Source organism: Rattus norvegicus, chromosome 5 (genome assembly GCF_021556685.1).
Source record: "Rattus norvegicus strain SHRSP/BbbUtx chromosome 5, alternate assembly SHRSP_T2T, whole genome shotgun sequence".
NCBI lineage: Eukaryota > Metazoa > Chordata > Mammalia > Rodentia > Muridae > Rattus > Rattus norvegicus.
The window spans coordinates 65,971,689-66,258,246 of record NC_141538.1 but is presented as its reverse complement, the minus strand read 5'-3'; the positions used below and the strand labels follow the sequence as shown (position 1 = coordinate 66,258,246).

General features: G+C 48.9%; 6 protein-coding genes, 3 long non-coding RNA genes and 1 pseudogene across 25 annotated transcripts in view; 5 read left to right on the top strand and 5 right to left on the bottom strand.

Annotated features, from left to right (window-relative positions):
• Gabbr2 (gamma-aminobutyric acid type B receptor subunit 2) overlaps positions 1–42,494 on the top strand; it is a 341,159-nt gene extending 298,665 nt beyond the window's left edge. Inside the window, exons 9-14 of one of the 2 annotated variants that reach the window (XM_087551353.1) lie at positions 21,804–21,914; positions 24,604–24,828; positions 28,295–28,477; positions 31,295–31,424; positions 37,215–37,332; positions 39,839–42,494. In XM_087551353.1, the coding sequence (XP_087407479.1) occupies positions 21,804–21,914; positions 24,604–24,828; positions 28,295–28,477; positions 31,295–31,424; positions 37,215–37,332; positions 39,839–40,004 (933 nt within the window). In that variant the 3' untranslated portion in view covers positions 40,005–42,494. 2 annotated transcript variants of the gene reach the window in all.
• Positions 42,495–58,703: 16,209 nt separating this feature from the next.
• Tbc1d2 (TBC1 domain family, member 2) lies at positions 58,704–106,309 on the top strand. Of its 8 annotated transcripts, none has more exons than XR_015619702.1 (13): positions 58,704–59,232; positions 62,785–62,926; positions 70,971–71,118; positions 77,500–77,633; positions 79,070–79,266; positions 88,079–88,459; positions 92,740–92,850; positions 93,790–94,088; positions 94,682–95,158; positions 100,443–100,563; positions 103,662–103,847; positions 104,201–104,322; positions 104,728–106,309. XR_015619702.1 is itself a non-coding variant. In XM_087548935.1 (13 exons), the coding sequence occupies exons 1-13, from the start codon at positions 58,870–58,872 to the stop codon at positions 104,933–104,935; spliced, it is 2,778 nt and encodes a 925-aa protein (XP_087405061.1). In that variant the 5' UTR covers positions 58,704–58,869; the 3' UTR covers positions 104,936–106,309.
• Positions 85,187–86,369, bottom strand: LOC120102869 (uncharacterized). The gene is made up of 2 exons (XR_015620862.1): positions 85,559–86,369; positions 85,187–85,456 (listed from the first exon to the last, which is right to left on the bottom strand). It is a non-coding gene; the product is annotated as an uncharacterized LOC120102869 (long non-coding RNA).
• Positions 99,372–105,055, bottom strand: LOC108350962 (uncharacterized). The gene is made up of 3 exons (XR_015620861.1): positions 104,968–105,055; positions 103,722–103,829; positions 99,372–101,923 (listed from the first exon to the last, which is right to left on the bottom strand). It is a non-coding gene; the product is annotated as an uncharacterized LOC108350962 (long non-coding RNA).
• A 2,178-nt stretch (positions 106,310–108,487) lies between the features above and the next one.
• On the top strand, positions 108,488–164,538 carry Coro2a (coronin 2A). Of its 4 annotated transcripts, none has more exons than XM_087548941.1 (13): positions 131,161–131,383; positions 132,858–132,960; positions 134,499–134,699; positions 150,502–150,618; positions 153,223–153,372; positions 154,304–154,483; positions 155,210–155,326; positions 156,834–156,938; positions 157,570–157,666; positions 158,840–158,952; positions 159,227–159,317; positions 160,259–160,530; positions 161,652–164,538. In XM_087548941.1, exons 2-13 carry the CDS (start codon positions 132,904–132,906, stop codon positions 161,781–161,783), a joined length of 1,632 nt encoding a protein of 543 aa, XP_087405067.1. In that variant the 5' UTR covers positions 131,161–131,383; positions 132,858–132,903; the 3' UTR covers positions 161,784–164,538.
• Positions 125,819–131,121, bottom strand: LOC108350963 (uncharacterized). The gene is made up of 3 exons (XR_015620863.1): positions 130,163–131,121; positions 129,416–129,795; positions 125,819–126,282 (listed from the first exon to the last, which is right to left on the bottom strand). It is a non-coding gene; the product is annotated as an uncharacterized LOC108350963 (long non-coding RNA).
• Positions 164,539–165,309: 771 nt separating the features above from the next.
• Trim14 (tripartite motif-containing 14) lies at positions 165,310–189,549 on the top strand. 5 transcript variants are annotated; one of them, XM_087548947.1, is made up of 8 exons: positions 165,568–165,735; positions 167,840–167,935; positions 174,577–174,840; positions 177,447–177,538; positions 178,072–178,305; positions 179,799–179,961; positions 184,775–184,867; positions 187,272–189,549. In XM_087548947.1, exons 5-8 carry the CDS (start codon positions 178,240–178,242, stop codon positions 187,805–187,807), a joined length of 858 nt encoding a protein of 285 aa, XP_087405073.1. In that variant the 5' UTR covers positions 165,568–165,735; positions 167,840–167,935; positions 174,577–174,840; positions 177,447–177,538; positions 178,072–178,239; the 3' UTR covers positions 187,808–189,549.
• Positions 189,550–192,523: 2,974 nt separating this feature from the next.
• On the bottom strand, positions 192,524–209,481 carry Nans (N-acetylneuraminate synthase). 2 transcript variants are annotated; one of them, XM_087547977.1, is made up of 7 exons: positions 209,311–209,481; positions 204,258–204,473; positions 198,215–198,314; positions 197,172–197,326; positions 195,268–195,534; positions 193,896–193,908; positions 192,524–193,676 (listed from the first exon to the last, which is right to left on the bottom strand). In XM_087547977.1, the coding sequence occupies exons 1-7, from the start codon at positions 209,440–209,442 to the stop codon at positions 193,543–193,545; spliced, it is 1,017 nt and encodes a 338-aa protein (XP_087404103.1). In that variant the 5' UTR covers positions 209,443–209,481; the 3' UTR covers positions 192,524–193,542.
• A 14,612-nt stretch (positions 209,482–224,093) lies between these two features.
• Positions 224,094–245,553, bottom strand: Anp32b (acidic nuclear phosphoprotein 32 family member B). The gene is given in 7 exon segments (NM_131911.2): positions 224,094–224,534; positions 225,276–225,345; positions 226,873–226,997; positions 228,450–228,678; positions 233,236–233,358; positions 236,830–236,979; positions 245,326–245,553. Coding segments are annotated over 7 exon segments (819 nt in total). The 5' UTR covers positions 245,380–245,553; the 3' UTR covers positions 224,094–224,466.
• Positions 245,554–270,792: 25,239 nt separating this feature from the next.
• Pfdn6-ps1 (prefoldin subunit 6, pseudogene 1) lies at positions 270,793–271,201 on the top strand (annotated as a pseudogene).
• Positions 271,202–286,558: the final 15,357 nt, after the last annotated feature.

Here is a 286,558-nt window from a genome sequence, read left to right as displayed (position 1 = left end):
CTCCTGGCCAGTCTTATCCTTAGTAACAAGTCTGCTCATTGAATGATCACAACAGTGTTACATCACCTTGCCAAGACGAGCAGTGGCTTTTCTAGCACCATCCCCGGGTCTACACTTTATCATTCATTTAAGGCTCACAAAACCCCTTGTGTCCACGACCAATGTTTCCTCTGGTCTACAGTCAAGGGACCCCAGGCACAAAGGGGTCCAGTAACACACCCGTCGACACCCAGCAGGTAAGCAAAGCTAAGCAAATACACTCTGGGTGTGAGGTTGACTTTAAACCATCAGGGTAGCCACTTCCTGTATGAAGTTGGTCCATGCAGTGGGTGAGGTGGCTTAAAGCCCGTGGTTGTGGCCTCAACTGGGGAAAGGATCTCTATAGATCTACAGGAAAACTGGAAAGGAAGGAAGACATTCTGGATTAGAGGATGGGCTCTAACCCAACAGCAAGGGTTCTTACAAGAAACAAAGGTGGGAAAGAGATGAAGGCACGTGTGCCTGGAGGCGGGAGTTGGAGCCACAAGGGGAAGAATTCCTGGAGCTCCTAATGCAGGGACAGTCACAGAGGACCCTCCAGAGCAGAGGGGATCTGGCCCCTCATCTCTATGTGAGCAAATCACTATAGTTTGAAATGAGCACCTTTCTCAAACTGTGGTCATTTACCTCAGCAGCCCTGGGAAATGAGACAATGGCTTCTGTTCTTAAAGCCACAGTTTCTCCATCTTTAAAACAGAAGATATGCGCAAACTCGCCTGAGCACAGTTAACTCCCACCTGAGATCCCAGCAGCTGAGTGACACAGGAGGGTTATGAGTTCGAAGCCAGCCTGGGCTACATGTGGAGGCCCCGTCCCACTCACATTACCAAATGTGAAAACTATTTATAAACACATATTGGATTTGAGGAAGGGTCTACCTCAAGCTGAGCTCCTGGAGAGCCCTGGCTGTGAACATCAGCAGCTTCACAGAGCCCTGGTTGCTATCAACGGTCCCTCAGTCTTCTCTAAGTCCACCACGGCAGCCCCTCCTGTTGCCACATCGCCCGGAAACCAGTCTGCCATGCTCCTGACTCAGGGCTCTCCAAAGGCTGGAAATGACTCCACAGTGAGAAGCCCTTACCTTCTGAGCCCCAGAGTTAGACAGTGAGTATCTCACACAGGGACCCGTCTTACCTGAGTCAGACACTGAAGGCTGGGAGAACTAAAGCCAGCAATGTTCTGGCGTTGGAGCAATCTCTGCCGCTGGGAGAAACGGATTTTCCTGCGTCCCTCTGCCTGGTTCTTTCTTATCTCCCTCGAACAGCGGACAGCAGGCCAGCCGATGGTGAATTACTTCTTCATACCAATTATTAAAAATATGTGGCAGGGTTCTGAGGACACATTCATATGCTGAGGAAATGGAACATGCTCCCAGCCCGGGCTCCAACACAGTGGGCTTTTGCAGAGTGATGGCACCACCGAGAACTCCTTGTTAAGTTGATGTCATGGTCTACCACCTCTCAGCTGTCTGACCCGGGGTAAAGACTTGCCCATAGGAGAGGTACATCCACCCTCCTAGGTTTGCTGTGGACATGAACTGAGGTTACATAAGGAAGGTGCCTAGCCCTCAGCCTGGCACACATAACAGAACTTCAGTTTCCAGGCCCCCACCCAGAGTGTCATGAGGCCATGAGGAAGTGGGCCGCCCTGGCACCCTGAGGCACAGTGATGCTGAGGGCCACCGTGGGAGTAGATGATCTCCTTCCGGTGCCTTCCATGGACTTCTTCTCATGCCATCTTGCCTGTGAACGAATGTCGTTCTGCAGAACCTTCCATTCCCGTTATTCCCATCGGACAGCCAATACGCAGGCTGGCTCATCCAGGCATCAAGCTTGTAGTCTGTGCTCCCCGAAGCCAGGCTTGTTCACACTCCAAGCTTCCTGACAAGAAGGACAAAGGGTGGCAGAGGGCCTCTGTACACAGAGCACCCCCTTGGAAAGGCCCCGATCCAGTCCTCCCATACCTGTCTGGCTCAGGTCTCCAAACTGTTTTCCATCCTGCCTTTTCCGCAGATATGACCCACTTGGATCAGCTTCCTGCCTCAGTCCAAGGTGGTCTGTGAACCTGAGCTCTGTGGCAGCAACATACCCCATCAGCACTCCCATGACTCCTAGAGCATCCACACCCTCTGCTGGCCACACTCAAAGGCCACTGTGGCTCAGAGGGCTGGCCACGCCTGTCCCCTACCTTGCAAGTGCCCTCATTGGGCCTAGTTGCTGCCTGAAACACCAAGCTCATTCATTCATCTCCCAGCCCTACACGGACCAGCCCTCTGCTGGCTGCAGAGCCATGGTGATAGATGCCACAGTGATGGGTGAGGCCCTCTCCCAGCGCTGGGGACAAAGCCATTGGAGATGCCAATATTGGTGACAAGAAATGCAATAGCCGGGCTGGAGAGATGGCTCAGCAGTTAAGAGCACCCGACTGCTCTTTCAGAGGTCATGAGTTCAATTCCCAGCAACCACATGGTGGTTCACAACCATCTGTAAAGAGATCCGATGCCCTCTTCTGGTGTGTCTGAAGACAGCTACATTGTACTTATATATAATAAATAAATAAATCTTAAAAAAAAAAAAAGAAATGCTATAGCCCAGCCAGAGCCCATAGGGACCCAGAGAAAGTCATGCAAAAGGAAGGATGCGTGCAAAGTGGAGGGGAGCACACCCCCCCAATCTTGAAAGCACAAGCAGTTTGGTAAACAAAACCGGAGCAAAACATCAAGGCTCGCCCTCGAGAAATTAATCAGAGCCACCATGTGACTGAGAAACACCCGCTCCAATGGAAACACAAGAGATATGAGGATATACACCACACAGAAAAGTGGCCTTGGTGCTGCTGTCCAGATGCCACATGTCTGCCAGCCATAAACGCACAAACAGAATGTGGTGTGTGTCGGGGCAAGGGACTGTTACACAACCGTGCAAAGGAGTGAAGCAACGACAGGCGGCACACACAAGTGCACTTTTGCAGCTCTGTTCGATGAAAGAAGCCATTCACAAAAGCCACTGTGTTAGTCAGGGTTCTCTAGAGTCACAGAATGCATGGAATGTCTCTCTGTATTGAGGGAGTTTGTTGTGATGACTGGCAGTCTGTGGTCCAGCTACCCCAACAATGGCAGCTGTGGGAGGGAAGAGCAACCTAGTAGTTACTCAGTCCCGTGAGGCTGGTTGTCTCAGCTGGGCTTCTGTAGAAGTAGATTCCAGCAGACGTGCTGGAGAGTAAATGCAAGCCGTGAAGAAGAGCGAATCTTCCTTCTTCCAATGTCCTTATGTAGGTCTCCCATAGAAGGTGTGTCCCATTATAAAGGTATACACCACCACATCTGGATCTGGGATTTGCTTTGTCCCAGGCTGACCTTGAACCCAGAGCTCTCCTTGCCTCAGTCTCTGGGATTAAAGGTGTACGCTACCTTGCCTGGGCCTAAGCTTTTCATGGCCACTGTGCCTCAAGATCTCCATGTCAAGATCCAGGTCAGAAACTTGTGTCTTCTAGCCTCAAGACCTGGATCACAGGTGAGCCCTCCAATTCTGGATTGTAGTTCATTCCAGATAGAGTCAAGGTGACAGCCAGGAATAGCCATTACAGCCAGTAAGTAACGATTCCATTGACAAGACTCATCTAGAACAGGGGGACCCACAGGGATCAAAAGAACGTTAGCGGGCGTGGAGGGAGGGAGAGAAGTGACTGTCAGTAAGTCACAATGTTTATAAGGACACATTTGTCCCGGAGCCCAGGCACTGACCCTGAGGTCACCTTGTCATCTACCTCACCACCTGGTTGGTAGGGGACAGCAGTGTCACCTGAGCTGACATAAGCAGCTGTCAACTGGTTGACTCATTGATTGATGTGCTCATTGGCCAGGGAGGGGGTGACTGCTGACCCCAGACTTGCTGGTACTTTGGGGTAAGTTGGGCTTGTTTATCACTCCCAGGGTGTTGGGGGGACCCATGACAAAAGGAAATACAACCCCCCCCCCCGCCTCTCTGCACACACTCACTCTATTTAATAACTGCTCTTATCAGCCTCCTGGCAGTCTCCTTGCTTCCTGTGCATGCTAATTACTTTATTAATTACACTCATATCTTTGGTGCTGCCTGGCAGATTTCGGAGCTCTTTGTCTCCCGTGCGCACCCATTCTGCCTGGCCCACTGGCACATGCCAGCCTGATCGCTTCTGAAAGGGCTTCTCTGAGCCTCAGTAAACATGTGCTTTTCAATTAGTCTCATGGTATTCAGCCTTCCTGTGTTCCTCTCCTCTGCGTCAAGAATAGCGGCTTCGCTTTGGCCCCAGCCCAGGCCCGTGCCGCTGGGCTTCTGACATTGTTCCCCAGACTTTGTTTTCTCACTAGGTCACAGCTCAGAGAACCCTAGAGTCTAGCTCTGAAGGAGGTGACAACCACTAAGAAATCTGGGGAGGGCGGAGGAGGTATGGAGGCCTGGCGGGGACGGGGTTGAGGGAATGCAGCATGAGGCTGGCTGGGGGTCTAGGAACGCATCCCAGGAGACCTCCTGAAGACATTCAGACTTCAGTCTAAAAGCCAACTGCCTCACCCAAAGTGTTCAGCATAGATGTCAGCCATGGCGATGGTATCCCAGTCAGTACGCGCGCAGCAGACAGACAGGAGGATCAGGACTCCCATGTCTGATTGTAAGGAGGAGAAAGACAGAGTGGATGGCATAGAACACAGACCCCATCACAAGTCCCTAAGCCAGATAAAGTGGGAGGGGACGTTCATGGTTTAAAACTGAAGAAATACCAGGTACCACCTCTGCCTTTTGTGTGTGTGTGTGTGTGTGTGTGTGTGTGTCCAACTTTGTGTGTTGAAGAGCTAGAAAGTTCTACAGTTTAAAGTTTTTAATTAGTCTGTTAATTTTAACGTCCTGTAGTAGGAAAAAACCCTTAAATAGCATTTGTCAATCCTCCAGTCCTGTGGCCAGCTCGCTGCTGGTTTACACTTGCTGGTGCTAAAGCCTGTTCTTGACACCACACACCTGAAGGGTAAAGTTGTTCTTTGGGTTCAGGGCAGCGTGCCTGAGTCCCCCTGCCTCAGAAAGCTACAAGTAGCCAGATCGGGGGAGACTAGAGCAGAGGGGGGATGAGAAATCTGATGAGCTGTTCCAGTTAAACATAATGAGCTAAGCCTAAGGTCCCAAATGTTCCACAGTTTTCCTTCCGTTTCACTTCAAGCTGCATTGGCTTTAAAATCGGGAAGTCAGCATTGCTGTAATAAATCACAACACAGGTTTTACTTGGCCGTAAAATCTGAATGTGATCTGCACAGTCTCCCGTCATGGGTGGAAGCACTTAGCCCTACAGAGGCTCAGGACATCATAGCTCCATGCTTCTGCCCGCACCCCAAACTCCTGGCCGCTCAAGGTTTTCCAGGGCTGCTGGACCTCAGTGGTACTGGGACCGTAAGCAAATGGCTTCACCACTCTGTGCCTCGATTCCCCTAGATAGCAAGAAGAAAAGCTATAAGTAACACAGACGCATCCCTGTGCATGTAAGGACTCACTAAGGTGACGTGGGCATCTACCGTTTTACATGGGGGCCTGGGTATCTGTGGATCTGAGTTTTCCTGGGGGTCTTCAGTAAGTCCTCTATGCAAGCCCTGGGATGCTGATGGGACCTTTCAAAGACTGGGTGAGGTGGCTGTGCAGAGTGCTGAGCCCATGGCCAGCGTCACTGCGCCCCTGCGTTGGCAAGGCTCTGCCAAGCCACAATAACAAAGAACGACAGCATGTCCATAGATGACGCTGCAAAGGCTGAGTCCAGCTGTGGGTGCAGGTGGCTGTCCTGGACAGTATCTTCCCGGAGGCAACTCACCATCTGGACCACAAATAAAGCAGCATGGATCTTGCAACCGCTCCTCACGTTTCAGCCAGGCGGGTCAGCTGACACGTCGAACCACAGCCCCATTGGCCAGGCTCAGTGATGTGACCCTCAGTGGCTATAGGGGCTAAGATAAGGGTGCACAGCTAGAACGTCAGGGTGCACCATCCTGTGCTGCCTCCAGACCCCTTTGGTCAGTCTCCTTTGCCCCTCTAAGCCCAGCTTTCCCCCATCTGTACATTAGCACGGGTACTTTCTATCCAATCACGCTGGGTCACAGAGTCCCTCCCGTAAGATCATATTTGTAAAATTTAAGCTAACGTTACAGGCTTGCCTTCCCACTGAGCCAGAGGCACATTGCATTCTCTGGGGTTTTTTCATGTCTAACCTCCCAAATCTCGTTCCTCTTCATCTTCCCTGGCATTGCGGCTCCTCCCTCCGGATGGACCTCTTTCATCATTTTGGCCTCAGATCATTACGGTTGTTTATCAGTAATTCTTGGCCTGGTTTTGAAACAGCTGAAAGATACACCCTGCCTAAAAAGGAGACGTGAAAGGTCAGGAGGGGTAACAAGGACTCTTCTTTCAGAAGCAAGGGGCTCGGGTGTTGATCTGAGTCACGGCGGAGAGGGACGTGTACAGGCGCCCAGTGCAAGTGCACGCGAGTGTGCATGCATGTGTGTGCATATGTATGTGTGCTGTGAGGATCTCCAGTGCATGTCGCTAAATAACTAAGGCAAGCTCGGGGGACAGCCCCAGGAGAGGGGACATCAGGCTAGACCCCAGGTCCCATGAATGTAGTGAGTAACACAATAACTAAAGGTCGCTGGGTAGGTAAAGAATTAGGCACGATCTTGTGCGGGTGGAGGTGACATTCACCTGGAAAAGAACAAGCAGGGAGGATGGACTCTCTGTCCCTCACCTCAGAGAGGCCGTCCTGAGCTGTGGGAAGGAGAGAGTAGAGGACAGTGGAGAAGTCACTGGATCTGAATTCAGTTCAGGTGAAGAGCGTCTCTCCTGAAGTCCTGCCTGATCCTGGGTGAACTGGACTACCTTAGGGGGTAGTGAGCACCTCATTACCAGAAGTATGCAAAGAGAGGTTGGGGGAAGCCTGGTAAGATTTTCTCAGCGGCTCAGAGCTGCCTTTCAGACCATTCCCTACAGCACATATAGCCTTTGTGTGCTCTCTGCCAGTCAGGGTATGGGAGAGATCCAGGGAGAGCAGCTTCATGTTCTAACCCAGGACACCATGACATCCCTGGTGACAGCAGTGACAGCCCTGGCAGGCCCAGAACAATGAGCCCCAGTGTGCGGTGGGAAGGGATTCACACACTCTGTGGCCTCAGACCACCCTGGGATCCCCACTTCCACCCAACGTAGCAGCAGCAACAAAGATTTTTTGGAACGGTCTTTGCAGCAGCGCACTTTGGGGGCTCCCATTATGATGCCTCATGAAATGACAACGAGCAAAATCAAATGCCTGCATTGTTCTCGCCTGTGTTACCATGGGGCACGTGCGTCCCTCGGCCTTGTCGTCTTTTGTCTTCTCGTGTTCTTACCTAAATGCTCAGAACAACCCTCTAGCAGGTGATGCCAACATTTCTCCAAAGACAAACAAACATCCGGCGGTCGTGGCTCTGTGGCTCTGGTTCAGTATACCGGCCCGCCAGCACACCCGAGCCCTGCAGGAATTCTAGGCTGCTTTTAGCCTCACGCAAACCATCACTTCAAGCAGAGCAGACCTGGGAGAAGGGAACCTGTCAGACTCAACCAGGCAGCACCCCTCTTTTCTCCTTGGTGAGCAGAGATGCCCAGAGTCCCAGGGAGGAGCAAAAGTGCTCAAGTTGTAGCTGTGTGACCTTGGTCATGTTCCTTGGGCTGTGGGTTCGATATGTGACTGTTCAGAGTGGGACAAAAGTTAATGGCTACAGAAGGACCAGGTTGAGCAGCAAAGCCACTGAGACTTGTAAGATGCACAAAGGGGAGTAGAATGACCAGGCTGTGTCCCCGTCCCCTGGCACAGTGTCCTGATTTGAAAGCCTTTTCACACCCCAGTACTGTCACTCCCCTGTTCACACTACACTGGGCTGGAACTTGACAGCCAGAGTCGTCTGAAAGTAGCCAGGTCGGGCACTGAATGAGAAGGTGGTGAGACTGTGGTGTAGCCGGGCCCTGGCTGAACTGTGTACTCCCATTGCCTCAAGGTCAAGGGCTGGGCAGGAGAGAGCTGGGCCCTGCCAACTATGAGGCTAGAAATCTAGGACATAGCCCTCTGAGACCTTGCCTGGGGACCCAGATGTCACCTAAAGTCAGAGGCAATTGTCCTGTCAGAGACCTTGTGACCTCAGAGGGTTAGTAGAAACAGGAGGTGAATATGGGAGTAAAAAAAAAGGGGGTGTGGTGATTTGAATATGCTTGGCCCAGGGAGGGCCACTATTAAGAGGTGTGGCCCTGTCAGAGTAGGCATAGCCTTGGAGGAAGTGCATCACTTTGGGGGTGGGCAATGAGACGCTCCTCCTAGTCACGCAGGAAACAGTCTTCATCTAGCAGCCTTCAGATGAAGATGTAGAACTCTCAGCTCCTCCTGCACCATGCCTGCCTGGATGCTGCTGTGCTCCCGCCTTGATGATACTGGACTGAACCTCTGAACCTGTAAGCCAGCCCCAGTTAAATGTTGTCCCATATAAGAGTTGTCTTAGTCATGGTGTCTCTTCACAGCAGTGAAACCCTAAGACAAGGGGTGACTGCTGGCCAGCTTAGGATGGGCTCCCATTCTCCCCTGTGTTGTAAGCGTGAAGAATAACGTATTTCACAGTGCAGTGCCAGAGGCTGCTTTGCTGCAGGTACAAGGACAATGCCATGCAGACAGCACCATCCTGGGGCACTTGGGACGTTCTCCAGACATACCACACAGCTGGGTACCCTGGGTTAGAGCAATGACTTAAGGATAGTGACTAGTGTCCCTGGTGTTCGTGCCAGCTCTGTTCTTTGCCGTGCGTGTGTGACCTAGAGCTTCAGCCTTGAGCTTCACAGTGGCCCCTGGCATGGAATAATGAAGCTAGCCATGGAACAAACTTTGTGCAGAATCTGTCCAACAGAGAGTAGTCAGCGGGAGGATTGGCAGGAGGAAGGGCAAGAAGTGGCGGGGACTGAGGAGAGAGCATGAAGTGGCAGCAACTCCTAAAGCCGGGTCAGGCAGGCATTCACCTTGTGGGAAGGAGGGGCCTGGGGAAAAGGTGCCATTGAGCCTGGGGGACGGAGAAAAGGCTCAACCCTGGGTTTGCTGAGGCAGGGGGTGAGGCTGGATGGGCACTGGGGACTGTCACAGAGGCAGACATAGGATTCAGAAGTTTCCGGCTATTTGGAAGCCATTGGTATGGATGGAGGAGCAGGGAGGTGAAGGATAGTGAGAAGTGACAGGTGCTCGAGGACTCAGGAGCCTGGGCCAAGAAGGAGTTGCCAGGACCAGACGTCCACTCAGCTTTGTGTGACAGCCACCCCATGTAGTTGATTGGTGAGGCACTACGTAGGTAAGGAGGAACCGAAAGACTAGGGAGACACAAGAGTCCAGGTCTCACTTGGTGGACAGTGACTGCGGCCACCCTTGGACTAGCAAATATGGGAGCAGTGGCGGGCTGACGAGAGAGGGCGGTAAGCTCATACTGGCAAACGCTGGGCTAGAGGGGCGCCCATGGCAGGAGTGGAGCCGGATGTAAGTGGAGTGGAGATTCCTGAGAGGGTCGTGGAAGGGCAAGGTGGGCAGAGGCTGAAAAATCTGTGGTGATCAAAAGTTCCCTGCACTGGGCCTCTTGGAGTTGCCCAGGGGCCACTGGGAGTGGTTCATAATCTAGAGGGACATCAGGTCTGGTGCGTGTAGGACTGGGTGTGGAACGGCAAGAGGCAAAGATCACACAGGCTCTGTCCCCAGAGCTCAGAGAGGGGAGAGAAGGCCAGAGACACTGGAAAGGAGGAATTTTAAACCCATACTGGCTTTGCCTAGGAGCAAGCACGTGCTGTGATGAGGTCATGTTCTGTCGGTGCTGGGTACAAGACAAATGACAGAGCCTTGTCTTTCCACCTGTGCTCGGGCCTTTGATGATGTCACCTCATCTCACATGCTGTGCTGTGTCAGGATCTGAGGAACACAAATTTCTCCTCATCTCTGCTGTCTCACAGAAGGCGAGTACTTCTGAGCGTACTCCCACCCTGAGGACCCCTGAATGCGCCATCCTGCTGACTGTGAGGCCACACTGCAGCAGTGGGGGCAGGTGTCCTGCTGCCTGCTGGGAGCTGCCATCTTGGAACCTCCAATGTTGTCCTTTATAAGGCTCTGGAGGAAAGGGACTTGCTTTCCCAAAGTCAGCAGGGACACTTTCCATTCAGTATTGTCACTTCTGGGTGACCTCGTGGATAATTACATTTTCCGTGTCAGCAGAGACCCCCTAGAGAGCTTTGCTTCCAGTCCCAAGGCCTAGGAATCCTGAGTCCACTAGATGTCCACCCTTCTCCAGGCCTTTCCTGTTGGCTCCTGGGCAGTTTCCCCTCACAGTCCCAGCAACCCCAACACCCCTCGGCGCTCCTGGGATAGTGGTAGAATTTCTTGACCGCATGTCCACATAGGGTAGTGCTCCTGAAGGGACTTCTCTACACCTTCCTGTGCAGTGCACTGTCCCCAGCACTCTGTACCCGAGGCTCCTGCCTGCTTCCCATCTACAGACGTCTGTCTCTGCTCTCCCCAGACTCTGGTACTTTTCTTAGAAAACTTAGAGGTAAGCGCTTCTAAGAACTGGGGTGACAGCTCAGTTGGTAAAGAACCCACCTTGTAAGCATGAGGACGTGGGTACAATCCCTAGAACCCATGTTTAAAATAAAAAAGCAGAGCCTGTCACACCTGTAATCCCGGTGCTGGGGAGGCAGAAACAAGAGGATCCCTGGGGTTTGTCAAGTCCAAGCCGTATGTGAGAGCCATTGTCAAAACCTAGCTTGACAACTCCTGAGGAACAAGAGCTAAGTTTTTCCTTCAACCTCCACATCTCCACATGTATATACAGACATGTGCTCACATACACACACATGCATTCACACACACACACACACACACATGCACATGCATGCATGCATTCACACACATACACACATGCATGCATGCATTCACACACATACACACACATGCATACATGCATTCACACACATACACACACATGCATACATGCATTCACACACATACACACACATGCATACATGCATTCACACACATACACACACATGCATACATGCATTCACACACATACACACACATGCATATGCACACATGCAACCACTCACACACACACACACACATACATACACGCACACACGAGCATACATGCACACACAGAGATGCAAAAGCTCCTCCGGGCATCCTCTTGACTCTGAGACATTGGTAGAGACATCAGTCTCCACGAAGGCTGCACTTGAGAGGCAAGCAACCCACTCTAAGCATGGCCACTTCCCTGAACTAAGGCTGCCCGATGATGCCAAGGGTCTTGTGTGTTCCAAACACAGCTGGAAATCTGGGTTTCATACCAAGTTACTAGAGTTTTACTCACTGGTGATGAGGCCTAACCACATTAAACACAGTACCAGTGAGGTAACACATGTCTGCAGGTTACAAGCCACCCATGGCCACCACGGTCACCAACCTATCTCCATTTTCTGAAGCATACAGGCTGCCTCTACAACTCCCTTCTCTCCCTTTCCCAGTTGCTAGGCCATCCTTGCACTTGTGGTGGGGGTGGGGTGAGGATTCTGGGTGCAAGACCCTGGTCACCTCTGACTTAGTAAGTATATTGTAGAGTTGTCAATGTCACCACCCTTGTCCCAGGCCCTGCAGACCCCCAGGAGACAATAAAGCTACAACCCATCACAAAAGCACCCTTACAGAGCACAGGTTGGCTTGGAATCCATGAACTAATCAAGGAGGTCTTTTGCCTCCCCGGATCTGACTGAGACAAGCAGGGAAGAGTGCAGGTGCACACTCCTCCATGCAGAAGGTCTGTCTCCCTGAGAAGAGAGCAGAACTTGCCGGAGTTATGCAGAAGGCGAATGAGACACCCCACGTGCTCTGTGGGAAGGCTCTCTGGCCTAGGCTCTCCTCTGTCTTTCTTGCTGTGTTCTCTTATATGTGTCTTGTTTACTCTGATCCTCTCTCTGCCATTACTGTCCTGAGATCAATCAAAAGAGAGTTTATTACATGAAAACTTGCAGCAGCTGCAAAGGGCCGAGTATACTGGGACATATGGCTGTACCAGCAGCCCCGATCCTCTACAGCTGTGGCCCTTACAGAGCCTTGGAACATCCAGTGGACGCCAAGGTCATACTCAGGATACTTCTGAGACTGGAGATGCCTCAGCCCAAGGTCCCTTCAGTCCCAGGCCACACCCCCTGCTTCTCTGTGCCTTCTCTCCCTGCTTCCTGGACACAGCCCAATGGTTCATCCTCTGCCTTTGCCTAGTCTGGACATAGGACGTAGCCCAGAGACAACCATCCAGCACACAGGGGCAAGGCCAGAAGATTGTGCCAGTTCTTGCCATGAGTCCTCATGGGGTTGGGGGGGGCTCAGTTTCTCTGATATGAAAAGAACAAAATTTGCATAAGCTTCTTAGTGTTTGTAAACTGAATAGGGGGAAGAGAGCATGTCGGTCAGGATCTCATGATATTTAGTGCCTAAAGCACAGGCTGTCTGTCCTGCAAAGCACAGACACCCCTCACCTTTAAAGAGCTGCACTCCGCACCCACAAAGGAAAAGCAGCCAGAAGTACCCTCAAAAGCCCCTGGGGCTGACAGCATTCTTCCCTGTCTGATCTGCGATTCTGGGAAGAAACCTGTACTCAGGACTTTCAGAAAGGAATCTTACCTGAAGTGATAGCTCTGGCCTTGGGCTGCAGAGATAAGCGGCCCAGCCCGAGACTTCTGGAAGGTCCCTCCTGGCTGCAGAACTCTGAGACTCTGCAGTTAAAGATAATGATGACGGTTGACACCTCAGGAGGCTTCTCAGCTTCTGCAGGCTGTGAACGCGTTAGCTACCCACCTTCATCTGCTTGCTAGCCCTGAGAGTCTGCAGGTGAGGAAGTCGCAGCTCAGAGGAACTTAGAACTGTGTTCAAAAGCACATAGCTGCCAAACGATGGACTCCATGCTCTCTCTACCGAGGGGGTCCTCCATCTTCCCCCAAAAAGGTAGAATGGATTCACCTGACCCCAGGGGGAAAAAGTATCTCATGGGCACTGAAATACATTCCCCAAAATTTATGTGACCACCAAAACACACACACACACACACACACACACACACACACACACACACAAAGAAAAAAAACTGCCAATTTTCCAGTGCATTTTTAAAATTTGACTTTGGCATTTAGGATATGAGGCAGGAATAGAACACAAAGGAAATTCTTCAAGGCAGCTACAGAGAGCTGGATGGAAGGGTCCAAGGGGCAAGCCACCCACTGTGCATGGCACACATCAGGCTCCTCCCTCACCAGCTTCTTTCTCCCAAATCCTAACCCAGGCCTACCCACCCAGCCCCTCTACTAGGACACACAGAAGTCTTGGGTGGCAAGTCTGTTCCAGTGTCAGAGCTGTGTCATAGCTCCTCTGTGCTCTGTCACAGGTGAGCAGATGACAAAGGGAGGCCTCATTTGTTGTTGTTTTAAAGATTTATTTTATTGTTTTATTGCATGTATGTATATCCTTGTGAATGCAAATGCCAGCAGTGGCCAGAAGAGGGCGCCCAACTCTGGAAACTAGAATTTTGGATGCCTGAGAGCATGTGAGTGCTAGGAATTGAACTCTCCTCCTCCTCCTCCTCTCCCTCCTCCTCTTCTTCCTCTTCTTCTTCCTCTTCCTCCTCCTCCTCCTCTTCCTCCTCCTCCTCCTCCTCTCCCTCCTCCTCTTCTTCCTCTTCTTCTTCCTCTTCCTCCTCCTCCTCCTCTTCCTCTTCCTCTCCTCCACCCCTTCCTCTTCCTCTTCTTCCTCTTCTTCCTCCTCTAGAGAAGCCAGTGCTCTTGACCACTGAGCCATTTCTCCAGCCCCAGGATTCTCCTTTTTAACCAAAGAACTTCTCATCTTATATCCCCTCATCCTTTAAAATCCTTTCCTGAGGCCACTGTGATGGCTCCATGGCTGAAAGCACTTGGCATGGCAGCCTGACCACATGGCGGGAGGAAGGCTCAAACTCCCCAGAGTGGCACTCCAATGCATGTATACACAAACAGAGTAGCATTTATTTTGTTTTCATTTTAACCCTTTAAAGGTTACTCTGTCCCAGAACAGCCCTGGAGCCAGCAGCATCGCAGACCAGCAGCTGCTTAGAAACCTAACCTCCCAAGACAAGCAGGTTGTGAGCCTGTGCTGTCCCAAGCTCCCTGAGAGGCCGGCACACATCTTGCTCAGCAAGGCCTCCATTGGCCCTTCTTGTCATATGCACCTACCCTGGCTCCTTTGGGTCTAGCCCATGCGCAAGTCTTAGACATGTCAGGTCATCCCTCTCCCTCATCCCTGGATGTTGGGGACCCCCTATGTCAGCAATTCGGCAGAACCTTTCCAGTGGAGCTGACCAAAGCAGTCCTCCCATCCCAGCTTCCCAGGACCTCTGGGTCTCTCTGTGGTCTTGCTGATGTGTGGCTTGCCCAACATCCGTGTTGACTAGAACTCATGCTCCAAGGATGCTGGCATCAGAGTGTGGTCTTGGATAGCCAGTGTCTTAGTGTCTACTGTCTAGACATAGCAGGCTCCAGGGAATACACAAAGTGACTTTGACAGAATAAATGGTAGGCAAGGATAACCACCCTCCAGTGATCCACCACACTGTAAACTGACCAGTAAGGGGGAGGTGCCAGGAGACTGCAAGCATGAGGACGTCAATTTCTTCCCCAGCACCCAGGTAAAGAGCCAGGCATGGGGATCCTCTGCTTGTAATCTCAGAGCTGGGGAGATAGAGACAGATTCCTGAGGCTCTCTGGCTAGCCAGCTTAGCCTAATTGACAAGTCCCAGATCCCAGTGAGAGACAAGAGACCCTGTCTCAGGAAAGCAGAGTGACTAAGTCCTGAGGAACAACACCCAAGATTGACCCCTGGCCTCCATACTGCTGCTGGCATACACAGGAACACACACACACACACACACACACACATACACACACACGAGGCTCATTTGTAACTTGGGTGCTGAAGCCTGGAAAAGGCCTCGCCCAAGTTCTCCCATAAGACTGTAACAAGACTAAGTCTCTGTCTTTCAGGCCTGAGTTGGCAGACCCAGGCCCCGACCTGCTGCCCTTATGTGCTGCCTACCCATGCAGGCTGTGTCCAGAGGCAGCTGACCTACATTGTCGGGAACTGCATCCTGCAGAGGGATCCTAGCCAGCTGCTTTCCTCCCCATGCACAGATGCAGTAGGCTTTCCCAGGCAGCGTGTGCAAGCCTCCCGCTGAGCAGTGCTGAAGCCAGAGCCAACATGTCTACCCTCTGGCCATCCCGAGCAGGTGTCCACCTCTCTGCTGGGCACAGAGCCCTACCATGCAGGCGAGCATTTCCTCAGCTTGAGTTCAGCCTGCAGCATAAAAAACTCAGCCTTCTCAGAGTTCCAGGGTTTCTGAAGGGCTCTCTACTAAACGCTCAATGGTGAAGCCATTCCCTTCTGGAGCGCAAACAGTCTCCTACCTGCTGTCTCCTTAGAATCCAGCATGATGCTCAGGAGAAGTTTGCAGTGTGGGGTTTGGGTTAGAAGGGCAAGTGGTGAGGGTGGGAGGAACGCCAGACAGGTCTGGGTGTAATCTCACCCCTCTGACTTAATAGTGGAGAGCAGGCTAGTTACTTAGATTCGTTAGCGGCTCTGTGCCTCTGCATCCTCATTTGTAAAGTGAGTGTAAGATCTCGCTGCATTCCGGCATTGCGTGGCGTTCGTACCATAGCAACCAGCAGGAGGTGAGTCTTATCCATACCTTATCCTTACCATGATTATCCATTGAGCATTCATTGCTTATCTATTACCATTACATGGGAGGGGGGAGGCCAGTACATAGCACATGAGGCCACCTCTCTTGGAAGCCACCTGTCCCTGGACAGCAGACCTGTGAGAACAGGACCCTCTTCTGTCCTGCTTACAGTGGCATTGCTATGCCCTCAGAAGTACCAGGGAAATGAGGATGCTTTATTTAGTAGTTATGGGATGGATGGATGGATGGGTGGATGGATGAATGGATGGATGGGTGGATACATGGATGGGTGGGTGGTTGGATGGTTGGATGGATGGATGGATGGACAGATGGACAAATACTTGACAAATTGCCAGGTGAGAAAATGAAAGAAGAAAACTAAAGAGAATTGAGCAGATTACAATTCTTTACAACCAGTCATCCAGAGCAAGAGCAGCTCTGTTAAGCCAGAGGGAATACAGACCTGGGAACAGAGAGAGGCCTGGAGCCAGGCACAAGCTCTGTGGACAGCCCCCCTCCCACCCCCTACCCACCTCCTCGCAAGGAAGCCTAGAGCAGTGTCCCCTCCCCCAGCACCCCTTCATAGCTTCCCTGGAAGGTCTACCACAAACTTAGATACCTGGCCTCAGTGGCCTCTGTCAGGGCCAAGTAGGTCCTTTTCGTAGTCGATGACAGCTTGGCTCGCATTTGCAGCCTCACTGGACAGGTGAGGCTCTGTGTTCCCAGCAGCGGGTAATGGCAATCCACAGCATGCCACACGGTGCTTTAGTGACCTCTAGTGGCACTTCTCTGCATGACAGTGATAACTCAGAAGTGCTCAGGTGACGCCTCTTTCTTCCCACTGGCTGGACTTCACAGTCCACTGTAAACCCAAGTCCCACAACGGATCTGGGTGACCCTACGGCGACTTACTTAGCTTGCATTGAGATTCAGTACCAGGGTACCGTATTCAAAGGCTTCCCATCATCCCCTAGTTCAATCCGGGCTACCGTGACTTTCTCGTACCATGGAGTTGGGGATGCAAGACAGGGATGTGAAAAGCCAAGTTGGAAGAGTTATTTCCAAGTCAGGACCTGTGACGTGGGGAAGTAAAGGAAAAACCAGGTCCCTGGCTCCAAGGACCGCTGCCTTTTCTGAGCTCTTCATTGGCCCTGCCTCTGCCGCTCTGCCCTGCTGCACTCCAGGCCGTGACAAGGTTGCTGAGGTAGATAGGAAACAGAGGGCCGGGTGAGAGAGCTGGGATTTGAAGAAGGCACGGGAGAGGATGTGGATGTGAGAGGGGCTGGGGTGAAAGATGGCTGGGCTGGAGTATAGGCAGATCACAGCAGTCCCATGAGCATCTCCTGATGGGACAAAGACCATGGGACTTCCTAAAGGAAGGCAGACATTTGGAGAGTCAAAGGCATATAGAGCAGGGAGCAGCAGTCTACGCCACACGCTGGAAGTGTCAGGCTCGACCCTAGATCAGGGGACACTCAAGGCTGCATGAGGGTCAGGTGGAAGAAAGTGCAGGTGGAGTCCTTCGTGGACTGCCCTTCAAGACCCAGAGAGACAGCACAGAGTTTTTCTGGACAGAGGAAAGATGAGGTCCGCAATAGATAAAGTCCAGGAAGAAGGTTTGGTTCAGTAAAATGAGCATGTAAGGAACCATCTCCCCAGGGTCAAAGGGAGGGGTTCCTGTCACAGTATGTAGAACCAGGCAGGCACTGTCGGCCTCCACCGACCAAGTCCTCCTTACACTGAACAGTGGCATGCGGCAGAACATCCACGCTCACTGCAGCTGAACCCACCTCGCATGGCTACCTTCATCTAGAACGGCAGACACAATCGTTAATACGTCTGCAACTCACATGACCTCTGTTCCTGCTTTCTGATGTCTGTGAGGCTGTCAGACACAGAATCTGACACCATGTCACTGCTGACCTTGGGAACAAGTCCATGCTGTCTCCGTAATTAAACAAGGGGAGGATGTTGGGAAACCCCATTAACCACAACGAATGCATCCCATCCAGCAAGGGTGTCATGAAGAGTCATCTCCCAGCATTCTGGAGGTCACCTCAAGAACCTCCTGTCCCTTCTAACACTCCTACTCACATGTGAACTCAAAGAAGCTAATGTCTTTCTGCGGCTTGGCACAGCTAAAGGGACATAGAGCCCGAGAGCTTGCAGCTGAATAATCTGAAGATAAAAAGGCCTGACCCCACAGACCCCAACAGACTCAGCTTCTCCGGCTTCCATACAGGAAGACCATCTTTTCTCATCCACGGGGACCCAGGCAGTGCCTGCCTCCAAGGCCAGGCATAGAGATCAGACAGGTGAGGGAGGGTTTCTAGGCTCCCCTTCCTGGAGCCTCCCTTCCACACACATGGGCCCATCGAAGTGCTCCTCTTCTGAGTATTGACCGTGTGTTCGCCCACCCCTTGCTGTCAGGCACACCTTTAGAAGAGCACAGCATCCTGAACACCTTTCTTGGGCAATATGCTTGCTCTCCAGGGTTCCGTTGGATTGGCAAACAGGGTTTGCTAAGAAATCATCAGTTCTACTTAGTAAGTTTGTTGCTGGTATCTCTGTATGAATGGATTCTGACGCTGTATTGTGAAACCAGGCGAGTAAGTAAATATAGTGACTGGATTGGAAATCAGAGGTCTCGGTGCAAAAAGAGAGGTGAAATGAGGGAATAGGAGAGGCAGTCGAGATCTCTGAGGTGATAGATGAACAGATAAGGAACAGATGGTAGACAGAGGGGACAAGTAGATGCTAGAGGACCAACGATTGATTGATGGCTAATAAAGGGTTCATAGACGATAGGTGAATGACCCGTAGATGATAGACAATTGATAGGAGGTAAACAGACAACATCTAACTGATAGAGGCTTAGATAGTAGAGAAGGATAAATGATAAATAGGTACCAGCTAAGTGGCAATGGCTAATAAATTGTATTTAATATATAAGACTAATAGATGATAGATATAAACGTGTGTATACAAACCTGTGTACATACATAGGACTAAACCAATGACACCCTAAGACAGCGAGCCCACAAATTTTTTAGATGTTGATTTCTAAGCACCATAATCCAGAAAAAAGAAAAATAACCAAATTCCAATGCTGGGCCAAGGCAAAAAAAATGGCAGGGGAACTGAGAACATTCTGTACCAAGAAATAAGGAAGTGTCCAAAATATAAAATGACAGGAACACATGGGAGAAAACGTCAGGCAACAGGAAAGCGTTTTCCAATGGCCGAATCTGCATTAACTTGAGTCAAAATGCACAGTGCTAGCAATGGGTTGTAGGACACTGGGTTCCAAAGCACCCACGAGACCATAAGTAACAGGGAAGCAAGAATGTGCTGTTTTGCAGCAGAATAGGGTACGTCCAAATGGGGTGACGGTTAGCAAACCCTGGGCTTGCAGTTCCCAGAGTCGGTAGGCCTGAGCTAATGTTTGCAGGAAACAGGATCCTTGCAGGGTCTCACAGTGGATCCCAAGGATGACTCCTTAGTCACAAAGGGGAAAAGCTACCTTTCAAGTGGTGTGACCGCCACAGCCATGTGAGCACAGTTAACATCACCTGTCATTGGACAAAGTGCCATCTTATGCCCCAAGGTATAGCCCAGGGGAGCTGAGGACAACCCTTAGGCAGGATTCCTGCCCAGTATGCATAACCTGAAGCCAGTAGTGACAACAGTCAGCCAATCTACACAGGATGCTCTGCAGGTTAACTGCACTGAATTCCTCAGGAACACAGATAGAAAGACCACAGTAGGCTTGAAACTAAAGCAAGCCAGGGAGACAAGAAAATGCAGTTCATGGTCCTGAGGTGAGTCCTCCTTTGAAAAACTACAAAATGTCTTAAAGGACCCATCACAATTATGTGAAGATGGGTGATAGAGAAGACACAGTGTCAGTGATCCAGCTGGAAAGTGTGAGCACGTGGCTGCTAGTGTCCTCACGCCCAGCGCGCGCGCGTGCGCGCGCGCACACACACACACACACACACACATACACACATACACATACACACACATACACACACACGCGTACACACACACATACACACACATATACACACGCACATACACACACGCACACACACACACATACACACACACACACACACACACACACACACACACACACCCTAAGATGATTTAGGAGTGAAGAGTGGGATGTCTTCAAGAGGTTGGGAAAGACAAGTGTTCAGAAAATACCGTTGGAAAGAGTATTAGCAAACCTCACAGATCTCTGGCCTGGCTCGGGATTAGCTGCCTGGAGTCAGGTACCCACCATTTGTCCAATCATCTTTGGCCCAGGCCGTGTCATGTGATGTAGAATATGGCTGCCACCCCAGCTTCTCAATGCTTTTTTTTCTGGAAGGGCTTGTATTGGCCCCTATGTATGTCTGCCCAATGTATTCTGTAATCCCAGCTGCCCAAGCTCACTCCAAAGACTCCTCAAGACCTCCCTGCGCAACTCACAACCAGTTGTCTTTCTTGCTCCTCCAACAAGTTTTACAGGCACCTCCTATGGGGTGACTTGTTACTGGAATTTTCTTACTGTACTTTTATCAATTCTTTGAGAATTTCTTGCAGTGTATTTTGATCATGTTCCATACATACACACTTCACCCTAATTCCTCCCAGATCTACCCCATCCTCCTACCCCACCCCAATGTTGTACCTTTCCCCCTTTTGATAACCATAAAATGCAGTTTGCGCTGTCTATACATTCCTAGATGTCAGCCACTGAGACATAGCCCACCTACCAGGGACCACAGCCTTAAAGAAAAATGACTCATCCTCTCCAGAAGCCATCAGTGGTCCAGAGCTCAGCAGTGAAAATACTGAACACATATTGCCATGCTAATATCATCTGTGTCATTCCAGTTTTAATCTCTGTACTGCTGAAGTCTGGGCCCTAACAACCCCGATCAGCCAGCTTTGACCATTTATTCTTTTTTTCTTTTTTTTTTTTTTTTTTTTCGGAGCTGGGGACCGAACCCAGGGCCTTGCGCTTGCTAGGCAAGCGCTCTACCACTGAGCTAAATCCCCAACCCCTTGACCATTTATTCTTAATAAGGCAATTAAATAAGCACTATTTGAAAAAAAAAGGTAAGAGCCAGGTACCAGTGACATGTAAATCTTTCATCCCACCCAGCACTTGGGAGGCTGAGATAGACAGACTTCTAAGTTTGAGACCAACTTGGTCTACAGAGCAAGTTCCAGGACAGCTAGGGCTATACAGAGAAATCCCATCTCAAAAAAAAAAAAAAAAAAAAAAAGGAGAAAGGAGACATTGTTCAACTTGGGCACACTGGGAGAGGGACAGAGACTCAGTGAGCCCCTCCCAAGCCATCCTTGGGTCCGCACATGAAGTTTTGGTTTAGAGGGCCCAAGGAAGGCATAAAAAAGCACTTCTGGTCAAGGTGTGGTAAAGACCATCCTCAATCCATCATGGTCTTGGCTCCCGTCTCTTCTGCAAGGTGGTCTGACGAGCTGTCAGTGCCACGAGTGATTTCTTTCTAGGAGATGCTCTGTGGCTGGCTGGAATCAGACTTGAGTGAGATTCCGGGGGGAAATTGCAGTTCTTTGGGGTGCTACTGAGAGGAAGGCGGGGCTACGTATCTTCAGAATCACTTCATTTCCATCAGAAGGGTTTAAAGTCTTACCAGATCCTTGGAGCACAGTACTAATGCACCCCTTTCCCTTAGCACCTCTATTTCAAGTTGGACCACCATGAAGAAGCCACAGCACCAGGGTTCATTCAGGCTTGAGTTACAGCCATCAAACATATCACAGTTGTTGCTAGCTGGTACCTTCGTCCCACTATCGGATCGCAAAGTTCTCCTGATGTATCCCCAGTTGTGGAGCATGTGGGAAAAGGAGACCTTTGGCTAGGGACTCTGCTGCTGGAAGGTGGCCAATCTGTCCCTGGGGTTTTTGTTTTCTCTTTATGCAGCCGGACCCAGCAGGCCGGGACATCTCCATCCGCCCATTGCTGGAACACTGCGAAAACACCCACATGACCATCTGGCTTGGCATTGTCTACGCCTACAAGGGGCTCCTCATGGTAGGTACCAAGTGGGAGGCAGAGTTGGGGGATGCTTCTGGGCCAGGCCTGTCTCTCCTTGGGGCCTTCCCAACATGAAAAGAAGCAAAGCAAATCAACAGAGCATGCCCCGTGTGACTCAGCCTTCAGTCTATGCAGGGCCGGCCTGGTCTCGGGCCCCACCACAGCCCTAGGAGATAAACATAAATGATTTTCCCAGTCCTCCTCCTGATGCATGGCTGTGTTTCCTCTGCAAGCTGTAAGGGAGAGCCCTTCCCGGACTCCTCCAGTGAAGGTGGCTCCAGGGAGTCCTTGACTCAAGGATTAGTAGTTTGTCTCTAAGTCCTTTCCCTCTTCTCTCTAAATCCTTGTTATTGGGTTTAGGGACCAACTAGATGATCTGGAAAATTTTTACTCACAGGTCCCTAACTATCTCCAAAGATTCTCTCTACCCCATTCCCAACCCCATGTCCCACCACCAGCACGGCCACATCCACCCCCTTCTGGGGATCTGGATGTGAGTATCTCCATGAGGGCCACTACAGATTCCAGATGGGTTGTGCTGCCAGAAAGTTATTCCTCGCCTCAACTCAGTGCCCAGGAGTCTAAGAACATATGATTCTGTTTCCTCCTGACACTCGTCAGAGATTTGCAGCTATCCCCAGGTCCCCAGACATGCCCGCACTGCAGGACTCTCATGCTGGTTTGGTACATTCTGGTCAGAGCTAGAGTTCCAGGCTCCCATCTAACCCTGTCACCCACCACCATGTGCCCCAGGCAGGTCCCTGCACCTGGTGCATCCTGTGCTTCCTCTCCTGAAAGGTGACACAACCTCTGGGGACTGAAGGAGCATGCGGGAAGGACCCGCACAGGGCAGGCTTCCAGCAGACAATGGCTTCCTTCCTGTGCGTCTGCTTCCAAGACTGCCATTTCCTAGTAAAGGAAAGTTTAAAAAGAATCTATCCAAGGTGTTGGGGCACAAACCTGTAACTCCAGGGTTACTGAGGTACTGCCTGTGAGGTAAGACCTGTGCTCCAGCAACCCAGGCTTGGTACCCATCTTCCACAAACCAACTAGAACAGCCAAATCAATCTGAAAAGCAGAAAAGGGAGTTTCAATGCGGCCACATTGGGAAGAGGATAAAGAAATCCAGTGATACCCCACCTCACCCTACCCCCTCCTAAGTCTATCCCTAGGATCTGGAAGCAACGTTTATATTTAAGAAGTTATACATACCCAAGGAGTCCTCGTCAAGGTGTGCACTGCCCACCTTCAGCCCATCATTGCCCGTCCTGTGAGCTGTCCACGAGTTATAGATCTCTTTTCAATATCGATGTTCCTGTTTGGCTGGCCCACGCCTTCTCTCCTTTCCACATCCTAGAGGAATTCTTGATCAATAGTCTGATAGTCGAAGTGAGGCTCACAAGTGTCTCTTTAGAATACCTCCTTCCTTGCCTGGATGGTTAAACCAGCACCCAAGAGACTGGGGCAGTAGGACAAGACCAGCCCGAGCTACAAATGGAAGCCAGTCTCTAAATAAGTAAATAACGAAGCAAATAAATTATTAAATCAGGCTGTAGAGGACACGCTTGAGAAAAAAGGATGGGGATGGGAAGAGAAAACCATCATTGCATCTCCCCCCACCTCATCAAAAGAGAAGCCCCTGGAGACCAGTGTTACCCCATCTCCCAGACACTGCAGATGAGGCCTGAGAAGTGGAGAGACCTGTTTGGAGTCTCGCGGTCAGTGACTTGTAGAGATGGCTCCAGATCCTCTGGCTCATCTCACCTGCTTCTGACCCATGATGCCAAATTAAGTCACCCTCAGAAAGCAGGTGACCAGAACAATGACAGACATTGGTTACTGGGTTGGAAGAGGCACTAATGAGAAGGACCCAGGACCCTACACCCAGAGGAGGCTCAAGTCTCCTTTCTGCCTCCCTCACTACCACCCAGGGGTGCGGATGTGGACTATTCCTGTGGCCGACCCTCCCTCAGAGCACTGTGAGAGCTAAAGTCTCCCTTGGGCCTCTCTGCTATCTATTTCTTTCCTGTCTACATCTGTATGGAGAGGTATCACTTAGGAAAAAAAGAACTGCACACAAGAGGAAGCCCAAATAATGGTGATTAAAGACACGGGCAGTTTCCCTCTCAGCAAACCTGCTCCAGAGGCCAGTTGTCTAGACCTGGCAGTTCTCATGGTCTTTTGTCCCCAATCCATGCCACACATCACAATCTGCTGTTAAGAAGGGAGTGATGCAACCCCTTCCCCTCTAAAGGCAGAACCCAGAACTTGTGCACCACACCCTCTTACAGGACATTGTCCAGAGCCCATCCATATGCTACCTTCAGTTCCAAGAGGATGGGAAACACATCTGTGTTTCTGGGTAGCTCTGCACAGGGAGCATGCGAGAAGTCAAGCCACAGGGCACTCCTGCCATTCCATACCATGTGGGGCCACCATCTTTCCTCTCTGTACCTCAGTGTTCTCTGGAGAGTGAAAGAAAACACCCAAGATCTTATGTGAAGTTCCTTTGCCTATGGCCTCTATAGGTCTCTGCAGGAAACCAGTCAGTTGTGAGGGTGAAGGAGAACTGGGGCTAACACTCTGCCAGTCTACATTCCCCTGTGATGAACTTGGGGCCCTGGGTGGAAGTAGTTGGTGGCCTCCTCCTGGGGATGACTGTTTCCCCTTCTGTTCACCACTTCAGCTATTCGGTTGTTTCTTGGCATGGGAAACCCGCAATGTGAGCATCCCTGCCCTCAACGACAGCAAGTACATCGGCATGAGTGTGTACAATGTGGGGATCATGTGCATCATCGGGGCTGCTGTCTCCTTCCTGACGCGTGACCAGCCCAACGTGCAGTTCTGCATCGTGGCCCTGGTCATCATCTTCTGCAGCACCATCACTCTCTGCCTGGTGTTTGTGCCAAAGGTACCAGCCTCTGCCTCTGCCCATCACCAGGGAACTGTAGGGACCTATGGAGGGGAGGGGCACACACACACACACACGCGTGTGTGTGTGTGTGTGTGTGTGTGTGTGCATCTGTGCATGTACCTACATGCAAGCACATGTGCACCGGCAGAGGGCAGAAGACAACTTCCAGTGTTGCTGTTCAGGCTCCAGCCACTTTATTTTTGAGACATGGTCGGTCACTGCTCTGCAGCCCATTGGTTGGCTAGGCTGACTGGCCCAAGAGCTCCAGAGATCTAGCTGTCTCGGCCTTCATAGCACTGGGGTTGTAAGTGTGCACCACCATGACTGGCTTTTGTCCCACCTTAATCTCTTCTTTTTTTTTTTTTTCTTTTCTTTTTTTCGGAGCTGGGGACTAAACCCAGGGCCTTGCGCTTGCTAGGCAAGCGCTCTACCACTGAGCTAAATCCCCAACCCCACCTTAATCTCTTCTAATTCACGTAAATGTGAGATCTGAGTTCAATTATAAAGAAATCCATTTTTTAAAAAAAGCTATACAAGGCCTGCCTATACTCTTAGCAGGAGGATCCTGGAACTCACTGGTCAGCCAGTCCTGCTGAATTGGTAAAATCTAGGTTTGGGGGAAAGTGGTAAAGATACCCTTTGTTGATGTTTGGCTTCTGCAGGAAACCAGTTGTAAGGACGAAGAAAAACTAGGGGGCTGATACACCCCCCAGTCTCTATTCCCTGGTATTACTACTTAGGACCAGACTGCAAGAGCACACATGCATGCTTGCACCTACACACACTTGTATACATACATTAACAATAGGTACAGGAAACACACCTCACATAGAGAGAGAGAGAAAAATAGGAAAGAAAGAGACGAGCTCAGTGGTGGCATATGGCTTAGTCCCAGCAGAAGCAGACCAGTTCCGAGTTTGAGGCCAGCCTGGTCTATAGAGCAAGTTCCAGGAGACCCAGGGGCTATAGAGAAAACCTGTCTCAAGAAAGGAAAGGGGGAGGGAGTGAGGGAGGGGGAGGCAGGGAGGGGGAGGGAGGGAGGGAGGGGAGAGAGAAAGAGAGAGAGAGAGAGAGAGAGAGAGAGAGAGAGAGAGAGAGAGAGAGAGATCTCCTGCCCCAAATTAACAAACTATTAATGTTTACTTGGGTACTCCTGTTTGATGATGTGTTTCCTTTTGATCTTTTAAAGTCACATTTTTTAAAATGTAGGTGCAAGCATGCATGTGTGCTCTTGCAGTGTGGTCCCAAGTAGTAATACGCGGAGAGGATGCAGGAGTGACAGAGCACACACTGACAGTTCTCTCCCTCCACCATTTAAGTCCTGAGGCTCGAATCCAGAGCATCAGACTTGGTGGCAGTCACCTTTCCTTACTAAGCCATCTTGCCAGGCCTTCATTTTTGGTTTGGGTTGCTTTTTTATTTGAGGTATTTTATTTAATGTATTATTTTATGTTTATGGCCATTTATGTATTATGGATGTATATATATGTATATATGTATATATATGCACTGAATGCGTGTCTGGTGTCCTCAGAGGTCAGAAGTTCTGGGTCTGGAATTACAAATGTGTGTGTGAACCGTGTGGGTGCTGGGAATCAAACCTGGGTCCTCTGCAGGAGCAAGGAGTGCTCCTAACCACCGAGCCATCTCTCCTGGTCTCAGTGCAGCACACTCTCTCTTTTCCTTTGTGTCTCTTTCTAGGCTCTCCAACCATCGTCCTTTCCCACACCCACATGCATCACTGGGGGTGGGTCTGTTGCCCTCTTGTTGTCCCCTTGATCCCTTATTGCTAAATGCTCCAGTTACTGTAGTTTTTTAAAGACCATTCTTCCTCTGCATAGCACATTCTTTTGTTTCCAATTATCTGCTGTAGACAGCCTTAGAAATGGCGTTACCGGGTCAAAAGGAACAACCCCTCTTAGTATCCACCCACATCTTCCAGTGCAAACGCATCCACCCTTTTGATGTTGTGACACAGTGTTGGCCTCTGCAAAGTTCATGCTCCAGAACCAACTGTTAACTCAACTGGGTTTTTAAGACTCACACACAAGACAAGGCGTAGTTTCAAGTGAGCTTATGGTTGTGTGCTGGGCAGCATTCACTGCTCTCAGCAGCCACGCGTCCCCTGTAGGATACAGCTGTCACACCAATCTAGAGAACCGGCTTGAAGAGATATTTTGCAAGCATTATTCTTTGCAGCCATGAATAAAGAGACTTTAACCTCTCAGGGCCCTGTGCAGCCTGACCGATATATAAATCTTTAAAAATTGAATATATTAGAAAAAAGAAAAGTAAAGCTAGCAAGATGAGTCAGAGGCTAAAGCCCTTGCCACAAAGAGCTGACAACCTGAACTGGAGCCCTGAAACCACAGAGACGTGGAAAGAAAGAGTCGGCCCCACAAGCTGTTCTCTGACCCTCACGTGCATACCTTGCTATGTGACCACACAATGATAAAATAATAACGATAGTAATAAGGGTGATGATAATAATACCCCTCTCCTAAGTTCCTCTGCCTGTGCTGGGTTTCTCTTCTCCACTGTCCCTTTAACCCGACCCCAACTCCCCACCCCACTCCAACCCCTCACCCACAGCACAGCAGGTCCTAGTAGCCACTCCTGCCTGAATCCCTCTGGCTGATGACAATGAAGTTCTTCTTCACACCTACACCCAAGGCTAAGGAGTCCTTATAGAGGTTATGGAAACTCTACTCCTGGTCTCCAGGGCTAAGCCCAGAGCCCACCATGGGCTAGAGAAGATTCTAGAATGTGTGGATAAGGTTAGAGTCATGGGGCAACTTTTTTGTCTCAAGTTTTTTTCCCCCAGTGGGGCTGGGAAGGTACTACAATAGTTGACAGCCCAAACTGCTCTCACAGAGGGTCTAGGCTCAGTTCCCAGCACCCAACTGCAGCCCCAGAAGATCTAACTGCTGGCCTTCACCCCTGCCTGCATTGCATGTACACACATAAGCACCCCACATATATGCACATACACATGCATCATTAAAAAGGAAGTAAAAATCAGCTTCAATTGCTCGATCATGTCCAGACCCCTTCCCCACAGAACCTGTATTATAACAGATGTGAGGGGTTTTGAGCTGCTACGTGCCTTTGCCAGGACAAACAGGTCAACAGCTAGTCTCTAACTCACCCTGGAGTCGTCTTCACCGTCTTCCATTTTCTTGTTGTAGAAACTCTCCACAATGGGATCTTGCCCAAGGTCTTGGACTGCCTCTGCCCCTCTGGTAGGGTATGAATGAGCCAGTCAGAAGGCTGACTCTCGTATCCCAGAAGGACTTTGAGGCTCAGTGACTGGGAAGCTACCTGCCCACGGTCATGCCCAAGCCTGTGCCAGAGCTCAGCGTGGGCCTCTCTGGGGGAGGGGGTGGCCTGTCAGTTCGGACTTGGTTGGGGAGAGAGAGGAGCACTGCAGGAGTCTCACCGCAAGCCACCTCTGTCCCTTCAGCTCATCACTCTGAGGACAAACCCTGACGCAGCCACTCAGAACAGGCGGTTCCAGTTCACACAGAACCAGAAGAAAGAAGATTCGAAGACCTCCACTTCAGTCACCAGCGTGAACCAGGCGAGCACGTCACGCCTGGAGGGACTGCAGTCAGAAAACCACCGCCTTCGAATGAAGATCACAGAGGTGCGCCCACATCTGGAGGCTACCCATCCTCCTGCCCAGGTCCCTTCCTGGTCTCCAACCCATCCCTGCTCCATAGTCCTCTAGAGCACCCCAGGCCATGGCAGCAGGGAGCTAAGCACATCTGATCCAAACTTAGTGCTAGGAGGACCCTATAACTCCCATGGTAAAAGGGTGCAAAGATAGGCTTCCCCAGAGATGGCTGTGCTGTGGCTAACCTGTCCCCCCATTCCAACCCCAATTCCCTCTCATTCTCAATTCCTAGGGTTCTGACTGGACCTATACCTGGGCTGAGTCAAGTTAGGGTACTGGCCAAGCAACAGTAACAAAGGTTTCAAAAGCAAGTAGCCCCAAAAAGGAGGCTAGAAAGGGAGGGCCATGAGCTGGAGGCCAGCCTGGGCTGCATAGCAAGGCTCTGTCTGAAAAAAGAAAGTATATTGCTTCTCTCTTACTTAGTGGACTTGAGGACTGGGGTCACAGCTGGGCAGGGTCATTTGTGGGCTGTGGCTTCTCTTCTGCTTCCTGCCCATTCCCCAGGCTCAGTAGGACAAAGACATGGCCTCAGTCTCAGGAAGAAGAGACACAGAAAGCCCACATAAGGGATTACCCCGTAAGCAAGTGACACACACACACTCACACACTCACACACATACACACAAGCATGCTCACACAAATACACACGCATATTCACACACATACTCTCTCACATATATGCACACACACATATATACACTCATACACACACATACACACGTATTCTCACACACGCTCTCACACATACACATGCATGCTCATACACACACACACACACATACAGACACGTATTCTCACATACACGCACACTCTCACACATACACACAAACACACACACGTTCATACACATTTCTTTCTCACAAACACACTCACACACACACACAATTTGCTTACGGTTTTGTTCTGTCTCCCTGTGCTGCCAAAAATTTCATGAGCTCGTTTAGCCACAGAGCACAGAGGAGCCTGGGAAATGTAACCTCTTGCCAGACACTTGCAGGGCAGAAGCTGGTTGCTAGATTGCATATGGAACGACCAGCTAATTCTGAATTTCAAATAAACTGCCAATCCTGTTTTCAGTAAGTATATGAAGGGGCCTTGGAGTCAGCACAAAGATTACTCCCCCAGAGGGACAAGCTAGGGGCTGCCTCTGGATCTGGCAAAGACAGCAGCAGGTGACTCTGCAGGACTAGTTTTTAAGGAGAAAAGGGCGAGTCTGTTCTAGGATGAGTTGGTGGATTCTGATTGGACATTTTAGTCAGAATAGCCAAGTAGTGAATTTTGATTGCTGGACTTTGGTGTTTTGATAGTTGGACCTTAGTGTTTTAGACAGGTAAAGGAAGTGCCCAAATCAGGCACCAGACCTTTAGAAATGTAATCTAACGGCTTAACAAGGGGTGGGAGGAGAGAGGTCAGGGCCCAACAACACCAGATTTGCAAGGCTTGGGCCTGTTAGAGATCCCTTTGGTACACGACTTACCAAGTGCAGGCTGTACCTAAACTGCAAAGAGGGCTCTTGAACTGCACTGGACTTCTCTGTTTTTATTTGCTAGGTCCAGCAACCTCTGTGGGGTTCACAGACCCCTGCCATACAGGGAGCCAGCACACTCATTCCACGCACCGGAAATGCTTTAAGATGGGCGCATCCTGCACCAGCTTCTGTGGCAATGAAAGCATCAGCTTTTGCCGCTCCGAGCCCATTGCTAGTTCATCAGACTCTATACCAAGTGACAGCACAGCACTGGTCTAAGCCTTCCACTTCCTTCTAGCAGTGTAATCACCCACTGCTGAGAGCCCCAGTGTGGCTTTGCTTGCCCTAGAACTGAGCCTCAATCGACGTCCCATTGGACAGATCCTCGGCTCCCAGCACTGCCTCTATGTAGCACAAATAAAAATAGGAGGGCTTTTTTCATTCATGTAGAAACTTATTAGGCAGCAACTTGGCCCCGACCTCAGAAGAGTGATTCAGTTACTAAAATTCCCTTTGTGTTCTGTAGTCGGATACCCACTAGCCACCCCAACTTCCACTGTTCACCACCCATGCGTACTTCCCTGGCTTTGCTCTGGTTCCTCTGTAACCTGAGTATGACTGAGCTCCCCCAGCTGACCCCAGCCGGCTGAACCTGTATGATAGGGTAGGGCTCAGAGATGTGGGGCTCTGACTGTGAGTCTCCTGGCTGCCTCTGCTGGGTAGCTATGATAGTTCTGATAGTCCTCTAGCAGTTCGTTCCCTCCTTATGTGAGGCACCAGGATAAACATCACATGCATCATCTCACTGAGCCTCCACACATCCTATGAGGAGGCTACGGTGATGTCTTTGTGCCACAAGTAGAGGATGAGACTCACAAGCCCAGTACAGAGCCGGGAAGTACAGCCTGTCTCCCCTTGGACTGAGTTGACCTCTCCACTTATCCCTGATGCTTGCCCTGCCTCCTGGTCTTGCTTGGACCTACTCAAGGCTCAAGCCTAGAGAGGTCATGTGACTGCCAACCCCTGGTCCATCTCAGCTCAGCTCCTGCTTGAATGAGTGCAACAAAGTCCTTCTCTAGATGCAGAAGCCATGACAAATAGTGATGCCTCACACCTTTAATCCCAGCACTCTGGAGGCAGAGGCAGGTGGATCTCTGAGTTTGAGGCTAGCCTGGTCTACAGAGTGAGCCCCAGGAAAGCTAGGGCTACACAGAGAAACTCTGTCTGGAAACACCAAAAAGGGTTGGGGGGCGATACAGAGGTGGAACCCCAGGGGCTGGGGCTGGGGACTTGGTCTTAGATGGAGTCTTGTCTTCCAGCTGGACAAAGACTTGGAAGAAGTCACCATGCAGCTACAAGACACACCAGAGAAGACCACATACATCAAACAGAATCACTACCAAGAGCTCAACGACATCCTCAGCTTGGGCAACTTCACAGAGAGCACAGGTGAGAAGAGGCAGGGTCCAGAGATGGGATCTGTCACTTTGTAGATGAAGCTAGGGCTCTGAGAGAACACGGGGCTGTTCTGAAGCCGTGAACATGGACAGACAGAGCGGAAGCACCTAGGCCCTCATCTCCTGCCTACACCTCTGTTCAGTCTTCTCCTCCCATTCCCAGCTCTGGGTTCCAACTTCCCACCCTCAGGTGCCATGTCCCTTGTACACAGCATAGCTGGTGCCCCAGTGTTCTGATGGGGACACACTTTATTTCCCTCTTTGGGCCACAGAGGATGATTTATATTTACTTCACACGTTAAGGAGCATCTCAGCTGTATACAGGAGGAGAACAGTCAGGAAGGTGTGACACGATGATGCCCCTCTTACCAACCACATGAGAACAGGTCACTGCGACATGGGCCACTCTCTATCTCTTAGCAAAAGCCAGTGTGGGCAGGGGATGTGGAAGAGGACATTCGCCTGTGACATTGGAAGTCAGGCTGGCCCTCTTAGTAGCTTCCCAGCAAGAAATGCATCCACGTGGGCACCTAAGCTCTCACTGTAACATTATTGGTAGATGGGAAAGACTACCCCTAACTCACGGGCATGAGTTAAAGTGATTTCATCCGTTATAAAATGGTCAAACAGAGCACAATGCACAGCCACTTAAAGGTGAGATAAGGGTAATGGAATAGCTGAACAACAGAGGGTCTGCCTATCGTGTTAAAGGGGCCGGGGAGGTGATTCAATGGCTAAGAACACTAATGCTCTTGAGAAGACCGGAGATCAGTTCACAGCACCCACATTGAGCCACAGTTCCAGGGGATCTGATGCCCTCTTCTGGCCTCCTTGTGTAACTGCATACCTGTGGCGCACATAAACTCATGCACACACGTGCACACACACACACAGACAAATGCAGATGAAAAATAGTCTCTTTTAAATGTTTTAAAAAAACATAAGTTAGATCTCTGAGTGCAAGAGGCCAGCATTATAATACACATACATACACACACAAACATACACATACACATACAGAGAGAGAGAGAGTTGTGGGGTGGCACATGCAGCCACATGTGAGTGTTTGTGAACAGTGCAGTTTTTAAAGGACTAGAGAGAACAAGCAGGCTATCCACCCTGTACAGACGGAAAGGCTCGGTACTGCAGAGCGAGGTATGCAAGCATTCCCTTGCTTTTTATTGTACACAGGCACTCTCCTGGTGTTTGGCGTTTGTCAGCACACATGCACCATTTGCTATGAGGCTGTTTTATGGGCTGTGGTTGCAGCTCACTATAGAGGACCTGCCTGTCGTGCTCCAGGTTCCGGGTCCAACCTCCAGTGTGTGGAAAAATCTATTTTTAAATCAATAAAAATGAAAATATTCCATTTCTTTTAATCTTAAACTCACTCTGTAGACCAGGCTGTTGAACTGAGAGATCTGCCTATGTCAGCCTTATAAGTGATAGGATTAAAAGCCTGCTCCACCACTGCCTGGCTGGCTGGCCTAGAACTTTCTATGTAGTCAGGAAAGGGTAACCTAGAATGCTTGACCTTCCTGCCTCTACCTGCAAGTCCTGGGACTCTAGGTATGTAGTCTTTAGAAGTTTCACACACAGAGAGACATACACATAGTGTGTGTGTGTGTGTGTGTGTGTGTGTGTGTGTGTGTGTGTGGTGTTACACAAAACGTTAATTGTAAAGAAATCTTTTTTTTTTTCGGAGCTGGGGACCGAACCCAGGGCCTTGTGCTTGCTAGGCAAGTGCTCTACCACTGAGCTAAATCCCCAACCCCAAGAAATCTTTAAATTTAAATAGTTAACAAAGAATTTTAAAGGATAAAAATACTCTTGGGCTAGGCATAGTGGCACAGGCCTTTAATCCCAGCTCTCAGGAGGCAGAGGCAGGAGGATCTCTGTGAGTTTGAGGCTAGCCTGGTCTACATAGTGAGCTCCAACTGGCCAGAGCTGCTTAGTGACACCCTGTATATCCTAGTAATTCCTTTACAAAGGAAAGCACTTCAGATTAGCAGAGGGAAGTTTTTCCAGCTAACTTCCCTGAGCTAAGTGAGTAGCCATGTGGGAAGAACAGAGGTAAAGCCTCACTTTGTGCTGTACTTTGTAACATAAACGCTAATATACAGATGAACACTGATTTAAATATAAAAAGTGAAAATGAGGACGTTCTAGATGAAACCAAGTGGTAAGCTTGTAATTAGTGCCAGAAGGGGGAGGTCTTTCTCAGTTTGGGGATAACCTGATCTATGCAGTAAAATACTGATTTTTTTTTAAAGCTATATATTGTTTATTTTGAGGGTTTTTGTTTTTTGGTTGGTTTTGTTTTGGTTTTGGTTTTTTTTTTCAAGACAGTGTTTCTCTGTGTAGCCTTGGCTGCCCTAGAACTCACTCTGTAGACCAGGCTAGCCTCAAACTCACAGAGACCTGCCTGCCTCTGCCCAAAGCTATACATTGTTGAGCAAACAGTGAGAGGCTGGAGAGCTGGCTCGGTGGGTAAGAGGATTTGTTGCTCTTACTGAGGACTTGGGTTTGATTTCCCAGCTCCATACGATGGCTCAAAACCATCCACAACTCCAGTTTTAGAGGATCCAATAGCCTCTTCTGATCTGCATGGGCACCAAGCACACATGTGATACACAGATATGCATGCAGGCAAAACACTCATACACAAAATAAAATGAATAAGCCTAATTTTAAAAGAAAGGAAAAAGGCAAGAAAGAAGCCGTACGCAAATATACCTGCTCGAAGCAGACCTTGCTCTGAGCCACTTTCCGCTGTTGGGATTCGGTCTGTGTGTAATGGATTTCATGCTGCTATAACCAAATAACGCGATCTTGGCAATCAAATGCGGCAGAAACAGGGTCTGGGAGATGGTGCAGTTGGTAAAATGCTTGAAGGAACTGAGTTTAATCTCCAGAACACACATGAAAAGCCAAGTGTCAGAGCACATGCTGCCATCCCAGCACAGGAGAGGCAGAGACAAGCTAACCCCAGGGCTCCCAGAGCAGTCGGCTAGGCCTCCTGAGCAGGTTCTATGCTGATGAAAGACTCTACCCCAAAGAATAGGAGCAAAAGGTAGAAAGTACACGGCATCTGAGGAATGACTGCTAGGTATATGACAGGGTGCCTGAGGAATGACACCCATGGTGTGAGCACACACACACATACAACACACATACGACATTCACATATACAACACACACACACATACAACGCACACACATGCACATACAACACACACATACAACACACAAAATAGCACACACAATGTAACACACACTCACACAGAAGACAGAGGAGGTCAAGAGGGAAGAGGAAGGAAGGAAGGGAGGAAGGAAGGAAGGGAGGAAGGAAGGAAGGAAGGAAAAGGAAAAAGCCAAAACATAGATGTGTTTTCTCATAGTTCTGGAGGCTGGGAGTCCAGAAGGAGGGAATTGGTAGGCTCCGTGTCTAGAGGTCCTTACCTCTGATTCTAAGATGGGCCCTGGACCACATCATTTTCTGGAAGAGAAGAAGTCTCCTCAGAGGTGGGAGGGACAGAAAAGGCTCAAACCCTGTCCCTTGAGCCCCTTTAGAAGGACACTAAGCCCTCCCCTAAGGAGTCCGCCCTCTAAACGCGATCACCTTCTGAAGTCACCATCTCTAACACAACCATTATGTTTCTGTGTGCCTATAGCCTTAGCAACCCAGAGAAGCCTGGGGCTTGGGGAGCATTCAAGCCCAGCAATTTAAGACTAGCCTGGGCGACTTGATAATAATACTCTTTCTCAAATAAATAGACAAAAATAAAACTGTGGACTTAAAAGGACATGTCCAAACCACAGCACTGGGCTTATACGGTTGACTCTTGTTAGCTGGGCATTGGCGTAAGTTACGTTCTGCAAGGTCACCATGGCAAACACCGATCAATGCTCTAGGGAAGGAGAAGGTGAGATTCCTGTGAGCTCCTCCCAGGTTGGCATTTTTGTCAGCCAATCAATATCTTGCTGTAAATGTTTGTTCTGTACACATCACCTTCCTGACACACACTATGTGCATGACCAGCAGTTCTCTAGCTCGTGCCTGATGGAAGCTTGCCCGACATTTACGTTTTAGGAACAGTCAGCCCTACACTTGGGGACCATTTTAAACAGCAAAGCTGACAGTAGAAAAAAGCAAGAATGTGTCAAGCATCCCTGAAGCAACTTCAAGGCTAGAACAGTGTGGAAGCTGCACAAAGAAAGGCTGGCCTCAGGCCAGCCAGGCAACTCCAAATGACCAAGGTGCATCTAGAGTGTTGATGGCAGGGTGGCATGTCCATTTGAGAAAGTAAACGAGTTTGCAAAGGCAGAAGCCATGAATAATGGGGATCACCTTGATGGATGCAGAACTGCATACCTATACTGTCTTCCAGGGCAGCAAAAAACAAACAAAAGAATGGTTATGCAGCCCTGCCAAGACGACCCCAATCTCTTGGGTGGGTTACAGACTCCACATATGTCTCCAGATGTTTTGGAAGCCCGAGAAGGGATTTATTTAGCTGTGGTGTGTGGCCCTGCATTCTTTTGAGTGGAGTCCACAGAGCTTGGGTAAATAGTTCAGTGTTGCTGGACGGACTCAGATGAACAGCAACATCTCAGTATTACGTGTGGCTGGGCCGAGCATCCGGTGCATGTCCTCATTCGTGCCTTGATTTCCTCCTTCGGGCACTTCCCAGAAGCAGGAATTCTGGCCAGAGTTTTATATATGTATCCCATCTCTTTAGAAGGCTGAGGCAGGGGGCTTACAAGCTGAAGACCAGCTATGGCAACATAGGAAGACACTGTCTTGGGATAATAAAATAACACTAAGCAGGCCTTCGGGGAGCTGGAAGATGGCTCAGCAGTTAGGAACCCTTACTACTCTTGCAGAGGACCTGAGTTTGAGTCCCAGAACCTACAGGAGATTCACAGCCTCCTGTAACTCCAGTTCCAAGGGACTTGGTGCCCTCTCCTGGTCTCCTTGGGCACCTACATGCACATGACAAACACACAGGTACAAACGTAAGACAAAATAAATAATCTTTAAAAAAAAAAAAAAAGACTAGGGCTGTAGCTCAGTGCTGGATGCTTACCTAGCATACACAAGACGCTGAGTTCAATCCTTAATGTTGTTGGGTGAGGGACACGTGCCTTTTATACTGGTTGGCAAACACTAACCAGGCTTCTCAGTAAAGATGCATGCGACAATTTTGCTACCCCCACCAGTAGTTTCTTCCTATTCATTTTAATTTTTGTGAATTTTATCCATAACATACCATAGATAACTTTCCCCTTTCTCACTGGACACCCACGCCCAGAGAGGACTTTAGTGTTAGATTTCCTCAGGCTAAGTACATGGCCCACATTGGGCCACTTGATTTTCACCTACCGTTTTGTTTTGGTTTTTTTCTTTCTTAAATAGAAAGAAGAGAGAATGCACTGCTTTTGTTGTATATAAACTGTAACCTTGTGAGACTCATATCCTTATTGATAATTGAAGTCTCTTAGTGTCAGACAGATGCTGGGGATACAGCAGCGTCCAAACCAGAGAGAGATTCCCTCCATCCAGCTGCACACTTCCCAGCCCATGGCTGTTGTCCATGGGTGACAGCTCCTCTTCGTGGGTCCAGACAGGCTGAGGGGCAGACTCTGAGTCAGAGAATGAAGAAGGACCGTGGACTCTGTTACTCCGTGGACAGCATCCTCAAGGTCTCATGATTGATGTTTTTTTAAAAAAAAAAAAACAAACCCAACCTAACAGAAGTTGTGATGTTGTCTTCAACAGATGGAGGAAAGGCCATTCTAAAAAATCACCTCGATCAAAACCCCCAGCTCCAGTGGAACACGACAGAGCCCTCAAGAACATGCAAAGACCCCATAGAAGACATCAACTCCCCGGAGCAGTAAGTACCTTCCCCAGAGGACCCGTGCCCAAGAGCACACTGCCCCCGCACAGCTCTCTCCAACACGCACAGCAGTTTCACACCGATTATTTCATCCGAGCTCTGCATGACCCAGCGAAGCAGCCATATCACGAGGCTCCGTTGACAGGCGAGAAAACTAACATCCAAAAAGGGGAGAGGACCGAAACAAGCTCACCCAGTACCTGAATGCAGGAAGTAGGATTTGAACTTGGTACTGTCCAAACATTAAATCCACCATAAAATGTTCTCCATCCGAGCACACTGCTTTTGGTGTGTGCAAACTGTAACCTGGTGAAACTCAGATGCTTAGGGACAGTTAAAATCTCTTAGCTTCAGACAGACGCTGGGGACACAGTAGTGTCCAAAACAGAGATACCTTCCCTCTCTCCTGCCCATACCTTGTAGAACCTTCCTTCTATTTGACAGGATAACTACTTAATTAAAAAGGCAAGGCATAGAGTGTTCGTATTCGGTGCTTAGAGCTAAATGAAATGGGGAAGGGGCTGTTAATTTAAAAAAAGACACGTCAGAGAAGAAATCAAAGACCTGTGTGTCTCAACTCTGTTCCCAACAGCGACTTTTGCTCATTCCAGTTTATTGGAAGCAGTGGGTACATACATAAACTCTGACATGGCATCTGGGAAGTGACAAGCAAACGAGAACCAGCAAAGTCACCCAGTCTGTAAATGTTATCAACCCAGCAGATGCCAACACTGGACAGCTTGGTTTCCCTATATTCCAAAAGGAAACTGGGACATATAAATTAGGTAATAGAAAATAGACGTATTTATAATGTGGCCAAAATGAAGTAAGAGAAAAAGATCTTGCTTCCTCTCCAGTGTGTCGTCTGAGGAGTTTTGGAAAACCCTAAGGCTAAGGCTGTGGAGAGAGTTTAGCCATCAGGGAAAGTGACTGGGTCCCAGGCTCCCTCCACTGTCTCTGTTCTCAGCAAGGAGAACCATAGGTGCTTTCCTTCCGATGAATTTAGAATGTTAGACTGTCCCTGGTACCTACCAGGCTGATTCTGGAATCAGCATGGAATCACAACCACGAAATGCCTAGCACTCTCTTTTGTGAACGTCGATGTATCTGGGAATTCTTTCTGAGCCACAGGTCCTTTCAGGGCAGGGCTACACTGCATAAGCACCCACACATCTCAGAAACCATCAAGCCCTGAGTAAACCCTGGGGTGCACCCTGTTGGATTAAGTGCATCCACCACAGAGCCTCTTGGCTCCACAGAAGCAAGGGCCCAGCCTCCCTGGCTCTGCTTAGCTGGTCTTTCCCTAAATATTTTGCAGAAGGGGCCGTGCCTTTCTTTGCCTTAGGTGGGGTAGCGATGCTTTGCTCTCTGTTTCCTGTAATTTTTTTTTCTTTGTGAGAATCTCCATTTGATTTGGTTTGGTTTGCAACGGAGAACCTGGATACTAGAATGTAGCCTCAGAGACACTACAATGCAAAGTCCAGCAAAAATGACACAGAGCGAGAAGCCACCCCCTTGGCACATTCCCTATAAACTTACTAAATGTTAAAGTGACTCACTGACTTGATGATCATTAAGTCTTTAAGGATGTGACCAGGAGAAGAGGGCCAGAGGATAGCTACCTTTTCCCTTATTGCACCATCGGTAGCATCCAAGTACCTCCTCCCACTGCCAGCTCAGTCCTGTCCCCTGCTCAGCTTCCTCTGACGTCTCTCCTAGAGCTCTGGGGACTCTGAGGAGGAAGGGGCTCACTCCCAGAGAAAGTACCACCAAGAGGATGATACTTAAACTTGGTCATGAGCTCCAGAGGAAGAAGATTCCAAATGGGAAATACAAACGCAAATATATGGAAGAACACCCCAAGTGGGTTGTCATGGAAATGAGCCACCAGAGGGCAGGATTTGGGGAGAAAAGACAGACGGATTCACCCAGAGCATTTGGAAAGCTCTTAATAAGGGCCCCGAAGGTCACAGCCACATCAGGACGTGAAAGGGCAAGGAGAACCCTGCTGGGAAAGGTCGGCTGCTGGCTTCAGCAGTGGCAGAAGGCAGGGAGGAGGGAACAGGCAGCTGTGGGGTCGGGGGTTGAAAGCCCCAGAGCACAGAGGCTTGTGTAACCTGAGATGAGTGGTGAGGCATTGGTGGGTCCTTCTAATTTTGCCGGGATATTTACAGTAGTCAGTGAGCCTCGGTGGGGCGGGCGGAGGCGGGATGGCAGGGTGGCGGGGCGGGGCGGAGGGCGGGGGCGGGGGCTGGGGATAGGGAGATGGCAAGACTCCATCTTGCTCCTACTACTCTTCCTGGCTATTTCCAATAGTAGGTACCCGTGAGCCTCTTACAAATGCCTGCCCCATGTCTGAAGGCTTAAACGATTAAACCCACAGATCGTGGATTTAAAGAGACACAGACTCCTACTACCTTCAGAATTTTTTTTAGCCAAAATAGGAGCAAGAAACTCTCGGCAGAACCGCCAGCCCCACTAACTCTTCCTGTCTCCCCTGCAGCATCCAGCGCCGGCTGTCGCTCCAGCTCCCCATCCTTCACCACGCCTACCTCCCATCCATCGGAGGCGTGGATGCCAGCTGCGTCAGCCCCTGTGTCAGCCCTACCGCCAGCCCTCGCCACAGACACGTACCACCCTCCTTCCGAGTCATGGTCTCGGGCCTGTAGGGGTGGGAGGCCTGGGGCCGGGGCCTCCCCGGGACAGCACCATGCTGGGCCAAGGCGCCTGCCACAGGCACACTGACGGCGGCGAGAAGCTGGGCACCATGCTGCCTCTCCAGACTGCTGGAATGGCGCTCAGGCAGAGCGGGACTCGGCACCGACCTCGAGCCTTATCTGTGAAGGTCTTACTCTCACAGAGGAGAGGAATGACAATGACTTCTCCTTCTTGGCGTCTGCAAACAAAGAGGAGTTGGGATGTCTGAAACTTGCAAAAACAAATCAAACTCTAGACAAAGGAGAGAGGCCTCGGACTCCTGCTGTCCTCGCCAAGTGGCCAGAGCAAGGGCTCTGCAGAAATGGCCCTCGGCACTCTGCACACACGTCATCGGTGGTGCCCGCCCCCACACACCAGCCCTTCTCCACTCTGGGGGAGAAGGTGAGCAGGGCCACCAGGTCCCCAGCAGCTGGCCCAGTCCACTTCAGACTTCCTGGAACAAGGGAGTCAGCAGGAAGGGTAGCCGGGCTCTGCCCTGGGGCTGGGGGAATCAGAGCAAGCAGCTGCGCATGCTCCCAGGGGACATCCATCAGAAGAGAGATGTTTGTTACTCTCTGATAAATGCCACACATTAACACAATAACACCCGTTCCGGGGACTGTGGGGATTCAGGGCACCGCACTGCAGACATGCTCTGCAGGATGCAACAGACAGTCTGTCATGCACCTACCGTGTCGGCCATGTTCTTGTGTTCAAATTTAGGGTTCCCGGTAATAAGGGGAACCATCTGAGCTAATCATGGAATGTCTGCTCCCAGAAAACACGATAAAGAAAGATTGTGCACTTTAACCTCTCCCATGGGGGCCCAAGGGCTGCTGGGATTCCCCCTCTCCCAACACACTGACTTTGTTTTTGACCAAAGTGAATCAGGGGCATTCTGCTAAAAGTCATCTCTGTGTTCCTGAGCTAGAGCTGCTGGCCCAGGGCCCCCTGGCTTCCAGAAGGTAGCCCTCCAGTGCCCCTCCAGCCCTAACCCGTGAGTGCCCACCTAGGGTGTCACTGAGGCGGTCAATCAGCAGGCTGGTTCCCATCCATCACGACATACTTTCCTTGTAATTGAACCCCAAAGAGCACTGGCCTGGGAGTCAGACCTGGATTTGAGTCCTCAGTCCCTTCAGACTCTCTCCGTGACCTTGGGCAAGTCACCAGTGTCTCTCTGAGCCTCGGTTTCCCCTCTGTAACAGACTGGGGTTGAAATAACACCCATCCTGCCTACCTCACAGGGTCACTCTGAGGATGGACACTTGATCTCATTCATCCAGGAGAGCTTTGCACTGGGAAGCAGCTCTGACCTGTGAGGTATTAGTACGACCATGACCTTCAGCCCTCCCACCAGCTGGGGAGGGTGCGGTGCGGCCCAGAGAAACTTCCTGCAAGGCCCTCTACCTAGGGACAGGAACAGCCCAGTCAGAGGCAGGCTCAGGACTCTTCTGACATTCCTTAATAGGTTCATTCTTTGCTAAAGGCCTGAATGGCACCGTCCAGGGGCGTCTGCACAAACGAGTGGTTTGCTCACTCCCTAAAGAATCCTAAAGGCAGCTTCAACAGGCAGGCAATAATCTCTTCCCAGACCACTGCAGTCAGGAACACACTGCTGTCAACCACCAGGCTGTGACGAAAGGGCCCACGGGAATCACCATCGCCAACATTTCAAAACACCCTAGTTCACGTAGCATAGCTCTTCCTCCCCATCCCTCAAAGAGAGGTTACAGAGGTTCTGTAGCTTTTAAGGGGGGAAAAATGTCAACACATCACAGGTCAAGTTGATGTCCTTCTCTGTTTAGGCACCAAAACTCCGTGTTGTCACTCACTGTGTGTGTTAACCAGTATTTCCTTGCTTTTTCGACTTCACCAAAACCAAATTTCATTTAAAAGACCGTATTAGTTTTTTTCAAAGGGAAAGAGATAATTAACTGTACATAATGTATACAGACAAAACAAAACCTGTAGAAATATTACTCCAGCATAGCAGGAAAAAAAAAAAAACAAAAAACAAAAAACAAAAGTATTGGATTGTCGGAGGTGAGCGTGCGTCTGTAATCCCTTGTGACTCCGAACTGTGCTCCGTCTTCTAGGTTAACCCACAAGATACATCTCTGTCTACTGATCCTGTAGGTTCACCCATTTTTTTTTAATTTCTCTGCAATTAACAAGCCCCACAAAGTGATTCTGGCTATCTACTGGTTCTGTTCTTTTATATGCAGCAAACACACGGTCCATTTCCTAGAGGCTTCCGCCCAAGGGCATCTTCCAGTGACGCTAGTGCGCACACACACACACACACACACACACACACACACACACACACACACGACTGCTTTCAATTAGACCGGAACTGGCAGAATCAAATGTAAATGAGGAGTTTCTCTCGCCCCACTGCATGGTATCGATTTTTAATAAATTGTTGCAAATTTGTTTTTATGAATAAAAGGGGAAAATATCCTGTTGGGTTTTTTTTTTCATACATACTCTTCCCAAAATGGGGAGTCCTGAAGTCTGAAACTTAGGAGACACTGAGGTAGCTGCCACTTACTGTCCTTTCCTCCTCCTCTGGGCTGAAGACTCTGCCCTCTCTATACACACATCCTCGAAACGGTCTCCTCCGACCCACATCATAGGCGCCTAAGGATGGGAGTTCTCTCTGCTCCCTGCAGGTTCTCCTGATAGTTATTTATTTATTTATTTATTTATTTATTTATTTATTTATTTTATATGAGTTCTATAGCAGGTTCTCCTGATAGTTATTTATTTATTTATTTATTTATTTATTTATTTATTTATTTTATATGAGTTCTATAGCAGGTTCTCCTGATAGTTATTTATTTATTTATTTATTTATTTATTTATTTATTTTATTTGAGTTCTATAGCTGTCTTCAGACACACCAGAAGAGGGCATCGGATCCCATTACAGATGGTTGTGAGCCACCATGTAGTTGCTGGGAGTTGAACTCAGGACCTCTGGAAGAGCAGTCGGTGCTCTTAACCACTGAGCCATCTCTCCAGCCCCCTCTCCTGATAGTTATAGACCTGAGATTAGAAACTCGGAGATATTGAATGAGTGACTCAAATGGGGAGTGGGAGGGGAGGGAATGGGGGCTTATGGACAGGAAACCTGGAAGGGGAATAACATTTGAAATGTAAGTAAAGAAATATATCTAATAAAAAAAAAGTTGGGGCTGGGGATTTAGCTCAGTGGTAGAGCGCTTGCCTAGGAAGCGCAAGGCCCTGGGTTCGGTCCCCAGCTCCGAAAAAAAGAACCAAAAAAAAAAAAAAAAAAAAAAAGTTACACAGCCCAAGAAGGAAGGAAGTAGAAATCTGGGCCGAGTGGTGAGTTTGTGATGGAAACCCACAGGATCACACACAGATAGGAATCTAAGGCCACCTGACAATCAACAAATCAAGACAGCACCGGTGCCCAGCAGGCGCGCTGACCGGGCTGCCAGTTCCCTCCCAAACCCTGGTTCTCCTTTGCCTCTTTTGCTGCCTAATTCATTATCTTCGTATCTAAGCATGAGACTAGCTGTGGATCTGTCAGTATGGGATTAAAATGTTAAGCCTGTGATTTAAGTTAGTAAAAAATTCATGACAATGGTAGCAGGGTTCTAAGCTAAGCATGGGACATTTCTGAAGAACTGTGTAGTTACAAGTCCTGAAAGCCAGCTTTCTATCTATGATGTCCAAAGAGATCATGCCATGGAAAAAAGGGGGGAGCTCTGGCTAGTCTTTGGGGGGAGGGGGTCCTTGGCTTGAGTTCGGTGGCAGTCCTGGCTGGGAGCACAGAGAGGCCTTCTATGGGAGATTAGAAGGCGGCTCTGTAGACGAGGGCCTTCTCTATGGCTCCCCATGGCAGATCCCAATGAAAAGAGGCAGTCCATGGTTTTAAGGCATTTATTGTCGTGGTGGAAGGTGGATGAGTAAAACTGTACCCCACTTCTCAGGGTGGGCCTGAGATTAAATACCTTTTGCAGGAAGGAGTGTCTGGGAAGGGAAGCTTATTGGCTAAGCCTCCAGGCCTTTAGGTACCTCATTATAATGGAGATCTGTCTTGAGCCTAGGTGACCAGAGAGGTTCCGTCTCTACATGTGGAGGGGCTGGGGGCATTGCCCATACGTGATTGATGGCCACAAATCTATGGGGACTGTGGCTAGTGACAGGGGCCTGGTACCCTGGAACAAGTGAAATGCCTACAGTCCCTTCAGGGTTTCCAGGGCTTCTAACCTTAGCTCAACCGGGCACCAGGCTGCCTTTCACAGTCCCACACCTAGCTATGGACACTTTATCAAAGAAGTCTGGGGGCTGGAGAGATGGCTCAGTAGGTAAGAACACTTGCTGCTCAAGCATGAGGACCCAAGTTCAAATCTCTGGCACCCATGGGAAAACTGACTACCTCTTTGAAGACCTATAATCCCAGGGCTGTGGAAAGTGGAAGCAGGAGGCTTGCTGGGGCTTAGCCTAGCTCTATGTTCATGGAAAGACCCTGTCCCAAGAGGAATAAGTGACAGAGAGGGTATGCACTGGTCTCTTCTGGCATCCACGGGCACAAGCGTGTGCATCCACACACACAGACACACCACATACACATTCACAGATACAATCAAGAAAGGGAAAGAAAAAAAAAAGTAAGCATCCATAGCATGGGAGGGAGTCTACTATTGTTATTCTGCTGGATGACACATTGTCAAACTGCCTTCCAAATATCTATTCTTATAGCCACAGACCAGTGCTGCCTCAGTCTTGGCCAGAGAGGCTTCTCTCTGCAGTGCTCGGCAGTTAATGTGGAGACACATCACTGGCCCAACGTGCTGAGAATTACCATCTATTGAGTACGGCAATAAATGTCCCCTCACACGTGAAAGCACGCACACTCGCGCACACACACACACATACCACTGCATCTTCCAGACATGGCTGCTGTGGCTACCTGCTTGAGGTCAAATCAACAGCAGCACTGATTGGATTCAGTAAGTTATTAACAAAGAAGGAGAGGCCGTCAGAGCAAGGGATGGGCTGGGAGTTCCTGGTGTGAGTGCAAAAGGGGTATGGGGGGCACACGTGATCAAGATGCCGTGCTAGCTGGGCATAGTGATACGTACTTTTAATCACAGCACATGGCAGGCACAGGCAGGTCTATCTCTAAGAGTTCTAGGCCATACATGTATATATTATGTGCATGAGATTGTCAAAAATGGAATAAAAGATGTTCTGCTTAAAAGAAGGTGAGCTGAAAAGAGGGTCTTTTAGCTCACAGGTTCATAGAGGGCCAAGTCTAAGACCAGACTGTCTACCTGGTTTGCTTCTAATGAGGATTCTTCTGGTTGTCACAACACAGTGGAGAAGTGAAAAGGGAGAAGGGGCTAAGTACCAGCTCACCAACTCATTCCCGTGAGAATTCCCTCACTCCTCCAGACCAGCAGGAATCCCTTCCAAGAGCGATGCCCCATGGCTTAACCACCTTCCACCATCCCCGTCTGTTAGAGGTCCCACTCAGCTGCCGCCCGGGGAACTGGCCTTCTAGAACAGGAGCCCGTGGATAGACAGCTATTATGAGCATCAGAAGACCTGCAATGCCCCAGAGCCAGGATTCTTGAAGAGCCTGAGTGCAAAAATAAAAAGACCAGTGAGCCAGGCCAGTGACACTGTGGTGACCTGGATTTGAACTCCGCACTCAAAGCTTCAGGAGTCAGGTTACTAGCAACCAGCCAAAGGCTCAGCTGGGGCTTAGGAGCCGTTCGCCTGGCTACCTTTGCTCTCTACTGTCCTGGCCGCCCACCCAACTGCTCTCTTGTTCCCCATACCTGCATAACCAGATAGTTGCGGAATATTCAGGAAATTCGAGATTTTGTGCATGAAAGGGACATTCGATTCTCCTCTGCTAGAACTCAGATGGGAAAACCTGGAGCAGGGTCCTCAGACTTGAAAAATGTACAGGAAGATTTTCTTTTCCTATGAATGCTTGTTTTGTCTGCATGCATGTCTCTGCATCATGTGTGTGCAGCGCCTGGGGGATCAGAAGAAGTCATCAGACTCCCCATGTGAGTTTACACGTGGACACCTTTTAAAGCACACCACTGGCTTGAATCTTTTTGCGTTTGTCTGTTTGAGACAGGGTCTCACATAACCTTGAATTCAGGATGTAGCCAAGGGTGACCTTGAACTTCTGATTTTTCTGCATCTACGTCTTAAGCAGTAAGTTAGAGGAATGCACTATCAGGCAAAGCTTCTGGGGTGCTGGGACTCAGGCTTCATGCGTGCCCTCTGATTGCTGAGCTGCACAGCCTAGCCCCAACTTAGATCATTCTTATAAAGTTACCTACACGAGATCAAGCTGGATACAAACTCCTGCAGAGAGCCTTCCTGGGGAAGCCAGCCACTGTGCAGATGAACGAACAAAATGACAAATCTAGTCTAAAATACACACACACACACCACACACCACACACCACACACACTCACACACACCACACACACACTCACAACACACACCACACACTCACACACACCACACACACACTCACAACACACACCTCACACACTCACACACACCACACACACCACACACACACTCACACACACCACAGAGAGAGAGAGAGAGAGAGAGAGAGAGAGAGAGAGAGAGAGAGAGAGAGAGAAAGCTGTAACATAAGGCCATCCCACAGGCCCCACACCTTTTATACACAGCCATTTCTTCTCCTGCTTTTCTGCTATGCACTGGAATAGCTAGATTGTCCCTTGCCAGAGGCCAAACAGATCTCAGACTTTCAGCCTCCAAAGCTTCGAGCTAAATAAACCTCTTCACAGAGTCCAGCCTCTGGTGTTTTGTTACAGCAATAGAAACTGTGTAAAATCTCTCCAAAGGGAAAAAGGTGGACACACTATTACAAATTCCATAAAGACACTGTTTTGGCCTTTGACTTAGTAAACAGTCCCCACGCTGAAATGGGGAGCCTGTGAAGAAGGGGTCACACATGCAGACTGGGGGAATGGGGGAGCTTTGCTCCAGGAAGTAAGAGGTTGATGTGAGCAAGCCCAAACAGCCTGCTGCAGAGACTGCAGACAGCCAACACAGATGCTAAACAGCCAGTTAGGAACCTTGGCTTGGGAGACAGGAGAGCCAGACCCTCATCCCACAGTCGACAACCTGTAAAACTGAGGCCTTTAATTACTGGTCAGAAGACTGGGACCTGAGTCCCGTCTCTGGCCCTGGAAGGAGAGATGATATTTCTGGTTAACCAAAAGGTCAGTATTGGGGTCTCTCTAACCCTGGCTCTGGAGCCTTACATCTTACGGATTCCTTGCCATGCAGGAGCCCTGGGTGAGGGACAATGGCATGCCATTGCACTTTCTTGACGGGCTGTCCATCCCTGGCCTGGACAAAGTCTCTCAGGAAAGGCTCTTATTGTAGAGGGTTTAGAAAATTGTCTAAAACCTGCCAAGAATGCAGAGCAAGGAAAGCAATGGTCTCCTTGGCCACTCTCCCTTCAAAGCACTTTTTTCTTGTTGTTGTTTGTTTTGGTTTTGTTTAAAGATTTGCTGTGTATACAGTGTTCTGCCTGCATTATGCCTTTACGCCAGAAGAGGGCACCAGATCTCACCATAGTTGGTTATGAGCCCAGTGTTTGCTAGAAATTGATTAACTCAGAACCTCTGGAAGAGCAGCTGGCTCTTAACTTCTGAGCTATCTCTCTAGCCCTTCAAAGCACTTTTTACTCCATAACAAACTCTGCCTATCTTCTACACTCTGTGTCTCTGCTGAATTCTTTTCATGGATAACATGGGGAGTGGTGACTTTTCTAGCACGTGTGAGGTGTGTGTTAATACCCTCATCCGAGCAGCCATTTCCAGTTGGCGTTCTGCCTGCGCTGATCTCCTCACACCAGCCTGCTGAACCGAGAGACAGCTGCCTTCTTGTAAGCAGTGACTTTTGCTGGTCTATGGCTCTCAGTCTTCACCCGAAAACAACCCAACCGTGGGGAGCTGTGTGCAAGCCCGCCCACCCGCCTGCCCACCCGCCCTCGCTCCCTGCACTCTAGCATCATACACGCCTTGTAGCTTTGTGGTGTGAGTGAACAACACAGAAGGCTGTCAGCACGTGGCCCTGGAGACAGGCTCCCAGAAGACAGAACCCAAGAGGTGACTCTTGGGATGTGAGCTGACAGAAGGTCATGAAGCTACAATTTAGCTCTAGTTCCTGGTTGGCGAGGGGATTTTTTTCACATCAAGGCACCATGTTCCTTGTCACATCGGTTGACTTCTAAGACAGTTCAACGCTCTCTAGTCTGGGATACAAACAAGAGAGTTTGAACACTGGTCAAAGGCAGATTTGAGGTTTTCTTCTACCCCAGAAGCAAAGGTTTCCCATCCTCTCTCAGTAAATGGCCTTACTGCAGTTCTTGCCAAGTAGACCAAGAACATAGAGCACACAAGTCTAGAGTTTTCATTGTTTTGTGAAATGAAATGAAGTCTGAGAATTAACAATGGATTCCACATTTTCTCACTCTTGAAAATACAAAATAAGGGGCTGCAGACTGTGGCTCCGAGACACAACACTTTCCAGGCATATGTAAGGCCCCGGGCTCAATTCTCAGTACCAGAGAGAGAGAGAGAGACCTTAAAAACATAAACTGGGAATGGTGGTGCACACCTGTAATCTCACCATTTGGGAGACAGAAGCAAGGAGGATCAGAAGTTCAAGGTCATACAGCACATTTGAGGCTAGTCTGGGATACAGGAAGCACCGCCTCAAAACAAAAACAAAAAACTATAGGACCAGCAAGATTACTGTGCAGCAAATGAGAATGTGGGCGCGTGCACACACACACACACACACACACACACACACACCTACACACACACTCATACACACACACACACACACTCACGGACACTTGAGCACCAAATAAATGATAAATAACTGTTTAAAAATCTATGTGTGTATATAATACGAAATAATATTGAGATTTTTTTTGCAGAATGTATTTCACATTCCTCAACACAAAATATAAAATGGAAGTGTGCTCATGTGTGCAAAATCAGGTAGCTTCTTTCAAGATTCTGTGGCTAAATGCTGTGGCTGACACGTGGAACAGTTTGCATTATGTTCAATGAAGTGAGGTTGGGCTGACGGAGCTGCCATTTGTAATCTACGGTCCTGCCAGGTACCACAGGGAGCCCGCCCTGTCCTCGGGGGTCCTATCATGTCATGAACACACAAGTAAAGAGAATGGTGACTCTCTGTCCTCCGTTTCCAGTGGCCATTGATTACCTCCTCAATATTTACAGAACACCTGCCAACAATATCTATTTGCAGAGGACTATGCTTATGAAGGTAATTCTCTAAGAGGGAGGGGAAAGGTCAGAAAGAGGGACCAGTGAGATGCTCAGCAGGTAAGAGCGTTTACTGATAAACCTGGTGGCCTAGCTCAATCCTTGTGACCCACATGGTAGAAAGGAGAGAAATTACTTCTGCCAGTTGCCCTCTCTGATCCCATGTATTCTCCCCCTTACACACACTATACACACACACACACACACACTCACATACATACAGACACAGACAGACACGCTCACATAAACAGACACACACTCACACATACACACACTCACACATACACACACTCATGCACTCACACACACATACCCATAAACACACATACACACACTCACACACACTCACACTCACACACACACTCACACACTCACATACATACAGACACAGACAGACACGCTCACATAAACAGACACACACTCACACATACACACACTCATGCACTCACACACACATACACACACTCACACACACACTCACAAACACACTCACATACAGACACACACACATACACACATACACACACACATACACACATACACACACACATACACACAGACACACACACATACACACACTCACAGACACACAGACACACACACATACACACACTCACATACACACAGACACACACACAGACACACATACACACACACACACGCACACACACACACTCACATACACACAGACACACACACATACACATACACACACATACACACACACTCACATACACATAGACACACACACATACACACACTCACATACACATAGACACACACACATACACACACTCACAGACACACAGACACACAGACACACACACACACACACACTACATGATAAAAATTTTGAAACAGAAAACTGGTATTCCTAGTGCTGGAGAGACGGATCAGCTCTTGCTGCTTCCAGAGACTCCACGTTTAATTCCCAGCATCCACCTGTCAGCTCACAACTATTAACTCCAACTCCATGGGATTCAACACTGTCATACACACATACATGCAGGCAAAACACTAAGACACATAAAATAAAGACAAACCATGAAAAAGATATTACTAAAAATAGATAAGTTAGAAATCAAACTGCACTCCCGACAGCTTTTAACACTGTAATACGCTGTGTAATCACACTCATGTAAGTTACTCTTATTCCATACTAGGAAAAGGGAAAAGGGACATGAAAGAGAACCCCAAATAATCTGAAGGTTTTTTTTCTTGGTTCTTTTCAGGCAAATCTCTGTATGTAGTGAAACGTACAGTGATTATTTCAGACCTAACATTACATTTTTTACTCATATCTTTTTTAGTTATTTTAGCCTAATTATTTTTGCTTAATATATCTGAACCACAGTCAAGGCCATGACAATTTCGAAAGTGTTGACAGGCAGTGGTGACTTACGTGGGAGAGGAGTATAGAGCCAAACAAACACAAATGGAGTTAAAATAAGATGGCATTACCTTAGTCATTTCGGTGGCCCTGGTTTTCCCGGAACTCTCTTAGTAGATGGTCTGACCTTGAACACAGAGCTCTGCCTGACTCCGCTTTTCTTCTTCCGGGATTAAGGGCATCTTAAAGGGATCTAAGACAGACTTAAGTTCTTCATGAAAATACACATAATTCGGTTCTAAACAGGAACATGTGATTTAGATAGAAAGTTTCTCTGGCTTCCACTAAATAAATAAGGTGGGAATATACTAAAGGTTTTTAAGAAATTAAATTAGTGGCATGTCTGTGTGAGATACTTATGGATAAAAGGTTACACACCGATGCTTTTAGGTACTTAACAAAAGATTTTTAGGAAAGCTTTGCAAGAAGGCAGTATCCACAAAAGCCACAAGGGGTCGCTTTCTGACAAGTTCCTATTTACAGTCAACCCAACAGTGGGAGGAAACGTGAGGGTTCTTGTTGATGACTCTTCGACCTGATTAAGGGGGTGGGGGGAGGATGCATGCACTAGAATAAGTGACACCCCATACCTCTAGATCAACAGGGACTCCCTCATGTTCCTAAACACACGGCAGAAACCTCTCTTGTTCCATTTTCTCTTTTCCCTGGAGTATATATAGAGTAGTAACAGTCCATGGGCTATCTGCAGCAGATGTCAGGATCCCTGTTTTTAGGATTGGGGAACTAAGGCTGAGAAAAAAATGTCGCTGCTAAACTATATTCTGGAGGTCCAGTTTCCTAGCCCCCAACACACCAGCGGGGCAGCTGGGGCTTGTATAGCCAGACCTCCTGATATCCATTTTATAGTACAGATGGTTGGGAGCAGGGTTTTACTATTTGAAGTTTTAGCATCTCTCTCTCTCTCTCTCTCTCTCTCTCTCTCTCTCTCTCTCTCTCTCTCTCTCTCTCTCCCCCCCCCCCCCGCTCTCCCTTCCTCCTCCCTTCCTCCCCCTCCCTCCCCCCCTTCCCTCTCTTCTCCCGCTCCTCCCCTGCCCTCTTTCAATCTTTATTCCTCCTGAGCTCCTGTCCTCCTGCTCTGGAAACCAAAGATTCCAAGATCAAGGGGCCCAGTGCAGAGTCCTGGCTTACAAATGGCTGTACCAGTAAGATGCCATCTGGCCGTTTGGCTCCTCCTGATCTAACTAACCCACCCAGACTGCAACAGGAAGACCTGATGGTGTACAGCAGCCTGGTTCTGTAAATCAGAACCCCGGTATGGGTCTCTGGAGGTCTCGCCATGGGCAGTCCCTTTTCTGGCTCAGGCAGTGTTGGCAAAACTCCATTCCAGACAGCTGTAGGACTGAGGGCTCCATTTTCCAGCTGGACAAAACGTTCCTAGAAGCGTCTTTCCTGCCCTCCCACATAGACGACCCAGCTGCATAACACTGGATGTGTCTCCTCCGGCCATCCCTATTCCTGCAGTTGAATCTATTCACCTCTCCAATTTGAAAATTAATTCAGAATGCTCTAAACTAAGTTGTGTGATATGACTCACATTTATGCTTATTCGACGTGGCTTCCAAGAAAGTTCCTGGGTGTGCTAAGCCATTTTGAGCAGCTTCTGAGATGCACTCTTTTTTGGCTGGGGTGGGGGGTGGAGCGTGGGTGCCGTGGTTAAAGCAACAGAAACCGGTTCCCTCACTGTTCTGCAGTCTGGGAGTCCTAAGCTGAGGTGTCTACAGAGTGGGTTTCATCTCAGCCTTTGCCTGGCTGTCTTCTCCGAATCCACAGATGATCTGCCCTCTGTGTGTGTGTGTGTGTGTGTGTGTGTGTGTGTGTGTGTGTGTGTGTGTGTGCACGCGCGCTCGCCTCCTAAGCTCATTTCATAAGGCCCTTCCTAGTAAATTAGATTCTTTTATGTAACTTAACTCTTTAAAGCCCATCCTCAATTATAACCATGTTCCGAGGCACTACGAGGCAGGCCATCTCATGAATTTAAAGGGAGGATATATTTCAACCCTCAGCAGGCTGGGAAGTGAGAAACCTGAGTTATTTTTTCCAGCATGCCCATGAAAGGGAAATCTCCTGGGCTGTTCTTACACCTGTGCCACAGATGTTGGGTGACATATATAGACACTGATATAGATTCTGATTTTTTTTCTTTTTTTGAGATGGAATCTGCTGTACTACAGTCTGGCCTCAAATCCACCTTATAACTGAGGATGCCATGAACTTCCCTCTTCCAACCTCTGTCTCTCAGCTGCTGGGATTACATGGATGTACTCCTCCTGTGACTGGTTTGTGTAATTCTGGAGGTGGAAGCAAGGGCCAGGACTTTGAACCCAGAGTCCTGTGCATTCAAGGTAGTCACTCTACCAACGGCAGCATGTCCACATACCTAAATTTCTTTCCTTAAGAGTGGCTAGAGAGGGGTTGGGGATTTAGCTCAGTGGTAGAGCGCTTGCCTAACAAGCGCAAGACCCTGGGTTCGGTCCCCAGCTCCGAAAAAAAAAGAAAAGAGAAAAAAAAAAGAGTGGCTAGAGAGATTGGCTCACCAGCTAAGTGCAGAGACCCCACATGGGTAGCTCACAGCTGCCTGCAACCCAAGCTCCAAGGAATCCAGTGCCTCTGACCTCTGGGTGTGTGTACAACTGAAGAGCATGTGTTTACACACAGACACATGCATATAATTTAAAAAATAAATCTTTTAAAAAAATTCATTTTCTTAGAAAAGTTCGAAATTAGCCTGTTTTGATGTGTGACCCTTGCCCCTGACTGTCTGTGGGGTTTATTTCATGGTGCTGGAGATTTGAACCCAGGCCCTGTGGGCTGGGGGGTGCATGCACATTCACCAGACATGCTCTACAACTGAGCTACCTCCCCAAACCCTTGATCACTTGTATAGTCCACAAAGTGTCTGAATCAATCACAGCCCAGAAGTGTTACCCCTCTGGCTAAAGCAGAAATGGTTTGTCCAAGCTGTCACCACAAAGGCCTGGTATGAAGTGTTTGAAACAGCCCTAAGTCTGTGCCTTCTAGAGCCAGGATGATCTGTGACAATCCTTCCTTCAATCCTTCTGTTCTTCCTCTTTTATTCCCTTCTTTGCTTCCTCCTGTATATGTGGGGTGTGTGTGCACTTATTATGCCTGTAGGGGCCTGGAGTTGATCCCATTCATTGTCTTCTACAACTGTTCTCCACTTTATTAAAGCAGGTCTCTTACTGGACTCAGAACACGCAGATTCTGGATGCCTATCTGAACAGCTTTCGCCAGAGTCCCCGATCCCAAGGGCTGGAATGATGAGCAGACACCACATCTACCCAGCCTTTACTGTTAAATGGGACCTAGGAATCCAAACTCCAGCCTCCACGTTTTCAGGGCAAGTGCTTTATCCACGAAGCCATCTCTCCATGTTGCCCCCTCCCCCCCCTACACACACACACACACACACACACACACACACACACACACACACACACACACCACTTTCTCCTTGACAGGAAGAAGTAGGCACAAACAATATAACACATCTATAGCACAGGCTACCCTTGGACTTGCTATGGAGTGGGCTAGCCTTAAACGCCTCTTCCTCCCACCCCTACTGCCCAAGCGCCATCAACTGCAGCCTTTTGCATAGTTGTCTCAAGGGGTCCTCAAGTATTCCAGACGGCCGGCTCAGGATGAAGACAGTTGAGTTTGCTGTCTGATAGTCTTCATGTCTATAAAGATGGGCAGCAAAGAGGCCAATAGCTTCTAACTAGGAAGTAAAGACCCCCACCCTGGTCCTTTTCACAGGAATATGAACATCAGAAGAGTACTCGCAGATATAAACTCAGCCTATCCTAAACATTAACAGCATAGAGAATCTCGAAACTGGCTCAACAGGCCCCAGGACCAAGCTCTCTGCACAAAGGGGATTCACTTGTCCCACAGGAGGAAAATGCAGGGAATAAGAGACAAAGTCAGATGGGGGAGAAGGGGAAAGGAACAAAGGGAGGGGAAGGAGGAAATGATCAAGAAAGAGGAGTAAGGGGCGTTTGTCATGGAGGATAAAGGACCGCCCCTGGATAGGGAGTAGATGGAGGCTACACATAGGAAAATGGCAGTTTATAAAAGTGTAAGAGGAAACCTGTGTTAGGATGAGGTTTTAATTTTAATTGGGCAATGTTAATTAGGTGAGCAAAGGGATGTTTTTTGTTTTTGTTTTTTCTTTTCTTTTCTTTTTTTTTCGGAGCTGGGGACTGAACCCAGGGCCTTGTGCTTGCTAGGCAAGCGCTCTACCACTGAGCTAAATCCCCAACCCTTCAAAGGAATGTTTTGATTTCTGGACTTCATTGGTCACTTAAGATCTGTCCGTTGGGGCTGGAGAGATGGGTCAGCAGTTAAGAGCACTGACTGCTCTTCCAGAGATCCTGAGTTCAATTCCCAGCTACCACATGGTGGCTCACAACCATCTGTAATGGGATCTGATGCCCTCTTCTGGTGTGTCTGAGGACAGCTACAGTGTACTCATATAAATATAATAATAAATAAACCTTTAAAAAAAAATCTGTTCTTTGTTACCCTGGCAACCATTGTTCTGTACCTGGTCTCTGTGAGTTAACTATTTTAATTTATATGCGCCCTCTGAACTTGGCTTCTTTCACTTAGAATAATGCTCAAGTTCACCCAGGCTGTTCCAAAACAAAAACAAAAACAACAACAATAACGACAACAAAAAACCAACAGGGTTTTCTGACTTTTAAAGACCTAATATGCAAATCAAAAACTACAATCCAGAAAAATTAAATGGCTTCCCAAAGCTCACGATTGTCATTGTGCCAAAATTCTGACAGCAGAGTCTATGAACTCTAGTGACTTACCTGGAGGTGATGGTTTTAGGTAGGAACAGCATTTTATTGGCTTCTCCCCTCCCCCGCCCAATTATTTATAATGGCCATTTCTACCTTTTAAAATAATTGGTGGTGGGGGCTGTGGATGTGTGTGCATCAGTGGATGACTCGTGTGTGTCAGTCAGAGGGCTTGTAGGAGTCAGTTCTTTCCATGTAGCTTGTGGGATTGAGGGATTGATCTCAACTCAGTCAGACTTGTGCAGTGAGCGATTTATCCACCGAGCACCCTGCCAGCACTATGTCCTCTTGTTTTTTTTTTTTTTTTTTTTTTTTTTTTTTTTTTTTTTCGGAGCTGGGGACTGAACCCAGGGCCTTGTGCTTCCTAGGCAAGCGCTCTACCACTGAGCTAAATCCCCAACCCTGTCCTCTTGTACTTAACAGTTATGTAGGGGATTTGATTTTATTTCAAAATCTTGAGGAAATTGTGATTAACTTTTTATAATTTAAAATTTACACTCTGTGTGTGTGTGTGTGTGTGTGTGTGTGTGTGTGTGTGTGTGTGTGTGTGGACTTGCACCAAGGTCAAGTGACAACGTTCAGGAGCCTGTTCTCTCCTTCTGCCGTGTGGGACCCAGGGACAGAACTCAGGTAGGTCGTCAGCTTGGACAGCAAGCACCCCAAGCCATCTTATGAGCCCAAGATTAACTTGTTTGTATTACTTTCACACATGATGTCACTGGGTGAAAATGTTTGCGCAGATTCTTTATGAAAACCAAAATTCTCTTTCTACCATAAGAGACTGTCTGCTGTCTATGAGAGTCAGCCTTATTACAGCATTCTTGTTACTTATTTCGTTCCTTTGTATGGACTCTCACAAAGACTAAAAGCAGTACTAAAACCCATTGCAGGCATGGAGGTGCATTCCTAGAATCTCAACAATTAGGAAGTGGCCCAAGAGGGCAAGGGGAAGCGAGTGGGAACATTATTCAGATACAGGAAGACAAAGCAGCCCTTCACTCCAGAGTCTGGTTGAAGTCTCTTGCTGGTGAGACTCTCGAGATGAGGAACCGCTTCAGGCCTTTCTCTCTTCCTAGCGGTAAACCTGCAATTTTTTTAGGAATCTCACTAGAAACCCCCTCTGAGGTAGGAGATGCTTTAACTCCCTCATGCAACTCTAATTGATCCTGGTTTTATCTTATCAGTTTGTAATTCCAGCTGAGGTCCCTCCGGAGCCAGCCTAACTCTCGCTATTGAAAAGGAAGTCAAAGGTAAATTTCTTAGCAATCCTTTGAGATGTCACTTGAAGCCACCAAAATAGTACCTGCAGCTAGAGCCAAGACACTGAAGTAGGACTTTGAGAAGTCCACACCCATACTCTGGGGCGTGCCTTCTTTCCCTGAGCACCTTCCTAATAAACTGCAATTCTGCTTCTTACTGGTTAACCCCCAGCTCATTTCTGCAATAAAGGCGAGGATTCAGTTTCATGAGGGTTGAGGTCCCTAAAAGTTTAAGAGAACTCACAGCTCTTGTGTCTGGCTCTGCTGCCATGGCAACTGTTCAGAATTGAAAGTCCTATTTGGCTACATAGCAAGCTTGAACCCAACCTGTGCTATATGAGCTCCTATCTTTAAAAAAAAAAATGGGGCTGGAGAGATGGTTCAGCGGTTAATAGCACTGACTGCTCTTCTAGAGGTCCTGCGTTCAAATCCCATCAACCACATATTGGCTCACAACCATCTGCAATGGGATCTGACGCCCTCTTCTGGTGTGTCTGAAGACAGCGACAGTGTACTCATATACATAAATTAAATAATTCTTTTAAAAAATGACATTGGAACATTCCCCAGTTTTCAGTGGTGTGAATTCTACTAAATACCTTATTGTCCTCTTGGTGGCTTACTGCTTTGAAGTCGTTTATTGACCTCTAGGTGCAGCTAACATTTATTGAAGACTTGCCCCTTTCTACCTTCTGTATTAAGAGCTTCCTACATATTATAAAAAAACAACTCTAAGGATAGACAGCTGTGGATCGAGGAAGTACTGAAGGGTTTCTTTAAAATGTAAAATTATGAAAACTAAGTACGATGGCCAATGTTGATTTGGTATGAGAAAATAAGCTATTACCAATAAAGAGATCCCCCTGGTATTTATTTAGTAGACAATACTGATTGTAACCTTCCCCATTTGGCCTCTGCCAGTCTAGGAGAGCTCCTTAGTTTCACCATAAATTCGCTTGTAGTGGAATGGAGTGTAGGTGTGATCACTCCATCCTTACATGAGAAAACCTTGGCAGTAAAAGTCACTCAACGCTAGAGAATCTTAAAAATATACAGATACTCGGAGTGGTAGCTACTGCCATACTTCTGCCCCATTAAAAACCCCTTGCCTGTAAACGGACTGTAGAAGGGAGTTGAGGTGATGGGCTAAAGTAACAGGCAAGAAAGATGACGCTCCAGAAGAGAGGAAAACCGGAATAAGGTGTACCACTCTAGGGACGAAATACTCCTTGGGACAGTAGTAAACTGAAGCAGGAAGTTGCGGGAGTTGGCTGGATCCTAGGCCCTTTTGTTTAAAGTTCAGCTACATCCTAGATGTGCTCTGGGTTCCCGCATCAGGACGCCCGAGGCAAGGCGACTGGAGCTGTAAAGGTGAATGCAAGCCAGGGCAGGGGTGGTGGCCTACTTAGGCCGGAGGTGACTGGGAAAACTTCCAAAGTTTTTTAGGTTCAAGAGCGGCGCCCCGCAGCGCCGGAAACGGAGCTCCCCGCCTCGCGTGCACTCAGCCAATGGCTGCGCGATGCGCCGTCCAGCGGTAGCTCGCTTAGCACCCGTAGGGTGGCGGCTGTAGAGGACGCCATCCTCCAACGCTTCCACGCGAACCCAGCGCCCACGTAGTTTGGCACGTCTCTCCTGCATCCCTGCCCACGGTTAAAGCGCCTCAGAGAAGACCCTTGTCTTTAAACTGAAGCGCCCGCACGCACCTCAGGCGAAGGAAGCAACATGGCCGACTGCGCGGAGGAAGAGCCGGAAGTGGCTTTGATGGGCGGTGTCTGGGGGCGGTCCTCGCGTGATAGGGGCGGGGCCTGCCGCCGGAGCTGGGTTTGCAGTCAAGTGTCCTAGGCACTCTCTCCACCGCCAGCGCGGGGCTCTCCGCCTTCTTCGGGGGGCTGGACCGCATCGGCTCCGCCTAGCCAGGTGTCGTCGGTTCCCAGGTGCCCGCCGGACCTCCGGCATTCCGGTGCCGCAGGCCTGTGCAGCGGCCAGCAGCGATGGAGGACACCCCCGAGCGCACTCCTTCCTCCGAGTCCATACAGCCTCCGGGTCTGGCCAGGGAGCCCGAGGTGACATCTCCCGGGGACTCAGAGGGCTGCGCCCGGCCTCTAGACCCGGCCCCTAAGAAACTCTGTGGGTATTTAAGTAAGTTTGGCGGCAAAGGACCCATCAAAGGCTGGAAATGCCGCTGGTTCTTCTACGATGAGAGGAAGTGCCACCTGTATTATTCGCGCACCGCTCAGGATGCTAACCCCTTGGACAGCATCGATCTCTCCAGTGCCACCTTTGACTGTAAGGCGGACGCTGAGGAGGAGGGCACTTTTGAAATCAAGACTCCTAGCCGAGTTATTACCCTCAAGGTAAGTGGAACTCCCCACCCTCCAATCCCTTTTACAGCTCGAGCGAGTTTGCAGGGCTAATGCATGGTCACCGTAAATTGACCCGGACGTTGATCACCATGGAGTGCCCAGAGCCTGGAGCTGTCCCACTTAGCTTTCACCATTTCTTTATTGCCTCCCCAAAGGCAAGAGTGAGGAATTCCTTTTATGCATCAAGAAACTGAGTCATAGACAAAGGGGAATGGCTCAACCCGGGCACTTACAACGATGTCGTTCACTTTTTGGAATCTTCCATGATGTATCAAAACTTTGGTGGTGCCTAATTACCCAGTTTCCTTAACTTATTTCCTTAGTACTGAAGCAGTGAAGATACTGTGGTTGCGTTCTTTGAGGCCAGGATCTGATTCATGTCTTGGTGTTTTGGCCAACGAGAGTGAATGCAGACATGGGCAGGGGCTAGGAAGGGGAATGTGTAAGTTCACTGATCGGCCTAAATGGTTCATCCAGGCATGTTTGAACTAGTGAGTTCTTAGTAAATGCCCTTTGAATAAACACGTTTGCACACACAAAATGATTGAACCACAGGTCAGAACCTATCTATCATGTTAAGGTGAAGTGACCTGTCCCCTAGCTGGGAAGACAGGTGTGGTCTTAGTTCTTTAGGCCCTGGAGTGCAAGGTCTTCCTTTCCACTGCCTGGTCTCCCTAGGTCCTCAACCTGTAGCTGTGCAGATATAAGGACACCCATAGGTTTAGTTCTCCTTTCCTGGCAGAGTGTGACTAGGCTGGAATCCAATTTTTAGACCAGAAAGGACACTTTCTGGAGCATATGGGCTTAGGTCTTGTGTTCCTTCCACGAGGCAAGTGCTGTTGGACAGGGTCCCTTAGCACATGATTTTTTATGTATGCCTGGCTGTGTGCTAGGCTGTGGGGCGTGGAACAAGTCAGACTTGCTCGGCTCTACCCCTTATTCTCGAACAGCTCCAGGTGTGATGGTAAAACTGGCAGGCACGGTTAAGTGCCTAATGGAGACTCTGTGAAGAGTTCAGACAGTATCAGTGTGGTGACAGAGGGATCGGCTCCTCCAGATGAGGAGGGAAGTTTTTCAGAAAAGCGTCACTTTAAATAAAAAACCATGGGCTTCTTGACATGCAATGGAGAAAGATGGGTGATGCTGAGAGAGCATATGCGCACAGGTGGGGACACACAGTGTGATTACATGTTACAGGCGAGCCACAGGAGCCTGATACACATAAGTGCCCAAAGGATGGAGGTGAAGGGGAGCGCATATGTGCACAGGTAGGGACACACAGTGTGACTACATGTTACAGGCGAACCACAGGAACCTGACACACATAAGTGCCCAAAGAATGGAGGTGAAGGGGGAGACATTGGTGAGTGAGGCCCAGGCACCTGGACTTTGTCTCTAGGCTGTAGAAGTTGTCTGAGCCTTAAGCCAAGTGAGTACAATGAGATCAGAATGCTCCGAGAGCTCAGCCTGGCTGTTAGGCAGAGAACAAATTGGGGTACGAGGAAGCTGGTTACCAGAGAGCCCAGGAGGGAACGATGGCTGAGCAGGAGCTGCGGCCCTGGAGGAAAAGCAGACAATAGGGGTGTTAGGTCAGTAGATGCAGGCTATAGCCATTGGCTGCTGGCCTGGTTGCAGTAGTTCTGACAGAAGAGAGCTCACAGTGAAGAGATACTCGGATCCGTGCTATCTGAAGTAAATTCTGGCCAGACCTAAGGGCTACCTCATGAATCTGAGTGTGAACTGAGACCACATGTCCTGGCCTGTCACAGGGTCTCCAGCATTAGCAGAGCCTCCTGTCAGAGAGGTTGCCAGGCGTGAACATATCAGACGAGTTCAGGAATAAAAAGAGGTGCTTGTGTTTGTCCGGGGACTCTCAGGTTATGGTGAAGACTAAGAGAAACTGGAGTTTCTGAGGAACAGAGTGTGGAGAGAGGAGACTGGTAGATAACATTCTGTCTTATTGATATCTGAGTAACAGATCAAGAGACTCTCATAGAAATGCCTGTGGTCTGGTTGAGTTTCTGTTTCCTTGAGAAACACCATGACCAAAAGCAGTTTGGGGAGGGCAGGGATTTATCTGGCTTCCTTACACACCACAGTCTGTCCCTGAGGGGCAGGAACTCAAGCAGGAACCTGGAAGCCGAGACTTTAGTGGAACACTGCTCACTGGCTTGCCTTCTCTGGTTTGCTCAGCTTCCTTTTTGTATAGCCTAGAATCCAGTGGTTCTCAACCTGTTGGTTGCAAACTCTTTGGGGGTAGCATATCAGATATCCACGTTATAATTCATAACAATAGCGAAATTATAGTTACGAAGTAGCAACAAAAATAATTTTATGGTTGGGGGTCACCACGACTTTAGTCACAGCATTAGGAAGGTTGAGAACCACTGACCTAGACATGCCTGCCTAGGGATGGCACCACCATCCCCTACATCCCCTGGGCTCTCCTACATGAATTTGTAACTAAGAAAACACCTCACAGACATGGCTACAGGGCAATCTGATCTAGACTGTTCTTTGATTAAGTCACCTTTCCCCAGGTGAGTCTCAGTTTGTGTCATGTTGACAGCTGAAGCTCACTGTGACAACCTTTCGCCCTACCCAGGTCGCACCACATCTGTGGTCCTCTTGAAAGAATGAGCTAGCCCTGGTTGCTCTGTAGCCTTTTGCCATCCTTTTGTAGCCTTAAGGCTGTCTACTCCAGCAAGCCACCCATCATCTAAGCCCAGCAAAGCCTGTGCCTTTAAAATTATGTTTAAAGTAAAGTTCTAGTCTACAACTGAGAGACCTAGTTTCTGGGGTCTGTCCACTTGTAGCCATCTGTGGAAAAGGGCTGTTCTCTCCTGCCTTCTTCCTACAAGGTCCAGCAAGCTAATGGATGTAAAAACATCTGTTTAGTCCATCAGTTGGGAAACTACTGAGTGACATCAGGCTAGCTTGTTTGCAGTGGTGCCGGGTACTGCCATGTTATCATAGTATATACGTAGCTTTCCTGCCCCGATTCACAGTCATGAGTTAGTGTATTTCTGCAACAGGAGAGGTTACCTCCTTCCCACAGAAAGGCATTGAAGACTTGGAGATGTCATTCAAAGAGAGCCGTGGCACTGGGCCCTTCCAGGTCACAAGTCAAAGCTCTCTTCTCCCTCGTGGCACCTCACTTTCTCTGTCCAGGGAATGCATTTGCGTACCTGCCATGTGCCAGGCATTGGACTGAGCACTTTATTTCATTTACTTTGTCTTCATAATCACTGTCTAAAATTGGTAGCATCCTCACCACAAAGCAACTGAGGAAACGGACACACAGAGACATTGAGGAACCCCTAAGCAGCAAACCAGAGCCTCGTTCTTTTGTTGTGCCATTCCAGAAGTGGATATAGACACACACACACACACACACACACACACACACACACACACACACACACACAAAATGGTGATGCCTTTTTTCTGGCAGAGTTCCTAAACCTTCTGTGACCTCTGAAGGCCAGGCCTAGTGCCATCCTAAGGCCCGGGACCTTACTAACTAATGCTCGTGCTTCTCAGGCTGCCACCAGGCAAGTGATGCTCTACTGGCTACAGCAGCTGCAGATGAAGCGCTGGGAGTTCCACAACAGCCCACCTGCACTTCCTGCCACCCCTGCTGCCGCCCTGACTGAGAATGGGCCCACCCTGCACCTCAAGCTAGGTACCAAGGGGATGGTCTCCAGGCACATACCCAGGCATTGGATAGCCAGGCCTTTCCCCTGTTGCTGGGAGCATGGGAGGAGCCCTCTGCCAAGAAGCAGAACCAGGAATGAATGGGATGTAGGATTGGTTAGGACAGGAGCATGGGCTGGCTGCTTGAGTTCAAGTCTCAGCCACGGGTGACCTCAGGCAAGTCTTGGCCAAGTCTGTCTGGGATTCAGTTTCCTTCCCTTCCACATGAGGTGAAAAAAAAAAATTGTATCCATCTTAGCATTCTTCTGAGGCTTAGCTGAATCCACATGCCTCACATGCTTAGAGCAATGTCTGCAATGTCAGAACCCAGAACACTGTAATACCCCTAGGACATCTCAGGAAGTTACACCTGCTCAGTTGTGAGAAGGGTCAATGAGAAAGCGCAGTGCTGGCTTCTCACACACTTCTGTGATGATCTGATGTCTCCATTACGTTAACCCTGATGTTTTCAGAGAACAAAGCTCTTTGTCCTGTATTACGTACAAGTGAAGTTTCTTCTCTCTCTCTCTCTCTCTCTCTCTCTCTCTCTCTCTCTCTCTCTCTCTGTGTGTGTGTGTGTGTGTGTGTGTGTGTGTGTGTGTGTGTGTGTTTGAATTCAGGACCTCATGAATGTTAGCTAAGCACTCTGCCATTAAGCTACCGTCCCTCCCCCTGGATTTGGGACAGACAGAATCTTGTTGTGTAGCCCAGATTGGCCTCAAATCTCTCAATCTTATCCCAGCCTCCCTGGCACTAGGGTAATAAACTTGTGCCATCACCATTTGCTGTGAGTGAAGGCTTTTTAGATCCCAAGTTGCAGAATGTCCCAACATGGAGAAGCCTGAGGAGTCAGCCTTTCTCCAACCACTGTGCTGTGGCTGGACCACCTACAGCTGCCACTGCCAGAGCCTGAGTCAGGTCCCAGTATGGAGTCAGTGTCTAAAATGCAACCACTTCAGTTGACAGGCCAGTTAGCCAGGGCAGGGCTGTGGCCAGACGCCTCCTGGACCACAGTGCCCGGGTGCTTCACATGTCCGACACTGAGTACACCTGTCTAGGAGAGTCCCCCCTCCCTTGGTCGGCGCCCAGTTATTCTCACAACAGCAGGCGACACCCTACCCTTCCTCAGTCTCTACCAGCAAGTCCAATTAGACACTGCCCTGGCCTCTTACCCATGAGCTGCATGTCAGTTATTATTCCCTAGGTTAACTCTCTCAGAAAACTCCAGCATCCTCATCTCCAGTGGCCTCTCCCAAGCCCGGTGTCTGAACCCATCCTCTGTAGTCTGAGTGGGCTTTCTAAAATGATAACCCACCAAGATGGGCAGGTTCTTGCCCGTTACTTAGGGCTTGCCCCCTGACCCTCATTACGTTCCTGCCAGCCCCTCAGAACCCACTTTGTGCCCGTGCTTTAGAAGGAGAGTCTCGTGTCCCTGTTTTGCCTGGTAAACTCCTGCTTATTCTGTAAGGTGAGGCCAGTGTCTGCTTATTTTGTCAACCTTTCCTTGGATGCATTCCTGGACTTTGTCACCTAGACTCAATGTAGGTCCTTTGACACTTCTTCAAACACTGCAGAGAGACCAGTCCCGTGGTGCTCTGATGACCATGTCCTTGTCAGTCTCCACCCACTAGCCATTTAGAGTAGGGACGATTTATTTCTTTGTGACCTGTGTCCTTCGTCACCTGGTTCATAGTGTTCAGCCTGGCACAGTAGTTATTTGCAGAGTGAATGTGAGGGTAAATATATCGAACTTTATGACTAAGGAAAGGACTGTAAAGTGTGATGTTAGGCACACAGGCCTCGTACATGGAGGCCTGAGGCTGTTATTCACTGTGGAACCTACAAGCACATGTGTACTAACTAACATAGCATGTATGTTAACACTTAACTATCACAGTAGTCCATGCTGTGCACAGTAGTCCATGGTGCACAGAAGTAGTATTTCTGTCATGAGAACACACTCATGCTATTCTTACCTGTGCATGCTTGTGCAGGACTATCATAGTAGCATGTACATGCTGTTATTATCATAATCATACCTACATGCTACTGCTGCCGGGACAGTACGTACACCCACGATCACCACTCTATAACAGCTGCTCCTTTCTTGTTGTGAACAGCCACTAACTTCCTTGGGCAGCCTTTTATTCGTTTTGTTTTGTTCTTGTTTTTGCTATGAGACGATGTGTCATGTAGCCCAGGCTGGCCTTGAATTCACTCTGTAGCTGAGGCTGTTCTGGAACCCCTGAGCCTCCCACCTCCTCCTCTCCCCAGGTCATGGGATTTCAGGCACAAACCACTGCATCCAGCTTCCGACGGGGTTTTGAAGGGTTTATTTGCACCTATCCTTCTTCTGTGGTTCCTACCAACCCCCTCTACCAGTCAGCCAGGCAGCCTTGTCTGTGTGGAAAATTATAGCCTGAGTCGACAGAGTTGCTGTGATCGCTTCAGAGAAGAGATGAGGAGAGACCTGCCTTCCTGTGTGTTGAACAGAAAGAACTAGGCTGTAAAGGCATGGTGTGGAACCCCGTTGCCCTCTTGACCTGTGCCAGACCTGGTCCCCATTCTAGTTCTATAGCTTTCCTTTGGTACACGTGACTAGGCCTGTTTGAGGTCAGCATAGCTTTGTCCATGGGGCAGGCAACATGCTGGCCCTATAGCCAAGGTGATGGTGTCCCAGGGAGAGCACTGACTGAGATTCTGGAAGCAGATGTATGGATTTCCCTTCTGACAGCCTTTCCATCCTATAGCAAACCCACCCCTGCTGGAGCCAAGCCTGAGGGGAAACTTCCTGCATTGCTCATACACGCATGCCCACACACACAGAAAGGGCTGTATGGAGTCCGTTGTTGGTTTGGTTCCTCGCTTTGTAGCCCAAGATGGCATCAGTGTCACTCTGTAGCCCAGGCTGGCTTTAAACTTACGGTGATCACATATGCTACTCTGCCTGACTCCCCGCCCCACCCTCCGGGAGTCTTGAGCAAGCTGGTGAACCTTACATTAGCTGTTTGGAGCATGCCCGCCCTACCTCAGCCCCTCCCCATCCTTCCTGAGGAAGCAGAAGGCCTCCTGATCCACTTCTGACTTTGAGTCACAGAGGCTGGGTCCTGAGGGGAAAAAAAAAGTCCTGTCACAACCTTGAGCAACACGAAGGCGTGTTCTCCACAGCTCTTTAGCATTCCCATCTCTAGTGTGTACTTCACCTACACAGCGGCCTTCAGAGAGCCAAGAACAGTCAGGAAAACGGACAGATTCCTATAATTGCACACCGCCAGAGGAAGTCACAGCTTACAGGAGACATTCATAAGTGTCTGTCATCAAAAATTCCCATACCGTTTACCAGTATTGCTCTAGCATGGGCGAGCATGGACGAGCATGCGCCATCCCGTTTAACCCTTTGTCTCCCAGGTGTTGTTCTTGGTTTTTATAGGAGAGGAAGCAAAGGCCCCTGGTAAGGAACTTCCCACACTAAAATTCAAGCTGCAGCCTACAAGTTCACACCTTAGGACTGAGGGGGCATTCAGGGCTGTCCCAGGGAAGCAGCAGCCCTCTCTTTGTGTGGGCAGGGATTTCCTTGTAGTGATGAGCCCAAGCCCTCAGGGAAGAGAACCCTGGAGAGCTGCTGGCCTGCCTAGCATGGCCCCCTCACTGGGGCCTTCCTCCAGGGCAGAGGAGCTGAGGCCTCACACCATCAAGTCCACCTCCAGTGGAAAGTGCAGTCTTAGCATGGTTAGACCACCATGTGTGCCTGTCCCTCTTACTCTTCAGCAGGTGGTGGCTTTCTAGGCAGAGTGAACAGAGCCTCAGCGAACAGAGTGGAAAAGGCAAAGTGGCCAGATTACATCTGAGCTCATACCGCCCGTTGGCTTCGGCCTTCACCACAGACCTTAACCTCTCAAAGCTGTTCTTACTGGAGATACCCAAGGCAGCGTAGTGCAACTTCAGAGTTGATCACGGGTCACAGGCGAGAGGGTGTGAGAGACCTGACACTGCAAGAGAAACACAAACTAAGAAACTCGGATGTTAGAAAAACTGATTTTTATTTGCTCTGAATGAGGGAGAGGGAAGGTGGTTAAAGTATTGATGAATGAGAAAATATTATATTGAATCTGTCCAAAATCTGAAAGATTGGAGTGCACATTACAGAGCCTCATCCTTTTCTGTTTCCATGTCCTCTGACCTTGAAGAACACAGGGTGGAGAGCAGCCATTTTGATTCTTCATTTGCTTGTTTTGGAAACAAGGCCTGGCCTCCAATTTTCCAACCCAAGGCAGGTCTAGCACTTCAGGCTTTTGCTGAACAACAAAACACGCACACACGCACACACGTGCACACACACAGACACACATACACACAGACACTCCCCCTCATACACATACACACATTTACACAGAGATACACACACATCTATACACATACACACAAACACACACACAATCTCCTCTCACATATATGTACAAACACACATACTCTCCCCAATCTCTCTCTCTGTCTCTCTCTCTCTCTCTCTCTCTCTCTCTCTCTCACACACACACACACACACACACACACACACTGTGACCCATCTTCCTAGCCACACCCCACACATGGCCTTCCCATGGAGTTTCCTGGTCCTTGTCCACAGATTGGGCTCTGGTGCCCAAACCCTCACTCCTCATGCATGTCAGGAGTTGGCTCAGGCTACACTCTCAGCCCTCACAGCCACACCCTTCCTCCCTGAGGGAGTCTTCTCTGACTTGAGTTGGAAGGATTGTCTCAGCCTCCCAGAACAGCCCTGTGCCCCAGCTCCCACCTGCCTGGGTCTGGAGTTGTGATGTCTTCCTCTCACTGGCTTCTCCGTAGCCTCTCTATCTGCATCCGGCAGCTATGGCTCACCTCACTTTCTCCCGCCCTCCCTGAAAGCCCAGGTCCTGTCTGGGGAGAGGGGGAGTGGAAAGGAGGCCTTGAAAGAATGGCTTTGAGTGCCGTTGCCAAGTCAGCTGACCAGCCAGTGCAGTACAGGGCCTGCTGGGAATTAGCAACCTGTGACCTACTACTGTTTAAGGGATTACAGACAGATTTTCTTGCATTTGCCTCCACCCACACACTACCCACCTCCCGAGATCACCGCCGTGGTGATGGGTGCTTTTCTATGCACACCTTCTTTACAGATGTGACACACAGATAAAGTCCTAAAGTCATACGGTTATTTTTTTTATTTTCCCACTTTCTGCAACGCTCCCTATTAACTTGCAGACCTGCCACATCCTTTCTCTTACACTTCAAATGGTGGTTTTTTTTAGCCTAGAAACATTAAACATTTTGAAGTCACTTGCTCTGGAAAGATTCTTGTCAGGATACTCGGGGAGGCAGCAAAGAAAAGGTAGCCATAGTTGATCTTACAGACACGGCCAGTGTTAATGCTGTGCTGACCTCCTCCTCCTCTCCTGTTAGTGTACTTTGGATCACATACCAATGCAAAACAGCTGTACTTTGCTTTTCAGTATTTAGGGTCGTGATTGTAACATTTCTCTATGTTTTAAGATTTCTTTGTAACTTCCTATTTATAATGAATATAAATTTGTTTTCGAGTTATGGAAGTAGACCTAACATTTTTACAGTAGCAAATTTGGTGAGGAGCACAGTAAATTGAGAGTAGTGGGCTCACTCATAATCCCATCGTGCCACCCCAACCACGCTTAAGGATCCGAGCATTTGACAAGTTAGGTCAAGGGTCCCTCCACGTGGCTACATAACGGCTGTGCGCAGTTATCAGGGCATGCTGTTTGTCTACAGAGCTAGCCGAGACAGGTCGGCAGGTCCAAAACTAGAAGATACTCAAAAGCTAACGCAGTTAAAGGTCATGCAGATTCCAGAACAGTGAGTCACCGGGCTCCCTCTGTTCTAATCTTAAAAATCGAGCCTTAACCAGAAAGAGACCTCTAGCCTGAGACATATCTTACCCAAGAATATTAAACCTCTTACCCACTTACTGCCTTTATTAGAAATGTCCTTTATGGCAGAAGGTTGTTTGGTTGGTTGGTTTTTTTGTTTGTTTGTTTGTTTGTTTTTGGTTTTTCAAGACAGGGTTTCTCTGTGTGGCCATGGCTGTCCTGGAACCTCTTGATAGACTAGGCTCAAAGATGCCGATTTCTTGCCTCTGCCTCCTAAGATTAAGGGCATGCCCCACCTCCGACTGGCATAAGCAGAGGCTATCGCTTCAGACTCATCCACATTGTGCCGGGGAATCCCGGTAAGGTGTGTGGTGCCCAGGCAGGAGCCTACAATCTTTCCACTTAGCAATGTTATATATCGGTGCAGAAGAAACACCGACGATCAGAGAGACTGGCATCAGGTAGCAAATCAGTTCAGTGAGGTTGTAAAATAACCTGCTTGGTGTCCCTTGGTTGGGTGACACTAAGACCCTGTGACCCCAGGGATTGTTCTTAGGTTTCAGTTTTGAACTGCCCCGTGACAAATGGCTGATATTTGGATGCCCGGTGATGGCTGACTAGAAGTCTTTGCTGCTAACGGATCTTAAATCTTGTTCCTATGTGCACCATGGTTGTTTGTAGCCACCATAGTGAGGGTGGCCCCAGACACTCTTAAGGTCAAGTCGTTTGTTTTGATTGAGATCTGGAACCTTGAATTATGGAGGTTACACATCTCGGCGACACCCCTCACCCACAGTCTTGTGATGGAGACCAACTACAACTCCATTTCTCCCTTCCTTCTTTCCTTCCTTTTCTTTCTTCCTTCCTTCCTTCCTTTCTTTCTTTCTTTCTTTCTTTCTTTCTTTCTTTCTTTCTTTCTTTCTTTCTTTCTTTCTGTTTTTGTTGTTTTTCAAGGCACAGTTTCTCTGTGTAGCCCTGGCTGTCCTGGAACTCTTTTTGTAGACCAGGCTGGCCTCAAATGCAGAGAGATCCACCTGCCTCTGCCTCCTGAGTACTGATATTAAAGGTGTGTGTCACCACCATGCCCAACATGTAACTCCCTTTTTTCGATCTAGCATTTTCCATTTAATATTGTTTTCTATGTCTGTTCTTTTATGTTCTCTAGAGGAAAAGGTTTCACTGTGTATGCCAGGCTGGCCTGGCACTCAGAACAATTCTCCCGCTTCAGCCTTCAGAGATGAATCATGCTGCCCACTTCTCTAGTGTCTTTCGTCAACATTTTTTACGTAGCTGAGGGACAGTTGTGTGGAGGCATCATGATTTACCCAGCCTCCTCCTGGGTTGTAAAATCTTCCTTCCCAGCTGAGCTTGGTTGTGTGTGCCTGTAGTCCTAGGTACTTGAGCATTGGAGTGCGGATAACAAGAGCAAGGCTAGTATGAGTAATTTAGTGAGACTCTACCAAGTAAGGGGGGGCCTAGAGAGCTGGCTCCATAGAAAACGGGTTGCCATGCAAGCCTGAGAAACAACATTCAGGTCCCCAGAACTCATGAAAATCCAGGTGGGCGTGGTCCCTGGCTCCCTATATTCCTGGGGACAGAGACAGGAGATCCAGCGCACTGGATAAACAGACTGTCCTAATCAGCAAGCTCTGGGCTCAGCGAGAGACGCCATATCAGTGAATAAAGACAGTGGTCGAGAAAAGTATCTGACCTCAACCTCTGGCCACCACACATAAGCACACGCATTTGCATGCGTGTCCACACACATGTGAACATGTTGTATATGCTCCCTCCAATACATACATGCACGTGCTAAAAATAAAACAACGTCATCAACAACAACAAACCTGGAAAAGGTTATTCCCACTTTAAGGTACTACACATGGCCCTAGGATAGACCTAGGCCTCAGCACATCAAGATACAAATGGCTTATCAGATACAGCAGATACCTGTGGCCTGCGTGTCTGTGAAGGCTTCAGCAGCAAAACAGATCATTCTGCAGCCACTTCGCTGCCATTAACCTGCATCAAGTTCACTAGCTGGGTAGCTGGAGCAGCCCCAAATGCTGTCAGAGATGAGCCCATGGTCCAGGACTAAGTCATCCCTACCGAAGTACGATGGTTCGTGCCAGTGCTGACTGACTGTCTTTGGCTCCCTAGAACAAGAGGAGGCTGAGCTGGAGGAGTTCCTGTGCCCTGTGAAAACGCCCCCTGGACTTGTGGGTACAGCAGCGGCTTTGCAGCCTGTCCCTGCCATGCCCTCAGCCCTTCAGAACATCTCCCTGAAGCATCTGGGAACCGAGATACAGTAAGTGCCAGTGGGTGGCCAGACCACCAGCACCCCTTTTCTGTGAGCTTCATTCTGGTGTGGTCCTGGGGAGAGAGGTGGGAAAAGGGTGGGTCATGAGCTTATTTTCAATCAGTCACATTGTTAATTAAAAAGTCCCAGCACTCAGGAGACAGAGGCAGGAGTGTCATGGGTTCTAGGCCAGCCTGAGTTACATAGTGGGATCTTGCTTCGAGGTCACCAGAGTTCCCGGAATGTGTTCCTAAAGATGGAAGGAACTCCACAGAGCTGTCCCCACCCACATGTTGTGTGGTTAAGCACCAACCACCCCACCCCACCCTACCCGGACACACCCCACCCCACCCTACCCGGACACTCTGCCCCAACCCACACCATGCCACACTTAATAATAAAAGTTTAAAAGGAAAAGCATCAAAAATTCCCCATAGCTTTATCACTTGCCTTGCCTAGCAGGTGTATATAGTTCTATACATTCATGTACGCTGAGATCACATCAAACGATTTCATATCAAACTGTTCACTTCTAACACATGTACACCGTCTTGTCAGTCGTGTCAGCTACTCTGTGGTGAAAGTGTTGAGACAAAGTCTTACTCTGTGGCCCCAGGCTAGCCTGGCTGTCTGTCATTTTGTGGCCCCATTGGCCTTAAACTTGCAGCAAACCTCCAGTCTCAGCTTTTTTGAGTACTAGAATTAGAAGCATGAACCACCATGCTAGGTCCTGGCTGCTTTTTAATTTTTTTATTTTGTTATTTTATGTATATGTATGTCTGAGAGGGTAGTGCTGTCCTTTCCAGGAGAGAAACAGAGAAAAGATGAGGTGTGTCCTCTGGAGCCTGCAGGCTGGAGGAAGAGCTAAGCCACAGCCATTTGGACAGGGGCACATGGAGCCCAGTCTGAGCTGGAAAGAGAAGCCTGGGGGACACAGAGCATGAGTAAGCACCCAAGGTGCAGGGCTTATCCTTCAGGAGTGTGGGTGTCGGGAACACGCCAAAGGGAAGAGGAGCCTGGGAAGGCCAAGGCAGCTGGTTTGACCTGAGGGAGGCCACAGCCACCGAAGTGGAACAGGGGAGGGACTCGTGGAGACTGAGAAAGGAAGTTTCACAGCATAGCCCAGGCACTGCCCTCCAGGCACTTGTGAGAGCCCAGTTACAGGGCAATGGCTACATTGCAGGATGAGCTCCCTGCACTTCCTGGAAACCCAAACAGCGAGCATGGTGAGATGAGAGCTGCCTGCATGCCGGGCACAGGCCCTGGCAGGCCTTGAGCTTGTGTGCGTGTGTGTGTGTGTGTGTGTGTGTGTGTGTGTGTGTGTGTGTGTGTGTGCTGTGGGGTCAGGATGAGGAGAGTACTGAGCACCACCACAGGCTTTGTTGGGACGAGTCTATAGCGAGCCACTACGAGTTCCAGTCAGACCTGGCACTCAGCTCTCCTGTACGTCCATCGGGACACGGTATAGCACTCACCTCCTGTCATGAAGGTAAAATGAGTGGATTATCATCCTGTCGCTCTTAGAACATGGCCCAGGGGACGGCCCAGGCAGTGTATGCTGTGGCTCTATTCCTAATCCCCATGGCAGAGGGCCCTGTCTTAGTCAGGGTTTTGCTGCTGTGAACAGGCACCATGACCAAGGCAACTCTTATAAGGACAACATTTAACTGGGGCTGGCTTACAGGTTCAGAGGTTCAGTCCATTGTCATCAAGGCAGGGGCATGGCAGCATCCAGGCAGGCCTGGTGCGGGAGGAGCTGAGACTTCTACATCTTCACCCGAAGGCTGATAATGGAAGGCTGACTCTCAGGCAGCTAGGATGAGAAAATGTATAACCCACACCAACAGTGACACACCTACTCCAACAGGGCCACACTTCCTAATCCTCCCACTCCCTGGGCTGAGCATAAACAAACCATCACAGGAGGCAACCCAGGAGGATGATGGGTTGCTTGGTGCTGGCCCTCTTGGTGGCCATCACCCCTGTGCTGCCCAAGCCTTTCAGAACACAGCTGGGTTAGGTATTCTTTTCACCACTATGACCAAATCCCTAACTGAAGCGACTCAAGGAAGCAGGGCTTCCACCACGTCCAGGAAAGCACAGAGGCAGGAGCTGAGCACGCTGCATTCACCGTCAGGAAACAGAGATGAATTAACAGTAGCTCAGCTTAAAGCTGCCTCCTATTCCGTCTGGAACCCTCCCTGCCCGTGGATGCCGCTGCCCACATTCAAGGAAGGGGTCCTCCCTTCAGCTAAAGCTCTCTTTAGGTTCCTAGGGAAGCACCCTCAGGGATACACTTAGAGGTGCGTTTCCATAGTGGTTCGGACCTAGTAAAGCACACATTGGGGATTGCCCGCCCTAGAAGCCAGCCACAATACAGGGAGAGCAACCCGAGTGCTCCGAAGCAACATTGATGAAGAGACGCTTCCTCCAGGGACTATGGCTCACCCGAGTGACGGCTTCCTGGACAGTGGTTAAAGGTAGAGAACATCTATCCCAGAGAGATACCACCAGCCAGGACCAGAAGGGCTCCCTTCCTGCCTTCAAGTTGAGGTCTTCTTGCTCTCCCATATGCAAGGCCCACTAGTCACGGCCCTGTGGCATGCTGGGGAAATTCATCTCTGACAGAGGGAAGTGTGGGCAGTGGTGACTGCCACACCACTAGCCAGTGCTTTTGGCTGTCGCACGTGTCCCTGGGTCCTCCCCCAATTTCTGTGGCTTGCACCCTTGAGACCTATGGGTAGCAGTGCTCAGCGCAGCCTAATCCCCATCTCGGTGGCTAACAACCTCTCCAGCATGCCCACTTGCATTTATTTTCAGATGAGAACCAAGAAGGGAAATGACCAGACCAAGAGTCAGGGCTCCTTTGTAACCAAAGGTCAGGGTTTTAGGATCCTAATGCTGAGCTTACTCTGAGTGATGACTATAGTCTTTGCCAGTCCATGAAAATACAACCCCATTCTTTTCTTATCCTGAACCCAAAAACAAGCAGACTGAATAAAACGTTCAGAATAGTTTTAGGCTGGTGAGATGGCTCAGCAGATAAAGGTGTTTGCTGCCAAGCTTGAGGACCTGAGTTCGATCCCTAGGACACATTTAGAGGAGGGAGAGAATAGAGGCCCAAAAGTGTTCTCTGACCTCACCAATTGTGCCATGGCATATGTATGAATAAAATAAAAATGGTTTTTCTTCTAAAAATCCAACAAAATTGACAACTTCTAGCTAGGTCAAGAAAAGGGAGAAAATTCAAATTACCAAAGTTAGGGACCAAAAAAAAGGGGGGGTCATTACTACCAACCTTACAGATATCAAAAGGATTGTAAGGGTGCATTGTAAAGGATTGCATGGTGATTGAGAACAGAAGATTCTGAGTTCAAGGTCAGCCTGGGCTACTTAGTTCCTGTCAAAAAGTATACAAGTTCGGGGATTGCTGTGAGAAACTGTAATGCCAACAGAGTTTAAAACTTAGATGAGATGGACAAAGTCGTAAAAGGACACAAGTTGCCGGGACTGACTGAAAAAGAACTCGAAATGTGAGTAGACCCGGCAACTAGTCTGTAAAGAGCCTGAAGGGGTGGGATGGCCTCCCTGGACAGTCCTGCAGTATCTGGAGAAGAGTTGCTGTGCCCACTGCACTCACATTCCTTTTCTCCCCTCCCAAGTTTCACCACCATTGTCAGGCTCGGTCCCTGACCCCCTCCCCTTTCTGAGACCTGAAATAGAGTCTGCAAAACGAGGTTTTGTTTCTCCACAGTCTGAGCATTTGAGGAATGAGGGTTTTCCAGAGTGACTTGTCTATCATATTGCTCGAAGGATGGGTCTCACACAGGGACAACACAACCCAGCCAGGGTCTGTTGCCTTTCCTGTCCTCTTGTCTGACCACCCTACCCAACCCCACCCCACTCGGCTGCTGCTTAGTAAATGCCTTCCAGCTGCAGTATAACCCAAAATGGTAGCTGGCCATAGTACACACACACACACACACACACACACACACACACACACACACACACACACACACACAGAGTCAACACATTAAATCAAATTTATTTTGTTTTTCCTATCCTTTATGTACGGCAGAAAACGTTGATGGCTACTCTGTGCTAGTTAGCAGAGTAAGATTGGGTCAGGAGAAGTATAGGGCTAGGGCTAGGGCTCAGGTGGGGTCCTTGCCTCTCAGACTCAGTGGAGCTCTGCATTTGATCCCTGGTGCCACACAGCAGAGAGGTCAGACGTCCAGAGTCATTCCTCTGTCACAGAGTAAATCTGTAAAGTGTGAGATGTGGTCTGAAGTGCATGGGACTCCGTCCCAAGACCGAGAGCAATTCAAAGAAAGGACTAGAGAGATGCTCAGTGGTAAGTGACCTCAGGTGCCATCTATAACTGGAGCAACAGGGAAAGCAGAGACAGGAAGTGCTCCAGAGCTCCCTGGCCAGCCAGTCTAGCTGAGCAGCAAGCTCTGGGTTCCATGAGAGACCCTGTCTCAGAAAAACCTAAAGTGCATAGTGAATTAAGAAAACAGTGTTCTCCCGCACCCTACGCCTACACAGGGGGAGGGCTGGGCCGAGGTTAGCCTTTTTCTGCGTGGCAGATGGTTTTAGTTGTAAGGTCATTGTGGAATCACAAGAGGGAACATTCAACAGACATCTGAAGCAGGCACTAGATCCCTCCACCTGTGTGTCTGCATGAAACAGATCTCAGGACATTTCAAAGACCAATGGCTAAGTCTCCCTGCCTTCAGAACCCCTCCTACAAAACTCCATCGGGAAATACGCTTGCCCGAGGCAGACTCTCAGAAGCCATCATCCTCTCTGCCACAAGCCATAGCTGCCCTGCCTGTTCAGATGTGCCTCCTGGTGGCCTGTTTCTTCTCGTGCTGCATGGGCTGTCTCTCTGCACAGCCTGCAGTTTCAAACAGTTCACATGGAGAACTCTTTTTCTCTCTCTTGCTACTAACTTCTGAATCAATGTGGTCTTATCTCTTTGAATGGGAGCCCCTGAGCTGTCTCTTCATCTGGTGGTGGACCATGAATTTGTTGTAGTCTGTGCTTCAGGACAGCCTTTGGTGCCACCTGGTTTCTTTTTGTAAAGCACACAGAGGTTGTTAAGTCTAGACTCTGGACTGGGGCCTCAGCCCCAACAAGCCGTTGTAATCTGAAGCTGCCTGGCCACTGGTGTCGTAAGCCCCTTGAGTCAGTAGAGACTGCAAGGCAGGATGGGTCTGGGTCTAAGAAGAGAGCAAAGGCAGAAAGCTGCCAGGAAATGTTTACAATTTACCTCGGCAGAGCTGGGAGCCACCCATGGCCTTTGGGCATGGTGGTTAGGAGGCCAGAGGGTTTGGGGGTTTGGGGAAGTTAGGTTAGCAAGTCCATTCAACGAACATGAAGCAATTTCTTACTACAGGCTCTGTTCTAAGTCTAGCAATAAGCAGAATGACAGGCGTGGGGCACACACTTCAGCAGCAGGGTTGGGGTTACAGAAACCAGGCTTATGCAAGTGGCCATTGCCAGAGCAGTGGTTACCTGCACAAGACCTGTACAAGATCTAGCCAGTCAGTAATCCCAGCATCAATGGGGGAGGGGCTCATGAGGCTCCACCACTAGCTGGCTCACTACTAGCAACTAGTGGCTACTGGGGAAGGGAGAGCCATTGTTCTTCAGGGTTGTGCCCAGTGGTAGATTGTCCTTGCTCAAGCAGGCAGCAGTAATTGGACTCAGTGGTAAGGGCATTTGTTGAGGGGGCTGGGGAAAGTGGGAGGGGAAAGTTAGGGAGGATATGGTCGTGATACATTGTAGGGGGCTGGGGAAATAAATGGTTCAGTGGTTCAGAGCACTTATTCTTTTTCTTTTTTCTTTTCTTTTTTTTTTTTTTTTTCGGAGCTGGGGACTGAACCCAGGGCCTTGCGTTTGCTAGGCAAGCACTCTACCACTGAGCTAAATCCCCAACCCCCAGAGAACTTATTCTTGTAGAGGACCCCCACCCATTCAATTCCCAGCATCCACATGATGGCTCATAACCATCTGTAATTCCATTTCTGAGGGCTCCGATACCCTCTTCTGACCACCACAGACAGCAGAAGTGCACATGGTTACCAGGCATACATGCAGGCAAAACGTTCATAAAATAAAATAAGTCTAAAAAGAAATGGAGATATACTGTATGTATGTGTGAAATTCACCAAGAATAAGGGGGTAGGGAAGTGTAGTGTAGAAGGGGCAATGTAAGAAGGGTGAGGGGCTCGGGATGGGGCTGGGGACTTGGGGCTGCATCATACAGGATGCTGAGGAGACCAATTGGGATGATTGGAAGCTTGCTGCTGAGGCCAGACTCTGCAGGCAGCCAAAAGGCAGAGACACTGCTGGCCTCATGCTCCTCGCTTCTCCTTTCAGGAACACCATGTACAACATCCGAGGCAACAAGCAGGCCCAAGCAACAGCCCATGGGCCACCCGTGGAAGAGTTGTCACAGAGTGCAGAGCCTCAAAGAGGGGAGCAGCCCTTGATCTCTGATCCCAGCATTCCAGGTGAGACCAAGCCCTGTCTCCTCCCTGCCTCCAAAAGGTGTGTGTGTGTGTGTGTGTGTGTGTGTGTGTGTGTGTGTGTGTGTAGCAGAACACACTGTGGTTTTTATAGTTAGGTGGGAGCTAAGGAGTCCAAGGTCCGAGTGTAAAGAGTAGGGTTCTAGGAGAAGTCTTTTCCAGGTTTGAAGGCAGCGATGCTGTGTCCTTTAAGGTGGGTGAGACAGCTCTCATCTTCCCCTTCTTCTGAGGGCACTAACTCAATGGTGGGGCTGGACCTTCATCTAAATTACCTAAGGCCCTGCCTCCTAGTGGAGGGCTAGATGGAGGACTAGAGCTTCAGCCTGGGGTTATAGGAACACAAACTCTCAGTCCTTCCCAGTGTGTGTTATATGACAGACACACCACACACACACACACACACACACACACACACACACACACACACACACACACACACACACACGTCTATTTACTCCAGAAAGGGCACCCATGACAGACCGAAATAATGATTACACCAAAGTCCTTGTTGACTGAACCAGTGAATTTTTATTGGGGTTACTAACAGGGGCAGGTGGGGGTTCTTAAAAAGGTCAGGGGTGACTCAAAAAAGCAACTGGATCACCAAAAAATGCCCAACATAGGTGCCGGGTCCTGAAAGCAGCCCAGAAGACCTGTCTGGAGCTCTCTGCTCATGGCAAGCAGCTCCGTAGTGTACCTCTCTGCTCTCTGTAGGTGGGTTGGTCGGCCTCCTCCCCCTGCAGAGGTCACTCAAGTTTATACTGTTGGGGGAGGGGCGACCTCTGGGATCTTCCAAGTTTCTGTTCTCCAGATGAGTTTCCTTTGTTTACCTGCTGAGCCTCACAAGGCTCCCCTCCCTCCTCAGACTCCAGAGGTGAAGACCAAGGTCGGTTTCCCTAAGAGACAGAGCCTCATGTATCCCAGGCCTCTAACTTGCTGTATAGCCGAGGATGACCTTGAACCTGCAATCGCCTGCCCCTGCCTCCTTAGCTGGGATACAGGCGTGCACCACTAGGTTAGAATGTTTTATTGTGGGGGCTGGGAATTTAGCTCAGTGGTAGAGCGCTTACCTAGGAAGCGCAAGGCCCTGGGTTCGGTCCCCAGCTCCGAAAAAAAAAAAAGAACCAAAAAAAAAAAAAAAAGAATGTTTTATTGTAGTAAAACACATATACATAACAAGACTCACCATTTTATTACTTCCCATCACACCATTCATTATATGCATTCACGCTGTTATGTGACTGTCACTGCCATCTGTCCCCAGAGTGCCACTTTTCCCACAGAATCCCTAGTAATGAGTCATAAATAAGGGCAGTGTATTTCCCCCTTTCCAGTTGCAGAAAGATGCTGTTGCCCGAAGATGTGGATGAGGCAGCCGTAGGTCTGCCCGTCCTGACGTCTGTGTTTCTCTCCTCAAGCAGAAAAGGAGCCAGAGGATCCTCCCAAGTCTGCACCCAGGTCCTGCGTGCCCTCGGGTCCCATGCAGAAACCCAAGCGGCAAAGCAATACCTTTCCGTTTTTTTCCGACGGCCTGGCTCGGAGCCGCACAGCCCAGGAGAAGGTGGTGGCTTTGGAACAGCAGGTGCTGATGCTCACCAAAGAGCTCAAGTCACAGAAGGTGAGCCCCAGCTGTTCCCGGGAGCCCCGTTGTGCCACATGGCCTTTGATCCTCACGGATCGATCGCTCTGTGCAGTGCATCGACCCAACCTGGCACAGGTAGTTGATGGTCTTCAAAGGACAGCTATAGAGGTCAGAAGTACCTCGCTGTCAGTAACTCACAAGCACACTGTCACAAACTAGGCGGTGGGAGGCTACCAAAGGTAGCCTCCTTTAATAATTGACTATTGGATGCCTCTCAGACTTGGGTGGTCTGACCCAACACGGAGGATAAGGCAGTGCTGTCTGGATGCAGGGTCTTGGGAGGGATCCCCAGTGTGCCAGGGAAATATTCATACCTTCTGACTGTGTGCAGATACCTGGGGGACTGGCTCAGGACAGAGAATGCTGTGACAGGAAAGGGGATTGAGTTTTCACGTGAGAGGTTGGCTGTAGCAGTTACAGAGGGAGACGCTCTCTAGCGGAGCAACAGTGAAGGTCTCACAGCTGTTATGGCGGAGCCCAGATGAGGCATTGGTGGGCTCCTTTCCCCTGTGAGGAAGGTGGAAGCTTGTGCTTGAGCTCTGGCTGCCTGAGCCCCTTCCTGCTTCCTTCTCTGACCCTTGCAGCACAGGACTCAGGATGGGGTGGGGCATGTGCTCTGTATAGCTGAGTCTCCGTTCCCTCCTGTGATTCTTCTTGTGTTTTCTGCCCTGTTTGGGGGAAGGCAGTTGAGAAAAGCACTCTCTGCCTTCCTCGCCTCGCCCCTTCACAACAGGCCCCGGTTACAGTTAGTGAAGTAGATGGCAATTGGAAGGTTTCTTTCATTCACGGATCTTCACCTCAGGCCCATAGCGTGCATGCAGCATGCTGGTGTTGGAAAGGAAGAGAGTAAAGGTCACAGGCCCAGCCCAGACATGCATTGCCTAGCAGAGCAGCTGCGGGGTACATGAACACTCAGGTGTGTACTTGCCACATGTGATGTCCTAGGTGGGGATATAGCAGTGATCTGAGAGCTCAGGTCTTTCTTGAGCCTAGTGATCTGTCTTCTCCTCCTTTCCTTGTCACTGGAAGGTATTCAGTTGAACTGTAATGGCTTCAGATCCCTAGATTCATGTAGCTGAAGCCCCGAACCCAAACTTGGAAGAAAATGGAAAAGGAACCCCGATTGTACACACCGCCTGTCCTGTTGCCACATGTCCCTTCTTCCTAGAATACATGGGTAGCTCACCCCTTACCTAGCCTTTCGTTCTAAGGCATAACATGGTCAGAGGTGCTCAGGAGGCCCTTGGAGACCTGTGAACCTCTGGAAGCTCCCTGCCTTCCTTCCAAAAAAACGAAGGCAAGACTCTTAGAGGCCTAGAAGGATTGCCAGAAAATATCCCGTTCAAACAGAGAAGGTCATGAGGAAGTCGTTTGGGCCTATCAAAATGTGGATTTTTTTTAATGAGTAACTTTCCAGGAAACCTTCACTTTGTTCAGAAAGGTGGCTGGGAGAAAGGGTTTGTGGTTTAGCCTTTGACTTATAGTAGGAGTGTACTTCTCCGTCTCACGCATGCATGGCAGGCTAGCAGCGACTCCCAGAGCGGGCTGGTCTACATTCTGACTGTGACGTGTCTGGTAACCTCCCATCCTGTATCCTCATAGTAAACGCAGTTATGGCCGTTCTTTCTGGAGAGACCTGGGTCTATACCTGGCAACCCACAGTGCCCCACAGCTGCATGTATGGCCATCAAGCTCTTACTTTGGTGCTCCCAGCCCTAAGTGTGGGTTCCTCCTGCCTTACAATGAGCAGGCTCACTCCCCTGGGCTCTGAGGAGAGGCTGGAGTGACCGACCCTGTCAGAGCTTCCAGGAAATGTGTTCCCGGCCTAACAGTGACGTGAGAGCTCAGGTCACAGGATTCAACCAGCTCTTACGTGTTTATGAGTCATCCAGACACCGAAGACAGGAGAGAAGGACAACAAACCAGCTGCTGACACCAAGGTGGCCAGAGGCAGATGGAGCAGAGAAGCCAGGCCTTGGGTCCCCAGTGGTACCCAGAGGGTGGTACCTGGCACTGGAAATATTGGGTAGAGAGAAGTTTATCTCAGACCCTTGGCGTCTGTTCTAGTTTTCTGTTGCTGTGGTGAACACCACAATCGTGTGGAAAGGGGTTATCTTATCCTACACGTTAGGGTCCTCACTGAGGAAAGCGAGGCAGGAGCTCTAGGCAGAAGCTTGAAGTGAGAACGAGAGAGGAAGGCCGTGACGCCGCTTTCTGGTTTGTCTCCACTGGTTGGCTCAGCTACCTTTTGTGTGTGGTCTAAGTTCACCTGCCTCACAGGCCTGTCTGATCTGGACAGTTGAAGTTCCCTGTCTCCCAGCGACTGGGTCTCTGACGAGATGACAGCTGAAGCTAACTGTGACAGAGTCCCTTAGGAGGAAAAATGGCTCCTGGCTCTCCCAGGGGCAACACCCAGAGACGCTTTCCTGAGTAGGAAAGCGTTCGAGCGTGAGGAGAAAATAGCAATATATCTTAGTTCAGCCAACCATGTGGGTCAGTAGTTCTCAACCTGGAGGTCATGACCCCTTTGGGGGTGACCTAACACCAGCAGAAAACACAGATATTTACATTATGGTTCGTAACAATAGCAAAATCACAATTATAAAGTAGCAGCTAAAATAATTTTATGGCTGGGGGTCCCCACACCATGAAAAACTGTATTAAAGGGTCACTGCATTAGGAAGGTTGAGAACCATAGACAGTGGATTCAGTGACCCTGTGAGAATTTGCACCTCAATTTTTTGCTGTGGAAAGCACATTGAGAGCAAACCCTTGGCCTGGAAGGCTCTGCCATCCTATGGGGCAGGGAAGCTAGAGACTGCTAACGGGCACATTAACATGTCGTGGCCCCAGCACACAGGGCGGCCTGAGCATCAACTGTACTTCTTACCACAGATACTGCCCTCCCTTCCTGAACAGGAAACGGAAGGTCTGAGGGCCTGAGAGCTCTCCAAACCCGAGTGTCCCAGGAGTCAAACATGGGCTTAGAGTCTGATCTATTTACCACTACCACTCAGTCCTTTCCCTGCCGGAGGTCTGATGCTGCAACCCTAGGATGCTATCCACAGCCAGGGTTACCTCCTCTCCTCCCCGATTTCATGGCCTAGCATCAGACACAAAACAGGAGCGCATTCTCAATGCCTCCCTGTGTCGATAAGCCCACTGGGGACTGACACCCGTTAACTCATTATCCATCTTGGCAATCCCCATCGCTGGACCCGTAGAGGTTGGTTTAGACTCGACGCAGCACCAGGTGGCGAGTTGGTGCCCCAGGCCCCTGAGCTCATAGTCACACCCAGTTTGAAAGCTGTCTAACCTGGCAGGTGTCTGACTGTTGACTGGTGTTGGCCATCTGTCAGGTGCTGGGAAAGTTGGGCCCCAATGGGACCAGGTAGAGTCACTTGGGATATCTTTGTTGTTTGTTTAGGAAACTTGGTAGGGACAATCCTGCAGTGCCCTTCCCCCAGAACTTCAGAGTACCTGTCTTCAGACAGGGCTTGGCCCTGACTTGGAAGGAGAGCTGGGGGGCAGCTTGGCTGACACATTCAAGGAAAGGCTTTTGGCACTGGAACTGAGGTCTTTATCACCAAGCTAATTATGAGACAGAATTGTGGAGTGGTCAGCCTGAAGGCACCTGCCTCAGATCCATTAGCCTGTTGTGTGTGACTGTGGCAATACGCCTAAGGCAGGTTGCTTTGTGAAGAAAAGGTTTGCTATGTCTCACGGTTCCTCCCATTGCTGGGGTGCACACAACCACACTTGGCTTAGGTTAGGTAAGCACCCTATCAACTTGAGCTTTAAGGCTGAAGTACCACAGCTGGGATGGCCTTGCTGGCAGAGTTCTGAGGTAATTCAGGGCATCATATGGCATCACAAGGTGTGTGTGTGTGTGTGTGTGTGTGTGTGTGTGTGTGTGTGTGTGTTCTGGCTTTCCTCTTTGCCAACAGGATGCAGTACAGATAAAGTCCTCATGACCTTATCTGTTCCTAGCACTTCTCAAAGGCCCCAGGGGCCCAAGAACTGTTTCCCGCCTCTTAATAGCTTCCAGTGGGACCACAAATCAATACATGAGACAGAGAGAGGCCCATGTTAGCTCCCAGCCACTCTCCTGAACTTCACGTAGTCATGCACATATGGGTGCACACAAACCAGCAAAATAAAGGCTGATTTAAAAGGATGACATATTGGCTTTAAAAAGGAAAATAAGGGGACCGGAGGGATAGCTCAGCAGTTAAGAGCACTGACTGCTCTCCCAGAGGTCCTGAGTTCAATTCCCAGCAACCACATGGTGGCTCACAACCATCTGTAATGGAATCCGATGCCCTCTTCTGGCCTGCAGATGAACAAACAGAGCACTCATATACATTAAATAAATAAATCTTTAAAAAAAAAAAAAGGAAAATAAAACCACTCATGACCAGGTCTGAACATCTGAGATGGCCCAGACAATAATAGAATTGAGACACAGTTCTTCTGCTTCCTAGAGTTGTTCCTCAGGCATTGCTTATGATTTTACAGTCGTGGAAACTGAGAACCATCCTCCGCAGGGGCCCAGGATGCAGGGAATTTCGCCGCATCCATCCTTGCGTCCCTGGCATGTCCCATGTGGGTGCTGCTAACTTCAAAACTGCGGTGGGTGGAGCCCACGCCAGTAGCGTGCAGGTCTAACATGAAGCACACCCTTGCCATCCCAGCAGTCAGGAGACGGAGACAGAATGACCAGACGTTCAAGGCCATCCTTAGTCACACAGCAAACTCCTGAGGCTACTTGAGAGGCTGTCTCAGAAGTGATGAGTCACACACCTCCCTTAGCCTTTCTCTAAGGTCCGTATGTGAAGAGTGAAGCTGGTTTCCACGAGATGGGTATAAGCCTAGCATGTGGCTAATGTAGTTGGCAGGTCCTATGGTGACGGCATTGCCAAGCCTATCCGTCTTTGTCCACTTTCCAGCCTTCACTGAGCCTGCTCTCACTGTGCACCCGCTTAGGCCCATCTACCAAGGGTCCTCACAGACACGTCCGCATCCTAGTTTCTTAAAAGGCGAGAGTTTGAGCCATTTGTGCCAGTACAATCAATACTGGTTCCAAACGGTAATTTTATATTTTTTTCAAGTCATCAAAACTTTGCATAAGAAGCATGAAGTATTTGGTCAGAAAAAAAGCAATGTGACCGTGTCCCTTTTTAACAACTATACTATGTAGTGCTGGGACTAGAGCCAGACTGGCCCCGTGAGAGGCCAGTACTCCAGTGCCGTCTACACCCCAGCCTAAGCGAACAACTTAATTGTAGTTAAAAAACAAAACAGACAGACAAAAAAACATAGAACAGGACTACTGGATGCGTGGCTCAGGGGGCGAACACTTAGCTAACGTCTACAAGAACCTGGGTTCCAGGTCCAGCACCACCAGAAAAAAAAAAAAGGTAGCATGAAATTTACCATTTGGCAGTTTGGCTTGGTTTGACTTGGTTTGGTTTGGTTGTTTGTGATCTCCCTGTCTCTCCTTCCCGATGCCACAACTACAAGTTTTGCCACCTCGTGGCACCCTGCAGCCATTTTGAAGCGCTCAGGTCTACAACATTGTGTCTGCTCTCTTAGATAACAGGAAACCTGAGCCATTCTACAGCTCCACTCCTGCTCCCCAGCCTGGGGACCACTGTTCTCAGCTCCGAGACTTGACTACTCTAGTTTACCTTTGACCTCCAGAATCACAGCCGTGTTCGTGACTGACTGGCTCGTTCCACTTAGTGTGCCGTGCTATTTAGAGCTGAAAAGGTGGCTCGGTCGATAAAGGCACTTGCCGCCAAGCCCGATGACCTAAGTTCTGTCCTCCGGTGGAAAGAGAACCAACCCCCATCTACAAACGACCACATACGGACACACACACATAGACAAGTAATAACTAAACATTTGAAATTTTAAAAACATTTTCATGAAAAGAAAGCACCCATCCCTGTGATAAGGTAGGCCAGAGGTCATTCTTTCGAAGGTTGAATAATATCCCCTTGTACTTATACAACATGCGTGATTTACCGCCCGTTCACTGGTGATACGCCTATGGGGTTGTAGCAAAGAAGTCTCACGGTGTAGCTGGCCTCCAATCTCCGATCCTTCCAGAAGCTGGCACACCTGGACCTTGGCTATCCGCTGTGTCTGGGGCCTGTTTCCACTTTAAATGGAAAGAATTCTGCTGCAGAGCCCGTGTACTGGGGTATGAGAAGCCAGGGCTCTGAACCTGGGACTTGGGAGCCCTCTCCTCTAGCCCACTGACCCTTTAGTCATAGCTTTTCCCTGGGCTTCAGTCTCCATGTGACAGCCCAGTGTCTGGGCAGAAGGTCTGACCACGGGGTCTTTCTGGCCTCCAGGTTTCCTGTATCTCTGAACTTCCTGTGAGGCTGCCTCCTCTCCCCAGGTTCCTTTCCCCCCAGCCTGTCTTCTGGTGCAGGGATGGGGTGGTTGGAAACCTGTCTGGAGATGCTGGGAACCAAGCGAGGGAAGGAGCTCTCTGGCTGTCATGAGTTGGCATCCAGATCCCCTGATGGAGAGGAAGATACTTAGGGGCTTCTGGTCCAGAGCAAGACCAGCCGTGGCGTCTGCGCCTGTTTCACCCAGCGGTGACCCAGGGCCATCTCCAAGTCTCAGCTAGACCCTGGAGCCACAGGAATGTTAATCTCTCACTAGAGCCCCAGGAAGCTGTGACTCCACTGTAGAACATTCCAGACATAGTGGTCTGCTGTGCAATCATTTCCCCACCCCACCTGCTGACCACACCCAAGAGCTGCCAAGGCTCCAAACCTGCCCTTTCTGTTCCCCTGCCTTTGCTTGGGTTATCGTTGGGCTCTCTTTGGGGGCCTAGCCTGGAAAGGCCGCCCCAGCCGCATGTCCCACTAGCTGTAGACCACCTCTCACCCTCTTCATTCCTCAACGTTTATGAATGGTTTTACCAAGTGTAAGGGCCTTTCATCACCTCCATCCCAGGCAGAAGCCACTGTGCCCCACCAAACCCACTCGCCCCCATCTCACAGCCAACCACTCCACTACAGTGGCCCATCTTTACTCCCAGTCTTTGCAGTCCTCAGAAATGGGAACTGTCACCACCTTCCATGATGGTGTGTGATTAATTCTTGAACTTGGAAGCCTGAGGCCGGAGGGTCATGAGTTTAAGGCCAGCCTGAGCTAATAGTAAAGGCTTGTCTCAAAACAGTCCAGAACTAGAGAAGAGATTTGTCGGTAGACCCAAGGTGGTCTTACCAACCGCTCAGGCATGGTCTCCAGCAGGTCTCCCAAATGGAGTCATGCTTAGTAGTTAATTCCATCCAGCTGATCCACTTGCCGGAACACTGCAGCGTGGGCACAGTTAAGGTGTCACAGAGAGACTGTATTCCAAGCACACTATCGGGGTCAGACAGTAACCTGTGGGGCCTCCCCGCATCAGGCTCCTGAAGCTCAGATCGCAGGATCCATTCCTTCCCTTCTTTGGGCACAACAGGCCTGAGTCCTGGGAAGTTAGAGACCTCAGGCACCATGAAGTGCTGTGGACCTGGGGTCAGAGGAGGAAAGGCCGGTGCTGTTTCCACACCAGCTAGCACTTGCTTCCTGGACCCACCTTGCTGGCACTGTTTCTCATTGCTGGGCTGAAGGCTAGACAAAAAGAGATTGAGTTTGCCTGGTTGAGTGGCCTGGATTTCTCCTCCAGTCCCATCACCGCTTGCTTGGATGTGGCTGTCTGGATGCTGTATTCCTTACTTTTCCAGTTGCTGTAACAAAAGCAACTTAAAAGAAAGGTGCTATTTTGAAGCACAGTTCAAAGTTACATTCCTGCAATGCAGAGAAGTCCTGGCAGGAGGAACTCGAGGCAGCCCAAGTTCACCTGGCATCCGCACTTGGAAGCAGAGAGAGGCTGATGCATGCCCAGCTCTCCTCCCTCTTCTTCTCCTTTGATTTCAGTCCATAACCCCAGCCCACAGAATGATGTCACCCACATTTAAAGTGGGTCTGGTCTCCCCACCTCAGTTAACCTCTAACCTAGAAACTGGTTCCCAGGCATGCCCAGATAGACGTTTGTTTCCACGGTGATTCTAGATCCCATCAAGATGAACCATCACAGACGCCGTCTTGAGGATTCTGAAGCTTCAACTACCATGGCGAGAAGGGATGCCCCAGTCGTTAGCAATGGCTGGCTGGCTCAGAGTGAGAGGCAAGAGGCGTACCCCACATGCCACACATCTACACCCCAATTCCGTTACTAAGCTCAGGCCCTGGGGTCTGGCTGCTTTGCCCCTGAACTCTCCTGGGCTTCAGTTTGTTCTCCAGAGTAGACATGCGTAAGTCGGAGTGAGGGATCAGCTCCTCTGACAGAGAAGCCTCAGAATGCTATAGCCCGTAGAATCTCTATTCCCTCTTGCACTGTGGAATCCTGGTAACAGTAAGCAAGTCTGAGCTGGTGAAGGTGGGCAGCTCTCCTATCCTCAGCATGAACTTCAGCTTTGGGGACTGGGTAACCCTTCCTTCCAGTCGCTTCCCAGCCAGAAGGAAAGGGAACAGGACCCAGGGAGCCCACATCTCTGCTCACCCATTTTAAGGCAGAATTTGCTGTGGCGTGAGGGTTTCTGTTGCTTTGTTTTGTTTTGCCGGATAGCCTGTGCTTAGCTACCCCTCGTGTTGGACCGGGAAGTCAGAACTGAGTCTTGGGATGCCCAGGGGAGCTGCTGGGCATCTCCGAGTTTAGAGAGAGCATGTGACAGTGCATGCCTCCCTCCCTAGCACTCATGACTGTTCCCTTCCCACCCAGGAGCTGGTGATAATCCTACACAAGGCCCTGGAGGCTGCCCAGCAAGAGAAGCGAGCCTCCAGTGCGTACCTGGCAGCCACCGAGGACAGAGATCGGCTGGAGCTGGTCCGGCACAAGGTGCGGCAGATCGCAGAGCTGAACCAGAGGGTGGAGGCTCTGGAGCAGGACCGTGAGCGCCTGGTGCACGAGGCTGGCCTGCGGGAGCAGCAGGTGCAGGCGCTTCAGCAGCATGTGCAGCTGCTCATGGACAAGAACCAGGCCAAGCAGCAGGTCATCTGCAAGCTCTCCCAGAAGCTCACGGAAGACCTTGCACAACCCCAGCCTGCTGATGCTACCAATGGTGACTTCCTGAGCCAGCAGGAGAGGTTGGAGCATCTGAAGGTAGGCCCCCCTCTCCACCCAGCATGCTATCTTGGCCTCTGGGGAGGGTACCATGAGTGGTTTTCTAGTCAGGGCAGAAATCACCCTTCATTCTGGAACATTCAAACCAGAACTAGGTAGTAATAGGACAATTTCTCTTCCATCCCTCTCTTTGTGAAGACCCAATGCAGTGTGACCGTTTGGTGTTGTGCCAGGCCTCTGGAAAATGAACAGGCTCCCAGCTTATCACCGGAAGAACCCAAGCATAGCCCAGTCTGGGCCCTGGTTGTACAGCCTCCTTCAATGCCATTCTGTTACCCAGGAGGCCCAAGGCTCCCAGGCTGCCCTGTGGCTGGTCCAAGGCAAGGGCAGTAGACACCACTGAGGGCTCCCCACATGCCAGGACTGCCGGCAGCATTAATAAAGTATCAGCTCACTCTGGCCTGTGCCAGCCCCGCAAGGCAGTGGCTGACCGATGGGGACCTCCCACTTTCCAGCTTCGAGTGCTCGGGGTAAAGACGCTTGCCCGGCAGCTAGTGTAGAGGTGGGAGCAGGGCTGGGCTGGAGCTCAGGTCTGTGACTAGTCTACCTGCTCTGCACAGACGCTCTCCCAGCCTCTCTATACCACTTCATGCCTCGCTCGGCTTCCTTTTCTCTGTCCTCATCTCTCTCTTCAGACCATCCCAACTCACGGGGTGACGGGAGCGTTGGGGACACCATTCGAGGTGTGATACAGGGTCTCTGTAAAGTCTGTGACAGGAGCTGCCCAAGCAGCAGCATGCCTGAGGCTAAGGACAGATGCTCTCGACCCTCACTTTCTTGTCTCTAAGGACAGTACACAGAACCAGAGCCAGTCTGGTCCCAAACACTGCCTCTCATGACCTCCCATGTTTTGTAACTAGGGCCAAAGAACTGCTGGGTGGTGGAAAGGAGAGGTGGGGGGCAGGCCTCTGGGAGAAGCACAGGGGGCTCAAGCATGGCTACTGCCCACCCCATGAAGCAAGCTAACCCCAGAGCTGAGTCCTGCATTCTGCGCCTTGCTAGCTGATTAGCTTTGGTCAAGTTCTCTCTCCTCTGTGGGAAGTGGCCTAACTCTTACTTTGAATGAAGGAAGGGGACTTGAGACCCGTACCCCAAACTAGCAGGGGCAGGATGGCTGTTAGCCTGGAGTCAAATGCTATTTAGGAATACAGCAGAAGGGCAAGCCCCCTGAGGCCTGCCAGAAAGCCCCTGCCATGTATGTGGCGGTGGGAATGATTCTTGTTGCCCTATATGCCACAGTTCTCCTTTCCTCCTTCCTCCTCAGGAGTCCGTGGGTTTAGACTCAATAGATCAGCACAGTGCTGAAACACGGGTCACCCGGATGGCTCTGGAGTGCCAAGGGCCACTTGCTATCCTGCCGCCCCTGGAGGCAGAGTGTGGCCTTCACTCACCTCTGTGGGAGGATCATTTTTCACTGAGGTCCATGGCAAGGAGACTCACAGCCTGGGATCTTACACTTGTAGATCCGGCTCCAGAGCCCTGTACAGGGGCCTGGCAGAGAGAGCTGCATGGACCAAGTGTGGCTTAGTTCATAGCTCTCAGAAGGCCCATTGAGCGGCCTTCATCAGCGACTGCCCAGAGAGTGCTCACACTTCCTGCTTGCCTGAGACAGGGCACCCAGTCTTAGAGAAAGGGCTTCTTACCCTGTCCTTTCAAGAGTAGTGTCATTGACCTCTTAAATGTCAAAGCTAGGGTAGGGGAGCCCACTACCACCAAATTAGGCTCATAATCCTTGTATCTAGGAGGGAAGTGGAGACAGGAGGATTAGGAATTCAAGGCCACCCTCGGCATCCATTGAAGCCAGCCCAGACTACATAAAGTCCTAGCTGGGACAGTGAGGGGATCAGGCTGGGAAGACTGGGAAGTCTAGTCCAGCTGGGGCACTGCCAGCGCGGACAGCTGAGCCACGAGGGGGAGATGGTTCGGATCACAGCAGCAGCAGGCATCATGGTAGACTCAGGTCCTCCCACACAAGCATTTCCTGTGACAATCTGTGATGTCTGGTCCTTCCCCTGAGCCTGGTGATGGCAGGCTCTCCTCTCCTGGGCTCCTCCTGCATGCTGTCCTCTTGCTTTGCTCTGACTCTGTGTGGTGTTTTTCTTCTCTGAGGTCTCTCTTTTTCCTCCCTACAGTTCTGAGCCAAGGAGAGCACCCAAGGTAGGGTACCAAGCTGATTGGAGGCCGCCCAGCCGCCTCCAAGGCATCCCTCCAAGGGGTGCTCACACCCAACCCCCTGCCTGGACACCTCTTACCTTCTCTTTGACCTGGAAACGGCCACCCTATGTGACAAATCCATATTCTCAATGTCCGAATTGCCTGTGCTGAGCCTGGGTCTGGAAGGGGTGGGAAGACGGAGCCGGATTGGGTGACTCTGGGTAGGCAGTGCTGCTTGCTGGGTGCCTGCTGTGGGCTGAACATCCCCAGGTTCGGTTCTTCGCTTTTACACGCCAGCTGCATCACTGAGGGGCTCACTGTTTCCTCATCTGTAAAATGGGAACAGTGCTACTTTAACACTTCACCCTCAGATAGCACACAGTGGGACTGCAGGGCTGACAGACACTTTAAGCCCTCACCTAGGTGCCTGTGGCATATCCCAGGTACTGGGTAAGAATTCCCACAATCAGTTCCAGCAAGCAGACTGAGGGGACAGATGGGCTGTGGCGGTCGGTCACACCCAGTGACTAACAGCCTGGGACTTTTCCCCAGCAGGAAAGGCAAGGCTTGGGCTCTCAGGGGATATGAGTGCACAGTATGCTTGGATGGCTTCTGGAATGTTCTCAATGGGAAATGAAGGTTGTGAGTGACAGCTATAGCTCTGTATGGAAGCTTCCAGTGGCTCACCCAGCTCCTTCCTTCCAGTGGCTCACCCAGCTTCTCTTCTGTTCAGACAGCAGCTGTCATATATATATATACATATATATATATATATACATATATATATATACTATATGTGTGTGACATATAAGTCACATATGTGTGTGTATACACATATACATATACATACATACATACAGAGAGAGAGAGAGAGAGAGAGAGAGAGAGAGAACTTAGCTATAGAAAATTTCCCAGTAGGGTTAAAAAAAAATAGCTGTTGGAACTGCACATGGAGGCGTACATTGTGTATCCCAGCTAGTCTAGCGACTGAAGCAGGAGGAGGGTGAGTTAGGGACCAGCCTGCGATACATAATGGGACCACCTCAAGAAAAGCAAGGACAAGCCATGTGTGGTGGTATATGCACATTGCCAAGAACTGCACAGCGTTGGGATTGACCCAACAGGGACAACACAGGAAGGAAGGAAGGATAGACACGTGCAGAAAAGCTGGGCCGGGACGGCCAGCCTGCTCCCGTGCACCAGGAGCCTGGAAACTCGGCACTGGTGAGGGCATGGGTTTATTTATGTTCAGCCGCACCAGGGTAAAGCCTTGCCTCTCCCATGACTCTCGGTGTGACGTGGTTCTGCTCAGGTCTGCATCCACTCTACACAGCCTCAGTCTTAGCACTTGGGAAACAGAGGCTGCAGGGTCTGGAGTTCAAAGCTATCTTCAGCTATGTAGCAGATTTGAGACCAGCCTGGGGCACATGAGACCCTGTTCAAACAAACATACAACACCAGAAAGAAAAACAGAAAAGAAAAAGAAGGGGCTGGCAGTGGGCAGAGCCCGTCCTCGGATGCTACACAGGCTGGGTTTGAGTCGCCTGGTCGAAAGTATACAAAACCCTTGAGCATCACACCGTCATGTGTACAAAGAGATACTTAACGAGAAGCAATCCACACAGCTGCAATACCTGACGCTCTGTGCTGATTTAAAAACAGCCAGGGCAGGGAGAGGCCATGCCTCATCCTAGAATGTGGGAGAGGGAGGAAGGAAGCAGAGGAATTCAAGGCCGACTGCTGCTACTTAGTGAGCTGGAAGCCAGCCCGAGCTACCTAAGACCCTGTCTCAATGGAGCAGAAGGTCAGTGTTTGAGTGCTTTTCTGAGTTCTGTCACTCGTTTGATGTTACCTGCTAGCCCTGTTCTCTCCCAACCCTTGAAGGGGAGGTTCATATCTGCCATTTCACAGCTAAGAAAGGTCTAGAGATGGCAGTCATCTTGAACCCCATATCTAGCGTTCTCCCTACCACATCTTGCTGGAAAAGTCTTTCAGACTCCCTCTCTGTGTCTTCTGGGAAGGATCTTCGGCTGTTCCTTTGAGGGTGACTTCTCCAGAGCAGGATGGTTGCAGTACCACCACTGACGCACCTTGCTTTTTTCCAGGATGACATGGAAGCATATCGGACCCAGAACCGCTTCCTCAACTCTGAGATCCACCAGGTCACCAAGATCTGGAGGAAGGTGGCCGAGAAGGAGAAAGCCCTGCTGACCAAGGTACAAGGGGTTGATGGCCACATTCGTGTTCCTCCACTCCCTGCCCCTTGCCTCCCCACCTCCACTTCCCTAATCTCTCAGGCCTGTCACTCCTGTGGTGGCAGATTTGCAGAAGGTAGGCATGGCATTCGGAGCGGTCTGGAGTCCCTTCCCCAAATCCCTGCAGCATTGAAGACAAGACACAGAAAGTTGTCAGTGAAAGGAAAGAGGTGGACGGGGAAAAACCAGGAGGAGAGGAAGGCCAGAGGCTCCCCAGAGGGTTGGATTGAAGTGTCCATAGACAGCATACAAGTGGCCCTGGGCAGGACTGTAGCATTTGCATCTTCAGCCCTGAGGCCAAGATGATAATTAAGCTGGCCCAGCAGAGATGCCGAAATTCCACCCTCTCCACCTCACAGAGACAAAACTCAAGGCCCAGGGAGCGCAGCTGACTCACCCACAGCCGGCTGACCGTTCACCGAAGTGGTGATGGGGTGGGAGCGCAGGGGCACACTCCAGGCTGAGGAAGAGGGTGCCCAAAAGCCATAGAAAGGGAAGTCCACAGTGAGGGCAGCAGGGGGAGCCTGAGAGCATCCTGTGGGTCACACCTGCAGAGGGAGCCCTGACGGTATTCTGCAGGTTAAACTTGTGGAACTGTCTCTGTGCCTAGTGCCAGACAGTGCTTTACATGGGTCTCACTGATCCTTGCCAGAATGCTGAAACCCCCGTGTTACCCCTGTTCTACAAATGAAGAGCCTGAGGTGCAGGGTGAACTGGCGTATTAGCTGACTTACCACAGGCCACAGTGTCTGATCCAGAATGAGACTCCAAGCTGCGAGTGCGCTGTGCCATATCTTCCCCTCTCTTCCCCTCCCCTCCTTTTGAATCCAGCTCCCCCCTTAGTCCTGGGTCTCTCTCACTTCCCCGCTGTAAGTCATGGCCTCCTTTCTCTATTTGCAGGTCCAGGAGAGGGGTGGGCAGGGAAAGCAGAATTGGGAGGGAGGGCCCAAAGCTATCCGTGGCTTTGGCAGCCTAAGCAGCCCAGAAGCCTGACCAGCTACTCCACTCTCACAGTGCGCCTACCTCCAAGCCAGGAACTGCCAGGTAGAAAGCAAGTACCTGGCCGGACTTCGAAGGCTGCAGGAAGCGGCAGGGGCTGAGCCTGGTGACTTCCCTGAGCTGCTGCAGCAGCTGGTCCAGGAGGCACTGCAGTGGGAAGCAGGAGAGGCTTCCGACAGCGTGGGGCTGAGCCCTGTCAGGTGAACCCAGTGGGCAACCAGGGAGGGGCTGCGGGCACGATGAGATCATGTGTCTCTGGCCACGTATGCCAGCACCTCACAGCAGTGGACTCCCCAGGCCCAGGCACATAGTATGCAGTGCACACAGCTGAGAGGGCAGGGCTTGTTGGAGGCCCACAAACCACTTAGCCTCCACGCCCACAATTACTCAAGCTGGCTCCTCTAGCCAAACCCTGGCTGAGCACAGCCAAAGCAGGAAGTCCTGTCAGTTGGGCTCCTGGGTCACTGTCTGCCGGTTTTGCTCTGCGTCCCTAAGCAGGTCACTTTGCCTTTCTGCACTCTGTGTTCAGCCCCCACATAATGCGGGTGGGGAGCCCCACCTCCCAGGGAGCCTGGGGATGGCTAAGGTGACACACACTGCACACACAGTGAATTGCAGCCAGTAAATGCATCTCTCCTGGGCTGCATATAAGTTCTTCTGTTTACGAAGGGGATCTCCCTCATCTTCACGTACAGATCAGCAAACTGAGGCCGGGCACTAGAGTGATCTCAGTGCACCCAGGGTGGGAGCCCACCCAGGGACAGTCGTGCTAATGTGGCCCTTTTGCCAACAGCGAGTATGATGATTATGGCTTCCTGACAGTGCCAGACTACGAGGTGGAAGACCTGAAACTACTAGCCAAGATCCAGGCCTTGGAAGTGCGCTCCCACCACCTGCTGGCCCTCGAGGCCGTGGAGAGGCCACTACGGGACCGCTGGGCTACTCTGACCGAGCTCATGCCCTCAGCTGAACTCAAGCAGCTGCTACGGGCAGGTGTGCCCCGAGAGCACCGCCCACGGGTCTGGAGGTGGCTGGTCCACCGCCGTGTCCAGCACCTGCACTCCTCAGGCTGCTACCAGGAGCTTCTGGCCCGGGGCCGGGCATGTGAGCACCCTGCTGCTCGTCAGATCGAGCTGGACCTCAACAGAACCTTCCCCACCAACAAGCACTTCACCTGCCCTACCTCCAGCTTCCCTGACAAGCTCCGCCGTGTGCTCCTGGCCTTCTCCTGGCAGAACCCCACCATTGGCTACTGCCAAGGCTTGAACAGGTGAGCCCCACAGAGGTGCGAATGTAGCCTTTTCTTCCCAGCACTGCTCTATTTTGTAGCTAAGAACCCAGAAAGTCCTGCCCCTCTCCCCTGACAGAGAGGTTGTGTTAATGGCTGAGACAGACTGGGGTGCAGGCCCTTGGCACCTCTGCAGCCACACAGGCTCTGGTCTCTCCCTCTTCACGTCTTCGCCCTGCACATCTCTCAGTAAGGCAGCCTCTCCCACTCATTCTTCGGACATGTAGGTTCCATCAGGGCTGACTAAGCATTGACCTCAGCCCTTGAGTGCCCACCATAGCCACTCTGTTTCCTGTCATAACGTCGCTTTCCCTGGGCATACAAAGAACCCTTGCCCTTCTTGTCCTGTGTCACCTTGTGGGGTTGGTGCTTCCCACATTTCCTATAGAATGTCCAGCGGGTCTTAGGGATGTTCACCATGTTTGCAGGAGCACCGTCAGCTCAGAAGCGAGTCTCTCTACTTTAGCCCTCCCTTAACCCCTCATGTCCAGGCCTGCAATTCCAAAAGCAGAGTGTGAGTGGTACAGCCTGGGTTACTCCTGTTTGACTCCAGTCAACAGCAGAGGTAGAGGGATCACGCGGAGGATAGAACTACTCAGTTGGTAGAGGTGGCTGTCCCCTCCAGTACTGAGGGACTCTCATGAGTACCCTAGTTATTGCCATAGAATGCATAGTCTCAGATATTTCCCAAAGCAAGTCTGACTCAATTTAATTCGAGCACGCACATCCTCAAGCAAACTTTACATAGGCTGTCTACTCTCCCTTCAGAACAGGTGATGCAAGACATTTATTTAGCACAGAATCAGCGTTTGGAGTGTCCTCGATCATATTTCAATGGGTCCCAAGGGCAGAGATTTTCTGTATTCTTATTTCCAGCCCAAATGGGAATGAAATTGAGCATGTGCGTGTAATTTCTGGGATTTGTGAGATAAACCCCCAGCAGTCACATATCTCGGTCATCGTCCCCCCTCCCCCACCCCAAGACTGTCAGGACGCATTGCTGAACTGCCTGGGAGGGACAAGTGATATCTGTAGACAGCCTGCCCACGCATTACCAGCCCAGCACGACTGTGCAGTCCTTTCCAAATGCCTTAAACTCCAGAAGGGACATGTGCGAATCTTCTTTGGGAATAGCTGTGAAGAGGCTGGCAAGATGGCCCAGAGAGTAAAGGGGTGGCCGCCACACCTAGTGATCTGGACTCGAACTCCAGATGGGATGGGATGCACGTGGCAGGGGGGAGAATCAGCTCCGACAGTTGTCTTCTGGTCTCCACACGCTTGTCACGTGCAGACGTATTCACACATAAATGCAATTTTTAAAAAAAAGTTCAAGAGGCCTGGAGAGATGGTATCTCAGGGTTTCGGTTGTTGTGGTAAAACACCATGCCCAAAAGCAGCTTGGGGAGGAAAGGGTTAATTCCATCTTCAGGTCTCTAGTCAGCCATCCAGGGAAGTCCTGGCAGGAACTCAAGGTGGGAGCTGTCACAAAGGCCATGGAAGGGTGCTGCTTGCTGGTGCGCTCCCATGCTGCTCTGCCTACCCTCTTTTTTTTTTTTTCTTTTTTCTTTTTTTTCGGAGTTAGGCAAGCGCTCTACCACTGAGCTAAATCCCCAACCCTGCCTACCCTCTTATAGCACCCAGGACCACCTGCCCTGAAGGCAGTGGCCCCACGCCCACAGCAGGTGAGGCCCTCCCATAGCAAATGCTAATGAAGAGAAAGCCTTCACAGGCTTGCCTGTTGGCCAGTCTTGGATGGTTTTTTTTCCCATTTGAAAGTCCTTTTCCCCAAATGGCTATAGCTGTGCCCAGTTGATAAAACACCAGCACAGTTTGATGGCACTTGCTGCTCCTCCAGAGGACTAGGACTTGGTTCCCAGCAGCCACATGGTGACCTGAAACCACCCATAACTCCAGCTCTTGGGGCTCTGACGCCCACTTCCGGCCTTCATGGACACATGCGTATAAACACAGTGCACAAAAAACTCATGTAAGAACACATACGGATACACATAAAAATACTAAGTGATTCTTTTTTTATTTAAAAAAAATAGAACAAGTAAAGCAGTAAATGCTAATGAATTCTTGACCAGAAATAGAGAGTAGAAGGCGTTTAGATGGGTCTGATGACAGAGACCTATAATCTAGCTACTCAAGAAAAAAATCACAAGTTCAAGACCTTTCTGTCTGGACTATAGTAGAGTTCAAGGACAGCTTGCATGACTTAGTGACTACCTTGCCTCAAAAAAGGAAAAAGAAAGAAACCCGAGGGTGTGTCTTAGTGATGGGATGCTTGCCCAATGTGCGCAAGGCCCTGGGTTTAAAATTTCCCAGAACAGGGTTGGGGATTTAGCTCAGTGGTAGAGCGCTTGCCTAGGAAGCGCAAGGCCCTGGGTTCGGTCCCCAGCTCCCAGACCAAAAAAAAAATTTCCAGAACTCTCCAAAAAATGAAAGCAGAATCTGTGAGGGACCAGAGAAGCTCTGCAATTAGGTCAGTGGTGAGTTTTAAGCTCTGACCCTGCAGGTGGAGATGGACACTCCATCTTCCAGCTGAGATCTGAGAGTTCTAGAATTTCACTATGCGTGGCAGCCCAGCAGCCTCTGGCCCTGGATTGGCCCATGCCCCAGTCCTTTCTACAACCCACCCTCCAAGTGGGAGCTTGGCCAGAGGGGATGCTGGGCCACCCCAAAGCTTTTCTGATCTAATGTGTCCTTTATGGAGGCCAGGGGGGCCTTAGCTGCACAGGGGCTCTGAACTCCAGAGGTTGGCCAGTGACTAAGGGACGGGGGAAGCTGTCGTGGTAGGAGGGCCTTAAAGTCAGACTCAGGAGTAGAATGCCCAGTGGAGAGGGAAACAATGCCAACAAGAAGGCCACAGGGGACACGTGAAGCTAAAAGGAGCAGGTGCCTCTCAGTGTCTCTCTCGAGAATGCCTTGGCTTAGATTGATATGCAAGCCCACGTAATTGGTATCCACACAAATATTTATACTATTGCTTTAAATAGAAAGCTATGCATATACCAGAGCATGCCTGGATCTCAAGAGAGGTAGTGTTTTTACAACTGCAAGCCCCGTATGGCTGGTTGTGTCACCATCTAGTGGTCAAACTTAGAACTGCATGCAGAATAAACAGTTCACCTAAGGCAACAAAATGCAGCCTTTTCCTGAGGTAACAGACAATGTGGAGATGTGTGTTGCCAGCTCAGAGCAAGCATTTAAAGTCCATTTCCCTATGAAAATAATTCGAGTTCACTAAATGCAGTTCTTGCCCCTCTATGTACATGCCTTTGCAGGCCTGTTCAGATGGCGCCCCATTTAGCCCACCCCGCCCAGTAGTGGTAAGCTTCAGTAGAGACTAGCCTCCAGTAACTGACCATCTGTTTGCAGAAGTCTAAAACAATACAGACTGGAGTTCCTGATCTGAGGACATCCTGGGCTTTGTGAGAAAAGGTGGGCTAGGATAGACAGCAGCAGGCTAAACTTGTGCATCCGGGATTGGGTCCCCTCTGCTCTGCCAAGATGGTCGTAAGTGATAGCCACTTTTGCCTTCTGAGTTCCAGTGTCCCCATCTGTGCATTAAGACGTTTTCCTTGACCAGAGTTAACCCATAAGAAAAAACTGCTAGAGACCTTGAAGGAATTTCTGGGGTAGTGTCCAGGTTCAACAGCAAAAAGTTCCATGATCAATTACATATGCCTCCCCTGGTCACTGACAGAGTGGTAGTTGACACACAGGACATTGTCTGTTCTTGAACCCAGTGACCTCTACAGGTCCCCTCCCCCTGCTCCAAGAGCCTCCTCTGTCTCAGGAGACCTGCGGCTGTTTTTCTCTTTTTGCACTCAGCTCAGAGCCAGGAGAGTTTGTGCAAACATGTACAGTAGAGCCAGAGGGAGGAGCGGTTCATTCCCGATTGGCTGAGAAAGGAGAAAGGGTGCTCCTTGTTTGTGAGAAACAGTCCTGTTCTAAAAGTCATGAACCTCAGAAGAAAACGGAAGTCCTGAATCTAATCCATAAAGAGCCCAAAGACGCATAAACACCCGGCTCTGAAAGGGCTCTGCAGTGCAGGCTGGGGTGGTGCACACCTGTAATCCCAGCACCTGCAGACTGAGGCCAGAGGATTGCAGGTTCTAGGCCAGCCCGGCTATATAGTGAGACTGTCTCAAAATAATAATAATAATAATAATAATAATAATAATAATAATAATAATAATAATAATATTTTTAATAAAAATCAAAGCTTCTGTAAGTCCACAGAGAGCCCATGACTTCCAGTGCAGCCCCCTTCTCCCATAGATGCCGTGAAGAGAGCTGCTCCCAGACCTCACGTATGACATACAGAAGAGGCTCCATGGTTCCCAGGACCCCCCTCATCCGTCTCCCTTGGGCTTGTTGCTACAGAATGTCCTGAGGCTTTGCTGAAGCACTGTGAGCCTCCAAGAGCGGCTGGGATGTGCTGTGTTCCTCAGACCAGGGTCCATGGAAGACACACCAGGGAGTGTACTGGATCCATGCGTTGGCCTGGATGTGTCCCCTCAGGGAAGGTTGAAGAAGCAGAGTGCTTCTCTGAGGGAGATGTCTCCACTCAGCTCAAGACTTGTCTGTCTGCTCCCAGTCTCAGTAGGGCCTCACAACTGAGGTGAAGGCACATAGGAGGAAAGCCTGTGTGTGCTCACACGGGTGTGCCAGTGGGTAGGGCATGAGGTCTGACAGGAGGGCAGTGTCCCTGAGAGGTTTTCAAAGCTTGCCAGCATGAAGTGAAGGTAGCCAGTACTTACAAGCACTGACTGCATGCCAACCTCTGGGCAGATAGCCAACAGGGCTGACTGTTGGTCCTCACCCATCCCTGAAGCTTATGAGGAGGCTGAGGCCGAGATAGGTTAAAACAGTTCTTACCGGGGTTGGGGATTTAGTTCAGTGGTAGAGCGCTTGCCTAGGAAGCGCAAGGCCCTGGGTTCGGTCTCCAGCTCCGAAAAAAAGAACCAAAAAAAAAAAAAAAACAAAAACAAAAACAGTTCTTACCATAGTTCCCACCCAGGCAACCCAGCCTCAGGGTCTCTGTTCTGAATTGGTCTTCACGGCTCTGGAAGTAAACCTGAGTGTCCTCCTCTAAACAGTGTCTCACCCCGGGCGCCATGGCTACCAGCCTGGTCCAGGATTAGGGCTAGCCCAATGCCCTAGAGGAGGACTTGACCCAGCACCCAGGATGCTGCCTCTGTCATGCAGTACTGCAACTGCTGTGGGTCACCCCAGGCTCCTCCCCCCTCTGCAGGCTGGCAGCCATCGCCCTGTTGGTCCTAGAGGATGAGGAGAGTGCCTTCTGGTGCCTGGTGGCCATTGTGGAGACCATACTGCCGGCTGAGTACTACAGCAAGACACTGACTGCATCCCAGGTGAGCAGGGGGGTGGTACATGGTCCCCCTGAGGCACCCCCATCCCAGAGGAGTTCCTTCAGGCCAGCAGACCCTGGGTCTCTGCCTCTCCTACACAGTGGCCTTTGAACCCTCTCTGACTGCTAGAGGTTCCCTACACTGAGGGCCTGTAAGATTGTGAGGTCCTGCCCACCTGCGAGTTAGTCCAGTGGTGATGACCGGGAAGAGTTGCTTGCTAGGGAGGGGAGACAGAACTCTATGTCCCTTGCCATCTCCGAGTCAAGAACTGAGAGGGACCACAGGATGGTGGACTGGGCAGTGTGCTGGGGGTGAGGACTGCCATCCGTGCACATGCTTGTGGTTATGTGTGCCACATCCCTGGGGAGCACTGCTGCTCTGAAGTGGGTAAAGCACCCCCAGCCGGCCTACTCTAGAATAGGAATAAGGTCAGTGCAAAGTCACGTCCCCGTCCCCCGCCCAGTTCTTGCTGAGGCAGCCTCCATCCTTCCTTCTCCCAGCCTCCCTCCTCAGCTCTCTCCCCTCCTGTCTGCGTCTTGTCTGACACCCACCGCTCCTCCGGGGCTGCCCTTTGGGATGGCAGGGATCAGGTGCAGTTGCAAGGAGAGAGCCACCCCGGACCTAGAAGGTCAGGTCGGTGAAGGGACGGCACCTGGCCTCATGGAGAGGAGGGGCTAAGTATGGTCCTTGATGCCGCAGGGTTAGGCTCCTCCCAGCCCGGGTCAGGCTCCTCCCAGCTCGGGTCAGGCTGCTCCTAGTCCCTGTTCTACAGCCCTCTTGTCACCAGTTGGTTACAAGAGGGCTGTGCCACCCTCAACCCCCTCTGTGGCCATGCTGTACGACAGAAGCAGACAGGTGGGCCGCTGGAGTTTCAGTCTGCAGTTTCTACTTTCTGCTTTCTTTTGGTCAGAGCCGAGCCTTAGGTGTGCCCCCCGCTGTAAGGCGGGCTGGGAAATACGGTATTTCACCGCTGCAGCTGAACATCTCTGAAAGGGAGATACATTGAGCACCAGCATCAAGCTTGCTTTTGGTTGTACTTTGACCTTGGAGAATTGGCCAGGTTCAGAACAGAGAAGATAGGCAGCCTGGGACCCCGCCTAGTGTCCCTGGTCACCAGCAGAGGGAGAGCCTGCCCCTCCAGCCTTGCCTGCCGTGCTGTGGATCACACGCAGTTCTTTGGTTCCATTCATCACGGATCTGGTGGCTCACACAGGGCTCTAGGCTGGCCATGGCCTCTGATGCTGCATGCCTCGGAGGGAAGGGAAGGACGGACGGACAGACATATGGACGGAAGGGCATCCCCGAGTACTCACCAACAACACTGAAGCCCAGACTGACTTGCACAGGGAGGACTGTCATGGTTCTAGGCAAGGAGAAACAGGAGGGGACACAGATCAGGGCACTGCCAAGGAGGAGGGAGCTGTTCCAGGGAGTAATCAGCCAGGTCCACCGAAATCAATAAGGTAGAGCCACCAGGAGAGGTCACTAGCAGCTGTGGCCTGCAGCTTCCTGCTTTAGATTCCTGCTACCTGATGTGACAGGACACTGTTCCTCCCCACCAGTATCTGTCCCAGGCCTCTCCCCGCCCCGAGTATCCACCAAGCATCTTAAGAGTCAGGCCACTAGGGGTCTAGAGAGGCAGCTTAGAAAAGACACTCCTCGAGTTTGTTCCTGAAAACAGGAGACAAATTAATTGCCGTGTGAAGAGGCCAAGGACTTACCCATGGAGAGATCCATGGCAAAGCCTGTTGCTCTGCCCAAGTGTGGGGAGCCATGGTGATGCTGCTACTCAGCACACACACACACACACACACACACACACACACACACACACACACACTCACTCACACACACAGTCACATACACACACACACACTCACATACACACACACAGTCACATACACACACTCACATACACACACACAGTCACATACACACATACACACACTCACATACACACTCACACACACACATACACACACTCACACATACACATACACACACACTCACACACACACACATTCACACACATACACACACACTCACACACATACACACACACATACACACACACTCACACACATACACACACACTCACACACATACACACACACATACACACACACTCACACACATACACACACATACACACACACTCACACACATACACACTCACATACACACATACACACACTCACACACACATACACACACTCACACACATACACACTCACACACACACACACACTCACATACACACACATACACATACACACACACATACACACACACTCACACACATACACACTCACATACACACATACACACACACTCACACACATACACACTCACACACATACACACACACTCACATACACACACATACACACACACATACACACATACACACACACTCACATACACACACATACACATACACACACACATACACACACACTCACACACATACACACTCACATACACACATACACACACACTCACACACATACACACTCACATACACACATACACACACACTCACACACATACACACTCACACACATACACACACACTCACATACACACACATACACACACACATACACACATACACACACACTCACATACACACACATACACATACACACACACATACACACACACTCACACACATACACACTCACATACACACATACACACACACTCACACACATACACACTCACACACATACACACACACTCACATACACACACATACACACATACACACACTCACATACACACACATACACATACACACACACTCACACACATACAAACACACTCACACACACATACATACACTCACATACACACTCACACACACATACACACACTCACATACACACATACACACATACACACACTCACACTCACATACACACACATACACATACACACACACTCACTCACACACATACACACACACACACACACACACACACACACACACACACACACACACACACACCTTCCCCAGTACGAAACAGGCCTGCCCAGCAGTTCTGACGAGCAGGCAGAGAGGGAGGCAGAGGAAGTGATGGGCCCCCTCTGCCCTCCAGGTGGACCAGCGGGTGCTCCAGGACCTCCTCTCAGAGAAGCTGCCCCGACTGACTGCGCACCTGGGACAGCGCCATGTAGACCTCTCTCTCATCACGTTCAACTGGTTCCTCGTGATCTTTGCCGACTCTCTCATCAGTGACATCCTCCTGCGAGTCTGGGATGCCTTCCTGTACGAAGGGACCAAGGTCAGTATGCCTGGGCCCAGCTGCCCAGCCGGGCCCCACAGTATAGGAAGACGGCCACCTGTCACACCCAAGAGCTCAGCTCCTTAAACTGCAAAGTGCTCTGTGCAATATGAGAGGAAGCTGTGGCCCTGACGCCGAAGCCTTGACTCCTGCGGGCAGGGCCTCTTCATGTATAGAGATCAGGCATCCAGAGGCCAGGCATAAAGCAATATTTCAAGCTGTGCTCTCTTTAGGGCTCCCCGTCACCTGTCCCTCTGGCTGCCCCATACTTTGTACCTCTAGGCTTCCACTTCAGCCTGCCCGAACAGTACCTGCCTGGGCCTATACCCCACCTGAATCCCACTGTGCCCTAGGTGGTGTTCCGATATGCTCTGGCCATCTTCAAGTACAACGAGGAAGCGATCCTTCGACTCCAGGACAGCCTGGAGATCTACCAGTACCTGCGCTTCTTCACCAAGACCATCTGCGACAGCCGGTGAGCTGCCCGGCCCTCTGCTGCCCCACCCTGTGCCCTCCCTCAGTATCCTTGTATGGAAAGCAAGCTCTACAGCCCACCTTCACCGTGCCTGCTGTCAAGACCCAGGGTGTGGGACAACCAACCCCACCACTGGTTTCTCCTACTAGGAGCCTCCTGGCTCCTTCCTCCACTGCCACCACCATCTTGAGCCTGGTCCCTATCCCCAAAGCTAAGCCCCCCATGCCCCTCCTCCAGGAAGCCCTCCTGAGCAGCCCTTCCCTACTGACTCAGGTGCCTGCTGAGCCCCCTCCAGCCTCAACTCCAGGTGGACATGGTCTTTTCCCCTGGAAGGAGCACTCCGCAGGGGAGTGTCACCATTCTAGGGCTGACAGATGCCCTGGCTGACTGTACCTTTCCTTTCAGGAAGCTCACAAGCATTGCCTTCAATGATATGAACCCCTTTCCCATGAAGCAACTGCGGCAGCTGCGGGCAGCCCACCGAGAGCGACTAGAGGCTGAGCTTCGGGAGCTAGAACTGCTGAAGGCTGAGTACTTGGAGAGAAGGGCATCCAGGGGCAGAGCAGTGCCTGAGGGCTGCGTCAGCGAGGACGAAGGAGAAGGCGACAGCTGACCCACCACCCTGTTCCTCAAAGCCTTGCTTACCACTGCTGGCAGGAAGACAGAATTCAGTAATGGGCCGGAGGTGTGTGTGACCCCGGACAAGGCCTTGTCCTCTCCCAGCATTAGCCTCTCGGGCATGCCAGCCTGTATCACAGCCCCACAGAGCACTTTAACACACAGGAAGGAGGCAGGGATACACTCTGGGTCACCCGGAACCGTCTCCGAGGCACCGCCATCTCAGTTTGGCTTGGATTTCATCTTCTGACCAGGCCTCCTGGGACTCTTCCTGACCCTGGACTCTATGCAGTTGAGCGTGGCCCCGATCTTCGGATCCTCCTGTCAGAGCCATGTCGACATACAGCAACGTCCCTGTGGCTGATGGCTCTCCCCCTTGAGGACAAAAGCAGTCTCATTACCAGTGCTCCTGGGCACAAGGTGTCGGGAATGGCACCCTCTGGCTCAAGGTCTTGGCCACCATTCCTGTGGCACCCCAAGTTCATCTGTCTTTCCAGGCAGTAGCCCCTCTGAGCTGCTACCTAGATCTGTGTTGAGACCACCCTGCTTATGGAGACTATTATCTGCAGTCTCATGCCTAAAACTTGCCTTCTGATTACAGCCCACAGGGGACATCCCGGGGGAACCCCTGCCTGCCACCCTGAGGTACTTGATATGGTTTGGACAGTGTGCCCCCGTCATGTGGGGCCAATGAGGTAGGCTTGGGAGGGCGAGCATGGCAGCAGCGCACCTGGCTCAGCAGAGAGAGTTGGTAAGCAGATGGAGGGGACATGCTAGGGGGAGACCAGCTCTCCCAGAAACCATCAAAAAGCCAAAAACAGGTCAAACTGTGGGCACGGGCTGCTGGATAAACAGTATCCTCTCTACCACTCCCCTCACCAAGCCAAGGCCCCCACCTCTCCTTTTCCTCGCCTCCCTAGAAGAGAATTCTGCCTAAGCACTTGTGCTCCTCCTTGGAGGACCAGAGCAGCTTTCTTACCAAGCTGCACCTTGTTCCAGCAGTGCTGGGCCTTGTGCTCTGTGCTCTTCCTTGGAGGACCAGAGCAGCTTTCTTACCAAGCTGCACCTTGTTCCAGCAGTGCTGGGCCTTGTGCTCTGTGGCTCTTGGAGCTTGGAGCCGAGTTCTACTAGCCCTGGGGGGTGAGCATTCTGGGACTAATTGCTTCCTCCCGCCCAGACAGAGCTCCAGTGTCACCCAGAGGGGAGGGTGGGTCTGGCCATGACTGCCTGTGGGGTGCACCCATAGTATCAACACTAGGAAGAGAAAAGGAGTCAGGTGTGGGGTACACACTTCTGATCCCAGCAGTTCCAACAGTGGATTACACAGCCAAACAGTGTCTCCAAAACCAAATAAATAAGAGAAAAACGATGAACGACTGAGCTGCCTGAACTGGAACAGAGGGTGAGCCTGAGACTCTCTGGGCTGCTGCTGGGGCAGAGCCTGCCCCTCCCTCAGGGCCTGGGGGCCTGGGCTACCCCGAGTGTCAGGTTCCTTGCTCGCCCCACAGCTGTTGCCCCTTCCCCAGGGGCCACTGCTTCTGAGGCTGGAGGATCTGATCCCACAGCCCCACCTTCCTACCCAGAACAGAGATGAACTCCATGTTCAACCCCTCCCACCCCTGACCAGCAGGCCTTATCACAGAGAACAAAGGGACTGGGGCCTAGGGACCCAAAAGACTCAATCAATGTGAGAGGGTCACACTCCCTCCCAGACTACTTTGTTCAAATAGACCCTTGCCCTAGGGGCTGTCTTCTCCCAGTACAGCGCGCGCGCGCACACACACACACACACACACACACACACATTCTACAGGACAAGAAGATAGAAGGTCAATCAGTGGTGTCCCCCACCATGTACCCTGTGGTATCTAACCAGGCCTTGGTAGGTTGTGTCTCATTGTATGTAACTTAGGGGTTGTCAGGGGCTGCCTTCTACATCTGAGGCAGGATTAGGAGAAGGTAAGAGGAAACAAGGAGGCCCCTCCCCAGACACAGGAGAGATATGCAGGTTCCAGGAATCCCCTCTGATTTACAGGTCTATATTCCCCAGAGACTCCCTGTCAAACAAGCCTGTCCCAGCAGACAAGTGACCTGGTACCCATGAACAAGAGCTTCTTCAAAAATAATTCTGAAAGAGACCTTCCAAAGGAGGTGAAGGAAGCAGAAGCTTGTGGGAGTGATGTTGAGAGAGGGGACCACCAAAGCCCCTGGCTCAGTGTTTACTGGGTTGGGACATCCAGATGAGTCAGCCTGCTTCCAGAAAAAGCCAAGTCAGAAACACCTTAATGGGGCCCCCAGCTTTTGGGAATCTGACAGGAGGATGAGATCAAAGTTTCTTTTTAGTTCATAGATAGTTATGTGGGACCTTCCATAAAAATTAATAAATGGGCTGGCAAAATGTCTAAGAGGACAATAGTGTTGGTCACAGAGGCCAGACAGCTTGAGTTCTGTCCCTAGAAACCGTGTAAGAAGCTGAATGCAGCTTTCCTACTTGGAGATGGGAGGCAGAATGGCCTGATTGTCAGGGACAGCCAGCCAGGAGTATGTAGCAAGGCAAAAATAAGATGGGAGGAAAGAGCCAACTTTCCAAAGCTCCAAGAGGCCGAATTTGGGGATGCAGGGGAAATTTGGATGTGGGAAACCCACAGCTCAGAAAACGGCCCAGGGCACTGTGGTTCAGCAGGAGCCAAAGGAAGACCTTAGAGGCTGCTGTTCTAAAGTGACTAAGGACTCACGAGAGCTGAATGTGGTGGATGTGTACTCCTAGCTACTGGAACCTGAGCAATTTAGTGAACTCTTGATTCAGAAAAAGAGGAGAGGCCTCACAGTGTAGCTCAATGTCAGAATACTTGCCTGGCAAGCACAAGCAAAGGCCTAATGTTCAATCCCACTGTCACAAATACATACATACACATTAAATTAGTTATAGCGCCTGCTAAGAGCTCAGCTAACGTCTTAATTTATCTATGAAATGGGAGAATTATTATGACTAGATTGAAGGTGGTGATAGATCAAATGTAATATACAATACCTACCATGTGCCAGGTACCGTGCTAGTCCCGCTCCCACCACCACCACCAAATACATCGCTACAAGACACGAAGAACTCTTTCCAAGACAGGTGGTGTGGCGTGGTTATTATGAAAGATATGACGTCCTAGCTTCCATATTCAGTGAGCACCGGGCTAAAAGCGGGAGAGGCTTGGATGCAGCGCCCCCTACTGGCAGCAGTGGGAAGGATCTCCCTCCCGGATGCGCAGCCGCCCTCGGCTCTCCGGTTCTCCCGCCGCCTGCGGAGCTGCGGTTAGAGCGCTCGCTGCGGGATCCAGCCTAGAGCCACGTGGGAGGCAGGCGCGGTGACTGTCTCCATCTCAGCAAGGGGAAACCGAGGCTCAGGACCCGGGTCCCACCCAAAGTCTGCGGCGAGAGCGTGCAAGAGGCAAGAGTGTGCACGCGGGACAGGATCCGAGCTGCGGGCGACGGGCGGTGCACAGGCGGGGCCTCTCCGTCCCGCCCCGCCCAGGCTCCGCCCGGCCCGGTCCCGCCCGCCGGGCTGCGCGGGGAGGCGGCGGCGCTGGGCGCGGGGACTCGGCGGGCGGCGTGAAGCGCGGAGCGGGAGCCGGAGCCGCCGCCGCCGCCACCTGCGCGGCAGCCAACAAGGTAGGGCGAGACGCTCGCTGCGCCCGGGCTGCAGCTCGGGGGCGGGAGGGATGCTGCCCCCGGTGTCGCGGAGACCTATCCTCCAGACCCCCGCACGACCTCACACAAAGCTCTGTCCCGCTCCGGTCCTCAGTTTCCCCAACGGGATAGTGGTGCGGCTGCCTACTCAGTGTGTGACTAGGATCAGCGACCCCCAGATTTGGGCTCCAGAGGTTAGGGGCTAGTCCGCACCGCTCGTGCCTCTTGCCGCGGTGAGCGGCCCGCCCTGGGCGCGGCAGCCAGTCCCGACAGGCCCCGGTGTGGCCCAGGTGTCCCGTGGACCCGAGTCGTGATTGTTCCTCTCCTGGCTGGGTTACTCGCGGGGGCCTCAGCTTCCAGTCCCGGGAAACGGTAGAGGAGGAAGCATCCCGGCGTTCCTGCTGAGGCGACCTGGGCGCGCGGGTGGGGCGAGCAGTCTGCTACCCAGACCAGCCTCACCGCCTGGAGCTGGAGGAGGAGCCCTGCGCTGGCAGTGGCCAGAGCTCAGTCTCAGACCTGCTTGGACCCGAGCCGAGCAGACACCCACCTGCATTCGGGCAATGGGGAAGGATGTCCTGGTCCGCACCCTGGCCAGCTGCAGGATCCCAGTTCAGTGTACCAGCATGGTGGGGCAGGGTTGGCACTGCCACACTCAGACCTCAGAGAGTCCACTTGCCAGGAGCATAGTGTCTCCTGGGATTGAGGGACTGAGCATGTGTCTAAGGGTGCAGTGGCTCCAGGGTCTTTGAAGACCTGTGGTGTAGGACTGGGAAGTTCTGTAAGACGCCTCTTGGTGAAGGTCTTGTGTTGCGTTCTTCTCGAGATGGGGAATCTCACTGGCTGAAACTGGAGTCTCTGTTCCCACCGCAGCTGTAATCCTGCTAGTGGGATAGCATGTGGCCCTTCTGCCTTAGAACCTGCTCTTCTGCGAATGGTTCAGGCATTTGCTCATAACCACCTGTACCTCAGCATAGGAATATGTCATTATGCTTCCCTCACCTCCTGACATCTCTTGAAGGATGTGGAGGGAGAGAAAGGCCTGGGCCCGCCCCAGGACACTAATGCCTCATTTCCTGACATCTGCCCCAATTAAGGAACAGGTTCAGCACCTCCTGATCGCCTGTCTCCCTCCTCCTCACCCAAGGGCTTTCTTGGAGCTAAAAGAGGAGACCCCCCCCTCCTTCCCCCTGCCCCAGCGCCGGTGGTGAACCCTGTGTCATCCTAACATACAGGCAGAGGGCTGGGTGGGCATTGTAGGGTGCTATGGGATTCCAGGGTTGAAGCAGAGTGGCAGGGACCTTGCCCTGTGGCCCCAACCTGAAGCTTCACTGCAAATGAGTGTTATTATCCCCTCGTAAAGGGACACTAAGTATAAGTGTGGCTGCCAGAGCCCAGCGCCAGCTTGAAAGCCTAAGTACCACCCGAGTCCCCTGTCATTGTGTGCATTTGTGATCTGGGAGGCCACTGTGGATGGGGCATGAGCAAGGCGGGTTCTGGTTATTACAAAGGCATCCTGTACTTTGAAAAATGTCCTGTGGAGTTGTGGATTCTCTGAGCTGACCTGAAAGGGTCTCTAGAAACCATCTTGTCCATCACCCTTATTCTATGGGCAGATAATCGCCTGTCCCTGGAGGGGGGGGGGGTGACTGGTAAAAGGCCACACAGCAAAGCATCCAAGAGTCCTGACTCCGAGAATCAGATGCTTAGAAGCTAGGATACAGCTCTGTTGGCAGAGGAGCTCCGTCTCCAGAACCGAATAGACTGAACTGGGAGACTCAACGCCTGCAGTTCCTCCGCTTGGAGGCACTTGGCACTCACACTCCATCCACCGAAGCCAGGCTATCCTCTGCTACAAGTGGAGGTCAAGGGTAGCCCAGTATATACGAGACCCTGTCTCCAATTTTAAAAGGGGTTATAAAACAGGTCTTAAATGAAACAGTCTCATTGCTTTGTAAAAGTAGCAAGATAGGAACATAAAAGGTTTAAAACTGCTGGTGAGCTCTTGCCCGAGGCGTGCCATTTTGTAGGGTAATCTGGCAAACATAGAGACAAGAGTCTGTGAAATGGGTCTGCCCTTTGCTCCGAGGCCTCTCCTTCAGGGACTTTACCCTAAGGAGGTTACTAGAGAGACACGGGTGTGTCACTGCTATGGTGGGGTGTCCTGACAGCAAAGCTGGGGCCACTGGAACAATGAAAAAAAGGCAGTGGCTAAATGACAAGACCACCACCCCAACACTGCCCAGGTGGTCTGGAGGAAAGACCCTGAGGCGGGTGGCAGACACAGACCCTGCCCCCTCTGTGATCTCTGCCCTGCTGGTCTCCACCTTGTTTTCTTCATCTGGGGAGTGGGTGTGGCCTTGGTGGCGACTCAGTCTGCACGGTTCAGTAATGGAGCCTTCCACAGGAGGAGCAGAGTGCTCTGGACAACCAGAGATTGTGCCTCCTTCCCTTCCTCAGAGATAAGTGTGCCCCCTCGGGGAGGGCAGCCAGATCCCCCCACCCCCTGTTCCGCTTGAAGCTTTTGCTCTTTTCAAATAGCCCTGAATCAGACCTTGGAGAGTTTCCCTCCTCTCTACCACCATGAGAACACCCTACATGATACCACAGTTTTCATTTTGTTGGTGGGGGGGGCGCTTCTTCAGTACAGTGGGGAGGCACTTGGCACTCACACCCCATCTAAAGGGCCAGGAGACCTAACCCTCCGACCGACACTCTCTCTCCTCTCTCTCTCTCTCTCTCTCTCTCTCTCTCTCTCTCTCTCTCTCTCTCTCTCTCTGTCTTCTGGGCATCTACAAGGTGTTGGCATTCTGTCTCAGCTCCACCCACCCCCACAGCTACCTGGTAGCAGCATGCTCCGCCCCACAGTTGCCTGGCAACAGCCAGCTGTGCCTGACTATAAAGGGGGCTGCTGGCCCCCTCCTCTCCCTCTTACTCCCTTCTTGCTCTCTCCTTCCCCCTTCCCTGTCCCTTCTCTCCCCATCTCCCCCGTCCCTCCAAGTGCTCATGGCTGGTCTTTCCTCCCCTCTCCTACTCTTCTTCTCTCATTAAACCTCTCCACGTGGAACCATGTTGGTTTGGTGTGTTCTGTCCGGGCACTGGCCGAGATTTAAACCCCAACACAAGGGGCTTATACATTAGCTTAAACCACTCCAGAAAGACATATAACAAACCTTTTTTTAACAAATAATAACAACAATAATAATTTCATGTGGTTCAGCATAAGTAGAAAAGGATATAATTAAAGATGTAATTACTGTTCCTTACTGTAAGAGAGCCATGAGGTGTGGTAGTTGTGATTAGATTTGACTTAAGGAGGTCTTGAGAGGCAGCCTGATCAATAACAGTGATGGCAACCACAAGTCTGTTGACCACCACTTGCTACTTACTCCAGGCCTCATCCCCAGGGCATCCCCAGTGTTTACCAAACACCTTCACCAAAGAGTAGGCCTGGAAGGAGTTTGCAATCTGTCTGATGGGGAAGGCAGAAGGTGACAAAGGAAAGAAAAGGCAAACAGGAGGGAGTGGAGGAATGTGACCACAGAGAAGAGGACAGCCATTCTAGGCTGGTGGCTTAGGGACTCTGAGAGAATGACTTGGCCAAACAGGGTTGAACTGTGCCAGGGAGAGCCAGTGAGAAGCCCCTGAGGTAGGACAGTGCTAAGAAGATCAGGAAAGAGTGAGAAAGAGAAGGGCAGAGAGAGGCCACGTCCTGATTACCTAAACCACCCCCACCCATGTGCAGGGTGCAATCCTACAAGTTAGAGAGGGAGGTACTATTTTTAAGTCTCTTTTTGGGCTTAGAAAAGCATCAGGTTCAGAGAGGCTTAGAAGCTTGCAACACTGTCTCAGGGGGAAGCTCCTGGCCCAAAGCCCTGAGAGCCATGGGCCAGGCTTTTGAACAGGGCCAGGGCACAGACACCTCTGCGTGCTGCTGTTTCCCTGGGATTGCTGTGGTTAATCTGTTCCTGTCACCTCCAAGTTCATTCGTTGAAGCTGCCACCCCCAGGGTGATGGCACAGAAGGGGCTGGTTGGATCGGAAAAGCAGAACACTTCTGAGGAGAGTTCATGTCCCTGGAAAAGAAGTCCCAAGAGACACACCCCTTCTACCCTGGGGACACACACATCAGGCACCCTTCCCTGAACCCGGAAGCCCGCTCTCCTGCACAATCCTAGTCTTCAGCCTTATCTTGGACTCTAGGCTCCAGTAACTGTGAGAAGTACATTGTGTGATTCACGGTCCACCAGTTACAGGACTCAGATGGCTGTCACAGGGGTGGGACAGGCTGGCCCAGCTTCCTGACTGTTCTCCTATTGGAACTGTCTGTGCCCTGGGCAGGTGAAGAGTTCAGACTCACGCAGCCTTCTGAAGCCATAGGTGTGGGTTTGGACAGGTTGGAGGTAGACACCAGGGCCTGTTTATCTTTCCCTGTGTTTCCTTTGTTTCAGTTTTGATTTTTTTGGAGACAATGTCTTACCCTCTATTCCAGGCTAGCCCTAAACTCAATATTGTAGCCCAAGCTAGCCCTGGACTCACAGCAGTCCTCCTGCCTCAGTCTTCCCTGGAATTACTGGATCTATTTCCTGGTAGGTAGACTGTATCTCAATAAAGTTAACTTATGAAGAACACACGTTTGGTTCTTCTGCTATGACTATTTGGTGATGGTGGATAGAACTTTAGAAAAGGATAAAAAACAGAAAATTAATGTTTCATGCCTTCTTGTCTGCGGAGATCAGTGTGAACACTTGGGGGTGGGGGAAGCTTCCTTCCTACTCTTTGGACACCGCCATCCTCGTTCTGCGGATAGAAGCTCAGGCCCCATGTTGGCTAGGGCCTCGCTGTCACACCTTGCCATCTGCCTGCAGAGTTCAGATACGTCGCTCTTCTCTGGCAAACTCCGGAGTGCCAGGACGGGTGGGTTTCAGTGAGTCACTTCTACCACCCACCTACCTACCCTACCCCTAGCCATGAAGCTAGTGGGACCTCGTCCAGGGTTTCAGGAATGACTGGGGTCACGTTCGAAAGAGAAATCGGGGCTAGGAGAACCTATATGGGATTCTCATGACAGCTGCTTCTGGCTTGGCCTTGGGCCCATTGCTTGTAGACGGCTGGCAAGTGGCTTGATCCCTGGAAGTACTGGGGACTTAAAAGAGGCCCAGGCCAGAGTCTCTTCCCGCAGCCTCATTAGGAAGTGACAGGTGACAGGAAAGGGATGGGCTTTGCCAGGCCACACTACCCCTCTCCCTGAGGACTTTTCTCCCGCAACCTGACTGTGCATTACTCCCCGTACTGTGCCAGCACGTTCTGACAGTCAGCCGCTAGCTGGTCTTAGGCCAGGATCTTTCCCTGTCCACCTGCAAAGTAATATCATAATGGCACCAGCCACTGGCCTCAGGGATGTGTGTGGCTGTGGGTGTTCAACAGATGGGCCGCTCCAGGGTGGTGGCCACGCCGGTGGACTGAGCTCCCTTCACAGTGAGCTGGACCACACAGGTTCCAGCTTGTGCAAGCCTGAGCTCCGGGTTGAGCATCAGCGTTCAAGGTTGTGGATAAAGAATCAGTGGAATGGGGGTTGGGGATTTAGCTCAGTGGTAGAGCGCTTGCCTAGCAAGCGCAAGGTCCTGGGTTCAGCCCCCAGCTCCGGAAAAAAAAAAAAGAAAAAAAGAAAAGAAAAGAAAAAAAAAAAAGAATCAGTGGAATGGAAGGAACACTTACTCTAAGGAAGGCCCCTGGCCCTGCCTCTGTGTTGCTCTTTAAACAAACCCCGCCCCTTCCTTTTGCCTCTGTCCCCATCCAGAAAAGGAGAACTTTTTTCCTCCGGTCTTCCGCCATCCCAGGAGCCATCCACTGAGGTGCTTTTGAGTTTGGAGGGAGGGAGGCATAACCCAGAATCAACTTAACCCTCAATAGCTTAGCACTCCAGGGGAAGCCATAGCTATAATCAAAAAGCTAGGACTCAGTCAGGGATCCTCTAGCTAGGACCTCCAATCCAGCCTGGGTGGGGCAGGAGCCTAGGGAGACACCCTGGAAGAGGCGGGGCCTTCCGAACTGCTTGTGGGGTGTGGAGTCAGCCACCTATAAAGGTCAGTGCCTCACCCACTCCTCCAGACTTTGTCTCTTCCCTTACAGAATGGGGGTGACTGGACAGGAATGTGGCTTAATTGCCAGAGTGCTTATCTAGCTTGAAGAGACTCTGAGTTCAATTTCCAGCACCTCATAAACTGGGTGTGGTGACTGTGTCACTAATCCCAGCACTCGGGAGACAGAGGTTGGAGGATCTTAGGGTTCAAGGCTGTAGAGCAAGTTTGAGGCCAGCTTGGGATGCATGAGACTGTTTGAGGAAAGGGGAGATTGCTGCTAAGTGCCTGCCCGCCAAGCGTACGGGCTTGATTAGAACCCCAGACCCTGAAGGATGTGGAGGTGCTTTGTGAGCGGCACAGCACCAGGCACCCCTCCACTGCGACTGGGCATCTGGGCAGGAAGCGCTTCCGGGCTGTTGTGAAAGTTCTGTGATGAAACCAGTCAGGGACAACCAGCCAGACAAATGGCTGCCACTGCCCTCACACCACCTGATAGAACCGTTTCAGGGAATGTCTGCTTACCCTTCACTTGGAGGGGACCCTGATGGCAGCCACCACTCAATCATGAATCACAGCCCCTCTGGGGAAGAGAGCCATCTGTGCCAACGGGACCCATTAGGCCCAAAGTACTTCTCCCCACCCCTCCCCCATGGCTTCCCCACTCCTTCCCCCACCCACCTCCCCCCACCCCCACCCTCCACCCCACCCCCCCGCTGAAAACCTCCAGAACCTGCCTGAGTTGCTGTGGGAGCTGCCAGATTCAGGGATGGGGTATCATGTCATCACAATGAGGACTGGTCTACCAGAAAGAGGCCCAAGGTGTCATGCCACTGGGAAAAGAACAGTCTCGGGGCAGAAGGAGCGTGTCTGAGTTCAGATATGAAAAAAAGCAGTGCACACATAAATACAGAAAAACATTCAAGCCAGGCTTCTGGTGCAAACTGTAATCCTGGGCATTTGGGAGACTGAGACAGAGGGATTGCAAGTTCAAGGTCTGCCTAGACATTAGTTCCTGTCTCCTAAAGTTAAACAGTGGGCAGAGAACTTACCTTGCACGTAAGAGGCCCTAGGGTCCGTCATCAGCACGCTGGGTAGAAGGATGGAGGTACGAGAGTATTCAGGGGCTGGGGAGATGGCTCAGCGGTTAAGAGCACTGACTGCTCTTCCAGAGGTCCTGAGTTCAAATCCCAGCAACCACATGGTGGCTCACAACCATCTGTAAAGAGATCTGATGCCCTCTTCTGGTGTATCTGAAGACAGCTACAGTGTACTTATATATAGTAAATAAATAAATCTTTAAAAAAGAGAGAGAGAGGGGTTGGGGATTTAGCTCAGTGGTAGAGCGCTTGCCTAGGAAGCACAAGGCCCTGGGTTCGGTCCCCAGCTCCAAAAAAAAGAACCAAAAAAAAAAAAGAGAGAGAGAGAGAGAGAGAGAGAGAGAGAGAGAGAGAGAGAGAGAGAATTCAGACATCTGTCTGGGGACCCTCAGTGGCCAGGCTGTGCTCTCTATGTTTTAAATGTCCTAGACCCACGCACATTTCCCCTCTGCGCTTGTGGTGCCGAGTGTGGCTGTACCACAAGCCACAGTGAGCAGTAAGTTAGCATCAGCAGGCCAGAAGGTGATGTACCCTTCAGATCAAGATGGGATGAGGCACACAGAGAGGCCTGGATGCTGTTCCCAGGGACAGGGACGGCCTCGTGGAGGTACTCAGGGGAGAGGTCTCACAGCTCTGGTGCTACAGACTCTGATGGCCCTGAAATGAGACTGGCCAGAGCCAGGAGGTGAGGGTCCCGCCACAGCAGCTCTCCTTTAAGTGGTGCCGAGATAGCTAGCACAGATCTGCGGACCGATCTGTGGGCTCAGAGCCTTGGGGTCTTTGATGCATTAAGGACCCAGAATGACGTCAGCAGGGAGGCTCCATTGTCTGAAGAGCATGCGGTCTGGGTCTTTGCCCTCAGCACACTCAAGCTTTCAGCCACTTTGCACAATAAATAAAGAAGCAAAGCTACAATCTTGATTTAGTTTGACTTTTGAGACAGAGTTTTGCTATATAGCCCTGGCAGATGCACACTACTCATAGAACGAGTGCTAGCCTGGAGCACATGCCAATCTTTTTGCCACGGTTTCTGCAGTGGTGCTGCGTGCCACCGTGCCTGACTCCCACCCATATTGGTGCCTACAGAGGCCAGAAGAGCGGTGCTGCAGTTACAGGGTCGTGAGTCTTGAGCCACCATGTGGAGGCTGGGAATTGAATCTGGGTCCTCTGGAAGAGCAGCCAGTCCTCGTAACTGCTTCACCCTCTCTTCAGCCCCACATCTAGACTCTCAATGTGTGTCCTCTCTCATCCTTGTAGCTGGCTCAGGGGCGCATCTGGATTCACACCTGCTCACACCGGGTCCCCTCCCTCTTCATCCAGAGCAGGCATCCAAGCTAGGCAAAGGGGAATGTGCCTGCACCACGGGGCAGTTCAGACTGCCCAGGGGCCGGGGTAAATGGCCAGAGGAGTTTGGAAGGTTTGGAGAGCACACTGGCCACTCATTAGCCTCAGCCCTACTGTAGCCATTCCGCATAGTGGCTGGTCCATTGGCCAGTCTGGAGAAAGGTACAGAGCTCCACTTTACACACACAGTGCTGGAATCTCGGCCCAGACCAGATCAGCTGTTTACTCCCTAAATTGTTACTGATTTTCTTTTCTGGTTTTTTTGAAACAAGATCTCATTTCTGTGACTTCAGCGAGTTTGGAACTTATTTGCGTGGTGGACCAAACTGGCCTTGAACTCAGTAATCCCTTTGCCTCTGCCTCCTAAGTGCTGGGATTAAAGGCATGAACCACTGTGCTTAGCTATTTTTCTTTTTTGTTTGTCTGTTTTGTTGTTTGTTTCGGGGTGTTGTTTTTATTCAATACAGGGTTTCTCTTTGTAGCCCCTTACAGTCCTGAACTCATAGAGATCCTCCTGCCTCTGCCTCCCAAGTGCTGGGATAAAAGGTGTGTGTTACCACCACCCGGCTGCTGTTTTTCATTTTCAGTATAAATCTTGACTAGGACCTTTGTTCCCATATTCATAGCTTTCTGGGTGTGTATACCAAGGCTCAGAGACACTGAGTGGATCAAACAGATCCAGGTTTTGCCCTTATAGACTCAGGGTCTAAAGATGTCAGAAAGAATCATTGTACAGTCCCACAAAATCTGAGGTAGGGACCTGGAGAGGGAAGGAGATAAAGAGCCCATGGATCATAGAGTGGCTAACACTTTCCTAGAAAACTGAAAGGCTGCCCTAAGGAAAAAACTTTAACGATAAGGGGGGCAGGGGGGCTCTCGGGTGAGGGTGCACATAATGGACAGGAGAAACAGCCTGGAAAGTCCCGAGGCAACGGGAAAGGATGGTTGTGGGTGAAAGGATAGATCTGCAGCCCAGCTCCCTGAGCAAGGTGGGCTGGAGGCTGGGAGGCTTAGAGTCAGACATTTCAAAAAGCAGAAGGACGGAGGGAGCCTGTGTGGGGCTTTAGGCTCAGTAATCTCATTATGTAGGAGGCCCACGGGCTCTATCTCGAAACAGAGGAGAGGTAGGCTTAACACCGGTGGGTGAAAAGTTAGAGATGTCGTAAGAGGTGTTTCTGATGTGGAACCGGAGGACGGGGCTCTGCCTGTGATGGGTCGGGTCGGCTCCTGGTTAGAAAAGCATGTAGTCTTCTATTCATCTGGATGGTGGTTCTCAACCTTCCTAATCCTGTGACCCTTTAATACAGTTCCTCATGTGACCCACTAGCCATAAAATTATTTTGTTGCTACTTCATAACTGTAACTTTATGACTGTTATGAACCGTAATGTATTTTTTAGAAATAGAGGTTTGTTGAAGGGGTCCCAAACCACAGGTTGAGAACTTCTGCTCTAGACCAAGCTTAGCCTTTGCCCAAGAGATAGGAGGTCAAGGCCAAGAGACAAGGATGAAGCACACTTCTCGAGGTGAAGAGGCTCAGGGAGGCAGCAGGGCTTGCAGGGTGCTGGGAGTCCCTTTTCTAAATTTTCCTTTGGGACTGAAAACTGCTGCTGGCTGAGTCCGCACTGTGGGAGTCAGGAGGTGGGGAGGGAGTCTTGGGGACACACAAATGGACATGTAGGAGGCTGTGTAGAGGAGGGAGACTGGACGGGAATGTCCTGTGCCGTGTCAGGTTTGGAGAGCAAGACTTGCTCAGCCTGGATGGGGGCTGGGTTTATACTCTGGTTTATACGGGGCGGGAAGAGGCTGTTTTGGCAGGGAGAGGTTTTTTGGCTTGTTTTTTTTTTTTTTTTTATGGTTGTTATTATTTATTTTGGGTGTTTAGAATGAACTCAGGGCCTCTCTCTCGCATGCTAAGTACATCACCCTAGCAACCAAGGAGAGCTTGCTCACTGTTACAGACCAGAAATTCATGACCATGGGAAGCTGGACTCGGGTCAGCACTGTCACTGACTTGAAATTCTCCGTAGAAGATGCCCCCTTCTGGCTCTCTTTCTGACTGTTGGCTCGTCTCCCTGATGCTCTCCCTTCCTCTCTCTCCTAGACCCTCCAGATATCCTCATAAGCCACACCTTGGCTTTCAGTGCCCATTGGAGAGTCAGTGGGGAGGTTTGGGGCAGGATGCTGCCCTGACAGCAGCCCATGGGAAGGTTCAGAGAGGCAGGCGCTGGGGATTGGACAGCCCAGAGGGCGAAGGAAGGAACTGAAGAGGGCTGTGGAAACAGGAGCAGGTCTCCGGCCTTTGTCTCATCAGGTCTGGGCCCACAGCTGCCCCGGGCCAGAACCCCAGGAAGATAGATCCTAACAGGGTCTACTGACGCCATTGGCAGTAGAAGCTGACGTTTGCGTCCTGAAGGCACCCCAGTTCTCAGTCCACAGATGTCACCGATCCTTCTAGGCCCCCCTGACAGCAGCAGCCCAAGCTCACTGGGATGGGTCCTGCTTCACAGGTGAGGGCTCGCAGGGAGGATACCGAGGTAGAGATTCAGGGACCCACCTGCAGTGACGGAAGAAGACTAACTTGGTGGCCTGAGCCCCAAAGCCGGGCAAGGGCTGCCATTTTGGGTCCCTAGGTATAGAGAGGAGTGTTCCTCCTGCCATACTCACCCGCACACATGAGATCCTGGCTCTCGTATTCACATGTGAAGCATGAGAAGCAGCCTGGACTGTGGGTCTTGCCCCTGTGGCATGAATACCCTCTGTGACACTCTCATCTATTCCAGGGGCTTAGGAGTGAGATGTGCAGTATGAGATGCCTTCAGGCAGGCAGCGTATAACCTGCATCAACCAGAACAGAGCTCGGGGCTCAGTGTGGGCTCAGTGGAAGAGCGATGTGCCATGCACAGGGCCCTGGGTTCCACTCCCACACCAAAAAGGAAAGAGTTAGGCTTGCACATGATTGTCAGGTGTGGATACCTGCCCCCCAGTCTTATATGACCCAGGAATCTCTAGGGAAAAGGGAGGACACAGAAAAGGGGTGAGTGGGACCCCTACTCTTTGGTCTGTTTAGCAGGATATCCCAGTTAGTTAACCTGGTTGATTAATCCAAACTAACCCAGCAGATTAACAGACTATATTAACTGCCCATTATATAACTTAACTAACTCTTCCCCAAGGGACACGTTTTTTAAAGTTGTTTAATTGAATTTTATTTATGTTTTTGGTATGGATAGATACGCAAGTATCACAGCATGCATGTGGAGATCACAGGACAACTTGTGGAAACCACCTCTCTTTCTAGCACGGAGGTCCCAGGACTTAAACTGAGGAACTCAGATTGACAGGCTTGGTGGCAATCACCTTCACACGCTTAGCCATCTTGCTGGCCCCCTGAGGGAGAGTGGTTTAAAGAGAGCTGGGTGTGGGGGCTGGGGATTTAGCTCAGTGGTAGAGCGCTTACCTAGGAAGCACAAGGCCCTGGGTTCGGTCTCCAGCTCCGAAAAAAAAAGAACCAAAAAAAAAAAAAAAAAGAGAGAGAGCTGGGTGTGGTAATGCATACGTGTAATCACAATAGTCAGGAGCCTGAAGCAGGAGGATCACCACAAATTTGAGGCTAGCCTGTGCTATACAGTCACTCTCTCCCTCTTCCTTCTTCCCTCCCTCCCTTCTGCACAAAAATAAACTAAAAATAGGTTAATTGTCCCAACCACCCATCTATGTGGGCTTAAAACTTGGGGACAGCAGATTGACAGCCACTCTGAATAGCTGGGAATGTCCCTAAAACTTGTGTCACATCTTTTCATATCTCCTCCTGGTGGGCTCTGGAACTTAATATAAAATACTGGTTGCCTGGTGGTGGTGGCACCGGCCTTTAGTCCCAGCACTTGGGAGGCAGAGGCAGGCAGGTCTCTGGGTTCGAGGCCAGCCTGAACTACACAGAGAAACATTCTCGAACAAAACAAAAAATAAATATAAAACACTTGAATGGAGTCTCAGGGGTTCTGCTCTTTGGGATGATGAAAATGTGGAAACTGGAGCTGGAGAGAAGGCTCGGCAGCTAAGAAAGAGCACCGGCTGCTGATGCTGAGGACCGGGGTTCGATTCCAGCATCCACACGGGAGTTACAGACTCACAACTGCCTGTAACTCCAGTTCCAGGGGATCTGACTCCCTCTTCCGGCCTGCACATGGTACACGGGTGTGCACAGACAAAACACCTATATGTTAAAACAATTCTTTTAAGTTTGGAAGTAGAGTGGTACTCAAATCCAGTATCAACACACACGAGGAGCTCCAAAGTCACCCTGTGTTTACTACAGTGAATTTGAGGCCAGCCCAGGATGCATGAGAACATGGTGCAAACAAGCAAACAGGAAACTCATAGCCTGTGCTAAACCCGTGGTCTCCTCTCAGCTTCGCCCCCATCATTGAGATGGATCTCTGCTACACGCTTGCACACATGTATACAAGTGTGTGCGTGCACACGCAGTCACACATGCACTGCCTATTGTGAGTAGATTTTTTTTTTTTTTGGTTCTTTTTTTCGGAGCTGGGGACCGAACCCAGGGCCTTGCACTTCCTAGGTAAGCGCTCTACCACTGAGCTAAATCCCCAACCCCTATTGTGAGTAGATTTAGAGTCCTACCTAACATTGATCTGTCAGCATCAGGTTAAAGCAGGGTTCGGGTTCACCCCATGGCACTTAGGACTGCTGGCCTGGCCCACAGGAAAAATCCTTGGTTTTGTCTTCTCTCCTAGCCCCCCAGAAACCCCATGTTTCCAACCCAAGCCTCTCTGTCAGAGCACCTCACTTTTCAAAGGCCTGAGGGCGAAGCTGGGTGAGGTGGCGCACACCAGCTGACCCCAAAATGTCAAAGGCTGCAGCTGGAAGGGTGTGTGTTCAAGACCAGCCTGGGCCACATAATGAGGCCCTTCCTTTAAAGGGAAAAGAAGCTCTGAGCCCTGAGAGGATTCTGATAATGGGAATGACCCCTGACCTTTCCCATAAGGCCTTTTCTCCTTTGCCAGCCATCCTTGGAATTTGTCCCTCCACAAACAAGTTCCCCTATTACTTAGAGTGGTAGAGATAAGAGGGAAATATTTGGTGCTGTAACCAGGCACAGGATGAAAGGAAACTTTGTTCGCTGTCTTAGAAGACTTTAAGGCCTGATTTCTGTTCCCAGTTCTGCCCTGGTAGTCACTAGCGAGCTGACTTGGTTTCCCCTCCTGGATCTTGCCATGTGATCATTCTAAGTTGTGGAGGATTTATTGTACCGAGGGTCCTTAGTCCCCCTACAGTGTGTGGATCCAGACTGGGGAGGCTTGACACACCATAGGCAGCGGGAAAACCAGAGAGGAAACAGGAAGCAGTCCCACAAGGAAGTTTCCAGCCTCCATCCCAGCCATCCCCATAGTCCGTGGTCAGGGACCTCCGACGCCAGTGAGGCTGTTACTGGGGAAGCCACAGATGGCTGCTGGGGCTCCAGGGACTGATAGCAGCAGAAGCCAGAAAATTGCCCTCCCAAAGGAGTGAGTTCTCCATCTCTGGGAGGATGCAAGCCAAACACCTCAGAGTTGAGCTGAGAAGGTGTGGAAAGGGAGGCAGGGAGCCAAGCTGGCCCCGACTGAGCCTGGTCAGCTCTGAAACTCTGTGTGCCGTACTCATGCCTCCTTGTGCAGTACCAGGCCCATCTGAGAGGAAAAGCTAGTGGGTCTGGCAGAGAATTAGACTCAGCAAGAGTTAGAGGTTCTGAGTCAGCAATGGTAGGCTGCTGGATACAACAGACTTTCTCTGATTTCTCCTAGTTATAGGGACATGTGACACGCCACCCCCAACACACGCATGTGCGTCTGCACACACATACACACACACACATACACACACATACACACACATACACACACACCACACACACATACATACACACACACATACACACACACACACACACACACACACACACACACACACACATACAAGTGCCACCCTGAGAAGTAAAGCAGCATGAACACTTTTGCTCTACTCCAGCCCTTCTCAGAGCCCAGGACACTTTTACTGCAAACCCCTTAGAGCCAAACCTGACTTTCAGCAAGGACTTGGTAAAACTTGCCATTCCTTACATTTTTAAATTTCTGGCCTTGAATTCACTGTATAGTTGAGGATGACCTTGAACTTCTGACCTTCCTGCCTCTACTTCTCAAGTGGTTGAGATAACAGATGTGTACCACCACACTCGGATTTCAGCAGTGCTGGTGGCCAATCCCCAGGGCTTCGTGCATTCTCGGTAAACACCCTGCCAAAATGAGCTCCGGCCCCTGCCCATGGTCCCTTATTTAAAACAGGAGGTTCTCAGGAGTCACTCTGGAACAGGCAGGGTGCCAAGGGCTTGACAGACGTTAAAGCATCTTCCAAGTAAGGGGAAGAAAAGGGAGGTCTCTAGGCCCATGCATGGTGAGATGAGGTTTGAGCCTAGCAGGTGGGCTCCCAGCCACCTCCCTAATGGCGGCATATTGAGTCCTGGTAGGATCACCATGTTTCCTAAGTAAATCGAGCCCCTTTCTGCCCAGTCTCCCTTCACAAGGCTCCCTGCAGGCTCAGGAGGGCCTGGATACTCCATGCTGTTTGTTCTCTTTTATTAGATGGAGTACAGGAGGCAGGGCTTGCCCTTCTCCAATGGTGGACAGTGGTTGGGTGGAGCCATTATTGCCTGGACCTGGGCGGGAGGTCCCTCTGTCATGTCCTGCAGCAGAGGAGACACCTCAGCCACCAGGATGCCTGTGCCAAGTTCCCTGCCAAGCCCTGAGTAGCAGGGAAGACAAAGGCAGGAGCAAGTCTCAGTGGGGAGCGGCCTATCCCAGCCCCCACCTCTAATAAGAGCCCATTAGGAACTGGCTCAGAGGCCCAGGAAACGCTGGAAGTTGGGAGCTTGGCGGGGAAGTAGGTGGGAAGACTGACGCTGTCCCCTCCACCAAGGAAGACTGGGTGTGACCCAGCTCTGCCCTCCTAGGACGGTGGTGAAGAGAAAGATGGACGGTGATCTGGAGGGACCGCTCAGATCCTAAGCAGGACACCGAGCAGCAGTCCTTCAAGTACGGTCCCCAGACCAGCTGCCTCGTGGCCGCTGGAGCTTAGAAATGTGGGTTCCCAGACCCCTAGTCAGAAACTGTAGAATGGGGTGTCCATATGGCTAGAGTCAGCTCTCAAGGGGTTTCAAATTTCAGGCCCCAGAAAACACACATAAACCAAGTGCTGTCACACACACACACACACACACACACACACACACACACACACACACACACCCATACACACTTAACCCGCTATCCTGGGGCAGAAACACCTCCTCCAGGCAACACTCGTATCTTTTTCCTGAACTCTTCACCCCCAGCTCCTGGCTGATAACAGTTAGAATCTGGCAGGCGATGCTGTTTGGCCTCGGGCCTCCAAGTCTCCAGGCCCAGCCTGCTGGAAGGATCGGGGTGGAGCTTGGGAGAAGGAAGCAGAAGGCGCTGTCAGCTGTCGCAGGCTTGCCTGGGGAATTAAGTCTGACCAGCAGCATTTATCACCATGGTGACAAGCAGGTGAGAGAGAAGCAGGGAAGAACTGAGGTGTTCAGATCTGGGGTCTCTAGTCCCAGGTCACCCTGTGCATAGCCAAGGATGCCCTCAGACTTCTGCGCTCTGCAGCAGCTGCAGCAACCAGTTCACATGCGGCAAAACCTGCTGGTTTCTCCTTAGACCAGCCTGGTTTGAGGAAAGAAAAATCCCCTCTCAGCCCTCTGAAGGCAAGCTGGACATCTGCAGCTCTGACCACATGATGTCTCCACTTACAAATCTTGATGACCCCTTCCTCTACACACCAAGCCCCAGGCTGTCCTTCAGCACCCTGGCCAGCTGCAGCACTCCCTACCCCAACCTCTAGGTACAGGCCCAGAGCCTCTCTTGCCTGTGAGACAAATAACAAGATAGGTGTGTCGGTGGGTGGAACCCAGTGCTGCTTCACACATAGGCAAGCACTCTACTGTCAAGCTGGGTCCTTAGCCCTCATTTTACTTTTTCGAGACAGAATTTCACAAGCTGGCTTTGACCTCAATCACTCTGTAGTCCAAGCTTCCTTTTTTTAAGTGTGTGTGTGTGTGTGTGTGTGTGTGTGTGTGTGTGTGTGTGTGTGTACACAACATTTGTGGCTGGGTAGTGGTGGTATATGCCTTTAATCACAGTACTCAGGAGGCAGAGGCAGATCTCTGAGCTTGAAGCCAGCCTGGTCTATAGAGTGAGTTCCAGGATAGCCAGAACTATACAGAGAAACCCCATCTCAAAAACATATGTGTTTGTGTGTGTGTGTGTGTGTGTGTGTGTGTACATATATATATATATATATATATTTGTTGTGTTCAGTTTTATTTTTCAAAAAAATTGAGATTGTAATTTAATTACTATGTTTCCCCCTTCTCTTTCCCCCTCCGAACCCTCCCACATACCCATCTCCACTCTCCTTTTTTTTTTTATTTTTTTTTTCGGAGCTGGGGACTGAACCTAGGGCCTTGCACTTGCTAGGCAAGCGCTCTACCACTGAGCTAAATCCCCAACCCCTCCACTCTCCTTTTAATCATGGCTCTTTTGTCACTAGTTGTTATTTCATGCGTATGTGTTTTTGTACATACACATATACATATATGTTGAGTCCATATAATGTTACTTTATGTATGCTTTCAGGTGGGCCATTTGGCACATCCAGTGTGCCCTTCCCTGGGGAGAGCCACTCCTCCACTGCCAGCTCTCCTAGGTTGCTTTGTGTAGCATCGAGGTCTCCTGGGCTCTTCCTCCGTTGGGTTTAGAACACTCGTCAGTGTCGTCTTTGTCTAGCTCAGGCTCGAGCAACCATGTTGCAGAGTTCATGGGTGTGGCTTCTTCTGTTGCTAAGAGATGTAATCTGAGAGGAAAGTCCCTGGTCCTTTGTCTCACGGAGTCTTTCCGCCCCCTCTTCCACAGTGTTCCCTGAGCCTTAAGCACAGAGGTATTTGGGAGATGTATCCATAGAGACAGGGCTCCACAACTTTGCGTTTTGATTGGCTGTGGTTTTACGTGGTGTTCTCAGTCTATCAAACAGAGACGTTTCCTTGATAAGGAATGGAGAATACGCTTATCTATGGGTATAAAGACAAATGTTAAAGTTGTCATTAGAGAGATTACACTGGTTTAGTAAATTAGTGGTTGTAGATTTGCCTCCCACAGCAATATAATGTTACTTTATCTATGTAATAACAATGGTTTCTATGTAACCATGGATTTATGTAATAACTGTGGTTTCATTGGCACTGAGTAGATAGCTAGGTCTCCAGTACCAGGCATGGCTTCCCTTTTTTTAACTGGGTAAGTCCAATTAGAGAACCATTGGTTACAGCCAAGGTATTGGTGCCACTACTGCACAGGGTGGTCGTTGAAGTGGTTCATAGGTGTTCTAGCTTGATAGGACTGTTGGTTGTCCTAAGCGATGTGTGTGTGTGTGTGTGTGTGTGTGTGTGTGTGTGTGTGTGTGAGAGAGAGAGAGAGAGAGAGAGAGACAAAGACAGAGACAGAGACAGAGACAGAGAGACAGAGACAGACAGAGAGGCAGAGACAGAGATGTTCCTAAGCAATGTGTGTGTGTGTGTGAGAGAGAGAGAGACAGAGAGACAGAGAGACAGCGACAGAGATGTTCCAAAGCAATGTGTGTGTGAGAGAGAGACAGAGACAGAGACAGAGAGACAGAAACAGAGATGCACAGAGGCCTGATCTCTTGGAGCTAGAGTTACAGACTGCTATAAGCCACCAAAGTGAGTACTGTGAGTCGAACTCAGGTCCAGTGGGAGAGAGCACACATTTTAACCCCTGAACCATCTCTTCAACCTAAGGCCTTGAACTTTTGATCCTCCTGGCAAGTAGCTGAGATTGCTACCAGGATTTGTTTAGAACAACCTGTTAAGAAGCACATGCTAAGCAGGACATAATGTCACTTCCCACTGAGAAGGCAGAGGCAAAAGATCTCTGTGAATTCAAGGCCAGCCTGTCTAAATAGTAAGTTTCAGGCTAACCAGGGCTACATATTGAAACCCTGTCCAAAAAAAAAAAAAATGTAGGGGGACAGAACAGAGCAGGGAGATGCTAAGTGTAGGCCCATTAAAAGGGTACAGTCTTAAACCTGGCACCTCTCTCCCTGCTTTGGCTACCCCACCCCCAGTATGAAGATGAGTTTTTCATATAATGGGGTGATCTGGAGTGGGGGTGTTATGCTGGAACTTGGAGCAACAGAGGAAAAGAGGCAGGGGCATCCTCGGAGCCCAGAGAGCGCCAGCCAAAGACCTGGCCCTTATATCTTTACTCTAGACCGTTCAGGGAGAAGAGGTATGTTCCAAGATTGGGTATCCAAAAGGCATAGTGCTCAGGGGTACAGGGAAGACAGCACGAGAGTGGGGGTGCATGGGACCCACCACCCGAGTCCAGCAGAAGCCTTTGAGGAATAGGGGGGATTCATGGTGAGGTTTATGGGAACTCACATGTGAGAGAACAGACCCCTCCCCGAGAACACAGCAACTGGAGCTTCGGGGCGTGAACAGAAGGACTCAGCTTGTGGAATGCCTTGGTCATCTCTGGAGCTGCCCTGCCAGCTAACCCCAGCTCTGGGCTGTTGGGAGGGGGAGGGGGAGGCTCTCTCTCCTGATGAGCCTAATCTCATCAAGAAGAAAGGCTCTCTCTTGGCTGCCGCCAGCTCAATCTGTGTTTCCTATGGGCCTGTGGCAGGCATCTGTGCCAGACCAGAAGGATGGGGGAGGGGGGGAGGCAGCGGACGGACCTGAGAACTGGGCTGGGTTCTGTGTGCATTTGCTGGCTGCAGGATACCCCTGCCTGTACTAGGATGCACGATGCCATGGAGGGATCCCAGAATCCGCCCTAGGCTGTGCTGATAGACAAGCCGAGAGCTTCCCTAACCCAGCATCTCCCCGAAGCCCTCAGGGCACAGGTGGAAGCTGGTTCAGCCTCCATCTTTGAACTCTTCCTGACCAGTGGGGCTTGTTCCTTAGCATCGAACATATGTGCGTCTGTGTGTCCATACTTTTGTGGGGTGCCAAGGGTCAGACCCTCAAGCGGCTCGTGCATAGAGGCCCCTTTCCAGTCTGAATATTCTTCTCAGATTTAAATGCTCAGAGCTGGACACAAACCTTTCCTGAGCTAAGCCAGGTGACTGGCCTATAGCCCAAATGCTGCGGTCTCAACTAAGGTTTGTTAGATGAGCGCTGGGTGTGCGTCAGTTTTCCCTTCGAGGTGATTTATGTGTGAATCTCAGGCCAGCCCTACGAAAGTGTTGGATCTGTTTCTGAGTGGCTCAGCCTCTCATTCCAGCCCAGTCCCTAACTAGCTGCGTGATGCCAGGCGGGAGAGCCTTACCCTCTCGGTGTCTTGATTTCCTCATCTGTAAAGTGAGGAGATCTCATTACCATGGCTGCTGTAGGGCCGTGTGTATACCTGGAACACCCCCAACACGTGACACAAGGGTAAGCGGTTCTTATCGCAGGGTGTTGTCAGCTCTGATGTTACCAATGGGGGAAGGAGACGTGTGTGTAAGCTGCTAGGAGGTGGGAGAACAGTGCCATTAGATAGCACGGTGGTGACATCCTGTGATCACTCCATTCAGAGACAGGTGTGGCCACTGAGCACTGGAAGGTGTGGCTGCTGTGTCTGCCCAGTTGAGTTTGGGGTTTTATTTAATGTGGTGAGTTTTCACGCTAGTGTAGAAGTTGTACGGTTTGAGATCCAATGGTCCTCAACCTTCCTGGTGCTGCGACTTCATGCTGCGGTGAACCCCTAACCATTAATTACTCTTGTCGCTATTTCATAGCTGTAATTTTGCTGTTATGAACTGTAACGTACCTATCTGTTTTGATAGTCTTAGGTGACCCCTGTGGAAAGGCGTTTGGGCTCCCCAAATGGGTCACGACTCACGGGTTGAGAATACTTTTCTAAAGGCTTCTGTTGGGCAGAGCCCTTAGAGTCTGGATGAAAATCTTGCAGTCTGCCACCCACCTCCTACTGGGTTACTTGATTATAATTTGTGGGGATGCTGGGGGTTGAGCCTGGAGCCTTTATTTCTTTTATTATTATTATTATTATTATTATTATTATTATTATTATTATTATTATTATTATTTTATTTTTGAGACAGAGTCTCAAATACCCCAGGCTGGCCTCCAACTATGGATTTAGCCAAGGTTGCCCTTGAACTCCCAATCCTCCTGCCTTTACCTGCTGAACACTGGGAATATTGTTGTAGCACACACCAGGTTTTATGTGGTGCCGAGGATGGGACCCGGAGCTTTGCACGTGCTAAGCAAGCCACTTCTCCAGTCCCCTGTCCTGTTTCAGAGTCAGCCCCCGGTGCTGTGTTATTTAAGTGGTGACTCTTTTGCATACGTCTCTGAGATCAGGCTGACAGCCACGGTGTTGCCATCGCCCCTGAAGACAGCTAGTGACATCACTTAATACTGTCAATCCAGTTGTTCAGCTGCTTCAGACTGGGTTTCTGTGGCAGGATGCTGTGGATCAGGATTTTGGTTTGCCACTCCATGTGGCACGCCACCCGTGGAGCCTCTTCCAGTCTGGACCGGTTCCGTTGGCCTTATCACCTGTTGAAAGAACCGGGCAGTTTTTTTCACATTTTTGTTTTGCTCTATTGGGGGTCTCACTCTGTAGCCCAGGCTAGCCTCGACTCACAGCAATCCCCCTGCTTTAGCCTCCTGAGTGCTGGAATTACAGGTGTTTGCCACCAAGCCAGGTGGACTCTGTCCTCTTTGTCATTGGGTTTGAGGGATTCTGTTTGTTCTGTCAATCCCTTTCCAAGTCCTCGTCCTAGATCTCTCTCCATCGTCCCTGTTGCCCTTACCCGACCGATAATGTCCTGATACATGAGTGTTTTACATGTCCTTTAAGCCCCCTGAGTCCAGTTTGACTTTTCTCTTGTTGACTGCTTTTGGTCACCACCAAATCTAGTACCTTGAGTTTGGTCTTTTGTTTTTCAAAGCATTTTATAGTTTCGGTCCTTCAGTGTAGCTCTTTGAGTCATTTTGAGTTGCTTGAAATTTCAACCCACAGGATTTCCTGTGTTCTGGAGATTGCCAACTGCCTCCTGGTGAACACTTTCACCCGGCTTGGTGTGACAGTGTACAGAGAAGCCCTGTCTTGCTTGGCACTGGGTTCGGGTTTTGTCAAGGTCTCTTTGTAAGGAACGGGACACAAAATGGTTGCTTTTTTAGCTCTTGTGCTGCTAAGATTGACCCGTGTTTTCAGGGCTCCATTATATCTTTAAGCCTCAGACTTGATTACAGAGCATGAGCCCGTGGGGAAGACTAATTAAGATACAACAGGTTCTGCCCTGCATTCTGGGGTGCCAGATTCTGTCTGGGTAGGGTGGGGCAGGGCCCAAGAACATAGGGTTTTGGCAAGCTCTCTGGTGATGTCACTCTTTGGAGACTACCATGAGCTGCTGTGTCCCCAGTCCCTGTAAGTCTCTCTTATCTTTATACTAAATACACACAGGAATCTCCTGGGGACCTGAGGGTGCGCTGGATTTGTTTCCTTGTTTTGTTTTGTTTACTTTTTCGGAGGGAAGGCAATTCTGTGGCTCAGGCAGGTCTTGAACTTGTGTACCTGTCACCTCAGCCTTTCAAGTGCTAGAATTAGAGAGGCTTGAACCGTTATGTCCAGCCAGTGGTAGAATTCAGTCGATCCCAGTGTTCTGAGTCTCCAGCCATGCCGACCCTATTATCAGCCCTCGGGTTCACCATTCCACGTCTCCTCTCAGACTTGGCACTTCCAGAAAATGGACGACCTCAGAGAACAGTAACATGAGAGTAGTGACCCAGACATTCATTCCTTGCCCTCCAGCCCTGGGTACTAAGTAAGCCCTGAGCCAGCCCTTGGGTAGGGACTGGTGATTGAATGAAATCATAGTCACCTCTTTACAGACCTTCTGGAACTTTGTGCTTTAGAATGTTCTAGTCTCTGGTTTAGGATGCTGGACTCGCTCGTTTCCATAGCTTTCTCTTTCACAGACGAGTCGTCAAAATCAGAACTCTCAGGGCCTTACCCATAGCCTGTGGTAGAGCGACGAACTTGTCCCTGTGTGTCTGGAATGTCCTCAGGTTTGGGGTTTTAGGTTTGCTTTCATTTTTCTTGCAGTCCTAGACATTACACCTAGGGACTTGCGCATGATAGGTAAGTATCCTGCCACTAAGCTGTCCTCCCAAACCCTTCTTGTCATTCTGTTTGTTTCCTGAGAGGGGACTCTTACTGTGTAGTCCAGGCTAGCCTCAAATTGTGGCAGTCGTACCTGAGCCTCCCCAGTGTTGGAATCCAGATGTCAGGCTACCACACCCAACCTTTTTCTCGTGTTTTTATTTTGAGGCAGATGCTTACTACATTTTTCAGGCTGGTCTTGAACCTGAAATCCTTCTACCTTGGTTCCATAGCTATAGCACAAGAACTCCTCCTTGTCCATGGTCCCTGGCAGACTGGTAGAGGAGAAACCAGGCCTCTTGTTCCTTTGAGATAGGGGGGCAGAAACTGATGTCCTAATTGCCTGAGTCCCTGTGACACTTGAGCTCATTGCTGGCCTAGAGAAGACAGAATTTGAAAATGTCTTGTGCCAAGAAGTTGTGGTTTCAGTTAGGGCTTGGCCTCAGATTGAGAGACTCTGTATTGAGAAAACGACGTTTACCAGGAGCCAGGACCTGTGGTTTCTTCCTTCTTCCTTGTAAGAAGGAAAGACACCATGAGAAAGAACTTGGGGGAGGGGGGCTGAGGAAGGGGGAAGCAGAGGAATTAGTACATAGCCTTGACCTGGGGGGAGGGGTCGACTTCTAAGGCTTTCTGATTGGCTCCACAGGCTAGCTGTCCCACCCCATCCGGTATGGATTGGGCCTTCACTAGGGATTCTGGGTGTATTAAAAAAGAGACTTGGCAAGATGGCTTAGCAGGTAAAATAGCTTCCCTTGCAAGCTTGGTGGCCTGGGTTCAATGCCTGGAACCCTTGTGAAAAGCCAGATGCCGCAGCTCGCACACCCATGATGCCAAGACTTCTACAGTGAGATGGGAAGCAGAGGCAGGAGAGTCAGCTGGAAGCTTGAGAGCCACTGTGGCCTGCAGATGGCCACTATGGCATCATGGTAGATTAACACCTACCTCAACAAGCTGGAAAGAGAGAATCAATTACCAAAAGTTGTCCTCTGATCCCACTGGGGAGATTTCTCATCAGGGTTGGAGCATACATGGTCAGGGCCATGATGCACTCTGTGTGGGTAAGAGCAAAGGATTTTTGGCTCCATGTGGGGTGCACCTCTAATCAGGTTTTATTGCACTAATTCTTGGTCTTTGAAGATCACATTCAAATAAAGTGGTGTGATTTGGTTTGGTTCGGTTCGGTTCGGTTTGGTTTGGTTCTGTGTGACAGGTTCTTGCTGAGTAGCCCAGGCTAGTCTTTGAATTTGCTGTGTACCTCAGGCTGGCCTTTGAATTCACTGTGTAGCTGGAGCTGACTTTAAACTCTTGGCCCTCACGCTAGGATTATGAGCAGCTGTCCCACACCTATCTTGCCCTTCTAATCTCCCTCTATCAACCAGGCTATGTTAGAAGGTGGTGCTTCAGACCCTCCCACAAAGCACTTACAGGGAGCGGCCTCTGTGCCCACAAGGTCAGATTTTAAGAGGAAGAAACAAAAGAAAAACTTGAGCTAGCAGATGTGGAATGGCAACAGCAAACTCCGGCCCAGCCCACCTCTGCTCAAACCAAATCAGGTAATGTCCTACTCACCGTGAAGCCACCCTCAGTGGCACCAGGGAACACGCCCCTCCCAACTTGGGTTCCACATCAGCTACTTGCTGGGCTGGGTGAAGAAGAGGGCCATGGAGAGCAGGCAGGAAAATCTGTTGCTTACCCCACAACAGTACCCTTACACACACACACGCACGCACGCACGTGCACATGCACACTCGCCCCACAGGAAGAAGGTAGCTAAGCTTTGAATTCTCAATTTGCTGCTCATGTCAGTACCATTTCTATCACGTAGCTTCCCCTGCACCTCCATTTCCCATCCTCAGATATGGTTAGTACGCCCCCACCTCAGGAGGGTTGTAGGGGATGAGACAGTCTCCAGCCAGTCCACAGCCAGACTTAAGAGAAATGACTCCCAGGAGTTTAAGCCTAGAGCCAACTAAAGCCTTCTCAGGGTGGCGGTTCCCAGCCCCCAGCCTAATGCCATGGCATAAAGCCACAGGACTACAGACAGACGGACGGACGAAGTGGGAAGGCTGCTGTGGAGGGGTGTAGGCCCTGCCTGCAGGGCAGACAAAAGCTTGCTGGCAGGGGAAGTGAAACCATTGCTCCGAGTTGCTGAGTCACCAAAGCCTTGTGCAAACGGGTCCCTGAGCAGAAGGCACCAGACACACCTGGGGCAACGCCAGCACCCCAGAGCTCTGTGATGGATGAATGCCAGGCTCATGGCACACATGGTCACACCATACAGACACTCTCATGCCCTGACCTTACTAGATGCCATCCTCCCTCACTTCTGTGACCTCTCCCCCATTTCAAAGGTCTGGACAAACCTTGGCAATAGAAATAAAGCCTGGGGTGGGGCAGATGGGTATTGACGGTCTCGGTCACATTGCTCTGGACTGGGTGGTTTCATTCGTGGGGGCCAACAGCTCCCTTTCCAGAGGGGAGACACAAGTCTATGAGGCAGACTTGTGTTGTCCCATTTTACAGACAAGAACACAGAGACTCCGAGGGTTAAGTCATCAGAGTTAAGTCACAGTGAGACAAAGTTAGAACTGGAGGCCAGACTGGCTAGCCTTAGAGAACAACACTGGTTCTCACTTGGTTGGCAGGAGAGCTTGGTTGGGCAGGAAAGTTGGGGTGGGGGCTGTAGCAAATATTCTGTGGTCCCTCTGTTTTGGGGGTTCATATTTGAAAAAAACAGAAAGGCTCTAATGGATCAGGAAATGAATGAATAGTAATGACCAATAGTCTCTATAACCACTGTGATAGCCTCTCTCCCCTCAGGGTGGACCTTTGTAGAATTGGCCACTAACACCAGGCTTGGTTGCACAGCTTCTAATCCTAGCACTCAAGAGGTTAAGGCAAAACAATCATGAGTTCAAGGCCATCCTAGGCTATACAGTGAGTTCCAGGCTAGCCTGGTCTAAGATCTTGCCTCAAAAAGAATCAGCAGTGAAACCAGACCACTGCCCAGGCTGTGCCTGTTAAGTACTCTCTACTGTGCTCCATGATGAGGTGGTGGGCCTTATACTATCGGTCCCTTCATCCCCTGCAGATGTCATGGCACCCCCAGTACCGCAGCTCCAAGTTCCGACACGTCTACGGCAAGCCCGCCAGCAAGGAGAATTGCTACGACTCTGTGCCCATCACACGCAGCGTCCACGACAACCACTTCTGTGCTGTGAACCCCCACTTCATCGCTGTGGTCACTGAATGTGCCGGTGGGGGCGCCTTCCTTGTCATCCCCTTGCACCAGGTAAGGACCCAGCCTCTAGAGGTCTACAGGACAGATGGACAAGGTGGGAAGCCCAGGTCCCCAGTGCAGATATGACTGAAGATCTAGACTGGCCTGCTTTCCTAGTTGTGTGAGCTTGCATCAGCCAGTTCTTAGACCCTTGGTCTCCTTCTTGGGCTCTCAGCAGCTGGCCCACTTAGAGGACCGTCTCTTATCCACGCAAGAATAGTGCTCGCTCCAATTTTTTCTCTCTTGAATGAAATATGCTTGTTAGAACAATTAGCTGGGCTCAACTGAAATTGGGGAGACTGCGGAAGCCACCTCCCCTTGTCAGGAGGTGAGAGTGGGAGGCTCGAAAGCAGTAGGCAGAAAGGAGAATGCTTATCCCTAGAGCCAGCAGTGAGAGCATGCTTGCCCCAGGAACTATCGCCATTGCCCAGTGTTTGGATCCATGGAGTGACATCTTCATATAGATCTACCCTAAAGGGGATCTTTGTGGGATCCAAGAGCTGAGCTTGCCTTCAGCAGAACTCATGAAGAGGCCTGGGAGAGAGGTGATCCCAGGCTGTGTTTCTACTCATGTCACGAGAGGTGTTCGGGGAGCCTGGCCACAGGAAAGGAGCCCACAGACTTAGATAAGGACCCTGGGAAGTCACAAAGACTGGCGATCCAGAGTCTGAGGAAAGGCAAGAAGCAGCCCTGGAGCACTGACGGACCTGTGCAGTCAAAGCCTGGAGGGAGATGAGCTCAGAGACAGCTCCCTCATCACAGTACCTCAGGTATAGAAGCCAGTAACAGCAGACCAGCTAACTGAGGCCCCGTGTGCCCACTGGTGTGGACCGTTTGCTTGCTTGTTTGCTTGTGACAGCATCTCCTGTAGTCCAGCTCTGGAACTTCCCATGTAGCCAAGCTGGCCTTGACCTCATCCTCCTAAGTTCACCTCCTCACCGTGAGTTACGGTTGTGTGCCACACTTCTAAATAATTTGTGAGTCAAAGGGGGACCCAAAATGAAGGTTTGCTTATTTTGTTATTGTTGTTTGTTTATTTGTGGTGTATATGTTCCTCCGTGTGGGAGTTAAGGGAGGCACTTGCATGCCACAATGCAAATGTAGAAATCCAAGGGCGACTTCCAGGAGTCAGTTCCCACCCCGGGCCTCATGAGGCGAGGCAGGGTCTTCATTATTGTTTCTAGCACTGTGCAGCTTACTCCAGGCCAGCCAGTCATCCAACGCCTGGTGATTCTCTGTCTCCTTCTCTGATTTCCTAGGATGCAGGTGCTGGGTCATAGCTGAGCATTGCCACATCCAGCAGTTTGTTTGTTTAGGTGGGGTTGCTTGTTTGTTTGGTTTTGTTTATCTAGTTTTTGTAGACAGGGTCTCATGAAGTTACAGCCAAGGTAGCCGTGGCTTGACTGGTACCTACTATGTAGACCAGGTTAGCCGTAATCACCTGCCTGTCCTTCTCTAGTGCTGGGATTAAAGGGATGGGCCATCATACCCAGGACATCTAGCTTTTTTTTTTAAGATTTATTTATTTATTATATACAAGTACACTGTAGCTGTCTTCAGACACACCAGAAGAGGGAATTGGGTCCCATTACAGATGGTTGTGAGCTACCATGTGGTTGCTGGGAATTGAACTCAGGACCTCTGGAAGAGTTGTCGGGTGCTCTTAACCGCTGAGCCTCCGGCATCTAGCTTTTTAAGTGGCTTCTGGGAATTAAATTCACGTTGTTAATCTTGCACAGCCTGAAGCATCTAGGCCCTTCGTCATCCTGCCTGGATTGTGTTGTTGTAGTTTCCCATTAACTTTAATCACAGGACATGGTAGCACCGAGAGATGCCCTAAAGGATCTCCTGACCAGCTGGACCACAGCCTGAAAAGTACTTCGTGCGTGTGTGTGTGTGTGTGTGTGTGTGTGTGTGTGTGTGTGTGTGTGTGTGTGTGTAATTCAGTCAGTCCTGTTCCTCTAGAGAATGCTGATTAATACATATAGGTAGTGCTTTACCTGCTGGGCTCTCTCCAGCCCCAATTTCTTTCCTTTTCTTTTCTTTTAAATAGCTAGATCAAACCTTGTATATGCTGGGTAAGTGCTCAGCCACTCTACCCCCAACCCCTATGAAATGCAAGTTCAAAACACGTGGAACTGAGTGGCCATCAGATGTACGCAAAAACACCTGGCACTCGGGGGTGTAATCCAGACAGGGAGTCACAGTACCGATGCTTACGTTAAAAGAGAAGAAGGCTGACGTTAGTGAGGAAACATCCAACCTAAGAACTTAGTGGGTAAGCAAATAGAGCAAGCCTAGAGAAAACTCAAGGGGGAAAAGGTGATAAAAGGCAGGAATCAGGGCTGGAGATGGCTCAGCAGCCAAGAACCCATGATGCAATTCCAGAGGACTCAAGTTTGATTCTCAACATCCACTTCTGGCAACTCACAGTGCCTATAACCAGCCTCCACAGGTAGCTACACACACACACACACACACACACACACACACACACACACACACACACACAAAAAACACCTGCTCTCGTGCATATGTGCACATGCAAGTTTTTTAAAAAGGCAGAAACCAAGGAAAAATAATTCAAAAATGCATTAGAAAATGTTTTTAAATGGAAACAAATTGAAAGATAAACTGGAAACAAATTGAAAGATAAACTGAGTGGCCTCTGGAAAGACTGACTGACAGTAAGAGGCGGTCCTAAGGCAGCAGAGGCAGCTCAGCCTGCAGCAGAGCTGTGAGAGCCAGAGGAGCCACTGGAGCGAGTGGTTGCCGACATGAAGCATGGATGAAACGGGCAGACTCCTGTATTACTGACTCAAGTAGGGATCCACAGCCTGCGCGATCCTGGGACGGTTAACAAACGGAGCGTTAAAACACTTCCCTCACAGAAATCATGGAAAGAGGTGGTAAACTGTGAAATCAAAAAGACATATTCTCTTTTTTAAAAAAATGTGTGTATGCTGTGTATGTGTGTCTGTGCACGTGGACACCAGAGGCAATGGTTCCTCTGGAGGGCAAGTTGTAGTTGTTAGCTGCAGGCTAAGCTCTCGGGTCCTCTACAAGAGTCTAGGCTTTTAACCACTGAGCCATCTCTCAAGCACTACCCCTCCCCACATTTCAAGACAGGGTCTTACTCTGCAGCCTCAATTGGCCTCAGATTCACAGCAGTCAGCCTGCCTGTGCCTCCAGAGTTCTGGGGTTCCAGTGTGAGCCACCACACCCAGCTGAGGGTGCTTACCTAGTGAAGAACGCCGCTCTTGCAGTTGGGGATTCGGCTCTGTTGGACATGAGGCCCTGCCTGAGCTTTGCTCCCAGTGCGGTATAAACTCTGCATGGTTGTACACACCTGTAATCCAGTAACAAGAAGGTCTGGAAGATCCATCCTTGACTATATAAGGAGATTGGGGCCAGCCTGGGCTACGTGAGACCTTTTTTAATTTAAAAAAAAAAAAAGGAAATAAAACCAAAATTCACTTCCTGAAGCCAGGCACCAGACAGCTTAGTTCTGACTGTAATTCTAGCACCTGGGAGGCTGTAGCAGGAGGATTACCACAAGCTTGAGGCCAGCCTAGGCTACATGAGGCCCTGTCCAAAAAAAAAAAAAAAAAAAAAAAAAAAAGAGCAAGCAAGTGAACGAGTTTAGGGGCATTATTTCTTTACCAATCTGGAAAACCCCGTCTATCAGTAGATAAGTTCCTGTCCACGGTACTTCACATGCACAGCACATGGCTACAGACAGCCCGACCTCATGTTGAGATAACAAAGTACAGATTCTATCATCCCATCCCCTGAAGTTAGAAACAATCATACGGCAGGATTTGAATAGTTAAGTGGGTGTGGCTGTGAAGTCAGACACCTCAGTGGTTTGGCCACTAGTGATGGCTTCTGGACCTGGGAGGACTGTCCCGCTGATCCGATGATTTACTGCCCGAGCATTCGTGAGGCTGTACATTTCAATCCATGCACTTTGGAACATGTTTGCTGCGTTTCACATATATAAATACACATTAGAACATCAGGCCTAGATACAGCCACAAAGTCCTGCAAAGCTGGAGAAAGGCTCAGTGGTTAAGAACACTGGCTGCTCTTCCAGAGGTCCTGAGTTCAATTCCCAGCACCAACAAGGCAGTTCACAGCTGTCTATAACTGCAGTTCCAGGGGATGTGGCACTGTCACGCAGACATACGTGCAGGCAAAATACCAATGCAAAAATAAATAAATAAATAAATAAATAATAAATCTTAAAAAGAAAAGAAGAAAGGAACTAAAGGAAGGAAGAAAAGAAAAATGAGGCAACCATTTAAAAAAAAAAGTTCGAGTGGTTCCAGCCCATAATCAACTGGCCCCGTTACATATGGGCCTTAGGGAAGGTGAATAATTACATGGGAAGCACATGCCAAGTAATTCTGTTCACCACATCACCAGTAAGCAAATACCACAATCCCAGCACCCCTTTCTCTCTTAAGATAGGATCTCCCTGTGTAGACCATACTAGGCTCAAACTTGCAATCCTCCTGCCTCAGTCTCCTGAATACTACAATTATAGGCATGCACCACCACTGCTCCCCAGGACCTGAAGACGACAACGTATTAGGCTCTTCCTCCTCAAGACTCCACCACATCCCAGTCACACTTCCCTGGGTCCTCGTCTACACAGCACAGACTTTTAAGACCCAAAGTGTAGCCCTAGGAATAAAGGTAATTGTGTAGCTCTGTAAACTACACAGAAAATTGGGAAGTGCAATTGAATGCAGCCCTGGTTATCTTGGATGTGGCTTCCCAGTAGTTAACCTTTGCCACCTTGCGATAAGTGCTTGCACATTTGTGCATGCATTTGTACGTGTGCTTGGAAACAGTCACAGATCTGACCTTTCACCTCTAAGTAATGCCCATCTATCATATACTGCAAGGACAGGACCATTCTTCTGGATAACTACTTACTGGAAATTTAATATGCCGTGATGGTGTGAGAGCAACCAGTCCTTACACCGTTTTTCAATCTGATTTAGATGCCGATTGGCGATCACACATTATGTTTAGTTCTTGTATCTTCTTGTCTTCATTTGAAAATCTTAAATGTTTTATATTCAAGGAGCAAAGGATAGCAATCTTGTGGACTGTGACTAAATTTAGATTTGTCAGGTTGTTTCTGTGATTAGTGTATGGGGATCAGGAATACTGTATACACTCATTTGTGCCCTTCTGGTTCATTGCATCATGGGACAAGGCTGTCCTCTTGGGCTGTTAGCTTTGATAAATAGAGCCAACATGACAACACTCAAGGGAGTATTTGTGAGCCACTTGTTGAAAAGAAATGGCCCTCGCTGGCTGGTGAGATGGCTCCGTGTGTAAAGGTGACTGTCGTCGAGACTGACAACCCGAGTTCGATCTCTGGCACCCAAATGCTGGAAGGAGAGAACCCACTCCTGAAAAATGTCCTCTGACTCCCACACGCGGCGTGTACTGCAGCATGTATCCAAACATGCAATACATGAGTCAATATGATTTTAAAATTTTTAAACAGATTGTGTAGCCAATTCAAAAACAGCATTCGAAAGAAAGATGAATATAGGACTCAGAATTCAAAAAATGAGTTCATTTCCACCTCCCGGAAATGGAGAAGGTCACTAAGCATTTCTAGTAAAAAACCGCATGTGGGCATGGTGGCGCACACCTTTGATCTCAGCACCTGGATGGCAGAGGCGGGTGGCTTTCTGTGAGTTTAAGGCCAACCTGCTCTACAGAGTGAGTTCCCGGGTGGCCAGAGCTACACAGTGAGATCCTGTCTCAAAAAAACCAACCAGACAGCAACAAGCATTCCTACGAATGGACAAGACAGACTTAGAGAATTACAGGGCATTACAGGGCTCATGGAAGGGGATATGAATTAGGGGGTTGGGGACTTGGCTCAGTGGGTAGAGCGCTTGCCTAGCAACCGCAAGGCCCTGGGTTCGGTCCCCAGCTCCGGAAAAAAAAAAAAAAAAAAAAAAACTTGAATTAAGGGGAAATGTATCCCATGTTCATGGATAACCACTCTGGGGCTAAAGTGAATCTTGAGCCCCAGCCTCCACCTCCCCTGTTCAGAGATTATGTACAGGCCTGTTTCCGAGGCCCAAGTCATTGTCCCTTCCTAAGATACAGGGCACGACACGTTTCCTGCTTGGGGCTCGGTGCCCTGGTCTCTCACTGCTTCTGCTCCTACCTCCTAGAACGGTGTGGGAGAGGCCCGAGCTTTGTTTACTCCTGTGCTGGGTTGCTGACTCACAGATTTCCATGGACTAAACACACCATCTAACCATTGTTTATGGTGCTAGGCAGTGTGATTCTAAGTGGTAAAAGGCCTGAGAGAGCTGTGCGGTGGAACCACGGTCTGACTAGAACGCTTGAGCAGTGTTTGGAAGCAAAGCAGGGGAAAGCCTTGGAGAAGCAGACTGGGGCCATTTGAGACAGGCCTTGACTGCCAGGGAAAGACACAGAAAGTGCGTTTCCAAGGAAACAGAGGTTCGGGAGCTGGAGAAGAATGAGTCAGAGTGAGACTTGCTAGTCACTGCTGGGAGACTGGGTACAGGTCAGAGGTAGAGAGGCTCAGATGCCCCTCACTTCCTGCAAGCCTCTCCCAAGCCCTGAGCACCTCTAAGAGGTTCTGTCCACCAAATGAGCCGAGTTCTTCCCTAATTAAGGAATTAATTAGGTCAGGGGATGTAGCTGGCTAGTAGAGTCCACAAGGCCGTGGGTTTGATTCCCAGAGTTGGAAAAAGAATGAAGTAGCTGGTTCCTGGGTTTTCCTACTCAGATTCTTTCTACTTTGCAAGAGCTAATGACGAGAGTCCCGACAAGTTCAGACAACAGACATCAACTTTGTGTGATGATATGCATTAGGGGAGGGGCCTGCATCACACGGGATGGTCCAGGAAGGCCTTCTTGGGGAGATAGCCCTAGATGATGGCTCCAGCTCTAAGGAAAGTGTTCAGGCAGAACCAAAAGCAAGTGCAAAGACCCTGGCAGGGGAGCAAGAGTGTGGCAGAGCCATGCTGAGACTCTCAAGAAGGTGATTTGAGCCACAGAAAGTTTGGGTTTATCTGACTCCAGTGGGAAGCCACTGGAACTGAAACTCAGCCTGGTTTTAGATAAGATTTATGAATCCTTCATCTAACCTCACAGCCCACACCGGCCTGCACTCTGAGCCTGCTGTCCCCACCCTCCTAAATGCTGGAACTATAGGAGTGTATCGTCACACCTAAGGTCCTTTGGGCTGTTTGCAATCTCACACATAGTTCAAGGACATGTCTCAGACGTCCGTGAACACAGGCACAACAACTAGTGCCACCTATGAGCCTATCACACCTTGGTGGGACCATAAAGATAAGGTTCAAGTGTAGCCAGGGCATCTGCACTCCCAGCCTACTCCAGAGCTGCTAGCACTTGTGACACCCAGCTAGAGTATTTCACATTAACTACAAGCACTTTCACATGCACACACGCACACACACACAGAGTTTTTTAATTTAAGTTTTATTTACATTGGTGTTCTGCTTCCATGTATGTCTGTGTGAAGGTGTCAGGTACCCCGGAACTGTGGTTACAGATAGTTGTGAACTGCCTGGGTCCTCTGGAAGAGCAGCCAGCACTCTTAACCGCTGAACTCTCTCTCCAGTCCCCGCACTGACTCTCTCTCTCTCTCTCTCTCTCTCTCTCTCTCTCTCTCTCTCTCTCTCTCTCTCTCTCTGTGAGTGTGTGTGTGTGTGTGTGTGTGTGTACGATTCTGCCACAGCACGTGTGTGGAGGAAGTGGGTCTCTTATCGCTTGTGATCCTGGAGGCCTTGCACTCTTCATTCTTGATGCTCGCAGATTCATAAGCAAGCGTATAAAATAATACAGTGGGGTCCTGGGTGCCTTTATACTGATTATCTGCTACCCATAGCACTGCAGTTCGGTGTAACAACCTTGATAAGGATGTCCAGGTCACTATTGGGCGTAAGTGCCACCCCACAGACCTCTCCCTGCCCCTCCCTTGCACAGCCACTCCTCACCAACCCCACTTCTTCCTTGACCCCTGATTGGCCCTGATCTGTTCCCCATTTCATTGCTGTTATCACTTTAAGGCTGTGTTAATAGGACCGACAGTTCTTTGAGTTTGGAGCACTGGAAGCTCAACCCAGGCCCCCCTCCCAGCTCCCCCCAATCCGTCAGCTGGGGTAGCTCTGAGCTGCACCTGGACTCGCCTGTTTTCACTTAGGAGTGTGGTTCTCGGGAAACCCATCCAGGGTGCTGGGTCAGCAGAGGCAGGGAGGCACAGCCCATTACAACCCTCCCCTCCCTACACCCCCAGACCTCTGCTCAGAGATAGCTGATCTTCCTGTCCTCAGAGTGAGGCAGACTTAGGGAACTTGTAACCTGTATGGGCTGGGTGACTACCAGAAGACAGGACAGCCCCCCCCCCCCCACTATCCGTGCTCTTCAGAGAAAGTTACTTCCCCTCACCTGTCTTCACGGCAGCTGGGTATATGATCTTGTGCCATTACAACTCTCAAAGGATGTAATTTACAAGATTTCCCCCCTCCCCCCCCCCCCCCCCCCCCGGAGCTGGGAACCAAACCCAGGGCCTTGCGCTTCCTAGGCAAGCGCTCTACCACTGAGCTAAATCCCCAACCCCGTAATTTACAAGATTTAAAGATGAAGCGGACCTTAAGATTTGAAGTTGAGAACCAAAAAAAAAAAAAAAAAAAAAGATTTGAAGTTGAAAGCTAAGTAAGCTATATGAGCTGGGCTATTTATTTTTCTTAAAGAATTTTGTCTTGGAAATTCAATTCTGAGGAAGACCATTTAAAAATGAAGAAGGAAGACTGAAATACTAAAGTCAAGGCCACATACTTTCCGGCCCTAAGTACACAGAACTCACTGGCTGTTGCCCTCGCTTTCTTTTGTTTGTTGTTTTTCCAGGTGTTGAGACAGGGTCTCCGGTGTAGCCCTGGCTGACCTGGAACTCCATATGTAGCCCACGCTGGCCTGGAACTCACAGAGATCCAGCCTCTGCCTCATGTGTGCTGGGATTAAAGTGCCCCACACCCAACTTGTTGTTGCGTTTTTTATTTGGTTCAGTTCGGTTCGGTTCAGTTCGGTTCGGCTTGAGCCCTGGCTAACCTGGAACACCCTGTGTAGACCAGCCTGGCCTCCTACTTGTGATCTTCCTGCTTCTCCGTCCCACGTGCTGAGACTGTGGGTGTGTGTACTACCACACCTCTCCCTCTCTCTTCCTTTCTTCCTTCTTTTCTGTTTGTTGCTTTAACATCCTTCGAGATGCTTTCCAGAAAACATACATTATCCCCGTAGGCAATTTGGCGTCATGCTTTTTTTTCTTGAGGGGGGGGCATTTCTTGACTCTCGGCCACCAGGAAAGACAAACTAGATCTTGAAGGGGCTTTGCTATCTTCTCCTGTGCCCTTAATTTCCTATGCTTTTCTAAGTTGCCTCAGTTGCAGTTAATAGGGTATTTAACCATTCACCCACCAAAAGCTACCTAGTAGGAGGCAGGATAAAGCCAGTGGAGAGTTCTTTCCTTTCATACATGAGGCATTGGGCCAAAACCCTACACACACACACACACACACACACACACACACACACACACACACCACACACCACACACCACTCACACACCAAAACACACACACAACACTCACACACAAAACACACACCCAACACACACACAACACACACAAAACACACACACAACACACACAAAACACACACACACAAACACAACACACACACACAAACACAACACACACACACTCACACATGCACACAACACATTCACATGCATGCACATAACACACACACTCACTCACACACATAACACACACACAACACACACACACACACACAACACACACACACTTGGTAGTCTAAAACTACTACCCACACCTATGGCACTTGGGAAGCTGAAGCAGAAGGATAACCCCAACCCAGGCTACCCAGGGACACCTTGTCCCGCAACAAACCAAACAAGCCAAGCATCTGATTGATTCCAGTTCAGGGCTGTTCTGAGTGAAGCTGCCTCTCTGTGATCACTTCCTCTGTGAACACTAAAGACGGCTGCTGTATCATAAGGTAGCCATGAACTCAATGTTCTTAGAAACTGCAGGGTAGGTGACCTGGCATACACCTGTAACCCCAGCAGTCCAGAGGCTGAGGCAGGAGGATTGCCCAGAGTTTAAGGTCAGCCTGGGTTGCACAGTAAGACCTCATCTTTAAAACCGAAACAAATTAAACTTCTCACAACTCTTTCCCTCTTTGGTGGGTAAGTGGATATTGAGATGAGGTCTACCATCGCACCCAGCCAGACTAGGCAGAGCTCACCAGGTAGCCCCAGGTGGCCTTGAAGTGGAGGCGGTCCTCCTGCCTCAGCTTCAAGTGCTTCAGATACAGGTGTGAGCCACCTTTTGTTGAGGATCTGAAATAGAAATGTTTCTTTTCTTTTCCTTTTTCTTTCTTTTTTTAATATATCTTTAGGGCAGGGGCTCTCTATGTAGCCCAGGCTAGCCTCAAGCTGGTGTTTTTCATTGCCTCGGCCTCCCAAAGACTGAGATTACAAGCATAAGCCACCACACCTGGCCACATCCAGTAAGTCTGAACGGGCACTAAATGCAGAGAAAGGGATGGGGACCCACCAGTGCCCTGCTTCCTAGAAGTCAACAGCATAGCAGCCACTTTAGCATAGTAGATGTAGGGTATTTGCACATACTGGAGCCTCACTGACACTGGCCTGTTTGGAAAAAGTATTACCCATTGTCTAGATGGGCTGCTGGGGCCCTATGAGCTATAGATGAGAACCCTGGGGCTGGGTGTGGCAAGAAAGTCTCCTGATCTCCTAATCCACCCTTCCCTGCTGCAGCGGCAGCTCACTGCCTGTTTATGCTTGGCATCTCGCTGGTTCAGAGATTGCCACCAAGCCAGGCCCAGAGAAGTGTGGGCACAAGGGTGAGTGAAAGCAGCATAGCCCCACTGCCCCTACTGAAAGTGCAGGGCAGAGCGCAGCTTGCCTTAGCCTCCTGTCCTAGATCTTACCAGAGTATCTCCCATGCAGAGATTCAAAGCTTAGAAAGGGTGCCACCTCAGGCAAGGTGCCTCTCCCCTGTGCACGGAGCAGTGAGTCTCTGGAAGAAGGCCAGAAGGGTGAGTTTCACAACCTACCCTGCAGCCTTGGCAACTGAAGTCTGCTGGGGTACAAAGGGGAATGGCGAGGTGTGTGCAGAAGCTGCCTGGAACCTCCAAACAGGATAGAAGGTCTGGACTTTGAGGCCTGCGCCTGTACCAGACAGAGCCTCCCAGGGCATGAGGGATGTGAACTTTGGGTGAGGTATAGAAGAAGAAAGGAGAAAACAGACAGAGCCCAGGAGGTAGGCCCTGGGACACTGATATACAAAGACCAGATCAAAGGGGCCTAGGACTTGGGGTCCAAATGATCACCTTAACAGTGCTGGTCTAGAAGAAATGGAGAGGACCGTTCACTGGGTTCTTAAACTGGTATAGGAAGTGGTGTGTGTGTGTGTGTGTGTGTGTGTGTGTGTGTGTGTGTGTGCGTGTGTGCGTGTGTGTGTATGTACATTTGTGTGTGCGCATGTGTGTGTGCATGTATGTGTGTGTATGTGTGTGTGTTTATCTGCGTGCATGTGTCTGTCTTTCCATACATGTGCATTGTTTGTGTGTCTTCTGTGTGCATGTATGCAAGTATATGCACAAGTATATGTATGTGCATATGCACATGTTTGCATATATCCATGTATGTGCTTGTGTGTGTGCACATGTGTTCATGTGTATATTGGTGGATAAGTTTGTGTGTCTGTGTGTGTATTTGACTCTACCCCCACCACCTGAACAGTTTGTTCTCACACTAAATATATCCCTGGGCCCTGGAACATACCAAGCAACAATTAAAGTTGGGTGTGTTTTGGGTGTAGCCCAAGGCAGCTTAGCATATATGACACCCAAGTTCCTTCCCCAGCACCCTACAAAACTGTGGGTGGATAGTTGCAGTGGCTTCAGATGGACCGATGCAGGCTGCTTTGTAGAGCCTTATGCCCCAGCAAATTCTCAGTCCTTACTACACACTTCTCACACACACACACACACACACACACACACACACACACACACACACACTGCAAGTGAATTTTTCAATTCCCCTATTCTGTAGAGGAAGAAACCAAGGCCCTGGGCCGAGCTCAGAGGCCCAGCTTGAACAGTAATGAAGTGGTGTAGCCGAGGTTCAACCCCAGGAAGCAGGAGTCAGCTGAACTTCAGCCCTACTGTGTGATTTCTCTGTTCCCCCACCCAGGCCGCTCCAGCTCCACTTTGTAATTGGGAGGAGCTTGAAGCGGTAAGCTCTCTTGTAGTAGGTCGAGCCATGCTCCCAGGCCCACCATAACTCTCCCTATCCCAGAACCTGGATCTGTAGCTGTCCCACCCCCACCGTTCATTGTACCTTGTAGGAATCCTAACTTCTACCCTCTCCACCTGTCTCAGGGCAGCCCCCATTGACTTGTAGTCCTACACAGTCTTGGTAGCCAGCTCCTGTAACCAGCCAGGCCTGGCTGAGGTTTGAGAGAGGCAGCACTGTCACCCCTGACTTAAAGTTTGGTGTTCCAATAAACCAGAAGCTTCTCCCTGGCTGAGTGCAGATCTAATGGACAGAAAGATAAAAACAGCCTACTAATTGTAAATGCCTCCCAGACAGGCTTTTAGCAGCCTAGTCAATAGCTTCAGACAACTAAATCACTAATGCTCTGGGTCTTGAGTGGGAGGAGTGGGCTGATGTGGCTTCGGCTCTGTGGGCCCCAGAGGAGCCCAGCTCTGATGGTCAACCTAGCCCTGAAGCAACAGACTCTACAGGAGGTGAGGATGAGGGTGTGGTGTAGGTGGCCTGTTGGCTGCTTGCCTAGGATTAGCCCAAGACCTGCCTTGCAATTGGCATTTCCTGAGAAACCTGCAGGGCAGAAACAAGGCCATGGCTCTGGGCCAGAGAACAAAGATAAAGGCCCAGAGCAATCAGACTTATAGCAAAAGATTCTGTATTGCCGTACCCTTTGACCCAGGAAGTGGTACAAGAAAAGGGAAAGAATGTAGGAAGCAGGGCCAGGGCAATCACTCCTCAGAGTATAGGAAGTCCACCAGAAGTTCACTTCGACTTGTTGGGCAGAGGCCCGGCTCTGTTCCTCTGAGTCCCAATGGCCCTGGGAGTGTCCCTCCTCTAGTCTGCTTGAGAGTATTGTGATCCATTAGTGATGCCTGCCACAGGTATAGCATTAGAAAGCCTGGCCTGTGTGTTCACCATTCCTACATGCCTGAAAATGCTTTGAACTCGAGAACCAAGCCTCAACTAACCCTAGAAGGACCATCTGTTCAGAAATGTAGTTATGAGTTCCCACTTCATAGTCCTGGCTGATCTGGAACTTGATATGATATGTAGATCAGATTGTGTTCAGCCTATGGACACTCAGTCCTTCTGCCTCTGCCTCCCAAGTGCTGGGATTACAGAAATAAATGCCTTTTCTGTTTTATGCCAAAAAACACGGAAAATTGCTTTCAAAGAATAATAGTAGTCACACCTATAACCTCAGCACATAGGAAGCAGAGTTGAGGATTAAAAGTACAAAACTGGGCTGGAGAGATGGCTCAGTGGTTAAGAGCAGTGACTGCTCTTCCAAAGGTCCTGAGTTCAAATCCCAGCAACCACATGGTGGCTTACAACCATCTGTAATGAGATCTGATGCCCTCTTCTGGTGTGTCTGAACAGCTACAGTGTACTTATATATAATAAATAAATAAATCTTTAAAAAAAATAAATAAAAGTACAAAACTAGGGACTGGAGAGATGGCTCAGTGATTAAGAGCACCAGGTGCTCTTCCAGAGGTCCTGAGTTCAATCCCCAGCAACCACATGTTGGCTCACAATTATCTATAATGGGATCTGATGCCCTCTTCTGGCACGCAGATGCACTTGCAGATAGAGCTCCATATATATAAAATAAATCTTTAAAAAATTTGCTGTATGATGAGTTGAAGGCCAGCCTGGGCTACAAGAGATTATATCTCAAGAAAAAAGGGGGGGGGGGGAAGAAAATGATTAAAAGAAGTCCATGTTTCCATCATCTGCACACAAACAGTTGTTAGTGCTGCTGCTTCCTACTTACTATTCCTCCTCCCCTCTTCTTCCTCCTGCCTTCTTCCTCCTTCCTTCCTCTTCCTCTTCCTCCTTCCTTCCCCTTCCTCTTCCTCCTCCTTCTCCTTCCCTCAGCCTTGAGATACAGATTTTCTGCCATGGGCATAGTTACTAGTGCTGAGCCTTTACCTCAGCTCCTCCCTGCTTGTGCTTCTCATTTCCTCTCTCACTTAACCCTTTGCAGTCCTACAAGGAAGAGATTGTTACATTTCAAACCTGAGGAAGGGCCTCGAGGAGTGAAAATAGGTAGAGGACGTGATTGGATTTTAATTTTCAAAACCTCACCCTGAGAGCCAGTTGTGGTGCTTATCTATAAATGCCCTGTAGATCAGGAGTTCAAGGCCAGCCTGAGCAACACTGGGCTGGGGAACCCAGTGCACTCTGGGGACTGTGCACTGAATGGCCTAGAGGCTGGGCAAAGAGCTAAGACTGGTCCCTCACAGGAGGCCTAGGGGACATGACCTGCCTGTCCTGTCCAGGAGGCTGTTGCTTCCAACAATGGAGGCAGAGCCATCTAACTGAGCATGGTAACCCTTTCTATTGCCTCACGCATCACTAGCAAATGACACAACTCCCATTTGGGGTGTGTGTGTGTGTGTGTGTGTGTGTGTGTGTGTGTGCATGCATGTACACGTCCTTCCTCCTCCGTGGTGGTCAGGACTGAGCCCAGGGTCTTCAGCATGCCAGGCAGGTGCTCTGCCTCTGATTTCCCTGTTTCCCATGTGTGCGTGACCATTCCACTGCGTCGTCCAGGCTTCCTTTCAGTTCCTGGGCCCAAGAGACCCTCCCGTCTCAGCCTCTAAGTGGCTGGGATAGTAGGACCAAGGCCTAACTAATATCTGATTTTATGTTTAAGTCCAAAATGGCCTCCCTAGTGCTGGGTCACAGATATGTGCCACCTCTCCTGTTGATAAGTAGCCTTTCAACTTGGACTGATGCCTTCAAGGTTCATTCACCGTTTTCCTTTTTCTAGCTGAATAAAATTCCACTGTATAATAACCATGCTCTGCATTGCGTTTCCCACATGTCACTTGGTGAGCATCTGGGTGGCCTCCTCCTTTTGGTTGTCATAGACAATGCTGCTGTGGCCTCCTCCTTTTGGTTGTCATAGACAGTGCTGCTGTAGATGCTAATAGAGGAGTCTCAAGTGGACCCCTATTTTCATTTCTCTCAGGGACGAATCTAGGTCCTTGATGGGTCACTCGGTACCTCTCAGCATTTAATAGCCATGCCATTTTCAGAAATGTCTGTACCACATTAGTTCCAACAGTTGCATGGGATGGAAAAGGCCCAGACTGCACACCTACTGGGCACTGGACACTGGGATAGACCATTCCCATGGTCCTCAGTCCAGCCTGTGAAACACCCATTACATCCTACCCTGTGCCAAGGAGGATGGGAAGGTTCAGAAAGGTTAAGTGATTTCCCCGGGGTCACACAGTGGACATGGGAAAGGTATGCTGCCCTGACTCTTCCCCTTACATTTTCCTGCTTGCTTGGTGATGACTGTCTGACTGACGCTACGGTCCATCCTGCCAGCCTCCTGTGATGCTGTGACAGTCTCCTGATGCCTGTGACACTGTTTTACAGACGGGAAAGTTGGACCCTCACTACCCCAAGGTCTGTGGGCACAGAGGGAACGTCTTGGACATCAAGTGGAATCCTTTCGATGACTTTGAGATTGCCTCCTGTTCAGAAGATGCCACGGTGAGTGCCAACACGTCAGGAGCAGAGGAATGCCGGGAGGAGGATGGAAGGCAGGTACCCAAGCCTGCCCTCAGAGACCAGTCCTGGCTTGGTCTCCATAACACTAGGCTGAGGTGATGTCACAGGAAGGAAGTGAGAGCTGGAGGCAACATTGTGGGTGTGTGGGACTTGGGATCCATGGCACCTCTCTAAGGGCCTCAGTTTCCCCTCCTGTAAAATGTAATGGCTGTAATAGCTTCTGCCCATCTCATGAAGATCCAGTGAGACTAGTGTTCTTAGGGGAGCTCGACCCTTGGGGATTTGGAGATGCTGTGAGGAGACCAAGAAAGATCGGGCCATGAATAAACGAAGGACAAGGAATGGACTTATGTGAACGTAGACCCAAAACCACCCCAAGAGGCCAACCAACCCCAAATCTGTGTCACTGGGGGGTGATCTCAAACTCCTGGATTCAAGCAATCCTGTTCCGAGCTCCTGAGAAGCTGGGAGCATAGATAGCAGTCTTCGATACACCCAGCCCCCAGTGAGCTTGAGCTCAAGGCCCAGGCCAGGAGCACACACTTTTCCACACAATGTTCAGCACTGTTTTTTGTCCCTCTGGCACCCACTTCAAAGATACAGTGGTCGTGACTTAAAACAAAGGGCGCAGTCATAAGCCAATAATTAAAGTATGGATGGTCCTGAGAGATGGGGGTGGGGAGTGAGGGGGTCCTGCCAAGCCTGACAACCCCGTGTATCCATCTCATGGACTCCCATGGTGGCCAGAGAGAACTGACAAGTCGTCCACAGAACTCCACAAACCCAGCAGTAAATGTGTGCATGCTCACACACTCAATAAATAAGGGCAATGTAATTGGGTGTGGATAAAGCCACAGTCAGCCTTTCTTGTCACCCTGCTGTATTCTTTTTATTTTATATATATATATATACACATTATATATATACATTAAATATATATTATTTATTTATTTAATGTATATTACAGATGGTTGTGAGCCACCATGTGGTTGCTGGGATTTGAACTCAGGACCTCTGGAAGAGCAGTCAGTGCTCTTAACCACTGAGCCATCTCTCCAGCCCACCCTGCTGTATTCTGACTATCACTCTGTCTTCCCAGCACCCTACTGAGTGGGCTGTTTCATAGACAAGCTGGGGATCAGAGAGACACAGCAATTTTCCCAACGTTGCACAGCACAGGCGGCAGAACTGGCTTCAAACTGAGGCCTGTCTGACTTTGGGAACCTCTTCTCTGTCCTGCTTCCCTTGAGAGAAATGACTACATAGAGCAGAAGTGATGGACTGCTAGAAATGTCAGTGCTGCAGGATGCAGCCGCTGAGTTCCTAAATTTAGCTCAGGGCTGCTCGACAGCTGAGACAAAAAGAGAAAGAGACTTTATTATGGAAGGAAGCAGGGTGGGGGAAAGATAGAGAACACTGAGAAAGCTGGTTGGTGGTGCACACCTGGAATCCCAGCTCTGGGGAAGCTGAGGCAGGAAGATCTCAAGTTCAAGGCCAGCCTCATCCTCAGTTGTATGTAAGAGTTTGTCTCAGAGCAGAAAGTTCCGGGTAGGAGCTTGGGGTCAGGCCTGAGAACTTGGCTGGTCTCCAACCCTCAGGCTTATGCAAAACACAGCTGCTCTCCTCAAACCTCTCCTTTAAGGACTGCTCCGAAAATCCCCCTAAAAGATATTACAAACAGGGTGTTTTGTTTTAACTGGGGGGGGGGGTTTGTTTTGAGACAGGGTCTCACAGTGTATCCCAGGCTGACCTTAAAATTATAATCCTCCCACTGTGGATCCCTAGTGCTAGGATCACGGGCATGAACCACCACACCCTACCAGGTCTTCCTGAAAGGCTTCTTTCTGCGTGCTCTGGGGGAGGGGAAGGAACAGGATGCTGGGGCAGGGATGGTAGTGGGGGATGGGGGGCTAGGGGGACTGGGGGGACTGGGTGACTACAACCCCACTGCATGTAAATGAATCCTTGCAAAGTGCTCCCTGCTCCTCCTCCCCAGGACATGGTAGGTGCCATTTCCTTCAGGACACGCCTCCCCCTCCTAAGCCCAGACCTGTCTCCCTCCAGACCCACACACAGAGCAGGTACAGTTCATGGCCTGATGTTAAGGCCAACACCAGGAAATGTCCCTGAGCTGCAAGCAAAGCTTCGTGGGAAACCTGCGTATCTTTGGGATAGGATCTGAACACCAGCGAGAACCCAGCAGAACACGAGAGAGCGAGCACGTTTCCTGGGCTCCATGTCCTATGCTTTCCCTGTGGTCCTGTGTTGTATTTTTCCGGGACGGAGACCTTACCCTTTGCCCTGTAGCCCCTTCCATCCTGGGTCCACCCTGCCTGCTCAGCTCAGGTCATGGTGATGGTCAAAGCCCCTGGGGCAAGTTTGAGAGTAAGGCCTGTCTTCTAGTCAAGATCAGCCCTGCTTATAAGTGGAGGGCTTTGGGGAGTCTCCAGTTTCACCCTGCAGTCGGGGCCCCAGCGGAGGGCAACAACAAGGTCCTTCTGCCAGGCGCTAGTAAATCTCTGGCTTATGATAGCAACAGCCTCGAGATGCCCCCAGCTCACACTCCTGCCTGTGTCTCCCCTCCAGATTAAGATCTGGAACATCCCCAAGCAGCTGCTGACCAGGAACCTCACAACCTACAGGAAGGAGTTGATGGGTCACGCACGCAGGGTGGGGCTGGTGGAGTGGCACCCCACAACTGCCAACATTCTCTTCAGTGCTGGCTATGATTACAAGGTGAGTCTGAGGCTCCCGTACACAGGAAACCACACACAGCGGCACTTCTAGAAGCTTCTCTGAGAGCTCTGTTGACTAGAAAGACTCAGGCAAGGTGTTGGCAGCCTACTGCTTCCACAGGCCTTACTGTTGACTGCCTCCGTGTGAGTGTGTGTGTGTGTGTGTGTGTGTGTGTGTGTGTGTGTGTGTCCTTGCTTCCTCTCACTGTTAGATTGAGAACCCTTCCTCACCTGTTGTGACCTCATGTCTACTAACTACATCTGTCAAGACCTTGTTGACAGACAGTCCCATTTGAGGTTCTAGGTAGACAGGATCGGGACACAGTTCAGTGCACTCAGTCAACCTCAGGGGAGTGGGCTGGGCTCACCGGACACTTCCCCCATCTCCACCTAGTGCCCAGAGGTCATGGGCCATGGTGACTGCGACCCACCATTCCCAGCACTGGAGACTCTCGGAACCTGTGGCAGCTCATCCTTAGGCTGTGGCTACAGGCTCCTTTGACATCCCTGGTTATGAACAGAAAGCAAGGTGTACTACTCCTGAAAAAACCTCACTGGGTTTGGGGATTTAGCTCAGTGGTAGAGCGCTTGCCTAGGAAGCACAAGGCCCTGGGTTCGGTCCCCAGCTCCGAAAAAAAGAACCAAAAAAAAAAAACCTCACAGCCCAGGTCCTCCCAACATAAACGTTTTGTTGCTCAAAGGCTGGTGGTGATTTTCTTCAATTAGACAGCCTGACTCCCAGCAGCATCCCGGCTGTGCATACAGCCTCAGCCACACCCCTCAGGAGTGCCCTGGCTGCCAGCTGCACCTTCCCTCCTGGGAGTACTGTGTTTCGCCACCCCACCGCTGCTGCCGCTGCTGCCTGCTGTTGTGTGGCTGTGGGGGCTGGGAGGAAGGGCCACTGTGCTCAGAGACAGCACTCTGCCGGGCAGGTGATGGTGTGGAACCTGGACACAAAGGACTCTGTAATTTCTGGGCCGGTGAGGACAATCAACTGTCACCAAGATGTGATCCTCTCCATGTCCTTCAACACCAACGGCAGCCTGCTGGCCACCACCTGTAAGGACCGCAAGATTCGGATTGTTGACCCCCGACTAGGGATTGTCCTCCAGGTTTGTGCTGGGCCGAGGTTCCAGGGATACTTTGGGAATGGGGTGACAGACAGCATTGTCAGCAGCTGGGCTCAGCCTCTGGAGGCAGCCTCCCTAGCTGGCCTCAGCATCATGGGAGAGGGGGGTGTTGAGATATGCTGTGTCCACTCTACAGATGAGAAAACTAAGGCCAGAGAAAGGAAATGATTAGCCTGTGTAGAGAGGTGGGCTGTGAACCTGTTCTGACCTCAGAGCTGGTCATGTGCCTCTTCTCTGTCACTGGCCAAGGGTCAGGGGCCGCCTTAGGCCGGTACTTTCTGCTTTCTGAGCCTGTGCTCAGAAGCTGCAGTGGACCACTCATCCTTCCTCATTGAAGTTGAATAGGACAATTCGAGTGCCAGTACATAGCCACGCCCTCCTGCCTGGCTCAGGGCAAGTGCTCACTGTGGAGCAGGGTATGATGGCACATGTTGTAATCTTGAGACAGGAGGAGTGAGGGTTCAAGGCCAGCCTGGGCTAGATCACAAGGCCCTGTGTCGAGAAAAGAGCGGAGAGGGGAGAGGTTTGCCCAACTCTATTCAGAAGCGCTCGGTAGAATGAGAGATTTCACTTGAGGACAGGAAGAACCTATGACAGCAAGGTTGCAGCAGGAGCCAAGTGGAGAGGGAGGCAGGAACCCCACCTGCAGCTGGGAGTCCCCTCCCCTCAGCTCCCCAACACTGACCACACCTATCCACTGACCTCCAGGAAGCCAGCTACAAGGGGCATCGGGCCAACAAAGTACTGTTCCTGGGGAACCTCAAGAAGCTGCTATCCACGGGTACGTCCCGCTGGAACAACCGGCAGATGGCCCTGTGGGACCAGGTGAGTCTGTACCTGGCCTCTCCATCGCCCTGCAGCCCAGCCCCACCTCCCTTTGCTCACATGCGCGCACGCGCGCGCGTGCACACACACACACACACACACACACACACACACACACACACGTACCTCTCTCTTCCTTCAGCTTCGCACTTAGTCAGCGGGCAGCAGGGCTGGGGGCCAGGGATGAGTACCAGCCAGCCAGGCTTGTACATCTCCTGATTCCGGAAGGAGGTGGGGTCCCAAGAGAGGCTCTGGGGAGGGGCTAAAGCAAGGCGGGGGACATCCGGAGAGCAGGTCCAGGGCTTGCACAGGCCCACTGTGGTTGGAAGGTAAGCAGGGCTGTTCTGTGTTTTCAAGAGCTGGGGACAGAATGCAGGGCCTCCCACCTACCTGCGGTAAAGCACATCTGTCTCCTTCATTTTGTTAAAATAAATGGGTAGCTGGACCTAGCACTTAGCGATGAAGGAGGACTGAGAGCTACATATTGAGTTAAGTCCAGCATGTGAAAACTTATGTGCCTGAAAGCCTTGGTTACAAGGACAGTGAGTTCAAGGCCAGCCTCAACACTGCCTCTCAGTTCTCAATTTTATTTTTTTCTTATTTTTTTAAGATTTATTTATTTTATGTATGTGAGTACACTGTTGCTGTACTCAGACACACCAGAAGAGGCATCAGATCCCATTACAAATGGTTGTGAGCCACCATGTGGTTGCTGGGATTTGAACTCAGGACCTTTGGAAGAGCAGTCAATGCTCTTAACCACTGAGCCGTCTCTCCAGCCCAGTTCTCAATTTTAAAAGAGATGTGTAGATGTAGCTCAGTGGTGGGGTGTTTTCCCAATATCATGAATCCCCAGGTTTAATTTTCAATGCTGGAAAAAGAAAAGAAAAGGAGAAAAGAAAAAAAAAAAAAAAAACCAGCCAGGTCGGTCATGCTTACAATCCCAGACAGGAGAATTGCTCTGAGTTCGAGGCTAATGTAGACTACAGAGTGAAGCCCCGTCTCAAATACTTTTCAAAACGATTTGTGAAGAACAAAACTGCTGACAAAGATGACTCAGGGGCTAAGAGTACTTGATGCTCTTGCAGAGCCCCAGGTTTGGTTCCTAGCACCCATGTGGCTGCTCACAACTGTAACTCTAGTTTCTGAGAGTCTGACGCCCTCTGCTGGTATACTCGGGCACTGCATGCACATGGTGCACAGACATGCATACAGGCAGAACACCCACACACATAAAATTAAAAAATGCATAAATATTTTTATAAAAGGCTGACTGTGGGATGGGGCAGTGCTGCCTAAATATCATTTCCTCCAGAGAATAATCCACAGACTCTGTCTTGAAGACCAGGACCTCTTTCCAAAACTTGTCACACAGAACAGCAAGCTTTCTATCTCAAACAACCGCACTCATACACCCACGGCAGCCAGGGCAGCAGTTAGAATCTCAGGACCAATGGGGGGTTCCAGGAGTGGTCCTCCAGACGTGATGGTCTCCCTTCCCTTGCAGGACAACCTTTCTGTGCCCCTCACAGAGGAGGATTTGGATGGCTCCTCTGGTGTGCTATTTCCCTTCTTCGACTCGGACACCAGCATGCTGTACATTGTGGGGAAGGTCAGTCTGGCCTAGGAGGGAGGCAGCCCTCTGGACCACTGATACAGCAGATAAGATATACTAAGCTTAGGTCTGGGGATGTTCAGAGAACATCCTAGGGTCCTTGGGGGTACAGGGTGGAGAAGACACCTGGCCTTCCCTTCCTTCCTAGCTCCTCTAGGGCCACCTGAACCGGGGGCTTTGGTGTGACCCCACCCAAGCTTGTTCCTCCCAAACTCATGGTCCAGATGGTGGTTCTCAATGGGGAGTCTTTGAATTTGAATCAGAGTAGCTCTCCATGGGTGGGGATGTCCTGTATCTAGAATCCCTTTTCCCTATTCATTCTTCCGAGTGACTCTGACAATGTAAAATGTCCTCATGGCTGAGAGCCAGGGTGGTCTCTGAGGCCAGTCATTCTGACTGATTGTCATGTGGGAATTTTCCTAGGGCTTCTGCACTAGAGAAACGTAGGTGGGCCAGGTTGTTGGTCAGGGACTTAGCCTTGGCAACTGGCAAAAAATGCTTCCCGGCATCCCTGTATGATATGGGTCCACCAGCTGTCCACTCTGAAAGTCAGGGTGTTGGTACTTAGTCACCAGGGCCAGTGCAGCACTGGTGGCCCAGCACTGACTCTCTGGGTTGCCCTCCCCAGGGAGACGGGAACATCCGCTACTATGAGGTGAGCACTGAGAAGCCTCACCTGACCTACCTGACTGAGTACCGCTCCTACAACCCACAGAAGGGGATCGGTGAGTGGCACTCCAGAGCCATGTGGGGGTCAGGGCACCGGGGCTAGGCCTTGGTGCAGGAAAACATCAGGGAATGACAAAGGGGTCTATGGGCTGTATCCATCTGTTTCTTGATGCCAGTATCAGTACTGAAGCTCGGATGAGTTGGGACAAGCACAGCATGTTGGGGCTCTTGGCTCTAGAATTCCAAGAGGGTTGCCACTGGTGGTGCCTCTCGTATTACCAGATTCCTAAGACAGGGCAAGGCATTTGGCCAATGGGAGCAGGAGGATCCGGAGGTCAAGGTCATCCGTATCTGTATCATAAGCTCAAGGTCATGGCAGGCTTATTTGTGACCTTGTATCAAACAAACAAAGGAAAAAGAGGGGGAAAAAAGAACTGGAGTGGCCATGTCAGGAACATTTAGAAAGCCAGGTTTAGCAATGTACATCTGTAATCCTAGGCTCAGGAGGCCGAGGAGGCCCAAGTATCAGAAGGTTATGGCCAGCCTGGATTATATAACAGCAGGACCCTGCCTCAAAAAAAAAAGAAAAAACCCCAAACAAATGAGGGTTTGTGTTGTATGTATAATGTGTGTTGTTGTTGTTGTTATGTGTAATCCGAGCAGTCAAGAGATACAAGAGATAGAAGCTGGGGGCTGGGGATTTAGCTCAGTGGTAGAGCGCTTACCTAGGAAGCGCAAGGCCCTGGGTTCGGTCCCCAGCTCCGAAAAAAAGAACAAAAAAAAAAAAAAAAAAAAAGAGATAGAAGCTGGAGGGTCAAGAGTTCAAGGCCACTCTCTGCTCCATAACAAGTTTGAGGCCGGCATTGGCTCCATGAGATCCTGTCTCGAAAAATAAAATACAAAATCGGCATTTAGGTTCTGTGAGGGTGGAAATAGGGGCCTTCGAGCAGAGTAGACCGGCTTCAGGATCCAGCTAAAATGATAAAAATAAGAAATAAAATAATAAACCTTGAAGATGGAGGCTCTGCTTAATTATGGGATCCCGCTTTGTTTCCAGGGTCAGGGCAGCCCAGCTCAGCTATTGGCGAGGAGCTACCCACAGAGGAGAGACATGGGAGGAGGGCAGTTTCTGATCACAGGCGTGCAGTCTGCCTTCGCGCTGCCCACTGGGTCTCTGCAGCCCTAGCCGTGCCAGGATTTCTCACATTTCCTTGCCCATCTGGCCACAGGTATCATGCCAAAGAGAGGTCTCGATGTGTCTTCCTGCGAGATCTTCCGCTTCTACAAACTGATCACAACCAAAAGCCTCATCGAGCCGGTGTCCATGATTGTACCCCGGAGGGTAAGCGATGTGGGCCTGTCTCAGGGACATATTCACCTAGAAGGGCACAGAGCCCGGGGGTGTCAGAATCCCAGATCCCAGTCCGATATTGTGGGAGCCCTTCTCCGGGTCAGTGTGAACGGCCCTCGGACCTGGAATGCTGAGTCTGATCCCCCACTCGCTCTGCTGTGCCCTTGTGTCCCGGCCTGGGCTCCTCACAGCAGGGTTTGGGAGAGAGGGAGAGAGAGAGAGAGACTCCAAGGCTCAGCCTTCACTGTCCCCATTTCCTCTGCAGTCAGAATCCTACCAAGAGGACATCTACCCACCCACCGCAGCTGCCCAGCCCTCCCTGACGGCCCACGAGTGGCTCAGCGGAATGAACAGAGGTGAGTGAGGGAGGCTGGGAGCAGGCTACTAGGGTAGGAAAATGGAGTCCTTGAGGTCCCGAGCAACTGAGAGATTTGGCCTGGATCTTTATTTTGTTGTGTCCTGGTCGGCCAGCCCTGCCCCCCCCCCCGTGACCTGGTCCCTAAAACCCCTTCTGGTAAAAAGGACATCACTCCATAGAAAAACTGCCACTGTGGCTGCAGAGTGTCTGGGTGCCTCAGCCACATTCCTCCGTCCCTCCCCCATTTCCTCTGGTTATTCTGTGACCCAAGATTCTCTAAGCAATAGACCACTGCCTGACTGGATTCTGCCCCATTCTTGCAATGCAGGCTCTGTCCGCACCTCTGCAACACCCCCACGTTACTTCACGCATCCCTAGAGCATGGGAGGCCTACTACTACATCCCTCTTCTCAGACACTTCCGTAGGCCCTGCTCATCCCCCCCACCAGCCCCCAATCTCCTGCGTCTACAACGCTTGTCTGAAGATGTCAAAAAAACAAAACAAAACAAAACCACTATTTTGCTAGACAGATAGCAGAAGATAGTGGGTCTTTTCCTTACAAAGCAAAGCCAAGGCCAGGCAGGGTGGCTCATGCCCTTGGGAGAGCTGAGGCAAGAAGACTGAGTATAGAGCCACCCAGAACTACAGAGCAAGACCCTGTCTAGGGGTAGAAGGGAGAGAGAAAGCCAGGCTTCATCTGAGGAACTCAAGCATCTGGAGGCAGCTCCAGGGTGTGCACGTGTGCTCCGCTGTTCGGTTCGTTCGTACATTGCTGGTTTCCTTTCCCACACATGTGCTTCACATGTTGGTACCTGATTGTCCTAGAATGGGTTCGAGACTATCCTCAGAAGCCTCTGCCATGGTTCTAAGTGCCTGCCTGTGTCCACGCCCATCTACCCATGGTCAGTCAGTTCACAGCCTCCTGCTTCCACCCCCAGGGCCTATCATGATGTCCCTTAGACCCGGCTCCGAGCTGCTGGATCCTCAGGCACTGCCTCCGGAGAGACTCCTCTCCAATTCTGTGGTCCAAGTTTCACCTCAGCCCTTAGAACCCGTGAAACAGCCGGCCGAAGATGGTGACCAGGCACCCTTCTCTCTATTGGAAGAGAAGGTAACGAAGTGGACCACGGAGCATCAGCTGGAGGAGAAGTCCTGGCTCACCAACGGCTTTGACATTTTCGAATGCCCGCCACCAAAGACAGAAAATGAGGTAGGAGGGGAGAGGCCTGCAGGATGGGAGAGGGTGGTGGACTACGAGGGTAATGAGGTCAAGGGCAGGTAGCTGGGTGGCCTGGGCTGGGCCTTAACTCACTTGGGGAATTTAATCACCACATGGGCTCTGAACAGCAGCCATAGACCAAGATGATGGATGTGTAGAATACGGTGGTGAGAATGGTCTGAAGTGCAGAAGGGCATGGCTTGGTGCCATTATGGTCCTAGTACCGCACTGAGATTTTGAGACTTGTGTTTCGAGGCAGCGTGCATTCAGCCTCTGCTGTACGCTGGGTTGGTGGACAACCGCTGTGGACAGGCTGCTAATGGGAATAGCCTCAGCCTCAGTTCCCACACTGGAAAGGGAGGTACTAACACTGGCACCCTAAGGAGATATCATAAGCATTTTGGGGAATAGCAGAGACCCTTGCCAGCACCTAAGGGCTATTTCGTACAGTGGTAATTATGGTAAGGGATTAGTTTTCACTTCCCAAAGGAGAAAACTGACTCATAGGGCAGGTGAGGTGATTTGCCTGTGTATTAGCAACTTCTTACTGTTGTTGTTGCTGCTGCTGCTGCTGTGACAAAAGGCTTGGCAGAAACAACTTAAAGCATGGTGGAGAAGGCAAGGCAGCAGGAGCTCAGGGCGGCGGGCTGCGTGGCCTCCACAAGCCAGAGGCAGAGACGGGTGCTGGCACTCAACTTTCAGCCCAGGATCCCAGCCCATTTATTAATGCTACCTACAGTTAGGGTGGGTCCTCCCCCTCTCAGTTAACTCGGTCTAGAAACTCCATAGGTGATTCTAGATCCCGATAGGTTAATATTAGCCACATAGTCTTGTGATGGAAAAAAACAAACCACCCCAAGTCTTCAGGCTTCCGGTCCAAATGCCCTTTGCTCTACCCCTCAGGGATCTGGGGAGGAGAAATAGGATACAAACACGGTGTTATTTGAACTTCGCTGTTGGGTAAAGTCATTGAGGCTTTCGCCACGGCTGAGAAATGGCTGTCCCCTGTTAATATAACCTCTGTCACCAAGTCAAAAGTTTGCGGCTTAGCCTCTGTGCGGTTGCCTATCCCAGCCACCCAGATGACCTCACTCTGCACTGTGCTTCCGCAGCTGCTGCAGATGTTTTACCGGCAACAGGAGGAGATCCGGAGGCTCCGGGAGCTGTTAATCCAGAGAGAGGTCCAGACCAAGCAGCTGGAACTGGAGATCAAAAACCTGCGGATGGTCTTAGGACAGTTCTGAGCAGAGGTCTCCTCCATCCTTGCCCTCAGGGACACCGCTAGGCTCTGTGGAGAGGTCCAGAACCAAACCGCAGGTCCCCGAGAACAACCACTATTTCTATATTTTATACCAGGAAAACAAAACTCTGTTTCTGAAAGAGACCCCACTGGGACATGGTGCCGCTTTCCTGTCGCCTTCTCGAAGCTGCAGTTCCTGCCCTGGCTGGTTTAGATTACACCCTACCTTCTGCTGAATTCTGATTTTAAGGGCTGGTGAGGAGCTATGACCTCCCAGAGGGGAAAAACTTGAAAGAGCTGGAAGGATTTGGGTAGGTCAACCTGCCTGTGGTTTGCAACTCTGGCCATAGACTAGGAGGCAGTTTTGCTCAGTGGGCTCATTCCAGAAGATACCCCCGGCTCCATCAGCCGGCTTTGGAATAGCTACTTTGACAGCTAAATTATTTTTTAGAAGTTCGAAAAACGGGCTGGGGATTTAGCTCAGTGGTAGAGCGCTTACCTAGGAAGCGCAAGGCCCTGGGTTCGGTCCCCAGCTCCGAAAAAAAGAACCAAAAAAAAAAAAAAAAAAAAAAAAGTTCGAAAAACACTGCACTGGTCATTTTATAGTAAGGAAACTGAGGTCCAGAGAGAGAGAAGTAAGATCTGTTTCCTGGCAGGGCTGAACTGAGGTCCTGTCCGTCTGGGTCTGTCTGACAATGCTGTTGCCAGTCCCCACAGTAAGATCCTTTGGTTCTGCCTGCAGCTGTGTCCAGACTTATCTGATAACCTCTTACTGAATGCTTTTCTCTCTGGTCTCGGTTTTTCCATTTGAGCAAGGGGAAGGTTCGAATGAGCTGCCCACTCTGTGACTTTCCACCAGAGACTAGATTTTGACCGTACCCTTTGACGTGATGACCTCAATTGAGTGCAGAAATTCAGTCTGGCAGAGGGGCTCAATCTGAGAGGAATGAGTGAAGATTTAGCCCGATCCTAAACCACAGACAGGCGGCCAAACCCATCCTTCCAACCAGAATCAGTCACATGTGGGTAGAATGTTCCATAGGTAGGGACACAGACCCTCAGAGCCGTGTCCATGTCTGTTGTCTCCAGGAGGGCAGAAACATACTTCCACCCAGGGTATCTAAAATCCTCTGGGAGGTGGGGGGGGGGGGGTGTCCAGTACTGGATGTGACAAAGCCACCAGTAAGGACTCTGGTTGACTGCACTGGGTGAGAAAATGGGTCCAGATGGCACCTGGTCTGAAAGCCTGCAGCCCTCCCTTGTGTGTCTTGTGCCCAATTCTGAGGCTCTTTTCTTTCTTGTTGTACAGCAAGCCCAGCTGGTGCCTGAGAAGAACTTGAGACAAGGTTTACAGGAGATACCCCCACCCCCATCGCCCCCTGAACAGATAGTGTTTCTCCATCACTCAGGGTCAGGCTGGAGCTCAAGGAAGAATTGCAAGGGCCATCCAGGCTAACAGGTTTCAACCCACGTTGTCCATTCACACCCCCCTGGATGCACATACTGATGACCAGGCCTGCCCACTGAAGCTGACCCTGCAGTGGGAGGTGTAGCCCTCTGGACAAGCTGCCTCGGTGGCTTCCTTAAAATGGGGATGGAGGCACTTTTGCCTCATATCCTGCTCCTGTATTGGCCATGAGTACAGAAGTACAAAGCCGGCTTGCACATGGCCACGTCACTCACCGTCGCTGGTATCTGCACACACCAGAGTCCTGTGCTCCTTGGTTTGTTCTCTGTCACTACACTACACTACACTAGGACTCCATACTGTGCTATGCTCGCCTTATCTGAGTAAGAGTCTCCAGGCATCGACAGGGACCTGAAGCCCCTGGGAAGGGGCTCTCTCATTTGTGACCAGTATGTCAGTTTGTAAAACTCCAACCCCATGTTCAGAGGGTAGGATGGCCTCCTAGTGAAGAAACCAGCCCAAAAAAACACTGGCTGCCACATCTATGTGGCTAGATGTGGGGTCCAGGGAGCTTCTCATCCCATTTCTGCACAACACCATCCCCTTAAAAAGGCTATCTCCACTGTAAGGGAACCAGACCTCACATTCAGGAACAGGTCACAGGCGGCTATGAACAAATTTATTTTTTGTTTTGTTTTTTTACATCTAGAATAAATTATTTAAATTATTTCATAGCAAGGGAGAGGGATAGGTAATTTTTATCAGATATTTTTTTAAGTCATCTTTTTTTTTTTTTTTTAAGATTTGTGTTTTTAGTTCTTGAGCTAATGGAGCAACACTGCCCACTAAGGCAGTGTCCACCCAAGCAGCAAAGAGGCCCTCATCCCCTTCCTTCATGCCTTGGGAGCTCCCTTTCTGTTGACTCAGGAACTTCGTGTGGATGAGGAGAGTGCTTGGAGATGAGCTTGTACCCCCTTAACCCTAGAATAGTCCTGCTTCCTGGAACAAAACTTGAGGTCGTGTCCCAGAGGGAAACAGGAAGCGAGAAACGGACCTGCCTACGCTTTTCATCTGAAACCGTGCCTGAAGCTGTTTGAGTGATTGTTTTAATGTTTCTTAAATTCCTTGTACCTTTGTAAAAAAAAAATAATTAAGAAATAAAAGTTAAAATAGATACAGAATCGTGCAATGTGCAATGGGAGAATATGACAATCATCCGTGGGTGGTAATTCCCACCTTTAATCCCAGCGCTTGGAAGGCTGAGGCAGGGGGATTGAGAATTTCAGACCAGCCTGGGCAAAGAGTCTGAGACCCTGCCTCAACCAAAATAATAATAAAACACCAGACTCGATATTGCAATGCTTGATTTCCTTTTGTTAATTCGTTCTACAAGTACTAGGTGTCTGGACCAAACGCTTGCTGGCAAACTGGCCAGTAAGGACCTAATATCCTTATAAGCGTTTGCACTCGTGGTTGGGAGAATTCGTGAGGGCTACAGGATGGGGCAGGGTGGTCAGGGTGCTCTGGAGAAGTAAAGGAGGAGATAGGCCAAACTCTCAAGTGGATAAGAGACAGTGAACAGCAGCCGTACCTCAAGCCAGAATGGCAAAATCCCGAGGCTGGAAAATGGGTGGATCAACCACTCAGGGCAGGAAAGGTCGGAGCATCTTCAGGGCCCGGGGTTTTGAAGTTTTAGCCTGATGATAATTGGGGTTTCCTGGAAGTCTGTTTCAACCTCACCTCCACCCCTGCCCCTTCAAGGCTGATCTCAGGGTGGAAGCACTACAGGAAAAGGGCAAAGTGGGGTGTAGGAAATGTGGGCTATCTGGACAGGCCACACCAGCTTCCACGCATCTCCGCAGTTTGCCAAAAGTCAGAAGCCCAGCACCACCAAGCGGAAAGCCCACACGTGTAAGCACCTGTGTTCCCATCTATATTTCGCTCCTCCTCCTCAGGGCGAAAGAGTGGAAGGATGGGGTGCGGTGAATCCAGAACTAGGTGGATCCAAGATCAATTCTCCAGCAGGTCGTCGCGCCTCCAGCCTGCCACTGGGTGCTGGGTCGCCCGCCCCGCCCCGCCCCGCCCCGCCCCGAGCAAAGTTTCGATTTTTGCAGCAACCGGACACACTGCACAGAGGACAGCGGATGCTAATGAAAAATGGCGAGCGGGACTGCCGAGGTGCGGGCGCCCGTTCAGTCTGACTGGACGGGTGGCTGGCGCTGTCCGGAGCACAGCGAACGCCCGGCTGAGCTCTTCTGTCGTCGCTGCAGCCGTTGCGTGTGTGCGCTCTGCCCGGTTCTGGGAGCGCACCGCGGCCACCCGGTGGGCCTGGCCGAGGAGGAGGCTGCGCGCGCGCAGGTGGGAAGCCGCGAGGGCGTGCACCGCAGGTCTGGGCGGGCGGAGATTGAGCACAGGAGTAACGGTCGAGGGACCGCCAGCCCAGGTCTTACCGCCAAATCCTGTTAGGACCGGGAAACTTAAGAGGGCCCTGAGGTCCCCTAGATAGTAGACGTAAGATCAGGAGACAGAACCACGTGGAAGTGCAAAGGTTGGTCAAACCACCAGCGAAGCTTCTAAAGATTGGCTTGGGGTACTGGGAGGCTCAAACTGGTATTCATGTCCTTTTACCGCTTCTGCCAGGGCAGCTCCCCAGCCAGAGACAAGGGCGTAGGGGGCTGGGACGTTCACCTAACAGCACCAGGGAGGATGAAGTAGGGAAATTGAGAGTTTAAAGCCAACCTGTGCTATGTAGAGACTATCTCAAAAGTCCAGATTGTAGAAAAAGAAAAGTATGTATGTATTATGTGCTCTGTGAAGCCTGGTCTCTGGACCCTGGAATTCATAAAAGTCCGTTCTGAACTGGAACCTGTTGGCCTACATAATTTTGCAAAGTCTTCCTCTTCCTACCTTGACTCCGGCTCCTCCCTCTATGCAAGCACACCACTGTCTCCTCCCCTTCCCGCCCCCAGCAGCTGCGCGTTAATTACAGCCTTATCTTCTATAGATTATGAGAAGCAGGACCCCCAGCTGGCAGCTCTGCAGAACCTATCCCATCTCTGTATCTGAGGAAGGCAAGTTAGGCTGAACCTTCAAAATCCTCAGGGCTGATTTTATCATGTTTATCTCTTATCTCTGCCCCAACGCCTTCCTTTCTGCTCTTCCCTGACTTAACCACCCTTGACAAGTCTACAACTGCAAGCTGAATGGGACCTATGGGAGGACAGTCTGGCTAGTTCTGCCCCTGTTTCTAGAACCTCCCTTCCGTGCTTGTGAAGTGACTGTTAATAATGATCTTCAAATGCTGCTCCTCGGAGATCCAATGCTATTTTCCAAAGATGTAGCTCAAATGTCTCCCTCTGTTGTCTCCCGATTCAGTCTACCAATGCATCAACTTAGGCACCCTTCCTCAACCTATTGATGGAGCCGTTCCTTCATCAAACACACATTCAGCCCAATGCCTTGTACAGTGTGTGAGTCAAGTCATAAGTCAGATCCTCCCCTCATCTGAATGAGTTGCCTGACTGGTCAGAGGAAGGGTAGTAGCGTTGCTGTGTACTAAATATCATACTAGGGAGCCCTTGGTAGTGGTCAGTGAGGGCCAGAAAATAGAACTTGAGGCAGGAAGCCGTGCAAGCCTTTCCCAGGGAGTCGCCATTGGATGGACATGGCTTTGAAGGGTAAATAGGATTTCATGGGGTCCTGAGACAGATATTCCTGTGGCTGGAGGCAGAGGGCCCAAGACAGAAAACTGGGGGTATCCTTGGGGCAGGTTGGGCAGCAGGTGAGTTAGGTGTCACAGTAGATGAGTATGTGGAAGTTACTGACCCCCTTTTCTACCCCCAGTTTCCTCTTTCAGTAAAGCCATCCACCACCACAGCAAATGCATGTTGGATGCTAAAATGGCAAAGTGACCTGTACTGAGCATGTGCTGCTGGCCAGCCACTCTGATCTCATTTAATCCCCACAGCATCCCTGCTTGCCACGGAGGAATCAGATTGTGAGCGCACGGCTATAGAGGAAGGACTATGACCTAACTTTATTTGTCTAGAGCTCATATGCCTGCCAGCTTCCTTGGGACTTCCAGCTCTCCCCCTGGAAATCGGCATGCCTTAGTATTGCTTCTGGCGGATTCAAAGTCCAGATCCCCACCCGTTCTTTTTCTTTTTTTTTCTTTCTTTTTTCCGGAGCTGGGGACCGAACCCAGGGCCTTGCGCTTGCTAGGCAAGCGCTCTACCACTGAGCTAAATCCCCAACCCCTCCCCACCCGTTCTTATGAGTTAGACCCGGGTGCAAAGCGGAAGACCAGCTTTAGAGAAGGCTAAGGTGGAGGATGGCTACCCTTGGAGGGAAAAGATCCGAAACAGGTATTCAGAAAAATAGCTGCTTCTAAAAGCAGACATCCAGAAATAGGAGACAGGCATCCAGGCTGGGGGCATCCCCGACAAAGGCTTGAAGCTCAGAGAACCAGAGTCTCTGCTCACCCTGCACCTCACCGCATGACTTTGGGCAAACTACCGACAGCGGGTTAGTGAAGTGGCTTGGCAGGGGGGAGGTACAGCTGCCAACCCTGGAGTTCAATCCCTGGAGGAAAGAATGAGAGCTCGTAAGCTTGCAAGTAACCAGTTCCCTTTCTCTCCTGACCCTTATCACAGAAACTAATGCAGGAGTGTTTGGAGTGTTTGGCCACCAAGAAGAGGCAACATGCTGACAACATAGCCCAACTGGAAGACACGGGGGAAAGGCTCAAGGCAAGTGGACACATCTGTTTTTTTTTTTTTTTCCCTCAACTCAGACGTCCACATATCCGCCAGGGTCTAGGCATCTCTAGTGTGGAGCCCCAGGAAAACAAGGTCTAGCCTCAAAACAAGCTGGTGGGTTTTGGAGCAACCTATGACTTAAAGGGTCTTGAAAGGACACAAAATGATGAATTTCAGTGCAAGATCACAAAGGAAGCACGCATACAGGTAAGCGGCCCTGAAGGTCTGTTTCGTGGGCTTTGTAGAGACTCAGCCTCTGCCCCATACCTCACTGGGCAGAGGTCCAGCTTCCTCACATCCACCAAAGCCAGGGGTCAGTCTTCCATGAGCAATGAGCAAGACCAGAGGACCTTGGCCCTCCATCCTCACACACCCCAAATTGCCTTAAGGAAAGCAAAACAGCTCACAGGGCAGGCAAGTGACTCTTAGGTTCTTGGCCATGGGGCATAGAGTGTAAATGTAGTCCATAAATACACGCTTCCTTCAACCTTACCCCTTCGTACAATGTTATTTCTTTTATTGTGTACTACAGATTGAACCCAGGGCCATGCACACATTTTTCCCCCACTGGGCTACTTACATTTCCAGACCTCTCTTTACCTTATTTAAGAGTGAGGTGAAAATGTAAATTTTTTTGTTAAGATCGGAGTCTCTGCAAAGTCTCTTTTTAAAAAGGATTTTATTGGCATAGACGAACTATACACGATGATGGGCTTCCTACAACATTTTCAGACATGTATAGAATGTATTTTGTTCATATTTACTCATTCCTCTCCCTTGTCCCCTCCCACCGATTCCCATCTAGCCATCCTCTGTGTACGTGGGTACCAATGAGTTCAACTGGGGTTATAAAGAGGAATATGGAGCTTAGGAAATATTTCTGTTTTGAGGCAGGGTCTTACTTACTCTGTCTCCGGTTGGCCTTGAACTCAAGAACTTCCTGCCTTAGCTTCCTGAGTATTTGGGATTACAGGCCTTAGTTAAGGCCAGGATTGGTAGGTTGTTTGGATAGTTGGATGGTTGGTTGGTTGGTTGGTTGGTTGGGTGCTTGGTTGTTTGGTTGTTTGGTTAGTTGGTTGGTTGGTTGGTTGGATGGTTGGTTGGATGGTTGGTTGGTTGGTTGGTTGGTTGGTTGGTTGGTTGGATAAGGTTGGTTGGTTGGATAAAGTTGGTTGTTGGATGGTTGGTTGGTTGGTTGGTTGGATAAAGTTGGTTGGTTGGATAAAGTTGGTTGGTTGGATGGTTGGTTGGTTGGTTGTTTGGTTGGTTGGATAAGGTTGTTTGGTTGGTTGGATAAGGTTGTTTGGTTGGTTGGTTGGTTGGATGGTTGGTTGGTTGGTTGGATAAGGTTGGTTGGTTGGTTGGTTGGATAAGGTTGGTTGGTTGGTTGGTTGGTTGGATGGTTGGATGGTTGGTTGGTTGTTTGGTTGGTTGGATAAGGTTGTTTGGTTGGTTGGATAAGGTTGGTTGGTTGGATGGTTGGTTGGTTGGATAAGGTTAGTTGGTTGGTTGATTGGATAAGGTTGGTTGGTTGGTTGGATGGTTGGTTGGGTGGTTGGTTGGTTGGTTGGTTGGTTGGTTGGATAAGGTTGTTTGGTTGGTTGGATAAGGTTGGTTGGTTGGATGGTTGGTTGGTTGGATAAGGTTAGTTGGTTGGTTGATTGGATAAGGTTGGTTGGTTGGTTGGATGGTTGGTTGGGTGGTTGGTTGGTTGGTTGGATGGTTGATTGGTTGGTTGGTTGGTTGGATAAGGTTAGTTGGTTGGTTGGTTGGATAAGGTTGGTTGGTTGGTTGGTTGGATAAGGTTGGTTGGTTGGTTGGTTGGTTGGTTGGATGGTTGGATGGTTGGTTGGATGATTGGTTGGTTGGTTGGATGGTTGGTTGGTTGATGATTGATTCTGGATCTCCACTACATAGGCCAGGATTGGTAGGGGCCAACAAGACGGCTCAGCACTTTGCTGCCCAAGTCTGGCAACTGAGTTCAAGCTCCAGGGCCCACAGTAGTAGAAAACAGACTTCCAAAAATTGTCCTCTGACCTCCACATGCAGATGTCCTCATGCACAACACACACACACACACACGCACACACACACACACACACACAAATAATAATAATAATAATATAATAATAATAATAATAATAATAATAATAATAAAAAGTTTAAAGTTCTGGGCTCAAAACCATAAATCAGTTCAAAAGGACCCAGCAAATAATGGTAGAGAAGTGTCTCTCCAGGCTTCATGCACGAGGATCAAAGGGAAGAACGAAGCAAGCGTCAGCAACTCTTAGACATTTTACATTCAAACAATTCTAGATTCACGGGAAACTGCAAAGGTCCTGTGGAGAAATATTATGTTCCTTCACTTAATCAGCTAAGGATTACTTCGATGACACCTAACTGTCCTTCAGTGCCAAGCACAGATTCTAACAGTGTCTATGTCAGCTCAGCACGTGAATCTACAGGTACAGCAGTTTATGACTTATGTATATCTGTAAGCCATGTCTACACAGTTAGGATTAATATAGTCGATAACAGGTCTTGAAATGATTAATGACCCTACTCTGCTATTCCAAATTTGGGCGTGGAAGCTCACACCTACAATCCCTACACCCAGATACTAAAGCAGGAAGTTTGCTGCAAGTTTGAGGATAGCCTGACCTACATAATGTGTTACAGGGCATCCTGGCCATACAATGTGAGATGGTTCTGTCTTGGGCAGAAAGGGCCATAAAACAAAAACAAAAACAAACTAGGGATGTACTCACTTATAATTCCACAAAATGGGAGGTTGAGACCCAACGATTACAAGTTCAAGGCTAGCCTGAGTGACATTACTTCCAAATTTATGAACATGGGATGCCCCTTGGTTTATTTAGGCCCCTTTCTTTGATCAGTGTCTATTCTACACATCCAACACAGTACTCAAACTCTGCATGTTTCTAATCTATTTTTTAACTTTATTTTTTTTTCGGAGCTGGGGACCAAACCCAGGGCCTTGTGCTTGCTAGACAAGCGCTCTACCGCTGAGCTAAATCCCCAACCCCTTAACTTTATTTTAATTGTGTGTCTGTCTGTCTGTCTGTCTGTCTGTCTGACTTTGTGTTTATGTCTGCCACATGTGTTTGGGAGCCCACAAATGCCAGAATAGGGCACTAGATCAGTCAGAGCTGGGACTGCATGCATGTGGTTGTAATTACAGAGCTGCCCAATGTGGATGAGGGTGCTAGCATCCAAGTCCAGGACCTCTGCAAGAGCAGTTCTCTATCACTAACTCAGGCCCCAAAACTCTGGGGTTTTGGGGGGGTTTTTGGGTTTTTTTACATCAGATAGGGCACAGACCTTCTGTTGAACACTGGCCGGTGTTATCTGTGACAGAGAAAGCCACTGTGGACTTAGTGGCCTACCCGGGGAAAGTTCTCTTTGATGTAGTAATCAGAAATCAGGTTCAGATGTGGTCCAAAGTCTATTGTGCAAAAGTCAGTCACCCAGCCTGATTAAACACTCCTTTCCAGGGGACAGTTAAAGTCCTGATTGTCAATCTCTAGGCTCCAAGGCTGTGTGCTTCCCTGCTGTGGCTCTTCAGAAGTCAGGGGTAGCCCTGCACTTGCCTGCAGCCCTAGATGCTCCCTCACACTAGTGCTGGAAGGCAATGACCCAGCAGCACTGCTCTCTCTGAATCTCCCCTTGGCCTGCATGTATGTGTGCATCCATGTGTTTGTGCAGGTGAGCACGCATGTATGTGCATGTGATCATGGGGGCCAAAGGTCAGCTCCCAGTGTTTTCCTCAGTCACTCTCCTTGGTTTTTCAGACAGGCTCTCCCACTGAATGCAGAACTCACAGGTCCAAGTATGGTGCCTGGCCTTCAAGCTGCAGGGCTCCAGGGATCTGCCTGTCTCTGCCTCCTCCATACAGGGATCACAGGTGCAGTCTGCCATCCCCAGCTTTCTTTTTTTAAAAAAAAAATCATCTTTATTTTATGTATGTGAGTGTTTTGCCTTCATGTACGTTTATGTACCACATGTGTGCACTGTCCGTGGAAGCCCTGGAAATGGAGTTACAGATTGTTGTGAGCCACCATGTTGGTGCTAGGAAGCAAACCCAGGTCCTTCATAAGAGCAGCAAGTGTTCTTAACTGCTGACCCGTCTCTCTAGCCCACTCCCAGCTTGTATGTTAGTTCTGGAGATCCGAACTCAGGTCCTCGTGCTTGAGCAGCAAGCATTTACTTCACTGTGCTGTCTCCCCAGTCAGCCCCATACTCTTTTATTTTTGTTTAAGCATTTTTATTACATTTTATTTGAGAGAGATCAAGAGCAAGAGAGAGAGTATGTATGTATGTATGTATGTATGTATGTATGTATGTATGTATGAGTATGCATACTGCCGCAGGCCACATGTGGAGTTCAGAGAGCAACCCACAGGAGTTGGGTCTCTCCTATCGTGTAGATCTCAGGGATTCCATTCATGTTGGCAGACTTGGCAGCAAGTACCTTTACCCACTGAACCACAACCACCCCTTCTTAACCTTTTTGTTGTTTTGAGACAGGGTTTTTCTGCGTGCCCCAGAATGTCCTGGAACTAGTAGCTCTGTAGACCAGGCTGGCCTTGAACTCAGAGATCTGTCTGCCTCTGCTTCCTGGGACTAAAGGTGTGCGAAATGTATGCCAAGGTTCGGGTATTTCTCTGTGATCTAGACTGCTTTTGAAGTCAATATGTAGACCAGGCTTGAATTTATCATAATCCACCTGCCCCCGCTTTCTGACTGCTGGAATTGCAAGCGGTTCACCACAGTGAGCTCTACACAGGTTGTTTCTAACCTTAATTCTCCTGTTTCATCCTCCCAAGTGCTCGGGAGTGCAGGCATGTGCCACTATGTCATACTTTGATACTTTTATAAATGGTGGAGAAAAGTGGGAGGTACGGTGTGGTGTGTGTGGGTGTGTGGGTGTGTGTGTGTATGTGTGTGTGTGTGTGTGTGTGTGTGTGTGTGTGTGTGTGTGTGAGAGAGAGAGAGAGAGAGAGAGAGAGAGAGAGAGAGAGAGAATTGTGTGTGCGAAGACTACTTGCTGCCTGCTGGAGCAAACATGATGAGGATTTAGAATGTGCAGTGTCACAACTCAAAGACCCATAAGAGATGCATGTCTAAGCCAGACCAAAGGGTACTTACTCCCTGCAGTCCAGGCTGAAGGAGAAGCTGAGACAGGAGGACAGCTTGAACCATGGAGTTCAAGGCCAGCCTAGGCAATGTAGTGAGACTCTATCTCAAAAAAATAAATAAACAGGAAGCAAACAAACAACAAACAAACAAAAACCCAAAAAACAAAAACAAACCACCCAAAAAACAAAGCAAACAAAAAGAATCTTTCAAGCCTACCTTTGTGTAGCTGACCTAATGTTTGGTGTAGGCCTGGGGATCCTCTAGTTGAGCGCTTGTCTAGTGTTCACAGACCCCTGGGTTCAGCATCCATAGGCCTCCATAGAAACAGCCAGGGTGGTGACAAACACCTATAATACCAGAACTAGGGAGGGAGAGGCAGGAGACTCAAAATCAAGGTATCCTCAGCCTCGAGTTCAAGGTGAGCCTACTCTGCATGAGAGTCTGTCCTAAAAGGAAAGGCAAGATAGATGTGGGAAGAGAGGCCTGGAAGGGGAAATAGTTTATCATGGGTCTCATAGCAGGGGGGACCTGGGCCAGATGGGAAGATAGAAACTTCTGGGGTTGTAGCTGGAGGGACAGAGCCTGGTTAGTGCAGGGATGAGACAGAAGAGCCAGTCAGGGGTGCCTGCAGCCGGTATCAACCGGGTCCAGGGCCCCCTGAGTGGACTCTAAAGCTATAGCAGGTGGGTCTCCTGGGAGTCAGAAGGTGAGAGAAACTGGGGGAGCCACCTCTGGAACATTGTCCCGCTGGGAGAAACACCCTGCAGCTCCCTTGCCCTCACCCTCTGCCTTCCCTCTAGTTTCTCCTCCTGGTGAAACCACAGAAGGGTAAGAGAGCTGGAAGAGCAGGAGGCACACTGTCTGAGGCTGGTGCCAGACCTGGTCCAGGGGCTGGAATAACTCTGCTCACTCGGCTCCTGGCTCGATCTATGCCTTTGTGACCCCTGAAAGCTACAGTGAGAGAACCAGAACGTGGGTCCTCGAACACATAAGGTGGTGTACCCAACCTCCACCGCTCCTCTGCCTCTGATGCTGGGCATGGCTGCTATAACTAAAATGGTCTGAAAGGGTTTGGCGGGTTTATCTCAAACCCTATCTGCACCACCCACAAGAGCCCCTCAGTGGAGTTATCCAGTCATGCCTAGTGTGCAGGAAACAGCTATCTGCCTTCTCCTCGAAGGCGCATCCTCCCCCCCACCCCCAATAGAGGCCCAGAAGGTGGGGTCAAAGAGCAGGCAGCATCTGGTGCACTAAATCCCTCATCCTCCCTTCACCCAGCTTACTGGCTGGTCCTTAGTCACTTCCCTGCTGGGCACCACATGGGGCTACTCTACCACACAGCCCCACCCAACCCACGCAGCTCCAAACTCCATGGGACCCAAACTGGCAGCCAGCTTCCTTATTCATTCTCTCTCTCTCTCTCTCTCTCTCTCTCTCTCTCTCTCTCTCTCTCTCTCTTGTCTTTGTGACAGAGTGGACCTTCAGGACTACTTTGGAACTCGGCTGGAAAGAACAATGAATCCTGTTGGTTTCTCTCTGGGAACTGGTTCACTCTGTTGCTCCTAACCCTCGTTCATCACTCAAGGCTTTGGGGACCTGTTATCTCCCATCCGTGCACCAACCAGGCCCAAGCCGCCTTCACACGAGTCAGACCCATTCTGTGTACTGTGGCTGTGGACAGGAACACACTTTCTTCCCTTCCTTTGATCATTTGATAGAGATACACCAGCAGCCAGGTACACTCTGAGTCATGTTACAAATAAGGCCACAGGTGCTTGAGCTGGTCCCAGAACCTAACCACTGCTTAAAGCCTTCCGTAGGACACACACAGAGAGACTCACCTCCCACCTCTTGCCAAATGAAGGGTACATCTCAGTAGCTAAAGGCTGGCTGGCCTTAGTCCTTAGCTATTCACGACTCACTGTGCAGTGTGATTCAGGAAGGAGCTTCTCTAGGTTTTAGACTCTATTTTCTAGCTTCTTTCTCTTCTTTTTCATTGTATAAGTAATCATGAGTTGTTGGTTTTTTAATTTTATGCCTTATTCAACACAACTGGGTGTTTTGTCTGCATGTGTGGCTGTGCACCATCTATATGCCTGGTGCCCATGGAGGCCAGAAGGGAGTGACAGGTCCCCTGGAACAGGAGTTTTGTGAGGCATCCTGAGGGTGATGGGAGTTGAACTTGGGTCTTCTGCTCTCTCCAGCTCTGACACCCTTTTATAGTGGCAAATCTAGACACGCAATGCTGACTCTTGAGGAGTCCTTTCTGGGGTATGAACCACATTCACAGTGTGTCCAAACATAATGGTCTCTACCAATTTCCAGAACTTGTTTTGTGATCTCAAATAGAAATTCTGCCTCGGTGTGGTGTGTCTGTAATCTCAGCATGTGGGAGGCGAAAGTGTTGTGGGGAATCCACCAAAGACGACCGCTCGGACATGGGTTTAAGCCAATAGAAATCTTTATTGGCCAGCCAGCAACTACACTGGGTGTTTGAGATCTCAGTGTAGCCTCCAGCCTTTCTTAGAGTGATCTTTTAGGCACAAAAACCATATCCTGAGTTGAACTGTTCTTCAGTTAACAAGAACAGTTAAGGGGTTGGGGATTTAGCTCAGTGGTAGAGTGCTTGCCTAGCAAGCGTGAGGTCCTAGGTTCGGTCCCCAGCTCCTAAAAAAAAAAGAAGAAGAACAGTTAAGCCAGAAGCAGAACTAGAGAAGACAAAAAACAAGGTCAGTCATTTACAGACTTTCCCAGAATTATGGACTTTGATGGATTAGACCTTCATTTTCATCTTTGATAGTTGGTACTGTCTATATACTGAGTTGTATAGCCTAAATGGTTTTTATATCATGGAGTCAGCTGTGCTAAGGTCAGGAGACCTACTTAAGTCTGGAGCCCTGTTACAATGGAAGGATAGCTATGAGTTCAAAGCCAACCTGGGATAGATATCAGGCTCCAAGCTAGGCAACGGAATATATCCTATTGCAAACAAACAAAAAACCCAACCTAGCAACAACTCCCAATCAAAAAAGAAAGAAAGAAAGGAACTGAAAACAGAGCGGGAGTGGCAGAGGACCTGAGATCTGTCCTTGGCACCTGTGGTTTCAGCTCCAGAGCTGATGATGCCTTTTTATCCTCACCTGTACTTGAAGAAATAAGTTTCATAGATGCAAGAAACAAAGCTGTAAGAACGAAGTTCTGTGAATACAGGAGCAAGGTCTTGGTGGTCAGAGTGACGAGGCTTAATGAAAACTAGCCAAAACAAAAACAACTGTTCTCGGAAAGACCCCCATCCCCACCCCTCCCTGTGGTGAATCCCGAGACCCTGACCCTGCCCGACCACCCAGTTCACCCCCCCTCTAAGGGACATGCCAACTTAGCCCCTTCCCAGTGATTCTCCAAGGCCAGGTGTGGGGCTGGATGAGGAAAGTGACTAATTGAGCCAAGAACAGCCCCTTGAGCAGGCCAGCCAATACCTGACCAGATCCTTTGTCCTGTGTACCACCAATGAGAATGAGCTAGCTAACCCTGTTGCCGAAGTCTGCCCTCTGTAAGGAATAAAAGTTATGTGCTTTTTGGGTTCGGGGTTGCCTCTCCCTACGTGGATGAGCAACCCCACGTACGTGGATTAAAAAACCTCATGCTATTGCAGCAGTCACTTTGTCAATCTGCGCTCTGTGGGTTGCGCTCCTGAGGTGAGGCCACTATGGGGTCTTACAACATCCTCAAGGTTCATCCATGCTGTAACACGTATCAAAAAAGGAACCCACTGCATTCTTTAGTCACTGTGCATTTTGTGGCGCATACAATCGTATTACAACAGGACCTACATTCTTAGCAAACCTGAGTGTGCTATACTGAAGACGGAGCCCAACTACTGTACACGCATGAAACGCTTGCTCAGAGGCTCAGCACAGAGGTCTTTTCATGTGTTGTTTTCTGCATAGTCCCCAGAAGAGGAAGCAATAGTTGAGGTTCTTTGTGTCTCTCAGGGTAATTTTATACTCTACCTTAGATGCTGGGGAGCAAACCCGGGGCCCTCCCGCATACCTGGCAAGTTTTCCACCATCGAGCTACACTCCGAGACCTTTTGCAACTTTGCAATACTTATTTTTAGACATTTTCCTATCCACTCCTCACTTTAAAGAATTTTCATTCCATTTTTTATTTTTAATTTTTCATACAAGTATATTTAGATCAAATTCTTTCCTCTCTCCAAGGGTGGGGTTTTTTGTTTGTTTGGTTGGTTTGGTTTGGTTTGGTTTTGGTTTTTTTGTGTTGTTTTATTTTATTTTGTTTTGTTTTTTGCTTTTTTTTTTGACTTGTCTGCTTTTGTTTCTAGACAAGAGCTGGTGAGACCCAGGCGGACCTTGAACTTCCTGTGCAGTTAATGACAGCTTTGACTTCCGATCTTCTTGCCTCCACCTTCTTACGGTGTGCCACCATATCCTGTGTGCCCAGGGCATGGCACATATTAGAAAAGCTCTCCACCACCTGTGCTGCGTGCCCACAAAGGGAATGTTAAGCCAAGCACGAGGGTCCATGCTTTCAATCCCAGCACTCAGGAAGGAAGCTGATGTGGAGGAATTGGGAGTTAGAGGCCACCTGGGCTACCAAGAAAGACATTTTTAACAAAAAAGAAGAGGAGGAAGAAGAAGAGGGAAGAAGAAAGGAAGGAGGCAGGAAGTCTCTTTAGCTGGATGAGGTGCCCTACACCTTTAATCTTAGTACTTGGGAAATTAGAAGCAGGTACTCTGTGAGTTCTGGTCTACAGAGTGAGTTCCAGGACAGCCAGGGCTACACAGAGAAACCCTGTCTCAAACAGTTTGCAGTGCTTAGAGAAACTTTCTCTTTTACAAGTGGTCTCTTGCTTTGACGGGCCACTTTGCTGGGCTCATTCTGTAGATGCTGTTTTCCGTTCTAGACTTCCTGGTTGGGGCAAACATCTTTTTTTTTCCCCCTTTAAGGTTTCTGCAGACTCAAGTAAAGCCTGGCTAACACAGAAATTCACAGAACTCAGATTACTCCTTGATGAAGAGGAAGCACTGGCCAAAAGCTTCATCGATAAAAACACACAGCTCACCCTCCAGGTGTACCAGGAGCAAGCCGAGTCTTGCAGGAAGCAAATTGAGGTCATGAGTGACTTCTCTATCAGGGTGTGGGACATCAGCCAGGTGTCCAACCCTGTTCAGCTGCTGCAGGTATGGCTGGGCTCCCTTATCTCAAGCTACCACCCTCTAACCCCCCCTACTCGCACACTGGGGGCATGCCCAGAGATGTCCCTGGCCATTGGTTGGACTTTATTACCACCACACAGATGGTCAGGAAGTACACACTGCTGGGATAATTAATGTATATCTCGAGTTATAAATAATCCAACAGTAGCCTTTCCCAGGGCCCCCCAAGCTGCAGGCACTTAGTGAATTGTCTTAATGTTCTGCTGCTGTGAAGAGACACTGTGATCATGGCAACATTCTTCTTTTTGGAGACAGGATTTTCTTTCTTTCTTTCTTTCTTTCTTTCTTTCTTTCTTTCTTTCTTTCTTTTTTATAGCCTTGGCTATCCTGGAATTAGTTCTGAGATCAGGCTGGCCTTGAACTCTCAGAGATTTATTTGCCTCTGCCTCCCTAGTGCTGGGATTAAAGATGTGCACCACCACCACCCATCTTATAACAGAAAGTGTTTAATTGGGGTTTAGTCCCCACTCTCATAGCAGGAAGCATGGCAGCATACAGGCAGACATGGTGCTAGAGAAGCAGCTGCCTATAGCAGCTGGAAGAGAGTTTCTGAAACCCCAAAGCCCACCCCTGGCAAAACACCACACCTTTATTTTTAATTGAAGATTTATTTATTTATTTATTATGAGTACACTGTAGCTGTCTTCAGACACACCAGAAGAGAGCGTTAGATCTCATTATAGATGGTTGTGAGCCACCATGTGGCTGTTGGGATTTGAACTCAGGACCTCTGGAAGAACAATCAGTGCTCTTAACCATTGAGCCATCTCTCCAGCCCAAGGCCACCACCTTCTAATCCCTCTCAAGTAGTGCCACTTCCTGATGACTAAGCATTCAAGTATATGAGCTTATGGGGGCCATTCTTACTCAACTAACACATGAATCTTAGCTCAAATATTTACTAGAGATTCTGCAGTAAGACTTCTAGCAGATGAGACTTGGGGCTAGGGAAAGGGGCACTCACTGGGCATGCTCTGGTAGACTCAGGACCTGTGACTGGCCAGGATTGGTGATGTGTGCCTGTCAACCCAGCATCTGGGAGGTAAAGGTAGGAGGATCAGAAGTTCAAGGTCAGCCTACGCTCCAGAAAACCCTGTCCCAGCAAAACAAAATAAAGCGGAATGGAATCCAGGTCCCCACATACTGAGGTACATCCCCACTGCAGCAGACCCTCACTGTGGCCTGGACTTTAGTGCTATGGCCTGATCATTCCTCTTCACTGGGGCCCTCCTAGGCACCCTGTGGGAAGGGCAGAAAAAGGGAAGGAGAGAGAAATTAAGGGAAAGAAGCATGAGAGGAGGGGCACCAGCAGTCTTCACAGGGCTCTGCTCTGTGGCATAGCTCATTCAAACCAGGGTAGCCAGACAGAGTGGGTCCTGACCTTCTGGGGACACAATAGGGGCCAGATGCAGCTTGCAGTCCCTGGAGCCATTTTGACCCTGTGCCCGTTCACACAGGCATATATAGCCACCAAGGCAGAGATGGGACAGCAGATGAGCCCCTCGGAGCTGAGCCACCCTGTGCCCCTGTCTTTCGAGCCTGTCAAGAACTTCTTTAAGGAGTTTGTGGAAGCCATCAGGAACACGTTACAGACACCAATGGACACTCGCCTGAAGGAAAGTGAGTGGCCTAAGACCGACTCTGAGTCCTTGCTCCCTGTGTGGTGCACCTGACAAAAGCAGCTTAAGGAAGTAGTCATTTTGGGTCACGGTTGCAGCCTGTCCTGACGGGAATTCATGGCCGTGGGTGCGTTAGGCCGCTGGCCTCACTGCATCTGCAGCCAGGAAGCAGGGGAAGATGGTTCTGGGGCTCAGCTCATGTTCACCTTTCTGTCCAGTCTGGGACCCCAGCCTATAGAATGGTAGCGCCTAGAGTAAGGATAAGTCATCTCAGTCTAGAAGCTCTCTTGAAGCTCTTCCGAGAGACTTGGATCCCAAGGTGGCAATACAAACCAGCAGACTCCACTAATGCCTTACCCAAAGAAACAGAGATAGCTGACTACTTAAGGCACACCTTTCTCATAGGATGTGCCCTGACTGGGCAGCTAGGAGCTCCTGGCTTAGTGCCCAACCCACCCCTATCCCCACCCCCAATATTTGAAAGAAACAGGACCTGGGCCTCAAGCATAAAGCAGGCACTCTGTCCCTGAGGCACTTCCCCCGTTCTCTGTAAAGCAAGCACTCTGTCCCTGAGGCACTTCCCCGGTTCTCTGTATTTTGAGAGCCTTTTTTATTGACTGGCTCACTCCCCCACTCCCCAACTCAACCTCAGCCTGAGCCTTCCAGGCCCTCCCCTGGTGACCTGCCTGGGGCTTATGAGATGGACACAAGAGCCCCTCCTAGACCTCAGTGAATGCCTGGAGGGCAGTACCCATTTGGGGTCCAGTTCTGAAAAGCTCCCACAAAGCCTGTGGCAAACCAGGTCCTGGGGTGGGGGGGGGGAGCACGCACCGGGGAGCACACTGCTGTGAAGTCACCCTGCCACCTTGTCCTGTGCACCTGGTTCCCTAGGCTCCATTTCTGTGTCTGTATAATGGAGACTCTGCTCGGGAGGCTGCTGTCCAGGGTCAGGCACAACCGACTTTATCTAAGTGTTCTCTGTTCGCATTGTTGGTGTGATGGTTGCTATGATCCTCCAGAGGAACGTGCTCCAGGCACCGGGGAAAAGGGCCTGTAAGAGGGTTAGCACCCAGGAATGGACACAGAGTGGAGGAGGGTGAAGAGAGCTGGGGTGGGGGAGGGGTGGGGGGCCAGGTGTGTCTATTGCTGTGACAAACACTTGAGCAAAGGCAGCCAGGGGACAGGATTTAGTTCACATTACATCTAACAGGCCATCACTTTGGGGGGAAGCGGGGACAAGGTAGGAACTCAAGGCAGTAACAGAAGCAAAGACTGAACCTGTTGTAAAAATATAAAAAAATAAAAGAAGTAATGTTGTCTTTTACCCCGCTAGGTCCACACCTCAGTGTCCCAAGATATCTGCTAGATATCTGGGTGGAAACACATCCCAGTCGCACACTTTCCTACACTCAAACCCTCACATAAAAGAACACACAACACAATAATCTTAGAATCAATTGATAAGATATAATTGCCCTTAAACATACAAAGCCCGGTACCATCCATCCCTTAGGAACATTGATAACAACCTGTAAATACACAGAGCAGAATCTTAACGTCACCCGCCATATTGTCCTGCCACAGCTTCTCCTCCTTCTCCCGTCTCTTCCTTTCTGTTCTAGTCTCCTCCTCTTCCTTCAAACTTCTCTCCCGCCCATCCATCCTTCTCCTCCAATGACAGGCCTCCTTCTGTCCTGTACCTGCCCCTCACGTGTACTTTACAAATTCAGTGGGGAGAAGGTTCTGGTGTAGTCACCTGATTCCTGAGTACTGACTAGGCAGCCATCCTTGGGGCAGTGGAATTAGCATCAAAATACAGATAACTTCTGGGCAAACCACAACATGAACGATTACAGCCTTGCTCCTGGTGGCTCGCACAGACTTTCATACACACCCAGGCTTACCTGCCCAGAGATAGCACCACCCACAGTGGGCTGTGTGCTCTGAAATAAATCTTTAATCAAGAAAATGTCCTCCATTGTCAGGCAATGGTGGCTCACACTTTCGATCCCAGCACTTGGTGTGGGGAGTAGGGCAGAGTCAGGGGGATCTCTTTAAGTTTGAGGTTAGCCTGGTCTACATGGCAAGTTACAGGACAGCCAGGGCTACACAGACCCTGTCTCAACCCCCTAACCCCCCTCAAAAAAAAATAAAAATCAAAAGCCAGGTGGTGGTAGAGCCTTTAATCCCAGCTTTCAGGGAACAGAGGCAGGAAGATCTCTGAGTTCAAGGCCAGCCTGGTCTACAGAGTGAGTTCCAGGACAGACAGGACTACACAAAAAAGCCTTGTCTCAGAAAGAAAGAAAGAAGGAAAGAAAGAGAGAGAGAGAGAGAGAGAGAGAGAGAGAGAGAGAGAGAGAGAAGGGAAAAGGGAAGGATAGGGAAGGGGGAAGGAAAGGGAAGGGAAGGGAAGGAAAGGAAAGGAAGGGAAAGGAAAAGAAAGGAAAGGAAAGGAAACGAGACAGACAAACAAAAACAAATCAAAGAAAATGTCCCACAGGCCAATCGGGTGGTGACTGGTGGTGAGGTTTTCTCAGACAAGGCTCTTCTTGTGACAGCCTGACAAGAAACTAACCAGGATAGTTGGGTCAGGGCTTTGGGAATGAGCAAGTAGAAGGAAGTCTTGTGGAGTGGGGGAAGGGCGCTGTGAGAAGTTTGAGTCCCTCCCCCCAACCCCCACCCCAAGGCAGATCTCACACAGGTAAGGGCGTGAATGACTCCAGCATTCTGGGGAGGGTGTGAGGCCTTTGCCAGGTCTACCTCATCCTCACCCACAGGCCATGGTGACGAAGGAGGCCTCCTGGGCAAGATACAAGGCAGACAGGGGTCCCCAAGGAGGTGTTCCCTAAGGTGCCCTCTTGCTGGAACAACCTCTGCCCTTTGCTCTTTCCCAGGCCCGAACCTCTCTGCAGGCTTAGCTGGGCTGTGTAAGTGGTACCTTTTTTTTTTTTTTTCCGGAGCTGGGGACCGAACCCAGGGCCTTGTGCTTGCTAGGCAAGCGCTCTACCACTGAGCTAAATCCCCAGCCCCGTAAGTGGTACCTTTTACTCTTTAGAATGCATTATTAGCATATATATAATAACATAATAACAATAATATATTAGCATTATTAATTATTAGCATATATAATTATGCATTATACATAAAAATGGGTTTCATTAATTTCTATGCATTCACGTAACATATTATGGGCATATTCTCTTGCACTACCCTCTCTTGCTTTTTAATATTTTTTTTAATTTTATATTTATGGGTGCTGGACCTGAATGTGTGACTGTGCACCACGTGTACAGTACGTGAGGAGGTCAAAAAAGGGCCTGGAACCCTCTGAAACAGACCAACATATGGGTGCTGGGAATTGAACTCGGGTCCTCAGCCAGTGCTCTTAAAGGATCAGCCATCTCTGCTGTCCCCCATTACTCTCTTAACCCTCTCCCATTGCTAGTGATTCTCCTCCTCTGCCTAGCTAGTTCTCCCTGATGCTTTCATGTCTGTGAGTGTATGTGAGATATGAATGTGTGTGTGTGAATGTGTATGTGTGTCAGTCTGTGAGTATATATGTGTTTGAATGTATGTGAGTATGTGTGTTTGTGAATGTGTATGTGTGTGTGTCTGTATGCATGTGTGTATGAATGTATAGTGTGTGTCTAAACATGTGAATATGTGTGTCAGTGTGAGTGTGTCTGAGTGTATGTGTGGTGAGTGTGTGTGAGAATGTGTATGTGTGTGTGTGTGTGTGTGTGTGAATTTAGTAAGAGAACCTTACAGGAGCACAGGTAGAAGCTATTTAGAGGACTATAGGCATTTGCCAGTGGCTGTGCCACTGAATACACGGTCTCACTGTCCCCAACAACCATGGATATGTGGGAGGAAGGGCTTACAAAGCCCCCTTCGCAGGTGGTTATAGTGCTACTGAGAACTCCAGTCAGTTAGGCTGTCTTTCTTTCTTTTTTTAAAATTACGCATGTATCTGTGTGTCTGTGCGTGGGTGTGTATACACAGGTGTGGTGTTTACGGAGGGGAGAGGGGGGCATGTGCTTTCCTGGAGCTGGAGTTACAGCTGTTTGGGAACCACCTGCTATGGGTGCTGGGAACTGAGCTCAGACCCTCTGCGAGAACAAGAAACACTTTCAACAGCTGATCCACGGCTCCAGCCCTCCCCCCAACATACCTCTACACACACACACACCCCACACACACACCTACACACACACACCTACACATATCCCTACACACACACACATACACCCCTACAGACACCCTATACACACACCCCTACACACATCCCTACACACACCCCTACCCACACACACACACCCCTATACACATCCCTACACACACATCCCTACACACACCCTTACACACATCCCTATACACACCTACACACACACCTACCCACCCCACACACACACATACCCCTACACAGACACCTACACACACCCCTACACACACACCTACACACACACCCCTACACACATCCCTACACACACACACACACACACACACTCTTTAGACTTCCTGCTGTGCACTTTCCTCCAGGCTCAGCCCTGCTTTCAGGGAACACTGCCTCCTGCCCTCTGGTGTTGAGCTGAGGCTCACCCTGCTGCTGCTGTCAGTGAGTGGTTGTGCACCCACCACCCACCGCCGCCGCCACCGCCCCTCCGACCCCCCACCCTAGAATTTGTATCTTCTAAATTCACATGTGACTCTTGGGAGAGATGTGCCAGGCTCCAGTTTTGCCTCACTTTGGTGTCTGTCTGTACTGCCTGCATGAGCTCCAGGCCCTCACATCTCACAATTCCCATTCCTTCCAGACATAAACTGCCAACTTTCAAGCTCCTCCAGCACCAAGCCAGGCGCCTTGTTGAAAACCAGCCCCTCGCCAGAGAGAGCCCTCTTCTTGAAATGTGAGACCCGGGAGTGGGAAAGGGAGGTTGGGTAGGAGCACAGGTGGACAAAGGACAGGAAATGAGCCCTCCAACTTCCTGTTAAGAGACTGTTTCCAAATAAGGTTTAAATATTTTTTGCTGGGTGTGGTTCCACACAGCCTTTTAGTCCTGGTGCTTAGAGGCTTAGGCAGGGAGATCTCAAGTTCTAGTCTACCCTTGGCTATATGGTAGAACCTTGTCTCGAAAACAAAATAAAACAAAATAAAAACCAACTTCTATTAGGCTTTTAAAAGCATACACATTCACACGAGAAAATTATTCATAATTGTTCTCCCATAGAAAGCTACTCTTGGGGTTGGGGATTTAGCTCAGTGGTAGAGCGCTTGCCTAGGAAGCGCAAGGCCCTGGGTTCGGTCCCCAGCTCCGAAAAAAAGAACCCCCCCCCCAAAAAAAAAGAAAGCTACTCTTATTTCCCTTTGTTCTGTTTTTGAGATAGAGCCTCCAGTAGCCCAGGCTAGTCTCAAATGTACTGTATAGCCAAGGCTGGCCTTGAACTCCTGATCCTCCTGCCTTTCTCTCCCTAGTGCAGGGACTGCTGGTGAGTTCTATCATGCCCAGCTTATCATTACAAACAACATGGTATCATTCTATACATATTGTCTTATAATCTGTTTTCATTTGCTGGGAAATTGTGAATCATCTCTATTTGATCCCCTAAAAAGTTACAGGAGCAGAGAGTGGGGGCGTGTTCAGTGATAGAACTGGTGTGAGTGAGGCATATCTGGGTTTAATTCCTAGCGTCACAAGCGTGCATACACGTGCACAAGAGAGGGATAGAGAGAGAGAAAGAGAGAGAGAGGAGAGATAAAGAGAGGAAGACAAGGAAAGTTATATATGTAGTGCTTGAATTGTGAAGAAAATCAAAAATTAAAATTAAAAAAAAAAACCAGCTATTTTACCCAAAGTTAACTTTAGTCAATGTTTCCACAGATTGCTCTTTCAGAGATTTAAAAATAGTGTCACCAGGCAGTGGTGGCACAAGTCTTTAATCCCAGCACTCAGGAGGCAGAGGCAGGCAGATCTCAGAGTTTTAAGCCAGATTGGTCTACAGTAGCCCAAGTGAGTTTCAATCTTACTTGAGCGGTGCCTATCTCTAAGCCACCACTACTGTCCCATTTGTTAAATTAGTGAATGAGGGGGTTGGGGATTTAGCTCAGTGGTAGAGCGCTTGCCTAGCAACCGCAAAGCCCTGGGTTCGGTCCCCACCTCCGGAAAAAAAGAAAAAAAAGAAAAAAAATTAGTGAATGAGTGTATAACTATGCCTTATTTGCTGCATATCTTTAGGAGTAATTTCTCAAAGCGGTACCATTAAGCACACATTTTAAAAAAAGAAACGTTTGGAAAATAAAATGCATTTGAAGAGAAGCACACCAAACAAAGGGGAAGTAAACGTTCCTTCTCCTCCTTCCAACCAACAAACTGAAAAGTTCTAGAAGCCTTCTTCGTGTTCCCATATTTACTACACCAAAAGGATGGCAACTGTTTTAATTTCTAAGTCTTTAGCTTAGAAAAACCTCTAGCCTCAGAGACTGGAGAGATGGTCCTGTGGTTGAAGAGCATTTGCTGCTCTTATCCAAACCGAGGCTCACAACCAGCTGTAACTCCGGCTGCAGGGCGCCTATTGCCGCCTTCTGGCCACTGCTAGCACTGCACATTACACTGAGATGCGCATAAAGAACTACTCACGCCCATAAAATCATTTAAACACATACACAAACTAGTATCACCACTGAAATATGTTTGATATGATTCAAGCATGTTTCGTGAATATGCCATTAAGTTTTAAAAAGTAGGTTGCCTAAAAGCATGCATGGCATGATACCAATATTGGGAGGAAGTATAAGCCTCAAAATTAAGGGATTAAAAAGGGCAGAGGACATGCAACCAAGTCCAAATAGTTTAAGATTTTCTATCTTTCTGTTTTTGAGACTGGGTCTCTTTATGTATCCCTGCCTGTCCTGCAACATTCTACTATGTAGAATTCAGGAAGTTGGTCTCCAACTCACAGAACCTCTGCCTCTGTCACCTGACTGGTGGGATTAAAGGTGTACTCCACCTTCCTCGGCAGTAAGATTTCTTTTCTTTTTTTAATTAGCAATAAATTCCACGATCCAAACTCAAGCCGCATAGAGCACGTAATAAACCTGTTTCCCTCTCACCCTACCCAACAGCATTTTGGTCCCTACCGAGCGTTTTGACTCGGGCTGGGACCAGCGAATGGAAGGTGAGCTGGGCCCACTTCGGCCCCGCCCATAAACCTGCTTTTCCCCGCCCCTCTGCAGACGCATGCTCAGTCCGAGGTAGGAGGACCCCATGTGGCTCCGCCCAAGTTTTCTGACCACTTCTCCCCACCCCTCTGCAGACGCGCGCACGCCAACGCTGGACCCGGACACGATGCACGCGCGCCTGCGCCTGTCGACCGACGGGCTGACTGTACGCTGCTCGCTGCTGGGCCGCCTGGGGCCGCGTCCCGCTCCGCGATTCGACTCGCTGCGTCAGGTGCTGGGCCGCGACGGCTTCGCAGCGGGACGCCACTACTGGGAGGTGGACGTGCAGGAGGCAGGCGTGGGCTGGTGGGTGGGCGCGGCCTACCCGTCGCTGCGGCGCCGCGGAACCTCCACGGCTGCCCGCCTAGGCTGCAACCGCGAGTCGTGGTGCGTGAAGCGTTACGACATGGAGTACTGGGCCTTCCACGACTGCCAGCGAAGCCGTCTGCGGCTCCGCCGCGACCCTCACCGGCTCGGCGTCTTCCTGGACTACGAGGCCGGCATTCTGACCTTCTACGACGTGGCGGGTGGCATGAGCCACTTGCATACCTTCTATGCTGTCTTCCAGGAGCCGCTCTACCCAGCCCTGCGCCTCTGGGAGGGGACTATCAGCATTCCCCGGTTACCCTAAGAGAGAATGTGCTTCCTTTCCTAGGCTAGTCTCCTGCTGTCCCCTGTGCCCTCCCCCTCTTCCCCCACGATGTTTTTATAATGCAAGTTCCTGAAAGGGACACCCTGCTGCCTGTATCTAGGACACTATCGTGCAGCGCCTAGAACCTCCTGACACACAGTAGGTACGCAGTATCAGTGAATACTTACAGTGCCTTGCAGGAGGCAAGTAGTTCCTGAACTGTTTCCATTTGAGCCAGCTGCTCTCCAGCCACTTGAGCTTGTCCAGGTCACCTCCATCCAGAGCACCTGACAGGGTTCTGGTCTGGGTCTGCATCCTCACCCCTCTTCATCTTCTACACTAAAGCATCCTGAAACTTAGCCTGGCCTCTTGAGAACTAAAGGGAGGCTCTCAAAGAGCTACAAAAACAGCACTGGCAGCACTTTACCTTGGCCCTTTTAGTAGTCTTTCTGGCTTTTCTACCCTGCCTTTGCTCATGTCAATCTTTTCAGACATGCTCCGGTCGGAAGCTAGTTTGCAGGTGCACCTTTGAACCATTGTGCTTCCCACCATAAATAGGAAAACCGGCTCTCTGCCTGTCTCAGTCTTCAGGCTTATCTGCCCCAAGAAGTTCCCTCCACACCCGAAAAAAAAAAACCAATCAGGCCTACAAATCCCTCCACCCCACCCCCTCAAAAACAAACAAACAAACAAACAGGACCTGTCATTCCAGTTGCTTTCTAAGGACATCTGTGTGCTTTCCTTCTAGACGCTGAGTGATCATTAGGGCAATTTGACGGGACATAGTAGGTCCTTCATTCACAAGACCAGAGCTTTTCCCACACACCACTGCAGGAGGGGCCCAGCCAGGCACCTCTTACCAGGCATTGGAGTCATGCACTTCACACAGTTGATCCCTCAAAGGTGGGAAGCGATCCCATTGTACACATGGCAGACTTGGTACTCGTGAGTCAGAAGACTGCCCCAAGACAATAGGATCAGTGTTGCGGTCAGGATCTACACTGCCTAGTAGGCTGTGTTGTAGATGTGACAGCTCTCTCCCTCTCAGTGTTACTTGCTTCAGTTTTCCCGGGGTCAAACCTGCTTTTAGATTTACCTTCACTGGTCCCTGAAATGAGGTTGTATAACCTTTAGGATAGGGGATGGAATTGTTTGAGAGGATCTGATTTGGGTCTAAAACAGAAAGACTGATTCTGAGCTGGGGTTTGTGCTGGCTAGAAGGCTTAGCTTCCGGTCAGCTGTATGGCCTCAGACAACATTCTTTCTACTTGTGGCCCCCATCTGTAAAACATGGGTCGGTGATGCCAGGCTCAAACAAGCCAAAGCTAATGAAATTGCCTTAAAAACTATAACGTATCAGGTTAGGATTTGTTAGCATCTCCAATAGACTCTTCCTACCTTGTCACAGTGCTGGACCGCAGATACCCAGCAGCTGGGTGGCAACCAAGGGAGCTGCCTTAATATTCTCAGGGCAGTCTCCTTGTGATCCAAAGCATGTGTCTGAATGCTCTTGGTTTTGTAGAATTTACCTCAGAGGTACACGAATTATTTTCCCTGTGATGCTTGTGGTGCATAGTCTAGAACCAGTGAAGGGCTCCATCCAGCTATACATACAGCCCCAGCAGGTGTTTTCAAGAAAAAGGCTTAGTCAAGGCCAGTGAAGCAGAAGACATACATCTCTGTGATGACAGTTTTCTAATACATGCTTTGTTTAAATAAAATATGAATGCTGTCTCTTGTAACCATGTTCTTCATTGGAAGTCAAGTGCATAGTAGCATTTGGGCTTGGATAAAATCTTGTTCACCCGCCACCCCCTTCATAGCTTTCTTGAAATAGCTGGTCCTAAAGTGAACAGGTCCAGTGATGGGGGGCTCACCACTCACGAAGATAACCAAGTTCTTCTGTGGGGCAGGGAGACCCTAAGTACCATGAGGATGTCAGAGGATAACTGGTGGAAGTCAGTTTTGTCCTTCCACGACAGGGTTGGAGGGTGTCCTAAGGATTTAACTTGGGTTGTCAGGATGGTGACACATCTACCTGCAGAGCCAACTCAGTGGCCTCAATTCTTCTGTGGAAGCAAACCCAACTCTCAGTGGTTTGCAGAAGAAAAAAGGGAAGCAAAAAAAAAAGGTGGGGGGAGCACGTTTGTATTCAGCCTTTAGCACCACAGAAGCTTCTTGTAGTCTCTAGCTTCTAGAGAATCCGGGGGCACTCTTATCTACAGTGTCATCTTTCTGCCCATAATTCTCCTTTGTCAGTGACACTAGCCTGTGGTAACCCCATGCAGGTGGTGCAAGTGACAGACACATTCAGTGTTCTGAGGGACAGCTTGTCCCAGAAGGCAGAGTTTGATAAGAAGTGATTTTGAGTGCAGGGCCCTGGACAGATTCTATCATGTTCTGGTGAGAAATCTAGGGGGAAGCAGAGTGGGAAGGCTGATGAGATGGCTTAGCAGGTCAAGGCTTGCCGCCAAGCCTGGCAACCCGAATTCAATCCCCAGGGCCCACATGGTGGAAGGCTAGACCCAACTCCTAACTAAGTTGTCCTCTGACCTCTACAGAGTGCACTCCCACCTGTACATATACAAACAAAAGAAGAGGCTGGAAAGATGTCTCTGTGGTTAAAAGAGCACTGGCTGCTCTTGCAGAAGACCCAAGCTCGGTTTCCAGCACCCACACAGTGGCTCACAACTGTTCTCTCCAGTTCCATGAGATTGAATACTCTGTCTGGCTTCTGTAGGCATCAGAAACACATGTGGAGCAGACATGTAGGCAAAACAACTATACACATAAAAGAAGTGTAAAGAAAAAACTGAATGAATCTTTGGTTCATCACTCCCTAAGGAACTTGGAAAGCTCTGAGCCTTCCCCACATGCCACTTCTACCAAACCATCACTTCCCAGAAGCTGGACATTCCCCATGCCTGCACATCCATCCATCCATCCCTCCATCCCTCCATCCCTCCGCTATTGCCCAATCTACAAGGCTCAACTAGCTGAAACTTCTCGGAGGCTTTCCCAGGTCAGGGCCTCCCACCCTGTTTGCAGTAAAGGTCAGCTCAGTGAGTCCCGTCTGTGGAGATGTCGCATGCCCGCTGCATACAAGTGCTTAGGTAGTCTTCCAAACCTGAGTTTTCCTGTGAGTGGGCTGAGAATGTGTTTAGGTATCAGTCCAGCTACAAACCAGAATACCCATCACTCCCACCACCCCAGAAGTTATTCTAGCTTCCAAAAGAGGAATTTCTAATTCACAAACCGCTGGAGCTAATGACACTGAAAAAGAGACTTGAATATACACTTCAAATAGGAGTGATATGGTAAATAAGATTAGATTGGGCCTGGAGAGGTGATAGTTGAATGTGGCTAAGGGTTCAAATTGCTCTTACAGAGGATCCAAGTTTGTGACCCAGCACCCATATCAGGCATCTCACAACTGCTTATAACTCCAGTTCCAGGGGATCTGACACCAATGCCCTGTGGAGACACACACACACACACACACACACACACACACACACACACACACACACACACACACACCTTTTTTTTTTTTAAAAAAAAAAAAGGCCTAATATGAACACAAAGATTAAGAACTTCAAAACAAGGGGTTGGGGATTTAGCTCAGTGGTAGAGCGCTTGCCTAGCAAGCGCAAGGCCCTGGGTTCGGTCCCCAGCTCCGAAAAAAAGAAAAAAGAAAGAAAAAAAAAAAAAAACAACTTCAAAACAGGGCTAGAGAGATGGCTCAAAGATTAAAAGCACTGGATACTCTTTGAGAAGACCTGGATTAAGTTCCCAGTGCCCCCATGGCAGCTCACAACTGTAACTCCTGTTCCAGGGGATCCAGGACCCTCAGAGACATATATACAAACAAAACACCAATGCACATAAAATGATGTGTGTGTGTGCCGGGCACATGCCTTTAATCCTAGCATTCAAGAGGCAAGAGACAGGAAGACCTCTGAGTCTATAGAGTGAGTTCTAGGACAGCCAGGGCTACACAGAAAAACCTGCAAAGGGCTGAAGAGATGTCTCCGTGGTTAAAAGCATTCTCTGCTCTTACAGAAAACTTGGGTTTGTAGAGGCTCATAACTAATTCCAGTCAGGATCGGATGCTCTCCTTTGACCTCCATTGGTACTGTGCATATACACACAGACACATAAAAACAAACCTTTAAAAAGAGAGAAGGGGCTGGAGATGGCTCAGTGGTTAAAAGCACTGACTGCTCTTCCAGAGGTCCTGAGCTCAACTCCCAGCAACCACATGGTGGCTCACAACCAACTATAATGGAATCTGCTACTCTCTTCTGGCGTGTCTGAAGACAGCGACAGTGTACTCACGTAAAATAATTCTTTAAAGGGAAGGGGCTTGAAAAGAGGGCTTGAGGTGGATCCCAACACCCAAGTAAAAAGCCAGAGTTGACAGTGCACTGTGGGCAGCCAGGGGCCTTCTGGAGCCCACCAGGTGCAATATTTATAATGCTGTCTCAGATAAAACAGGACACCTGACCTCTGCACATACAAACCCACAGAACTGGGAGGGGAGGATCAGTGGGCCATCGAGATAAGTCAGCTGGTAACGGAGACTGCTACAAGCCTGATGGCTTGAGTTTGATCCTTGGGACCAACATGGTGGCGGGAGAACTGACCCCCACAAGCTGTCCTCTGTAATTCGTGCACACATACACACACACATAAACAGTGAATACAAGTCAGACATGGTGGTACACAGCTTTAATCTCAGCCCTCAGGTGGCAGAGGCAAGCAGATCTCAGGGTCTAAGTCCAGTTCTAGGCCAGCCAGGGATAGAGTGAGATCCTGTCTCAAAAAAAGTTTTTTAAAGTAAAGACAAGGAGATACTTGAAAAAGAACAATGATTAATCTCAGCATCGATTCCCAAGAACAGAATGAATTGTGACAGTGAACCTCTATGAGTGTTCATGCACTTAACTGCACTTAAAGATGTCAAACAACAGGACCTTTGTCTGGGTTTGTAATCTGTCAAGTGTGACAAGACACTGGTGCTTATGGTGGGGTTGATTTCTGCACCGCCCCCTATGGCTAAAATGTGCAGACTCCATGGCCACCCCCTTACAGACCCGTGTTCATCCCTGCCTGTTGGTCAACTGTACTGTGGGTTAGTGTGCACCTGCTGTCTGAGAAGGCCTCTGAGAAAGGGACTGGCTGCAAAGAACCATGGCCCTAGGCCTCTGATGGTGACAATTTGCCAAAGGGAGGACCAAGTGCTCTGTCCCTGCCTATGCTCATAAAGACAGGAGAGCTTGTCTCTGCCCTTAGGGCCTCAGGCAGAGTCTAATGCCCACTGTTCAGTGCTCTATGAGGAACTGAGAGCTCAGGTCCCTGGAGCTGCTTTATTGAGTGGGAACATGAAGGCTCAAGATGTTGACAGAGCCACACAGAAACCCTAGAGGAGCTGCGTGTGCTCTGGGCTGCCTTCGCTGGCTGGGCACTTCAAAGCAGAAGAGCCTCATTGGCTCCTCCTGTCCAGTGAGCTGGACACAGGTGGTCACTGTGACAGGGTGGCCTGGAGACCAACACTCCTGGCCCTCTGCACCCAACACACTGGACAGCAGTAGCAGGGTGGCCGAGAAGCCCGGAGTGGCACTTTATTTTAAGCCTTGATTTTCTTGCTTTGACTTTCCACGGATTCCTCCATGACCGTGTCATCTTCTTCAATAGTGACCAGCACCTTTTTGCCCACCAGGTTGAAGATGTCTTCAGGAGGATAGCCTTTGGGTTCCCCCACCTTCACAGTGAGCATGTCCAGGGTCAGGATGGTGCCTGCTGGGATTTTCACTTTGGCTACCACGGACTTGCCGAGCTGTAGACAAAGGAAGCTCAGTGTCAGATCCTAGATGTCACTGCTGCACACTTGCTGTCCCTGTAATGGGACCTCACAGCAGGTCCCATCTACTCTCACCACTGTACCCAGAGCAGCACCTCATAGAAAACAAGACACAGCCAGTGTCAGAGGACATCATAGACCAGAGGAGAGGCCTTCCCAGTAATAGAGCACACTCAGGCCCTGCAGTCAGATGCACCCAGGCTCAGGCCCTGCAGTCAGATGCACCCAGGCTCAGGTCCTGCAGTCAGATGCACCCAGGCTCAGGCCCTGCAGTAAGATGCACCCAGGCTCAGGCCCTGCAATCAGATGCACCCAGGCTCAGGCCCTGCAATCAGATGCACCCAGGCTCAGGCCCTGCAGTCAGATGCACCCAGGCTCAGGCCCTGCAGTCAGATGCACCCAGGCTCAGGCCCTGCAGTCAGATGCACCCAGGCTCAGGCCCTGCAGTCAGACGCACCCAGGCTCAGGCTCTGTTGGCCTGGGACAGTACACTTTGGTTTCTCTGTTAAAAGGCACTGGCAGACCTTGTCAGATTATCAGAATGTGACAGAGTGCTCACAACATATGACAACTGTGATTACTCTTGTGACTGTCTAGTCAACCTCTTAGGAGAAACTTAGGTCAAAAGAAGGCAAGAAGCTTGGTCGAGCTGCCAGTAACTGAAGATGAGAAGCTAAGAGGAAACCCCTGAGCCCTGCTCTAGGGTATGTACAGCCCTGCTGCCACTACAGTCTATGAAGTAAGGTCATGGAGGGCTCATGAGCGATGAGGGTCACTGATACTCGGATGACAAGGGGCGCTCAGGAAGGGAACAGACGGACAGGCAGGCGTGGAGACCGAGCTGTCTAAAGCTTACAACCCCACCTTCCTGTAAATGCTCTGAAGCAGCGTTTGCTGTCCCCTGCGGCTTACACACAAGAGCCTGAGTTCTAATTCTGCTTAGAGCCCTTGCTATGTTTCGCCCTCTGCTTTGAGCACCACATTCCTGTCCAACTCTGGAACTCTCTGCCAGCTCCCCGCACAACTCTCTCCGCTTCATTTGCAAGGCCGTTCTATTTCTTTACTGCCAACTTCCCAGTACCTGTGCACCTGTAATTTAGGGAGCTAAGCAGGTAGTCTCCCCTGGAATAAAAGGTGACGCCTCTGCTCGACCCATACAACTGCAGGTGAGGAGTTCTGCATCCAGCAGTCCTGCGACTCCTGGCTCCAGCTTCCCAGAAGCCAGGAAGTCACCCCTGCCCAGCAGCCCCGTGATGCTGCCCGTGGCCCACCCCATGCCTCTTTGTACTTCCCCTGCCTCAGTATGCCTACTCCAAGTAACCCAGGCTTGACCACCTCAGAACTCACATCCCCTGGTCCAGAGTCCTAGGGCCACAGGCTTCAGAGCCCTAGTGGGAAAGCTAATGTGACCAGAGGTGGCCAAAAAGCCTGAATTCCTCTTATGACACACACTTTACTCACATAGCCTGAGGATGCTCTGAAGGATGGGTATGACACACGTCACCAGCTTCAGCAGACCCAGACACACAGGGCATCCTGAGCCCCACTCCTAGCCAGTGTGCCGCCCCTGCCCCAGGAGAGTAAGGCCAGTGCCCACCTTCTCGTTGCAGGCCATCTCACAGGGCAGGAGCTGCTTGGCTGGGGAGCCCAGTGCCCGCTCCACCAGACGCACAGACCGCACCAGCTCTGCCAGTTCTCCAGGCTCCAGTGAGGCTAAGTGGTCACTCCCCTTCCAGGTCTTGTCCAAAGTTATATGACGTTCCAACACCTTGGCCCCCAGGGCCACTGCAGCTACAGATATGGCGATGCCTGTCTCGTGCCCAGAATACCCTATGGGAATGTCAGGAAAGAGCTTCTGGTATTCCTGTGAAGAGAAGAGGAAGTGGCTACCCTTCTGTGCTCCACACACGCTCTCCTAGTCAGAGAGGTCTGAGCAGCACCCCTTCCAGGCAGTCAGGTCGTAAAGCACCCTGACCAATCCTTTGTGAGGATAAAAGCACTCGCTGAGGCTGCTGGGAATTGAGGAAGGGCACCCACTGCACTGCTTAGTTTGATGTCAGCTTGACCCAAGGGCTGGGGTAATCAGAAGAGGGAGGAGCCTCAATGGGGAAAATGCCTCCGTAAGATCTGACTGCAGGCATTTTCTTAGTGATTGGTGTGGGAGGGCTCAGCCCATTGTGGGTGGCACCACCGGTGGGCTGGTGGTCCTGGGGTCTATAAGAAAGCAAGCTGAGCAAGCTATGAAGAGGAGCAGCCCTCCATGGCTTCTGCATCAGCTCCAGCCTCCATGTTCCTGCCTCATGTGTTCCTGCCCTCACTGTTTTTGATGCTGAACTGATATATGGAACCCTAAGAGATACAAACACCTTTCTCCCCAAGTTACTTTGGTAATGGTGTTTCGTCGTAGCATCAGAAACCCTGAGACTCCAGCCATACTGTAAAAGTTGCTACTATCACTGAGAATGCCCTCTGTGGGCCGCGGAGATGGCTCAGAGGGTGAAGGCAAGCAAGCACCTGCTACCAAGCCTGACGACATGAGTTTGATCCCTGGAAGCCATGTGGTGGAAGAAGAAGACCAGCCCCTACAAGCCTGGCCTCCATGCCCTTGCCACACATACACAGGCCCAAAACAGTTTAATAAACCAACACTCTTTGTGAACATTTAACCCTGTAAAGACCAAAAATAACATCATAACTGAAATGGAAGGCCTGAGCTCCCAGAAAGTACCTGTCACATTTAATGAGCTTGCATGGCCAAAACCAAGTGTGCTACACAGAAGTATCAGTTATACACACAGCCCGGCCCCAGAGCATCCTGATGGAGAGAACGCTAAATAACGAATATGTTATCCATGGCTCCCCTGATGCACCAAGCCCTTCTCAGCTGAGTGAGTGCTGTCAGTGACAGTGGCCAGAAGCCAAAGCTGGGCAAGAAGGAGCAGGTGGGGTTGGTAGCGGATTAGGGATGTTAGGTGGCAAAGACCTGGAGATCTGGCCTACAGATGTGTGATCAGAGTACAGGCTGCAAGGCCAGGGAATTGTGACCGCTGTGACGGTGTCTAGACGGGGTGACAGCACTTCTGAAGGTGGGAACTCAGGGAGTACCGGGAGTCACAGACACTTAATGTTGATTATATTAACCTCTGTGGAGGCCTTGGATCCCAGAAATTAGGCAGAGGCAGAGGCAAGTCTGGTCTGCACAGTGAGTTACAGGCCAGCCTGGGCTACAGAGTGAGGCCTTGCCTCAAAACATAAAGAAAAAGATTAAATAGACTAACTGTATACAAAGATAAATTGTGAGGTATACATGCATGCGCACGCCTGTACACACACACACACACACACACACACACACACACACACACACACACACGAAGAAGATCTGGAAACTATAAAGTGTCCCACGCCCAGGGCCCAGTCCCCAGCACTGTGAATGAACAGGCAGCAAAGGCCCCACTGTCTCAGAGGAGCTGGGTCAGTGAGGCCCCACTCTGTGCTCACCGAGATGACGCGCAGGTTGGCATCCTCAGGCTGTAGTGGGTACGCACTGGTGCACTGGAGGAAGCAGAAGTTGGGATTCAGGGGCTTCACGATCTGATAGACTTGCTTCATGGTGTCCATGGACTGCATCCCACTGGAGATCACCATAGGACGACCTGAAGAACCCGGCAACTTCTTCACAGGGGCTCAGACTCTCCCCCACCCACACCTAAGACGCCACCCAGAGACCGCGGAGGGAGGACACTGTCCTCAGAACCATGCTTTAGCAAAAGGGAAGCACATCACGGGACCTCAATCCTGAGGGAAAGAAAGGCTTCTCTGCAGATCAAAAGGCTGCACAAGACAGACAGGCTTCATCTCTTCCTACAAATACCAAGTCTTAAATACTCGAAATTCTGGACCGCGCCTGGTCCCAAGCGTTCTGGACAGGAGATGCACGACCTGCAGTTTGGTGACCCCACAGTAAAAGAGCACTCCTGAGAGAGGTCACGAGCTGCCAGCTCTAGTGCTGGCCTACACAGGGCCTTGTCCTTACAGCTTCTGATGCCTTGCCTGGGAGACAAGTGTAGAATATCCTGGTAATACCCTGCTTCCATCCCAGGTCCGAAATGAGGGAAGGGGGATCATTCACATGGGGGTGTGGAGACATTAGGGAAGGGATTCCTCCACTGCCCAGGGACGTGGCTCCGTGGTGGCGCACTCATACAGGTGCATGGGATACTGGGTTCCGTCCCTAGCGCTGTCCGAAAACAAAAGGGTAGAAGCAGGTTTCTAAGATGGCTCTCCAAAGCTTGGTGTAACAGTGCACATCTTTAATCTCAGTACTCGAGAGGCAGAGACAGGCAGATCTCTAGGAGACTGAGGCCAACCAGGGCTACACAGCAAGTTCCTGGCCAGCCAGACTACATAGAGAGACCCTGTCTCAAAAAACAAAACCAAAAACAACAGGAAGAGTTGAATATCCATGAGTGCTACTGCAGTGAGTGGCCGCTAGGGAACAGACACACAAGGCTTGGGGTCTAGTTTTAGGAAAAGATATTTACCTTTCTTGGCTGTCTTTTCCAGGTAGGGAAAATTGTTAGTGTCTCCAGATCCAACTTTGAAAAAGGGAACATTCAGTTCATGCAGAAACTCAACTGCCATCTACATAAAAAAAAAAAAAAAAAATCAGACGGAGTACCTTTCCCCATTGTTCAGAACAATGTCCTTGTGGTACGGGACAGGTGACAGAGGAACCCAGTGCAGACCAGAGAACACGCCATCACATGCTGCACACCAATCTGTCACACCCAGGGCTTGTTGCCAGCCATCAGTTGCTAGAAGAATCCATGAAGGAAACACTACCTCTGGCCAGACTGTTCCCTCCCCAAGGACTTGCAAACAAAAGCAAAAGGGCTGTGACCTACGCATGACCCGGAAGCCAGGCAGAGAGAATGACTGGCCCTCAAAGGTCAATGACCAGAAAGAAGACACTGAGTCCTACCCAGAGGGGCAAACGGAGCAGTCTGTGTCCTGGTTTGACCTGCTCAGCAGCAGCTGGCCCTTCAGACCTTGAACTGTGGGGGCTGCAAAAGTCAGTCAGCCACCATTCAGACTCAATAAACCCTGTAATGTAGGACGCAGCCAGAAGACCCAGGAAGCTGAGAGGTGTCAGCAAAATGGTTCTAGGACAATCTCAGGACTGGAGGAAATGGGTAAGTATTTCCTGGCCTGTGTGAGGCCCTGGGTTTGATCCCTAACACCACACACACACACACACACACACACACACACACACACACACACACACACACACACGTAAAATCTCATATTGTTAAACTGCAAGAACTAATAAGGGTGGACTCTCTATGAGTTCAAGGCCAGCCTGGTCTTATACAGCAAGTTCTGGGTCTGCCAGGATGACGTAATAAGAACTTGTCTCAAAAAAGAAAACAAGGGCTGGAGAATGTCTCAGAGATTAAGAACACTGGCTGCTCATCCAGAGGACCCAGGTTTGATTCCCAGCACCCACATGAGGCTCACAACCATCCACAACTCCAGTTCTGGGAGACCTGACTCCTTACCTCGGGTCTCCAAGGGTACCAGGCATACAAATGATACTCAGACATATTTGTAAGCAAAACATCCATACCCAAAAATAAAAATAAATCATGATTTTAAAAAGTTGAAAAAGAATCTTTAAACTAATCCACAGCAACAGACCTCCATCTTCCTGGCAGGTTTGGAACCCCTAGAAGACAAAGAATAGGGAAGGACACCTAGTACAGAAAAAATATTTCGAAGATTTACCCACAAGGATTTGAAATATAAAATAGAATCCTACCACCTGCAAATTACTTTTCTTTTAAAATGCTAGGAGGAAAGAGCCCGCCTCATTTTGCAATCCACCTGGAGAACCATCGCCATCTGGTGGCCATTTTGAGAACTGCCACTTTGGTCCGTCACCCTGCCAAGGCACAAGCCTGCCATCCATATACGTTAGGATTTGCTGGCTTCCTCTGACCAGCCAGACAGCCCTATCACTTCCTCTTTTCAGTTTGCCTTAAAGTAATTCAATCAATAAACAGATCCTTGGACGCCGACTGGGTTTAGTGAATGGAACAGCCACAGCGGCAGGCTAGCACTGAGGGAACTTTGACCTGTTCCTTAGTGGGTCCCAGAATATAAGCCTGTCTGATCTTAAAGCCAGGTCTATCAACCTGATTTGACTTAGGATTGCTTTTCTTTGCTCTTTGAGACAGGCTTGTATCTAGGCTGGCCTGAAACTCATTATGTGGCCTACACTGGCCTTTATTTAACTCTCGATTCTCCTGCCTCAGTCTCCAAAGAGATTGCAGACATGCACCATCATGCCTGGCTGATGGACTCAGAACTGTTTAAACTTTATTAAGAGCAGACAGCGGGGTTGGGGATTTGGCTCAGTGGTAGAGCGCTTGCCTAGCAAGCGCAAGGCCCTGGGTTCGGTCCCCAGCTCCGAAAAAAAGAAAAAAGAAAAAAAAAAAAAAAAAAAAAGAGCAGACAGCGGGCATGCCTTTGATCCAGCACTCCAAAGTCAGAGGCAGGTCGATCTCCGGAGTGTGTGGCTGGCCTGATCACAGTGAGTTCCAGAACACCTCGTGCTACATTAGAGACCCTGCCTCAAAAATTGTACAAATAGAATAAGAACAGACAGTGTGTGTATACTAAGAGAAGTTGTGTTCCAAGGAGTTACAGAAAGAGGAAGGCCAGGGCTTTTCTTTTTTCAAACACCACCACATGTAGCCCAGGCTAGCCTCAAATTGCCTTCCTCATATTCCTGCTTTGAGTGCTGGGATTATAGGCACGGTCAGCCACACTGGGGAAAACTGAGGCCCCTTCAGCTGGGGATCACGCCAGAGAAGAAATGCCTCAGCTGGGAGTACAGGGGGTGAGCGACCACTGGGGAGCTGCTGCGAACAAAAATTCCTGGAAAAAAAAAAAGTATGTCTGGCTGTGAATAAACAAGAAGAGGAGGAGGAAGAGGAGGAAGAAGAGGAGGAGGAGGAGGAGGAAAAGGAGGAGGAGGAAGAAGAGGAGGAGGAAGAGGAGGAGGAGGAAGAAGAGGAGGAGGAGGAGGAGGAAGAAGAGGAGGAGGAAGAGGAGGAGGAAGAAGAGGAGGAGGAGGAGGAGGAGGAGGAGGAGGAGGAAGAGGAGGAAAACTCTCGGAAGACCTGTCTGCAGTACTGTGGAGAGATTGGAGTTTTGTAGGTTCAGAAGCCAATGACTTCATCTTGGGCTAGTTTTAGCCTTCTGGAAAGGCCATGCCTTGCCCTCTCTGTATCTCAACTAACACCTCATGGCAACAAATAAAACCTCTCAGACGCTGCTAACTTAGTGGAGCACACTAGCTCCTACTGATCCAAGTGCTAAATGCCATCGGATAGCATCCTGGGCCTACAGAACAGCTTCCCCACCCCACTTTACCTACCTCTCTCACATACTCTCCAATGTATTTTAAAAGTGCCTTGACTTACGACTTTCTTTGTTCTGTAAAACTATAAAAACCTTGTGAAACTGCTTCCACACTGGAACACGGAATCTGGGGTAACCTAAATCTGTGTTCCCGGGCGCTTGTCACTCAGAATAAACCATCTCCTGTTCCCTTTAAGATGAGAGCTGTGGTTTTTATACGGACAGAGCACAGAGCCACATAGGCCAGGCCAGCCCTGTGAGAGGCACCAGGCAGCAGGCAGCCCTCTGACGGGGAAGAGTGCAGGGCAGGAGCACAGTCACTGAGCAGGTACCCAGCAGGGCTGCCAGGCCATGGCTTCTGCTTGCAGTGTCAATACTAAGCTTTCTTTGGTTAGAGTCCACCTCCTCTGCACACCCTCCTGACACGTGTCCTAGGAACCTTTGCAGACTCTGTAAAATCCTGCCACACCTTAGCCTCTCCTGAGCACACAGCAGCCCCGGAACAGCTTCCGCAGCCGAGAAAGACAGAACTCGTTAAATGATGGCTGGCATAAGGAAGTCACGGGAACCACCTGCTTCAGAAACAAAGGTGGTGGACAGGGAAGTACAGACAGAACCCAGCCAAGCCAGCTCTAAGGAGGCCTGGCAGGAAATGCTGGCTTGGCAAAGCAAGGTCGATTTACTCACTGCCCCAGGCTAGCCGGGAGACTCCTTCAAACAAGTGAGGAGGAGCAGAGGAACCAAGTGGGTTTTCAGGATAGAAGAGCAGCACTGCTTCCGGCCTGTGGGCTGTACTGCCCTGGCTGGCTATGGCTGGAATTCTCCAGACTCCACCTCCCAACTGCTGGGACTATTAGTCTTTTCACTTTTTTGATATCCTTTTTACCCACCCACCCCCCCGCCCCCATAATGGAAGAACAGCAATTCCTCAAAGTTCTACCGAGGAAAATCAGTTTGTCAGGACAAGGAAGAAGTCCTTGTCACTCTGCTGTGTCATTAAATGCTCTGAACTGAGAAAAATGTGATCTAGCTGAAGCCTGAGCTCTCCACCTACCCTCTTCCTTCCATCTGTCTGTTCGTCTGTCCATCCGTCCACCCACCCATCTATCTGTTTTTTGAGATAGGGCTCCTCTATGTAGTCCTGGCCACCCTAGCACTCACTCTGTTGACCAGGCTGGCCTCAACTCTGCCCACCTCTGCTGGATCCAGTGCTGGATTAAAGGCATGTGCTGCCACTTCCTGGCTCGCTTATTTATTCTTAATTTTGCATACGTGCTTATGTAAAGCAGAGTGGCATGAGGGCCACGGTGCATGTGTAGATATGTGGAAATCCAAGGACAATTTGCAAGAGTTGGTTTTCTCCTTTCACCATGAGGGACCCGGGAACTGAACTCTGATCATCAGGCTTGGAGGCAACAGAGATTACTGACAAGCACCTCACAGGCCCTGTTTATTATTGAGATGGACTCTCACTCTGTAGCTCTGAGTGGTCTGAAATGCACTATATCATCTAGGCTGGCTTTGGACTCATGGCAAGCTTCCTGCCTAAGCTTACCAGTGCTGGATGACAGGCACCATAGGAGGCTTCCCACGGTTTTACAAGGACCAATGCTTACAATCACAAATATAGTTGCAAGTCTGGAAGAATAACACAAAGGCAGAGGTGTGTTTTATGCATCAGGTGTGGTAGGGCACACCTTTAACCCCAGCACTCCTAGAGGCAGGGGCAGAAGGCTCTGTGAGTTCCAGGTTAGCCTGATCTATACAGTGGTTTCTGCTGTGGTTACAAGGTAAGATGTAGTGAGACAGAGATGGTGTATGTATGCATGTGTGTGCATGCGTGCGTGCCTGCACGCTCGTGCACAGGCAACTCTGAAGAAGAACCTGAAGACAGAGCGAGGATGATCATCTTGGTGTCTTGTTTTGAGTCAGTCTCGTGTATTTCAGGCTGACCTGTGTAGCTGAGGCTGGTCTCAACTCACTCGCCTACCTCCACCTCCCAAATGCTAGAGTTGCAAGCAGGGCCCACCACCCTGGCTTGGCATCATGGTGTAAGAAACTGAAAGTAGGGGGTTGGGGGTTTAGCTCAGTGATAGAGTGCTTGCCTAGCAAGCGCAAGGCCCTGGGTTCGGTCCCCAGCTCCTAAAAAAAGAAAAGAAAAAAAGAAAGAAAGAAAGAAACTGAAAGTAAACCAGCTGGCCATGCTCCAGGTCTGTAACAGCAGTACTCAGGACCTTGAAGTTGGAAGATCATGAGGCCAGCTTGGTCTACGTCACGAGTTCCAGGCCAGCCAAGGCTATATACTAAGGCCCTGTGTCCAAATAAATAAACAAATTAATTAATTAAAAAAAAACAACAAAAACCAACATTCTAGTTTATCCTCCAAAAGAAACACTACACTGCTATCAAAGCCTACAGATAGGCGGGGGAAAGCTTGTTCTCACACTAAGTGGGAAAAGAACACACAAGCGCAAACGTGACAAGCCAGGAATAACCAGCCACAGCACATACATGTAGACTCAGAGAGAAAATCCACAGAGATAATGTACAGGAACCATAGGCCAGTCCCTCTTGTTCCTGCTTTCTAAACTTTCTGCACCAGTGTCCTGTTTCTAAGACTGAAGTTTTTGACATTCAGAAAGAGAGAGCATAGAACCATCAAAGTGCAGAAATTACACCGGGCAGCGCTCTGGGAGGGAGAAGCAGGCAGATCTCTGAGATCGAGGCCAGCCTGGTCTACAGGGTGAGTTTCCAGACATCGAGGGCTACATACAGAGGAGAGAAAAATTATATTCCAAAATGAACCTGAGGCCCACTATCAGCTGAATCCTTCCAGGATGTCAGCACAGCCAGCCTCTGAGCCACTTATCTATAGGTAACACACGGAAGTGAGCCAGTCAGATCTAGCTGGCAAGGGGCAGGTTCCCAGCCTAGACTACTTTCCCCTGGTGTGACGGACCCTGGGGTCTCTGATCCAGAGGTTAGTTTTAAAACTAAGGTACCCTTATCTCAAAACCCCTTCTCTGGGCCTCCAGTTTGTTGGCTTTCCACTTAGCTGCACACGGTACAGGTGAACGAGAGCTAGAGCCGGCAACACACAAAAAGCCGCCTGCATCCCATGGTCCACAGGTAGCTGCTGAGCCGCCGAGAGCTCACCTCATCCATGCCAGACGCAGTGAAGAAGATGCCAATCTCCTGCGCGTAGCTCTGCAGCTCCTTGTACTGATCGTGGCTGAATTCTAGATGTCGTTTGTGCTCCCCGTAAGTCTTCCCCCATGAATGCTTCGAAGTATATGGTCTCTCCAGGGCCTTCCGGTTAAACTTGAACTCCAACTCACTCTTCTGAAACTTAGCGCAGTCGGCCCCGCACTCCTGTAACACCGAGAAAGACATTTTCACTGACCTGGAGCAGACAGTGATATGACATCATTATATTTAGACAAAATGGGCTGCAGAGATGCTCAGTGGGTGAAGTGAAGTCACAGGGCTTAAGCCCAATCCCCACCACCCATGTAAAAGCCAGGCACAGCAGCATGAGCCTATAGTCCCATCCCTGGGGCTTGGCCAACAGCCAGTCTAACCCAATTCATGAGCAATGTGTTCAGGGAGGAACCTTGTTTCAAAAAAAAAAGCAGAGGGCTTTAAAATGGCTCATTGGAAGGTGTTTACCACCAAGCCTGACGAACTGAGTTTGATCCCAGGTCCCACACAATGGAAGGAGAGACCGCCTAGAAGCTCAGACCTCCAAATACACACGGTGGCATGGCCATATATCCACGAGTGTTCTTGTGTGCATCACATGTTTATATGCGCACACACACACACACACACACACACACACACACGTACAAATAAACAGACTATTAACGGTAGAGAACTGAAACAGACACCAAACATTGACCTCTGCCCTCTATATGCAAATGCATACACATGTACTACCAAAGACATACAAGAAATTAAAGTTAAGGGGCTGGGGATATAGCTTAGAATGGTAGAGCGCTTGCCTAGCAAGCACAAGACCCTGGGTTCAGTCAGCTCCGGGGGGCTGGGGGAGGGGACGATGACAAAATAACAAAAAGAAATTAAAGTTAAAAAATAAATTCACGGGGTTGGGGATTTAGCTCAGTGGTAGAGCGCTTGCCTAGGAAGCGCAAGGCCCTGGGTTTGGTCCCCAGCTCCGAAAAAAAGAACCAAAAAATAAAAAGATAAAAAAAATAAATTCACAGTAAGATAATGTCTCACTAAATAGCTCTGGCTGGCCTGGAACTTGCTCTATGGACCAGTGATCCTCCTGCCTCTGCTTCCTGAGTATTAGGATTGAAGGCGTGAGCCATACAACAGGGTTACATCAAAATTATTTTTTATGTATATAAAAAGAAAAAGGCGAGACTCAGGAGGCAGAGGCAGGGGGATCTCTGTAAGCTTGAGGCCAGCCTACTTACATACCGAGCGCCAGGACAGCCAGGCTGTGCAGAGAGATTGCCTCACGAGAACCGAAAGAGAAAAAGAAAACGCTCCCTCCACCGTGCGGGTCCCAGGGATTGCAGGTGTGTGCAGATGTGTGCCATGTCAGGTGGCTTACGGCCTCCAGCGACTCCAGCTCTAAGTGACCCCGGCCAGCCCCTAATCTCCAAAGGAATCTATGCTTAGGTGCACACTCCACATGTAGACATGCATACCTACACAAAAATAACAAAAATCAATGTTCGAAAAAACCAACGAACAAAAATAAAACCACTGCTCAAGTACTTGGGGTACCTAACACCTACACCTGGCTCTCCTCAATTACCTGACCCTTTGCTTAGCCAATAAATCACAGTTTCACTCAGCAAGGTCAGGACCTGCAGCTGAACAGAGACCCTGAGGTGCTGAGGAGACCCTTGGGCTGCACCATGCCACTCAAACCCGCAATTCCTACTAATGGTGAACCTACATATTATATACTATAAAGGTGTTTTTTTCCCCCACTTGAGGAGGCAGATCTCAAGACAGGGTTTCTCTCTGTAGCCCTATCTGTCCTAGAACTTGCTCTGTAGACCAGGCAGGCCTGGAACTAAGAGATCCACCTGCTTCTGCCTCCCAAGTGCTGGGCTTAAAGGCGTGCACCACCACCACCTCCTGGCATAAAAGTGCATTTTAAGTCCATCCTGGTGGTGCACACATCTGACCCCAGCACTTGGGAGACAGAGGCAGGCAGATCTCTGTGAGGCCAGTGTGATCTACATAGAGAGGTCCAAGCCAATTATGGCTACATAGTAAGACCCTGTCTCAAAAATACAAAAACAGAGAATAGACAGATGGCTCATCTACTCTTACAGAGGGCCCCCAAGTCTAGCTCCCAGCATCCACACCCAGCTATTCACAACTGCTGTACCTCCAGCCCCAGGGAACTCAGACACCTCTGCCTTCCCCAAGCGCCTGCTGGCACAGAAACATATACATAATCTAAATAAGTAAATCATAGGAGGAAAAACACTTTAAGCCAGGCATACTGTTGTGTGCCTTTAATTCCAGGTAACTTAGAAGGCAGAAGCAGGTAGATCGCTGTGCGTTGGAGACCAACTTGGTCTACATAGTAAGTTCCAAGCTGTCCAGGACTGCTATAGTCTGATCCTGCCTTAAAAATAAAAGTAAAAGTAAAATAAAATAAAATAAAAAGTCCCTTAAAAAAATGTCTTAGCGGGTAAATGCTCAGGCCACCAAGCCTGAAGACCTGAGTTCAATCTCTGAGACCCACATGTGTGTGCACACTCTAAATATAATAAAACAACAGACTCATCATGAGAGCAAGGGAGCTTGTGCACTGCAGACTCTGGGTAATTAATTTTACTCCTGCTACAAATGGCAGCAAAGTCAAAACGTACAATTGCAAGAAATTTTCCTACTTTAAATTTTCAAGCACCATAGAAAGAAAGTGAAACCAGAAACATCTGAGGCCTAAAAAAGCCACCTGCTGAGGACCAGTCAACTAATAAATGTCCCAGCTCTAGGCCAGGTTCTTGTTTAGAGTCCCAGTCCCGTCACTGTGTCCCCCAACCCCAACGCCCTCCGGAACTAAAGAGAACCTATGAGAAAAAAACTATAACTCTGTTTGCACGGTTTTATATTTCTAGGTTTTACAACCTCATCAAAGAGGTCACACCTTGAAAAAACAGGCTGTTCCTTTGAATTAAAGGCAAGAATTCCCCTCTTTACACTCCAAAGGCTGGAAACCTGTGTTTAAAGCGAAGATTAAAAATTATACACTTCTGAAACAAGGTCTCATCATGTAGCCCTGGCTGGCCTGGAACTTGCTATGGAGCCCAGGCTGCCCTCGAACTCACAGAGATCTGACTGCCTCGACTTCCAAGTGCTGGGATCAAAGGCGTCAATGAAGTCAACGACGGGTATTATAGGAATTAACGTTATAGGAATTAATTAGGTGTCCTAGGAGAGAGTACGGAAAAACACTGAGCTCAGCATCTCACGAGCGAGAGTCTAAAACTTGTTAGCAACTATTACTTTAAAGTCCTTTTTCAACAGTGCTTTTACAACAATCAGTTAGTTAGTTCTGAGGAAGGGTAAGATAAAACTGAATTTGAGATGGTGTGAAGTTAGGGGAGCAGCATTAATAAACAATGGAAGAAACTACCTTGTTTTGTTTGTTTTGTTTTCTATGACAGGGTTTCCCTATATAGAGTGGAGTGCTATCCTGGCATTACTGTCTGCATGTATGTCTGTGCACCGTGTGTGTGTGTGTGTGTGTGTGTGTGTGTGTGTGTGTGTGTGTGTGTGTGTGTGTGTGTGGTGTGAACTGAGATGAGAAGAGTGTCAGATCCCCTAGAACTGGGGTTAGAGATGGCTGTGAGCCACCATGTGGATCCTGGGAACTGAACTCAGGTCCTTTGGGAAAGAAGCCAGTGCTCTTAACCACTGAACCATCTTTCCTGCACTGCTAGATGTAATGACCCGAACCTATATACTCTCAACACTTGGGAGGCTATTACAGGAAGAGTGGTCCAAGTTTGAGAGCCTAGCCTGGTCTACAAGGTAAGTCCCAAGCCAATCTACATTACAGAGTGAGGCTGTTTCCAAAAACAATAAAATCAATCAATCAATCAATCAATCAAAAAAATAACCAAACCCTCCCCCCAAAAGATCACAGGGCACTTTATTAAAGACCTTTATTAAAGGTTAGGGCCACAATGATGAACAGTTCCTCTTCAAAGACTGATTCAAAAGAAAGAAAGGTTTTAAAAAAAAAAAAAAAAAAGAAGGGGTTGGGGATTTAGCTCAGTGGTAGAGCGTTTGCCTAGCAAGCGCAAGGCCCTGGGTTCAGTCCCCAGCTCCGGAAAAAAAAAAAAAAAAAAAAGAAAGAAAGAAAAAAAAGAAAAGTATGACCTGTCCTGAGTGAAGGCATGCACCTGTAATTCCAGAAGCAGAATATCTGAGGGATAGCCTGGGATACATGGTGACTCCCTGACTAGCCCAGGTTGGAGTAAATCCCTGTTTCAAAAGGACTAGAAACAAAACACTGTGAGACCTAGGGCTTCCGGGTGTAGCTGGAGGAGACATCCTTATGAATTAGTGGAAAGTTACTAAGAGAAGTGAGTGAGCCACCGTCATAAGCACCTCAGGAGTTGTAGTTAGTGGTCACCTAAGGAGCCCTGGACCAACTACTGTGCTGCCACTCATTTCCCTCTTGGAAGTGAGTTCTAATCACAACTCCATGAAGCCAGGTTTTCAAATCAGGCAGCTTAGGCGCAGAGATTCCCTAACCGGATCTGGAGTTTTTACCGTCCAGTTATCCAAACACTGGGACTGAGAGGTGAAAAAAAGCCACATCAACTTCCAAGGACTGTAGACAAATGTCACGGGAGGATCTCGGAGGTGACCTATGACAAGAGGGCTCGGTTCCTAAGATTCTGGTTAGGTAGAAAGCCACAGAGCGTGCCAGCTGATCTAACCAGAAAGAAGAAAGGGGTCGAGTCCGCAGGGAGGGCGAGCAAGAGCAGCTGGAAGACTGAGTAGGGGAGCCGAGCAGGAGAGACGGGGAGCACAGGACCAGAAGGCAATCGCAGCCACGGTCTCCCAAACTCCTCCGTGAACTCTCCCGGGCCCCTCCGTTAACCTGATCCCCACCCCCACCCTCGGCCTTCAAACTCCTGCATTAACCTTCCTGGGCTCCTCCACTACCACTCCGCGGACCTCCCCGGGCCCCGCCCCTTACCTTGGCAGTGCGGATCATGCGCTTGGCCACATCTAAGTCTCCTTGGTGGTTCTGGCCGATCTCCGCGATGATGAAGCACGGGTGCTGTCCACCCACCCAGCGCCCGGGACACAGCTCCAGCTCCAGCGGCATGGTGCTTAACCGCGCCTGTTCGCTGCCCCGGGTGTTTCCGCACCGGCCGCGCAGGCCCGCAGGTCTCGGCCCCGCCACGTCAGCCGGCGGCCGCCGCGCAGCCAATCCGCAGGCCCGGTCTCTCTCCACAGCCAATCGGAGCCCTCCTCTGCAGAAAGCGGGGAGAGCAAGCCTCGCCCCTCCAGCGCCTTGCGGCCCTTGGCCAGAGCGCGGTTTCTGCTGGTCTCCTCTACAGAGAGTGTACAGGAAAGTAGGTGTTCCAAAGTTCGAATCCGGTGGTCGCCGATTCTGAGACGGAACGGTAAGACATGGAAATTTTGCGAGCAGTAGAAAGAGAGGAGCACTAGCAGGAATTTCTGCGCAGCCGCTAACAACTGCCTTTCTCCTTTCCCAGCAGTAACCTGCAGTTTTCTAGAAATCTCATGAAAAACCACGTTAGAGGAAAGGGCAGATACCAAACCCCACAGGGAACCCTGGTGGTACCTGGTTTTGCCTTATCAGACTATGATCCCATTCCAAGACATCTCTGGAGCCACCTCATTTTCCAAGAGAGTGAAGGAAGTGGGGCTGGGGGTGGGGGTCCTTAGTAACCTTATAAGATGTAACTTGAGAAGCACTAAAATGGTATTTATAGCTAATGCTAAGACAATTATGACTGTTCTTCTCAAGCACTGTTTACATTCTTCCCTGAAGCAGAAACATCATATAGAATTATAACACAATATATAGAAATCTTTGATTGCAATAATTGGTATGGCATTTTTATGTATATGGGTGTTTTGCCTACATGCATGTCTGTGCACCACATGTGTGACTGGTACCTAAAGAAGTGAGAAGAGAGAATCAGATCCCCTAGAACTGGAGTACAGATGGTTGTGAGCCACCAAGTGGATGCTGGGAACTGAGCCCAGGTCCTCTGTAAAAGCAACCAATGAGCCTTATCCCTGAGCCATCCCTCCAGTCCATAGTGTAGTCCATTTTAGACAGCCATAGCTGTGCCTACTAGATGAGAGGCAGTGGCCTCAGGAAGTCATCCTGAACTCTAGAGCAGGGCTCAGGCTGAGGCCCTGGAGTGTCTCCCAGCTTGAGACTCCTACAGTGCACTCCCCGGATTCTAGACCAAGTTAGATTGATTGCCTATTTGACTACACAGAGCTGAAGAACAGAAGACAGCCAGAGCAGAGGAGAACAAAGCCTGAACACATTGGAATGAACGTGTAGTTCAAACTACCCACAAGACAGGAAGAAACACATCTGAACCTGACTGGGAGGGAGGGAACTCTGGAAGCCATCCCCAGGGAGAAAGACTGAAGGGTGAGCCCCAGTGTCGATGGAGAAAGCAGGAGGGATAGGGAGAGGGGGTGGGCAGAGTGGAGGAAGCAGAGAGAGGACAACGCCCATAGAGAGCTGGCAAGTGTCCCAAGGAGGGCAAGCCAGCATGGAAGGCCCGTTGCTGGAGAATGAGAAAGAAGGAAATAGAAGCTGGGCTCATGGCTGAACAGGAAGGATGTTGGTGTGCTGCATCAGTTGATGGCAGAGGAACAGACCCCGATCACAGAGAATAGGAAATATGGCACTAAGGAAACTCAGTCACTTTTGGCTAAAGAAAACAGTGTCAGCGGAGCATGGTGGCTCCTGCCTATAACCACAGCACTTGAGGGAACTGTGACTACATGGCGAGTTCCACATCAGCTAGGGGAGCAGTCATCCTATCATTTATTTATCATTGTGGGTTTGTTTTTGTTTCGAGAAAGGGCCTCAGATAGCCCAGACTGCTACATAGCTCAAGATGGCCATGAGCTCCTGGATCCCTCTAAATGCTGGGCTTACTACCATATGTCACTATGTCTAACTTAAGAAAGAATGAAATTTTTTAAAAAATTAAATAAATAAATAAATAAATTCTGGGCTGGAGAGGTGGCTCAGTGGTTAAGAGCACTAGCTGCTCTTCCAGAGGTCCTGAGTTCAATTCCCAGCAACCACATGGTGGCTCACAACCATCTGTAATGGGATCTGATGCCCTCTTCTGGTGCGTCTAAGTACAGCAACAGTGTTCTTAAATGAATAAAATAAATCTTTTAAAAAATATTTATTTAAAAAAAGAGAGAAATAAAAGTCATTGTAATGTTACATAATCTGTAATCGAATAAAAAATTAAGGTGGTAGCATATGCCTTTAATCCTAGAATTTAGGAGGCAAAAGCAGACAGATCCCTGTGAGTTCTAAGCCAGTCTGGTCTACACAATTGCAGGCCAGAGCTACATAAAGAAAGACCTTGCCTCGAAAAAAGAAAGAAGCCAATTGGTGGTGGTGCAGGCCTTCAGTCTTAGCACTTGGGAAGCAGAGTCAGGCAGATCTCTGAGTTTGAGGCCAGCTCTACAGAGTGAGCTCCAGGACAGCCAGGACCTCACAGAGAAACCCTGTCTCAAAAAATCAAAAAGGAGGAAGAGGAGGGGGGAGGGAGAGGAGGAAGAAGAGGAAGAAGAAGAAAGCCTACAATGAAGCACATCCCTACAGGAAAACTTGTCTTAAAAAAAAATGTGTGTGTGGGTGTGTGTGTGTCCCACAAAGAGTCAATTAGACTGATGTTACTGAATAAAATTTGGAATAAATTAAAGGCTTATTCCCCTACACACTATAGTAAGCAGTAAAGGGTTTTGCTTGTTTGCTCCCCTGCTTTTTGCAGATGAGGTCCAGCAGCCTGACATGCTAGGCAAGTAAGTGTGCTAGCATGAACATCTCTAGGAGGCAGTTCACCCCACTATTGGTCTTGCGTTCCAATGGTATTTCTGGTGTTTTCTGTGGCTTTTTTTTTTTTCTGATTGACTGGTGAATCGATGTTATCAATGTTTAATCTGTCTGGATGGGTGAGAGTGTGTGGAAAGGATTTTCAAAACCAAGGGAGACTCAGAACAGGAACTTTCCCCATGCCGGCTGAGGAGGGCAAGGAAGAGCTTGCTCTTGAGGAAACTAGAGAACCCTGACACTTCCCACATTAGACCTCTGAGGCCCAGGGGCTACCCAGATCATGCCAAGTTCCTCTTGAACTTGGCTTTGGCAAAGCTTCCTCCAGCTGATGGCTCCCGCTTCGCATGTTGCCACGGCCTGTCCAGCCACACTGAACTATTTTGAGTTCCCTAAGGATCATGTTCTGTCACCTCCAGGCTACAGCCCAGGCAGCTTCCTGGTAGGGTTCTTCCCACACTCCCCTCCCCCAGCACTCTAAGCCCAGCCATCCTTGCCTGCTCTTCAGGGCATTGGTCAATTCCTCTCAATCCCTTCTCTGAGGGAACTGTCTTCTTTGCACCCTTGCCTTTTAATTAACTGTCCCTCTTTGATGTCCCCCTGGGATCCCGAGGGACTTGGGATCGGGGACCACCTGGGACACATATATAACACCAAACCTGGGGCAAAGCCCTTTGCAGAGCTCAGAAGATGTAGATAGTATAGTACCTTCTCTGTTTGGTGCCATATGGAGCCATGATTTAGAACTGTGTTCTGGAGCCAGGGTTGGGGACAGGCCAGGGAGGAGTGGAACTTCATGTCCCTGTAATATCAGAACTCCAGAGCACACCCTGGGCAGTTGGGTGCTATGTTCTGGAAACCTGAAGATTAATTCACCACATCCGTTTTCTCTCCTAACCTTATCCAGCTCCCTGGGAGAATATAACTGATGTGGCTCTTACTGAAGTCAGTTTTCTGGCAAGTACATCCGAGGAAGAAATGAGTCATCAAACCACTCGTGGGTCCCCACCCGAGCTGCTAAAGACCTGCCCTGATCTCCCAGTGAGTTTCATATAGAGGCATCATCACCAGTCATACGAATGCCTACTTCCGGCTCCTTTTGCCTTGGGCATCTCCTGGTAGCATAAAACTAGTTTGCTAGCTGTCTCTGGGCAAACAAGTCCCCATTCTATGCTGGGATGACACGAGAGCTCAAACTCAGCTGTGGGTATCCCTGCTTGTACGATTTGACCCTTGACAACATTGCCTGCCTTTGTTCCCTAAAGGTACGTCATACCTACATCCAGAAGCTCATCCCAGAAGCTGTGCCAGGGAACAGAATGTGCAGCAGGTAGCCGTGGTCCTTTCCTATAAACTGCAATGAAAGGCATTTGCAGTGCAAGTAAATTATATTCACACATAAGTGTCTGACCACAAATTGTACAGAAGGCAATGAAAAACACACACTCAGTCTGCTTGTGAAGCCAACGAATGACAGCAAGCTTGTCACCAAAGATTTTAGACGGTAAGCCTGGCCCCGGCAGCTGTGGCAAGGTGAACTTGGCCACTCTCCTCAATACATCAATACGACAAACGTGAGGCGCGCCAGATAGCTCAGTGGTTAGAGGTACCAGCTGCTGTCCCATCTCTAGGGGATCCAGTGTCCTCTTCTGGCTTTGTGGGCACCAGGCATGCACAGGCATATATGAAAGCAAAGCACCCGTAAATAATAATAATAATAATAATAATAATAAGAAGAAGAAGAAGAAGAAGAAGAAGAAGAAGAAGAAGAAGAAGAAAGAAGAATGCAAAGGGAAATGCAGGGAAAGATTTTTTTCTGCTTTGGGAAGAGGGACAAATAAAGAAGCTTAGTGACACATATATCAGGAGCTAATATGAGGTTTGGGGTTTAAATAGAGGGCAAGAGAATACATTACTTGCTCAACTAAATAAACTCCCAGAAAATAAATTATCCTTCAAGCAATCCTAATTAAATATAGTGGAATACACACACACACATTTTTCTTTTTTTGAGACAGGTTTTCCTGTAGGGATGGATGTGTTTTCTCTTCATTGTAGGTTTTCCTCTTCTCCTCTTCCTCCTCTTCTTCTTCCTCCTCCTACCCCCTTCTTCTCTCCCTTCCCCCTCCTCTCTTTTTTTTTTTTTGGAGACAGGGTTTCTCTGTGAGGTCCTGGCTGTCCTGGAACTCACTCTGTAAACAAGGCTGGCCTCAAACTCAGAGATCTGCCTGGCTCTGCCTCCCAAGGGCTAGGATTGAAGGCCTGCACACCACCAATCGGCTTCTTTTTTTTTTCGAGGCAAAGTCTCTCTTTTATTTTTTTCTTTTTTCTTTTTTTCGGAGCTGGGGACCGAACCCAGGACCTTGCGTTTGCTAGGCAAGCGCTCTACCACTGAGCTAAATCCCCAACCCCAAGGTCTCTCTTTATGTAGTTCCGGCCTGCAATTGTGTAGACCAGACTCACAGGGATCTGTCTGCTTTTGCCTCCTAAATTCTAGGATTAAAGGCATATGCTACCACCTCTAGCTTAATAATTTTTTATTTGATCACAGATTATGTAACATTACAATGACTTTTATTTCTCCCTTTTTTTAATAAATCTTTTTTAAAGATTTATTTATTTAAGTACACTGTAGCTGTCTTCTGACACACCAGAAGAGGGCATCAGATCCCATTCCAGATAGTTGTGAACCACCATGTGGTTGCTGGGATTTGAACTCAGGACCTCTGGAAGAGAAGTCAGTGCTCTTAACCACTGAGCCATCTCTCCAGCTGCTGAATTCATACTTACTCCTCCTGCCTCTGCTTTCTGATTGGTGAGATTATAGGTGTGTAGTTACCGTACCATAATGAGGAATGAACTTTTTTTCACTCAACATTATTCTTGGGGTTTCATTCAGACAGTTACAGGCATCTAGTGTGTGCTTTCTGACTGCTGGTTGAGTAGTATTCCATGACTTGTGCTCAGCACAGTTTACCTAACTGTGGTGGTTTGAATAGGTTTGACCCCCATCTTTCATGGGATCTGATGCCTCTTCTGGTGTGTCTGAAGACTGCAACAGTGTACTCAAATACATAAAATTAATAAATAAATATTTAAGAAAAAAAGAAGACAAGAAGCCTAAAAAAAGAGTTGTCTTGGTCATGGTATTTGTTCACCGCAGTAAAACCCTAACTAAGACACTCACCGTTTGCACTGCTGAACACTTGACTGTTTCCACTTGGGGCTACTATGTAAAAGCTGCTTCAATCATGTGCGCATGTGCCTTAGACGTGAAGATCAGTTTACATTCTCTCAAATCACGCCCAGGAGTACAATATCTGGGTCCCCTGGTAGTTGCCTTAGGAAGTGCAAACGTGCTTCCCAGGGTGGCTCATCCGTCCCAGCAGCATACCATCTGCGTTCTCCAACGCTGCGTCAGGTCTGCCTATTCCGACAGGCTTGCAAGCATTCCGTACACAGGTGTCCACTGCATCTCTCAAACGGCTAGTGACGCTGGGTATCTCTTCGTGCATTTATTTGCCCTTGGCATTTCCTCAGCAGTGAAATCACTCTGTGGCTTTTCCCCATATTCTTTCTCAAGATTCAAAAAAAAAAAAAAGTCTTTACGGGAACGTGTGCTTATCTGTATCTACATGAGCGTGTAAGTGCCAGTGCCAGTGGGAACCAGAAGGGCCTGGAATCTTCTGGAGCTGGAATTAAGTGGTTGTGAGCAACCTGATGCGGGTGCTGGGACCTGGACTCTGGCCCTGTGGCAGAACAGGCACTGACCCGTCTCTCCACCTGCCATTTCCTAATCTATTGATATTTTTCTTTTTTTTTTTTTTTTGGTTCTTTTTTTCGGAGCTGGGGACCGAACCCAGGGCCTTGCGCTTCCTAGGTAAGCGCTCTACCAGTGAGCTAAATCCCCAGCCCCTTGATTTTTTTCTTAAGCTGAGTTTTTATTGTGTGTGCTTAAATTCTAGTCCTTTAGTCGGCCGTGTAGGTTGTAGGTGTTTTCTCCCAGTTTGTAGCTACAACTGTTTTCTTAGTCTTTTGCAAAGCAAAGGCTTTTAATTTTAATGAAGTACAGTTTGTTATTGTTTCCCTGTAGGGATTACACCATAGGGCTTCATCTAGTGGTTCTTTCCTGGATCTAGATGCTAAAGGATTTTCCCAGTTATTTTTGTTTGGGGGATTTTATTGTCATTGTTTTAATTATTTATTTTTATTTCACATGCATTGATCAGTGTTTTGTCTGCATGTGTGTCTGTATGAGGGTGTTGGATCCCCCTGGAACTGGAGTTATAAAGGGTTGTGAGCTGCTATGTGGGTGCTGGTGTTCTTAACCACTGAGCCATCTCTAAACACACACACACACACACACACACACACACACACACACACACACACACACACACACACACCTTATTAAATTACATCTTAACCTAATTTGTGTGCATACGTGTATGTTGGTGTGTAAGTGTTCCTGTGCCAGGCACTCCTGTTGGGGTCAGAATTGACAACTTGTAGCAGTCTCTCTTTTCATCCTGTGGGGCCCAGGGATTGAACTCCGGTGATCAGGGTTAGGGCAAGTACCTAACTACTGGGCCATCTCACTAGTTAGAGGCTGGGCTTTTGTTTTGTTTAAAACAAGTTCTCTCTATATCCCAGGCTGGCCTTGAACTCTTAGAGATCTAACTGCCTCTGCTTCCCAAAGTGATGGGATTCAATGTGTGTCCACTCCAGCCTTTCTGTACTTTTATGCTTAGGTTTCTGTTTGTAGTACCATTAGAATTAAAATGGTTTTTAAAGCTGGGTGCTAGTGACACATACCCTTTACCCCAGAACTTGGAAGTCAGAGGTGGATCTCTGAGTTCAAGGCTCGCCTGGTGTATGGAGTGATTTCCAGGATAGGCAGGGCTATAGAGAAACCCTGTCTTGAAAAAATAAACAAACTAACCGACTAAACAAAGAAAAAAAAGAATTAAGAGTTTCTTTTACGGGGTTGGGGATTTAGCTCAGTGGTAGAGTGCTTGCCTAGCAAGCGCAAGGCCCTGGGTTCGGTCCCCAGCTCCGAAAAAAAGAAAAGGAAAAAAAAAAAAGAGTTTCTTTTACCATTTTTGTGTTTTGTTTTTGACACAGGGTCTTGTTATGTAGTCCAGAATGGCCACAAATGTATAATGCCGTACTTCTAGACACCACCCATGTACCTGGTTTTTATTTTTTTATTTTTAAAGTCTTACTGTGATCCAGGCTAGCTTCAACTCACTATGTAGCCAAGGCTAGCATTGTACTTGAAGAAATTATCTCGCATAAAATCCTTAGGGCACATATATCCAATTCTTGAATAAACCTTTGCATAATGTGTGAGGTGAGGGACCGTGGAGATGGCTCAGTCAGCAAAGTGCTTGCCACCAAGCAGGAGGACCTAAGTTTAGATCCCCAACACCCATGAATGAAATCTGTATGGACCACATAAATAGTCTGAGTAACAGTGAGCCAAAGACTGGTGGGGACTCCTGGGGTTCATCAGCTAGCCACCCCATCTGAATTGATGTGTCCCTGATTTAGTGACAGACACTGTCACAAAAAAAAATGGTTGACAGCAATTCAGGAAGCCAACTGACATTTACACACACATTCTCTCTCTCACACACTCACACAGATACATACACATATTCACACACACCCATATTCTCTCACTCACAAAGATACATACACACACACATTCTCTCTCACACACATACATACACATTCACACACACATACACACATTCTCTTTCACACACTCACACTCACACAGATACATACACTCACATTCACACACACACCCTCTCTTACACACTCACAGATACACACACACATTCACACACATACACACACATCCTCTCTCACACTCAGATACACACACACATTCACACACACATCCTCTCACAGACTCACAGATACATACACATTCACACACACATCCTCTCTCACACTCACAGATACATACACACACATTCACATACACACATTCTCTCTCCCATACACTCATACAGATACATACACACTCATACAGATACACACACACACACACACACACACACACACACACACACACCCCGAGTCAATGAGGGAATGCCCTGAACTATCTACCATCTACTGTCTTCATTCAGAAATGCAGAATGAACCAGTGAATCATGCAAAGACCCCAAGTAACCATGGACCAAAACTATGAGTAGAATAACCTTTTCCCCCAGAAACTGATTTCTCTTGGGTATCCATTTTGCCCATAGTAGAAAGCTAATCCAGTGATTATCAACTATTTGAAAGGATCCATTCAAAAACAAATAAGCAAGCAAGCAAATCCCAAAACAAATGAGATGAACCCACCATCTTGTCTCCATGGGGCAAACTCAAAGGCATGGATGTGAAGGGAGATTAAATCAAGGCATGTATCTATTCATGAACAACTGAGAATGGGACCCAGAGCCTTGTGTCTACTACGCATGTACTCACCCACTGAGCTGGACTCGAGCCTTCAGAGCGTTTTAATGAGATTGTTGGAGAAATTGTTCAGTGGTTAAGAACACTGGCTGCTCTTCCAGAGGACCCAGGTTTGATTCTTTGCACCCACAGGGCAGTACACGACAAGGTGACATTTCTAGTCTCTGTTGGGACTGCATGCACTGCATGCTTGTGGTATAGAGGTGTCTGTTCAGGCAAAATACACACAACTGCCTTAATATCCTAGAAGGAAAACTTTTTTTTTTTTGACAATGGATACACAGTGCATAAGGATATGGCTGAGTAGGAAACTGTCTAGTCATGTGTCTTAGTTTGGGTTTCACTGCTGTGAAGAGACACCTTGACCAAGGCAACTCTTATAAAGGACAGCATGTAATTGGGGCTGGCTTACAGTTTCAGAGGTTCAGTCCATTACCATCATGGTGGGAAGCATGGCAGCATCCAGGTAGGCCTGGTGCAGGAGAAGGAGCTGAGTTCTGAAGGCACGAGAAGGGAGCTGGATTCCACACTGGGTGAAGCTAGGCACTGAAGACCTCAAACTGGCCCCCACAGTGACATACTTCTTCTAGTCCCACGCCTCCTAATAGTGCCACTCCCAATGGGCCAAGCATTCAAACGTGGGTTTATGAGGGCCATACCAATTCATAGCTCCACACCATCTGAGGACCTGTGTGTGTGTGTGTGTGTGTGTGTGTTGTGTGTGTGTTACACAGCTGCCCACATCTCACCATATGCGTCTTCTTGCCTGCTTTTTTCGACACCTTCACAACACAGCAGATGGCTAACCTAAGGAAGGTTTCCTGGTATCCTGTGAGCCACACAAGGGGCCCAAGAAGAGGTTGGAGGATCATAGTTCATTGGACATGGGGCAGAAGAAAACAACCTGAGACTTGTAACAACAGGTGCCGGTTTTGTTGCTAAGCTGGGCACTTGAACTTCCTCAGCCTTTTTTTCCCTGTCATTTACCTAATGAACCACATCATCAGGCAGAGATCTCCACTTCCAAGTTCTCATAGGGGCCCCTCAACCACAGCTTCTTTCAGGTTGAGGGAGGGCAGACTTTCACACACACACACACACACACACACACACACACACACACACACACACACACACACACACCCATCACCACCCCTGAGGGAGGGCAGACTTTCTCTCACACACACACACACACACACACACACACACACACACACACACACACACACACCCACCCATCACCACCCCTGTCCTGGTTTCTTCCTGGAAATGGCATAAGGCAGGAAGAGCCTTTGCCCTTGCTCTGTGTGCTGGGATCTTGCAGAGGTCTCTCTCTGTGAGCTTTAATTCCCTCATCTGGAAGGTGAGAACCCATGCTACCTCCTTACAACAGATAAACCATCTGAAAGAGCCCTGTAAACTGTAGCATGCTGAGAACACATCAGGGACATCATCACTGTCATCTTCAAAAAAGAGTTCTCATGCCAAGGAGAGGCATGCACCTCAGGAAGCTGAGGCTGGAGGGTTGTTTGAGTCTAGTTGAGTATAACTAACATAGCCAGACTCCATTTAAAAACAGAAAAGGCAAGCCTTTGATCCCAGCAGTTAAGGAGGTAGAGGCAGGCAGATCTCTGTAAGTTCGAGGCCAACCTGGTCAACCAAATGAGTTCCTGAGCAGCCGGGTGACCCAGAGAAACCCTGCCTCGAAAACAAACAAAACAACAAAATAGGGTGCAGCTGGTTGCAGACAGGCCTTGCAGGTGGCTATGAGGGCAGGAATGACTACTGACCCAGGGAACCAGTAAACAGCTCAAAGGCAGACCAAGGTCCTGTCACTCCCTGAACATGATCAAGACAATGGCCTGACACCAAAGGCTGTGGCTCTGTTCCCTCGTCAGACTTCCCAATACCATGGCTATTGCCCAGACAATGACTTCCCTCTTCCCTTCCACTGGCATAGGTCCTGCGTGCTGAGGACCTAGAGTTGGCCTTATAGAACTAAGAACTCCTCACATGGCCAGACCCTGGCTGAATGCATACTGTCTGTTACCAACAAAAGCCCCTGGGAAGAACCATCCCCAGCCCTTCACACAGCGCCCCTTAGGTATATGGCTCTGTCAATGCACTGGCTCGCCAAGGACAACCCTTCTTTACTAATGGGAGTTCACCAAGGTGCCTGCCTCTTCAGGTCACCTCAAGGGAGAATGGCAGCCCAGCCAGTACTTATACTGACTCACATCCTAAGTGGTCCACGGCTCCAGTACCAGACTTCTTCTGAAACAAGCAAGATCTTGCTAGCCAGCGTGAACACTGAGTTCTCAGCCCCTAATGAAGTGAGGAAGTTTCACCACACGCTCCCCTGGCCTCCTCTAAGGTTCATCAAGGGCCCTGTATCAACACAGTAAAGATTAGGAGCCAAAATCTGAAAGCATAGGCAAAATCCATCCTCCTTTAACTATAAAAGCCCTAGAACTTTCTCAGCACAACTGAGCCAGAGCCAGGCATGATACCACACACCTGTGTCTCAACACTTGGGAGGCAGAGAGGTAGGCGGGTCTCTGAGTTCAAGACCAACCTGGTCTACAAGGTGAGTTCCAGGACAGCCAGGGCTACACAGAGAAACCCGGTCTCTAAAACCAAACAAAAAGAACTGACCCAAAAGTCAGGAGCCCAAGGAACGAATAGCAGTTTGGATTATGGAGCGCTGGGTTGGAACCTTTGATCAGTCAGCCACTCCTGGCTGTGTGGTGGCCTTGAAAATCCTGTTTCAGCACCTCAAATGGGATTCACTTTGTTTACAGGGAAATGAAAGACTAAGAATATCCAGTTACCGTCTCCTGTTCTCCTCCTCCAACTGAAAGCCACTCTGTCCTGCTCATGCTAATTCACTCCCAGAATCCTAACAGACAGCCCAATGAACTTAACTGGTGTTGCTAAATTCTCTAGTAGACATCTCATTCACAGTGGGTCAGTGTGGAGGTGGGAGCGGGTTAGCGTGGGAGGCTGGGGGAGAGCACGACCCTGATCTGGTCTTGTCCTCTGTCCTTTTGATCTGCCTTTCTCGCCCATGAGACTCAAGCTTCGGTGATAACCCCCACTAAACCAAACTCTTATTTGTTCTTTTGGGTGAAGAGGGAGAAGGGCATTAGAAATGCCCCCACTGCTGGTTAGACAAATTCAGAATGGTCCACCCCGGGGACCTGGACAGCAATCTTGGTTTCCCTGCAACTCCTTGGCAGCCAGAAGCAGGCTGGTAACTTGACTCCCCTTCCAAACTGTCATCACAGCAGTATCATCAGCCTCATTAAAACGGATGTCAGCACAACCTGACAGGGCTGGAGAGAGTCGATGGTCACAGAAAAGGACAGTGCTCTGTCCTTCTGCTCAGCCCGTTTGATGCTAGGGTAGTACAGCTCAACAGGAAAGAACACCAGAGGTTTCATCAAGCCCAGAAGCCTGAACATGGGGGTGTTCATTGTATAAGCCTGAAGAGTCCGTCATCATTTGGGTCTGGGCATCTATACCATCCTCTGAAGAATTGAAGTTCCTACACGTCAACCCCATAGCTGGGTTCCTGTAGCAGAAGTTAAGCCAAGAACACAGGGTTTGTAGCAGGCCTCTTACTCAGGCCCTGCCAACAGGCCTCAGTTGTCTTCTCACCTCTGCCAGCATTTCATGCATGCCCATCCATGACTGGAACTAACCGCCAGGCCTGCTAGTCCATCAGAGCTCCCACCTAGTACAGACTTTCCTAACTGTTGGAAGTAATGCCATTCCATGATGGTTTCACCATGACGCGTCTAGACTTTGACATTCTTCAGCAAAAGGTACCTTAGTCCCATTCAAGATCGTCATGTCAGAGGCTCCTGGTAGCCCTGGTTTTAAGGGAAAATCAAGCAATCCCTGGCTTAAGGATTACTCTAATATCTGAATGGCCACACAGAGGCTGAAGCCACCATTACAGTAAGAGCAGGAAAGTCTTGGCCAACAAGTAACAAGGATACGGTCAGGTTCCCAGCACCACCTCCCAACCACTCTAATTCCCTGGTGAATCTTAGGTTCTTCTCGACACTGCTCTACCACCTCATCTATTTGCCATGGCCCTGCCTTGTCCCAGGCCCTCCTTACTCTGTTTCTAAAAGATTTTGTGTCTGAACGCTCTGCCTGCCTTGTATGTACTTGTGTACCTAGTGTCCTGAGGACCTAGAACTAGTCTTCGGACAGTTGTTAACAATCATATGGGTGCTGGGAAGCCAACACTGGCCCTCTCCAACAGCAGTCAAGTTCTCTTAACCACTAAGCCATCTGTCCAGCCCTGTCACTTCTGAACACGGAAGGCTGACTTTCCTCTGTAAGTGAACTTCTGCTCAGTTAGCCTGGTACATCCTAGGACAGACATTGGAAAGGTTATGATGTTCTAAAACAGTCAGTTACTGTTTTCTGTTGTTTGACAGGGTCTGTAAAGTATGTGCCTGAGGATATGTATGTGTGGAGGTAGGGGAGGGAAGCTTGTGTGTACACAGACAGAGCATCCAATACCTTAATCTGGTATCACAGGCACTCTTAGAGGACTCCCTGCTTATTACGTGTTAGGATTCTAATTCATGGCTGCACCTTCATGCGGCAAGCATTCTAACACCACTCCTCCCCTAAGCCCGTAAGAACAGAGCACATGCCTACCCTCAGAGTGACTGAGCCCAGCGCAGGACCTGCCTGCCCCTTGGCAAGCCTTTTGTCAGAATTCCTGCTCAGACACCTGTCTTAACAACAAATTGTGAGCTCAGGTCAGCCACCCGTCTTGGTGTAAAGTCCATGGTTTTACCTAGAGCGTTTGCTGTCCAGGGATCACAGGCCACCCAAAATGAGTGAGGCTTGTCAAGTCATCTGGCCTTGGCCCTTTGATCTTAGACTCAGGGGACTCAGAAGTCAACATATGGTTAAGGTCTTTCCCCTTGACACATGGACTGATTTGCAAAGGCTCCAGATCATTGAACTGCTGCCATTATTTTTTCTAATGCTGGAGCACTAACCCACTTATTAACCCACAGCTCTAACCAACCCACAGCCTTATTCATGCTAGGCAGGTATTCTGCCACTATTTTGGACTACAAACCATTTTTAAGAAGAAGCTCACTTCCTCTCCTAGTTGCTAACAGTGAGGATTTGAATAGTGATGGTCAAAGATTCTGCCTTTCCTCATCACTAATATACCAAAGACACCCCCCTTCCCCAACCTCTGCACCGCAGACACAGCGCAAGCTGGTAAACAGCCTTAGTTAGAAATGTGAGCGCACAACTAGGCTTTACCAAAGAGTAATGCATTTATTTTGCTTAGTCTTAGAAAATACGGTTTTGGCAGTTATCACACAAAATGTCCTAATGTCTTTTAAAAAAAAAAGAAAGAAAGAAAGAAAAAAGAAAAGCATGAGAAAACAGACCCAAAATGTTAAGATTTTATTTACAAAGCTTTTCCTTGTTGTACAGAAAGTAAAAATGTTGTTACAATCGCAGTGTAACTGGCAGCCAGGACGGTCAACTCACCAATCACAGCTGTCACGATACAGCAAGAGTCTTACACGAAAACCTAACAACGCTTACAATTTTGTTGGGGCGAAGTCCCCAGGCTTGGTGGTGGATTACCAAGGGGCTAAACGGAGGAAGGCGGAATGTCGCGGGAACTATTCTTTGGCTCTTTGGGTGGGGGTGTCCTGGGGCTTGTATCACAGCTACCTTTTTAAAACAGCTACCAAATCCATGAGCAGTCCAACCATACTCAACAGTTCTGTGTCCTGCAGGCTGTCCCGGGGCTTAGTCATCTTCTCCTTCGTCATCTGTTTCTCTCTTTCTCTTTTCACCTTTCCCACTTTCTTCCTCCTCTGCAGTGGGGGGGGGGGGGGGGGGGGAGGGAGAGGAGGAGACACACACACACACACACACAAAAATACCTGGCTGTGAGCAGGGAAAGGACTCTGCTTAAACACCGCTAACGAGGCAGCAACTACCTGGTGGCTATCACAGATATCAACAATGTACGCGTTACCAAATAAATAGGTCACCGAGGCCAGACAGGCAAAAGGCATGGCAGCAGCACCTTACCTAGTCCAGCTAATGAACTGAGGCGTTTACTACACAGCGACAACTCTGCTTACCCAGCCTGTTTCTAAGCCACACCCTTCACAAGTAAACCCTTAGGCAAACCACTTAAAAATGCCACGAATCCTATTTCCTTACTTTTAAAGACAGGCGACAGGAATGGCACAGGAAGTTATTCTGATACCACCACGAGGCTTATAAAGCATGAGACATGGGCACTGTCACACTGCTCCCAGTAGAGGTTTCTGCATGGCCTGGTGTTCTATGCCTGCTGCAGTCAGAGCTGGACCATCAGAACCCAGAACAACAGCGTGGCCAAGGGCACTTCATACGCTCAGTGCGCCCGGGTCTGACAGCCACAAATCTCAGAACTCGGGAAGGGAAGGCAGGGACACTGAGCTTGAGACAAGCCCAGCAACACAGTAAGGTCTGACCTCAAAAAACCAGAACCAAAGCAAACCACAATCTGCCTCCATTGCACTTTCATCTAGCTCTAAACGGAAAGGAACCTGCATCACACCCACCTTCATCCTCATCTTCATCCTCATCTTCTTCATCTTCATCAACTTCTCCATCATGTCCAAACTCTTCTTCCTAAACCAGAGAATAGCTTAACATTATTAGGTTCTGCTAAAGCACATGAGCTGGCAAGACTCAACCAGTAAAGACAGGCTTCCAACCTGGCAACCTCAGATGGATGCCGGAAGCCGAGATGAAAGGGGCGAATCAAGAGACTTAACAAAGTTGCCCTCCTATGTTTCCATGCAGGCTGCGTCACGGGTGTGACCACACCCATACAAATAAAACCACAGGTCCTGTCTCACAACTGTCATTCTAGCAACTGGGTATGGAGGACAGGAGGATCAGTGTCTTAAGGCTAGCCTGGGTCACATAAGCTCCAAATCACCAATTCCTTATAAAAAAATAAAAACACGGGGTTGGGGATTTAGCTCAGTGGTAGAGCGCTTGCCTAGCAAGCGCAAGGCCCTGGGTTCGGTCCCCAGCTCCGAAAAAAAGAACAAATAAATAAATAAATAAATAAAAACACAAAGAGGAAAATAATAAATAAATAAATAAATAAATAAATAAATAAAAACACAAAGAGGAAAATACTTCCAAATCGTTATATCAAAACACTACGGAGAAAGCTGTTATCTTACATACTTTCCTTTTCCTGCACAGAAATGCTGGTTGAACTTTTTTAATGAGTTTAGGAAAGAAAGAAAGAAAGAAAGAAATTAAGAAAGAAAGAAAGAAAGAAAGAAAGAAAGAAAGAAAGAAAGGAAGGAAGGAAAGAAGGAAGAGGGAGGGAGGGAGGGAAGGAAGGAAGGAAGGAGAGAGAGAGAGAGAGAGAGAGAGAGAGAGAGAGAGAGAGAGAGAGAGAGAGAGAAAGGAAGAAAGAAAGAGCGAGCAGCCAAGAAAGAGCGAGCAGCCAGCCAGAGGGCTCCTCAGTCAAGAGCCTTGCAACAGACGTTCTTCCAGAAGAGGCCGGTCTGATTCACTGCAGCACCTGTTGGCTCACAACCACCTCTAACTCCAGTCCCTGGGAAGCCAATGCGCTCTTCTGACTTCACCAAACATGGATGTGGTGTGTACGTGTGTGTATAAATGCAAGCACATATGTACACACAGACAAAATAAAAATAAATCTTTAAAGGAACAGGCAGCCCAAGAACAGAATACTTGCAAGGCTCTGGCTTTAAAAAAAAAAAAAAAGGAAAATTCAACATGTTTTTACTGTTTTATATTTCCGGATTGGTTTGGACAAATTTCTTGTTGTAGTCATATAGTTTATTATGTAGGGTGTGGATGTAACCAGTCTAGTGTAGCCCAGGCACGTCTTGAGGTGGTACTCTTCCCTGCTTTTAGGCATATACTCTTTCTTACACGAAACTCAGCTGCTCTCTCGAGGTAGGAGTATATTTACCTGTGTGTGAACCACAACTCAGCACGTCTCAGTACTTTGAACACACACGCCCTTCTTTGGCAATGTGAAAGGTAACTCAGATTAGTGAGGAATCCAGGTAGCGCTCAGTAAGCATATCCCTTATTTCAAGATAAACGGTGCCTTTGCCTGCCCATTTTTGCCTTTACACCAACAGGGAAGAAAAGTGTATTCACCTCCCCGCTGACTTCATCTTCATCATCTTCTCCTTCTACATCCTCATCTTCATCTTCATCCTCTTCATCTTCATCTTCTTCCTCCTCACCATCCTCATCCTCCTCTTCCTCTTCATCCTCTCCTTCTAAAAACAGTCCAAAAGAGAAACTACTAAGGATGAGCATTACTAAACCTAGCACTAGGAAACGCAGAGGCAGGCAATCTCAGTGAGTTCAAGCTATTCCACAGAGTGAGTTCTAGCACAGCCAAGGTAATAGAGAAAGACCCTAAAACACGGAAGAAGGGAGAGGGAAGGACAGGTGACCCTGACGACCCATAGGGTCCTTCCTACCTGCAAATGTGAGAGTATCCAAAGTCAACCTACAACAAGCTGGTTGTCTCCACAGATATCAGGACAGACTTACAGCTGATCTTTTTCTACCAGTCCTTAATTCCAAGAGAATATCCACCCTAAAGTCAAGAAGCTTCAAAGACTATATATATCCCCTTCTTAAGGATAAAAATCAGTCTCAAGTTCACACAGGAGGCTTTCTACTTCTGCCACGCCTGAAAGTTCCAACACTTTTTTAAAAGGGAAGCCTGGCATGGTGGTGTAAGCTACCGGAGGCACTGTCTGTCTTAACTCCTGCCCCTCCAACCAAAAATGGCAAACTGTGGTGAATAAAAGTGGTCCCTATAGATCTATAGGAAGTGGCACTAATAGAGGGTGTGGCCTTGAAGGAGGAAGTGTGTCACCAGGAACAGGTGCTGAGAAGCTCAAGCCAGGCTTACTGGTTTTCTCTCTCAGCACCATGTCTCCTGCATGCCAGCATGTTTTCCACCACGCTAATGGACTGAACCTTTTAACTGTAAGCCAGCCCCAATGAATGCTCTCCTTTTTAAAAGTTGCCATGGTCATGCTGTCTCCTCACATCAGTAAAATCCTAAGCAAGATAACATCCAACAGTGTTCTTCCTTCACTTTCTTGGCTATTGCAATCTTGTATGTTCTAGAAAGCGCTAAGATTAAAGGTATGGAAGCTGGGCGGTGGGATTCTGGCTTTGAGGTCAGCCTGGTCTACATACAGAGTGAGTTCCAGGACAGACAGGGCTACACAGAGAAACCTTGTCTCAAAAACCAAAACAAACAAAACAAAAAAGATTAGCTTTCAATTTCAAAGACTTTACCCAGACTCACTCAAAAATATAGACACCTAAGCATGTGAAAAACTACGATTAATAAGAGCAGACCCCCAATTTGTGAACTCGTGTGCCGCCACACACACCTAAAAAACATTTTCCCCATGAATTCCATGTTATACTTGAGATCATACTTTTATAAATTTAAAACAAAGGCCACAATCTAAGAATGTATCCTGAAGTTTGTAGGTCAGGCACTGAGCTCAGAAGGATAGTAGGCAGAGCCAGGTAGACAAAGAAATAATGATTCTAGTGGCTTGTGTGAAGTAGCCATTGACCAAATAGATATACAAAACCCACTTGCTAATAAAACCATTTCATTTCTGAGCATTCTAAAATGACAGTTTGTAAGGACTGGAAGAGCAAGAGTCAGGTCACAAGATGCCCGGTCTACCCACCTTCATCCTCTTCCTCTTTGTCCACACCATCCACTTCCCCGTCTGAGTCGGGGGCTTCCTCTACACTATCCACCTCCACATCTGAGTCAGGTGCTTCCTGGTCCTCTCGGTCATAGCCATCCAGATAGGACAGCTGGGGCAGCAGCCTGAAGACGGTCTCTCGGTAATCACTCCGGTTAGTGACTTCACAGCCAAACAGATCCAGGCTTTTCAGACAATCCAACCTTTTCTAAAGTGAAGAACCAAAAAACACAATTCCTAAATAAAAGGAACATGTCACCAAACCATTTTCAAGAGGCAAAACTCTAGGCTTCCCACTGATTAGCTGCTATCTAGCCGTCCCTGTACATAGGAAAACCTTGTAAAATTCTGGGTTGCCTTCTTAACAGCCAACTTTCCCCTCTTGTTCTGGCTTCCCCTCAAGAACTGTCTTTTCTGGTAGCATTAGGAGTGTAAATGTGACCTAGCTTAGGTGTACACAGAGCCCGCCCATGAAGGTAAATGAGACCTGGCACGCTGATGTGGGCAGAAGGGTAAATACAAGAGCTTAGATTTCAGGAACAGACAAACTCCACACTCCTGTCTTTAAGCTCTCTAGAAGAGGTTACCATTACCAGACTTCTCTAGAGGGAATATAAAGATCCTGTTATATACACATCCTGCTATCTTCTAGAATAGCATGGAGAGCCCAGAGTGCAGACATCCCACACCTAATAGCCCCCACCCCCAATCAAGATAAAGTTTGGTACTCTCTCATCAATATGGGGTCAGGGATGTATCTTATTAGTAGAGTGCTTGCACAGAGCCATGGATCAGATTCCCAACATCATATCACCATCAGTGGCAGTGCAGGCCTCAGTATGCAGGAGGCTACATGATCAGGTCATGGTCAGCTACATGAGACCCCTCACTCCAAAGCTCTAGATGAAACCATTTCTAACAAACCCAACAGTAACACTTCATTTGCAAAGTCATGGCCACATTCACATGAGCCAGTGAAATAAGCAAGCAACAAAACCTTGCTTCTGGGACCAAAGGTGCCTCTGTGATTCTCTTTGAAAGTTGGCTTTAAAACTGCAGATGTGACAGCAACCAGTGCACTGCCTAACTGGCTCATTAGCTATTTTTATAAACTAAAAATTTGGGGATTTTTATTTAATACTCCCTGAGATCCTCCTCCTGCCTTTGCCCCTGCCTCTCAAGCCCTAGGAGTAAAGACACATGCCACCATGCCCAACTAAAACAAAGTTTTAGTGCCACACAACATCCATCTGCCCATCTATCACACACAGCTCCTTTTAGACTGTACTGACTGCAGCTGTGACACAGAGTAGGGCCCACAAAGCCATGTTTTTATTAGCTGACCCTTGAGGGAAAGGGCCCTTACACAAGGATCTTCATCCCTTGATCAGGAAAAGGTTCACAGAAGTTTTATTCTCAGAGTGGACCGTAGAACCAGGGCTCAGCAGGATTACAGGCAGATATCATACCCACTCAAACATACAATGCAAAATCCTAAACGAGTCTGTCCATCAAATAATGTGCTTCCAACGACCAGGTCCCTAATGTCTCAAGGCAGGCAGACAGGCCAGGTCCAGCCCTGCCGGTTCTAGGGGTGACTGACTTTTTAACAGGCAACTTTCAGATTAGGTTTCCTACTGGGCAGGCCCTGACCTTAGAAACCCAGGTATGATTTCTTGCAGAGAGGAAAGAAATGCTGTAATATCACCCCAAATAATCAGCACAGGTTATTTACTAGTTTTCTGTCTGGAGTCAGTTCTCTTCTTTGCTACCTATGTAGCCGGGAACTGGTGAGCCTCCCCTGAGCCCGTCTGGAGATCTAGTACCCAGTAAGACACGCAGCTTCCTATTATTCTAATGTGCTCCCCCCTCCTCCACCTCATCCTGAAGTGCCTATCTCACCATGTAGCCTTTGTGTGCTGCCCTTTGACTCAGTTCTCTTGCTCTGGCCCTTCAGAAAGCTGGCAGGACAGCGTATACCACCATCCCTGGACTGACTAAAAACTATTTACTTAATGAACTGGGGCATTACTTAATCTTCTGTACTGGGCCATTGAAGCTGTCCAGTTTCTGAGCTGCGGAAATTTTAGATGTTTGCTTACTTCTTGACAAAGCACCATTACCAGATAATTTGAATATGCCAAAGAGTATGGTAGGAAACTAAAAGCAAGTTCACAACAAACCCCACATGACTACAGTACTCAGTGATTGTTTTTAAGCAGTAAAATTGAACTTACAGGCCAACAGGCTCAGAATACAGAATACAGGATCCCGATGTAATGCGCAAACACTGCTACAAACTTAACCATGCTGGAAGCTTGACCTAAGCTAATAGGCTAGCCATAATAAACATTCAACATTTTATTAACAATAATTTTGCTTGCCTTCTTAGAATTTAGAAGGGCTTTGGGGGATGGTTTGGATGGCCCAGGTCTCTTAAAAAAGGTGTCCCAGGAAGTTTGAACTGCTGCCTTCTTTGTCTCTCGTTAATGTCCCTGTAGCAAGCAGAGGCATTCACAATCATTGCATTGACTGTAAAACTGGGCTCAAGGCAGTGTTCACAATGTGTGGTGATGAGGATGAAGATGGTGTTTTCCCCACTCTAAAACGTTCACAAGTCCACACTGGGCCCAGTCTCCCCCTTTGCCATTCCTACAGGTTTCTTCATTCCAAGTGGGAACCAGATGTCTGTAACCTCACTCAGACTTTGCTTTTTTCCTTCAAGACAGGATTTTTTTGTGTAGCCCTGTCAGTCCTAGAACTGGCTCTGTAGACCAAGCTGACCTTGAACACAAAAAGACTCTCTGCCTCCCAAGTGTGAGCTTATAGATGTGCTGTGCACCATCACTGCCCAGGCTGTAAGCAGCCTGGTGTGTATCGACCATGGTAGCTCTGCCACACGGTGTCAGTGTCACCCAAGCCTTAGCTTCTTCAATGTAAATCAAGGACCATACGATTTCTATCCACTTTGTAGGACAGAACAGCTACTGTAGGAACTATGTACATTTGCTACAGTAGTACAGCAAACTACTCCTCCTCCTCCTCCTCCTCTTCTTCCTCCTCCTCGAGACTAATCGAGCACAGTATCCACCTGTGCTCACTTCAGTGCTAGAACACTGCAGTCCCAGAAGGTTCTGGCTCCAGGAGAATCCAGGAAGGAGAGCCTCTGTCTGCTTCTGCTTAACACACCCACCAACACACATGAACACCGGTGTAGGGGATGCTTGCTACCCTTCAGCTCGGACTAGCCCAGAATTAAGGTAACTTCCACCAAGCAATAAGGCGGCCTGGCACAGACCAGGGAGAGTGTGAGTCTAAATATTCCTATGGGAATTCCATTTTACTGAAATTAGGTATGGAGTCAATTTTCACGTCTCAAAGGCAACAGAAAATTAAGTGAATTTAAACTTGATTCTGATATTAATTTCAAACAATTATTTAAGTTCTTCAAACTCAGTTTCCTCTCTAAATTAGAGCCATTCTCTATTTAAAGGGGTACAAGCCTGCAATGAAGAAATAGTAAATGTCCCTGGATATAGCAGGTTGCAGTGCATACGTCTTTAACTTGCAAACAGGCTGCTCTACACACACTGAGGGAGACTGAGCATGTGGCCATGTATAGCAGAAAAGATCTGCAGAACAAAGAAACAGTTCAATGTCTACAACAAATGGAGGCTCAAACACAAAGATACATATATACATAAGGAGCCCAGCAAGATTATAACTGCTTCAACATTTTCAATTGCAGAAGGGGACGGGGAAACCACTTTAATTAAACTACCAGAACATCGTCACTGAAAGAAACCAAAGTCTGTCTTCCTCCTGGGCATCAACAGAGCAGGGGTTTGGCTTGTTGTTTTGCTTGATGGGGTTTGTATAATCTAGGCCAAGGCTAGTCTCAAACTTGCTACCTGTGGTGGAGGACCTTGAACTTTTGATCCTCCAGAGATTATAGGCATGTGCCAATGTGTGATTTATGGAACCCAGGACTCCATGCATTCTGAGCAAGCATTCTGCCAACTAAGCCAAACCCACAGCCCCAACAGAGCATTCTTCCAGGGAAGTAAAGCCCTTTGTTTTCATATTCTACAACACCAGCTATCTAACATAACACACAAGTCCTGCCTGTGGGGCTGCCTATCTCCTGCATTAACCCTGCCTCCAGAACCTCCACACTGCTGAGCTCTCATTGCAAGTTTCCCAACTTACAAAACAAAACAATCTACTTCTTGACTGTCCTCTAAGCACTTTATTTAGTAAGGTAAAGAATAAAGTCCTGTCTATTCAGTTTGCTTAAGGCCATATCCCATGCTTACAACCCAAAAGGCACTTAAAACTTGGTCTCTTTATTTATATAACTACAGTAAGGCTGAGGAAGGTGCTTCTTCTATCCAACACAGTGATGAAGGGAAGTCTAAGATCACCAACCACAAGACCCTTGTGCCCCAAACTGTCCTATCTACAGCTTTGAAATGTAACCCAAGACACACTGTTCTGTTGCAGTACAGAATAGCCTATCCAGTCTAGGAGAAAAAAATTAGCAGACATGCTTAGAGCTAAGATAAGCGTATGTCTAAAATTCTCCATGCACGACACCAACAGTTTCAGTCAAGAGAGCAAAGCCCAGGAATACATCAAGATTTAAAAGCCACTCCATGCAGAGCAGAAGGCCAGCCCTTTTCCAGCTAACTATTCTCAATCATTTCTCCCACTGGAATATGACAATGAGATGACAGCAACCCACTCTGAACTCCCCACCACTCACCAACGGCTCCAAGGTGCTGATATCTTTCAGGTTATTTCCACTTAGGTTCAGATGTGTGAGGCTTGGAAGTTCTTCTGCTAGTCTGTCGAGACCTCCGAAGATTCTATTTTCACTGAGCTCAAGCTAACAGAAACATGGACAAACAGACAATCACTTACTACTGAATTGAAGTAAAAAGCAAATCCTTCTAACAAAAACAAACAGTGGCAGCAAAGTTCTACAAGAGCTGGTGAGTGAACTGGTCCTCAGCTAGACACTTGCTACCAAGGCTGACGGATCAAGGTCAACCTGGGGCCCACTTGGTGGAGTCCGGAGACTTTCCTAGGTTGTTCTGATTTCTATACATGCAGCACGTATAGACCCCTCTCCCAAAAGCCCTGTTTTTATTATGTTATAAAATTATTTATTTGATTAAATCCAAATTAAGTAGTTTATATATTCCAGAAACATTTGGGACGAGTGAAGCATATATGCAGAAGATGGGACTTTTTTGTTATGTGTGCCGAGTGTACACGCACCATGTGCATGCAGTGCCTGTGGGGGCCAGAAGGGGGCATCAGATCCCTTGTGCAAGGCCCCAAGAGTCTGTAAGCCGTGCTCTCCAGAGGTTGCTGCTTCTGTAAACTGTCAATAGCTTTCACAGTAATCTATGTTAGTTTCTCAGCTGACGGCCACACATGCAATGGTCTGCTCACAGTGTGAACCCTCATCAAAAATTACCAGTGTCTCAGAGCACAAGTGGAGACTATGTTGGTAAAGCTCTTCCTTTTTACAGCTGAACACTCAGGTCATGGGACTCAGTGGTCTACATCAGGTTCTTCCAGAAGACAGTTCCTAGCACCCGTGTTGAATTGCTTACCATCTGGAGGATCGAGTGTCATCCTCTTTAGGCCTCCAAGACCCTACCCCCAATATATGTATATTAAACAACCTACCCGTAGACCACACAGGCGGCTCCAATATGTTATACCTGTGCCAGCATCAGGAAGAGCTTGAGTGCCTGTCATTTCCAGAGCCCCATTTACCCCATTTGCTCTTACAACAAACTGGTTGTAGGATTGTCCTATCAATTTACAGGCTGACAGGTCCATGACCAAAGCCTTGTGGTGAGCCTGTGTTGACTGCATACACTTAAAGAGCCCTGGCACTCCCACTACACTACATACATGCCAGTGTGCTGAAAGTGGGAACTTCACATGGCTGGCATGGTGACAGAGGCTTGGAACATACCACAATCCAAGAGGCTAAGGTAGCAGGCCACCCTGTACAACTTAGAGAGACCGTGTCTCAAAGTTTAAAAAGGGTACAAAGAGCTGGGAATGTGGTTCAGTGGTAGAGTGCTTGTCTAGGATTCACCCCAACCTGTTAATTCAATTCCCAACACACAAGTCAAAAACCCTAAAAAGCTAAGAAAACACCAAATACAGAAACCAAAGAAACAGCATTGGCTCCATGAATAGTCTTTAGCATGCCATAAAATACTCTGGTACAGAAGCAATGGCCACAGTTTTAGAATGCTAGCCTAGGAGGGTAGATGAGAGAATTCTATAAATAAAGGCACACCACAAGCCCGGCAACCAGTCTCCAGGAGGAGAATGGAATCCCAAGTTGTTCTTTGACAGCCATGAATGCTGTGGTTTTACTCCACCCACAAGTAAATCTTAAAAAGAAAGCAAACAAAAAACCCTGCTTGTCTATAATTAATAAAGATCCAAGCACTGGATCTCGTGATCTTTAGAAACCACCTTTCTATGTTCAGACCATGTAGCTAGAATATCACCTCTTTCTACAGGAAGACAGTAAGGCATTTACTAGCATAGAACTTTAAAGACATTTAAAGCCTGTACTGAGGTAGGAAGAACACAGTCCTTCGAAGCTGTGAGAACATTCAATCTGCCTTCTAAGTGTGATCACCTCCTCAGCCCTATGAGTGATCGGTGTTTACATTTTTTAGAAAAAGCCCAGTGTGGTGCTGGGTGGAAGTTTGCACCCTCAGCATTTGGGAGGCTGAAGCAGGACTGTGTTCCAGGCCAGCACAGTAAGACACTGTCTCAAAGAATTGAGCATTTGAAAAAGGTTCAACACAGCTACTGTGGTGCTTAATCTCTGTGGATTTGATGTATCTAGAGATCAAATTTACACAAAACAGATGCTATGGGTCCTGGATGACCCCTTCAGTCACTGAGGACCCATACATATAGCTTCTTATATTTCTATGTGTTTAAGTGTTTTGTCTGCAGATTTCTGTGCACCATGTGTGCCTGGTACCCACAGAGTTAAGGACTGTGAAATTTCAAGTCACACCTCCTGTTCTTCAACAAGCAAAGGGTTCTTATTTAATCTACCAGAGTTCTGTAGGTGGCTTTAGGAAAACTGTTGTTCCTTTCTGGGCCTATGGCTACACCTTTCAGGGCACAGGAGCAAAATTTCCCCCCATCTCTTTGATACAAATACAGAGAGACAAGAGAAACCCTTCTTAAGTATTCTGCCCTTTCTGAGAGTAACTAGAGGGCAAAACAGGGTGGCTTCAGGGAAGGTTAACTATCAACAATGGGTTAAGACCAGAGAGAGATATAGGTTTGTTTTTGTGGGTTTTTTGGAGGGGGTGGTGGTTGGGGGACACACAGACACAGGAGGCAGTAGCTGTCTAGTGACCCCCACAGCCCTTTACCTGCCTAAGAGCTGGTGAAGATACCACCAGACCTGGCCTGTAGCAGCACTGTCTAGTTAATCACAACACATTTCAAACTAATTATTAAGAATTACAAGGGTTGGGGATTTAGCTCAGTGGTAGAGCGCTTGCCTAGCAAGTACAAGGCCCTGGGTTCGGTCCCCAGCTGGGGGCGGGGGGGGGGCAGAAAATGTAAAAAAAGAATTACAAGACAGGTAGGGCTGGAGAGATGGCTCAGCGGTTAAGAGCACTGACTGCTCTTCCAGAGGTCCTGAGTTCAATTCCCAGCAACCACATGGTGGCTCACAACCATCTGTAATGGGATCTGATGCCCTCTTCTGTGGGGGTGAATACAGCTACAGTGTACTTATATATAATAAATAAATAAACAAACGAATAAATACATCTTAATAAAAAGGAATTACACGATAGTGTTAAAGATGGTCCAGCAGTCAAGAGCACTTGCTGTGTTTGCACAAGACAGGTTCCACCTTCACTACCCATGGGGGCAGTTGTAAACTGCACGCAACTTCACCCCCATATCCGATGTCTTCAGAGGGCACCCCACACATACCCCACTCACACAGTTAGTCTTCACTTTCCTTTTCATCAGCATACAAACTATAAAGCACTGAAAAGTAAGAGGCTGTGTGTCTCCTGAACCAGAGCCTGAGTACAAACGTGTCTGAGAGCTTCTGACAATTAACAATTATTGAGAAAAGCAACTAACTACCCCTCCCCAGAAGGCACTATTTCCAAAGCACTGCTGCAACACTGCAGGTCAGGCCTGACAACCGCTAGTGATGAAGATGAAAATCTCAGTTTCTGCCACAGAGCACTAACACACATTGTGCTTACACCAGATAAAACCAGACACTTATACCTCTCAAGTGATTCCCTTAAAAAATTAAAGAAACACTTACCTTTTTCAACTTAGGTAGCTTCGGGAGGTCTGAAACTGAAAACAAGCCTACATTTATTAAACTGAGGAACTCTAAGTTCACAAATTCATCTGTTAACCCCTCGATTTTTCCATCATTTGCTTTGCAATTGTCCAAGACAAGTTCTTGAACCTGTGGGTATAAACAAAAACAGGAATAAGCTTTAAAAACTGTAACAGGAAACAACAAAAGCAAACAACTCTAAATACAATCCTGCGAAACTTCCAAATTCAAAATAGCATTCATGTACGAGTAGGATCAGCTACAAATAAAGCAAGCAGGATTAGCTTTGTAGCAGCATAGTACTAAGACCCAAAGACAACTGCTAGTTCATAACACACACACACACACACACACACACACACACACACACACACACACGGGCGTGTGGGTGGTGATGGTGCGTGCACATACTCTATATCCTACCAAGAGGCACAACAGCTCTCAGAACGTAAGTGAACCTGTGTCCCTGTCCTTTCCATGGCTGGGTCTGGAAAGGGCTTCGTCTTAAGTTCAAGTGCAGAGCGAAGAAACCCTTTCAGGCTTTCTCTCTCTCTCCAAGTCCACGAAGGGCAAGGCCATAGGGAGATGAACACTTTGCTTCTGCCACAAAAGTCACCAAGGCACTTGAGCACTTGATCAAGGATCCTGCTGCTTGAAGCAGGATAATCGATCTTACCGCCACTCTCTACAATGTGAACCAGGCTGCCCCCAAACTCATAGACTTCCCCTGTCTTTCTCTGCCTCGTAAGTGCTGGGGTTAACAGCATACACCAACCACCATGCCTGGCTTTTCCTTGCCATTTTCAAACGAAAAAGTCACAAATAAATCCTAGTAAGGATTTTTACACCTGCACACTCTCCAGTTTCAGATCTTTTCTGTTTTGTTTTAAAGAGGGTCTGACTATGTAGCTCTAGCTGACCTAGACTTTGAGATGTTGACATCTGTCTTCTCTGACTCAGAGACCCGACTGCCTCTGCCTTGTGAGTGCTGGTACTGAACTGTGCCGAGCTAAGACGATTTTCATTCTCGTATAATAATAAAATTAAAATGTCCTAAGATATGACATTAATATGTCCAAAACAAGTGGGGAGGAATTAAAGATTATGCCACACTGCCTCCCAAATGGGATGAAAATTTTCTCCTTGATCCTTCTTTTAATTGCTAAGATTCTGTCCAGTTTAACTACTGTGTGGGGTGATAAGAAACTTCCCTAGGGGGTTGAGGGGGAACAAAATATTATGGCAGCTCTATCACTGAGCAGACTTAGGCGCATTCTAAATGTAAAGCCAACATTGCTGCTGTACAAAGAAACCCTATCATGGCAAGCACCACAGGACATTCAAATACGGGCTAAAATACATTTGCTAAGGCAAATAGCAAAATGGAGATTATAAAGGAGACTGGGGAAAGGGCCCAAAGTGGTTGACCACATGCAGGCCTGAGTCTGGTGTTGGACAGGGACATTGAGAGAGGACTTAGGTTCTGGTTTAAGGAAATGCGAACCTACGAGGAAATAAAGAACAGCACTTTGAGGAGAAACAATGAATGCTATAGCTGGAGACACACTCAGAATCTCAATGGTGGTCTGGATTCAGGCCTGTACTCATGAGTCATCAAGGAAGAATAAGTGGCAGGAACCTGGTATTCCTAGAAAAAGCATCAAGGATTGAACTCAGGGCAATTAAGAAAAAGACAGGCAAGGTGCCCAAAGCTAAAAACACCCTCCCCAAGACAGGGTAGGGTTTCTCTGTGTAGGTCGGGCTATCCTGGAACTCAAGAGACCTTCCTGCCTCTGCCTCCCAAGTGGTGGAACTGAAGACTTCATTTTAAACCCCAGGAAAGCTGGCTCATAAACTAAGGTGGGCATGGTGACAAGACATCTGTGATCCCAGCACTTGGGAGGCTGAGGCAGAGGACTGAAAGCTGAAGGGAGTGTGAGCTGGTCAGGTGAGTGCAGTCAGTTCCAGGTCAACCTCAACTACAAAGTAAACCTCAAAAAATATATAAAAATAAAATAAGACGACCTGAACACAGCCAAGCATGTGATGTCTCACTTGGGAGGTAGAACAGGACTTCAACAAGCCTTTCTGCCATAGCAAAGACAACATATTAAAACTGTTCCGGGGGGGGGGGGGGCGCCCCTGGAGAGATAGCTCAGCAGTTAAGAGCACCCGACTGCTCTTCCAGAGGTCCTGAGTTCAATTCCCAGCAACCACATGGTGGCTCACAACCATCTGTAATGGATCTGATGCCCTCTTCTGGTGTGTCTGAAGACAGCTACAGTGTAGTTATATATAATAAATAAATCTTAAAAAAAAAAAAAAAGGACTGTTCCGTGGGAAAGCACTACTGTGCTGTGAGATCAGCCTTCATGGCACAGAAGTTCTAGGTAAGCCCTGAGTTCATAAGACAGTCTTGAAGAACCAAAAAATACACGCTGGAGAGATGGCTCAGAGTTGAAAGCACTTGCTGCTCCTCGGAGTTCAGCCCAGGTCGGGTAGCTTACAACTGCCTGTAACTCCAGCTCCAGGGATCTGACATCCTCTTTTGGCCTCTGCAGGCACCTAATACATGTGTGGCAGGCATGCAGACACACAAATAAAAATAAAGGGAAAGGTGGTCCCAACCTGTTCCTCTGTGGATGCAAACTAGAGGGCTCTGAAGTCCAAGGCACAGCAAGGTAACCTGGTCAAACATGGACCAAATTCCCTCTCCTCATTGGTCCTTCTCCAGCAGAACTTGCTTTTTTTCCCCCAAATGTGAATAAAGTAAATATTTAAGAACTAAACAAAAACAAACAGCACAGTGCCTCAGGCTTGCAATGCTAATAATGTGCGTGTGAAGGCAGCAGATCCGGTCCAGGGACACCCTCAGCTAGATACAGTCTCACCGTGCAGCCCAGCCGCCTGGAACTCAGAGACCCCCCTGCCGCTGCCTTTAACTCTTGCCCTGGGTTTTCTAGTCATGAACAATGCCGAAAGTTTGGCACTTTTTCACTAGGTCTCTCTTCCACTCCAACCCTTTCTTAGTTCCATTCCTTTCTCTCTTCACTTCCTTCACTGGGAAATAACCAATTTTACCTGTGGTCTGGGTTGGCAATCTTTCCCAGTTACACACTTACCCTAGGAGAAGGGAAAGGCACAGAATAAGATCATTCTGAGTCGCTGTGGTTCGAGTATAGAAAACTCCTACGGGCTCAGTATTTGAATGCTTGGTCACAGAGTGACCACTACTTGAGCATTAAAAGGTGGGCTTCTGTTGGAGGAAGCGTGTCACTAGAGATGGGCTTTGCGATTTCCAAAGCCCATCACCACCCTGACTACACCACCATCTTCATAAGGTGATCCTTCTACCTAGTGCTGGAAATACAGTCCTGCTGCCACACATGAAAGGCTAGTTTCCAATCTTCTTAATTAGAAAGGTACTAAGTAAACTGTGGTTTGTTACGGGCATGCCTGCTTGTCTCTGCAGTGTACTAAACAAACCTATTTTATGAAGGAAACCGCCCTAACACTAAGTACCTCAAAACAGTGACCCACACAGAAGAGATTAAGATCTCCCAGTTGTCCTCTGACCCCAAGAATTTATTTTTAAAGATTAATTTTATGTATTTAAATACACTGTCACTGTCTTCAGACACACCACAAGAGGGCATCAGATCCCATTACAGATGGTTGTGAGCCATCATGTGGTTGCTGGGAATTCGACTCTGGACGTCTGGAAGAGCAGTCAGTGGACTTAACCGCTGAGCCATCTCTCCAGTCCCAGACACACATTTCTTAATTTCAAAAATGAAGAATTCAGGGGTTAGAGTGCTTGCCCAGGTTCGGTCCCCATGGGGGGGGGGGGGGGGGATGAAGAATTCGGGGGCTGGAGAGATGGCTCAGTGGTTAAGTCCATGGATCACTCTTTCCAGCAGTCCTGAGTTCAAATCCCAGCAACCACATCATGGCTTCACAACCATCTGTAATGGGATCTGATGCCCTCTTGTGGTGTGTCTGAAGACAGCTACAGTGTACTCATATACATAATTCTTAAAAAAAAAAAAAGAATTCAAGGGCAAGTGGGTAGAGCTGAGTGGCTTGCATGCCGGGAGTCATAAGTTCAACTCCAAAGCCACAATAAAATGACAAGGCTAGCCAGTCATGATAGCACACACTTTAACCCCAGCACTTGAGAGGCAGAGCCACGAGGGCCTCTAGTTAGCACAGCGAGTTACAGGACAACCAAGAAGAAACCCTGTCTTGAATAAACAAAAATGGGAGCTCTGTCAGTAGAAAGCTTGCTTAATACACTAAGACAAGAGTAATGCTGACCTCTGATCCCAGAGTTTAGAAGGGGAAAGGAATATGGGAAGCTACAAAATGAGATTAAATCAGGGATAGTGGCAGAAGCGGGTGAATCTGAGTTTAAGGACAGGCTGGTCTACACAGTAACTTCCAGACATACAGGACAGGGCTTAGTAGTAGAAACGCTTGCTGCCAGGACTATCTGAGACCCACATGGAGGAGAGAACCAACTCCCACAAGTTGTCTTCTGACTTCCACATGCACACATGCAAATAAAGAGTTAAAATCCAAAGATAAATAAGGACACAGTCCCTCAATGTGTTGGGGTTGTAGAAAAGTTGAGCAGGTACTCCACCTCAGAACAGGAAAATGTGCCCTGAGGGTGGATAAAAGGAACAACCTGGAAAGCAATTTGATATAAAATATTAAGTAACAGATAAAGGCAGTCACTGGGACTCTTCTTTAAGGCAACCAGCCAGTACACATTTATAACATGGTCCAAGTAAAAATAAGAAATTAAGCAATTTGTAGCTCAACACCAAAATGCACAGACATAAGGTTAAGTGTATGTTGTATATCTTTATCAACCTTTTTTTTTGCTTGTCTCCATCTACTTTTCTTTAAAGATGTATTATTATACAAGAGAAAGCAACCCCAATTAGTTGCTATGCAACCAATTAGAATATCCCATAGCGCTCAGAAATATATCACACTAAACAGATATCAAAAGTTGGGGTGGGGGCCACAAGACAACAACAAAAAGAAAACAGCTAAGGAGGTCTGTTTCCCCCCCACCCCCGGAGTTGGTGAGTGGGTGAAGAGACAGACTAAGGAGCATGGCATATCAAGGTTGGAGGATGAGGGGTATTTAAAAAGAAAAAAGCAGTCCAATAAGAAACTACTTTTTTCTAACTTTGCATGAAAACTGTAGACAGTGGGCCTGAAGGTTAGCTGTCGTCAATGGCTGCAGGGTGAAAAGGGCACATGACAGAGCAGCAGTGTGTGTGCAATGGGTAGCTGGGCACCTACATCAGACACATCCTGCTACTAAGTTGTGCCAGCATTTTTTAATGTCATTCAATGAATCCCCCCAGGTGCCTCTGGAGCCAAGGACTGAACCCAGGGTCTCAAGCTTACTAGGCAAGTGCTCTATCACTGAGCTAATCAATCCCTAATCCCTGACCATCTCCGAATATACACACTTCATTCCTACTTTGGAGGGTGGCAATCTGGGGAATAACCCAATTGCCGAATGCAATACTGAGTAAGGCCTACCACTGGGACATCACTGTATGATCTTTTCCACAAAATAAAAGTTACTAGAGGATAAGACTAGAAGGTTACTGATAGAACATATGCCCTTGGTTCAATCTCCAGTACCCCCAAAATTCTATTCTTGCCCATAAAACTCTTTCAAAATGGTATTGACTTTTGTTTTTTTTGATGCAATGTCATTTTATACCATTTCCCCCACTGTGAGAACGTACTGCAGCAAGAGCTTCTTTGGACTTTGAAAAAATTTGAACTAAGTGTTTAAGATCCTCCCCTAAGGAAAAGAACACACCCATGTTCATCAGTAACAGAGGTGCAGCAGATGAACCTGAGCTTGTTATCTTGGGCCTATGTACTTAGGAGAAAAGAGCCAGCCACCAGACAGTATATAAATAATGTTATCAGGATGGGCCCAAGACTTAGAACAGGAACACCATAGCACACACAACCCACTTGGTTTTAGGCACCATTGTGTATTTAAATTATCACACGCATCCTGTATCAGTCAACTTTAACAATCCATTCAACTGGAGACCTAGGTCTGCCCAGCACCCCCACAAGTCTGTAGGGGCCCAAGCGTCAACCTATCAGTTTTAAGTACCAAGAGTTTCTGCTGTTTTTGAGGCAAAGAGGCCCTGCAGTACCCTGCCAGTCTCATATTGACTGAGATCTGCCTGCCTCTGCCTCCTGAGGACTGTGTCAGAGCACCAGCACACTCAAGAGAGGTCAGCTCATTTAAAAGGCACCGTCTTGGTTGAACTCATTTGCCTTAAGACACTGCATGTGAAACACAAGGCGCCCGAATTGCCAGGAGTGATGGTACCAGTACTCAGGAGGGAAGGAAGGGGGATGGCAGGTTAGAAGTCAGCAGAGACTACATACTGCTTGAAGGGCCATGTCTCCAAAAAAAAAAAAGGGGGGGGGGGGGGCGGCAAAATATTTGCGACAATTTTCCCTTCAAATCCTTCAGGTTTAGGTCAAAGTTTTTCTAAATAAGCATTAACCAATGGCCTGACTCCCTCCAAGTAGCTTGCCCTTCACAACCCCCATAATCTTCGTGGCTATCTCAAAAAGACACTTTCCCCCTATACTGCCAAGGTACAAAAAGGAGGTAGCAAGCCCCCCTCCCATTGTGAGGCCCAGGAGGGCAGCAGATACTCTTGTTTACACAAGTTTCTCAGGCCCCGTCATACTGTAAGCTAAACAACGCAATAAATCAGTGGTTCAAGAGACCCAAGGGTGGCCAATGGCCAATGCTTTATCCGTCAACCACTTGTTGCTTGCAGACCCTGTAAAGGTGTAGTCCCTAATTCACTTCTAATTCCATGGCTCTAGCCTTTGTCAAGAGGGTTTAATATGAAAATGGGTGTTTTACCTAAATTTAGTTACTTCATATTCCATTGATTTTTGTGGCTGACTAGAGTGAAAAGCTCAAGGCTTAATACTAATCTTTTCAAGTTAAAGGAAGAAGATGGTTCAACAACTCAATTTCCCAGCACGTGGTGGGCACAAAATGTCTGACTGAGGGATGGAAGGGACACGTGCCGGTGAAATGCTCAGGGCCCCGGGGAACAGGGACACCACCCAATCAGTCCTCAGGGACCGCCCCACACTTCGGAGGTGCCGACCTCAAGGCCTGTGGCAGGGAACACAAAGCCTCGGGCATGCCAGGCGCACCAAGGCAGGCCATCTCCACAAGTTCCCAACTTGTTAGCCACAGTCACCTGCGTGCGCCAGCCCAGGCCGCGGGCCGCCCGTCCCACAGGACATCGTGGGGCCGGGGTCGAGCCCAGACGCGCCGCGGCGCACGAGGGCGGCGTCGGGCCCGCGGCCTGCGCTCGGTCGGCCGCAAAGGCCGCGTGGAGCACGTGCGGGGCCCAGGCCGCCCCAGCCCCGCGTCGGCCACCGTTGCCCTTTTAAGAAGGGGGAGGGCGCCCGCGAGGGAATGAGGCGGCGGCGGTGGCCGAGCGCCGCGCTTCCAGTGCGCGCGGAGCCCAGCCCGCGGGGCGGGGGCAGCCCGGGGACCGACAGGCAGCGCGAGGGCGGCCGGCTCACCCGGCGGAGGAAGACGGCGCCCGCCAACATGGCGCTGTGGCGCGCCCCGGCTGGCGCGCGGAGCCGCCGGCCGCCCACACCGAGGGGCCGGCCTCCCTCTCGGGCAAGGCCCCGGGCGGCGGCGCGGGGGAGGGCGAAGCCACCGCGGTGACGGTGCCCGGCCGACCCAGGAAGCCCGCGTGGGCAAGGCCGAGGGCGAAGGCGAGCCGGGCAAAGGAGGGGCAAAGTTGTATTTTTAGGCTTGAAAAATGGCGGGAAGCGCATCCTTTTTTCAAACTTGGCCTCGGGAGGGGCGGCGGTTGCGCCACCTCCGCCGCCAGGCCCGCCCCTCCCCCGTTCCGCGCCAGGCCGCGCCCGAGGGGGCTCCGTGCCCCTCAGGGACCCGAACCCCCTTCTCAGCGCGGGCCGCGAGGCCCTGCGGGCCGCGGGGCGCATGGAACCTGGCCCGGCCCCGCGGCGGGCCTGGCGGCGCGGCTCCTCGGCAGGCCCGGCCTCCGCCCGGCCGCGCATCCCGGGAGGCTGCAAACATGGCTCCCAGCGTTACACAACCCCCGCGCCCGCCCTCGCCGCCGGCCACACGCACAAGCTCTCCCTCCGGGAGAGGACCGAGCAGGCGAGCGGCTCAAAGTTTGCTTTTCCACCCGCCGTCCTCCCCGTGGCCACGGGGGCCCGCGGGCGCCAAAGAGTTAATGCCCGCGCGCTCGCTCCCCCCTCCGCGCCTTCCGCCCGCCTTCCCTGTCCCCGTCCGAGCTGCGAGCAGCGCCTTCCCCGCGCCGCGGCCGGAGCCCGGTGGCCCGCAGGTGGCCACCATTACTTGCAAGTCATCGGGGGCGCGGGTGCCCGAGGGGTTCTGCTTACAGCTGCCGGGGTCCGGTTCCTCAGCTCCAGGTGGATCCTCCTCTTCATGTCCATGTTCCCCTCGTCCCCCCTCTCCAAACTTAACTTTCCGCGGCGGGGGCGGAGGGGGGAGAGGCGACCCGGCCTGCGCGGCGAGGGCCGTCGGAAGGAGGCGGCTGGAGGAGGCGGCGTGGTCCCGGGCGGCGTGCGGGCGTGCGGGCGAGCGGAGCCCCCGGAGCCAAGTTACTCGCGGGAGCGGAGAGAAACCATGGAGGGAAAAGGGGGCTGGAGCGCGGCGCTGGCCTCACTACCGCCGCCCCCGGCCAAGGCCCCGCACTGCGCTTAAACCGGCGACGCGACGCGGCGGCTGCTCGGCTCCACTCGGCCCTGCGCGGCGACGCTCGGCTCGGGAGCCCGGGCTGCAGCGCGGACTGGGGAGGCGCACGGAGGGCGGGGCGGGACCCGCCTTAAACTCAGCCAGGACTGCGGCGCCGCCTCCCGGGCCGCGCGCGCCTCCTGGCCCTCGGGTCGCACGTGGGCTGGCTGATGTAAGACCTTCCGGTGCCGGGACCCCCACCCCCCACCCGCGCTCGCCTGTACGTCTATGGACAAGCTTTGCCTCGCGCCTTCCGGGCTCTCCCAGACCCAATTTCGCCTGAGCCTTCAGACGCCCTCAGAGGCTGTGGCTTTGGGGTTCACCCTGTGCCCCCTGTTTGAAGACCACAGCCCGACCTCACAACCTTTAGGTCCAGTGATGTTAGAAGTGCCTTCGAGTACCCCTCGTGAGGCTGTGCTCGCTGCCCAGCCGTACTGTACTGCGTAGTACTTGCGAGGAAGCTGCACTACGACCCTGGCAGGGGCAGCTCCAGCCACTTGTCCAAGCCATGCCCCATCTGCGCATCCCCAGTTCAGGAGACTTTCCCTCGGCGCTTTTTTTTTTTAATTTTTTTAAAATATACTTTAAAACTTTATTGGTATGTAAACTACAAACTGTCCAAAGAGACACAGAACGACTATCCATAAACACTTTTTAAACATGTGAGCTACTAGTAAAGGAAGCCATTAGTAATTTTAATGAAGCCTCAGTCCCTACCCTCTGACTTTTATCTCTTGGCGCTCCTGTGGAAGATGTATACATTCTCGGTCTTCATTAAGGTGAATCCTGGGCTGGCAGCCTTTGTCAAGATCTAATTTTAAGAGTCCCTGGATTTAAAGCACACGACTTTGTGTTAAGTCAGGAGCCTACTTCATTCTGATATTAACCAGAGGCACCAAAAATTACTATTTAATGGAGAAAAACATTATTCTAGGTATTACCCTAAGATTTTAATGGGAGAAGCTTCTATCATCCCATTTTGGCTTAGAGGCCCAAACTTTTAAATGGACTATATATCAGTTTCAGAAATAATTCAGGGTAAAAGAAAATGTGTAGGTTATGGAGAAAGGTGAACACTTCTAGGTGTAGATTCATTCATGACTCCTGTGGTAGTCTGGAAGGCCACAGGAGAATGTGGGGAAAGGAAGGGAGTGGTATGCTCCTTGTCACAAACGATCTCTAACTATAATGTAATAGGCTTCACTGAGCTATGCAAAAGGAAAAAGAAAAAAGTCTACTGAGACGCTTCCATAAGCAATCACCGAGCATTGGCTTTTAAGAGCTTGCTCTGTTATGCCCCATTTAACTTTCAGCTACCCCTATGATGTTGGTGATATCTTAATTGAAAAAATGAGGAATTAGGGTTTAATCACTACCAGTAACCCCAACAAAATTTAACTTTATAGATCTGGTCCAAATCTGCCATAGTTTTGCACCACCCTGGTCTAGAGTGAGTCACCGTTGGGGACTCTTACTTTGGTACACTGGGTGGGTAACAGTTGAGGGCCCTATGAGAGCAGGTAGCCCACAGGTGTTGTCTTGTGCTGCTGGTTCGAGGTATAGTGTATGTGAGAGAGGAGTAACCTGGTAACTCCCAAGGAGGGTAAGATTGATCCTGCCTAGTATGTTCAGACTGTTCTCTCTTGAAAGCAAAATCTGTGGTATTGAGGACGCTTTCCCATGGTAAACAGTCCACAGGATGAATGTGTATTTAATAAGATTAAGCTACAGAGTAATTAATAAACACAGCCACAGCATGCACCAAATAAAAAAAGAAGGCAAGAGAGTCGAAGGAAGAGTGACTACAGATAGGGCACTGTGCCTTCCTGCACAGCCGGTGCTGGCATGCACCTCTGAACAAAGAGCATGTGTCCCAGTGACACGCTTCTTTGTCAGGGGCTTCACTGCCAGGGGCATAAATAACACAGGCAGGCAGCACAGGGTGTGTCCCATCGCCCTGCCAACATCTACAGGACTCTCAGCCCAACGGCCTGAAGGGGCTGCCGTCACCGGGCCTGATGTTAAATATTGCTGTGTTTAACATCACTAATGGATCTGTGTGAGGAAGAGGGACAGTATGCAGTCATATCCAACCTGCAGCCATCCATGAATTCATGGTGTGAGCTCTAGGAAGGAAAGGAGGGACGGTGATGAGAACATTCTGGTTTGTTATGGGCAACTGTGCTCATGAGTTTCCTACCACTTCTGTCCATGCTAATGCCCATGCACAGTAATGCTAACAGTGTCAAGCTGGGGCACTTCTTTAGTCTTAAAACCACCTGTGTGCATCAGAATGCATGTGAATTCCAGCACACTCTAAAACGTCAGAGAGCAAGACTGAGACCTGGTCACTTTTTGGACCCGTTCCTCACTTCAGATTGGCCAATGACCCAAGCCTTCCACAAACTCCGTGAGCGGAAACACCACCATTCAGGATTTAAAAACCATCACTCTTTAGAGCTGGCAAGAGGATCAAAATGGTGGAAGTCGGGGCTGGGGATTTAGCTCAGTGGTAGAGCGCTTACCTAGGAAGCGCAAGGCCCTGGGTTCGGTCCCCAGCTCCGAAAAAAAGAACCAAAAAAAAAAAAAAAAAAATGGTGGAAGTCGAGACCTGACCCCCCACAGGTTCTTCTCTGACCTCCACACATGTTCTGTTGCACCCAAATGCATTCAAACTCACACCCATGCGAGCGCGCACACACACTGAAGTACAAAAGAATTGTTAAACAAAAGTCTTTACTCTCTAAATACCAAATACTTCTATGTCCATTGTCCCCACCACCACTGTGCACATCCCACTCTTTTTGTCATAGTTTGGGTTTCATGTAGCCATGGCTGGCCTCAAACTCACTATATAACCTAGGGTGATCCTAAATTCCAGCTCTTCCTGCTATCTCTTGAGCGCTGAGCTCACAGGTATGTGCCACCACACCAGTTTCTCCCCTTATTTCTACGACACAGTGTGGATAACAAGTGACAACTGTGAAAAGATCACACATCTAGGGACCAGGTGAAAGGTCACTGGTAGAGCCTAGCCATGTACATGGCCTGGGTTCAATCCCCAGAAACTGGAAAGAGGAGGGAGAGAAAGGAAGCAGGGGGAGCTAACAGGTACACATTTCCAGATACTTATGGTGAGGAGGAGCTTGGTCGCCAACCTGAGAGCATAGGAGGTCCTTTGCAACGTGCAAATGTGCAACATGCAAATGTGCATGTTGCAACTGATGCCAATGTACTAGGAACTAGGCAGCTTAGGCTGTTGAGAAAAGGGAAATGCAAGCAGGTGTTAAGAACTAGTTTGAAGCCAGCCTGTCTAAGAGCAAATTTCAGGACAGCCAGGCCTACACAGAGAAAGCCTGCCTTGAAAAACAGAAGACCCCCCCCCCCCGTCTCTCTCGCTCTGTGTGTGTGTGTGTGTGTGTGTGAGAGAGAGAGAGAGAGAGAGAGAGAGAGAGAGAGAGAGAAACAGAGACAGAGACAGAGACAGAGACAGAAATAGAGAGGTCCTATTACTCACCAAAGGGTAAAAACAGAAGAGGTGGGGTGGCCAGAATACAGACAGCCCCATCCCACTCTCCAGCCCTGTGGAGGGAACCAGCTTCCTTCTGGAAGGTCAAGTGTTCTGAGTAAGTTCTGTCCTTGTGCTGAGTGCAGTAGTGGAGACATTTGCATACGTTGCTCCTCCACCCCAGCTCTGGCTCCCAGGGACAGAACTGTCTTCCACTTTTCGTCAGCCTTGGGAAATGGGTGGGCAGCTGTGAGGACAGAGTTCTCTGTTGTTGAGGGTTCACTGTGGATATTATTATCACTCTGATCCACCAGTCCTCACACCTATTCCCCCTTTAAGGTTTGCACAAAGTCATACATGATAGCACCTCTCTCTAATTCCAGAGGCAGGTGTACAGACCAAGCATTTCCAGGCTTTATATAGTGAGACTTTGTCCCCAAACCAAAGAAACTTGACCTGGTGGTGCACAGTTTCAAAGCCCAGCACTCTGGAGGCAGAAGCAGGCAGGTGGAACTCTTGAATTTAAAACCAGCCTGCGCTACATAGCACGCTCCAGACCAGACAGGACCACACAGTTAAACACTGTCTAAATAAATAATAATGTACTTACATTTTATTGTATATGTCCATATGTATATTTTAAGGGGTAAAAGCAAAAATTACAAAACAAAAATCAGCCAGGCCAGGTGGTGGTAACATACGTCTTGAATCCCAGCACTTGGGAGGCAGAGGTAGGGGCAATCTCTGCCAGTCCGAGGCCAGCCTGGTCTACAGAGCAAGTTCCAAAGCAGCCAAGGCTCTACACAGAGAAAACCTGTCTTGAAAAACAGAAAGGGGGGGGGCTTGAATAATCAGCTCTGTATAGAGAGGCCTGAGCATATACTCTGAGCACTTGAGAAGCTGAGGCAGGAGAATACCAAGTGTAACCAGCCTGGGCAATTTAGTAAAACTATCCCAAAAAAACCAACAGAGGGTACCCTCCTTTAATCCTAGCTCTCTGGAGGCAGAGGCAGGAAGATCTCTGTAAGTTCCAGGATAGTTTGGTCTACATAGAGAGTTCTAGGATAGCCATGGCTACACGGAGAAACCCTATCTCTAAAAAGCAACAAACAAACAAACAAACAAACAAACAAAAACCCCACCCTGATCTCCCTTCCTGCCATTACAATGAATCAGAGCTATGGGAAGGAGAGTAGTCCATCGAGGTGGAGATCTCGTCCCATCACCAGCTGTATGCCTTTGGACGAACAAACCTCTCTGAGTCTCAGGTTACCTGTAAAAAAATTACTTTTTAAAGCCTGCTCACTTATTTTTAAAATTAATTTATTGATTATATATATACACTGTAGCTGTCTTCAGACACACCAGAAGAGGGCATCAGATCTCATTACAGATGGTTGTGAGCCACTATGTGGTTGCTGGAATTTGAACTCAGGACCTCCAGAAGAGCAGTCAGTGCTCTTAACCGCTGAACCATCTCTCCAGCCCCCCCACCCCAAATTATTTTGTACATATAATTTTTCACATTTATTACTTTGTTTTGTATGTATGGATGGCCATGTTCCTGCCACAATAAAGTCCATTCTACTTAGATTTTCAGACTTGATGGCACCTCAGGCCGAGCTATCTCACCAGACCTGTTTTTTAGTTTTTGAGACAGGGTTTCACTATGTGGCCCAGGCTGGCTTTGAGCGATGACATCCTGCCCCAGACTCCTGGGGTCCCCCTGCTTCTCCCGCCTCAGACTTGCCCACCTGGGTGCAGCTCCTCTCTAGCCCGGCGTCTGATGCACCCCAGCCACGAAGCAAGTCCCCTCCAGCCTCCAGGTTCCAGAGCACTCTGACTTCCTCCGGGCTCTCACCTCTCTGCGGGGGCCATGTGTGACTGCGCCGGCCGCTGGTGCTTATCTCACCCCTTTGGCAGAGGGCTCACCTCAGAATGATGTTTTGGCTTTCTAAGACTTATTGTCTGTTTCATCCCTGGTCTCTCTTGAGTAACTTGGAATGAGCCCCTGCTGAGACTGGAAAAGAGCTCAGGGCCCGCCCTGCCAACAGCGGACTGCATCATACCATCTGGAGCCTCTCCTAGCACACAGGGATTTCCATGTCCAGGAGGGCTGAGGGATGATCAGAGTCCGGCTCCTGCTGACTGAAGCCACCATCTGTTCCCCAGCTCTCCTTACCTGCTCCGGCCCAGCCAGGAGCCTCTGCAGTGGATACAGTTAGCTCTCCCTCCCTCCAGACTCGGACAGCTCTGAGGTGCTTTACCTGGCTCCTCAAAGCCGTGGTCTCTGTGATCATAAAGGTCAAATCCCAGATAACCGGGCACTCTCGTTCTCTGAACCAGGGCAGCTGGGCTCCTAGCCCTGTGTCATCATTATCTGTACATGTACTGTGGCAAACTTGGAAAATAAACAGAAGAAAATGAAAAGGTCAGCCTGGCCTGGTGAATTAGGCCTGAAATTACAGCCACTTAAGGTGAGGAAGCAGGAGAATCAAGAGTTCAAGGCCAGTATGAGTTGCTTAGTAGATTCCAAGCCAGTCTGGACTATAGAATGCTACCTCATTTGAAAATAATAATTAATTTTTAAAAATGGTCTTAGAGGGGCTAAAGAGGAGGCTCAGAGGTTAAGAGTACTGACTACGGGGCTGGGGATTTAGCTCAGTGGTAGAGCGCTTGCCTAGGAAGCGCAAGGCCCTGGGTTCGGTCCCCAGCTCCGGAAAAAAAAGAACCAAAAAAAAAAAAAAAAAAAAAAAAAAAGAATTAATCTTTCAAAGGACCTGGGTTGGGTTCCCAGCACTCACATAGTAGTTCATAGCTGCTTGTAACTCCAGGAGGATCTGATTCTTCTGGCCTCCTTGAGCATTTAAACTCTTACACATTCCCCCACACAGACCCAGATATACATGTATACACACTCACAACTTAAAATCTAAAAACAACAACAAAACAACTGTACTGTTTGCATACACTGCCATTAACAACATACAAGATTCCCTTCCACTTTTGCCTAAAGTAGAGGTTATTTTCTAAGAGTCTAGCACAGCAGGCCTGTCAGTGCAGCTGGGACTGTACTCCTAGCAGTCAGGGAGGCTGAGGCAAGAGTAAAAAATTCCAAGGCGGACAATAAATTTCTTTTTTCTTTCTTTTCTTTTCTTTTTTTTTTTTTTTTTTTTTTTTTTTTTTTTTTTTTGAGACTTTGTTTTGAAGTAAAAGTTAAAAAGAGCTGAGGAGCCTGGCCGGGTGTTGTTTAGTCTCAGCTCTCAGGAGGCAGAGGAAGGCGGATCTTAATGAGTTCAACCAGATAAGGCCTGGTCTACAGAGTGAGTTCTGGGACAGCCAAGGCTACACAGAGAAACCCTGTTTTGGGGAGAGGAATTGAGGGAGACAGAGACACAGAGAGTCAGAGACACAGGTAGAGAGAAGAGAGACAGAGAGGAGAGGGGAGAGAAAGACAAAGAGAGACGCAGAGAGAGAGACAGATAGAGTACTCAAGCTGAGGATGTAGCTTAGTGGCAAAGCACTTGCCTGTCATGAATGAGACCCTGGGTCCCGTCCCCAGGACTGCAAATACAAACAAGCAAATAAATGGAAGGCTGGACGTAGCCCTGTTGCTACGGTGCCTGCTGAGCATGCGCAAAGCCCTGGGTTAGATCTGCAAACCACACACGGCTAACCACGGTGGGGGTGGGGGTGCACGTCTGTAATGCCATCGCCCTGGAGGTGAAAGAGTTACGCCTACTGTTGCTGCATGTACCTGGGGAAATCGGGTTTCCTTCTGGGGGACCTTAGTCTCACTAATAAAGTAATTTAGGAACAGACTCAAATGGCAACTTAAGGCCATCTTTATTAGAATTTAATAGAAAAATCCCAGGGCAGGCAAGTTGTAAATCTTGGAAGCAGCATGGAGGAGAATGAAGAAAAGAATGGGAGAAAGCCATGTCCTCTGAGTTAAGCGAAGGTCAGACAGGAAGGAGGAAATGGGGCTTTAAGAAAGAAGTAGAGGGGGGTGGGGATTTAGCTCAGTGGTAGAGCGCTTGCCTAGCAACCGCAAGGCCCTGGGTTCGGTCCCCAGCTCCAAAAAAAAAAAAAAAAAAAAAAAAAAAAAGAAAGAAAGAAGTAGAGAGGGGCTGGAGAGATGGCTCAGAGGTTAAGGGCACTAGAGGGAATGTGCACACAATTTGTCAGTAGATATAAAGAAAAAGAAAAGAAAAGAGCATTAGAGGACCCAACTTTGAATTCCCAGTACTCAGGTGGCAGTTAATAGCAATCTGTTAACTCCTTTTTTTTTTTTTTTTTTTTTTGTTCTTTTTTTTCCGGAGCTGGGGACCGAACCCAGGGCCTTCAGCTTCCTAGGTAAGCGCTCTACCACTGAGCTAAATCCCCAGCCCCTTAACTCCTTTTTAAGGGATGAGACACACTCTCTGGTACGGAGGGCCAAAGGCAGGTATATTGTGCACTGACATGTGTGCAGGGAAAACGCCCCCACACAAAAATAATACATTAAAAAAGAAAAAAAAAAAAAAGAGTGGAGAAGTCCCATGTATGAGGAAAAGCACCCGGAAGCTGTGGTCGGCACCTGGAAGAAAAGGACGAAGGAAAAGAGGTTAGCTGTTTAGAGCCTAGAGGCAGATCCAGAAGCTCCAGTTGGCTCTGTAGAGACCATGCAGGGGGCAGGAACTCCAGGAAAAGGATTTCCCAGAATATTCACAGTGGTGGCACCTGCCTTAAATCCCAGCACTGGGGAAGCAAAGGTAAATGGATCTGTGAGTTCGGGGCCAGCCTGGTATATAGAGCAAGTTTTGTGACAGCCAGGAATACGAAGAGAAACCCTGTCTCAAGAGATTAAAGAGATAATAAAGATTTATTTATTGTATATGAGCACACTGTAGCTGTCTTAGACACATCAGATCTCATTACAGATGGTTGTGAGCCATCATGTGGTTGCTAGGATTTGAACTCAGGACCTCTAGAAGAGCAGTCAGTGCTCTTGACCACTGAGACATCTCTCCAGCTTTCCTCATGTCTCTTTAGCATAGCTTTTGGCCTGGTGACTGAGCAGCTGAATCAGACAGAGTTTTGTTTTGTTTTGTTTTTTTCTTTTTTCTTTCAGAGCTGGGGACCGAACCCAGGGCCTTCCGCTTGCTAGGCAAGCGCTCTACCACTGAGCTAAATCCCCAACCCCACAGACAGAGTTTTAAAGGGGGAGACACTGGCACTTCTCCGCTGAGAAGTAGGTTTCATTCCTTTGGCTAGGAGGCAATGGCTGATGCATCTTCAATGCTTTTTTTTAAAAACAGAAATGTGAGTTCGTCTTTGCCTTCATAAGGCATTCTCGAGGCCAGGCTAGGATGTATCTCGAGGCTCACAGGCCTCGATATGAGTTAAAATATAAGACTCAGGGAACATAGGAGTGAGTCTTTGTGACCTTGGATTAGACAAATCCTTCTTAAACACCAAAACCAAAAACATATACATCAAAAACATATAAGAGGGGTTGGGGATTTAGCTCAGTGGTAGAGCGCTTGCCTAGGAAGCTCAAGGCCCTGGGTTCGGTCCCCAGCTCTGAAAAAAAGAACCAAAAAAAAAAAAAAATATATATATATATATTTTATCAAAATTGAAAGTGCTTGCGTTTAAAGTGTGCTAAGAAATTGCACTGGCTATCCTGGTTATGGTGGCTCAAGTCTACAAGCTCAGCACGAACAGGCAGAGCAGGATTATCCAGAATTCCAGGGTCACTGGGCGTGGTAGCCTATGCCTTTAATCCCCGCACTCGCACTCGGGAGGCAGAGGCAGGCCGATCTCTCTGAGTCTCAGACCATCCTGCTCTACCTATTAAGAATCTGTCTCCAAAATAATCTTTTTTCTTTTTTTTTGTCTCAGACCATCCTACTCTACCTATTAAGAATCTGTCTCCAATTGGGCTGGAGAGATGGCTCAGTGGTTAAGAGCATCGACTGCTCTTCCAAAGGTCCTGAGTTCAAATTCCAGCAACCACATGGTGGCTCACAACCATCTGTAATGAGATCTGATGCCCTCTTCTGGTGTGTCTGAAGACAGCTATAATGTATATAATAAATAAACCTTAAAAAAAAAAAAAAAGAATCTGTCTCCAAAATAATCTTTTTTTTTTCTTTTTTCTTTTTTTCGGAACTGGGGACCGAACCCAGGGCCTTGCACTTGCTAGGCAAGCGCTCTACTACTGAGCTAAATCCCCAACCCCCAAAATAACTTTTAAAGGAAGAAGAAAAAGAACACATCAAGGTGTGAGGGCTCATGAAGTCCTTGAGCATCACTAGGGAATAAATAGTTAATAGTCCCAGGGCAAGAATATTTTCTTCAGGGCTGGAGAGGTGGCTCAGCGGTTAAGAGCACTGACTGCTCTTCCAGAGGTCCTGAGTTCAAATCCCAGCAACCACATGGTGGCTCATAACCACCTGTAAAGAGATCCGATGCCCTCTTCTGGTGTATCTGAAGACAGCTACAGTGTACTCATATATAATAATAAATAAAAACATCTTAAAAAACAAATTAAAGGGCTGGAGAGATGGCTCAGTGGTTAAGAGCGCGGACTGCTCTTCCAGAGGTCCTGAGTTCAATTCCCAGCAACCACATGGTGGCTCACAACCATCTGTAAAGAGATCCGATGCCCTCTTCTGGTGTGTCTGAAGACAGCGACAGTGTACTTATATATAATAAATGAATAAATCTTTAAAAAAAAAAAAGAAAAAAAAAACAAAAAAAAAATAATATTTTCTTCAGTGGTGTAACTGCTAGCAGGAGCCCCGAGCTCTTACAAATAATCCCTCACCCAGGAGCTTGTTAAAAAAATAACCAACCTGGGCTGGAGAGATGGCTCAGCATTTAAGAGCACTGACTGCACTTCCAGAGGTCAGGAGTTCAATTCCCAGCAACCACATGGTGGCTCACAACCATCTGTAATGAGATCCGATGCCCTCTTCTGGCCTGCAGTCACATATGCAGGCAGAATGCTGTACATAAAATAAATAAATCTTAAAAAAAAAAAAAAAAAAAAAAAAACACCAAAAAAGACTAGAATCTGTAATCAGGGAGTGAGAGGGCGATGAGAAATGAATATGATTAAAACACATTATCTATGTGAATGAAAATGTTTCAGTGTAGCCCATTATCATGTAATTAATAGATGTGAATAAAAGTCAAAGCAGAGAAAGGAAAGACAGTACCCGAAGCAGTTTGGTGGAACAAGCGCTAGGGGAATGGAGGCTGGAAGTTCAGAAATTCAGGGTCATCCTAAGCTACAGAGTCTGAGGCTGGCCCAGGCTGCACAAAACCTTATCTCATAAAACCACTCCCAGGAGTCAAAAATCCCAAGCCTATAATGAGGCCCAGTCTCTTGCCCTTTTAGTTATGGGGACAAAACCCAGAAGCTGCAACAAGTGGCACAAGCATTCTCCTTACCATGAGGTGGATCCCCCAGCCTTTTATCTGTTTATCTTGAGACAGACCCTTCTCACTTTACTCAGGTTGGCCCTAGTTTCCCAGGACACCTTGGTTACAGGTGTGTGTCTTGTGTCTGGCCTGTGGAATTGTCAAATGGAGCACTGTTTGTAAAACAATCTGGCTGACTCTCAAAACTGTGAGCCTAGAATTACTATATGAGCCAGATATTACGTTCCAACATGTGCTCAACAAAACGAAAATATGTCTACCTCAAATTTGTGCACAAGTACTCACAGAAACATTAGCCATCTTGGCTGTAAAAGAGAAACAATACTCGAGTCTGTATGTCCATTCGATGGAATATTACTCAGCCACCAAAAAGTATGAAGCATTGACCCACCCTGCAGTTTAGGGGAGCCCGGAAACTATCACGCTGAGTCAAACTGCATAAAGGTCATATGTTATGATTTATTAATATGGGGGTTGGGGATTTAGCTCAGTGGTAGAGCGCTTGCCTAGGAAGCGCAAAGCCCTGGGTTCGGTCCCCAGCTCCAAAAAAAAAAAAAAAAGAACCAAAAAAATGATTTATTAATATGAACAGTCAAAAGAAGCAGACCCATAGAAACAGATGGTAGGCCGGAGGGAGCAGGGGTTAGAGGAAACAGGGAGTGACTAAGGACTGTGGGCCTTATTTAGGTGGGAAGTCATAGAATATTCTGGAACTTGGTAGTGATATTGATTCTACTAACAATGATTTGTGTACATAGGAGGGCGAACTCTCGGCACATGGACTGTATCTCAGTAAAACTATTAAAAAGTTTACCAACAGCTGGAGAAATGGCTCGGCGGTTAAGAGCACTGACTGCTCTTCCAGAAGTCCTGAGTTCAAAGACAGCTGCAATATATATATATATATTCTTTTTAAAAATTGTATCAGTTTTTAAGTTTGCAATGATACATCTTTCCTAACTATTTTTCGCATTTTTGATGTTCTTATTTTTTCTCTCTTGAATTCTTGGGGGGAAAAAATTGAATTCTCAAGCTGGCTTTAAATTCCTTAGTAGACTTTAAACTTATGATCTTCCTAACTGTACCTCCTCAGGGCTGGGAACATGTATGTGCCTCCACACCCCTCTTTACAAATGTTTATTTATTTTACTATTTTTTTTTCCTCAAAGTCCTGGCTGTTCTGGAACTCACTGTGTAGACCAAGCAGGCCTTGAACTCACACAGTGATGAGTTACTTTTCTATCACTGAAATGAGCCAATTCAGACCAGATTAGATTATATTAAATGAAGGTTTATTAGGAAGCTACTTTTGGGTGAGTTCACTGGCCTCAAGGAAGGAAAGCATGGAATTCACAGGGAAGGGAGGTGGGGGGAAGGGGAAAAGGAAGTGAAAAGGGCTAGCAGAGAAGCCGGAGGTGGGGGTGGGGGAACGGGACACACAGACAGACACAGAGACAGAGAGACAGAGAGAGAAGGGTAGGGAGACCAAAATGTCTAGATTAAGTATAGAAGAGACTCTGTGGGGGAGGGCAGTTCCCTGGGCTGGAACATTCAGGGTTGGGGATAGGGTATGCCAGTAAGGAACTGAGGGATGCTGGGAGAACCTGGAGCCCAGGCCTGCTTTGATATGTAAAACATGCACCTTAGTCCTTTGTCCCAGGGTCTGCTGAACACTGGGATCTGTCAGTCTCCCCAGTGCTGGGGGATTTGGGATTTAAGGCTTTTGTCACTACATCTAGCCTTAAGATGTATATTTTAGGGGCTGGAGAGATGGCTCAGTGGTTAAGAGCACCCAACTGCTCTTCCAGAGGTCCTGAGTTCAATTCCTACAACCACATGGTGGCTCACAACCATCTGTAAGGAGATCCAATCCCCTCTTCTGGTGTATCTGAAGACAGCTACAGTGTACTTATATATAATAAATGAGTAGATCTTTAAAAGAAAAAAAGGGTGTGTATTTTAGTTGTGTGTGTGTGTGTATGTAAAGGCTCGATGTTGACATTGTGTCTTCTTCAGTCGCTCTTCCACCACACACACACACACACACACACACACACGAATGATTTATTTTCATTGTTTTGAGGTGTGTGTGTGTGTGTGTGTGTGTGTGTGTGTGTGTGTGTGCCAGAGGTATTGGATCTCCCTGGAGCTAGAGTTAATTACAGGCCACTGTAAGCCAACCAACATGGGTGCTGACCTCTGGTCTTCTGGAAGAGCAGGAAGCTCTTTTAACAGCTGAGTCATCTTTCCAGTCCCTCTCTGTTTTTTAAGTCAGAGTTTCTCTAGCCCAGGCCGAATTCAGGATGAGCATTATGTGGTCGTTATGATCTTCCTGCCTACATCCTAAGTGTTGGGGTCACAGGCCTGTGCCACCATACCTGGTGCGTTGTTAGGTAAACGTTATAATAAGCCATTGTTTTCTCCAGCACCTTAACAGACCAGACCTAAAATAAAAGTGGAGCCATCCACTTTCACAAAGCCAAGCTAAAGTTGCTATCTGAGCTTCCTAGAAACCCGGGGAGAGGGAGAGAGAGGGGGAGAGAGAGAGAGAGAGAGAGAGAGAGAGAGAGAGAGAGAGAGAGAGAGAGAGAGAGAGAGAGAGAGAGCGAGCACGAGCAGCTAGATTTTCCCAACAGACCAGTTTCAGCTGGTCTGATAATGAAGTTCCCCAGGCTATGGGCCTTATGTAAATCGGTAACCTGAGCTAACTTGGCTTCAGCTACTGTTTCTCTATTTTTGCATCTCCTGGTCTGGGATTTACAGAGAAAGTACTTTTGAACCTACTGGTCCACTTTCTTCTTCCTTTTCCTCCCTCCTTCCCCTCCCCCTCTCCCTCTTTTGTTTGTTAGATCAACTACGTAGCAGGAAAAGAGCTTGGGTGTGAGCACTTTAATTAACAGCTATAATCCTAGCACTTGGAGGGCGGAGGCAGGAGCATGGCTGTGAGTGTGATGACAGCCTTGGCTATACAGAGTGTTCTAGGATGGAGTGAGACTGAGAATGAAGAGGTAGGAGGAAATTGCTGTGACAGACAGACCCACCTGTGTTCTTGCCTTGGCGTCCCTCAGCCGTCCCCCTCCGCGTGTTTCATTAAGGCCCTCGTTCGCTCTCCTGAAGGCTTACTTGAATCCAGAATGAAAAATGAAGCCAATTAGAATCTTCACAATAAAGGGTTGCAATTTTGTCTTTTTATCAGTGCGATGGATGGACTTGTTCTTACCCCAAAATGGAGGCGTGTACACACACACACACACACACACACACACACACTTAGAGATGGAAGATTTGTGGAAAATGAGGTGTAAAACTGCAGATGTTGACCACTGGTCACAAGATGGGGATTTTTGCCACAACTCAGACCCTGGGTCAAGATGTGTCAATGTCTACTACCTGGAAGGTCATTAACAGATGGCCATCTACACCTTACCAGATTATTGTTTCCCTGTAGGCTTTCTGGTAAAGAACAAAGGCAAACTACACCACTGTCCCCTTTCTTAAGAATAAATCCAGGCCTTTAATCCATGAACATGGGAGGCACAGGCAGGCAAATCTCTGAGTTTGAGGCCAGCCTGGTCTACAGAGACAGCTAAGGCTACACACAGAGAAACCCTGTCTTGAAAACAGTAAATCCAAATAGGGGTGTAGACCAACGAGACAGGGAAGTTTGCCTCAGGAAAACCTACCAGACCTATTCTAGAGACTAGAAATATTACAAAGTGTTTTTTTTTAAAGATTTATTTGTTTATTATATATGAGTACACTGTAGCTGTCTGCAGACACACCAGAGGAGGGCATCAGATCCCATTACAGATGGTTGTGAGCCACCATGTGGTTGCTGGGATTTGAACTCAGGACCTCTGGAAGAGCAGTCAGTGCTCTTAACCGCTGAGCCACCTCTCCAGCCCTACAAAGTGTTTAAAATGCAGCCTGACACAGTGATCCTTTGGCCACTGTCCTCTCTACTGACAACAGCTGCCAGCAGTCACTCTCTGAGAGTCCTTCTCGTCCTAATGGAAGGGGGAGTGCCTGTTGGATGCAAACACCTTTACCTGATAACTGGCTTCCTCTGCTTCTGCCTCCTCTTTCTCTTCTTTCTGTCTGTACAAGTTTGTTTGTTTATCTGTTTGTTTAGAAACAGGGTTGCACACATCCCAGGCTGGCTTGGAACTGCCTGAGGATGGCCTTGAACTCCTGCTTCCACCTCCCCAGTGCTGAGACCAAGCTGGCAGCACATCCAACTCTTAGGTGTAGTTTGGGGGCCTGCTTTTCGGCTCCTTTGTTTCTCTGTGTGTAGTCTTTTAGTAACATTCAGAGTTTAGGAAGTGGGAAAAATGGGGAAAGGAAGAAGTTTAGTCTCTGGACATGGGGTTCAGAGAGATACTAGATCCTAGGACACTAGGCCCAAATGGGGGTGAAAGCTGTACCCTTTAAATGCTACCATTGCTCACTGTCGACACCACCCTTTTCCTTTTTTTCTAAGATTTTTAAAATTTACTTGAATATACATGGGTGTTTTATATGCATGTATGTATGTCCGTGTGAAGATGTCAGATCCCCTGGAGTTACAGACAGTCGTGAGCTGTCATGTGGGTGCTGGGAATTGAACCCAGGTCCTCGGGAAGAGTGCTATTAACAGCTAAGCCATCTCCCCCGCATCTATTGCTTTTTAAAAAAACAAAAACAAAAACAAAAACAAACTCAACCATTTATAGCTCTCTTCAGCCAGCCTCGTTGTAGAGCATCAGAAAGGTTCCTGACTGATTAACATGGGGTGGCCTAGGCAGCACTTAGGAGGCTGAGCTAGTCGGATTACCACAAGCCTGGGCTACACAGTGAGTATCAGGCCAGCCAGGATCAATCAATCACACAGAGAAAACAAGGGGTCAGAAAGATGGCCCGGGGGGTTGGGGATTTAGCTCAGTGGTAGAGCGCTTGCCTAGCAAGCGCAAGGCCCTGGGTTCGGTCCCCAGCTCCGAAAAAAAGAAAAGAAAAAAAAAAGAAAAAAAAAAGAAAAAAACAAAAAAAAAGAAAGAAAGATGGCCCGGTGAGTAAAAACGCTTGCTGTTGAGCCTCATGACCTGTGCTCACCCTCTGGAACCCAGTTGGTGGAAGGAGACCAAAAAAAAAAAAAAATCAATCAACCAAAAAACGAAATGAAACTTTTTGGTAGATGATTTAGTGGATAAAGTGTTTGCCATGCAAGCATGAAGAACTAGATTCAGATCCCCATGGAAACACCAGGCAGAGGTAGGGACTGCTTTCCCCTGGCCTATACTTAAACACACATGCATATATGTACACGGGTACACAGGAACATACGTACGTGCACAAATGACACCTATACATATAAGAAAACAAGAAGACCCAAAACAAAGCCAGCTGGTCCTGGTGGCGCATGCCTGTGTTCCTAGGTACCCAGGAGGCTAAGGCAGGAAGATCATGAATGAGACAAAATAAAAAGGAAAGGAAAGACATGACCAAGGCTGGAGCGATGGCTCAGAGGTTAAGAGCACTGACTGCTCTTCCAGAGGTCCTGAGTTCAATTCCCAGCAACCACACGGTGACTCGCTTAACCAGGAAAGACATGACTCCTCCTAGGTATGGTGGAGGAGAGCTTTTATTGTAGATATGTGGGAGAGCACAGTCAGATGCAGACACATTGAGAGTGTCCAGAATGGTCCTGACCCTGAACCAGAAAGAGGGGGGAGGGGAAGGGAGAAAGGGGAACCAAGTACAGCAGCCAGGAAGCCAAAGGTACAAAAGGAGGTGGGTAATCAAAATGTTTGGATTGTTTAGGGAAGAGTCTCAGGGGGAAGGGCAGCCCAGTCCCTGGGTTGGAGAGTTCAGGGTAGAGGGTGGTGTGTTAGCCATAATTGGTAACTGAGGAAAGCTGGGAGAACCTGGAGGTCAGATCTGCTTTGATATGTTAAATAAGCACCTTAGCTACTTATCCTGGGTTTGAAATGTGAATTTAAGGCCTGCCTGGGCAACTAAGTGAGATCCTGTCTCAAAAATAAATCATGAAAAAGAAGGCTTGGTTGTAGTGGTACATGCCTTTAATCTCAGCCCTCAGGAGACAGAGGCAGGCATGTCTCTATGGATTCTAGACCAACCAGGTCTATAAATCGATTTCCAGGACAGCCAGAGCTCTGTCACACTCAGGAGACAGAGGCAGGCATGTCTCTATGGGTTCTAGGCCAACCAGGTCTATAAATCGATTTCCAGGACAGCCAGAGCTCTGTCATACACAGAAACCCTGTCTTGAAAAAAAAAAAAACCAAACCAAAAAAGAAAAAAAAAAGAAACTTGGGACATGGCTTGGTGATATAGCATTTGCAGAGCATACCAAACCACAAACACCTGGGTTCAGTTACACACTCAAACATTCATACACAACACACACACACACACACACACACACACACACACACACACACGAGCCAATAAATAACACGCTGCTCTCCATGTCTTTCCAGAAAGTAGCAGAAAAAGATAGAGACATTCTAATGGAAACGTGGTTTTTATTTATATATGTCATATATTATTATTATTATCTTATATGCATACACATGCAAATTATATAAATTATACATTTATGTTCACATATATGTCACACAGAGTTATATATTATTCATGTTTAAATGTTATTTATGTGTTTAAATATATGATCATTGTGTTTGTGTATATATAATTTAGAGATTGGCCCAGGAGGCCCGATACCTGACTAACCAGGGTTTGAGAAAGGGAAAAGATAAACGGAGGAAGGGAAATAGGTGGAAGTTCACATCCCAGATGACGGCTCTCCCAGCCCCCTTTGCCCTGCTTAGCTCCAGAACCGTTAATAGCCAGTGTCCAGAGGCGGGAAATTAGAGGGCTCTTTCCTGGAGGAGGAACTGATTTAAGATAACTAAATTTGCCTTAATCTTACTGACCACAGTTTTAATTACTAAGAGCTTCTAATGCTCAATTTTTGTGGCACACTCTGATATCCCACTCTGTAAAATCTGTCGGCATTTTAGAGGTTTTGGTTCTACTCTGTTTATTGTCTTTTCATTATGTACAAATCTCACCTCACCTCATATGTGTGTATTGTCTGCATGTATGTCTGTGTACCACTTGCATGCCTGGTGCCCACGGAGGCCAGAGAGGATGTATGATTCACTCGAACCAGAGTTGCCAACAATTGTGAGCAGCCACGTGGGGACTGGGAAGGGAACCCAGGTTCTTTGCAAGATCAGTGAGGACTTTGAACTGCTGAGTCCTCTCTCAGCCACTCTGTTAACTCTTTTTCCTTTCTCTCTTTCTTTCTTTCTTTCTTTCTTTCTTTTTTTTTTTTTGAGACAGATTCTTTTTCTTTTTTTTTTTTTTTTTGGTTCTTTTTTTTTCCGGAGCTGGGGACCGAACCCAGGGCCTTGCGCTTCCTAGGTAAGCGCTCTACCACTGAGCTAAATCCCCAGCCCCCTTGAGACAGATTCTTATTACACAGCTCTGACTGCTTTGGAACTCAGTATATACACCAGACCAAGCTAGTTCAAACTCACAGAATGCCCTACCTTCAGAATGCTGGGATTAAAGACAGGTGCTGGAACACCAGCCCTCTATTAACATGTTTAGATGTAATATATTTGTGTATGTATATAAAACTGTACACAGACACACAGACACATACCACACATATACATATACCACACACATCACATACACACCACACATACACACCACACACACACACATACACATCACACCCACCACACACAAACACACACACATACACACATCACACCCATCACACACAAACACACACACATACACACATCACACCCACCACACACACACACGCACATACACACACCCAACACACATACATACACATCACATCCATCACACACACACACACAAACATACATATCACACCCACCACACACACACATCACATACACACACATCACATACACACCGCACACACACACACACCACACACACATATACATCACATCCACCACACACACCACACATACACATATACATCACACCCACCACACATACACATACACACATCACATACACACACACCACACCCACATCACACCCACCACACATACACACCACACACACACACATACTCTTCACACACACTACACATACCATACACACATCTCACACACACACCATAGACACAGACACACACATCACACCCACCACACATACACACATCTCACACACACACACACCACATACACAGACACACATATCACACACTCCAATCTCTGACTCGTCTCTGCTTTTTCCAAGTTACTTGCTAATAGCACAGAACTCTGACCTCTGTCTTTCCTGAGTGTTCATCACCCTCACATTTATTTAAAGCGAGGCTCTACAGAGGGGACAGGGAAGTCTGTGGGAACCAGGCAACCTTAGAGGCTAGTAGGTGTCACATTGGTGTGTGCCCTGGTCTCTTTCATACTGCTGTCATTAAACACCCTGACAAGAGGCCACCTTAAGGGAGAGAGCTTATTCCATGGCTCAGGACTCCTGGTCCCCTGACATTTGGGGAAGTCAAGGCAGCAGCTTAAAAGCAGCTAGTTATACCCACTGGAGAGCTGAACGCCTACATTCAAGGTGTGTCTTCCCCTCTCAGTTGAACCAATTAAGAAAGTCCCTCAAGGGCATGCCACAGGCCAACCATATCTAGGCAGTTGCTCCTTGAGAAGCCCTTCCTGGTGGCTGTAGATGGTGTCAAGCTGATAATTAACAGCAGCCAGGAAAGGGTGATCAGGAAGCAGCTGCTGTTTTCACTGAGGGAAGCATACATGCTAATATTTTTAGTAACTCTCTGTAAGGACATAATCATTGAGAAGTACTATATAGCACAGTTCCTTTGGAATTCCAGAGGAAAGTCCCACAAGGAATGTTATGAAATCTCAGATGTGATAAAAGGATTGAAAAACAGAGAGTCAGAGAGAGACAGCCAAGAGGTATGTGCGAAGGGGTGGGGATGGTGGGGGAGGGGGTGGACCTTCAGTCAGGGTGGAAAGTGAATGAATACAAAAGAAAAACGAAAGCAATGACTTAAAACTCCTCTGTGAGGGGTTGGGGATTTAGCTCAGTGGTAGAGCGCTTGCCTAGGAAGCGCAAGGCCCTGGGTTCGGTCCCCAGGTCCCCAGCTCCGGAACTCCTCTGTGAAATACTTAAACCTGAAGGCAGTGGGAAATTCTTTTCTGCAATAGTCTGCAGAGAGCACGTGAATGAGAAGAGGAAGGCTGCCACTGCTTCTGGGTGTATTGGCAAAGGTTTATTGTAGACAGGTGGGAGAGCATAGCCAGAGGCAGGGACATCTGGGACAGGCCAGGGTGAAACTGTCCCTGAGTAGAGCCATGTGAGGCAAGGCGAGAGCCAGGAGAGTAGGGGTTGGGGAAAAGGGCCCAATAATCACAATGGCTGGATTATATAGGGAAGGGCAACTGGGGGTGGTGGGGTGGGGGAACAGCTGAAGCCTTGGGCTGGAGAAGGGGTGGGTAGGGGGTGGGGTGTGCCAGCCAGCTCTAGGTTAGCCATTTGTCCCAGGTTGGAGACTAACATTGCCCTTTTCCTAGAATGTACTGAGATTCTCCTTCCAGAGTAAGGACAGGATAAAGACGTTTTCAGATGTCAAGGTCTCAGAGCAGTGCCCCCCTTTGAAGACCTTTTGTTAAGATTTAAGTGTGTGTGTGTGTGTGTGTGTGTGTGTGTGTGTGTGTGTGTGTGTGTGCCCGTGCGTGCGCTTGTAGATTCTCATGGCTGCTCAAGAGGGTGTCAGACCTCGTGCAGCTTAAGTTACAGGCACATTCGGGAAACCCAGGTTGTAGTGCTGGAAATCAAGTTTGGATCCTCTGTGTAAGCAGAGCCTTACACTTTTCACCCCTACCTAAGGATTCTGGGAACCAAACATGTCCTGCTAGAGCAGTCAGTCCTCTTCATTACGGAGCTCCTGTAGGCCCGGAGTTGAAATCTTTACTTCCTGGAAGTGTTCATTCTAGGTTTGAAACTCTGTACGGTTTCGAAATACACCGGTGTTCTCTGGCCATGGCTACCAGGTGCTGGTTTCCAGAACAGCCGTGCAACATATCTCCTAGTGTTTAATGAGATCAGAACTTTTTTTTTAAACAATTATTTATTATATATAAGTACACTGTAGCTGTCTTCAGACACACCAGGAGAGGGCATGGATCTCATTACAGATGGTTGTGAGCCATCATGTGGTTGCTGGGAATTGAACTCAGGACCTCTGGAAGAGCAGTCAGTGCTCTTAACCACTGAGCCATCTCTCCAGCCGGAGATCAGAATTTAAAGGCTGGAGGTACTGTGGTTAAGAGCATTCCCTTTTCTTCCAAAGTTCCCCACCTATGTTATGTTCCAGAACCCAGACTGACCAGATCATAATTGCCTGCAACTCCAACCTCAGGAGATCTGGTTCATTCTCCGAAGGCACTGAGAACCTGTGCATAAACACCCAAACACAGATAACTAGGAAAGAAAATAAATGAAACTTATTAACAATACCAGGAGTTGGTTGCCTGTAGGGAGTGGCTAAAGATGGTGCTGACATCCGGTGATCGTTGGTGATAAACACCTACAATGCACATGTGTTGACATTTCTCCAGCAGTTATCAGACTAGAGTGATATTTATGCTAATAAGGTATTTCATACTCCACCAATCCCCAGAGGACAAGTTTACAGTCACAGCCTGTCTTGTATATAAGGCTGGTGCCTTTGTTCCTCAGGGTCCCCGTATCAACAATTAGGTGTTCCTACAATAAAGGCTGTTGAAAAAAATCCAACAGTGTTGCGTCTTCCTTACTGGTCAGGGTGGGCGCTACAGCTGCCGACACCCAAATATAATTTTAAATTTCTATTACTATTATTTTTTATTGTCATCATCATTATATGTGCATGTGCACATGTGAATGCAAGAATGTGTATGACAAAGCAGGTATGTGGAGATCATGGGACAGCAGTCGGGAGTCAGTTCTCTCATTGTACTATGTGTTTCAGAGACTGAAACGTGGTTGTCAGGCTGGCCTGGCAAATGCCTTTACCTGCCAAGCCGTCTTGCTGATTTTTTTTTTAATATTTATTTATTTATTATGTGTAAGTACACTGTGGCTGTCTTCAGACACATCAGAAGAGGGCATCAGATCTCATTACAGATGGTTGTGAACCACCATGTGGTTGCTGGGAATTGAACTCAGGAACTCTGGAAGAGCAGTCAGTGCTCTTAACCACTAAACCATCTCTCCAGCCATCTTGCTGATCTTAATGAATTAATTTTATCATACACATATTTAATTTTTTTTGTTATTGTTTTGTGTTCTGATACAGGGTCTCTCTGTGTAGCTTGGCTGGCCTAGAAGTCACTATGTAAGTCAGGTTGGTCTTGGGCTGGAGAGATGGCTCAGCGGTTAAGAGCACCCGACTACTCTTCCAGAGGTCCTGAGTTCAATTCCCAGCAACCACATGGTGGCTCACAACCATCTGTAAAGAGATCCGATGCCCTCTTCTGGTGTATTTGAAGACAGCTACAGTGTACTGTATATATAATAAATGAATAAATCTTAAAAAAAAAAAAAAAGTCAGGTTGGTCTTGAACTTACAGAGATCTGCCTACCTCTGCCTCCTGAATGCTGGGATTAAAGGCGTGCACCGTGCCTGGTTGTATACTTAGTTCTTTAAACATTTTTTTTTTTGGTTCTTTTTTTCGGAGCTGGGGACCGAACCCAGGGCCTTGCGCTTCCTAGGTAAGCGCTCTACCACTGAGCTAAATCCCCAACCCCACGTTCTTTAAACATTTTTATTACATTTACTTATTTTGTGTGTATGTCTGAACACGTGCATGCCGTGACATGGGTGCGGTAGACAGAGGACAATTTGTAGCATTCACTTTTCTCCTTCCACTGTGCAGGTCCAGGGACTGAACTCAGGGTGACAGGGCTGGCTTTAGGTACCTTGACACACTAAGCCATGTCACTGCTCCATACAAATGTAGCTGAAGACAAGGTCTCATATAACCCAGGCTAACTTCAAACTTGCTGCATACCAACCGGAAGCCTTGAATTTCTGATCTCCACTTTGAGAGTGCTGAGAGATTTGTGCCATGCTTTACTTAGATGATGATGATGATGATGATGATGGTGGTGGTGGTGATGATGATGATGTTGGTGGTTATGATGGTGGTGGTGATGATGATGATGTTGGTGGTTATGATGGTGGTAGTGGTGGTGGTAATGGTGATGATGTTGGTGGTTATGATGGTGGTGGTGGTGATGATGATGATGTTGGTGGTTATGATGGTGGTAGTGGTGGTGGTAATGGTGATGATGTTGGTGGTTATGATGGTGGTGGTGGTGATGATGATGATGTTGGTGGTTATGATGGTGGTGGTGGTGATGATGATGATGTTGGTGGTTATGATGGTGGTAGTGGTGGTGATGGTGATGATGTTGGTGGTTATGATGGTGGTGGTGGTGATGATGATGTTGGTTATGATGGTGGTTATGATGGTGGTAGTGGTGGTGGTGATGGTGATGATGTTGGTGGTTATGATGGTGGTAGTGGTGGTGGTGGTGGTGATGATGATGATGTTGGTGGTTATGATGGTGGTAGTGGTGATGATGATGATGTTGGTGGTTATGATGGTGGTGGTGGTGGTGGTGGTGATGATGATGATGTTGGTGGTTATGATGGTGGTGGTGATGGTGATGATGATGGTGATGGCGATGATTTTGTTTTTCCAGATAGGGTTTCTCTGTGTAGCCCTGGCTGTCCTGGAACTCTTAGAACAGGCAGTCCTCGAACTCACAGAGATTTGCCTTCCTCTACCTCCCAAGCACTAGGACTAAAGGCATGCGCCACCAAGGAAAGTCCAACATGCCTTGTTTTTTTAAATATTATTTTTAAAAATATAGCCTTGCTTTTTAGCCCATGCTGGCTTCAGATTCTTGAACTCAAGATTCTGCTGGCCCAGTAGGCCAGGCTGGGATGTTTGTTTTTCTGCTTTTTTTTTTTTCTAAGATTTACTTATTATCTATAAGTACACTGTAGCTGTCTTCAGACACACCAGAAGAGGGCATCAGATCTCATTACAGATAGTTGTGAGCCACCCTGTGATTGCTGGGATTTGAACTTGCCACTGTTTCATTGGGTAGCCCCACCTGGCCTCTGACCATTCACCTCCCTGCCTCACTCAGCTTCAGTGCTGGGAGTGTGGCTGTGGGAAGAGCTGCTGAGACAACATCCAGGATGAGCAAACCCTTGAGAGGAATTGCCCACTAGATAGAGTGCAAGTCCTTTACCCTGTGTGTGGTAAGATCCACCAGACTGTCTCCGATACAGAGCACCTTCACCATGTGCAAACCTGCTGTTATCTTGTTCTTGAACATTTTGTCACAACAGAAGGAAACCTTGAATCCATTAAGGAGTTTCAAGTCTGGCTGGGGTGGAATCTTTTCCTTGGTGTGTCCACAGTCTCCCCAGGAGAAGTCAGACAAAGTGGCTCAGATTGGTATCAAACTAGGAATCCTCCTACCTCTAAGATTATTAGTGTGGGTCAGCACCCTGGGCTTTAAATAACATCCTAGTTGTGTGGGGTGGGTTGTGAAGTTCTACAAACGGAAGCCAGAGGCTGGAGAGATGGCTCAGTGGTTAAGAGCACTGGCTGTTCTTCCAGGGGTCCTGAGTTCAATTCCCAGCAACCACATGGTGGCTCACAACCATCTGTAATGGGGTCTGATGCTCTCTTCTGGTGTGCCTTACACTCAGCTCCAGCGTGTGTGTGTGTGTGTGTGTGTGTGTGTGTGTGTGTGTGTGTGTGTGTGTGTGTTCCAGCTTGTGTGCTTGCATTTCTGCATGAGCAACCTTAGGTATTGTTACTCCTGAGTAACAACTTGGTTTGTTTCTATTTTTATAATTTATGAATTTTCCTCTTCTTAAAACTTTGCTCCCATACAGAGGGCAGAGCGTGAAAAGGTTAGGGTTTGGATTTAAGGGGGTGTCTCTTCTTTTCGCTCTCCAGTGCCGAGGGAGTGACCATTCTGGACGCAGAGAGGCCACGGTAGCTCGTGCTGTCCTTCTGCAGGACCAGGAAGGGGAGGTCAGGTGCCTTCCAGAGCTTGAGACCCAGCGACCCCCGCTCAGGAGGCTTTTTCCTTCACCATGGCCGAACTGATCCAAAAGAAGGGAGAGGTAGAGAAATATCAACAGCTGCAGAAGGACTTGAGTAAATCCATGTCAGGGAGGCAGAAGCTTGAATCCCAGCTAACGGAAAATAACATCGTGAAGGAGGAACTGGCCTTGCTGGATGGATCCAACGTGGTCTTTAAGCTTCTGGGACCCGTGCTTGTCAAACAGGAGCTGGGGGAGGCTCGGGCCACAGTGGGGAATAGGCTAGACTACATCACAGTGGAAATTAAGCGCTACGAATCGCAGCTTCGGGACCTCGAAAGGCAATCAGAGCAACAGAGGGGAAACCCTTGCTCAGTTGCAGCAGGAGTTCCAGCGAGCCCAGAACGCAAAGGCTCCTGGGAAAGCCTGACCCCGTGGGAGGGGGAGGGGGCTGGGGAGGGAGGAATGAGGCTAACCCTGAGTCAATAAAATGTAAACAGAACCAAAAAAAAAAAAAAAAAAAAAACTTTGCTCCCTTTTTCCCTCCCTTACTTTGTTTTCTTCTTTCTTATTTATTTATTTACTTACTTATTTTTTAAGTAGGATCTCACTATGCAGCGCTAACTGTCCTGGAATTCACTCTGTAGATCAGGCTGGTCTCGAACCCACAGAGATCTGCTTGCCTCTGCCTCCCAAGTGCTGGGATCAAAGGTGTGCACTGCTCCCCACCCCAGTTATTTATTTTCAAGAGAAGAAAACTTTATTAGTAACTGATTTCAACAAGTGTGAACAGCCTGGAACATCAGGCAAGGGAGGGGAGGTCTACAGTTTTCCCTCTCTACCACAGCAGAAGTAAGACCTTGAAGAAAGGACTAGTTCCTGTCCATACAGCGGGGAGCGCAGGGACCAGCACACTAAGGGACAGCTGCTGAGGGTGAAGGATGGAGGTAGCCAAAGGCTAGGCCAGAGAGAAGGCCATAGGAGTGCAGAATCCAACCCCTTTGGGTGATGTCACCAGGGGATTCTGCAGACAGGACATCAGCACAGTAGAGAATGGCAACCTGAGGCCACTCATCTGCTTAGTGTTCTCCAAGGGGGCAAGGCAGATGAAGAATCCTGGCCTTTTACGTGGCGCCAGGGATGATCAAACTCATGCCCTCACGCAGGCGTGGCAGGTACTTCACTGGCTTCCCAACTCCAGCTCTTGGTTCCTACCTAAAAGTTCTCCAACCTAGCCTGTCACCTCTGATGAGGAATCTTGTAGCCATTTCTACAAAGTTGAAGTGAATCATCATAAGGGTTCATATTTTAAATTGTTCAAAGGAAGAAGGCTGGATGAGATGGCTCCCAGCTTCAGAAGATTCCATGCCTTCTGGCCTCTGGATATGTGTGTGTGTGTGTGTGTGTGTGTGTGTGTGTGTGTGTGTGTATAACATACACAGATACATGACTATACCTAAATGAAAATATAATTAATCTTTTTTTAAAGATTTATTTATTTATTTAATGTATACAAGTACACCGTAGCTGTCTTCAGACACACCAGACCTCATTACAGATGGTTGTGAGCCACCATGTGGTTGCTGGGAATTGAACTCAGGACCTCTGGAAGAGCAGTTGGAGCTCTTAACCGCTGAGCCATTTCCCCAGCCCCCAAATATAATTAATCTTAAAGAAAAATAAACAACCAAATGACATATCCATGTGTGTGTGAATGCTTGTGAGTGCGTGTGCATGAATGTGTGTGTTGGTGTATGTGCCCATGCATGTGTATGTACATATGTGTGTTTGTGTGTACACACGTGTATGTATGTGTGCATGTTTGTGTGCCTGCATGCATGCCTCTGTGTGTGTGTGTGTGTGTGTGTGTGTGTGTGTGTGCCTGTGTGACTGGGGATTGGACTTAGGGCCTCACATATACTCAGACCTACATCCCCAGTTGCTTTTTCACTTTTCATTTTGAGACAGTGTCTCCCAAAATTATCCATGCTAGATTTAAGCTCACTTTGTAGCATGGGTAGGTATTGAACTTGTGATGCTTCTGCCTCAGACTCTCAAGTAGCTGGAATTACAGGCTTGCATCACCAAGCCTGGAGACTCTCTCTCTCTCTCTCTCTCTCTCTCTCTCTCTCTCTCTCTCTCTCATAGTAGTAAATTTGAATATGTTTAACTGTATCATAGGCTTATTTTCAAAAATATTCTTATCGATATACCACCGTCAATTCGTTTATTATAATCACAGTGATTCCCTTTTCCTTGGGACGAGGGTCATCTTGTCCTTTGGAACACTGTCAGGCAACAGCCCATGCCACGAGTTGCTGCCCCTTTCTCTTCTAATGATCACAGCTCATTTTATTCTTCAAGTAGTCTTCTCTTCTATAATTAGCATGCTTATTATGCAGTGTATTCAAATGTTAATGCGCACAATGTACTGACGATATTGTGAGAGTCATTTTGCTCAGGAGCTAAAATTATGTTGCCATCCTGCCTGATGCTAGGGGCTCGGTGCTTGAAACCTGTTTCCACACGCAAGGAGCCAAGACTGTTTAATGAGCACGCTGAGCTGGAAGGAGAAGTGTCTGACAATGTAGCACCTGTAAACTAAACGAGGTCAACAAGTAAAGAGGCCTGCTGGCTTGGAAGGAGCTGCCCATCACTATGGTGACAGTGCATGCTAGAGGAGGCTGGCAGTAGGGCATGCTTCACATGGCCCCTATAGGGGCTCAACAACGACAAACACTCTTTTCCTTTGGGTTAGGTCATCGGAAATCACGGTTCTGACCCTTAGAAGTGTCTCCCAGGAATTTAGCTGAAGTCAGATCGAGTTCTCAGATGTTATGACTGTACTTCAGGGACCTGTCCTGAGGTCTGTGCACTTGTCACAGATCTTCTGATAGTCGTGATCCATACCCTCGATCACCTTGTCGATTCATTTCTTTTCCTTTTCTTTTGTCTTTTAGACAAGGTCTCACAGTGGAGTCTAGCTGCAGGCTGGACTTGAATTCACAGAGGTCAGCATGAATGCCTCCCAAATGCTAGGATTATAAGTGAGTACTTTCATGTCCAGCTCATTCCTCTCCTCTCCTTTCCTTCCTCTCTCTCTCTCTCTCTCTCTCTCTCTCTCTCTCTCTCTCTCTCTCTCTGACTCTGAGAACCATCCATCCTGCTGTATCTACTCATTGCAGAAGCTGGATCACCAGCCACACCTCTACTGAAGTTTCTCAGGGGTACATTCGCTTTCCTGTTCATGGCCAGCTGAAACCGCCACACATATTTGAAATCGTATATCGCCCACCACCTAAGCAGTTGGCTATTCAGGTCGCAAGGCAGGGTCAGTCATTTGTCATCATCGTGTGTCATCCTTTGAAGCCTACTCCGGTTCTCGGCTCACAGATCAACTTTTTTTTTTTTTGGTTCTTTTTTTTGGAGCTGGGGACCGAACCCAGGGCCTTGCGCTTCCTAGGCAAGCACTCTACCACTGAGCTAAATCCCCATGCACACATGCACATGCATGCACACGCACACGCACATGCTCGAACACACACACACACACACACACACACACACACAGAGCCTGTGGCCAGGGAGAGAAAACACCAGATACAATTCCAGCTTGCTAACTGGTTGACCAAATGATCCAGAAAGAGTGTGCAGTAAGTTCTACTAAAGGTCTAAGCCTGGCAGGACACAAGGTTGGGACATGACGCCATTGAAGCTCATACTTGCTCATGTCGGGAGGTAGCCAGGCTGAGTCCAGGGGAAGACGACAGACAGTTCATAACCAGGAGAGAGAGGCAATGCCAGGAGCTAAGGTCTCCAACCAGTGTGCCAAGTGGAAGGGAAGAGGCAAGAAGAGGACAGGCAAAGGTCACCAGGAGGACAACTCGGAGGAAGACATGGAGGACTCTAGGGATACAACTGGACTCCTAGCTGCAGGTTTCCAATATGGCGGCCGCCTGGGAACTTGGGCTAAGGTTGCTGTAGTCTGGATGTGAATTGTCACCCAAAGGCCATGAGCTTGGGTTCCAGGTGACAGAAGTTTTGGGCAGAAACATGAAATGAAGCCCAGTTAGAGGAAGCTGGTCACCTGGGCGTGCTCCAGAAGAGTGCAACTTGCCTCAGGCACCCTCTTCTCTTTCTTTTTACTTCCTGGTTCCCCTGGTAGCCCTTCCTGTTACTATATCCGGCCTCACCACAGTGCTGAAGAGATGAAGCCAAGTGACCATGGATTCAAATCTCTGAAACCATGACCTCAAATAGATCATTTCTCAAGCATTTGATCACATGGATGGACAGCTGACTAATACAGGGTGTAACCGATGTGGTCAAAAACTTGTCTATCGCTGGGCCGTGGTGGTCCACCCCTTCAATCCCAGCACTAGAGAGGCAGAGGCAGGTAAATCTGTGTGAGTTTGAGGCCAGCCTGGCCTACAGAGCAAGTTTCTGGATACCCAGAGGAAACTGTCTCAAAAACCAAAAATCAAAGCAAAACAAAAAAGAACTTGTCTGGCATGTGTGAGGCCTTGTAGGTTTCATCCTCAAATGTGAAAAATAACTAAATAAAATATACTAATTTTTTTAGATTTACTTATTTTATTATTTTATGCGTATGGATATTTTGTTTGTTCGAATGGCTGTGCACTATGTGTATGCCTAGTGTCCTCAGAGTTCAGAAGAGAACATAATGGTTCCTTGAGGCTGGAGTTACAGTTGTGAGTCACCGTGTCAGGGCTAGGATTCAAACCCAGGACCTCTGCAAGACCGACAAACACCTTAACCACTGAGCCGTCTGTCTCTCCATCCCCTAAATAAAATAGAGTAAAATAAAATATGAAAGCACTCAGTTATATTAACTCCCTTTAGGTCTTCAATTCCTGTGTATGACTACTTACGGCCTATTGGATAAAACAATGTGTAACAATGTGTGCATGTGTGTGTGTGTGTGTGTGTGTGTGTGTGCATGTGCGCATGTGTGTATTGTGTTTATGAATGTGTTGCATGTGTGAGTATCTGAGTGTATATATATGAATGTATATGTGAGTGTGTGAATGTATGTGTGTATGTATGTGTATGTGAGTGTGAATGTGTGTGTGTATGTATGTGTATGTGAGTGTGTATGTGTGTCTGTATGTATGTGTATGTGTGTGAATTTGTGTGAACGTGTATGTGTGTGTATGTATGTGTGTAAATGTGTGTGTATGTGTGTGTCTGTAGGTATGAAGGTGCATGTGAGTATGTATGTATATGTGAGTATGTGCATGTGAGTATGTATGTGTATGTGTGTGTGAGTATATATGTATATGTGAGTGTGTATGTGTTTGTATGTATGAATGTGTATGAATGTGTATGTGAGTGAGTGTGTGTGTGTGTGTGTGTGTGTGTGTGTGTGTGTGTGTGTGTGTTATGGGAATCAAGCTCAAGGCCTGGGAATACTAAACAGCAACTCACCCACTAAGCCACAGCTTCAGCCCTTCTGTACCCGGGGGTTCCTGAGAAAGGCCAACTAAGATATCATTTACTTTCATTTTATTTTTTAAAAAAGATTTGCTTATTTATTTTATGTATGTGTGTCTGAATGCATGTCTGTGTACCAGATGCATGAGGCTCATGGGGGAACAAAACGGTACTGGATCCCCTAGAACCTGAGTTTCAGGTGGCTTCAGGTGGATGTCGAGAATCAAACCCTGATGCTCTGTAAAAGAAGCAAGAGCTGTTAACAAGTGAGCCACCTTCTTAGCCATGGCGTGTCACTTCAGTAGACATTTCTTTAAAGTCACATGCATTTCCGTGTGTTTGTATGGTGTGTGTGCATGTGGAGAACAGAGAAAAACCTCAGGCCATCTCTCTCCTTCCACCTCCAACTCAGGTCTCCCCCCTTGTCCACAGTTCCTTTACTTACTGAGCCATCTTGCCGGCCCAGACTATCACTTCAGAGTTGTCATTGTCCCTTGTTTTCCTCCAAGACCCAACTGAAATGTCCATCCTTTATGAGATTCTTGGTATATGACTGTAGGCTACAGGAGTGAGATATTTTGAAGGACACAGTTCTTAGTGAAGATAGTGATAGGATTTACTAATCCTGCACTGTCTCTCCTTGACTTCCCTCCAGTGTATGTCTGAGACTGTATCCTCAAAATTAATTAATTAAAAATAAAAATAAAACCCCCAAAACAACAACAAAAACCAGGATCTCACTCTATATTTGGGCTAGTCTGGAACTCACACCTCATACTGACCTTGAAGTCTTACCCATTCCTGCCTCAGCTTCTCTTGTGCTGAGAGTACCATGATATTTCCACTAACAGAATCACCACCTCCAGTTTAAGATTTCCTCTGAGGGGCTGGAGAGATGGCTCAGCGGTTAAGAGCACTGACTACTTTTCCAGAGGTCCTGAGTTCAAATCCCAGCAACCACATGGTGGCTCACAACCATCTGTAATGGAATCTGATGCCCTCTTCTGGTGTGTCTGAAGACAGCTACAGTGTACTCATCTATAATAAATAAATAAATCTTAAAAAAAAAAAAAGATTTCCTCTGACAGAGCAACTGGACTTGGAGCCGAGACAGATGCTGCCCGAGCTGGGATAGCAGGGAATACTGGTTTATACCAACGTGTTTGAACTTCTGGCCACAGTCAAGAAGCTGCAATGAAGGTCTGATTTGTGTGACAAGTCTTTGTGTCTTACCTGTGGATTCTCACTAAGACTGAAGTCTACCTTCTTCTTTTTAATTTTCTGTCCCCAAAGTTTACACAATTTTTTTTTTAAATCAAGATCTAGCAGACTGACCTTCTAATCTCTCGGAAACTGAAATGTGTCCCTTCTTTCAGTCCTGCCAGTTCCCTTCTCATGTCTCCCCTCCCACCCAGAAGTCCACCCTGAAACTCTGAGAGCTAGTGTTAGCAGCCCACCATGTTTTCTTTCCTAACCCTCTCAGGGGCTCCCTAGAATGTAAGAAAGGCTCCTGGGGTCCCCAAGTGCCTCTTTTGTTCCAGGTTTTTCTCCATCCTCACTGGGCCTCTGCTCAGAGTCAATAAGCCCTTCCTGTCTCTATGTCTTTGAACTGGCTCCCTCCATCCTAGACCCACCTCAGGGCGAATGGACTCTTTCCTCCCCATTTCCTTCTCTCCACCCCCTCTCATTTCAGTCTCCTTCCCCCCTTTTTATTTTATATGCATTGGTATGGGGGTGTCAGATCCCTTGGAACTGGAGTTACAGACAGTTGTGAACTGCCATGTAGGTGCTGGGAATTGAACCCAGATCTCTGGAAGAGCAGTCAGTGCTCTTAAACACTGAGCCATTTCTCCTTCTTCTTTTTTGAAAAGACAGGATTTCACCAAGTATCTCAGGCTGGCCGTGGTCTTGGTCCTCCTGCTTCTGATTTCTAAGTGTGTGTTCTGGACAAGCACCACCAAACTCGGCCTCCCCGGTGAATTTCTACACCCCACTTACTAAATATCTTCTGCAAAATCTTCCCTGAGCCCTCAAAACAGATCCATCCACTATGCCCAGAACCGAAGGCGTTGGCCATCACACTTCCTGCGCATGACGTTCATGGGTCTGTTTCTCTCAGTAAACTGTGAGGTCTCACAGGCCAGCAACTGTGTGACTCATCTCTCACCCCCAAATGAGAGCACAGTCCTTATTCATAACCAGCATTCACTGCTCGTCCGTAGACTGGTGGACGTCTCCACCCTCCTCAGCTTCTGCAAGGCCCCCCTGTACCCCCTCCAGCACTGTCAAGCTCCTGGGAGCTCACCCACGGGCCAAGAGGCTGGTGGCCCTTGGAAGTTGAGGGTTTGGGCAAAAGGGAGAAGCCTGCAGTTGCCCTGCTGAAAGCTTCTCTGTCTGAGGCTGTGACTCTTAGCAGACGTGGGGACCAGCACAAGCCCCTTCCTTGTTTTTCATTAAACACTGCACTCCTTAAAGAATGCTCTCGAAGGAACCCATTTGTGGCTAACTCTGTGGAGGGATTGGTGACGGGCAGAAGAGAGGGTCGTTGTTTATAGTAAGAGTGTCTCTGGCTGAAGAATGCGAGAGCTGTGACCAACTCTGCTTTCAATATAGCTACTAGCGCCTGCCTATGCTGTCAGACACACCTCAAACTCATGATCCTCCTGCCTCACCTCCCAAGTGTTAGCATTTCAGGTATGAGCCTCCATGCTGGGTCTGATGCTCTCTTTTAAATGCACTCTACACCTTAAAGGTCACCAAGACACTTCCAGCCTGAGGATGGTGGCTCACCTCTTTAATCCCACTCCTCTGAAGGCTGAGGCAGGTGTTTTGTAGCCTGGCTGTCCTGGAACTCTCTACGTAGACTGGCTTTGAACACATAGAGAACTGCCTGCCTTTGTCTCCCAAGCGCTGGAATCCAAGGTATTCACCACTCCACCCAGCATTTCTATCTTTAAAGACCTCGGGACGTCCTGAAAGGGAAAGTGATGGTGTGACTCACAGCTTCTTCACCCATTAAAAGCAGAGGCCTGAGGAACCGAAGTCACTCTTCCAGGGCCATGAGACAATAATCAGAGCCATAACCTGTAGGGTTCTGCAGTTTTCCTTTTTTGGAGATGGGGAGATGGTTGAGGAAGAGAGGATTTCAGACAAGGGCTCATGTAGCCCAGGCTAGCCTCAAATTTACCACATGGCCAAGGTTTGCCAGGAACTTCTGATCCTCCTGCCTTTGCTTCTCAAACACTGGGATTATATATATGTACAGCTATTCCTGGCTTCTTAGGGTTCTCTTTAAAACAAACAAACAAAAAACAACTACCCCCGCCAAACACACACACACACACACACACACACACACACACACACACACACACACACACACACACAGAAAATGGAACAAAACACCATGGTTAAAATAAAAAGAACCCTTTTGTTTGTTTGTTTGCTTTGTTTTGATTTTCCAAGACAGAGTTTCTCTGTGTAGGCGTGGACATCCTGAAACTCACTGTGTGGACCAGGCTGGCCTTGAACTCAGAGATCCACCTGCCTCTGCCTCCCAAGTGCTGAGGTTAATTCCAGGCGTGCTCCACCACCGCCCTGCAAGAACCTTTCTCTGTGCCTGTAGAGGGTCTTTAGTTAACTCTTAGAAAACTTGGTTAGAAGACATGAACTATCATGATGTCTGGATTTATTTTGAGATGGCATCTCACAACGCTGTTGAGGCTGCTGTGAACTCTGGATGCACAAACCCTAGCTTCCTCTTAAGTAGATGGGATCCTACATTTCATAAATTTAGCATATACTGTATCTCAAAGTTCATCTCGGTCTAGAAATTAGTTCTAAGGCATTTCCAGACCAAAAAGGATCGCATCTGCCTGGTTTATCAGAGTAAAGACTGTCCCATTTCAGCTGCCCACTTACCAGCCTAGTCTTCCTTCTCCGGCTTCTCCACAACGCAGCTGTTATCTGATCAGGCTTCGCTTCACTTCCTCTACCTGCCATGACCAGGATTTACAGCCAAAGGCATTTCCTCACGAGACGGAGGTGTCAGCAACCTCGGCTGAGATTTTAATTTAACACCTACTGAGAATTCAATCAACTAATTAGGAAGCTTTCACTCTGCTCACTCCATCCCCTAGAGACAGCTATGTCCTTCAGGGTGCCATCTTGGGGAGTGGATGTGAGGTGAGAAGGAGGTAATTAGGTGTTTTGCTATTGTTTTCTGTTTTCCTTGCAGGACCAGCCATGAACCGTGAGCTTTATGTATGCTGGGGAAACGTTCTACTGCAGAGCTGGGGCCCAGCCCAAGAGGTGTTCGTTTATTATTTTTTTAAAGACATTATGGGGTTGGGGATTTAGCTCAGTGGTAGAGTGTTTGCCTAGCAAGCCCAAGGCCCTGGGTTCGGTCCCCAGCTCCAAAAAAAAGAACCAAAAAAAAAAAAAAAAAGACTTATTATGTATACAATGTTCTGCCTGCATGTATGCCTACACACCAGAAGCAGGCACCAGACCTCACTATAGATGGTTGTGAGCCACCATGTGGTTGCTGGGAATTGAACTCAGGACCTCTGGAAGAGCAACCAATGCTCTTAATCGCTGAGTCATCTCTCCAGCCCAAGGAGACAAAAATCTTAATTCATGCCAATCCTCCAGCTTCGGTACTTTCAAGGACGCAGATTCAGGTTACACCATTCCATCTAGCTTGGGCAGGGGGTTGTTTTTGGTTTTGAGATGGGGTCTCATAAAGCCCAGTCTGGTCTTGAATTTGCTCTGAGGTGGAAGATGATGTGGAGCTTCTGAGTCTCTTGCCTCTACCTCCTAAGGGCTGGGATTACTGGTGTGCACACACCACTACCCTGGGTTTGATTTGGTGCTGGGGAGCAAATGCAGGCCTTGTGCATGCTAGGTAAACCATCTACCAACCGCACTCCATCTCCAGTCCTGTTCTTGCTTGTTCGCTTTTAATGTGGGTGTCAGTATGAATGTAAGCTGCATTTGTATCCGAGCCTATGGAGTCCAGGAGAGGGTGTAGGAGTCCCTGGAGTTGACTGTGGGCCACCTGATGAGAGCAAGTACTGGGAACCAAACTTGGGTCCTCTGGAGGAGCAGGAAGAGTTCTTTGCTGCTAAACCAACTCTGCAACCCTCACGGCTGTCTTTTGAGGCAGGTCCCAGGTAGTCCAAGCTGGATCTTGAACTCACTATGAGGCCAAAGGTGACTTTGAACTCTTGATCTTCTCGCCCCAACCTCTTAAAGTACTGGGTACTGAGATTACAGGTGTGTACCACCATGCAGCTACAAAGGGAGGTTTTTGTTTTCCTTCGGATTCAAGGTTCAAGGGTTCTACTTTGTAGTTCAGGCTGTACTGAAATTTACTGTGTAGGCCAGGCTGTCTCAGAACTCATTATATAGTCCATGTTGGCCTGGGACTCAGTCATCGGCTTGCCTGTGTTTCCCTTCAGCTGTGGTTACAGGCATGAGCTATCTATCATGTCTGTCAAGAATAGAGTTTTGTTATGTCAGATATGTGCAGGTATCCTGGAAGGGCAGTTTGCATAGCTAGATGAATTAAGTTACTTAAGATATTTACCCTGGGCAAGGTGGTACACACTTGTAATCATACCATTTGGGAGGCTGAGATAAGAGCATTAGAAGTTCAAGGTCATCCTTTATGTATTATATATCAAGTTGAAAGTCAACCTGGGCTACATGAAACTTGTCTTTTCTTCTTCTTCTTCTTCTTCTTCTTCTTCTTCTTCTTCTTCTTCTTCTTCTTCTTCTTTCTTTCTTTCTTTCTTTCTTTCTTATTTATTCTTTGTTTCTCGAAACAGGGTTTTCTTTGTAGCACTAGCTGTCCTGGAACTCACTCTGTAGATCAGGCTAGCCTCGAACTCAGAGATCTGCTAATCTCTGCCTCCCAAATGCTGGGGTTAAAGGGATTAAAGATGAGTGCCACCACCGACTGACAAAATCTATCCTTTCAAAAACAAGAGTTTAGGGCTAGAGAGATGGCTCAGCAGTTAAGAGCACTGACTGCTCTTCCAGAGGTCCTGAGTTCAAATCCCAGCAACCACATGGTGGCTCACAACTATCTGTAATGGGATCTGATGCCTTCTTCTGGTGTGTCTGAAGACAGCGACAGTGTGCTCATATACATAAAGTAACTAAATATTTAAAAAAATTATGTGTATTTGTGTGAAGTTGCATGAGCTTATTATATGCACTGCATGTATGTAGGTGACCACGTGACCACGGAGGGCAACATGCATCAGAATGGGCAGCTGTGGTGACCTGGTTTGTATACTTTGGGAACTGAAACAGGTAGTAAATTCTCTGAAGCACTGAGCCATCTCTCTAGCTGAAAACCTGTCGTACAACAAATAAACAAAAATGTTTTAGTTAGGTGTGGTGGAGTGTGCCTAGAGTCCCAGAACTTGAGAGGTAGATGCAAGAGAATCAAGAGTTCAAGGCCAGCTTTGACCACACAGTTCTAGGTCAGTAGGGGCTTCATGAGACACTGTCTCATGTAAAAAACAAACAAACAAACAAAACTGCCTGCCAGGCTTCTGCCTGCCTCCCAGTATGAGAACCATACATTGCACATAAGTCCCAGCTGAGCCAAAACAGAAGTTAAGATCATCTCAGGGGGGTTTGTTTGGGGATTTAGCTCAGTGGTAGAGCGCTTGCCTAGAAAGCGCAAGGCCCTGGGCTCAGTCCTCAGCTCCAAAAAAGAAAAAAAAAAAGATCATCTCAGGGGCATTAGAAACCCTACCCACATGCCGATACAGAGTCCGGATTCTGGCCAGGTATAGGGTGCCCTGAAGTTAGATGATTTGGGGTTCAAAACCAGCCTAGACACAGAATTCCAACGCTAGCCTAGGCTACACAGAGTTCCAGACCAGCCTGGGCTACATAATAAGCTCCTGTCTCAAGGAAAGAAAAGGAAACCTACAAGATAAAAGGTAAAGGGGTTGGGGATTTAGCTCAGTGGTAGAGCGCTTGCCTAGCAAACACAAGGCCCCTGGGTTCGGTCCCCAGCTCCAGAAAAAAAAAAAAAAAAAAAAAAAAGAAAAAGAAAAAGATAAAAGGTAAAGCACTTGCCACCAAGCCTGACAGATGCCCCAAGTTTGATCCCTGGTATGCATAGTAAAAGGAAGAGAGACTCTGAAACTCCTAAAGCTGTCCTCTGACCTTCACTTGTGTACCATGGCAACACATGGCTTCAGCAAATAAATACATGTAATTAAAAATATGGAAAAGAAGGAAAGAAAGGGAGAGGAAGGAAAGGGAAAGGGACAGGGTTCCCTGAGAAGAGACATACGGTCCACAGTGTTAACAAGGAAGGCTGTGTGCTTTATGTAATGTGTGCATCCAACGTCTGTTTTGTCAGAAAGTTTTTCAGATAGACAAAGTGTGAGTCATGCTAGCAGTTTGTAGCAGTCTTTGCGGATGGCTATTCGGCCTGGGTTTGTTTTAATTTCTCTCCTGACCATCAAGGACATTCTGACATTTAAACACAGGAGCAAGAAGGGTTGGCCCACCGAGATCACGACTCATGAATAACAGTGTTTGCCACCAGGTCCGACGACCTGAGTTTGATTCTCAGTACCAACATGGCAGAAGGAGAGAGCTGGCTGTCATGCGTGTTGTCCTCAGACCTCCACAGGCATGCTGTTGGCACATGTGTTCTCTCCCTAAACACACACCAAATAAAAATAAGTGTGATAAAAGAAACGCGATTCTTCCAGCTCAGAAAAAAAAAAAAAGAGAGAAAAGAAAAAGAAACGCGATTCTTGGCCAGGTGTATTGGGATTACCTGTAATCCCAGATGAAGCAGGGGGATTGCCACAAATTTTTGGTGTTTGTTGATTGCATTACACAGTTTGGGGCCATCCTGAGCTATAAGGCAAGATCCTGTCTTAGAGAGAGGGAGGGGGAGGGGAGGGGAGGGAGAGGGAGAGCTCCTGCTGATGTGATGTCACCTTACAGTCTGTGTAGACCTGTTAGCCTTCACTCCCAGTGGAGTGTGGGACTTTGCTCTGTAGCTTCCACACAGGAGTCTGCCAAAGCTGGGCAAGGCTGTTTTTAGTTTTTACCTTTTGAGTCAGGGTCTCAGACATGGACATCTAGACAAGGATGATCTTGAATTCCAATTGGAATGGCCCTCCAGTTCCATCCAGAATGCTGACTAGCATCCACACCCTCCCCACTCCCAGTTAATGTGGTACTTGGGATGGAAACCAAGGATTCTTCCAGCTGAGCTACAGCCCCAATCCTGCTCCGGACTCTGAGGCATGAGACAGTGATAACTATAAAGGAAGACGATTCGGAACACAGAGAGGCACAGCCTCACCTTGATCGCTCCCAGGATACCTGCAGGTAAAACCAGACCAGAGCAGACCAGATCCTGAACATCCTCTGGTAAAGGTGCTAACAGTTGCTTTGGAGCATGTCAGGCAAGAAAGACCTGCTTGCTGAAGTCACTCCTCCCCCGCCCCCACCTGGCTAAAAATACAACCCGAGTGTCACTGGATACTGACAAAGCACACAGGAAAACCCTAACATTTGTTGAGCAGAACGCAATAGACTGTCAATTAGCTAAGTGTTTGGTATGCAAACACTCTGGGTGCTTAACTCACCCAGAGGAGGACTCAGAGGAAAGAGGAAACAGAATGTCAGAGAATCAGGGAGCAGACTGGGTCCCTCCAAGGAGAGTTGCTAGAGCCAGAGCTCAGGACCCAGTAGATCAGTCAGAATCACACAATTACCCTCCATGTCCACCAGAGGCACCAGGAGCCTGATTGGTTCATATATATGAACCAATATATATATATATATATATATATATATATATATATATATATATATATATATATATATATATATAATATGTGTGTGTGTACATATCTCCATTCATATATATAATATCTTATTTTTCATTCATTCCCTGGATCCTCCAGCAGCCTCTAGAGTTGGAATGTCTCCTTCGGATCAGAGTCTGCTGTAGGTAATTACAACTCAAGCTCCAGGGGACAGAATCTGCTAGAAACAGAGCTTTGGGATATCCAGACAAATAGGGCTAGTCATCAGCTTAGGTTCTAGTACATATTCTGTGCAGGGAAGCTAAGATTCAAGGGGGCGAATCTAAACCCCAGTTAGAGCTGGAGAGTTGAGCATTCAACTACCTACCTCAGAGAGCAGCTGATTGGACAAGAGCGGTGGGTGGCAGTCTACAGAGTCGGGTGAGTCCTTCCCTCTAAGTCTTTGAAGCACAAAGCAACTCCAGCTGAAGGCGGTTAGTTAGTTTAGTGTTAAAACAGATTTGGACTTGGTTTCCCAGTACTATAACGGTAAGTCAGTAGCCAGGTATGGCAGGCATACCATAATGGCGGTGTGTGGGAGGTTAGGGAGAAGTCGTGGGATCGGAGCCATATAGGGGAGACCCTCCCTCATTAAAAACCCAATTGTCTAAAAAAAAAAACCAAATAAACAAATAAATAAAACCAGAAAACATGAATGGCAGCAATAGGGATGGAACCTGGGGGCTTCACACACGCCAGGCAAACGCTCAACTGCTGAGCTGTACCCACAGCCTTCTTTGTTTGCTGTATTTTTTTAAATCTTTATTTATTTTGCAAAGTAGCAAGAAAACATTATTCAAAAGCAAAGTGATAGTACAGATTGGAAATAGACTGTAAGCAAGGAACGGGTCACCTGAGTGAGAAAGTAAATTTAAATTTTTAAAAAATATTTATTTATTTATTTATAAGTACACTGTAGCTGTCTTCAGACACACCAGAAGAGGGCATTGGATCCCATTACAGATGGTTGTGAGCCACCATGTGGTTGCTGGGATTTGAACTCAGGGCCTCTAGAAGAGCAGTCAGTGCTCTTAACCACTGAGCCATCTGTCCAGCCCTAAATTTGAAATTTAAATTTATTTAAATTTTTTGAGACAAGGTCTCTCTGTAGAGTCCTGGGTAACCAGGAACTTGCTATAATCGAGGCTGGCTGCCAACTCATAGGCTACCCTCAAAGTCACGTGACACCACATCCAGTGGTCTCTTGTTTTTATTTTATTTTATTTTATTTTATTTTTGTAGGTGTGGCTGTCCTGGAACTTGCTCTGTACACTAGGCTGGCCTCAGACACTCAGAGATCTGCCTGCTTCTGCCTCCTGAGTGCTGGATTACACATACAGGTATGAAGCACTCTGCCCAGCTTCTTTTGATTGTTAAAACAAGAATTTATGAGTCCTAGGCTGGCCTTAAATTCACTGTGTAGGAGATGAGAAAACTTTTTTTTATGTTTTTTTTTTTTTTTTCTCTTCTTTTTTCGGAGCTGGGGA

Excerpts from the sequence above, each read along its gene's own strand:
- Nans (XM_087547977.1), bottom strand. The coding sequence starts at position 209,442 with ATGCCGCTGGAGCTGGAGCTGTGTCCCGGGCGCTGGGTGGGTGGACAG. Across the intron at positions 197,327-198,214 it reads GGAAAAGACAGCCAAGAAAG|GTCGTCCTATGGTGATCTCC; the intron begins GTAAATATCTTT and ends CGGGTTCTTCAG. Across the intron at positions 195,535-197,171 it reads CCAACCTGCGCGTCATCTCG|GAATACCAGAAGCTCTTTCC; the intron begins GTGAGCACAGAG and ends TTCTCTTCACAG.
- Trim14 (XM_087548944.1), top strand. The coding sequence starts at position 167,846 with ATGCAGGAGTGTTTGGAGTGTTTGGCCACCAAGAAGAGGCAACATGCT. Across the intron at positions 179,962-184,774 it reads GGACACTCGCCTGAAGGAAA|ACATAAACTGCCAACTTTCA; the intron begins GTGAGTGGCCTA and ends CATTCCTTCCAG. Across the intron at positions 184,868-187,271 it reads GAGAGCCCTCTTCTTGAAAT|ACGCGCGCACGCCAACGCTG; the intron begins GTGAGACCCGGG and ends ACCCCTCTGCAG.
- Tbc1d2 (XM_087548935.1), top strand. The coding sequence starts at position 58,870 with ATGGAGGACACCCCCGAGCGCACTCCTTCCTCCGAGTCCATACAGCCT. Across the intron at positions 79,267-88,078 it reads AAGAGCTCAAGTCACAGAAG|GAGCTGGTGATAATCCTACA; the intron begins GTGAGCCCCAGC and ends CTTCCCACCCAG. Across the intron at positions 94,089-94,681 it reads GTGGGGCTGAGCCCTGTCAG|CGAGTATGATGATTATGGCT; the intron begins GTGAACCCAGTG and ends TTTTGCCAACAG.
- Coro2a (XM_087548941.1), top strand. The coding sequence starts at position 132,904 with ATGTGGAATGGCAACAGCAAACTCCGGCCCAGCCCACCTCTGCTCAAA. Across the intron at positions 132,961-134,498 it reads CTCTGCTCAAACCAAATCAG|ATGTCATGGCACCCCCAGTA; the intron begins GTAATGTCCTAC and ends CATCCCCTGCAG. Across the intron at positions 158,953-159,226 it reads CCATGATTGTACCCCGGAGG|TCAGAATCCTACCAAGAGGA; the intron begins GTAAGCGATGTG and ends TTTCCTCTGCAG.